Here is a 288,358-nt window from a genome sequence, read left to right on the forward strand (position 1 = left end):
ACATAATGGACTACTATGTGATGCATAGGAGTCCATTATGCTTTACCTTTGCAGGGAATCAAAGAGGAAGTAAACCCATTAGGGTTTACTTCCTCTTTAAGAAAGAAGTATCAGAAAAAGATTTAGACTTTAAGTAGTTAAACTTCCTGCATTTACACGTGTGTGTGTGTGTGTTTTTTTTTTTTTTAACAAACAAGTGCATCCCTTTGATCTAAGAAGGAAGGTTAGTTACAATGTTTCATATTCTAAACTTGGCAGACTGCCCGGATGTCTTCTTTTGACACCTGAGTAGTGAGCAGACAGTCTCTCCACTTGTATGAAAGAATTGGCAAACTCGTCAAGGGTGAATCCAGAGCATGATTTTTTAATTGTGCAGCTCTACTCCGTAGGACACACTTAACCCCTTCCTAGCCAGCTAGTGGTTAACCCCTTCACCGCCAGTGTCATTTTTGCAGTAATCGGTGCAATTTTATAGCAAAAAATATATATAAAAATGTGTCAAAATTGTCCATTGTGTCCATCATAATGTCAGTCACGATAAATCGCTGCCATTACTAGTAAAGGGGGAAAAAAAAAAAAAGAATGAAAATGCCATAAAACTAACCCCTGTTTTGTAGACGCTATAACTTTTGCACAAACCAATCAATAAACGCTTATTGAAATTTTTTTACCCCAAAAATGTGTAGAATACGTATCAGCCTAAACTGAGGAAAAAAAAATGTGTGTGTGTGTGTGTGTATATATATATATATATATATATATATATATATATAAAAAATTTTTTTGGGGGGATATTTATTATAGTAAAAAGTGTGTGTGTGTTGTTTTTTTTTTTTTTTTTTTTCCAAAATTGTCGCTCTATTTTTGTTTATAGTGCAAAAATTAAAAACCGCAGAGGTGATCAAATACCACCAAAAGAAAGCTCTATTTGTGGGAAAAAGCACATCAATTTTGTTTGGGAACCACGTTACACGACCACGCAATTGTCGGTTAAAGCGACGCAGTGCCGAATCGCAAAATGTGCTCTGGTCTTTGGCCAGTCAAATGGTCCGGGGCTTAAGTGGTTAAGGGAGAAATAAAGCATTTCACGCTATGTGCAGAAAGATCACAAGGTTTATAAGTTGCTTAGAAGGTTTCACTTTCATCTTTACTGCTTGCCCTTCCTCCTCACACTTAGGCCCCATGCACACGAGACGCCGGTGCAAACTCTGCTGGACACGTTTTTAAAAGCTAAAACAGGCGTTTAAAAATGCCCGGTTTGCCATGATTTAGCAGCATTTTACCGCGCTAGCGTTTAGTTAAGCTAACATCATAGACCCTCCTCAAGCTCAAAAAACAGTATTATAAACTTTTGCAGCCATTTTGTGAGACCAGAGAGAGGAGCAGCAGCTGTGAGAGCAGCAGTGTACTTGTATTTAGCATGTCACTTGCCACGTCACCTGCCACAAGTTGTGGATTGTCCACTTGCCACGTCACTTGCCACAAGTTGTGGATTGTCGACTCCCAATTGTATAAAAATTTTTTAATGGTTTTTCATCATTAGCCATAATTTTTGAGATCTGTGAAAAAATAGGTCACCTTTAAAAAAACGCTTATAAACGAAAACGTGGTACCGGCGTTTTGCCACGTTTGGCGTCTGAAACGTGGAAAACTTTTGCATCTGAACCCATTTTTTTTTATTTTTTTATTTTTTTTTGCTTTTGGAAAAACAAGGTTAAACACAACTGCATAAAAACAGCAAAAAAAAACGGCAAAAAACGAGACTGTGTACATGGACACATTGAATGAGTTCAGGGGCAGTTGAAAAAAGTGTCCAACTGCCTCTGAGCACGCGTTTAACAGCATCTCATGTGCATGGGGCCTTAGAGCCTGGTACAGATGCATTTCTCTTCAAACAATCATAGTTTGTAGTGTAGTGTACATAGATTTGCAAAACAATGGGATAAAGGAATATTCCTGAACTTTGATTTATCTCAAGTTTACCAAAAATGTAAATATTGCAGAATATACAGCTTCATAAGTAAGCTCCATTTCATGCTGACTAAACTAAATTATTAATGTATCTTGAATAGAAAACTATCTATTAAAATAAATTTGTTAAAAATCCGATTTTAATAAATAAATAAAAAAAAAAAAAAAAAAAAAAAAATATATATATAATATATATATATATATATATATATTCCACCCTGTCTGCAATACATTTTCCCATGTTTTGTTCATTTAAAGCTCTGCTCCGGGCAGAGGAACCTTACCAGTAGGGATGAGCTCAGACATGTCTGAGTTCTAGTCCAGACAACCCGGAAGTTGTCATCTGTACTGGGACAATCGTAAGGCTTCATGGACGTTATAAAAATGGCAGTAGCATTGAGGATCTGATTCACACTTGTGCATTTTGCGTTTTCTTAATACACCTCTTTAAACTATTGAAGTCTATGGAACCAAAAACCAGAAAAAAAATTCCCTGGCCCTTTCCATAAAATGCACAGATGTGAACTACATCCATAGGGAAAAATGTAGTGTTTCTCCAAAACTAAAAATGCACAGGTGTGGAAAGATTTAGAGCCGGTTCACATAGCGGGCGATGCGAGGCGACACGACTCGCCTCGCCTCGCTCTCGCAAGTCGCCCCCGTTCTGTACAATGGAACTGTTCTGAGAGGAGCGACTAGAGTCGCTCCGACTCAGAAAAAAGGTTCCTGTACTACTTTTGGGCGACCTCGGGGCGACTTGCATTGACTTCTATACAGAAGTCATCTGCAAGTTGCCGCTGAGGTCGCGGCAGGTCGCGGCGAGGCAAGTCGGAGTCGCCTCGCCTCGCCTGCAGTGTGAACCGGCCCTTAGCTGTAGAATAAATTTTGCAACGTTTTTCAGCTGTAGTGTAATTTAATTATTATTTTTTTTTTTTTTGGAAAACTATACCCCCCCACAGCTGCTGTTTTTGGCTTCAGATATTGTTTGTTCTGTTGATTTTTTTTTTATTTTTTTTTTTTTTCTGCAGCCATTAAACTCCCCAGCATGTTATCCTATGTGTCCATGCACACATAGGTTGTTATCGGCAGTTTTTAACACCAGTGTTTTCTAGCTGGAAATAACCCCAGAACTAGTGGGGTTTGAGAGGAGTTTTTCAGCTGTAAAAACGGCTAGTAGACACAATCAGAAATTCGGCCAGAAAAAGATGGAAAATGCGACCATGTGTATGCTCCATCGGACTATCGGACTTTTGCTGGGTGAATTCCCACCAGCAAAAGATTGAGAGCAGGTTCTCAATTTTTGGGTTGGAAAAAGTTCCGATCATCTGTACAAATTCCAACACGCAAAATTTCTACGCGTGCTTGGAAACAATTCGACGCATGCTCCGAAGCATTGAACTTAATTTTCTCGGCTTGTCGTAGTGTTGTATGTCACCGTGTTTCAGCAAACTTTGTTTGACCGTGTGTATGCAAGCCAAGCTTGAGCGGAATTCCGTCCGGAAAAAACATCCAAATTTTTTCTGACAAAAATATCCGCTCGTGTTTACGGGGCATAACTCTGAAAAAAGCTGAAAACTTGGCTATTTGGGGTTTATCAGCTTTTTGAGCTATAAGTGTGTGTGGGAGTATAAATTTGAATAAAAAAAGCTGAAAAACGCTACTGCTAAAAACAAAAAACCTCATTCTATAGCTAACGCTACTGTCTTTTTTGTTTTTTGTTTGTTTTGTTTTTTAAGAACGTCCAGTGTGCATGAGGCTTAAAACCCACTAGGTGTGTGTGTGTGTGTGTGTGTGTGTGTGTGTGTGTGTGTTTTCTGGCTGGGAAAAAATCGCCCACACCAAAAAATGCTCATAACAGCATATGTGTGCATGGACACATAGGATCACATGCTTGGGAGTTTACTGGTTGCAGAAAAAAAACATCTGAAGCCAAAAAACAGCAGCTCCAGTTTTTAGTAACTTAAGCCTCTGTATTTTCTGTTGAAATCACTGTTTTCACAAGCATTGCCTGGTGTAACTTGCTACTTTCCTCTGATGAGCAGCAACTCCAGGGAGCACAGAACCTGTTCATCCAGGTCTGTTAACTGTCCAACTCTGCTGTGTGGGTGAGTCTGCATAGCTGACCCTACCCATTCACATTCTATGGGCTGCCTACACTCCTCTCAGAGGTGGGGAAACAAGGAAGAACAACTGTGGACTCTGCACCAAGTGACTGAGCACCTGTATGAATGAGCCCTTAAAGCAGGGGTGCCCAACCTTTTGAGCAGCGATGGCCAGTTTAGCTACTTGGTAACCGATCGTGGGCCACAATGAGTAGAGCGGGCAGATGAACAGGTCCGTGCTGCTTAAGCAGAGCAGACTTGGACTATCTGATCTAGAGCTGCCACGACGAGTCGACGTAATCGATTACGTCCACTACAAAAATACGTTGAAGTGCGTGCACGGCGTCTGCGTCACACAGTGAGAGTTGCAGGTCCACACCCCCACTGCGGTTTTCAGCACTGTGCTTCTCTCATCCTGCTCCGTGTCTCCTGCTCTCTCCTCTGTGCCGCCGTCCCCCTCTCTTCTTCCCCTCCGGGCTGCCGCCCCCTCTCTCTTCTGTGTCCCCCTCCGTGCATCTGCTCCCCTCTCTCTTCTCCCCCTCCGTGCATCTGCTCCACCTCGGTATCTCAGGATGGAGAGTGGAGGTAGTAGCCGGTAAACCCGGCTCCTTCGTTTTCAGAATGGACAGTGTGAGTGACCACTGAATCTGTCCATTCACATAGCTGAAACATTGTAACCTCCTGTGATTACGATGTCTCAGTTAATGAATGGAGAGAAGCTGCTGTCTTCTCTCCATTCATTATCAGTGCAGCAGAGGCTACATAGAAAGGGACTGGGGAATCTCTGTCCCCTGTCCCTTTCCCTGTCTCAAATGGGAGATGTCAGAGGTCTGTTAAGACCCCAGATATCTCGCCATATCTCGCCCGAGCATAAATGTGACCAGAGGCAGTGCTGGAGGAAGCATGCGGTTGAAATAGAGAGCAGAGCTGATGCTACCTGTGTCGATCCTGTCACAGGCGGAGTACATTTGGTATCACTCCGCCTTCAGTTATATTTCTTCAGTTAGTTCCTGGTTTCTTACCTAGACATATTCTAATACATCCCAGGAGGGGAGGAGAGGTTTTTGTCAGCTAAGCACATCCGCCTGCCTGCATGCTTTAGCTAAGGGCAGATGGATTCCAGCAAAAAAAACGGCTACATGAACTACTTGCCCTTGCTCAAGATGTCCATGGCCAGAAACGCTAGGGGGTATTTACAAAATGACTTCTCAACAGAAAGGATAGATGGGGGAGTTGCTCTGAATAATAAAAATGAATTAAGACCAGGTTTCGAGGCACCCTGATAACTGTGGTACCTAACACTCATTTAGAAGTGTCCTCACAGTGGAGGCAAATGCATTCTGATGGATAGGTGAGAGCAGGTAGACTCAAGGGGTGGTAAGTTAACCACTTGCCGCCCGCCCTATAGGCAAATGACGGCTGCAAAGTGGTTTCCAAACCCTGACTGGGCGTCGTATGACATCCTAAGGATTTTGAGCCGCTGCACGCACCCGGGGGCGCGCATCGCGGCAATTGTTGTTGCGGGCTGTCAGTCTGACACACCACAACTGAGATCTCGGTAAAGAGTCTCCGGAGACTCTTTACCACGTGATCAGCCATGTCCAATCACGGCTGATCACAGTGTAAATAGGAAGATACATTGATCGGCTTTTCCTCACTCACGTCTGTCAGACGCGAGTAGAGGAGAGCTGATTGGCTGCTCCTCGGGGGGGGGGGGGGTCTGTACTGATAGGTTATCAGCACAGCCCCCCTGAGGATGCCCACTCTGGACCACCAGGGATGCCCAGCACCAGTTATGCCACCCTAGACCACCAGGGATGCCAATCAGTGCCCATAATGGATGCCAATCACTGCCCACAATGGGCATCACTGATTGGCATGCATTATTGTTTGGCACTGATTGGCATCCAGCAGTACAATACAATGCTGCCCATCGGTGCCACCTTATCAGTGCCCGTCAGCGCAGCCCCATCAATGCCCATCGGTGAAGGAGAAAACTTACTTATTTACAAAGTTTTGAAACTGAACCAAAAAAACTTTATTTATTTTTTTTTTCAAAATTTTTGGTCTTTGTCCTATGTATAACTGACTGCTAAAATTCTAAGAGACCTTGGGGTTGACTTACTAAAACTGGAGAATGCTCTGCATAGAAACCAATCTGCTAACAGATTTTATGGTCAAAGCTTAAGGCTGGATTCACACCTATGCAGTTTTAGTGCTTTTTGCATTTTGCAGATTTGCACTACAGTCCATTTAACATTGTTTCCTATGGAACACGTTCTGTAGTGCAAATCTGCAAAAAGCACAAAAAAGGCATAGGTGTGAATCCAGCCTTAGACCCCTTTCACACTGGGGCTGCGGCCACGTTGGCGCTAGAGTGCCACACTTTTTAGCAGTGCTTTACTGCTGTTTAAGTGGCGCTAGCAGGGCACTTTTAACCCCAATGAAGGGGTTAAAAATGCTTGGGTTGTGGTGCTTCCAAAGCACTTTTCAATGGGCAGGGCGTTTTGGCAGTGCTGTATACAGGACTTCCAACCCTCCCCAAAGATGCTGCTTGCAACATCCCGCGAGCGCACCGCCCCAGTGTAATAAGACAGACTGAAATGAATGGGGGGCGCCTCAGTGTGAAAGGGGGGGTCTAATTGAACAAGTGGAAGTTAGAAGCTGATTGACTACCTACCATGCACAGCTGCACCACATTTTGCGCACTCCAGTTTTACTAAATCAACCCCATTGTGTGTGACTGTATATCTATCTGATTGTCTGCTAAATTTCTGAGGATCCCTGTTTTTGATTGCTAAAATTGTGTGACCCCCGTTTTGTCTTGAGCTTTTCTTGTGCTAAAAGTGCAGACAATTCATATTTCATTCAAAATGCATATTATTTTAAAAAGTCAAAATTATATAATATATACAACTTTAAAAAAAGGAAATGCATATTATTTATAAAGTACCATTTTTGGTTTTGGGCCAAGTATATCCTGAATTTTCAGAACCAAAATTTCCATTCGGTGCACCTCTAAGATATATTCCATTTATTAGCTATGGAATTTTCATGAATAGAATATTGGAACATAAACAAAAAAGGAAAAATAAAAACAATATCTGAAAAGCCATCCCAGTCTATTTACCTGCAACAACAAAAACAAATCTATATAATAAATATAACAAAGCACAATGTTTCACACAAATAGATTCAAACATCCAGGGATGATGCGAGTGATACTGGGGTTTGGGAGAATACCATCTGCTTCCACAGTTATAAAGCGAGAGGTCACTGACCTACTAAACGCAATCTGTTGTAATGATCTGACAGCCACTCCTAGTGTCTGACATAGATGGCCTGGGCAACCAGACAAGCAAACACTGCACCAACCAAGCATATAAACTCTTAAAAGGGCCAAGATAAGATAAGAGCTCAGAAATGATTAATATAATTGCATTGCAATAAATAGTAGAAAGAACTACACATAATACTGATTAAATAAAGAATTGTGGTCAGTTCCAATGGCAACATGAAGCGGAAAGTTTACAAATCAGACATAGGATCCCCCAGAATTTTAACAGCCAATCAGGCATAAAGTCCCTCGGAATTTTAGCAGTCAGAGATTGCATCCCTTTTTTTAATTTCTATGTATGTCTTCACACTGGTCCGTTGCACTTCTGTTACAGTGTTAAAAATCTTGCGTGCCACATTTTTGGTCAGTTTAGAAAAACAAACGCAGCAAAACGCACCTCCCCTGTTGACCTGCACTGAAAATGCAGCAAGAACACATTGATAATGCACCTGTTGCGTTTTTAGAGTCACATGATTTATGAAAAACACACCATAAACAGAAAAATCATGGTGAAATCCCATCAAAATCACTTGCGTTTCCTGAGCTATTATCGGCACCCTTTTTTCTTTTGGCAAAATGTGGGGAAAAAAACGCCATTTTCAGCCAATGTGTATCAGCCGCCTACATTTCGGTGCTCTATCTCGAATATGTCTTAATAAATTTCACATGGTTTAAAATTTTACATACTCTTTGTTCCTTGTTTCAGTTAGGGTACTGCTTATTTTGACAGTCCGTGTGTCAGAAAAGTTGATTTATTCTTAGGGAGAAAAAAAGTGCAGGATAATAAACCTAGTCTGTATTATTTTCACCCATTGAGGGGGTACAGGTGTAAGGCTGACCGCAGGTCAGCCTGTATTTGTAGGAGGAGTCAGGCTGCATAAAGCCTGCCCTCCTTTGCCTCCTCCCTTGTGGTCGCAGGCTCTCGTGTCCCACCCACCCATTCCTCCTTTCTTTTTCCTTTTCATTTCAATTCATACTTGGGTATGCCCCCTTTTAGGCATACTGACCATGTGACCCCGGCACACCTAAGGTCAATGTTCTCTGTTGCTCCTTTCCTATACTATCCGCAGATTGACTCTGAGTACAAATAGCCTTAAGTACAAAACAAAATTGGCACTTTTATTATGGACTGCTACTTTTGTATGTGTGTGTGTGTGTGTGTGTGTGTGTGTGTGTGTGTATATGTGTGTATATATATATATATATATATATATATATATATATTATTGTGTGTATTTTCCACTTTAAATAAGTGTTAGATTTAGAGGACAAACTTTCTCTTTCTACAAATTTCTAATACAAGGCACACTTTTGTTGAAAGGCATAACTAATTATCCAGATCTCCTCCTTTTTTTTTTTTTTTTTGCAGATACTATAATGGGATATAATAACCAAGCATATGTTTGGAGCTTGCACCCACTGTACTAATGCTGATAGAGTGGCTTTATCCAGATTCTGTCCCTGGTAGAGTCAAAGGAGAGACACGGTGACCCTGAGCCAGGATGAATGAAGAAGGAGCTGACTGGCTTTTGTCATCTTTTCACCAACTGATATCATGGGGAGCATCGGCTGCTATGATCTTTGGGGGAATAGTACCATACATACCCCAGTACAGAGACATTAGTAGAACACAGAATGCAGAGGGCTTCTCTGTCTATGTATGTCTTATGCTGCTTGTGGCCAATATACTGCGAATATTGTTTTGGTAAGTAACCACTCTTTTTTGCATGTGTTACAGTATACTCTACTGCAAGTACACTACACGGGGTTCTATTGTATTCAGGTTTTACACTTTAGGCTGGGTTCACACATATACGATGCTGGAACCAGCACAATGCCTGTGTGGGTTACCGCTTTGCATTTACCTTGCAGGCATTGCACACTGCACTCAACGAACCGATGCGGGTGTCAATAGAAAGTTAATGACGCCTCCATATCAGTGCAAACTGTGAAATCATATCGCATGGGTGGGAACGCCCATGCAGTCCGATTCCAGTGCAGACCGGAAAAAGGGTCCTGCACCATTTTGGTCCGAACGCAATGCGAATTCAGCCATACAGACTGTAAGGTTGAATTTGCATTGCACAGACATCGCATGTAATGTGCTAATTGCAAGCTATGTCTGGCATCGCATATGTGTGAAACCAGCCTAAAACCTAAACCAGGTCTGGCAGGTTCCTATATGACCTTGGTGCTCTGAGCATTCCAGCCTGATCACTTTTTGTTATCAACTATCAGCAGATCATGGGTGGGAAATGTTAGATGACATTAAACTAGTTAATGTACAGTTTGTAATAGTTCTTAACCACTGTGCAGTAACCCATAGCAGCCAGGTACAACTTAAAGCTTAAACGCCAGGTATGATCCTAATTGCATGCTTACATTGGTCCAGCTTGTCCCCTTATGCACATGGCTGCTTATAACTGCTCTGTTCACTTAGTCACCGCAGCATCACACTGATCGAATAGCCACTGGTGTGTGTGCTAGGAGGTTACAAGTGCTGTAGCAGCAAACCAGGTCAATCGCCCTGTTTACTTTTCTAACACAAAAAAACCTTTTGAGATGTGACAATTTACTAAGTTAGATTGACCACAACAGTACTGAGATGCACTAATTTGCATCATAGCCCACTGCACTAAAAAAAAGTGTTGCACACATACAATTTTTTTTCAGCACACAACATATTGGTGTGAACGAAGGCTGGCCATACATTATACAATTTATTTTATTTTTTCCTTTTTTTTATATATTTATCAAAACCATATAATGAGGTCAAACCTAAACACTTTCATTTTGTATGCAATCAGGCAAGCCTTTGCACTACATAGTTGAAGGTAAATCTAAAGGCAATTGAACAAGAAAATTGTATAATGTATGGCCAACTTAACACATTGTTTTTGCACTGCGACAGACCAATGCAAATGGTGTAAATGGGCCCTAAATCACTCTGTGGTGTTCATAGTAAGTGGGGTATTTGTGGTTCAACTTCTGTTTTCAGTGTGCATGTACTGTGCGTATGCAGAGTAATTAAAAAAAAAAAAATGGGCAAAGTCCTATGTTTACAAAAGTGAACCACTTTTTTTCCACCTTTTGGTGAATTACAATGAATGAATGCTCATGTATGCAATGGCTTTTCACCATGTGTTAGTGGTGACTATAGAGGAGTGTTGGCGAATCTTGGCACCCCAGATGTTTTGAAACTACATTTCCCATGATGCTCAACTACACTGCAGAGTGCATGAGCATCATGGGAAATGTAGTTCCAAAACATCTGGGGTGCCAAGATTCGCCATCACTGCTATAGGGAGTGGCCCTGAAACAAAGGGCTGTCTGCAACTGGTAAAGCTTTTGCTGTGGAGTTTTACTGATTCTAGTAACATGAGTCAGCCTGTTGCCCTGCGCTTTGGTACTCAACTTTTGAATCACAGAAAAGGGGTCAGCTTGAACCAAGTGTTGACATTTGCTAAAAAAAGAATTTCTGAGTTTGTACACTCTTGCCAAGTTTTGGCTGAAAGTGATTTGGCATAGTGAGATGAACACCTCTTGATATGTACTTTGGGATGTCTGTGTGATTATTTCCACTAATGCTCCCCAGTGATTAATATATAATGCATGAGCAGCACTTGAAATGCCCAAGAAATTCTGAAGCTGTGAAGTCCATAGGAACGTGCATTTGAACATATGGGGGTTATTTACAAAAGGAAAATCCACTTTGCACTACAAGTGCACTTGCAAGTGCAGTTACTATACATCTAAGGGGTTGATCTGAAATGAGGGGAAGCTCTGCTGATTTCATCATCCAATCATGTGCAAGCTAAAATGCATTTTTATTTTCCTTGCATGTCCCCCTCGGATCTACAGCGACTTTACTTCCAAGTGCCCTTGTAATTTGCACTTGTAGTGCAAAGTGTATTTTCCTTTTGCCTTTAGTAAATAATCCCCATAGTATTTTAAAACCCATATAACTTTGCCCAGATGGATTTTTATTCAACAGAAGTCGCATAGTCTTCATTTTTAGTAAGGCGGATGTTCAAAGACATGCAGGAATACAGGAATATAAAAAGATAAAAGAGACGTTTTGTGGGCTTTAAAGTGTTACTAAACCCAATACCCTGTCACTATATCTGGTCTATCACAGTACACAACATGGAAATGCAATAGTTTTAGTAAATATAAACTGCTACAGTGAAAAATAGTTGTGTATATTTAAAAATTTTGGAGAGATTTATAAAGTGCAAATGCTAGCACCTAAATTACAAATTATTCATTCATATAAAAAAAAAAGTGAACTAGTGCATATAACGAAAGCTATAACACAAGCTAGTGAAAACTTTGTAAATGAACAACTAATCCATAGAGCAGGGGTGTCCAAACTTTTTTCAAAGAGGGCTGGATTTGATGAAGTGAACATGCGTGAGGGCCGACCATTTTGCCTGACATTCTTTGAACCGTTAAAATTCGGGTTAAGTGTGTTCATCCGAGCACTAATACACTGCCCAACAAGAATTCTCTTGCCTTTGTGGCTGTGTGTGGGAAGAAATGAGCTTGGGCATATTTTTACATACTGTATTAATTGGCATATAACACACACCTTCACCTTAAGAGGGAAGTTTCAGGAAAAAAAATGTTTAAATAAAGAACTGTGAAGCAAAATAATGGTCAGTGTCCACCAATGCAGCCTAATCAGTGCACATTTGCAGACCCACCACAGCCAGGGACGCCCCCACCACAGCCAGGGACGCCCCCACCACAGCCAGGGACGCCCCCACCATTGCCAGGAATGCACTGACGAGCGCCAAAGGAGAATCTCCTGTTTACACGGCGGCTTCTTTAATAGAAAGTCCCGCCTCCTTTGATGGACAGAACAGTCGTCCAATGGCAGTGCAGGAGAAGGACTTCCTATTACAGAGGCCGCCCGTAAACAGGAAATTCTCCTGTGTACGGCGCTCGGTCCTGTCCACCCTGTACCTTCCGAAGCATATATATCTTTTGTGGCCCCGGTGCTGGGAGATCGTCGGGGGCCACAAAACATATGTATGTCCAAATAACCAGGCGGGCCGTTCAAAACCGAGCTGCGGAGGTCAGGGGGATGACGTAGGAACGCTCCGACGGAAGGGAGGGGTTACGAGGAGGCTGAGCAGGAGAAGGCGTGCGGCGTGTGGAAGAGAAATGCAGAGCGGAATAATGCTGGAAGGTGAGAGGCTCCAGTAATGAAAGACACCGCCGCAAGACGCCGCTCCGGAACCTGTCTACCCTACCGGCCATAAATAACAGCTGCCACCTCGCCTCCTCTCTGCCGCCCTCCCCCCCAACCTCTCGGGATTTCGAAGATAAAAGGAGAGCATGATCACGGAGAGCAACAGATAAGTTAAGTACTATATCCCGGTGCAAGTCATAGCTGTCTTAAATGACCGTATGTCTAAACTGCCAGGGGAATAGAAAGGACTGTAATAACAATGATGGGACAACATGAATGATGAGGTGTTTCTCTTTCTGGGATAGACAATTCAGACCAGCTTTGCGCTGGTTGCTGGAACTATACATAAACAAAGATAAGATATAAAGATACCAGGCTGCATTGTGTTAGAAAAATTTGTATGAACACTATAAATGCGCTGAAGTGGTCAGCAGGATATTAGACTTTTCCCTTCACCTCTCTGATGCAACATAACAGCAGTCTTTCTTTGTAAGCTGGGACGCACTAAGGGATGAACTAAGGAAGATAAACGAGTATAAGAGATAAGATAAGTGATACTTATGTCTGCAAAACTCATCTGTCTTAAATAAGAATATGTTTAAACTATCATGGTCATTAAAACTGGAGTAAAAGTAAAGAGATAGTATGAATGATGACATACTTTTACCCTGGGATATATAATTCAGATTAATACTATACTCGTCGCTGAGATTCTCTGCAAAAAAAAAAAGAAAAAAAAAAAAATTATAAGATACCAGGTGGGAGTGAGGGAAATGCCCAGAGAAATAGCCTGAAATATTACTAACCAGACTGAAAGCGGCCAGTGAGGATGAAACAAGCATTATATAAGACACTCAAGATGGAATGAACGAATAACTCCTTAGCTGCCTGCTTTCAGAAAATCAATCCGGATCCTTAAATGTAATGATAGATGGTTAATATAAGGTAACCCCCTGGAAAAGAACCCCACGGCACTCCTGCTTAGCTACTCAAAAATCGCATATTTTCTAAACGCATGAGCAGTGATGTAACTCGGTGGAGTAATATATTCATAGCATGTAGGAAACTGCATGAAGGACAGTACACGCATGGAAAGCGATCCCATTTTGCAGCTGCATACTTTCCTGGGAGCCCAGCAGAATTCTCAAGAGTAAACATAACCTTACATAGTACGCACGTCCCTATAGAATTCGATGACCAGCTAATATAGAGGTAAAATATCAGGAGAGGCACAATAAGGGGAGAAACCCCATATTTAACGCATAACGAAATTATGACACGCGACTTACAGGTGTCTATTAAAGATATAGGGACGGAAGACGTCATTGCTCAATAGATAAAGCTAACTGTGGTGCCACTGGTTTTTTCTCTCTACTTTCTGTCTTCTCTTTTTTTTTTTTTTTTTGTTACCCCTTTCTTCTCCCTCTTTCTCCCGGACCCCCTTTCCCTGTGTTGGAGGGAGGGAGGAAGAAAGAGAGGAGATAATAAGAATAAATGCTTGGACTGAAAGTACCTGCCCTTGATCGACCATAAAGAAGGGGGAGAAACACTTATAGCAGACTGACAAACTTAGGGCGGAAAACCGCTCAGCCATAACCAAGGGATCCTACCCTGGTAGATACTGTAAGGGGCTGATTGGAGGGAATTCTCAGAAGAAAAAGCACCAGTCATAGAAGGAGAACGTGAGAAGACCAGCAAACTGGGGCGACGACCACGGGAAGCAAAAAAAACCAAAATGAGCAGAGCCTCAAAGCAAAATACTAAGGGGGGCCTTAAAACCCCAAAAAATCCCAACACGGAAAGCACCATAAAACAATATATGACCCAAGGAGCTAGCCCAAGAGGAGGAGGGAAGGAAAAGATACCCACAAACCATGGAGGAAAAAGGGGAGTGGAAAAAACAGCAGGGGAGACCCCGGATCAGTCTAGAGACGAACTGACAACGGAAAGCGAATTAGAACTAAGTAAAAATGAGGATCAGAGGATGGAAGACCTGGGAATAACAAAAGGGTTCATGAGGGAGATGCTCCAAAAACTGGAGAACTCTATAAGATCAGATATTAGTCTCCTAAGAAGTGACCTTGGTCATATGCTAGCGAGAGTTGAAGCTGTAGAAGAAAGAACTGAGAATCAAGAACAGAAGTTAAAGAAAGTACAGACGCAAGTTAAATCAATTTCTCAGAACCAGAGAAGAATTCTCTACCGACTCGAAGACCAAGAAAATAGAAATAGAAGACTAAATCTGAGAATAAGAAATGTCCCAGAGAACAAGAAAGAAGATTTAAGGGAGGTTCTGAAAGATATATTTCGCCCCATACTAGACAATGCAGAGGGGGTACTCCCTTTGTTAGAGAGGGTGCATCGGGTTGGGAGGATAGGATCGGAAGAAACAGGAAGGGGAAGATTCCGCGATATTATCGTAAGGTTTGAACACTATGAAGATAAAGAGGAGATCTGGAGGAAATTAAGGGGAAACCCCCCATTAAAGTATGCGGAAACAGAAATACAAATCTTCCCGGACCTAGCATTTGAGACCCTAGCCAGAAGACGTCTCCTGAAACCTCTCTTGGAACAGATGAGAGTACGAAACATTAGATACAGATGGGGCTTCCCGGCTTGCCTGTTGGCATTTAAAGATGGAATAACAGCTAAATTAAGTTTCCCTGAAGAGTTAAGAGAATTTTGTGAAAAACTGGAGATTCCAACTCCAAGTTTACCCGGCTGGACAGACGAGTCAGAGGAATCACCTTAAAATGCCACCCAACTTAAATGATAAATTAGAAGTGGAAGAGACTGGGATCATGGGGGAGACGGGGGGGGGGGGGGGAGGGGTGGAGAGGTAGGGGGATGTATGTGGTCGGACCGGTTGGGTGGGGCAGTCCCATTCCCATCCCTATGAGGAGATATACCAAAGTAGGGAGGGAAAGGAGGCAACTGGCGAACCCCACCTCGGAGCACTAAGACTTAGAAATGGCCAGAGATTTGAGGCCAATTGATAAGTCGAGGGCCGCAGGATGGCCAAAACAGGGGGGGGGGAGGGGGATGGGGAGATGGGCGGGAGAGGGGGGTATGGGGGAGAGGGGGAAGGGGAGGGAGGAAGGAGAAGAAGATGTCAGTAGTGAAACCCTGAGGGAAAAAAGGAGGGAAGGAAAAGAAAAACGAAAACATGGTCAGGACAGAGAATATGGATAAAAGGAAACTGGAATTAAACTTCCTATCTTATAATGTTAGGGGGCTCAACACAGCAAAAAAGAGGCATAAAATCCTGGTAGAATTAAAACAACTAGAGGCAGATGTGATCTTTCTCCAGGAGACACATATAACACATACGTCAAGGAGTAGGCTTTACTCTAAAGACCACCCGAAATGGTACTATGGGGATACGATCTCAAAAAGGGCAAGAGGAGTAGCAATAGGATTCGGTAAGGATATTCGATTCACTGTAGAAGGAAGAGTAGCAGACCCAGAAGGAAGATATCTATTTTTGAAAGGAAAATTAGGAAATATTAGGTATACACTGGCTAACATTTACTCTCCAAATAAAAACCCTATAAATTTCTTGAGGGGAATACTGGCCAAAATACAAGAATTTAAAAGTGGCCATGTAGTTATAATGGGAGATCTGAATCTCTGTCTAGACCCCATACTTGACAGTACGTCCCGGGTACTGGGAGGGAATAGCACTCAATTAAAAAGGTTAATTCAAAACTTGAATAAAAACCAACTAGTTGATGTATGGAGGGCACAACACCCCAAAATAAGGGACTACACATTTTTCTCCCCAGTACACGGGTCGTACTCAAGGATTGATTATATTCTTGTGGAACACAGAGCCCTAGAGATGGTACTAGAAACAAGTATAGAAATAACAACACAGTCAGATCACGCGCCTTTAAAAATGAAAATGCAGATTCCCGGACAAAGTAAATGTTTCTCTAGGTGGCGACTAAATGACACGTTGATTCTTGATAAGGAGGGGGGGGAAGTAGTGAGTAAGGAATTAGAGAAGTACTTTCTGATGAATGAGACCGAAGGAATCTCTGGGCAGGTCCTGTGGGATGCCCATAAGGCGTATATTCGGGGGATCTTGATTGCACGAGGCTCGCAGAAAAAAAAAGAACGTATAGAGAGGGGTAATAAACTCAGAGAGGAAATCCTCAAAATTGAACAACAACATAAAAGGGGGCTTACAGATAAAAAGCTATATCAAAAATTAACGTCCAGGAGAGAAGAACTACGTGGGTTAATGGAACAAGAAACTAAAAAATTTTTTAATCAACTCAATAAAGTGAGGTATCAAGAAGAAAACAAACCTACTAAATATCTAGCCAGGACGCTCCAAAAGAAAAAAGCTACGAACTACATAGAGAAAATTCAAACAGAAACCGGGGACATGGTATACGCTTCAAAAGAAATAGCCGAATCATTCAAAACATACTACGGGAAATTATATGCGGTAAAAAACAACTTGATAGATAAAGAAGGTAAACTAAAAGAAACTGTTAAATATTTAAATAAGGCGAGACTCCCCAGGATCAGTGAAATTGATAAAGAATACTTAGAAAACCCCATAACGGAAGCAGAAATAAACGAGGTATTAGCGGAATCAGCTCCTGGGAAAAGCCCGGGACCAGACGGTCTGACAATTAGTCACTACAAGAGGTTTAAGAATATACTAGTACCGAAACTCTGTAAATATATGAACGGGATTGGGACAGAGTACGCCATGAGTAAAGAGGCGCTATCTGCCTCAATAACGATCATACGGAAAGAAGGAAAAGACGAGACCAAGTGCGCAAGTTACAGACCAATATCACTCCTTAATGAGGATACTAAACTATTTGCTAAGGTGTTAGCAAATAGAATGAAAAAAGTAATGAATATACTAGTACATCCAGATCAGACTGGGTTTATCCCCGGGAGAGAGGGAAAGGACAATGGAGTGAGAACTTTATTGATTCTATCTCAAAGGAAGAAGACGGAACCCCCGGCGCTACTATTATCAATAGATGCCCAAAAGGCCTTTGATAGAGTCGATTGGGGATTCATGTTCCAGACAATGGACAAAATGGGCATAGGCCCTAGGATGGCCAGATGGATTAAAACGATGTATGACCACCCGACAGCGACTGTAAACATCAACGGGTTGCCCTCCTCTTCCTTTGAGATGGAAAATGGGACCAGACAGGGATGCCCACTATCACCTCTTCTTTTTGTGCTTTCGTTGGAACCCCTACTCGCGACAATCAGAAACAACCCGGAAATAAGCGGAATTAAGGCTGAGCAAGAGGAACATAAACTTGCAGCATATGCAGACGACGTGTTGTTTTATATAAGTAACCCAGTAGATTCTCTGCCCAAGATAACAAAGGCCCTGGATGAGTACGGGAAATTATCAAACTTCAAAATTAACCAAACAAAATCTGAAATCCTTAATATAAATGTAGGTGCGACGGAAGTACAACTAATCCAAGAACAAAGTAAATTTAAATGGACAAAAGAGCTGAAATACCTGGGGGTAAAATTGGCAAACACTCTGGATAAGATATACCGTCTAAATTATATCCCTTTATTGAATGAAATAAAAACTGAACTCAGAAGAGCAAGTAATAGATCGATCTCGTGGATAGGTCGAATAAACGTGTATAAAATGTTTATTCTTCCAAAAATTGTATATAAATTCCAGATGTTGCCAGTTGAAATCCCATCCAGCTATTTCCAAAAATTAAAAGCAATAATGAGCAAATTTATATGGAATAACAAAAAACCTAGGATCTCCTATGGAGTATTAAAACAAGAAAAAGGGAGGGGAGGATTAGCGGTCCCTGATTTACAATATTATTATCAGGCGGTGGTCTTATCAAGAATTGTAGAATGGGTAAAAGGGAAAAAAAAAGAGGAAAAAAGATGGGTTAATTTAGAATATACATACAGTAAAGCACAATTAAATAAGATAATATGGAATCCCCCAAAATACAGGGTACTAGATATAGACACAAATAAGTTAACACAGATTGCACTGAAGATATGGGATAAGGAATATAAAAGATTAAATGGACACTATAATTCGCCACTGATAACCTTAAAAGATAACGAATATTTCCCACCGGGTAGAGGGGTGATAGGAGGGAACTGGATAAGATTAGAGGGGTCACAAATAAAAGATATAATTAAAAAAGGGAAACTTCTTTCACATGAAGAGTTAGTGCACATGGGATTTATGAGAAGGGATAGGTGGCGATATCTCCAGCTGACCCGTTTCATAGAAAAACTTCCCCAGCCGATTAGGTCTGAAAAGGATTTGACAGGGGTGGAACAACTTTGTACGGCTGATAGTACAAAGGGTATAATATCAAAGCTATATGGGCTATTGATGCGGACCAGCTGGAAAGATACGCCGCCATATATAAATAAATGGGAAAGGGAATTGGGATCACAAAAAAGTAAAGAAACAATAAATAAAATTTTGAAAATGACACACCGCTCGGCAAGGGACAATAAAACAGCTGAGATGAACTACAAACTTATCTCCCGATGGTATAACACCCCGGATAAGGTATCTAAATTCCAGCTAGGCGGGACCGCCGAGTGCTGGCGGGGCTGTGGGAAAACAGGTACCATGACACACATTTGGTGGGAGTGCGCTAAAATTAAACTATACTGGGAAAAGATCCTTCAAATGATTAAGGAAATAACTCAAACAGCATTGAAATCAGACCCCTGGGTAGTACTCTTTCACGGCACGGAGGTTGGGGTTAAACAATACCAAGACACAATCATCCCGCATCTATTAAACGCTGCGAAAAAACTGATCCCTAAAAAATGGCGAGAGGTAGAGTGCCCAACAACATGGGAGTGGGTAGATGCGGTAGAAGAAATATATAATATGGAAAGCCTGTGTTTGAGAGAAGAAGAGGAAAGGGTAATATTTCTAAAAAAATGGAGAGGTTGGAAACAATTTAAGTGGGATTGGAGTTTCTCCGCACAACTAAGACCATAAAGACCAGAATATCAGGAGCAGGGACACTACTGACAAGGGGAAAGGGGAGGGGGGGGGGGGTAGTATAACTTTAATATAATTTCAGTGAAATATTGGGAGTAAGATATAAGAATTGTTTTAAGAAATATGAAATAAAAGTTGGATAAATGTTTTTACATTTAATTATACAAGTAAGCAACAAGAAAACAGCCACAATGATGTGAAGATTAATTCTAAGAGACAACAATGAACGTTAAGTTGATTCATAGTCTCAGGTAAAGATTCGCTGATGTGGCAATAAAAAAAAAAAAAAAAAAAAAAAAAAAAAAAAAACCGAGCTGCGGGCCGCGATTGGCCCGTGGGCCGGACTTTGGACATACCTGCCATAGAGTAAAGTCTTACCACAAAATTGAAGTGCAAATTATATATATATATATATATATATATATATATATATATATATATATATATATATATATATATATATTATAATGTGTGTATGTTTGCACTTTATATATAGGTTTGCACTTTATACATCTCTCCAGCCTTGAAAAAGTATTCACACCCCTTGCAATTTTCCACCTTTTTGCCATGTTTCAACCTAAAATATAAATGTCTTTTATTGGGATTTTATGCGATGGACTAACACAAAGTGACACATAATTGTGAATTTTTTTTTTTTTTTTACAAATAAATATGTGAAAAGTGTGACGTGCATTTGTATTCAGCCCCCTGAGTCAATACTTTTTAGAACCACTTTTCGCTGCAATTACAGCTGCAAGTCTTTTTTTTTTTTTTGTCTCTACCAGCTTTGCACATCTAGAGTGAAATTTTTGCCCATTTTTCTTTGCAATACAATAGCCCAAGCTCTGTCAGATTGGATGAACGGCGTCTGTAAACAGCAATTTTCAAGTCTTGCTACAGATTCTCAATTGGATTTAGGTCTGGACTTTGACTGGGCCATTCTAACACATGAGTATGCTTTGATCTAAACTATTCCATTGTAGCTCTGGCTGTATGTTTAGGGTCGTTGTGCTGCTGCCCCAGTCTCAAGTCTCTAACAGGTTTTCTTCTAAGGTTGCCCTGTAATTGGCTCCATCCATCTTCCCATCAACTCTGACCAGCTTCCCTGACCCTGCTGAAGAAAAGCATCCCCACAACATGATGCTGCCACCACTATGTTTCACAGTGGGGATGGTGTGTTCATTTTCCACCACACTTAGGGGGTTATTTACTAAAGGAAAATACACTGTGCACTGCAAGTGCACTTGAAAGTAAAGTTGCTGTAGATCCAAGGGGGACCTGCAAGGAAAATAAAAAACAGCATTTTTGCTGGCACATGATTGGATGATAAAATCAGCAGAGCTTCCACTCATTTCAGATCTAACACCTTAGATTTAGAGAGACTGCACTTTTTTCCACATGTTTGCTGTGTCCCCCACATGGCTTCTTGCAAACAGGACTTCTTATGACTTTCTTTCAACAATGGCTTTCTTCTTGCTACTCTTCCATAAAGGCCAGATTTTGTTGTTAGAGTGCACGACTAATAGTTGTCCTTTGGACAGATTCTCCCACCTGAGCTGTGGATCTCTGCAGCTCCTCCAGAGTTACCATGGGCCTCTTGGCTGCTTCTCTGATTAATGCTCTTTGCCCGACCTGTCAATTTAGGTGGACGGTAATGACTTGGTAGGTTTGCAGTTGTGCCATACTCTTTCCATTTTCAGATGATGGATTGAACAGTGCTCCGTGAGATGTTCAAAGCTTGAGATATTTCTTTCTTTTAGAACCCAACCCTGCTTTAAACTTCTCCACAACTTTATCCCTGACCTGTCTGGTGTGTTCCTTAGCCTTCATGATGCTGTTTGTTCACTAAGGTTCTCTAACAAACCTGAGGGCTTCACATAACAGCTGTATTTATACTGAGATTATATTACACAAAAGTGGACCCTATTTACTAATTAAGTAACTTCTGAAGGCAATTGGTTTCACTAGATTTTAGTTAGGGGTAGGGGTGCAGTGGATCAAAAAACGATTGGATCGTTCCTCGGATCAGAGTCACTGATCGGATCATTTTTTGGATCAGCAAATAATAATTGAATTTGCAAAAACCTTTGAAAATTCCACCACCATACAGTCCCCCACTGTGATGGACATCTCCCCCTCACTGTAATATTGGCTGGTTACGGCTGAGCATGGCTGGGTATTGCAGAGTATTACAGAGTATTGGCTGGGCATGGAGGGATGGCTGTCACAGAGCAGCGCTGTGGGCACTACAGCTGCTGCCATCCGATCTCTCCCCTCCACTGTACAGATCAGTACAAAGAGGGGAGAGAGGAACCGGCGTCATGACATGACGACAGTTTGTTTACAAGTGATCGCTCCCGCATTGTAAACGGCCTGGGTGTAGGAAGATGGGCAGAGCTACGCCGAAGCTGCGGCCTTTCGTAAGGCCAAGACCGCGGCATGTGCCGATCCGAGCTGCGTGATCGGTGATGATCAGTTGCACCCCTAGGTAGGGGGTATCAAACTAAAGGGGGCTGAATACAAATGCATGCCACTCTTTTTTCAGATATTTTATAAAAAAATTTGAAGACCATTTAGCATTTTTCTCCCACTTCACAATTATGTGCCATTTTGTGTTTGTCTATCACATTAAATCCCAATCAAATACATTTACGTTTTTGGTTGTACCATTACAAAATGTTGAAAATTTCCAGGGGTATGAATACTTCAAGGCACTGTAAATACCTTTTTTCTCATTGGCAGTATATAGCAGTCTCATGACTTATCGGTGCCTGGTTAAAGCTTGTAGGAGGAGTTTTTATTCTCCTCTGTCTTATAAGGCTGCAGAACCCCTGACACTCTGTATAGTGCTGATTTGCCCTATGCTGATCACTCCAATGGGGGGGGGGGGGGGGGGGGGAATAGCAATACACACCAAACTGAGCATGTGCAGAGTGATTCAGAAGGCTCTTTCTTATCAGGAAATCTATTGGGGACAGTGAAAGAAGGGGAGGCTCAGAGAAGACAGGATCAAACAGCCTTTTTACACAATGCGGAATATTAATCCTTAAGGTGGTTTTGGTAATTCTGAAGACACAAATCTGCAGAAAATCTAATGGTGTGTATGGGGTCTAACTTGTGACAACAGGGGCTGAAACCAGATCCACATGGTTAAGGTCCTGTTCACATTAGTGCAATTCCTTCTGCGTCTGCCATGACACTGCAATGCACGTCATACTATTATTTATGGTCCCTGTTAACATAAATGCAACATGGTGCAGTGTGATTTTTGAAAAGGTGTGCAGTGCTGTATTTTTGGCCCTATATACTTTAATGGGAGTGCATGGGGGGGGAAAAAAAACGCGTACATGAATTTTTGGCAGGTTTGGTGGTTAACAGCTTAACAACTGCTACAAAAAAAAGCATGATTATGCAGCAGAACTGGCGTGAACCTAGGATTGGTCATACTTCCTTTTTTATTTTATTTTTAATTTTTTTCTTTTATTTATTTTTTTTCTTTTTTATAGTCAGCCTGACACAGCTTCTCTCTTTAGACCATTGGGGTGTTATGCCACCTTCAAAAGAGGACTAGGCATTACATGTTAACGTGATAATAAAACTCAAACTTTCTAGTTGTGCCAAAGGAGCGGTCCCTTAGGTAACAACCCCTCAGCATGCTACTGCAGCCTCCGTTTTATTTTGCCTAGTGAAGGAGAAGGACCTAGGAACCCTGATGGGCCCATCTGTCCGTGGTTTTTCTGCAGAAGCTTTGCTTTTTGCACACGATTAAAGATCCTGTGATCTGCTATCAACAGCTGGCTGGGTGACAGGCTGGATACTCTTATCCTTGTAGTCTCCCCGGCCAGCGAACTTGTGCAGGTCGCAGCTATGCGCTAGGCCGGCCACTACGTACCTCTGCTCCAGAGGTGGTCGATGAGCTTTTATGCTCCGGGGCGTACATATGACCGGGCTACTGATGTCTGCGTCAGTGTGCTGAGGCCAGCAGCCACCCTGTACTGATCAGAGAGTGGGTCTATAATGGAATGTCTCCCAGCTCTTCAGGACTGGTAAGTACAGCTCTCCCTGCCTCGGTGGGCTGAGTAGCTAGGCATTCCCTGGGAGGTCAATTCAGGGGTCCATCACCTCCCTCTCTTCTCTCCCTTCCCCCCCCCCTTCCTGTAAGGGATGCTGCGTGTGGCTGCTTAGCGGTGTGTGTCATGTGCAGGGGCTCTGTGGGGGGGGGGGGGGGGCTGTGCTGGCTGGCTGTGTCCTGAGTGGTGTTTTTCATGTCCCTGGGGGTGCCTGTGAGGCTGTGCCTGTGATATCTGCAGCGCTGATCACCACCATTTTCTAGCTCTGTCCCTCATGGTTTCAGTGTCAGCGGTCATCTAGGGTATGGGCAAGGGAAGGCATGCTGTCCTGTGTCTTGGTGGCCATTTTCCCTGTGATTTGTCCTTATACTGGACGCCGGCAGCCATTTTATAGAAGCCTGAGAATGTGTGTGTGTGTGTGTGTGTGTGTGTGTGTGTGTGTGTGTGTGTGTGTGTGTGTGTGTGTGTGTGTGTGTGTTTGTTTGTTTTGTTTGTTTTTTTTCCCCCTTCCAGCTTCTCTAGAGACAGCATGTGTTCCTGTAATCCGGTGGCCATTTTCCCAGTGCTTTATGTCCTTATGCTGGACGCTGGGCAGCCATTTTCTTTGAGCTTGAGCAAATTGCAGAGTGGTTTCAGCGCCATTAGCAGCAGCTTTGAGCGGATTCCTCTGCACCTGGGAGCTGACAGAGAACACGGACACTAGTTGCTGGACAGCGCAGAACCTGTCAGGGTGGTGAGTCCTGCGGGAAAGAGCCCCTCAGCCAGCAGCAGTAAGGAGGGAGGGATCATCACTGTCCTAATTCTACTTCAGGTGGCAGACAGAGTAGGGTCAGCATGCCTTCAGAAACTGGTGTTTCTTCCCCTGAAATTCAGGCAATTGCAACCGATTCACCTGCGGAATGTGCAGTGCCCTTGGACGCCTTATCAGCGGTCCTCAATTCGTTCGTTGCCAAGATGGAGACGGTGCATGGGCAAAAGGTGCTAAAAAGTGCCCCCCTGCCCCCCTCGTCCTCTGGGGAGAGCTCTGACGCAGACTCGGGCCCTGTTGAGGCTGGTGACCCCTGCTCTGACGTTTCAGATGACGCTGACCAGGACCGTTCGGACAGTGAGGATGAGTCCCCGTCTGGGTCCGGGCGACAAATCGCTTGTTGAAGCACTTATCACAGCTGTGCGTGATACCCTAAAGATTCAGGAGCCAGCAGATACCTCTACTGATGTAGCGGTCCCTTTTGGGTCCTGTAAGCCAGCCATTCACCTAAGGTGTTCCCGTATCTGACTTATTTTGATGAGTTAATTTACAAGGAATGGGGTCGACCGCAATGGACCTTCTCGTTGCCCATTTGAGGAGCGCCTTCTCAAAAAGTGGTGGCTCCTCCCATCGTGGACCCCCCCCGTTCCTTGTTTACGGTTGTGGGGTCAACCATGCGACCAGTACTGGCATCCGCACTTGTGTCGCAGTGGGCAAAACTGGCACCGCGTATTGGGAGAACAGCAGGCTTCTCCTGTCTGCGTGGAACTAGCAGACCAACTAGTGCATGGCCTTAGGAATGTTTGTGACACAGCCCTGGATACCCTCCCATTGTTATCCAGGGCTTCAGTGTCAGCAGTGGTGCTGAGGCGCCTGATTTGGTTGGAATGCTGGTCTACTGACCAGGCATCCAAAAAACCCCTGACGGATCTTCCCTTCCCTGGCAACAGGCTCTTTGGAGCACATTATTAAGAATGCCACAGGTGGTAAGAGTACTCTACTCCCACAGGCCAGGAAGGCTAAGGAGCCACGCCGTAGGCAAGGGCCCTCTTTTTGCACTCACAAATGGCTTTTTTGTCTGCCCGGAGCTTCGGCTAAATGTCCCCAGCCTGATAGGACGACCACGGAAGGACAGAAACGTCCCTGGAACCGCAAGCCTGCGAACAAAAGTGCTACCGCATGAAGGTTTTCCCCCACCCATTACTCGGGTGGGGGGTCGCCTTCGGGGGTTTGCAGCCCGGTGGTCCTCTCGATTGTCCGAGCAATGGGTCTGTGATCTGATTTCTTATGGCTACAAGATAGAGTTCCTCTCTTGGCCGCAAAACAGATTCTTCTCCTCCAGCATACCCGTTCTCCCGGCTCGCCGGGAAGCCCTCTTAGGGGCAGTAAGGGACCTGCTGAATCGCTGGGTGATTGTACCTGTTCCGGAATCGGAAAGTTTCCAGGGTTTCTACTCAAACCTGTTTGGACGTACCCCTTCATTATTGGGAACTACAATCTTGGATCTAAAAGCCCTTAATTACTTTGTGAAAGTGCAGAGGTTCAGAATGGAATCCGTTCGCTCAGTAGTCGCTGCACTCCATCAAGGGGACTCCCTGGCATCCTTAGACATCCAGGATGCGTACCTGCACATACCCATATGCTTCCGGCATCAAAAGTTTCTGCGATTGCAGTCGGGGAAGCCCACTACCAGTTTGTGGCTCTCCCTTTTTGGTTTGGTATCAGCCCCCCTGAGTCTTTACCAAGGTATTGGCTCCTGTGTTGGCGTTGCTACGGCAACGCGGGATTGCGATCGTGGGTTACCTAGTTAATCTCCTCCTGAGAGCTTCTTCCTCCTCAGAATTAGAAGAGGATGTGGCGATCAGCATGCAGACCCTGCAAGAATTTGGGTGGCTGTTGAATCTAAAAAAGTCGGTGATAGTACCGACTCGGCGTTTGGAGTACCTAGGCTTGCTGCTGGACTCCAGGGAAGAAAGAGCGTTTTTCCCTTCAGACTGACTCTCAGAGCCGCGGTAAAACTGATGAACCGCAAGTGGTCATCGCTGCGCTTCTAAATAAGAGTCCTGGGACTCATGGTAGCCTCCTTCGAGGCAGTACCATATGCCCAGTTCCACACCAGAGTCCTGCAGAAGAAGATCTTGACAAAGTGGGACAAATCTCCGTTTGTCCCTGGATCGACAGATCCAGGTGAGCCAGTTAGTCAGGGGTTCCCTGATCTGGTGGCTGAGGTTCCCGGTGCTTCAGTCCGGGAAGTCATTCCTACCTCTGAAATGGACGATGATCACAATGGACGCCAGCCTGTTCGTCTGGGGTGGAGTGATGGGAGTTCACTCGACTCGGGGCCTCTGGTCGATGGAGGAATCGAAGTTGCCAATCAATCTGCTTGAACTGAGAGCGATCGGGTTATGCCTCTCCACATGGTCAATGAGACTACAAGGGCGTCCGATCAAGATCCAGTCAGACAACGCCACTGCTGTGGCATACGTCAATCACCAAGGAGGAACAAGAAGCTCTGCCACTGCACGGGAGTTCGCTCACATACTTCGGTGGGCAGAGCGATATGTACCGGCCCTGTGGGCCATTTACATCCCGGGTGTGGAGAACTGGCAGGCGGACTATCTAAGTTGTCAGATGCTGGACCCAGGAGAATGGGCGTTGCATCCGGAGGAGGTGTTCAGGCTACTGTGCCTGCAGTGGGGCACACCAGACGTGGATCTTCTGGCCTACCGTCTCAATCGGAAGGTGCCGAGATTCGTGTCCAGGACAAGAGATCCATGGGCAGACGCGTCAGACGCACTGGTGGCTCCATGGGATCAGTACCAGCTGATCTACGTCTTTCCTCCACTGAAACTGTTACCACGTCTGCTTTGCAGAGTGGAAGCCGAAGGGATCCCAGTAATACTGGTTGCCCCAGATTGGCCTCAGCGTCCTTGGTACGCAGACCTAGTGCACCTGGTGGCAGACGCTCCCTGGCGACTGCCGTTGCGAGAGGACCTTCTGTCTCGAGGTCCGATTTCTCCATCCTGCTTTACCATCGCTGGCTTTAACGGCATGGCTATTGAAAGCCAAGTGTTGAGGAACCGGGGTCTGTCGGAATCGCTGATCCCAACTATGTTGAGAGCACATAAATCTTCTTCTCGGAAGATATATCTTCGTACCTGAAAGGCCTACATCTCCATGTGTGAGGAGAAAGGATGGTAACCGTGCTCCTTTTCCATATCCAGGATCCTGCTGTTTCTTCAGCAAGGGGTGGACCAGAAATTGGTGTTTAAGCACCATTAAAGGACAAATATCTGCTTTGGCTCTCCTTTTTCAGCAACCTCTGGCGTCTCACTCTCTAGTGAGTACTTTTGCTCAAGGGGTGCGACATGTAGTTCCTCCGGTGCGTCCGCCGTTACCCCCGTGGGATCTGAACCTGGTATTATCGGCGCTTCAAAAACTGCCATTTGAAAATGGAGAGTTTCCCCTGTTGACTCTTTCCCAGAAAGTGGCCTTTCTAGTGGCCATCACATCGGCCAGGAGGGTTTCTGAACTGGCGGCCTTGTCTTGCAAGTCGCCCTATCTGGTTATCCACAAGGATAAGGTAGTGTTGCGTCCACAACTGTCTTTTCTGCTGAAGGTAGTCTCGGCGTTTCACATCAATGAGGACATTGTGTTACCATCTCTGTGTCCTAAAGCCGACATATCCTAAGGAGGTGGCCCTTCATGCTCTGGACATGGTTTGGGCTCTGAAGGTGTATTTGTCTGCCATGGCTCCTTTCCGGAAGTCAGACTCGCTGTTTGCTTCGGTGGCTGGTCCAAAGAAAGGCATGGCGGTCTCGTCGGCCACCATTTTCAGGTGGATCAGACAGATTGTAGTACAAGCCTACACCTTGAAGGGGCAGGTGCCCCCCTTTCCGGTCACAGCCCACTCCACGAGGGCAATCGTAACGTCTTGGGCCTTCCGACATCAAGTGTCTGTCGCTCAAGTGTGTAAAGCGGCGACCTGGTCGTCTGTCCACGCATTTACAAAGTTCTGCAGGTGGCTGTATAGTTGCAATTGCATATGATATTTTTATTTTTTGTTTTTTTTATCCTGTTTGTGTTTTTCTTTTTTTGAATAAAAAACGCAATAACTTTTTAAGTTTAATGCACTCTTGCATTCGTTACCACAGTTTTTTGGTGCGGTTTGAGGATAGTGCTTCTCCGTTGAGCACCCTGGGTTTTTTTATTTATTTTTTTATTTTTTCGGGTAAAGTTTGTACTAGCTCCCACATGCCATGGTGGATGAAGGTGTGTGTTTTTTTTGTTTTGTTTTTTCATGCTGTTTTCCCACCCCTCGATTTGGCACTGCTTGGGGACATACCAATAGTCTAAAGAGAAGCTGTGTCAGTTGGTGAATATAAGAGAAAATAGGATTTTTTTTTATTTAGGTTTTTTTTTTTTTTTGTACTCGCCGTAAAATCCTTTCCTCTGTAATTCAACCACTGACACAGCATCCACCCCTCATATTTTTCTTTACGTTATACTGCTTGTTGACGGACTGAGGCTGCAGTAGCATGCTGAGGGGTTGTTACCTAAGGGACCTCCCCTTGGGCGGAACAAGAAAGTTCTAGTTTTATTATCACATGTTAACATGTAATGCCTAGTCCTCTCCTGAAGGTGGCATAAGAACCCAATGGTCGAAAGAGAAGCTGTGTCAGTCGGTGAATTACAGAGAAAAGGATTTTACGGTGAGTACAAAAAAATCCTAATATAAACATACATGGCCTGTCATTTCACATGTGTGATAAATTGGTGTTCTAGGTAAAATGGATTACCAGCAGCAATGGGATTGACAAGGAAATCTTTCAGGTTGGCTGCCAGTTAAGGCTGAATGCCAGCCTTCTCTTCAGTCTTGCTTAGTTTTACATGTTCTTCTTATACTGAAATTGCTTACTCTGCTTTCACTGTACGCTGAACTTTTCAGTGTGCGTTGTAAGCTGCAGCAAGTCAGAGCCCACTTTGTTTGTTTGCTGGAGAAAGTTTAGCGGCATGTTGCCCTTTCCTCCTTAAGCCCTACTGTCCCTGGTTCACCTTTTTTTTTATTTTTTTTTTTTTTTTTATTGGATTTTAGCTCTTTAAATTACGGAGGCTCAGAGTCGCATGTGGGTCACAGGTGAGTTTAAATTGGCTTGGGGGAGAGGACCAAGATCTGAACTGGATTGTGGATCAGAGATCCCCGAACGTGTACGAAAGGAGCCTGGGAGATGTATAAACCCAGAACAGGACTTTCCCGGCTCTCTGGGTAAACTCTGCTATGATATAACTCGCACACACTCTCACAGAGGGATATCTCGGTAACCGGCAGCAGCTGCTGCCACAACTGAGATATCCATCTCTTCAGGCGCCGGTCGTCTGTACGATAACGGTGGTCTCCGTGGCGGATTCGCAGCGAGATCACCACTATCGGCGGTGGGAGAGGTGCCACCCCGCCGCCCTTCCGCCACTTACCGGAGCCGTCGGTGGCGGCGGAGGCAATCGGGTCCTTTCGCTAGCTGGGTATGGAGACAAGTGAGGCTAAGATGGTCCCCACTCGTCTCTATGCCATAGGAGGGCGGAAAGCGACGTCAAAACGTCACTTCCGCCCATACCTCTTAAAGGTGTATATATATTTGTTAAAATTGTCTTTTTTTTTTTTTTCTTTTTTTTTGCATTTTAGTCCAAATGTGAGATCTGAGGACTTTTTGACCCCAGATCTCATATTTAAGAGGACCTGTCATGCTTTTTTCTATTACAAGGGATGTTTACATTCCTTGTAATAGGAATAAAAGTGATCCATTTATTTATTTATTTATTTTTTTAAAACAGTGTAAAAATAAATAAAATCAATTAAAATAAATAAGAAAAAAGGTTTTTAAAAACACCCCGTCATATACATATATATAATATATGTGTGTGTGTGTGTGTAAATACATTTTTTTTTTCTTTTTCATACATCATGGGACACAGTCAGGCTAATCATTACCTGCTGGGTTATACTTCATCATTTTGTGAATGGACACTGGTAGACCAAAGGAAGTGACAGGAAGTGATCCCCCTATATAACCCCTCCTATACAGGAAGTACTTTAGTTTTGTTGCCAGTGTCTGCAAGGTGGGTGGCACAGTTTGTTTGAGCTCTGTGCTCCAGGTCTCTAGTCCCACAAATGATTCCAAAATGAATCAAGGGATTGACCGATCAGAACCATTTGACACAGGCTTTTATGCTTAGATAAATGGTACCCGAGCCTCACAAAGATGACTCAAGATCCTGCAAGGTTTTGCCTGTAATGTGGCCTCTGGCAATGGACCCTGTGGAGTGGAAATCCTGGACACTACAGCGCTAAGGCATTTCCTGCAGGGTGCTGTAGAGGTCCAAGGGAGTGGACCCTAAACATGAAAGGGTACCCAGTCCTTAAAGGTCCAAGTGACAGGAACCCGCCATGAAGGGTGAAGATTGGGCCCTTAGTTTCTAAGTGGCCCTGTGCCTGGACGGGTAAGTGAAACCCCTTTTTATTTTATTATATGGGATGTCCCAGTGATTGTAACAATCAGTCAAGCTAGCTAAAAGCTGGACACCTGTGTGTGGTGACCATACGGGGGAGTTCTGGGCTAGCTGTGGGTGTTTGCAAAGTGTACCTTTTTTGCTTGTGTCTGCCTGTGTTTTTTTTTTTTTTTTTTTTTTTTTTTTAACCTGTATGATGGTTCATGACGGTGTGCCAGTTCGCCTTGGTTTGCCATGGTGCACATATGTTCGCAAGAGCACTGGCTCAGCAGTTTGGCGGCTTTACCGCACATGTGCTATACCTTTTTATCTGGGTGCACGAAGATTTGCATCGTACGCAAATAGTCACGCCCCTTCGCCAGGACCACGCACATTCATGCTTGCGCACGCATGCACAGAACGTTCCAGCACACACCCAGCTTATTTCAGCTGTGTAGGCCAAGCATGTGGTGCTTCCAGAAGGCAAGTGTAGCACACAGAGCAGGCTGTGAACAGAGACCTGCAGTGGTTCATTTTTTCCTTACCCGATTTACATGAGTCACCAGGTGTTGCTTGGCAGGCTAAAGGTGCTGAGCAGGATTGTTGCATAGGGGCTTGGTCTCCCTTCTGAGGTGTGTTTAATACTACACCCAAGTACTCTTTGTGGCTATTTAAATGTCTTCCAAAAAGAGGAGTGGGACTAACACCACAGGGAAGGGCACACCTTTGTTGTCAGTAGTTCCTGATGAACCTAGTCATTGTCTCCCTAGTGTTTTATCCCCTGAAGGACCAGAGGCTTCCAGGCAATCTGAGCCGTGGCGCCTATCTGGTATTATGCCTACAGTCAATGCTGCTGCTTCACTCTTTTATTACTAAGGATGAACTGTCCTTAGCCCTAGACGGGTTAGAGCACAGTAATGCTGGTATGATTGCCTCCATCCTGCAGGGTGGCAGGAAGCGTGACAGATCCCCCTTTCCGGAGTCTCCTAGTCTGGAGCAGGAATGGGTTGAGGCTATGGAAGAACTTAAAGCTCAGGATTCGGTGGTGTGCCCGGCAGATGAGTCTTCTGAGCAATCTGATCAAGAAGATACCCAGTCGATGTCTGTCGCAGAGGCTTTTGTTCCTGACTCTGACGGAAATGCTTCGTTCTCCCTTTAAGTTGTCTCATGCAGAGGTGACTGAGCCTCCTGGGTCCTCTTTTGGATCTCTGATATCTTTTCAGGTCACACAGACTTTCTCTCTACATCCCCTGTTGGAACAGGTGGTGCATGCTGGGAACATCCTGACAGGACTTTTGTTTCTCCTAAAGAGGTTTTCCCTTTTATAACCCATGGATGAAAAGTTTTGTTAAAAAATGGAGCATGCGAGCCATAGTTGCAGCAGTCTTTCTTAAAGCGGTAGTCCGCCGGGACTCCGCGTTTTTTTTTTATTTTTTTATTTTTTTTTTAAAAGTCAGCAGCTACAAATACTGCAGCTGCTGACTTTTAAAATAGTGACACTTACCTGTCCAGCGCGCCCGCGATGTCGGCACCCGAAGCCGATCTCTAGATCGACACTCGAGTGCTGCCGCCGCCATCTTGGGAATGGGAATCAGGAAATGGAGCCTTTCGGCTTCATTTCCCGGTTCCCTACTGCGCATGCGCGAGCCGCGCTGCGCAATGAGGACGGTCCCCGCTGCCTCTGGGATCTGTGTGTTTCCCAGCAGGCAGCGGGGCACTTGCGGAAGGGGCGGGCACTTGCGGAAAGGGGCGTAATGTACGCCCCTTTCCGCAGAGAGCTAGCCCGGAAGTGGGTGCAGTTACCTGGATTATCCAGGTAACTGCACCCCCCTCCCCCCTGAAAGGTGCCAATTGTGGCGCCGGAGGGGGGGAGGAATCCGATGAGCGGAAGGTCCATTTTAGGGTGGACCTCCGCTTTAAACAAGAACTTAACTTGTGCAGTAGATAACGCACAGGGCTTGAATGACCCTGTTGACAAGAAATTGAAGTTATTATTAAAGGCTTCCTTTTCTTTGGCCAGTTCAGCTATTCAGCCAGCTGTTGCAGCAAGTGGTATTTGCCAGTCCTTAAATGATCACTTCAAATGGCCTGATAGGAGGATGATCTGCCTGAAAGTAAGACCGATATTCCTCGAGCGCTGTGTTTTGCTGTTGATGTTTTAAAGGATTCAATACAGCAGATTTCTTGTCTGGCTCTTTTCTGTACAGACTTTTATAAGAACTGGTCAGCTGAGCTTCCTTGTAAAAAGTTATTGGCAGGTTTCCCGTTTTCATGGCGACTGTTTATTCGGTGATCACTTGGACAAATATATCCAAAAGATTTTCGGAGGGAAGAGTTCTCTACTTCCTGTGAAGAAAAGCACCAGACGTCCCTCATTAAAAAAAAAAAAAAAACCCAGGGACTGCTTCCTTAAATGTCTCGGTGTCAGGGCGGTTCCCCTGCCAACAGGGCACTAGGGCTGGGGTCAAGCCGCAAGGCCGGGGCCACAAAAGGCCCTGGGTCCAAAAATTCTTCTAAATCCAGCATCAAGCCATCCTTTTGCCCTTTTGAGGGGGTGCCCCTACTTCATCGGATGGGGGGGAAGGCTGCTGCACTTTGCGGACATTTGGAAAACGGCAATTAGTGACGAGTGGGTCACCTCAATTCTATCTCGTGGCTACAAGCTGGAGTTGCGGGGGGGGGGGGGGGGGGGGAGGTTCTAAGTTCCAGCGTTCCCTCGGATCCTCCCAAAAGAAAATTCTTGCTTCAGGCACTACGTTCTCCAGTGAATCGAGGAGTGATTGTAGAGGTCCCTGTATTTGAAAGTGGCACAGGGTTTTACTCAGACCTATTTATGGTTCAGAAACCAAGCGGGGCCCTTTTGGACCTAAGGTCCCTGAACAAGTATCTGTTGCTACAGTCCTTTTTGATTGGAGTCTGTCCGCTCAGTAGTAACCTCTCCCCAGAGGGGAGACTTTCTAGCCTCCATCGATTTATAAAGGACGCGTATTTACATGTCCACCTGATTCCATTTGAGCAGGGATTTTACCCTGCATAAGCCTATTTGACTATCTTTTTAATTAAAGTAGTCAACAGCATCTGGTAAGAAGACATCTATTTTCTTCACAAGTTGGGGTGTCTTTTTTTATGTCCATAAATTCTTGGTGAAGGGACATCACGTTATAGAAGATCCCAGCAGTTGTTCTGTTTATGGATTCAGAAGAAGGTTTTCACTGAAAAAAAAAAAAAAAAAACACTGCTTTGGACTTTTGGATTTATACTTATTTATTTATCTGTATTTCCTTTGTTTGGTGTTAGCACCCAATTGGGACTTCACCTACTATTGTTGTTCACTTTATTTTGTTTGCAACTTTTTTTTTGGTATATTGCAGTTTTTTGTGATATGTTATGTACCATTTTAGATATTGTATGATCACTAGTCTCACATTTTTTTATTGTTTGATATTTGGTCTAGCGCCCCTTTTATGAGTATATTTATAGCACTACAGGTTTTTTCTTGTTTTTCTAGGGAGCAGCTATTAGTGTTTCATTTAGCACATATTTTGATTCATTGATTATTTGATTGTTTAATTTTTCATATATTTTTTATTACTAATTTTAGTGGCGCGGGGTTTAATAGTTGCTGTGTTGTCAGCCACTCTTTTTCACGCGTATTTACATGCACCTATGTTTCAGCCTCACCAGAGGTTCCTACGTTTTTCAGTTTGTGGCTCTACCCTTTAGGCTGGCTACAGCTCCCAGAGTGTTCACAAAGGTTCTAGCACCAGTACTGGGTCTTTTTAAGGGCCCAAGGGATCCTGGTGCTTGGGTATCTGGACAACCTCCTGCTCAGAGATCACTCAGTACAGGCTCTAGAACAGAGCATAATATACACAGTGAGGTATTTGAAAAGCTTAGGCTGGATCATGAATACCGAAAAGTCAGCCTTGAGACCAGCTCAAAGTCTAAGGTATTTAAGGTGTTTTCTTGCTGCCCATAAGGATCTGTGCCCTGAAGGATCAGGTGCATCAGATAAAGGACACCAGACAACCCTCCATTTGGCTCTGTATGAGTCTTCTAGGAAGGATGGTATCCTCCTTTGAGGCAGTGCCCAGTTCCATTCCAGGCCCTTACAAAAAGCCATCTTGTTGGCTTGGAAGAGAGGAAGAAAAGCCCTGGATTATCCAATGCGCAGTGGTGGTTGCAGGATCAGAACCTGCAAAAAGGAAAATCCTTTCTACCGGTAACTTGGAGAGTACTGACTACAGATGCCAGTCTCTCTCTCAGGCTGAGGAGTAACCCTAGACAGGCTCACAGCTCAGGGGAGATGGTCAGGGACAGAGAAGACCCTGCCAATCAACGTCCTAGCATTACGGGCAGTACATCTGGTCATACGGTCCTAGATGGTGAAGCTTTAGGACTGCCCCATCAGGGTTCAGTCTGACAATGCCACGGCAGTGGCCTATATAAACCCTACCAGCGCGGTACCAAGAGTCGTTCAGCTCTATATACTGAACTATATTCTGGTGAACTATATACTAGCCTGGGCAGAAGGACATGTGCCAATTATGTCGGCAGTCCATATCCCAGGAGTAGAGAACTGGAAGGCAGATTATCTTAGCCACCAGCAGATCTGCCCAGGGGGATGGTCCCTACACCCAGAGGTGTTCCAGGAAATTTTCCAAGGTTGGATGGCCAGAGGTCAACCTACTGGCATCCAGATTCAACAAGAAGCTAGAGCAGTTTGTGTCTCGCACAAGAGATCCTCTGTCAATTGGAGCAGATGCTCTAATAGTTCCTTGGAGCCAGTACTCCCTGGTTTATGCTTTCCCTCTGATCCTTCTCCTTCCACATTTGTTGCACAGGATTTGGAAAGCGGGGCTATCAGTCATTCTGGTGGCACCAGCCTGGCCCAGAAGGCCCTGGTTCCCGGAGCTTGTGAGACTGACAATAGACAGGCCATGGACGCTTCCACGTCGCCCTGATCTACTGTCTTCAGGTCCTATATTCCATCCCAGTTTACAGTCTCTAATTTTGATGGCATGGCTATTGAAGCCAGGTTGTTAATGGACCGTGGCATCTCGGACTAGTGGTGTCTGCTCTAGTGAATGCTAGAAAAGCTGTCACTAGGAAGATTTATCATAAGGTCTGGAAGACTTGCTGTATATTGGTTGGTGTGAAGCCAGAAAATGGCATCCTCGGAAATGCGTGATTGGGAGAATTCTCTCTCTTTTCTACAGTCAGCAGTGGAAATCCAATTGGCTTTGAGTACAATCAGAGGTCAAGTTTCGGCCTTATCTTTATTCTTTAAAAGGCCTTTAGCCTCCCATTCACTGATCTGAACCTTTATGCAGGGGGCAACTCAGTTGCTTCCCCCCCCCCCATTAGGTCACCTATGTGTCCTTGGGACTTGAACTTGGTGCTGTCTGTGTTACATAAACAACCATTTGAACCTATTAACCCCTTCCCGCCGAGCGTACGCAGATCTGCGTACTCGGCTTCCGGGGGGTATACCGGGATGATGCCCGCACCTGCAGGCATCATCCCGGTACCGTCTTTTACAGCGGGCGATTGGCTATCCAGCCATAACAACCGATGCGGCTAAAAGCCGCTCGGCTGTTATGCCGGAGGAGCGGGAGGGGACGTCCCCCCCTCCCGCCGCCTCCCGCCGCTGTTACCGGTGCTCCCGCTCGATCGGGAGCACCGATTGCGTGTCCGATGGCTCCGGCCGCTGGGGAGGAACTGGAACGAAGCCGTAATCGGCTTCGTTCCAGTCTCCTCATAGTAAACACGGAAGCGACGTCATGACGTCACTTCCCGTTTACTCGGCTGCCAATGGCGCCGGTTTTAAAAAAATATCCGGTATTCAGAATCGCCGTTTTCGGCGATCTGAATACACTGAAGTGTAAAGGAGGGGTGGGGGGTCTTTTAGACCCCCGATCCCTCCATAAAGAGTACCTGTCACCACCTATTACTGTCACAAGGGATGTTTACATTCCTTGTGACAGCAATAAAAGTGATCAAATTTTATTTTTTTTTTTTTTAAACAATTTAGTAATTTTTAAATAAATAAAATAAATAAAAAAATAAAAAAAAATTTTTTAAAGCGCCCGCCGTCCCCGCGAGCTCGCAAAGCAAAGAAAACGCATACGGAAGTCGCGCCCGCGTATGTAAACAGTGTTCAAATCACACATGTGAGGTATCGCTGCGATCGTCAGAGCGAGAGCAATAATTCTAGCACTAGACCTCCTCTGTAACGCTAACCTGGTAACCGTAAAAAATGTTTAAAGCGTCGCCTATTGAGATTTTTAGGTACTGTACTTTGTCGTCAATCCACAAGTGCGTGCAATTATAAAGTGTGACATGTTTGGTATCTATTTACTCGGCGTAACATTATCTTTCAGATTATGCAAAAAAAATGGGATAATTTTACTGTTTTGTTTTTTTTTAATTAATGAAAGTGTACATTTTCCCAAAAAGTTGCATTTAAAACACCGCTGCGCAAATACCGTGTGACATAAAATATTGCAACAATCGCCGTTTTATTCTCTAGAGTCTCTGTTAAAAAAATATATATAATGTTTGGGGGTTCCAAGTAATTTTCTAGTAGAAAATATGGATTTTAACTTGTAAACACCAAATTCCAAAAACAGGCTTAGTCATGAAAGGGTTAAGGAAATTCCATTAGACTTTGCTGTCACGCGAGCTAGCCTTCCTGATGGCTATCGCCTCAGCTAGAAGGGTGTTGGAGTTGGCGGCCCTTTCATGCAGGGAACCATACTTGATCCTTCACCATGACAGTCATGTTACGCCTTGTTCCATCCTTTTTGCCAAAAGTGGTGTCTGCCTTTCATTTAAATCGGGACATTAATTTTCCTCCTTGTTTCTCTCAGCCTCATTCGACAGAAGAGCGACAATTGCATTCTTTGGACATTGTCCGGGCAGCCAAGGTTTGTTTGTCTAGATATGCGGACATCCGAGGAACAGACTCTTCTTTTTGTTTTACCAAAAGGACCCTAGAAGGGGCAGGCAGCTTCCAAAGCTTCCATTGCCAGTTGCGTCCGTCAATTGTTCATTCAGGCCTACAGTCTGAAACATAAAGCTCCTCCCTCCCTTTTTAGGGTGAGACCTCATTCTACCAGGGATGTAGGAACCTCCCTGGGCTTTTCGCCATCGGATATCTGTGGCTCAGATTTGTAAGGCTGCTACCTGGTCTTCAGTGCATACGTTCACAAAATGTGATCAAGTGGATGTTCAAGCAGGCGAGGATTCGGCTTTCAGACGCAGTGTACTGTGTACTGTGTACTGTGGGCTGTCGTATAAAGTCTGATGGCTATTGTTTGGAAGGGTGTCTTTCTCCCCTCAAGGCTATTACTCTGGGATGTCCCAGCAGGTAATGAATATTAGCCTGGCTGTGTGTCCCATGATGTATGAAAAAGAAAATAGGATTTTTACACCAAACTTGTAAAATCTTTGAGTACATCATGGGACACGGAGATCCCTCCCCTCTTCTTCCTTCTTTTATTTTTTATTTTTTGAGGATTTAGTGCTTGCTACAAAACTAAAGTACTCCCTGTATGGGAGGGGTTCTATAGGGGATCACTTCCTGCCTGAAGACCTTCGCTCTACCAGTGTCCAGTCACCTTATGGTGAAGTATAACCCAGCAAGTAATGAATATTAGCCTGACTGTGTCTCATGATGTAGTCAAAGAAAAGGATTTTGCAGGTAAGTATGATGTAAAAATCCAATTTTTTTTTTTTTCTCACTTTCTGCTATATATTTCTGCTTGTATAACTGGAGCTAGTAGTGGAGCAAAATACCATACACAACACACTGCAAATAAGACACCAGACATCCTGTGCACATATTGGATGAGATTATTCACTTGAATGTACCGGTAGAGTTTTTTTAGTGTAGTCATTTTGGTAATTCGTTGAGTACCATGGCTTGGCATGCTAATTTGGACTGTCAACATATCTATTTCAGGTTTGGACGCCATTTTGAAGCCCCATTATTATGGCAGAGTATCATTATGATCGCCACCATGCTGCTAATGCTGAAATTGTGCACAGAAGTACGTGTTGAAAGTGAGATAAGCACAAAACGACGCGCATTTACAGGTTAGTTATAACCATATCTTTTTTATATGCCTGGAATTTTTTTATTTATTTATTTTTTATAAAAGGGGTGACATTTTTCTGTTAGTGTGTTGGGGAAAGGGCATTATGCAGCTTTCTAGATAGCCAGTCAGAGAAATTGGTCCCCTTTTTTAGGTAAAGGTAAAAAGAGACAAGTATTGTTGGAGTACTTATAAATTCTCTTGGAGAAGTTTGAATCTTTCAGAAGGTCTGTTTTTAGATTATAAATAGTGGTTGGTTATAAAGATATAATCCTGCTGCCAAAAGATAGCGTTGTTTGCCAGGCACTTATTAACGCATGGAATAATTGTGCATGGATGAGTGCCATCAGTGTTTTATCTGGATACTTTTTATAGATCTTCCCAGTCAAGAGGAAACTGCAAACTACAAAGTGGTGACGGTAATCATAGGCATTACGGTGCTTGCATATGGGATAAATTATAACGTGTAATTTTGTACAGTAACTATAAAAATTACTGGTTGCAACAATGTAGGTACACATTTCAAAGAATATCAACTTTATTTACTTGCCAATTTTTTTTATATCCTGACCTTTTCCTCTAGTGTACACTCCCTTTTGGATGTATTTGTGAAAGGCATGGAGAACATCCATACAGATGTAGGTCACTTTTACAAGTAAACATTTGTATTTACATAAGAGGATTAACTTTAAACCCAGCGACGTACTTGGTACTTCCAGATATGGAGAAACACTTGAGGACATGTCCACTGCCTCCCCACAGTGCAACACTCAGTGTCTGAGTGGCCAGGCCCAAGCATGGTCACTTTCCCTAGGAACAGGTGGAATAAGTCCTGCATATGCTATATAGAATAGACGTGCTGCACCAGTGCTTATTAATTTTAATCAAAACCGTATTGTTCATGATGCAGCAAAGGCTCCTCCCCTGGCGCTTTTTATTGAAAAACACATAGTAGCGGTGTTTACTATCTGGAGAGTGACCTGAAACTGTAGCTTATTCAATGCTGCAGATACAGAAATTAAAAAGAAAACAAGTCTACAAAAGGTGAGTATTAATACTAGCCTGTCCTGTTGCCCAGTCCTCAGGTCTTTGTTCTATGCAGAGCTGAGGATACCAGCAGAGTCTTTAGCATCTGACCCTTCAGTCTTCATCTTCTCCCTAGGGCTGCAACTAACGATTATTTTCATAATCGATTAGTTGGCCGATTTATTGTTTCGATTAATCGCTTAATAACCTTTAAAAAAAAAAGTGGGTCAAATTGACGTTCATTTTCAGCCACAGTGATGGGAAAATTTAAAAATAATAAACTTCTTAGTCAAAGGAATTTTCAGACAGTGTAAGTGGTTTTCATTTTAAAAACAGAATGTTAAAAACAAGTGAAAATTTCAAACAAAATTCTTTCATTCAGTGAATGTACAAAGATTTTTCGTCTGAATATTCTCATCTGAAAATTGATCCGTGTGACCAGCATAAGGCTCGGTACACACCTATGCAGTTTGCTTTTGATCCGTTTCTGCAGTGCTTTTTGCTGTGCCTTTTAACTTTTGTGCACATGATTTTACTGCAATTTGCATTTTTTTTGGGCAGATTAAAAAACACAAATTGTTGCAAAAACGCATTACGTGCTTTTCTGCAGCTTCTCCATTAAAGTATATTGAACCAATAAAGCACCATTTTGCGTTAAAATTCCCTGACCCTTTCAGATGTGAAAGTGTCCCATAGGAAACTATGTAAATGAACTGTAGTGCATTTCTGCAAAAAGCACCATAAAACGCATAGATATGAACCAGATGTAAGACGTTTAGTAACATAATGGGGTTAACATAAACTAAAACGAGCCCTTTATAGTAGAAAAAAAAGCAGATAATCACTACTGTAAGAGGTTATTATTTTACTGTAGAACAGTGAAAGTGATATTTACAGTAGTGATTATTTTGCTTTTTTTTACTATAAAGGGCTCATTTTAGTTTTTTTTTTTTTTTTTTTTTTTTTTTTACCCCATTATGTTACTGGCCGATTAATCGATTATGAAAATAGTAATCGATTAATTTCATAATCGATTAGTTGTCGATTAATCGATTAGTTGTTTCAGCCCTACTTCTACCACATGCTTTAGTTCCACCTACCAGCCACTGTGTTATTGGGGACACTCAAATATCAAATTGAATGCTGTGCACACACACACATTTCTTGCCTGGGACAGGCTCAAACTGCAGCTATCTTCAGTTGTTCTTTGTTTGTGGATCTGCCCTTTTAGTTTTCCCTTCAGCAAGTGAAATTGGGTTGAAATCAGGTGATTGACTCAGCCATTGCAGAATATTCCACTTTTCCTTCAAAAGCTTCTCGGTTGCTTTTGCAGTGTGTTTTGGACCATTGTCCATCTGTACTGGACAATGTACTGAAGCGCCGTCTAAACAATTTTGTTGCATTTGGCCGAGTCTGGGCTGACAGTATATCTCTAAACACTGCAGAATTCATCGGCTGCTTCTGTGTTCTGTCACATCATCAATAAACGCCAATGACCCAGTGCCACTGAAAGCCATGCATGCCCATGCCATCACACTGCAAGCTCCCACCACAGTCTACAGATGTGTGTGCTTTGAATCATGAGCTGTTCCAAGCCTTCACCACACTTTGTTTTTATTCCCGTCATTGCTGCTCTTAGACATTTGGCTAAGTCGCTGCAGGAAGGATACGTGCGTCTGGAAGAGCAGGTACAGTCCCTGCCCACTCCAACAACTACAGCTCCTGCATCTGTTCCTGCCTCTTCCACCACCCAAGCTGGGACTTGAGCCAGCCATACAGCAATGAACCTCTGTAAGAGGAGCTTTGTTTAAATAGCCCGTCTGACTTCAGTATTAGTGACAGGTGTGTGTCTTAAATTGCTAGTACCCATGCGTGCACGCTGGGATCTTACATGGAAAGCCTATCTTCCCTGACAGGCTTATTAATGGTTTGCACCTTGTGGTGAACCCTCTGTATTTGCTCTTATGGAGTCTTCGCTTGATTTTAGACTTTGACAATGATACACCCACCTCCTGGAGCGTGTCCTGCACTTGTCTGGATGTTGTGAATGGTTGTTTGTGTTTTTTTTTTTTTTTTTTATCACAGAGAAAATCCTGCGCTCATCCACCACTGTTGTCTTTCATGGACGTCCACGTTTTTTTTATGTTGCTGAGCTCACCACTTCTTTCCTTTTTAGAATGTATCAAAATGTTGATTTGGCCACTCCCAATGTTGCTGCTTTCTCTATGATGGATTTGTTTAGTTTTTGAAGCCATCATATAACTATAGCTTGAACATGTTTTGCTAAAAACCTGAAATAAAATTATGTCCAAAAAAAAAATTATATAAATACATATATATTATATTTATTTTAGACTGAACTGTATTTTACATACAGATATCAGAGAGGTGCAGAAGTCATTCTTAAATAAGAGGATTCTTCCAGTGACTCCCTCAGGTCAGGAAGTGTACAGAGAACAGGAAGGGTTATCCTGAGTCTCGGCATATACAACTGTAACATACTGAGGTTTTTTTTTCTTGTCCAGGACTGTCAGGAAAAGTAGTGGGGGCCGACAAAACTTTCTGCATACGTGTAAATAATGTATGCGTAGGTTTCCAGAGGATTTTGTAACTCCATACATAATGTATGCAGGTTTCCAAAGGATGCTGCACATTCATAATGTTTATTTTCTGAGCAGTAAATGAATCGCTTCAGACTCAAACATCTGAAAACTGGTTAAACCTGTCCAAACAAAGCCAAATTCAAGTTTGTTGCCTCATTATAGAAGTAGCCTTATACTGTTGTAGACTAACAACATGCCTGTTGATGAAATGCTGACGTCGACCCATTGAGCAGGCATAAATGTAACAAAAGAAGTGCTAAATTAGACTAATCTTGGTAATCTTATGTCAACAAAGGTTAAGCAGAATAGGATGATCCCATGTGGATTTGAAAAAAAAAAAAAGAAAAAGCCAACTATTAACCACTTCAGGACCGAGCCTCTTTCTGAGGTTTGGTGTTTACAAGTTGAAAACCTATTTTTTTTTTTTTTGCTAGAAAATTACTTGGAACCCCCAAACATTATTTAGAATAAAATGGCGGGCATTGTAATACTTTGTCACACCATATTTGCACAGTGGTCTTGCAAGCGCACTTTTTTTGAATAAAAAAATAAGACAACAGTAAAGTTAGTCCAATTATTTTATTTATTTTTATTTGTATTTTTTTTTTTTTTTATATTGTGAAAGATAATGTTGCGTATATTTATACCCAACATGTCATGCTTCAAAATTGGGCCTGTTCGTGGAATGGCAACAAACTTTTACCCTTAAAAATCTCCTAAAGGCGACCTTTAAAAAGTTCTACAGGTTGCATGTTTTAAGTTAGAGGAGGTCTAGGGCTAGAATTATTGCTCTCGCTCTACCAATCGTGGTGATGCCTCACATGTGTCCTTTGAACACTGTTTTCTTATGTGGGCTCTGCTCACATATGCGTTTGCTGCTCGACGGGGCAAGTTAAAAAAATATATATATATATATATATATATATATATATATATATATATATATATATATATATATATATATATATATATATATATATATATATATATATATTATTTATTTTTTCTTAATTTATCATCTTTATTTTTTATTTTTACACTGTTCTTAAAAAAAAAAAAAAAAAAAAAAAAAAAAGTCACTTATAATAGGAATAAAAGGAATGTAAACATTCCTTGTAATAGAAAAAAAGCATGACAGGACCTCTTAAATATGAGCTATGGGCAGAAGTGACATTTTGACATTGCTTTCGCCTTGCAATGGTATGGAGACGGGTGGGTGCCATCTTCCCCCTCACTTGTCTCCATACCAAGTCAGGGAGTGTACCCGATCGCCTCTGCCACTACTGATGGCTCTGGTAAGTGTCAGGGCATCGGAGAGCGGTGGGGAGGCCCCTCTCTCACTGCCGATAAAAGTGATCTTGTGGTGACTCCGCCACAGTGAGCACTTTCATCTGAAACCAGACCTCTCACTGATGAAGAGGGTACCAGGCTTATGGTAGCTAGCTGCTGCCATAACGATATCCCTCTTCAAAGTGCCGACATTTATCGGCGTGAACCGATCTGGAAGTGGTTAATTGTGAATTGAAAAAATCAAGACCTCTTGAACAATGTATGTATCCTTCTTTTTTTTTTTTTTTTTTTTGAGGGGGAAAGAAAACAGGAAAAAAAATCAAGACCTCATCACAGCAACCAAGAGAGAGATCGGACCTGTTGATGAGTTTCATGCCCAACGCCCATCATGCTCAGCTGTTAATGATATGTTGAAAGTATTTCAATGTTCTGAATGAGTTCTAGATGTGTTATAACTAAGCGCCATTAGGTGTAAACACATTTTTTGCACCCTCTTCTTTTTCTTTTTTAATGTGAAACGTGTAAATCTACAACTGGATGTTTTTATTAAGTACACCTCTTCAATTGCATGGTAACAAATTGCTAATTGGCCAATCACATGGCAGCAACTCAAGATGACTCAAACAGAGCATCAGAATGAGGAAGAAAGGTTATTTTAAGTGACTTTAAAGAGGAAGTAAACCCTGATGAGTTTACTTCCTCTTTCATTCCCTGCAAAGGTAAAGCATAATGGACTACTATGCATCGCATAGTAGTCCATTATGTGTCACTTACCTGACACAGGAGCCATCGATGTCACCGCTGTCCCCTGTAGTCCGGCACATCCATCTTCTCGGTGGGTCTCGCCGCTCTGCCGCTGTCATTCGGCGAAGCCGCGATGACATCACTCCTGCGCATGCGAGCCGCCACGCGTGGCATATTCGCCGTTGACGGTGCCGCGCTCAGTGCGCCTGTGTCTGTATTGGCATGGATTTTAATTTACAATAAAGTTGCCTTTTATTTCTCTACAACTTGGAGTGTGGTCAATGTTTATGTTTCTTTGGATATTTTCTTGCCACGCTTTGGGCCCCTTGGTACCAGTTGAGCATCGTTTGCCACTGCCTACCTGAGTATTGTTACTGGCCATGTCCATCCCTTTATGACTACAGTGTACACATCATCTGATGGCTCCTTCCAGCAGGATAATGTCCTAAAACTCAAATGATCTCCAAACTGTTTTCTTGAACATGACAATGAGGTCACTGTACTCCAATGGCCTCCACAGTCATAAGATATCATCCAATAGAGCACCTTTTGGAATGTGGTGGAACAGGAGATTTGCATCATGGATGTGCAGCTGACAAATCTGCAGCAACTGCATGATGTTAGCCTGTTATTATAGACCAAAATCTCTGAAGAATGTTTCCAACACCTTGTTCAATCTATGCCACAAAGAATTAAGGCAGTTCTGAAGGCAAAAGGGGGTGCAACCCAATACTAGCAAAGTGCACTTAATAAAGTGGTCAGGGAGTGTATGTTAAAGGTATAAAAATATTAACAAACAAAGCAAACAACTGTTTTTTAAATTATTAAGGGTTTATAAAATGGAGAACAAAAAAAAAATCATCAGGAAAACAATTAAATGAAGAATAGGGAGTTAATTAGGGCTGATTAGCGTGAATTAAGGGTTAATAAGTGGTTACATGGAGGACCATTAATAAACCAAAAAACTTCTTTTTTTTTTTTTTTTTTTTAAACTTGACCACAGGTTGTTTTAAATTGATGTTCATCCATTTTGATCTGTAGATGAATAAACCTAAACGTACAAAAAAAACCTTGTTTCTTTTAGGCTTCATGTACACGGGACGTTTAACCTCTCCTGAACGATTTAACTTGACAGCTTGAAACGGGCATCTAAATACATCAGTTTAGCTGCATTTGTGTCTAGAAGCGTTTTTTTTTAAAATGAAAAAACGTCTGTAAAATGAAATGCTGCTAAACATGAGTTACCGCTTTTCAAATGCCTCTGAACATCCGTCCTGAACCCATTTTTTGGAACGCAAAAAAAAAGAAAAAAAATGCTTCTAAACTCAACTGCCTAGAAATTACTATAAACGACCCTGTGTACATGTACTGATAAGATAATATAGAGGAGAGTTCAGGAGCAGCTGAAAAAAATGCCCAACTGCTCCTAAACGTCTGTTTACCAGCAACAATGTACACAAGGCCTTTATCTTTCTGTTTCAGTGTTGAGCAATGTTATTGATATAATTATTTTTTGACAGCTCCAATTGCCGGGACTTCATTAATACTTCAGCTGTCAACATGGAACCCCACTGACTGCAAAATGAGTCATCGGTTGTTAAGGACATGGCAGCCCCGCTCCCTACCAGATAATGGCTTTTTTACATTTCAGCTGTTGGTGGGGGAAGAACACTGACAGCTAAAATAACCAAGCCTGAAAGTATCTGTTTCAGGTATTGGAGCATTTGCACGAGTACCGATACTCTTTAAAATGCTTAGGATCAGCATTGATACTGGCACAACCCTAGTAAAAACCCATGAACAGGTCCTGTCTCTTTGTTGGTTGATGTGATGGCTTGAATTTTTGGAGTTACCGTATTTATCGGTGTATAACACGCACCCCAAGTTTAGGAGGGCATTTTAAGGAAAAAAGTTTTTAGGAGGGAAGTTTAAGGGAAAAAAAAAACGTACATTTAAATGCCCATCAATGCAGCTTTGTCAGTGTGCATCTGCAGCCTTGTCCATCATTGAAGAATGATCAGTGTCATTTGCAGCCTTGCCCAGCGCCGTTTGCAGCCTTGCCCACGGTTAAATTTCCCGCCACCGCGACAGACAGAGCGCCGCCGAAAAAGACTGAGCCGACTGCTCGGCTCCGCTTGTAGTCCCGCCTCCCTGCTGTTTCTGGAGCAAGCGCTGCCAAAAAAGACTGAGCCGACTACTGTGTATTCGGCTGGGCTTCGCTCGCAGTCTCACCCAGTCTGGGCGGGACTGCAAGCGGAGCCGAGCCGAGTACACAGTACGGTTGGCGCGGTCTTTTTCGGCAGCGCTTGCCCCAAAAACAGCAGGGAGGCGGAACTACGAGCGGAGCCGAGCAGTCGGCTCGGTCTTTTTTGGCAGCGCTCGCTCGGTCTGTCTCGGTGGCGGGAAATTTAACCATGGGCAAGGCTGCAAATGACACTCGGCAAGGCTGCAAACAGCAGAATGTCTGTTTCCATGGATGAGAAAAAAACACTTGACACTGACAGGGGTAATTAAAATGATCAGCTTTTTATATACTCATGTGAAAGGAAAACAGACTGATTCCTTTACCTGATTATAAAGTGCAAGGCTGATAACAGGAAAAAAAACCCTGGGAATCCATCTCTCCTTCGCTGAGGAGCTTACATTGGCTAACCATAAAAAATCAGATCACGTTCAAGACCCTTTGCCTCACCCACAAATGCATGCATAGAGAAGCTCCGCAATACCTTATAAATGGAGAAAATAAATCATTACACACCAAACCGCAGTCTTCGATCAGCCAACAAAAACCTCCTCCTTGTGCCCAAAGCCCGGTATAAATCCAAGGGGGGATCGGAGATTCGCTGTCCAAGGGCCTCGGCTATGGAATGCTCTACCAATCAACATCCGCCTGGAAGAAAATCACCTGGCTTTTAGGAAAAAACTCCAGACCTTCCTCTTTTAGCAGATGATCAAAGCTCGCCACAGGCGATCGCTATACAAGTATTTCTTTCATTCATTCAAAGTGTGCACTGAAGTTTGGCGTTTAGTGTATTTAAATGTGCTAGTACATTTACAATGGAAATAAGTCTAGACACCCCTGTTAAAAATGCCAGGTTTCTGTGATGTAAAAAAAGCCTGAGGCAAGATGCAGGCTGTGCTTGAGCAGGTGCATGGTCAAGAAGTGGGCTGTGATTGGGAGGAGGTGTGTGCCAAAGGCCAGCTGTGATTGGCCAGGGGGTGTAGTGGCTGAACAAACTACCAAATACAGGCATGCTGTGTGTCTGCACATCTGAATGACCAGCGAAAGGATGAAAACTGACCACGCTAACTCAGATTAGCTTGTTTACTTTGTGTGGTCAGTATAGAGAAGGAAGAATGGTGACTGGCAGGATCAACTAGGTAATTCAGATGTAAGAAGTACATAAAAATGATAGACTGATTTATAAAATACATATAGTATGTGAACACACATAGAGAAAATATTTAGGGTAACATGCACTTTTAATGTTATCGATGGGTTTGCCTAACTGTGCTTACCGGTAGCTCACATTCCAGAAGCCTAGTTGGGTCTGTATTAATTCAGCCTATTTAATTTTAAATGGGTTGGCAGCACAACTTTAAAAATAAAAATACATGACCCTTTTTTATTTAAATTCAACACACCACAAGCATGGGTGTGTTTTTTGCTGTAATGGTACATTGGGGTGCCGTTCAAACTGAATGGCACAACAGTTCAAGTGTTAACATGTTGTGGTAATGTGCGGTAAAATGCTTCTTTTGTGTAGGTAATACAGAGAGGCCACGCTCCGAGTAGCCTGGTCTATGTTAAGGGTGGAGAACGGCCTCCGCTCCCCCCAGGCCATGCCACTGACTAATTTCAGCCTGCCTTCGGGGCTAATCCCTAAGGAAAGGATGAAATGCGTCAGTGGCCTGGGAGGAGCCAAGATTGAGGCCGCTCTTCCCTCTTGCCATCGATTGAGCTACTCTGAATGCGGCATCTTCATCTTCATATTCCCTACACATATGACTTTTAGATGAGTATTACGAGTGGAATCACCTGCACTAATTGTGGATCACCAGTACCACATATTGCTGCAGCGAAAAAATGAATTCTTCAAAGTTTTTAGGGTGTGTGTGTGTGTGTGTGTGTGTGTGTGTGTGTGTGTGTGTGTGTGTGTGTGTGTGTGTGTGTGTAAATATTTTTTATTCTTTCTTAAATTTTATCTAACTTAAGCCGTTATGATATATTTAACATTGTCTTTGGAAAATGTGTAAACCTATTGACACCATTGTACCATCAATAACCACAAAGTTAGTTTGGTCAACGTATTTAAAATGTATTTGTTTAAACGTTGATATTTCACGGTTTATACGACTACCACCTATATTTTTTTATTTATTTTTGGCAAATGTTGCTGCTGTTTAAATACATTCTCACTTTAAATTAAGAAAAATGATTTGTGTTTTTATTTAGTGATGTACAAACTCTGAGCATTTCACTGTTAAACTGATGATGAACAAGTGTAATGAAATACAGTAACATGATTACATTAACCCAGCGAGCCCTGAAGGTCATCTTCAGACTGTGATAATTGCTGTAATAAATGCATTTCTGGGTGGGGTGCTGTATAATGGATCAGAGTCGTTAGGCTGCAGGTGCGTAACGCTTAGCTCGTGACTTGGCGTTAGATGAAGCTGGAACAGTTTGAAGTCATAAAAAAAGCGATTTTTAAACTCTGTATCAATGCTCTGTTTTCTTCTTTCTTTCCTTCTATTGTTTAATTTTTATAGCCTCAGATAGTAAGGATGAAGAATTCAAAACTCATCCCAAGAGATGCTTTCTGGGTATGTACTATTAACACCCACCTTGCATGAGGATAATAACCTTCCCTCCTCCCTCCTCATTTTAATAGTAACCACTTTTTTCATTTCAATTTTTTTTTTTTTTTTTAAACTTGATTTTTTATTTATTTTTTTAACTTCCCCCCGCCCCCCTAACCTTAACCCCGTGTAACAATTCACTCCCATATCTGATTTTAGTTTTAGTTGTGGTGTGTTTTTATTCCCCAAATTTTGTTTTTCAACGACTAAACAGTTATTGTCTGAAAATATTATTTTGGCTGTGGCTGCCCTTTTTTTCATTTAACTTGTATGAGAGAATTGTTCTTCTTTGATGAGCAACTAACTGTTTACTGTTGTATGGTAGTGTCTTATAGGGTCTTTTGTAAATGAGTAAATGCATAATGATTGCTGTTGTTAACTCAGTTTGCACTTTTAAGATTTATGTTAATTCCTATAAAATAATTTTAGATCTCCTTCTGACCTGCTACTGACCACTTTCTAAGCTACTTTTCTATTGACTTGTATTGAGTGATAAGTAGATGTACTGCAAATAGAATATTTGTTTACACAAGCCCTAAAATTGATAAAGCAGAGTGTATGTCCATTCAAAACTTTTCTTCTTAGTTTTGGAAAGCGTAGGAAAGGGTTACCCAGTTTTTACTGCCATCTGGGGCTTAGTTAAAGAGAATTCCCCTTACTTCATGTCCTGCCGACAACCTTTTACCAGGAAGTGAGGAGTTACGCCAACAAATGCACAAACAAAAATAAAATGGGTTTCTTTAGAAGAATGGGGAAGGGCTATAACCCGCGCCAGGTTTTTTTTTTTTTTTTTCTGAGTCTCCGTTGCAGATTTTCTCTTCACTTTTTCTCTCTGATGCAACTGTTGTCAGAAGGATAGGCAGTGATGGTAAATCTCTTTACAGAGCTTTGGATACTAGTAGAAACCCACAAAAGTTGCCCCCCCCCCCCCACTCTTATGTATGTGAAAATTTAGTTTTTAGCTTTACATTCAGTATAGTAAACGGTATTAATCAAAATGGATTTCATTGACACCTTAAATAGGTTCTATCCATAGATGTAGCATATGGCAAAGAGCACAGTGTGCAACTTTTGAGCTTGTTTTTCATGTTTTATGACTGTGCTGCTTGCGCAATATTTTTGTCACTTATGAAGTGATTAATAAAACTGGTTTTGGTTTTCAATATTGAACCTTTTGCTAATGATCAGTAAAGCAATAAAATAGCACTTGAGAAGAATTGGTACTGGTAACATATTGTTGGAAAAATTGAACAGTGCCATATGTTGATTACTACAGTACCTGTATGTATTAGTGTGCTATCCTGCCGGGTTTGCATAGTTATGGTGCTTTTATTCCTGTGGGCAATACAGTCAGGCAACCTGTTTTAGAGACATACCGCTTCCTCTTGCAGTAAAATGAAAGGCTCAGCTTACTTGATCCCCAGTTTACTGCAGAGACTGACATTGCACTGCTTCCTATGAGATCCCGGAGAATGATGAGCATACAAAATCTCGCTGGGAGACTCTCCAGCACAAGTTTTGAGATACTCCGCATTCCCAAGAATCTTGCTGATATGATGTCACCCTTGCCTAGGCATCAGGGGTAAGGCAAGAATATTTGAATAATTTACCTTTCAGGATATTGTAAATTAGCAGTTCTAATGCTAAATGCCACCTCCTTGGCAACAATCTTTTTTCCCACTGTAGTGTAAGCAAACAGCCATACCTGAGAATGGCAAAACTGCTCGGAACACAGCAGCAGTGCAGCATCGTTGCCACACAATAACAATAAACTGCATTGGGTGGACTGCAGGGGGGACTAAGAGAAAGCTGCAAGTGTGTGTGTGTGTGTGTGTGTGTGTGTGTGTGTGTGTATATATGTATGTATATATGTGTATGTGTGTATATATGTGTGTGTGTATATATATATATATATATATATATATATATATATATATATATATATATATATATATATATATATATATATATATATATATATATATATATATATGTGTGTGTGTGTAATGTATAAAAACATTATTATTTTTTTTTTTTTTTAAAGCCGGACTGCAACATTGCGGTGGACAGATCTGACCCTAAATGACACTTTTGGTGATCGGTGCTATAAAAATGACACTGGCAGAGTAGGGGTTAACACTAGGGGGTGATAAAGGGGTTAAGTGTTCCCTAGGGAGGTATTTCTAACTGTGAGGGGGACAGACTGACTGGAAGTAAAGAGAGATCGCTGTTGCTGATCACTAGAAACCGCTCTCTCACTCGCTGTCTCACTCTCTCCTGTCAGAACAGGGATCCACCTTTTTTAACGCTGGCAGATCCCAGCTCTGCCTCTATTCACCGCGATCACGGGTGGACGGGGGACAACGAGTCCACCGAACATGCAGGCGAGCTCCCGCAGTGCGTGCCTGCGGTACCACGTGCACAGACCAACGTACAGGTAGATCGGTTTGCACAGCCGAGCTGCCTTGCTGCAGTATACATGCGGAAGGTGGTTTAATGCTGTGAATGCATTAAGGTAAAGAACATTTTGACCTTGGAACCACTTTACGTGCTTCAGACCATACTGCTATACTAGGCTATAGTTTTACGTTAAACAGACTTTGCGTTTTTTTTTTTTTTTTTTTTTACTGCAAGGTCCGCTTTAAAGGGATTCTTATGCTTTTACAGGAGATTTAATCATAATTTATTTAGATTTTGGTAAATGATAAACCACATATAAAATATAAAAAAAAAAATAGGTTAATGAAAGCCATAATGGTGTGTTTGAAATAAAAATTTTTGCACACTTGGGGAGTACTTGGTGGTATACATTGGCATTGATAAAGTAGTACATACCTCAGATAAACTAAAGAAACACTGTAATAGACTCCAGTCCTGTCACATCAAGTTCATTTTCTGAATATAAACCGTTCACATCAAGGTAATTAATATAGGCCTTTGTTTCTTGCAGTCCTGTTTCTTCATTCCTTCTGGAATTTGGAGTGTAATCACAGATTTGGTTAAAACCATAAGCTCTTGGAATAGTTTTATATGTGCATGTGGGATTTAATCTTTGAGTTATGTAATGGACATCATTAAGTAAGCCAGCTTTTTAATTGGCATTGAACTAAACATGCAGTGGCATTAGACTGTGACTTGGTAATTGGGGAGTGAAGGACCATGTTACTGGTAATGGCTTCTTTTTTCACACCCATGTTGCAGATCGTTAATGACTCGGGGAAAAAAGGCATTTTTTTTTTTATTTTGTGCTTCATAGGAGTTTATGGCACTGTCTCATGCTAATGACTTGGCATATTGGAGTTAGCAGATGGTAGAAGTCATATATATTTATATACGCTCTGCTATAAGTACATGTGCCAGGATATTAGTTTAGGTCTTCCTGAGATTGTTTTTGTATTGAATATGTCATCCTTGGCGTCTGTAGGCATCACACATCTCAAGCAAAGATCTGAGTTGATTGCCTGTGTATGTGTGTGTATATATATATATATATATATATATATATATATATATATATATATATATATATATATATATATATATATATATATATATATATATATATATAATATAAATAAATAATTTTTTTTTTTTTCAAATTCTATACACACACCTGTCTGTGGATAACTGCAGACAGCAAGCAGGTATTTATATCTATTTACCAGAGTTGCTGCTCCTGGACCTTGCAATGCTCTTATCTGCTCATCGCCATCTTTGCGTGACAGTAGCAACAGAAGATAATCAATGTTAGGTAATGGATGTCTTGTACGTGCGACAGCGCTGGCCTCAGAAATCCATAAAAGCAGAAAAACCATTTAAGTTATGCACGGAGTGATGATGATTGGTGTTTAGAAAATGTAGCTACTCAATTCAACTGCAGATTTTGATGGGATAACACAATTTGACATGATTTCTTAATGTAATCTACTTAAATTTTTTTTTTTTTTATAATTTTTATTAAAGAATGAGTGTTTTTAACTTGAGTGCGCCCCCCCCCCAACAATTTTATATTAAAGTGATTGTAAAGGATTGTTTGTTAAAAAAAATTATTTATACCGCACAGAGTGGCCCCGATCCTTTTATTCTGGGGTCCCCCCCGCTACTCTCCTGGCACGTCCCTCTTCTTGAGTGCCCCCAAGGAAAGCCGCTTTCCATAGGGGCACTCATGTGGGCACACGCTCCCAAGTCCTGCTGCTGCATCTATTGACAGCAGGAGCCAATGGCGCTTTTTTTTTTTTTTCTTTTTTTTTTATGCCATTTGATCACCTCCTGCGGTTTTTATCTTTTGCGCTATAAACAAAAAAAATGACCAATTTGAAAAAAAATACATTTTTTTCATACATCATGGGACACAGACTAATATTCATTACCTGCTGGGTTATACATCATTCATCATCCATCATCCATCATTCATCATCCATCATCCATCATCCATCATCCATCATCATGTGAATTGACACTGGTAGACCAAAGGTCTTCAGACAGGAAGGTGATTGCCTATATAACCCCTCCCTTACAGGAAGTACTTATATATTTTTTTTTTTTGTTTTATCAGTGTTTGCAAGGTGGATTGCACGGTTTGTTGGAGCTCTCTCAGCTCCAGATCTGTAGTCCCACAATTAAATCAAGGGATCGGCTTTTATGCTTAGATGAATGGTGCCCGAGCCTCGCAAAGAAGACTCAAGATCCAGTGAGATTTTGTCTGTAATGTGGCCTCTGGGCGCTGGACTCTGCAGAGTGGAAATCCTGGACACTGCAGTGCTAAGGCATTTCCTGCAGGGTGCTGTACGGGTCCAACGGAGTGGACCCTAAACATGAAACCATACCCAGTCTTTGAAGGACCAAGTGACAGAAAGTCACAATGAAGGGTGAAGATTGGGCCCTTAGTTCCTAAGTGGCCCTGTGCCTGGATGGGTAAGTGAAACCCCCCTTTTTTTTTTTTTTATTGTGGGGTATCCCAGTGATTGTTACAATCAGTCAAGCTAGCTAAAGGCTGGACACCTGTGTGCTGTAACAATACGGGGGAGTTCTGGGATAGCTGTGGGTGTTTGCAAAGTGTCTGGCTGTTTTTTACCTGTATGATGGCGCACTACTGTGTGCCTTCTCGCCTTGGTTCACCATGGCGCACGTGCGTTCGCAAGAGCACCGCTGGGCTCAGCAGTTTCTTTGGCGGCCATGGTGCACGCGGATTCACCGCTTATGCACCATAGCCTTTATCGGGGCACACAAAGATTTGCATCGTACGCAAATACAGTCATGCCCACTTGCCGGGGCCGCGCACATGCGTGCGCATGCATAAAACATTCTGGCACACACCCATCTTATTTAAGCTGTGTATGCCAAGCTTGTAGTGCTTCCAGGAGACAGCTGTGGCTGCTGCTTCACCCTTTATCACTAAGGATGAACTGTCCTCAGCCCTAGCCGGGTTAGAGCACAGGATTCCTGGCATGATTGCCTCCATGCTGCAGGGTGGCAGGAAGTGTGACGATTCCCCCTCCCGTGTCTCCTCATCTGGAGCAGGAATGGGTTGAGGATGGGGAAGAGCTTAAAGCTCATGATTTGGTGGTGTGCTCGGCAGATGAGTCTGCTTCCGAGCAATCTGGACAAGAAGAGATCCACTCAATGGCTTCCTCTCAGTCGCAGAGGTTTTTGATCCTGACTCTGACTAAAATGGTTTGATCTGCCTTTAAGTTGCCTCTTGCAGAGGTGACTGAGCCCCCCCATGTCCTCTTTGAGATCTCTGAGACGTTTTCATGGCGCACAGACTTTCCCGCTACACCCCCTGTTGAAAGAGGCGGTGTATGCTGATTGGGAACATCCTGACAGGACTTTTTTGCCGCCTTAAAAATTTTCCCTTTTTATATCCCATGGATGAAAAAGTTTGTTAAAAAATGGAGCGTGTCAGCCGTAGATGCAGCAGTCTCTTCCTTTAAACAAGAACTTAACTTGTTCGGTAGAGAACGCAAAGGGCTTGAAATACCCTGTTGACAAGAAATTGGAGTTATTATTAAAGGATTCATTTTCTTTGGCCAGTTCAGCTATTCCAGCTGTAGCAGCAAGTGGTATTTGCCAGACCGTAAAGGATCAAGTCAAACGGCCGGATAGGACTAACCAGGAGGGTGATCTGCCTGAAAGTAAGACAGATATTCCTCAAGCACTGTGTTTTGCTGCTGATGCTTTAAAAGATTCAATACAGCAGGTTTCTTGTCTGGCTCTCTCGTCTGTACGTATGCACAGACTTTTATGGCTTAAAGTGGTTGTAAACGGAAATATATATATATATATATATATATATATATATATATATATATAATTTTTTTTTTTTTTTTTTTTTTTATAACAAACATGTTATACTTGCCTCCACTGTGCAGCTTCTGTTGCACAGAGTGGCCCCGAACCTGGTCTTCTGCGGTCCCCCGGCGGCTGTCTCGGCTTCCTCCGCAAATACTTCTCACGTTCATGTGAGCTCCCTCACATTGTGAGGAGTACTTGCGGGCTCAATATAGCTCACTGTATCACTCGGCCCCTACCCCGGCGCACCGCGTCATTGGATGTGATTGACAGCAGCGCGAACCAATGGCTGCACTGATTTCAGTCCATCCACTCTAGCCAATCAGCGGCCAAGCTGAGCGGTGAAGAGGATGTTGGAGGCGAGCGCGGGACTTTCGAGGGGTCAGGTAAGTAAAACGGGGGGCTGGAGGAGCTGGCGCTGTCAGATGTTGTTTTCACCTTAATGCATAGAATGCATTAAGGTGAAAAAATGTTTACCTTTACAACCCCTTTAACCACTTCAATACAGGGCATTTATACACCCTTCCTTCCCAGACCAATTTTTAGCTTTCAGCGCTCTCGCACTTTGAATGCCAATTACTCAGTCATGCAGCATAGTACCCAAACAAATTTATCATTTTTTTTTCCATACAAATAGAGCTTTATTTTGGTGGTATTTAATCACCACTGAGTTTTATTTTTTGCGACATAAGTGGAAAAAAAAAGCGAAAAACTTTAAAAAAACTTTAATTTCTATGATAAATTTTTTTCCAAATAAGTCACTTTTGTTCATACGTTTTGGCCACAATTTATACTGCTACATCTCTTTGGTAAAAAATAACCCAAATTAGTGGATATTATTTAGTCTCTGTGAAAGTTAGTCTACCAGCTATGGTGCAAATTATTGAAAATTGATCACACTTGATGCACTGATGGCCTATCTCATTTCTTGAGACTCTGAAATGTTAGGAAAGTACAAATACCCCCCAAATGACCCCCTTTTAAAAAGTAGACAGTTAAAGGTATTTAGTAAGAGGCATGGTGAGTTTTTTGAAGTTGTAGATTTTTTTTTCCCACAATTCTTGGGAAAAGTAAGAATTTTCTTTTTTTTTTCTACAAAACTGTCATATGTTATTTCTCACACGTATGTATACTTCCAATTATACCCAAAAATATATTCTGCTACTCCTCCTGAGTATGGTGATACCACATTTGTGGGACTTTTACACTGCCTGGTCACACAGAGGTCCAACATGCAGGGAGCACCTTCAGGGGTTCTAGGAGCATAAGTTACCTCTAATTTCCTAACGACCTATTACATTTGTGAAAGCCCTGGAGCACCAGGACAGTGGAATTACCCACAAAATTACCCTATTTTGCAAAGCAAACACCCCAACGTCTATTCTGTGAGGCGTAATGAGTGTTTTGAACGGTTTATTTTTTTTCCACAAGTCTTTAGAAATAGTGGAAAGAAAATTAAAACTTATTTTTATTTTTTTATTTTACACAAAGTGGTCTGTTTAGAAGATATGTCTAACTCAAAGCATGTATATAGAATAAAATGACACACCAAAACGTATTCTGCTACTCCTCGTGAGTATGGCAATACCACATGTGTGAGACTTTTACACAACCTGGCCACATACAGAGGCCCGACATGCAGGGAGCACCATCAGGCGTTCTAGGAGCATAAATTGCACTTCTCATTTCATTCCTACCTATCACACTTTTGAAGGCCCTGGAGCACGAGGACAATGGAATTACCCACAAAATTACCTAATTTTGGAAAACGCCCCAGCATATATTCTGTGAGGCATGGGCTGCAGATGGGTACTCGGGTACTCTGATGGGCTGCAGATGGGTACTCGGGTACTCTGATGGGCTGCAGCTGGGTACTCGGGTACTCTGATGGGCTGCAGATGGGTACTCGGGTACTCTGATGGGCTGCAGATGGGTACTCGGGTACTCTGATGGGCTGCAGATAGGTACTCGGGTACTCTGATGGGCTTCAGATGGGTACTCGGGTACTCTGATGGGCTTCAGATGGGTACTCGGGTACTCTGATGGGCTTCAGATGGGTACTCGGGTACTCTAATGGGCTGCAGATAGGTACTCAGATGGATGTGACAGGTTTCATTGGCTCTTTACTGCGATCAGGGTTGGGCAGTGTCAGGGTGACAAGCCCCGTCCGCGATTGCCGTTCTGCACGTGCCCTAGGGATGTGCACGAGCGTCGTGCATGTAGACAGTACGTGTGACCAGCTGTGATTGGATACAGCTGGTCAAGTGGTAAAGAATAATTTTTATTGGCTCTACACGGATTTGGGATGGGCTGTGTCCGAGGGACACACCTCATCCACGATTGCCGCACTGGGAGTGGCTAGATGGATGGGAGATCCCATCTGCAGACGTCATATGACTATAGCCCAGTATTGAAGTGGTTAAGAACTGGTCAGCCGAACTTCCTTGTAAAGTTATTGGCAGGTTTCCCATTTCATGGGGAACGTTTATTCGGTGATAACTTGGACAAATATATCCAAAAGATTTCCGGGGGGAAGAGTTCTCTACTCCTTGTTAAAAACCCAGGGACTGCTTCCTCAAATGTCTGTGTCGGGGCGGTTCCGCCGCCAACAGGGCGCTAGGGCCCGGAACAAGCCGCAAGGCCAAGGTCAGCATAAAGGCCCTGGGTCCAAAATTCTTTTAAACCCAGCACCAAGCTCTCCTTTTGAGGGGACGGCCCCCACTCCATTGGGTGGGGGGAAGGCTACTGCACTTTGCGGACATTTGGAAGACATCATTTCAGGAGGAGTGGGTCACCTCAATTATATCTTGTGGTTATGGGGGGTACCCTCTCAGAGGTTTTTAAGATCCATCGTTCCCTCAGATCCTCCAAAAAGAAACTTATTGCTTCAGGCACTACATTATCTAGTGCATCAAGGAGTGATTGTAGAATTTCCGGTATCCATAAGGGGCACAGGGTACTCAAACCTGTTTACAGTTCAGAAACCAAATGGGGACACAAGGCCCATTTGGGATCTAAGATCCCTGAACAAGCATCTATTGATACAATCCTTTCGGATGGAGTCTGTCCGCTCAGTAGTAACCCCACTCCAGAGGGGAGACTTTTTAACCTCCATCGATATAAAGGACGCGTATTTACACGTACCTATCTTTCAGCCTCCTCAGAGGTTCCTACGTTTTGCAGTAGAGGAATGTCATTTTCAGTTTGTGGCTCTACCCTTTTGGGCTTGCTACAGCTCCCCGAGTGTTCATAAAGGTCCCAGCACCAGTACTGGGCCTTTTACAGGCCCAAGGCATCCTGGTGCTCGGGTATCTGGACAACCTCCTGCTCAGAGATCACTCGGTACATTCTCTAGAACAGAGCATAATATATACGGTGCAGTATTTGAAAATGCTTAGGCTGGACCATAAATACCGGAAAGACAGCCTTGAGACCAGCTCAAATTCTAAAATATTTAGGTCCGATTCTAAACACGGTCCAAGCAAGAGTACTCTTGCCGCCCATAAAGATCTGTGCCCTGAAGGATCAGGTGCGTCAGATAAGGGGCACCAGACAACTCCCATTCGGTTTTGTATGAGTCTTCTAGGGAGGATGGTATCTTCTTTCGAGGCAGTGCCCTATGCCCAGTTCCATTCCAGGCCCTTACAACAAGACGTCTTTTTGGCTTGGAATAGAAGAAGAAAAGCTGTGGATTATCCAATGTGTTTATCTTCTCAGTCATGCTTAAGCCTAAACTGGTGGTTGCAGGATCAGAACCTGCAAAAGGGAAAGTCCTTTCTCCCGGTAACTTGGCGAGTACTGACTACAGATGCCAGTCTCTCAGGCTGGGGAGCGACCCTAGACGGGCTCACAGCCCAGGTAAAATGGTCAGGGACAGAGCAGACCCTGCCCATCGGCGTCAGGGTTCAGTCCGACAATGCCACTGCAGTGACCTATATAAACCACCAAGGCAGTACCAGGAGTCGTTCAGCTCTGAAGGAGGTGAACCACATACTAGCCAGGGCAGAGGGACATGTGCCAATAATATCGGCAGTCCAAATCCTGGGAGTAGAGAACTAGAAGGCAGATTATCTCAGCCACCAGCAGATCTGCCTGGGGGGAAATGGTCCCTACACCCAGAGGTGTTCCAGGAAATTTGCCAACATTGGGGATGGCCATAGGTTGACCTACTGGCATCCATGTTCAACAACAAGTTACAGCAGTTTGTGTCTCGAACAAGAGATCCTCTGGCAATTGGAGCAGATACTCTGATAGTTCCATGGAGCCAGTACTCCCTGGTTAATGCTTTCCCTCTGATCCCTCTCCTTCCACATTTGTTGCGCAGGATTCGGAGAGAGGGGATTCCAGGCATTCTGGTGGCACCAGCCTGGCCCAGAAGGCCTAGTTTCCTGATTGTGAGACTGACAATAGACGGGCCATGGACACTTCCACGTCGCCCCGATCTACTGTTTCAAGGTCCTATATTCCACCTCAATTTACAGTCTCTAAATTTGATGGTATGGCTATTGAAGCCAGGGTGTTAAATGACTGACTGTGGCCTCTCGGGACCAGTGGTGTCTACTCTAATGAATGCAAGAAAAGCTATCACTAGGAAGATTTATCATAAGGTCTGGAAGACTTGTGTTGCTTGGTGTGAAGCCAGAAAATGGCATCCTTGGAAATATGTGATTGGGAGAATTTTCTCTCTTCTACAGTCAGCTGTGGAAATCCAAAACAATCAGGTCAAGTTTCGGCTCTATCGGTATTCTTCCAAAGGCCTTTAGCCTCCCATTCACTGAGCCGAACCTTTATGCAGGGGGCAACTTGCTTGCTCCCCCCCCCCCCCCCATTAGGTCGCCTATGTGTCCTTGGGACTTAAACTTGGTGCTGTCTGTGTTTACAGGAACAACCATTTGAACCTATTTAGGAAAGTCCATTGGACTTGCTTTCATGCAAGCTAGCCTTCCTGATGGCTATCTCCTCGGCTAGAAGAGCGTCGGAGTTGGCAGGTCCTTCATGCAGGGAACCGTACTTTATCATTCAGCATGACAGATTCATGTTACGATCTGTTCTATCCTTTTTGCCAAAAGTGATGTCGGCCTTTCATTTAAATCGGGACATTATTTAGCCTTTTTTTTTCCTCTCAGCCTGGCGGAAGAGAGAACTGCATTCTTTGGTCATTGTCCGGGCAGTCAAGGTTTGTTTGTCTAGATCCTGCGGAGATCCAAGGATCAGAATCTTTATTTTTTGTTTTAATAAAAGGACCCAAGAAGGGGCAGGCAGCTTCCATTGCCAATTGGGTCTGAAATGTAAAGCTCCTCCCTTTTTAGGGTGAGAGCTCATTCTACCAGGGGTTTAGGAATCTCCCTGGGCTTTTTCGCCATCAGGTATCTGTGGCTCAGATTTGTAAGGCTGCTACTTGGTCTTCAGTGCATACGTTCACAAAATTTTATCAAGCAGCATACGTTCACAAAATTTTATCAAGCAGCCGAGGATTCGACTTTCGGCCGCAGTAGTTCTATTGGCTATTGTTTGGCAGGGTGTCTCCCTCCCCTCAAAGCTATTGTTCTGGGACATCCCAGCAGGTAATGACTATTAGCCTTACTCTGTGTCCCATGATGTATGAAAAAGAAAATAGGATTTTTACATCATACTTAGCTGTAAAATCCTTTTCTTTGAGTACATCAGAGGTCCCTCCCCTCTTTTTTGAGGATTTAGTGCTTGCTGCAAAACTAAAATACTTCCTGTTTATAGAGGGTATCACTTCCTGTCCGCAGACCTTTGGTCTACCAGTGTCCATTCACCTGATGAAGTATAACCCAGCAGGTAATGAATATTAGCCTGACTCTGTGTCCCATGTCGTAGTCAAAGAAAAGGATTTTACAAGTATGTATGACATATAAAAATCCTATTTTTTTTTTTTTTTTTTTTTTTTACTTTCTGATATAAAATATGTCCAATGAAAAAAATCGAATTTCTTCCTCCATTTAGGTCAATGTGTATTCTGCTGCATATTTTTGGTAACAAAAAATCCCAATAAGCATATATTCATTGGTTTGCGCAAAAGTTACAGCGTCTACAAAATGGGGGATGTATTTATGGAACTTTTTTTTCAATTTTATTTTTTACTTGTAAGGACGGTGGTTAGTGATTTTTAGCAGGACAGCGACATTGCGGCAGACAGATCGGACATCTAACTGACACTTTTTTGGGAACCAGTGACATTATTACATTGATCAGTACTAAAAATATGCATTGACACTGGCAGGGAAGGGGTTAACGTCAGGGGCAATCAAAGGGTTAACTGTGTTCCCTCTGTGTTTCTAACTGTGTGTGGGGGATGGGCTCACTGCATGGATACTCTGATCCATGTTCCTGATTAGCAGGAACACTAAATCATAGTGTCCATGCCTGACAGCTTGGTGGTCTGCTTGTTTACATCGGCAGACCACCGTTCTGCCTCTAGGGGGAGAGATTGAGGGTGGCCGGGGGACATCCTGTGTGCTGGGCCTGCTGATTGGCTCCCCTGTGGCCAATCGGCGTGCAATCACGGCTCCACCGGCGCATGCGTGCCCCTAGTGGCTATTGGCAAAATCACGTACAGGTAGGTGATTTTGCATAATAGAGCCACGTTGCCGTAGTATATGTATGGCAGGCGGTCTGGAAGTGGTTAATGGGAGTTCCTGTTATAGTTGCTATACACGTGTTTTCATGCCCAAAGAACTCCCCTCTAACTGTAGAACTGCTCTCCTACCATTCCCCACAAACACCTAAATCATCTTACACTTGCAAAGACACCTGAAAAAATGCTTCAAAATCACTAGGGGGCTGCACATGTATGAATGCAGGCTTAAAAAATGTTGTGGAAAGATAATTACTGTTTTTAATACAGCTTTTATTTTTTCCTATTTTGTTTTGCTATTTTTTTTCTGCGTTTCTGCAGCACTCTTTTCCTAGTGGCCATGTTTAGAAAGGGCAGAGGATTCTCTCTACCTTTTACTTAGAATTATAATCCTCCAACCCTACGATGCCTGTAAACAGTAGTAGGAGACATTGAAGAGTAAGTATACGCTGCCTTTTTTTCCCCTCTGGATTTCAAAGTAAAGGCATAATGTGCTAGTATGCATTGCATACTAGCACATTATGTGAAACTTTCATGCAAATGAAGTCCTAGTCATCGCTGGGGGCCGCATCCATCTTCACCCGTCTTCCTTCTGGGTCCATGGACCCCCGCTGTGTGACTGGCTGGAGCCTTGTGACGTCACTCCAGCACATGCGTGCAGGAGCAGCCCGTCATGGCACAGGGCTCTGAAAAAACAGCACAGGTGGGCGTTCCTTCAGCGTGCATGTGCCCATTATGTCATTGGATGCATATACAGTACAGTAAATCTCTCCTAAATGGTGCTCAGAGTTGAAGACATATTTATAGTACCTCTAGGTAAGTCTATAACGAGGCTTACCTATAGGTACAAACAATCGATGGAGATAACAAGGCTTACCTGTAGGTACAAACAATCGATGGAAGTTTTACTTCCACTTTAACAAATCTCTGTATCTGCCTTCTTGAAAAGGTGATGGTACGCGTCGTCATCTTTTGGGTGGGGAAAAACCCTTTTTACTCAAGATCTTGCAGTGTACTGATGAGATCTTCCAGTAAAGCCTTGGTGATGTATCCTTCCTAGATGGGGATCTATGAGGCCCTGGCAACATCTCTGCATGCACAAGTGACTCTTACTTTAGGGTTGAAGGGTCCGTAGGCAACAGATGACCCCTGGCATTTAAAGTGTACCAGCTTTTAGAAAAAAATGTCATGAACTGATCTTTAAGTTGTTAGATACTATACAGTAACTACAGAGCACAGGGAGCCCTGAGCTGTCTCCTAGGCCAATTTTGTCACGCATGGCATAGACCTTCATGTATCACATCAGTACACCTGTATTGCATTATGAGATGCACTACTCCCTGCAGGTGGTTAGTAAGAAATTGGGGGTCCTGGGGGTGTGGTGAATGCTGTTTTTTATGCTTTTTATTTTTCTATAAAAAATAAGAAAAAAATAACCCCACAAATAATAAAAAAGCACGATCAACATTTGACCCCAGTTTAAACAAATATTGATAGTGGTTAACGTAATTTGGCTCTTCTAAAAAAAAAAAAAAAAGTAATCAAACATTTTGTTTTTGAATTCAATTTTAGTTATCTAGGTCTTCTAAAATTAGGTGATTGTTCCACTAGAGGGCAGTATTCGTACAGCTGAACATTTTTAGTGCTCCTTTTTATAGTTCTTATGTTCAGTGTGTTTTCTGGGCATAGAGACTAAAAGTAAAGATATCTATACTGGAAGACCATTTTTTTTTTCTGTTCTAAAATGTTAACATCCATGCATTTTTTTTTTTTTTTTTTTTTTTTTTTTTTTTTTTAACCTGAATGTGAGGTTTACAGGCATCATTTTATTGTAGAGTTTGGAGTCTTAAATGGCTGACTTACTATTTAATCCATGCTTTTGCAGATGCCTTCAGTAAAGTATTCTTTTAAACAGGCACTTTCACTTTGAGATTCTGCTCGAACCTTTAGGCATATCTATTTGGTGTCCTAGGACTAGCCTACTTCAGAGTCTGTATGTAAAACGGCACTGTTCTTGTCTTTACTTTTGCTTTGCTGAGAAAATGGCCCGTCGGCTTTTTTTGCTTTGCACAGCAGGATCCAAACATCTGACAAGATTCACTGGAAAAGCAGCATGAACATAGGCTAGATATCTGAAGAGTGCTGTATTTTAAAGTTTGTACAAATACATGTTCCCAGGGATCTTTGCATCATTTTAAATGCCTGGGGGAAAAAAACTGTGCTCGAACATTAAACTTCTTACAATAATTGTCTTCGTAGCATTTTATAAAATACGCAGAGATTTAGCATAATGCTGCAATTGCATATTTGTTATTTAGCAGGAAACCTTATCAAGGAGTGGATAACAATGTAACCTATAAAATTAAACTGTTAGTTATCAATCAAAGTGGTTTGGCAAGGTTTCAGCAGAGAACAGCCTGTAATTTAGTAAGGAGGTGTAACCTATAGCAACCAATCCTGGCTTTTTTTTTTTTTTTTTTTTATTCTTTATTTACCCCCTTCACACCTAAAGAAATCGTAATGCCTAAGCACAATTTTGCAACTTTGACATGTGTTAGTAAAACCTTATATATCATCATAAGTACTTTGTGCATCCAGCTTTTTTCAGGACAATTTGGGCCTTCGTTTGGTGGTAAATGGTTATGGATAGCTCCTGATGATTTTTTTTTTTTTTTTACCAAAGGAAAAATGGCCCAAAATAGTAAGTGTGTGTTTTTTATTTTTTATTTTAGCTGTATATTTTTATTTATTATTATTATTATTATTATTATTATTATTTAAGGTACTTGTATAGCGCCATCAATTTACTCAGTGGTTTACATATACATTGTACATTCACTTCTGTCCCTACCCTCAAGGAGCTTTACAGTCTAAGGTCCCTAACTCACATTCATATATACTAGGCCCAATTTAGACAGAAGCCAATTAACCTACCAGCATGTCTTTTGGAGTGTGGGAAGAAACCAGAAAACCCGGAGCAAACCCAGGCAGGCACAGGGAGAACATGCAAACTCCAGGCAGATGGTGTACTGGTTGGGATTCTAAACAGTAACTACTTTTTACTGCTAGGCGCGAGTGCTACTCACTACACCACTGTGTATTTCTGGTTCATACCATAACCAACTAGCAAAGAACAGCCCATAATAATTTCTCCTGCTCCTGACGATTGCAGCGATACCATATTTGTGCATGTTATTTGTTGCCTGTACCCGTAGTAGAGCCCAGAATCAAAAAGCGCATTTTGCTTTTTCTTCCCATTCCTATTTATTTTATTTTTTTTGTCCTACCTAAAACACACTGATACTAATTTTAAAAAAAATTACCTGCCTAAGACCCTATCCTTTTTTGACCCTGGCACTGACCTAGATCAAACCTTGACCTAGGTATTTTTTATTTATTTTTTGTATTTATTTTTACACACCCTTCTTTTTTTTTTTTTTTTTCCCCCTTTCTCTACAAGGAGAAAGGTACAATATGTCTGTTTCCTCCATTTACAGAGAATAAGAAACATGGGCATGGGCTTCACAGTGACTGAACACTGTGGTAACCAATCAGAAAAGCAAATTGGAGGGGGTTCTGATCGTTAGTACGGGACCCAGGGCTCTCAGTGAGCGCCTAGTCTCTGTGCGACCCTCTCCTAGCACAAAGATAGATATGTATATGTGCAGCCCCATGGGAAAAAAGCCTTGTGCAGTGGGGAAGCATATATGTGTAATGCCAGCATCGGTTTCAATTTAAAATTTTTTTTACAGAGTGTACAAAAGTGTATGAAAAACATTCCCATAATCCAGGCACAAAGCAGCGATGTCGGTGGCAGCAGGCATTGGTACATAGAATAGAGAAACAAGTGTTAGGCAAGATAATGGCTGTATGCAAGAGCAAGAAGTTGGCTTCATAAATATGGGATACAGTCACCTGGAGAATAGTAGAAAAACCTTTATCATGAAAGAATGCATAATAGGAAATGTCCAAGCAATAAACAAATCTATATTTGCATTGGATGACTCCTGATTAGATTAGAGTGTTCATGCATCTGACTATAAAGCAAGAAAGTAGAAGAAGTTAGAAGAAAAAGGAGGTATAGTACAAGAGTCAAGTTGGGCAGGGCAGTAAAGATGACAACACCACATCCCCAAGCTAAGGGCAGAAGGATCCCGAGAGAGGTTAGAGGATTTCTCTTCAACCTGCATAATTTATTTTATTTGCACTAACATCCAAATTTTCAGGACACGTTTTTCAGTGTGCTCCTTTCAAGTACCAAGCAGTAATAATACACAAAGTTTTAGCAGACTGCAAAGTAAGGCTCTATCTGAGGGAAAAAAAACATACACAGCAATGGTAATTAAACTAGGAGAGTAATGAGATGAGGAAAGGAGAGGGCTATAGGATAGGGGCAAGAGTCGGAGGTGAGAGTGGCTAAAAAAAAAAAAAAAATGTTGAATAGTAATTTATCAAATTTGAGGTTCACGTTTTAGTCAATTATCCTTTGTGTCAAATGGAATTATAAAAAAATGTTCTTTTCCTGAGTATTTTTGAAGTTCCCTTTTTAAGACCTAAAACATTCATGTCTTCGATAGTGTGGTCTGATTTTGAAAAGTGATGTCCTATAGGTGTGCATAAATGATCTTCCTTATGTTCTTTAACGATGTCTGTGTAAATAAATTTTTCTTTTTTCTGTCCTGTTTCGCCAACGTAAAGGCTCGGTTCACACTAGCCCGACTCCAAAGTTGTGCAACTTTGGAGTCCGACTTTGATACGACTCTTGATGTGACTATTTACACTCTGTGGCATTGAAGTGGTACCAAAGCAGTGCAGGAACCTTTTCTAAAGTCGGACAGACTTGCGTAGTATCAGTTAAAGACTGCTCATTTAGGGAAACCTTGAATTTCACATGTCATCCGACTTGAGCTCTCACAAGTCATGTCCTGTGTCACATCAGTGTGACCCAAGCCTAGGATCCTTGGTTGCATTTTTTCCATTGGATGAGGTGCATAAGATTACCGAAGGTACAGCTGTAGAAGGTTCTCTTTTTTGCATGACAGCTTGCAGCGTTTTTGTTGCAAGACTTGATTCCCCTTAATTGTGATTTCAAAATCAGTGAAGTGTCCTCCTGATTATTTTATTTTTTTTATAGCTGAGGTTGGGTGGATGCCTTATTGCCAGCATTGGAGGTTGTTGGAATTTTTCTTTGATCCTGTGTTGGTGATGGGTTGCAGCTATTTGATTATCATTTGTATCCCTTCTAGTGTTGGATTGTATGTAGTCACTAGAGGTACATTTTATTTATTTTATTTTTGATTTGTATTGCAAGGAGTTTGGTGAACAGGCTGTTTTGGTAGCAAAAGGGATACCTACTTTGTATCAGGTGGGTGGTCATAATGAGGTGCGTGCGTGTGCGTGTGCGTGTGCGTGTGCGTGTGCGTGTGCGTGTGCGTGTGCGTGTGCGTGTGCGTGTGCGTGTGCGTGTGTGTGTGTGTGTGTGTGTGTGTGTGTTTTTTTTTTTTTTTTTTTTTTTATTATTTTTTTTTTTTTCCCCAGCTATGTAATTTTTATTTATTTTTTATCAGCATGGTTGTAGATCTGTTCTTAACCACTAGATGGTGCTAAAGAATTCTATATCTTTGCCAGATATCTGAACTGTGACAGAGCCATTCATCAAATGTAACAGGGAGGGGTTAACCATATTTAGCTTCAAGATATCTGAATTATTATTTTTTTTTTTTTGAACAAATGTCTTTTTCGGTAATATTTTGATAGGTCCATTAAAAGCGATTTTATAAAATGGCGCTAAGGTGGTTTTCTAGTAACCTTAAATATGGTCACCGTTAGGAGTCTAAAAAGTTTAACTGGCATCATGTGCTGATCCAACCGCCTACATTTGACCTGCAGACGAATAAAACCATGTATACAGAAGTAATAATGCTACTCTATCTGCCTCTGTGCAGTTGTTATAAATGCTGTATCGGCTGCTGGTGTGTTTGTGTTTTTTTTTTTTTTTTTTTTTAACAGCGGCTACAACCGCTACTGTATTCATAAAGCATTTACGCAACTGGGAATTGCTGTCCAATGCAATGGTTGGGGGATAGCCAGGACATACTACACATTCCCTGTGTACATCAGTGAAGTTTGTTTGGGATGAGTGTTGCATGCCCAGGGTCCACAACTGGTTTAGGGGAATTATGATCCTAAACCTGGGTTAATACACATGCGATGTGGGAACCAGTGCGTTTCCAGCACAGGTTCCTGCTAGGGATGCACCGAATGGGTTTTTTGGTGCCGAAACCGATACCGAAAATGAAAAATACACTAGGCCGAAAACCGAAACCGATACCGAAACAGCACCGATCCCGAAAATGACTGTTTTTAAAAAATATTTTTATACAGGAGGTGGTCAGACTGAGGACATGGTACAGGAGATGGTAGAGACTGGGGACGTGGTACAGGAGATGGTCAGAGACTGAGGACGTGGTACAGGAGATGGTCAGAGACTGGGGACGTGGTACAGGAGATGGTCAGAGACTGGGGACGTGGTACAGGAGATGGTCAGAGACTGGGGACGTGGTACAGGAGATGGTCAGAGACTGGGGACGTGGTACAGGAGATGGTCAGAGACTGGGGACGTGGTACAGGAGATGGTCAGAGACTGGGGACGTGGTACAGGAGATGGTCAGAGACTGGGGACGTGGTACAGGAGATGGGTCAGAGACTGGGGACGTGGTACAGGAGATGGGTCAGAGACTGGGGACGTGGTACAGGAGATGGGTCAGAGACTGGGGACGTGGTACAGGAGATGGGTCAGAGACTGGGGACGTGGTACAGGAGATGGGTCAGAGACTGGGGACGTGGTACAGGAGATGGGTCAGAGACTGGGGACGTGGTACAGGAGATGGGTCAGAGACTGGGGACGTGGTACAGGAGATGGGTCAGAGACTGGGGACGTGGTACAGGAGATGGGTCAGAGACTGGGGACGTGGTACAGGAGATGGGTCAGAGACTGGGGACGTGGTACAGGAGATGGGTCAGAGACTGGGGACGTGGTACAGGAGATGGTCAGAAATTGCTCACGTGGTACAGGAGATGGTCAGAAATTGCTCACGTGGTACAGGAGATGGTCAGAAATTGCTCACGTGGTACAGGAGATGGTCAGAAATTGCTCACATGACACATGACACAATTGATACAATGCAGCCAGCCAGTGTCCCCCGTTGCAGGCAGCCAGTGTGTCCCCTCATAGCAGGCAGCCAGTGTGTCCCCTCATAGCAGGCAGCCAGTGTGTCCCCTCATAGCAGGCAGCCAGTGTGTCCCCTCATAGCAGGCAGCCAGTGTGTCCCCTCATAGCAGCTAACCTGTGAAGAGAAAAGAGAAGAGGAGAGTCGCCTCCGTCGCCTGTTTGATCACAGCAGGGGAACATCACAGCTTTCAGTTCAATAGCTGTGTGTTCCCGGCCGCGCGCTGTTACGTACAGCCCCTCCCCCTTGTCAGGGCACTTTGATAGACAGATCATCTGTCCAATCCTACGGGTGATCTGTCTATCAAAGTGCCCTGACAAGGGGGAGGAGATGTACGTGACGGCGCGCGGCCGGGAACACACAGCTATTGAACTGAAAGCTGTGATGTTCCCGCGCTGTGATCAAACAGGCGGCGGAGACGGCTCTCCCGCACTATATAGATATAGCTTTTCATGATGGGCGCACCAGGGGCGGGGGATGGAGCCCCGCCCCCTACCCTGGCCCCGCCCCATTTTCGGCTCCATTATCGGCCGTTTTTCTCTTTCGGCAAATTGCCGAAAAGGGCATTTTCGGCCGATAAGTTTCGGCGGCCGAAATTTCGGTGCATCCCTAGTTCCTTCATCGCGTCTCTCCCTCAGGCAGTACACAAACCCCTAGATCTGTTCACAGATCGCAGTGCGAACTGTGAACTCGTACAGGAATCCGATCAAATGGGTGAGTACACCCATGCGATCCGATTTCCAGTGCATGGTAAAGTCTCTGCGCTATTTTCCTGCAAGTTCAGCCATACTTGCATTGCACAGACATCGCATGCGATCGGCCACCACTGTGCGGGTGCGAATCACATGCGATATCTGTGTTTGCACAAGTGTGAACCCAGGCTAAAGGGTATGTAATTGCACATTTTGCTTAGCTTTAATCATTCTCTACTCTAACAAAACAATAACTCCAGGAATTCATCCACTTTGTAAAATGTGGCTTACTATGGGCTAAGTTCAACAAGCCACAGCTATAGATATTTTACATGCGACTCTTGCAGCTGCTAGAACTGAGACCTAGAATGTCCAGTATTGGAGAACCAAAAGTGTAGTGATAGCTAGGCTCCTGGTGCTCAACGTTTTTTTTTCCAATTGTGAATGAAAGCACCTCACTGGACCTGATGTTTTTTTTTTCTACAGTCAATAAACTCTCCAGCATGTTATCCTATGTGTCCATGCACACATAGGCTGTTATAAACTGTTTTTGGCAGGGCTGTTACTGTGTGTGTGTGTGTGTGTGTGTGTGTGTGTGTGTGTGTGTAATACATAATCTGTTATCAGGTTTCTTGGTGTGATGAGACCAAAAATGTACTCTTTAGCCTTTGTGCAAAGCATCTTGGTTGATTTACAGTGCCTTGTGAAAGTATTCGGCCCCCTTGAACTTTTCAACCTTTTGACACATTTCAGGCTTCAAACATAAAGAGATAAAATTTTATTTTTTTGTGAAGAATCACCAACAAGTGGGACACAATTGTGAAGTGGAACGAAATCTATTGGATAATTTTAAACTTTTTTAGCAAATAAAAAACTGAAAAGTGGTGCGTGCAAAATTATTCGGCCCCTTTACTTTCAGTGCAGCAAACTCACTCCAGAAGTTCAGCGAGGATCTCTGAATGATCCAATGTTGTCCTAAATGACTGATGGTGATAAATAGAAACCACCTGTGTGTAATCAAGTCTCTGTATAAATGCACCTGCTCTGTGATAGTCTCAGGGTTCTGTTGAAAGCGCAGAGAGCATCATGAAGACCAAGGAACACACCAGGCAGGTCCGTAATACTGTTGTGGAGAAGTTTAAAGCCAGATTTGGATACAAAAAGATTTCCCAAGCTTTAAACATCCCAAGGAGCACTGTGCAAGCGATCATTTTGAAATGGAAGGAGTATCAGACCACTGCAAATCTACCAAGACCTGGCCATCCCTCTAAACTTTCAGCTCAGACAAGGAGAAGACTGATCAGAGATGCAGCCAAGAGGCCCATGATAACTCTGGATGAACTGCAGAGAACTACAGCTGAGGTGGGAGAGTCTGTCCATAGGACAACAATCAGTCGTACACTGCACAAATCTGGCCTTTATGGAAGAGTGGTAAGAAGAAAGCCATTTCTCAAAGATATCCATAAAAAGTCTTGTCTAAAGTTTGCCACAAGCCACCTGGGAGACACACCAAACATGTGGAAGAAGGTGCTCTGGTCAGATGAAACCAAAATCAAACTTTTTGTCCACAATGCAAAACAATATGTTTGGCGTAAAAGCAACACAGCTCATCACCCTCAACACACCATCCCCACTGTCAAACATGGTGGTGGCAGCATCATGGTTTGGGCCTGCTTTTCTTCAGCAGGGACAGGGAAGATGGTTAAAATTGAGGGGAAGATGGATGCAGCCAAATACAGGACCATTCTGGATGAAAACCTGTTGGAGTCTGCAAAAGACCTGAAACTGGGACGGAGATTTATCTTCCAACAAGACAATGATCCCAAACATACAGCAAAATCTACAAAAGAATGGTTCTCAAATAAACGTATCCAGGTGTTAGAATGGCAAATTCAAAGTCCAGACCTGAATCCAATCGAGAATCTGTGGAAAGAGCTGAAAACTGCTGTTCACAAACTCTCTCCATCCAACCTCACTGAGCTCGAGCTGTTTTGCAAGGAAAAATGGGCAAGAATTTCAGTCTCTCGATGTGCAAAACTGATAGAGACATACCCCAAGCGACTTGCAGCTATAATCGCAGCAAAAGGTGGCGGCACTGCTGCGCACTGATGGGCGGCACTGCTGGGCACTGATGGGCGGCACTGGGGTGCAGCACCTTTAAGGAAGATTGTGGGCACTGTGGGTGGCACTGTTGGTGGCACTGCTGGATGGCATTGTGGGTGGCACTGTGGGTGGCACTGTGGGTGGCGCTGTGGGCACTATGGGCACTGCTGGGTGGCACTGATGGGGGGCACTTACTTTCATTCAGGATGGCACTGCTGTGGGCAGGTGGGCACTGGCAGGAGGCAGGTGGTCAGCTGTATTGCTGGCCGTGATCGGGACTGATGTCCTGATCACGGCCGCCGGTAATCGGCTTTTTTTTTCTCTCCTCGCGCTGTTAGCGCGAGGAGGAATAATAGCCGGTTACCGGCTCCGTTCTGTCACATGATCAGCTGTCATTGGCTGACAGCTGATCACGTGATAAGGGGTCGGGATCGACCCCTTGCACGGATCGGTGATCAGGCGAGTCTCGTGGACTCGCCGATCACAGAGCGCGCCGCGCGCGCCCCTCAGGGGGCGCGCAGGCCGCTCGTAACCGGGACGACGTCAATAGACGTAGTCCCGGAAAAGTAGATCCGCGCTAATGCCGTCATTTGGCAATAGCGCGGATCTCAAGTGGTTAAAGTTTCAAAAATCCAATCGATTTCGTTCCACTTTACAATTGTGTCCCACTTGTTGGTAAGTCTTCACAAAAAATAAAAATTGTATATCTTTATGTTTGAAGCCTGAAATGTGGCAAAAGGTTGAAAAGTTCCAGGGGGCCGAATACTTTCGCAAGGCACTGTAAATGGCAATAACTTGGTAATTAGAGGTTGCAACACTCCAAAACACAGAAAACTCCAAGAGGGGTGGAGAATGGCATCATCTATGCAAAATAGATATTGATGCACAATTATTTGCTATGGATGTTAGAAAATGTTAACTTAGTTAATGGAGGAATAGAAGACAACTGCATTCTAGTAAGATAACAAGAGTCCACATGTGTTGGTGCGGGCTGTCATTGATGCTTGTGCTTGGTTTTTGTACAAGAAATGTGGACTCTTGTGAGCTTACTGGAGAATCTTATTAGATTTAAATGGCCGTGCCCCCACATATTAATATAACATTTGCTGAAGATGTTAGAAAATGGTAACTGAGACTAATGCAGTCCACATGTATTGGTGGGGACTGTTATTGTCATGCTTGTGGTTTTTGCAATAAATGTGGACTATTGAGGAGTGCACTGGTCTTCTATTTCTGCACTGAGTTTATGAGCACAGTCAGGCTCAGTTTACCTCGAGCGCCCAGAGTTTTAATGGCAGCAGAGGACTCTGCTAATGTCTTCAAAACTGGGAATAATGGCCAGCAATCTAACAGAGGCATTAGAAGGTTAGTATAGATGTGTAGAGCTGATAATTCTTAATGATCCAGAATTAAGGTGGCTGAAAGAAACAAGGCCGTTTTTGAAGGCCATTGTAAGGTTGAAATGGAAAATTCTGCTAGATCCCAGATGATGAGCCTGCAAGGAGCAGTCTGTCATTGGGTTAAAAGCTTGTTAGAATATGTAATTAAGTGGCTTTATATATGGGCAACATAAAAAGTTTTTAAGCTGGTAATTTAGAGTTTTTATATTGTTTGGCACAAAACAAGTTCATTTTCAAATTGTTTAAAACCACTGAATGCGTGACTAAACTGTAAAACATGGCATACTCTCCTTTCTATTGCTTGGCAAAAGCTATGAAGCTGCATTAATGAAAAAAAAGCCAACCCTTTTTATTCTCTTCTTCCTCCTTCCTTTTTTTTTTTTTTTTTTACTGAATTTTATCTCCGTATCCCTAGTATTTATATAGGAGTTTTAAAGTGCCATTATGCAATAACCAATGAGAGTTGTAGAAAGTGCTTTTCAGTATGTACATTTTTTTTTTTTTTTTTTTTGTGGGCCAATTGATTATCTTAATATGGTTTATATCAAATATTAACTCTAAAAAGGTGCTGGGCCAGTTATACACCTAGCTTAAATATCATTAGCCCTTAAAAGATATGTCCAGAAAAATAAGGAATAACTTTTTTTTTTTTGTGTGTTTTACTGCTGTCCAGGGCTCTGGTAAAATATCTTCCATTGTATTGTATTGTCACAATGACCAGTATTTCAATGGAAGCGAGGGTAATCTGTATACGCATTTTTACCAATATACCCCCCCCCCCCCCCCACATTCCGATCTTCCTCTAGCACCTTCCTAAGTTCCTTTACATTTCTAAACACTTTTTTATTCGGCTTCCCAAACCCTCTTCCCAGCTCATCTGAATTACTATAAATCCCTGTTAAAAAAGGACAAGGATGTGGATGCACCTATTGCTCGTCTAAATGCCTTATCCAGTATATGCTGTCTATTATCTGTCAAACACATGGCAGTGTTTGTTACCAAGTTAAAGTGTTACTAAACCCACAACGGAAAAATCGGTCTGTATATGCTGTAAAGCATGCTTGTTATACTTGCTGTAGAAACTAAGGGGTTAATCCTCCACATTGTGTAAAAAGGTTGTTTGATCTTGTCTTCTCTGATCCTCCTTCTTCTACAGTCCCCAATCCATCTGCTTATAGAACAGAGCCATGGGGCACTCTGCTTATGCTCTGTCCAGACAGAGGGTCAGGGGTCCTGCAGCCTTATAAAACAATCGGAGTAGAATGAAAACTCCTCCTAATAAGCTTTAACTGGACACTGATAGAAGTCGCAAGACTGCTATTCTGTATACTGCTGATAAAGGGTATTTAGCAGTTTATATTTACTTAAATAATTGCATTTCCATGTTCTGTGTCCTGTGGGAGACCAGATATAGAGAATGCAGGGTCCTGGGTTTAGTAACACTTTTTAATTAAACTATTTTTCTAAATGTTTTTGATTGTTTGAAACATTATCCTGACCACTGTAATGTATACTGTGTACAAGAGATGTCTGGTTACATGTTATAATTATACCTTTGCCCTTGGTGTAAAAAAATAAAATAAAGTTATTAGAGTTAAAAAAAAACTGTATACATGTACTCTAACCGGTCACTTTATTAGGTACACCTATTCAATTGCTTGGTAACACAAATTGCTCATCAGCCAAGCACATGGCATCCACTCAATGGGGGTTATTTACGAAAGGCAAATCCATACTACAAGTGCAAACTACAAGTTCAAAGTGCACTTGGAAGTGCAGTCGCTGTAAATCTGAGGGGAGCATGCAAGCAAAATAAAAAACAGCATTTAGCTTGCACATGATTGGATAATAAAATCAGCAGAGCTTCCCCTCAGTTCACATCTACCCCTCAGATTTACAACAACTGCACTTCCACGTGCAATTTCAAGTGCACTTTGCACTTGTAGTTTGCACTTGTAGTGCAAAGTGGATTTGCCTTTAGTAAATAACCCCCCCAATGTATTTAGGCATCTAACGTGGTAAAGACAACTTGCTGAATTTCAAACCAAACATCAGAATGGGTAAGAAAGGGGATTTAAGTTGATTTGAACGTGGCATGGGTGTTGTTGCCAGACGGGCTGGTCTGAGTTTTTCAAAAACTGCTGATCTACTGGGATTTTCATGCACAGCCACCTCTAGGGTTTACAGAGAATGGTCTGAAAAAGAGAAAATATCAATGAGCGTCAGTTGTGTGGATGAAAATGCCTTGTTGATGTTGGAGGAGAATGGGCATATTGGTTCAAGATGATAGGAAGGCAACAGTAACGCAAAAAAACACTTGTTACAACCAAGGAATGCAGCATACCATCTCTGAATGCACAACACATCAAATCTTGAAGCAGAGGTGCTACAGCAGTAGAAGACCACGCTGAGTACCACTCCTGTCAGCTAAGAACCAGAAACTGAGGCCAAATTTGGACAATAGAAGATTGGAAAAATGTTGCCTGGTCTGATGAGTCTCAATTTTGTCTGCAACATTCAGATGACAACATGAAATAACATGAAAGCATGGGTCCATCCTGTCTTGTATCAATGGTTCAGGCTGGTATTGAAGGTGTAATGGTGTGGGGTATATTTTATTGGCACACTTTGGGCACCTTGGTACCAATTGAGCATTGTTTAAATGCTGCGGCCCACCTGAGTATTGTTGCGGACCATGTCCATCCCTTTATGACTACAGTGTACCCGTCTTCTGATGGGTACACTGTACCCATCAGACTTCTAGCAGGATAATGCACCATGTCACAAAGCTAAAATCGTGTCACAAAGCTCAAATTGTCTCACCACTGGTTTCTTGAACATGACAATGAGGTCACTGCACTCCAATGGCCTCCACAATCGCCAGATCTCATCCAGTAGACCACCTTTGGGATGTAGTGGAACAGGAGATTCATATTATGGATGTACAGCCAAGAAATCAGCATCACATAGACACACTGAAATCATATTAATATGGACCAAAATCTCTGAGGAATGTTTCCAACACCTTGTTGAATTCTATGCCACGAAGAATTGAAGCAGCTCCGAAGGCAAAAGGAGGTCCAACCCGGTACTAGCAAGGTGTACCTAATAAAGTGGCCAGTGAGTGTATGCGTGGCAGCACGGTGTTGGAATAGACATACACATCGATGCCTGAATTTAATCTCCCAGGGCAATTTAAATTCAGGCAAGTTGTTTCAGACTCTGCTGTAAAGATATATCTGGACTGGAATGGATTCTTTATCCTCACATTGTTAGCAGAGATGTATAGAGTTCAGTGCTATTAGAAATTCAACCCACTGGTTCCTTTTGCAGTATTATGGCTGGTCTCACTGGCAGTGCCATATTCTGTACTCCATATGTGCAGAGATGGTTATAGTGTTATTTCGGTCACTTTTCTGTTATGTGAAAGTGTTCCGTGTAGGGTTTTCTGTATTGTCACTGCTCTTCCTGATAAGATTGCACATAAAAAAAAAAAAAAAAAAAAAAATGGTGGGGGGGCGTGGCCTGCAGCTACATGGCGTAGGACGCACTTAGTGTGAGCTCCGGCTGCTTCTTATCCTTTAACCATCCTTGCGGACCCAACCGGCTATAATTCCCGGCGAAGTATCCTGCTACCTATCGGGCGACTCTCCGGTGCCAATGTCGCCGCCGAAGAAGTCCCAGGGCGCGATTGCAAAGCTCGGGAAGTTCCGTGCGGACGTCCCGGACCACGCGGTGGAAGATGGCGCCGCTCCGGGCCCGGCTGAGGGGCCTCCCGCCTCTGGAGACACAGCCCGTATACTCGAGGCTGTCACCCTCTGCCGCACCTCTCTTACCTCCAGGATTGAGGAGGTCAAGGTGGACATTTCTCTCATCCGCCAGGATCTCCACAGGCTGCGGGAGAGGGTCGGTGAGGCGGAACGCAGACTGGGGCACGTGGAGGACGACATCACTCCCCTTCAGACCACCACCGAACGGCTGCAACACCAATTAACAGCTGTCCTGTGCAAGCAGGACGAACTCGAGAACCGTATGCGCCGTTGCAACCTCCGCTTCGTGGGATTGCCCGAGAAGGCAGAGGGCCCTGATCCCCCAGCATTCCTCGAACGCCTGCTTGTTGCCAACTTCGGACGTGAGGCCTTCTCCACCACCTTTGCGGTTGAGCGTGCTCACCGCCTGGCCTCGCGCCCCCCGCCTCCAGGTGCTCCACCGCGCACATTTATTGCGAAGATGTTGAACTACCGTGATCGGAATGCGGTGCTGCGGCTCACCCGGGAGAAGGGCAATATACCCTACGAGGACAAGCGCATCGCGGTGTTTCCGGACTTTTCCGCCGAGGTCCAGAAGAAGAGGGCTCAGTTCACGGAGGCCAAGAGACAACTTCGCATCCGCCACCTGGTGTACGCCATGCTGTTCCCTGCTCGGCTCCGAGTTATACGCGACGGCAAGACCCACTTCTTTGAGGACCCTGCAGCTGTGCTGACATGGTTGGAACAGCGCCCAGAGGATGCTCCTGCTTAACTCTATCGCCTGCCGGGCTGTTCTCCTGCATCCCAGCTACTGCCCGTGTCGGGCGCGAATTTGACATGCCCCGTGCCGTGAGTAAACCCCCTCTTTTTGTTTCCCGATGCTCTACTATGTTATGTTGATTGATGGGTTTCACGTGCACACATGTGAGCTCCTTGATGTTCCCCCTATGCCCTGTCCTGCCGGGAATCATCTGTGTGTTATGTTGTTTGGATCCCCCTGCTCCACAGATGCTTATGCAGCCGGATTGCTGAACACTGTTCTCGGCCGAGAACTCTTTATGCTGCGACTACCTACCCAACTGCACAACGAGACTAACTTTTGTTCGTCCCCGTACCTGACGGGGAGTGTGCCTGACCACATGTTTTGCTTGATCCTGGATGCTTTTCCTTTTGTTTTTTGTGGCCAGGGGCACTCCTCCCTGTCATCCCAAGCACTGTTTCCCTGGCCGGCCTCAGCTCACATGTGTTTTTTGTGCTGCTGTGTACTTTCCATGCCCTGCCGGTCCAGTGTAGGCACTGTTCTACTGCACCTTCCCAGCCTTAGTTTCGGCTGGATGTTTCAGTTTTGTGTTTCCCCCCACCCCCCCCCCCTTTTCTTTTCCTTTTATTTGTATGCTTAATATGCTGTGTCTGACGAATGCTACACTACCTGATCATGTGTACCCAGCTTTATCTGTACTGCCCTCTGCTCCTTCCTCTGATGTGGATAAGATCGCTGTGTATGGGAGTGGGGCGGGCCTGTGGCGGGTGGTTTGGCTGCCAGCCCTGTGCAGGCTGACTCCTGTGTGGGCCCTGCGTCAGGGGATTATGGGTCCAAGCTCTCCACTTCTGCTTTTATTGTTTTATGACGCAATGGTTGCCTGTGATGGGTCCCCTTAAACTGGTAACCTGGAATGTCCGCGGCCTGAGGGATAGATCTAAAAGGGTGGCGGTGCTCTCTCACCTCAAGCAAATGCATGCTGATATCATGGTATTGGTCGAGACCCACATTACGGGCCAGCTGCAGTTGTCCCTTAAAAAGCCGTGGGTTGGGTGGATGTACCATGCCCCTCACACTAATAACTCTAGCGGAGTGGCTGTGCTGGTGGCTAAGACTACCCAGTTTCACCTCCATAGCCTGAAATCGGATAGACGGGGACGGTATCTATTCTTGCACATTACGGTTGGAGGCTTGGAATTCTTATTACTTGCCTTTTATATACCCCCCCCCCTTCCAATTTGAGGCCCTGCAGGAGGGGATTGATTTTATGCTTCAGCACCCCACACTCCCAACTGTGTGGTTGGGGGATTTTAACTCAGTGGTCTCCCCCGCGCTGGATAGGCTCTCATGTTCCCTGGGGTCCTCTCCCTCCCCCACGCAGACCAGATTCGGCAAGTTTCTTGCGGAATTTGCTCTGACGGACACCTGGAGATATAGACATCCTGCTCGGAGGGAGTACTCCTGCTTTACGCCAGCGCATAATGCCATGTCCCGCATTGATCTGATCCTGTTCTCCCCCACCCTACTTCCTTATTTGCGGGATGTGGGGTTTGGGACCAGGGTACTATCTGATCACTCGCCCTACTGGGTCAGCCTCGACCTGCCCTTCAAACCGGTGCCCCGAGTGTGGAGGCTGCACCCATTTTGGCTAACAGTCCTCCCCGATCTAGAGGACGTCCAGCGCGAGTGGGAGCATTACTTTAGGGCTAATATGGGCACTGCCCCGTTTGGTTTGGTGTGGGAAGCTTTTAAGTTACATGCCCGCATGCTTCTGTCCACTCGCATCAAGCGCTACAGAGACTCTTCGAGACTAGCTATACAGCAGGCGGAGAGGGCGCTTGGGGAGGCGGAGAGCGAGTTTTTGTCACACCCCACACCCTCCAACTCCGCCAAACTGAGAATGCAATCTAGGCTCACCGACCACTTGCACCTTGATAGGGCGGGCAAAAAGGTATTTTACAGTAAGCATAAGGTCTATGAACATGGCGAGCGGGCTGGGAGGCTGCTGGCCTACATGGCTCACTTGGATCATAGCCCCCCGGTTGTGGTTCAACTTCTGGATGCGGGTGGGGTCACGCTGTCCGATCCACTGGAGGTAGCTCACGAATTTCGGCGGTTTTACGCTGACCTCTACACCTCTGAGGCTACTGGCTCCTTGGACGGACTGCGGGCCCTGCTGCAGACAGTGCACTTTCCGGTCCTCTCGGACTCTCAGGTGGAGCTCCTTGAGGCCCCCATAACTGAGGAATGCATAGCGGAGGCTATAGCTTGTTTGCCACCGTCCAAAGCACCGGGCTCGGATGGCCTCCCCCGGGAATTTTACACCCAGTTCCAGGAGGCTTTACTCCCCAGGCTCCGCCAACTTTACGCTCACATATTTGAAACAGGTGTGCTCCCCCGCACCATGAGTGAGGCCCTGCTGGTGCTGATCCCCAAGCCGGGTAAAGACCCCCTCCACCCCGAGTCGTACCGCCCTATATCGCTCCTACAACTAGACATTAAAATACTGGCCAAAATTCTCGCCCTTAGACTCAACAAGGTTATCCTCTGTCTTATACACACTGATCAAACTGGCTTTATGCCCGGTAAGAACACGGCCTATAACCTACGCAGAATGTTTATGAACTTGCAGGCCTGCCACGACAACACCGGGTCCAGAGTGGTGGTTAGTCTGGATGCCGCAAAGGCATTCGATTCGGTGGAGTGGGCGTATTTGTGGGAATGCCTGCATAGGTTTGGGTTCGGCCCCAGGTTTGTGCGCTGGATACAACTTCTATATCAGGACCCCTCTGCCCGTATTTTGGTGAACGGACAGATTTCCAGCCCCTTCTCCCTTTCCAGGGGCACGCGACAGGGGTGCCCCATCTCGCCACTGCTTTACGCACTGGCAGTGGAGCCCCTGGCTATTGCCATCAGAGCGCACCCGGGCATCCGCGGCCTCCGCATGGGGCAGATCACAGAGGTTATCAGCCTTTATGCGGATGACATGCTGCTGTACTTAGAAGACGCAGGCCCCTCTCTGACGGCGGTGCTGGATGTGATTCGTCGCTTCGGTTTTTACTCGGGCCTTCGCATCAATTGGTCTAAGTCCCAAATTCTCCCCATTGACGTTTCCGTTCCCACGAGAGAACAGTCCCTGCTACCCCTCGAGTGTACGGCTCAGATTAAGTACCTTGGCGTTCACTGCTCCCGCTCCCCCGCGGACTATGCTAGCCTTAATGTGGAACCCATGTTCTCATTTCTGAAGCGCAGGACCCAGGTCTGGTCCAGACTCCCTATCGGGGTCATGGGCCGACTGGGTCTTGTAAAAATGATCCTCCTGCCCAAGTTGCTCTATTTATTCTGGCACGCCCCGCTTTATCTACCACGTCACTTATTCCGTGACATGGAGTCCATTCTCAACTCCTTCATTTGGGGCTCCTCCAGGCACAAGTTGGCCTGGCGGACCCTCAAATGCCCTGTCCACCTTGGGGGAGCTGCGTTGCCGGATCTGGAGTTGTACTATCTGGCCTCACAGCTTTCTCACCTGTACTACCTCAACTCCCACGACAAACAGATATTCCCACCTGGTGTGCACCTCGGTGACGGATGTAATAGCGCACCCCTACCAAATTATCTTTTGTAAACATCGGGGTCTCTCCGGACTGGGGACTGGACGTACCATGCTTGGTCACCATGCCCGTGTTTGGCGGGAGGCGCAGCTCAGGGCTGGCGCCGCCCCCCTGCATGCGCACACGCCCCTTTGGGACAACCTGGATCTGCCTGAATTGCTGGGGATACCGGACTATAAGGTGTGGATATGCAGGGGGGTCGTCTATCTGTCCCAGGTCTACGAGCCTCACGGTGTCAAGTCATTCCAGATGCTCAAGGAGGAATTCGGCCTCCCCAATCACGCGTTTTTTCGTTATTTACAGGTTCGCCATGCCTTGCAGGCCCAGTTTGGGAATGCGCCCCCGCCCCTGCCGCGCTCGCCCCTGGTGCAACTGATTCTTGGTGATGACTCCCGTAAACTTATCTCTGCCATATATTCGCATCTCCTTACCCCTGCGGCCACAGCTTATGCTTATAATCTCAAGCCAAGATGGGAGGCTGACGTTGGGCAGGTGGATGACGAGCAATGGGGGGAGGCCCTGGCGGTGTCCGTCGAGGTCTCTCCCAAGCTGTCGGACAGACTCACTCACCTTTACATGCTACACCGTTCTTATGTCACCCCCACCCGACTAGCAAAATATAAACCCGATTTTGACCCTGTGTGCCCTAGATGTGGCGACGCGGCTAGCACTTATTATCATCTTATCTGGACCTGCCCCCCCATACAGCGGTACTGGGCACAAATAATTCAATTTCTGCACGATCACATGGGCTCCCCCCTCACTCTATGCCCTCGCCAATGTATTCTTGGCCTTCTCCCTACCCGTGAAGAGAGCAAATATCTTAGGATATTTCTTCAAGAGGTTCTCTTCACTGCTAGGATGCAAATAGCTCAACTATGGCTTCGACCCCAATCCCCAACGATTCAGCAGTGGAAGAGTGCCATCAACCGAACTATACCATATAAAAAACTCATCTATTCTAATCGTGGGTGCCCACAGAAATTCCACAAGATCTGGGATAGGTGGCTAGAGAGTTCCCTCAGCTGTGTGTGATGGGATGGCGGGGATGTGGGAAGGGGGTGTATTGTCACCCCTCAGGGTATCCTTCCGGGGGGCTAGTGGGGTTCACTTGTATACTGCTTATGGATATTGCACCTTGTACACTATGTCTTCTCTTTTATTATGTCAGACATGGACTATGTGCTCCTCCCTGATGTTTGGTGCCTGTTGCACCTGTTTTCGACTGTGTATCCTTATGTCTGCTCCTTTTTTTTTTGAATGCTCAATAAACTTTGACTTGGTTAAAAAAAAAAAAAAAAAAATGGTTTCGAACAATGAACTACACAGTGATTTGTGCAAATATTTTTTGTGAAATTGAAAGCATTTTGTAAAGGTCAGTGAATTGACTTGCAGACATTTATGATCAGTTAAATTGGTGTGATGTTTGCAAAGTATGGATTGATGTAAATTAGTTCATGCATTACTACTACTAGAGATGAGCCAATTAACTAATCGTGTGTGTGTGTGTGTGTGTGTGTGTGTGTGTGTGTGTGTGTTTTTTTTTTTTTTTTTTTTTTAAAGGATTTATTTAAAAAAAAAAAAGCTAAAACTTTAATTTAGAGCAGCTACTGTGTATTTTGAGAGCCAAGAAGGAAACCTTTTTGGTTAGAGGACACTAACAAAAAAATTTCCCAGCACACTAGCCTGCAAAAAAAAAGTAATTCACCCTGTCTCTAACCATTCACATTAAAACAGGGTTTTGTTGCATCTGCAAATATATGTGGAAGCTGAACTGCGTTTCCAAGGCTCTCCCCTGTATAGTGCGGTCCGAACTCATATTTTTTGAGTGTCCAAGTTGTCCAAATATACTGCAGTGGATAAATTAAGGGCCAGTATGCTACAGGGAGCCTGTCCCTTCTTAAAGGTGCAGGGACACAATGTGCGTCCATTGTGTCCCCACTCGCAATCCAGAAAACAAGCTATCAAAAATGACAACCACCCCAATCTATAGGTATCCTTTTTGAAGTAAGGTGCACAAGAAGGGCCTTGCACATCACAAACCAAATTTATTATTTTTTTTTTCAGTACGCTTGCTGAGATTTTAATGCATCCCTTTTAAGGAGGGGTGGGCTCCCTCCAAGCATGCCTGCTCTTTGACCACTTGCTTACTGGACACCTAAACCCCCCTCCTGCCCAAACCATTTTTCTGCTTTAATGCTGTCACTCTTTGACAATTGCGAATAAAAGAAAAAAAAAATACAAAACCGTTTTATGTTTTGTTAATAAATTTTGAAAACTGGTAATTTTCTCCTTCATTGATGTATGCTGATGAGGCTACACTGGGCAGCACTGAAGGGCACTGTTGGGTGGCAGTGATGAGCACTGGCAGGTGACACTGAGGCACTGATTGGCACCACTGGTGGCCATTGATAGGTGGCACGGTACTGGTGGGCACTACTGATTGGTGGGCACTGTGGTCACTGATTCGTGGCACTGGCAGGCATTCCTGGTGGGCACATATGAGGCGGCTTCGCTTCTTTTTCTTTGGGACCAATGCCCCTTCAACAGAAGCCAGTGATAGGCTTTTTTTTTTCTCCTCGCGCTGTCAGCGTGAGAAGAAAAAAAACAAAACAATTTACCTATCCTCTGTTTACGTCATGTGATCAGCTGTCATTGGCTGACGGCTGATCACATGGTAAGGGGTCGGGATCGACCCCTTACTCCAATCTGTGATCACCCGAGTCTCTTTGACTCAGGTGCTCACAGTGCGTGCCCTTCAGGGGGGCGTGGTGAGCATGCAAAGGGGAGGGGGTCTATTGACGCCCTTCCGGCAAAGCAGATCGGCGCTGTAGCTGTCATTCTGCTATAGCGTGGATCTGAAGGGGTTAAAGCAGGCATGTCCAAAGTGCGGGCCAATTGCGGCCCGCGGTCCGGTTTTGAACGGCCCACCTGGTCTTTCTCAATTTAGTGTGCCACGGGATCAGGGCTGTCAGATGAGCCAATCCCCGTCACTGTGAGAAGCTCCGTGAGCTTCAAAAGTGAAAGTAAAGTGCAGAGGAGTGTGCTGTGCTCTCTGCTTCCCCCTACAGTGCAGTACCTGACTGAATGAGGAAGCTTCAAAGATACTGTACTATGCTACAAGCTAAATTAGTGTTAAAAAGGGCTTTATTCGTGTGTGTGTGTGTGTGCACGTGCACGTGTGTGTGTGTGTGTGTGTGTGTGCACATGTGTGTGTGTGTGTGTGTGTGCACATGTGTCTGTATGTATGTTACTTTTAATCCGGACCCCCCCCCCCCCCATTCTTATACCATCAAAACTGCTTTTGTAGGGCTTGTGTGTGATATTAGCCAGGACTGCTGCTCCTCTGAAAAGCAATCCATGCACAGATCTCTTTTCAGAGGCATTTGAATGGCGGTCAAGAGGCATTATGTTGCCTCCTCACCACCTGTTTTAAGCCCGTAAATGCAAAATCTGTGTGGCTGCGTACTGTGTGTAGGGCAGCCCATTCATTTCAATGGACTTCCCTACTCACAAAAATGCAGGGAAAGAAGTTCCCAAGCTTTTTTTTATTTTTTTTATTGCACTGCACCCAAAGCACCCTACATTTTCCAATGTGTGGGGTACCATTAAGAATTAACGGTACCCCCTAAAGTGCAGAGCATTCGTCTGTGTGTTGGGAACAAGTGCGACAAAGGCAAGAGAATTCTTGTTGGGCAGTGTATGAGTGCTCGGATGGACACACTTAGACCAAATTTTTAATGGTTCAAAGAATGTCAGGCAAAATGTTCGGCCCTCATGCATGTTCACGTCATCAAATCTGGCCCTCTTTGAAAAAAGTTTGGACACCCCTGGGTTAAAGGATGAGTTCTATTCTCCCCAACAATAATCAGCAGATCGCTGGTGCCATGCAGGTCTTCTGCAGCTCTGTCAGTGTATCTGTGTGCCCACACATCCTGTGCGGGCTAGCAGATACACTGACAGGAAAATGAATGAATTACCCCAGCGCTGTGGTAGTTCACCAAGAACTACAAGCTAACAGCCGCAAAGGATATCGGGGCTTGTAGTTCATTCACACAGAGCTGTGAGAATGAATGATGCATCCATGTGGGTGACGCCCCACATGGCCACCCGGTTTTAAAAAAAGTGAAAGTAAGGCAGGCCGTACACGGGTCGAATTTAGAAAGAATTTTCTTTAGAAAATCTTATCCAAGAATTTTCATTTGTATTTCGCACCGTTAGTGGGCTGCAGCAACAGCTGATTTTCGTGCAGCAATAAAATTTGAGTAATTGGACATGTTGGAAATTTCTTGAAAAACAAACTATTTTCTGATCAATGATGGGAGAATCGTGCAAGGAATGTAATCGAAAAAGAAATGCGCATGTGGAAGAAAAGAAAATTCCTGGAAAGAAAAGATTCCCAGCCACAAATTCTTTTCTGAAATTGAAGGCTTGGTTGGCTGAATTTTGAAATCCATGGTGGCGCCATAGGATCACAGAACACACAAGGTTTTGAATTTTTCAAAAGCGAATTCTTTCGACATTCCACCATGTATGGACAGCTTTAGTATGGGAAACTTCTCCCTCTACTGCTGTCATGGGGGGGACTGATGGACCGGGCAGTGGCTGCAGCATTGGGAACATGTTACATGTTCCACCCTAAAAATGGTGAACTTATCCTTTAATTTATCCATTGCTATATATGTTCCAACTTGGAGACTTTAAAAAATATACGTTAGAATAACACTATACAAAGGCGCTTTGGGAAGGCAGTGTGGCTTCCACGTATTTTTTGCAAATATGTATAACTAAATCTACCTTTTTTAAAGCAAGTCGTTGGACCCCTTTCACACTGGGGCACTTCGCAGGCGCTACTAAAAATAACACGCCCTGAAAGAGCCGCTGCTGTCTCTCCAATATGAAAGCCCCAAGAGCTTTCACACTGGAGCGGTGCGCTGGCAGGATGCTAAAAAAAAAGTCCTGCTAGCAGCATCTTTGAAGTGGTGAAGGAGCAGTGTATACACCGCTCCTGCTCATTGAAATCAATGGGGCAGCACCTATACCACTGGCATAGCTCTGCTGCAGCATTGCTTTGCAGTGGTTTTAACCCTTTCTCGGCCACTAGTGGGGCGCTTTTAATAGGTGTACAAAAAATTTAATGTATGCAGTATAATGGAAACATTTACATTTATATATTCATATTTTGGGAGAAACAGCTCTTTATGTAAACAGTGCACACTTTTACATATGTATTTAACACCTTCCTGCCTGGCCTATAGCAAAATGATGGCCTTTCATTGTTCTGACTGGACATCATATGACATTCTTAAGAACAAGCTGCTCGCACGCACCATGGCCATCTGTGGTGCAGTGCGTTGCCTGGACACACCGCATCTTCGATCACAGTAAAGAGCCTATGACTTAATAGTAATAGACTGAAATAGGAAGTGCCAGTTATCAGAATTCCTCTACTTATGCTGACGTGTGAGTTGAGGAGAGCCGATAAGTGCCTCCCCTGACATGGGGTGGGGGCGGTCTGCGCTGATAATCGGTGTATTGATTATCTGTGCAGCCTCATCAGCGATGCCTGTGATGTCAATCAGTGCCCATCAGTGGTGCCTAGCAGCGCAGCTTCCTCAGAGCACAATGGTGCATAAAGGTGCCTCCTCATCAGTGTCTATCAGTGCAGCCTCATCAGAGAACATCAGTGAAGGAGAAAAATTACTTTATTTACAAAATGTTGTAACAGAAACTAAAACTTTTTTTTTTTTTTTGGCATTTTTTCATTTGTTTAGCAAAATTAAAATAATTTTGTTTGGGTACAGCGTTGCATGACAGCGCAATTGTCATTCAACATGTGACCGGGCTGAAAGCTGAAAATTGGCCTGGACAGGAAGGGGATGAAAGTTTCCAGTATTGACGTGGTTAAAATAACAGGGTCCTGCTTTTTTATTTAGTGTTTTATTTTTTATAGTTTTAAATGCATTTTAAAAAGTTGGTGGTTGGCATTAAATGGGTTTTGATTTAGGCACTTAAATAACTCGTTTCATCCACTGTAGAGAAATTCTGTGACCATGGCAGACAAATTACTCATGAAAGGTGTACTTTAGGAATCCCATTAGCAATGTATGTAAGTGTCATTCTATTTATTTGCGTTTGATCCCCATAATCTGTGGTATTGTTTCAACCAAGAACTTGGTTTTCTCTTTTCCAAACTAGTCTTATTGTAATGTACTTTTATCGGACTTCACCAAGAGTACTATTAAATATTTACAAGTTCAAAATTCCGCAACTAGAATTCTTACACGCATAGTGAGGGTTCATATTATACCAATGTATAAATCCCAACTGGTACCCTTCACATTTAGAATTGATCTTCAGATGCTTTTATTCATTTTTAAGTCTCCATGGTCTAGCTCCTTCATTTCTTAGTAATATGATTTTCAGACCTGTTTCAGCTATATTGCTTAGATTATCAAGTACATTCCTGGTTATTCTATGCATTCTATTGGAAAGTTTAGCTTTTGTTCTTGTGTTTTTATGCTGCTTTTGAATTCTCTTCCATAAAATTTCGTTTTTTTTTATACTGATATGCTTCATACTTTTAAATTGGATTTTTAAATCATATTTGCTTAAAGAAACCTGGTTGCTATTCTAAAAAGGTCAAGGCAAGGCTGTAAAAGACTAAATACTTACCTTCCTTGCTGCCTACGTCTTTGAATGACACTGTGATCTTGAGAAATCGTCCTTCAAAATCTGCTGGGAAGCAGATGCTTATGGAACTCTCAAATTTCCAGGGTCGGCGCTAGCAGTAGGAAAGGTTTACCTTGTTATGAAAATCTCTACAGCAACAGCATCACTCAAATGTTGCTTTTATTATGTGTATTTTTTAGCCTTTTTATATATAATGAACTGTTTTGATTTACAATTTGTACTTTTGTAAACCTTATTTTTATAAGGCTATATTGATAACAGAGGGGTTGATTTACTAAGACTAGAGAGAGCAGAATCTGGTGCAACTGCATGATAGCCAATCGGCTTCTTGTTCAGTTAAAGTGGTTTGTAAAGGCTGAAGGTTTTTTATCCTCGTGCATTCTATGCTCAAAGGTAAAAAAAATCTTTAGTGTGCAGCTCCCCTATCCCCCCTCCTAATACTTATGTAAGCCCAAACTTGACCCAGCAAATGTGCACAAGAGCCAGGCCTCTTCTTCTGGGTCTCACCCTCATTTGCTAAGATGCAGGAGCCATTGGCTTATAGGCACAGAGAACTGGCTCAGGAGTGAGAGTGCATAGGTGCCCCCCTAGCAAGTGGCACACAGCAGAAGTAATTTGTTGTGAATAGACAAGCTGTGTGCTGAGCTCTCCCTCCCCGACACAATTATTTTCTCATGTGTCGGGAAAACTTCTCAGAAGTGACTCATGCTTCTAACAGAGGAACGAAGCACCAGGGAGCTTTGGAGAGAGACGAGTAAACACTACAGATCAATGTGCTTTGCCCAGATTTTATGACTGAACTTTACAACCACTTTAAGCTTTTGACCAAAAAAAAAAAACTGGAAGCTGATTGGTTTCTATTCAAAGCTGCACCAGATACTCTTCAGTTTTAGTAAATCAACCCCATAGTCTTAAAGCAATATTTAAAGCCTTGTTAAACTAAAAATGAAATGTTTTACTTACCTGTTCTGTGTAATAGTTTGGCACGGAGCAGTCTGGCTCCTATTCTCAGGTCCCACTCCGGCGCTCCTGGCTCTCCCCTCCCGAGTGCCCCCACAGCAAGCATCTTCCCCATTGGAAGTTTGTATATTTCAGATTTTCCCTACTTTTGAGTGATGGTGGTTATGAAGACAAATGGTTAGGGTGAAACATCTGCAGTAGGGACACATGCATCGTTAAACACCTAATGGGGGTTCCGATCCTTTTCTATTCTATACAAAACAAGATAACAAGATTTCTTTGGAATTGCTTTAATGCAACATACTAGTCTATATCACACACTCTACCCAAGCATCGACTTAGTTATGAGTTAAAAATCAAATATGTTCCTGCCAGAAACCATGAAATCGGACTGAAACAGAAGTACAGTTAAGTCACACTTGTTTAATAATAAAATTAAAAATAACAAACTTAGTCAAAACATAGCCAAAGTTTTGCAACCGGAACGAATAGTCAGCCAAGCCAGAAGTCAAGGATCAGTGTAGTGGAACAACGAGCAGGATCTGGAGCCAGAAGGGATGTCAGCAAAGCAAGTCTTTGAACAGGAATGCAGGTGATAGTCTCTGTGATGTTGGAAAGGCAGTGATCCACTGGGCTTAACAGCTTAAGTAGGCAGAAGTGACAAGCAGGATATCGTCAACAGCTGAGTACCCATGGAGAGATGGGAGCTGGCAATTGGCTGACAGTTGAGTGGCCAGCTCTGAGAAGGAAGGGCTGTGCCCAGCCCTGACAGTTCCTGGAAAGAATGATATAACGACTATAAAGTAATCATGCCAGCATAAATCCTTTAAAGCTAATTTTTACTGATTAATATTTTAAGCATGTTATTAGAGTGGTGTGTTTAACCACTTGACCACTGGGCACTTAAACACCCTTAATAACCAGACCAATTTTCAGCTTTCGGTGCTCTTACATTTTGAATGACAATTACTCACTCATGCAACACTGGACCTATATGAAATTTTTGTAATTTTTTTCACACAAATAGAGCTTTCTTTTGGTGGTATTTAATCGCCTCTCATTTTATTTTTTGTGCTATAAAAGAAGAAAAAATTCTGTAAAAAAAAAAAAAAAAAAAAAAAAATGAATTTTTCTTCGTTTGTTATAAAATTTAGCAGATTAGTAATTTTTCTTCATAAATTTTGGCCAAAGATTATACCATTACATATCTTTGGTAAAAATAAGTACAAATTGGTGTATATTATTTGGTCTTTGTGAAAGTTATAGCATCCACAAGCTATGGTGCCAATATCTGAAAATTGATCACACCTGAAGTACTGACGGCCTATTTCAATTCTTGAGACCCTAACATGCCATAAAATTACAAATACCCCCCAAATGACCCCTTTTTGGAAAGTAGACATTCCAAGGTATTTAGTAAGAGGCATGATGAGTTTTTTGAAGTTGTAATTTTTTCCCACAATTCTTTGCAAAATCAAGATTTTTTTTTTTTCCTTTTTTTTTTTTTTTCCACAAAATTTTCATATTATCAGTTTATTTCTCACACACAGCATATGCATACCACAAATTACACCCCAAAACACATTCTGCTATTACTCCCGAGTACAGCGATACCACATGTGTGAGATTTTTACACAGCGTGGCCACATACAGAGGCCCAAAATGCAGGGAGTGTCATCAGGCGTTCTGGAGCACCCAGGACAATTCTGACATTTCTCTCCTACATGTAAAAAATCATCATTTATTTGCTAGAAAATTACATAGAACCCCAAAACATTATATTTTTTTTTTTTTTAGCAAAGACCCTAGAGAATACAATGGTGGTCGTTGCAAATTTTTATCTAACACGGTATTTGCGCAGCAATTTTTCAAACGCGTTTTTTTGGGGGAAAAAACTGTTTTGTGCTTTAAAAAAAAAAACAGTAAAGTTAGCCCAATTTTTGCATAAAGTGAAAGATGAAGTTATGCTGAGTAAATGGATATCAAACATGTCACTCTTCAAAATTGCACATGCCCGTGGAATGGCGCCAAACTTCGCTACTTAAAAATCCCGCTTTAAGGCAACGCTTTAAATTTTTTTTACTGGTTACATGTTTTGAGTTACAGAGGAGGTCTAGGGCTAGAATTATTGCTCTCGCTCTAACGTTCACGGCGATACCTCACATGTGTGGTTTGAACACAGTTTTCATATGTGGGCGGGGCTTACGTATGCGTTCGCTTCTGCATGCGAGCACATGGGGACAGGGGCGCTTTACATTTTTTTTTATTTATTTATTTATTTTTAATTGTTAATTTTACTTCATTTATTTCAGTTTGACATTATTTTCCCCCAAAAATACATTTTTGATCATTTTTATTCCTATTACAAGGAATGTAAACATCCCTTGTAATAGGAATATGGGATGACAGGTCCTCTTTACAGTGAGATCTGGGGGTCAATAAGACCCCACATCTCACCTCTAGGCTGGGAAGCCTGACATAAAAATTAAAAATAAAATAAAAATAAAAAGATTCTGGCTTTGATCGTATTGGCGAGTTTGTAGAAGCTCCGGAGGGCGGTGAGGGGGGTGTCATCTATGGCTGGGTATTGCAGGGCATCACCGAGTATTGGCGGGGTATTGCAGAGTATTGGCGGGGTATTGCAGAGTATTGGCGGGGTATTGCAGAGTATTGCCAGGGTATGGAGGGGTTTAATTCGGTGAGCAGCGATGTGGGCACTGCAGATGCAGCCCACAGCGCTGCTGACACCGATCTCTTTCCCCTCCTCTGTACCGATCGGTACAGAGAGGGGGAGGGAGGAACCGGCGTCATAACATGACGCCAGTTCGTTTACAAGTGATCACTCTGTCATTTGACGGAGCGATCACGTGGTAAACGGCCGCATCGAGCGGCTGTTTACCGTGATCCGTGATGTGCCGGGTCCCCAGGGGGCGCGCAAGAGCAGAATTCTGGGAGGCCATTAATTAATGGCCTCTCAGAGTTAAACAACCGCCCTGAAGCCGTTAATCGGCTATGGGCGGTTGTTAAGTGGTTAATTTGATTGAGTTGAGTTTGGTGAACGTATTACCTAAAAAAAAAAAAAAAAAAAAAAAAAAAAAAAGTCAGTGACTATATACTCCTAATTTGATAGTCCTCACATAAGATGAGTGGCACACATAGGATCTAATTGCTCATCCAAAGAACACGTTCGATTAAAGCTCACTAAGATACTGATAAAATAAAGGCATAAATATAGACTGAACTCAGATCAGCAAGTAATCTAAATGTATTTGTGACTATCCTACCAGGTTGCAAGTGTCAAAAGCTTGTTTAGTCAAGGGTGTAGGCAATAGTAAGAAATGCTACCCCCAATTCTTTGCTCCCCTTTGTCCCTGGAATGTGGGCAAGCCCTTAACATTCTCACATACAATGCAGGAACATTGGTCCAGCATTGTACTGACATTGGCAAGGGGGCAGTGGCACGACCAGCAAAGAGGAGCTGTTTTGTGGGATCCGTCAAGTTTCTGCCTATTTTCTATTGCTGTAATAGAACCCTTACAACCAGAGGTGGCGCTACAAATATATTTAAAGCCGCAATAAACCTAAAACAAATATTTATTATATTGACGCTTACCAATTCTTCTTTGTGATGGCTGTATTCGTTTCCTTCTTTATATTCTTTTTTTTTTTTCTTCTAGTTTTATCTGGTGATCAAGCCAATTCTCTCTTGCAGTTACAGGGATGAGAAAGACTTTTTAACATTGACAGGAGTGCTTAAAATGAACAACATTTATTATTCATATAAAACCTTTATCCCAAAAGGGAAAAAATCTGATTTATAAAGTAAAAGCCCAATTCGATTTCAATTTGTTAGGCAGGCCATATATTATGCAAATTTCCTTACCTTCAAGCACTGGTTGACAGAAAATTGCCTGTTTCCCTCATCAAGACAGTCATTGTTGATCTAACAGCAGGAGGCTTCCCAGCCATCAGAATGCAGTGATCACTGCTGGTGGCTATAGAGTAGGCTCTCATTGGTTCCCTAGTGGCTGTCTAATGTCCATGTGTGTTATTGTTTTATGGTTTTACACTCTAATATCTTAACACTTCAACTTTTTAACTGCACCAACATGTTTATGCATTTTAAAACATCTCTATTCAATTAGAACTATACTCTTATAAGTCTCAGGGTCTGCACTGTATAGTCTGTCATTCCAACGTTTTGTTCCGTATACTTGATACTATACACACATCTCTTTTGGTGTTCATTCCATTTAGAGCACTGGGGTATGGACAGCTGCAAAGCTAAGGAGTAATCATCACGTAATATGTGACATCTCCCAACTAACCATTCCCTTTTATGTTGGTCAACTCTCTATATATATTTTGTGCAGTCTTCTCTTGCTGTTATTGAAGGCTCTGATGATGACATCCTTGAAACGCATTAGCCCACTTTTTTGATAACTTGTCCTTGTATGGGCATGTCTGAGTTTATAACCAAGTTTTTAAGTGAATATGTTGAACATGTAGATACTTTGCACATGTTTTTTCATCATTCTTTTATGAGAATAAATTGTATAAATTTTTTGATCAAAGCGTTGGCTCACACGCCTGCCTTCTTTTCTCCTTCACCTGGCTATAGACGCCTGCAGTAATTGAGCAGAAACAACCCACCCGACTAGGCTGGTTGTACTGAAGTAGACCGTTATATCAAAATTCCGCTGAACCGGACAAATTTTGATCCGTCTATGGCTGATTTTACTGTAGTTAAATCCCCCCCCCCCCCGACAGTGCTGCTGTTCAATTCTGCCCCGTGCTCCTTTATTCAGACTGGTGTCTAAAAGAGAGCAGAAAAGCCCAAATAAATAAACCAAAACAGCCATCACATCTAAAGATTGGGAAGCTGCAACATTTTTACAGTTTTAGTTTTAGGGTTAATACCGCTTTAAAGATAAACTCCGGTCAGCAAGTAATTTAAAGTAAAGGTGGTGTTTTATTGCTAGGTTGAATTAATTTGCAATATAGATATCGTGTGTAATAGTGCAGTACAAACCCAAATAGCATTTAAAAAGGGTAAAATGGAAAATTAATACGACAAGATGTTTGACTTCTTTATTAAAAGGCCCCTATGTGCTGCAATATAATAGCTGTCGGAACCACATGTTAAACAATGTGTCAGTGTTTGTCTTTATGAAGGTTGCTAATTAATAGTATGTCAATGTTACCCCATGACAGATTACAGTTGGCTGTTGGTCTCACTAATTACTGTCACGTTCATGAGAGGAGTAGTATAGATTGTTGCAGTAGTCCATAATTTGTCTTCAGTGAAAGGAACAAGTGAATTAAAAGCAAATACAGAGAAGAGGATGAATTGTGTGTTCTACTTGTTGTTTTCTTCAGTTTTATCTATACAGGGGGGGGGGGGGGGGGGTGCTAGATACTATATGGAAGTAGATGCACAAACATAAGTAGTCTAAACTTTATTGTTATGTTTTAAACTATATAGAAAACCTGTGACAATTCCAGAATGAACAAGGTAGTGTTATTTAATATTATAATGACTAAAAAAATTTAAATCAAGTATTGTAAGTAAATATTAACAAAATTAAGAATTGCTTTATATACAGTATATAAGCTATATGTGTATATACAATCTATAGACAAAGTCGTATTGATGTTTGTGAAAAAAAAATGTATTCAGTGCTAATTGATTTTTTCCTATCAACTAATTTGTGCAGTCAGTACTGTAGATAACCATAGGCTGTCTCAGCACCCTCTGTTCATGTAATCCTTGTTCTTATACATTTGTCTTTTACGTTGGCTTCCGGCAATCTAGCACTTGGTTATTGCTATTATACGATACTATACTATTGCTAAGTATAATTTTTAATCCTGCCGTTCACAATTTTAGAGCTTTTTGATTGCTCTATGCAGAACATATGCATATTGGTGAAGTCATAGCTTGCTACATTACCCTACCAGCATGTCTTTCTCTTTGTCTTCTCCATCTTCCCAAGTTGTGTCTTGCCTTCTTTGTTATGCACACCACTTTTCCAGATAGGCAACTTGTAATAAAAAAATTGCTCACAGTCATTAGAAGCTCATATAATGTTGAGTCATAAATTTTAAGAGTAACTTCACTTCTGTTGAGAAAAAAAATCATTCACCTCCTCGGTGATATATGCATATTGCAGGATTTTAACAAACTTTTTTTGCAGTTCCTACCTTTTTTGTTATTCTGCAATGTGAATCTGTATGGAAGAAATTTTAATAAATGTAATTTAAATTTAAATCAATCAGCTGCTTCACCTACAGGACTCTAAGAAAACTGGGTCTGCATTCTTTTAGACGTGCTTTTTCTGTGGGAGAATCTCACTAAAATTTAGATTTTTTTTTGTGGCAGCGGATGCTCAAAATCTGTTTTTGTGTCTTGGTGCAGACTTCTGGGAAAATCCGTGTGCCCATCACACAAGCAGGAAATTACATTACTGGGTGGCGTTCTATACACCATCTGTGTACAGAACGCCTCCATTTAGCCATATTGCATTGCGTTTTACAGAAAATTACAGCGCTGCAGATTGAAAAGGAAAGGTTTTTTATTTATATTTTTTTAAATTCTTTATTTACTCACTTCAGCCTCGGAAGGATTTACCCCCTTCCTGACCAGAGCAGAGCATTTTTTGCGTTTCTGTACTGCGTCAGTTTAGCTGACAATTGCACGGTCGTTGTACCCAAACAAAATTGACTTTTTTTTTTTTTTTGTGGTATTTGATCACAACTGATTTTTTTTTTTTTTTGCGCTATAAACACAAAAAAGCAACAATTTTGAAAAAAAATAAATATTTTTACTTTTTGCTATAATAAATATCCCAAAAAAATGATAAAATTTCTTCCACAGTTCAGGACATCACATCGGACACTTTTGACGCTATTTTGGGACCATTCTCATTTATACAACGATCAGAGCTACAAATAGCCACTGATTACTGTATAAATGGCACTGGCAGGGAAGGTATTAAACACTAGGGGGCAATCAAGGGGTTAAGTGTGTGCTAGGGAGTGATTCCAACTGTGGGGCGGAAGTGGGCTCACTACAACATGACAGGGAGCAGTAGATCCCTGTCATGTTGCTAGGCAGAACAGGGAAATGCCTTGTTTACATGGGCATCTCCCCATTCTGCCTCTCCTCGCTGCAATTGCCGGCTGCCGGCGAACGTTGGGAAAAAATAGCAAATAAAAAAAAAATATATATATATATATATATAGTAAATATTATTAAAAATTACCTTTCCTATTTAAATCTGCAGCTCTGTAATTTTCTGAGAATGCATTGCAATATGGCTACCTGGGGTTGTTCTGTACACAGAGTGTGTACTAACCACTCCCAAGAAACCTCATTTCCTGCTTGTGTGATTGGCTCACCAATTTTCCCAGAAATATGCAGTAAAATACAGATTTCAGGTATCCCTGCCACAAAAATGGCATATTTGGAGAGATGTTTTCAATAGGAATCAGTCTAAAGGAATGCTGGCCCAGCAGATTTCCTCATTAGTGCCCTGCTACTGCCACACCACAGTTAATTATGAAACCACTCTCATTAGACCCACTCGGAACAGAGGCACAGACAAACACACATAGATTTCTTTAGAATAACAAAAAGTAGGAATCTGCAACAAAGTTTGTTATACTCCTTGCAGTGTACATAGATCACCTAGAGGGGAATGGTTTTCTTTTTTTTTCTTTTTATTTTTTTATAAAAGTGGAATTACATTTAAAATTTTAAACACAAAACATATAGTATAAGCATGACACGTGTCGAGTAACAGCACAAAAAAATAAAGGAACGCAAAGCATAAATGACTCCTACATCGGCACAAGTGGCCAGCATGGCCCAGTGAATAATAGGGATCTATGTCAGGGTAAGAGCCCACAACAGTTTCACATAAAGAATTCATATTTTCCGATATAGTATCCAGATATATAATCAACCCTTCACAGTTGGAACTCACAATTTATACCAGTAGATACCGAACCCCATCACATCGTAACATAAAGGGCTACATGTAGTAACATAGTGTTGATAAATTACGGTTCTCACTCAGATGTATTGGAGAAAGGTAATTTTTAATAACATTTAACAATATGACTTGTATTGCATAGGATAGAGTGTGTGTGTGTATAGATAGATATAGAGCTATAGATAGATATAGAGCTATAGATAGATATAGAGCTATAGATAGATATAGAGCTATAGATAGATATAGATATAGAGCTATAGATATATAGAGAGAGAATATTCTTTAAATACTTTTCTGTGGACTGTTCAACCTGCTAAAATATTAATTCTGTTCACTAGACAGTTGAGGAGCTGCTAAATACTTATGAAATCCCTTTAGCCTGGCAGCACCGTGCAGTACAAATCAGGCTAATAGTGCAGTGCATTACAGGAAGCCTATTTAAAGTACTTAGACTCATTTGCTGCATTTAAGACGCATTAAATTTTTTTGCTTTTGTAGCAAACTCCACCCTAATTTGCTTAAAAAAAAAACCCATATGACCCTTTTTTGTTTCTAATGTAATGCATTGCATTGAGTGCCATTGTAGGCATGCATATTACTGCAGCATGGAAGTGTATTTATACCCTTTAGCTGTATATGGTTATGCTGAATTTAGTCTACAAAGTGGAAGTGCCCACCTGGAGAACATGAACCGTTGGGTGAAAACCTAGATCTCAAACCATGACAACCCATTGTCGTTCGGTTTCACACGATGGCTTACACTCTGACACTTGTAATAAGGCATTTGCGTAATGAAGACATTATAGCACTTGTACGTGTCCATATGTGATCAGCTAAATTTCACTGCAGTTGACTTCCAAGTTAAAATTTAATTTTGATTCTTGAATGACTGCACAGTGCCATCCTAAACAAAGTAGAATAAGCTAAGTGCTGGCATTATCTAAACTAGCGTTTGCAGCATCCGTTTTCCTGCTAAGCTTTGACTGCTCCTATAGCCGACCATAGATTATTCGATTTTCTTTCCTGCAACCGCCGGGTGCAGGAAAGAAAATTGTTCAATTTCACATTTGACCTTTTTTTCAGAATACAGTACAGTAGTTAATAATGCTTAAAATATTGATTTCTTGTGGCTCCTCGTTTAACAACCTGGTCGCTGAAACGTAGCTTGGTCGTTAAGTGAAGAGAGCCTGTTTTGCGGAACCATCTACATGTCAGTTCTGACTCAAGAAATATCACCGAAATGCAGCGAGCACATAGGGAGTTTTGATAAGCTAAGGGGTATCCGAGATAAAGTGACCCTCACTTTGTGGTCACAAGGTAAAATATGTACTTTAACAAAGAGAAGTCACTGTTCTGATACTTAATGATTGTATATAATAATGTAGCACATCCTTAGCTGGGCATGGTAACAAGCAATAAGTTAGACCACCACAATGCCATGTTTGTTCTGTATGCAGTTTTTGATGTTTGAATGTCAGGCGGTTGGACCACCTCATATAGAATAGTTTACAATGTTGACATAGCTTTAATTATTTTTCCGTAGAGAATAAAGAAACCGTTGACATTTTTCAGCTTACCGGACCATTTTTGCTCACTCCAGTCCCCTTTATGTAGTCTTTCACAGTCATATACTATGAGATTGTAGTGCAGTGTGCAATGTGAGGACTAAAATGACACAAAAGGTGGTGGATGGGAGGCATTTGTTGCCCAGAATGCAGATTAAGTTGGTTTTAGTCTTCAGGGAAGCCTGGTGAGAAATAGAGATCCATCTCCTCCTTCTTTTTTTTTTTCTCCTTCTTTTGGGGCTGGAGTTTATTTGGGTGGGACCAAAGCCTGGCTGTCCCAGTCCACACATCCAGTAAGCAATCGTTCTTTTACAAACTGGAGAACTGCATGTTAATGTGCTGCGGATACAACTGTGTAGGGGGGAACTGGCTAGTGGAACTCGGTTAGTCCGTCAACTTCCACATCCAAGATGGCAGCACTGGGGTATCAAAGCCCAGCAAAGAATCTGCTCTTAGGAAGATGGCGCTGAAAATCATGGGCTGACGAGTACCTGTTTGCTAAGTCAGTAGTTACAGTCATTTTGGCTGCTGACTTAATCTTTAAGAACAAGAGTGATGTTCCTCTTTGAGATGCAAAGGAGAACAGGTATCAGTGTTTGTTTTGTGTGTGCGTGTGTTAGCTTTTTATAAAAAAAAATAAAAATGAAAAATTTAACATTTTAATCTCTGTATGTTTACTAACACAAATATTCTCTGGTGTATGAGCGATGAATCCCAATTACCTGTAGTTATTAAGGTAGGCGAAAATCTTGTTAAATTTTTACTCAGTGAACTGTAAAATAAATCCATAGGTTGTAGACCTCATTATTGTGTCGCCCACCTTTGGGATTCCTGTGCATAAGTTACTGATTTTATTTATTTATTTTTGTGTAACAACAAATTTTGTTTTGTTTTTTTTCTTTTGTGCAATCTGACTCAATATCAGCTAGGATTACCTATCAGTAGAGCTACACCCAACCGCTATTTGTGTGGGCCTGAGCTGCAGGTATTGATGTGGAAAACTTTAACAAAAATATGTCATATACAGTATCTCACAAAAGTGAGTACACCCCTCACATTTTTGTAAATATTTTATTTTATTTTCATGTGACCACACTGAAGAAATTACACTTTTTCTACATGTAAAGTAGTGAGTGCACAGCTTGTATAATAGTGTAAATTTGCTGTCCCCTCAAAATAACTCAACACACAGCCATTGTCTAAACTGCTGGCAACAAAAGTGAGTACACCCCTAAGTGAATATGTCCAAATTGGGCCCAAAGTGTCTGTCAATCTTTTGTGTGGCCACCATTATTTTTCAGCACTGTCTTAACTTTCTTGGGCATGGAGTTCACAGATCTTCACAGGTTGCCACTGGAGTCCTCTTTCACTCCTCCATGACGACATCACGGAGCTGGTGGATGTTAGAGACCGTGCGCTCCTCCACCTTCTGTCTTAAAGGATGCCCCACAGATGCTCAATAGGGTTTTGGTCTGGAGACCTGCTTGGCCAGTCCATTGCCTTTACCCTCAGCTTCTTTAGCAAGGCAGTGGTCGTCTTGGAGGTGTGTTTGGGGTTTTTATCATGTTGGAATACTGCCCTGCGGCCCAGTCTCCGAAGGAAGGGTATCATGTTCTGCTTCAATATGTCACAGTACGTTTTCACTTAGGAGTATACTCACTCTTGTTGTCAGCAGTTTAGACATTAATGGCTATATTTTGAGGGGGCAGCAAATTTACACTGTTATACAAGCTGTACACTCACTACTTTACATGGTCGCAAAGTGTAATTTCTTCAGTTTTGTCACATAAAAAGATATATTAAAATATTTACAAAAATGTGAGGGGTGTACTCACTTTTGTGAGATACAGTACATTGTTTTTATTCCCCCCATGTTGAGTTAAAAGACTAGCCAGGGCTTTAGGAAGTGTTATGTTTTTTCAATCCATTGCTAATGTGTGGGATTGCTACTAAATAAGTGTCAGAACCTGCTAGGTTTTGATTGTCTTCTGGGTTCCCATTGCAGGGATTTCCCCATACTTCCTGTCTCCATGACTGCCATCTCTAAGATGGGAAACAAAGGTAATCTCGTCAAAGGGGACACAGCAGTTAAAGCCTGACAGATGTTTTACCCCTTCCTACTCTGCCAAAAATGGCCTGTACACACAATCAAAAAATTGTACTCAAAATACCGCTTTCGAATCGATCGTACGATAATCCGATGATTAGTACACAACTTTCGTGAGCCGATCACAACAGTCCATCCGATATTATCCAATGGGGCAAGCAGGAAAATTTTCTTGTACGATACCATATCATACATTTTTCATTTAGTCAGTACAGTTGTTGTTCAAAAATGCAATGCAGTAACCCCTTATTTTCGATATTAGACTAGCATGCAAAAAACAAAAACGGACGATCGTTGGTCTGATTATTTCATCGTGTGTACCAGCCATTGAGCTTTCGGTTTGACAATTTTTTTTTTTTTTTTTTTTTTTTTTTTTTTTTATTGGGCCCCAGGAGCTTTTAACCATGATGTGTTAGCATACACAGCTTTTTAGCATGATTTGGCAGGCTCATCTAGCAAGCAACAACCTACAGCGCTGTGCTATCATTACTCCTGCTGGTCATGGGCACTGCCATCTTCTTCTGGTCTTCCTCTCGGATTTCAACTCTTTGACCACTTGGTTGGTAGGGCTGCGATGTCACTCCTGTTCATGTGAATGTAAATGACATTACCACGACACAGATCTGTGCCAACAAATATGTATGCTAAAATGCGTAGCTCGGTGTACATAACTGCTGACAGGCAGGGAGAAGGGTTTATGACTGAAGAGACCAATAGGATTTCTTCTGTCATAAAAGACCTGTCAGTTTATTTTTTATTTTTTTTAAATTCCACTTTATTGCTACCAAAGCAGTGCTCTAAATGGTAGACCAACACCAAGCACACATCCTTCATTTTCGATAAGCAATCTCATATTTTCTTCTCTCCTGCTTCCTTATCCATATTAAGCACTAATAATTTATTAGCCTCAATCCAGCCATTTTTATTTTATCGAAATTACGGCACATTAAGTAGGACCGACTTGGAACCCCTTTAATGTTTCAAATATGGTCTGTGTTCCCACATATAATATTTATCCTCTGATCTTGCTGTCAAACAGCCTCACCTGACCAGGAGAAAAAAGGAAGCCTCCCTCATAGGGGCACATAGAGCAAAAAAATCCTGGCAGAGGTTCATCCTCTTCGTCACTGAAATAGAAACTTTGTTATCCCTGTTGTATAGGAGAGGGAGCATCCCCTCGGTTTCTGTTCTTTCTGACACTTGTAAAGTAGACCGGAAATTAAGAAGTCTTTTAAATGGCAGACCACAATAAAAAAGTTGGAGGTTCAAACACTTGACTGAATCCAAAACTAAAAAGTAGTTCTTAGCTGTCGTTTGATTCATTCTTTTTGTATTTGCTGGATGCTGCTTTTGCATACCAGGGCTGCTTGGGCTTGTAGTTCACATATATTGGATGCTGTTTGAGATCTGGCACTGGTTGGACACCTAGTGCCCCAGGCAGTGTGTGGGACTTGTTCCTCTGACACTGAGGATTGATCATCACTGGTGTCCAATGACTGGGTGGTGTCCCTGAACCCCCAATATGAATTTCTTTTTATAATTTTGCCCTGATCGATTCTCTGGTAGCCTCGCCTGTTTTAACCATTATTCTATTTTTCATCAATACTATTATGACCCGTCATGTTTCCGACCTAATTGGCATAATTCATATTGCTGTTTATATAATTTTTTATTTTTTTTGATGTATGTTTAACGCTCCACCTCTTTGTTGCCTGTGGTTGGTCCATCTGTGGAGCCGTCTGGCCCCTGCATTATCCAGGAGTTGCGTTGTGCACTCCCCCCTCTCCTGCAGATTTTGGTGGGGGGCGGGGTTTGCCACCATTGCGCATTGACGTTGCACCACCCGCAACGGGCATGCGGCATGCCACCCAGAGCGGCCGCACCCGCTGTGTTGCTGTTACTACACTCGTTGGCATTGTTGGGACCACCCTGGCCGATGCCGACTGTTCGTCGGCCCCTGGCTGGGGCTCCTCCCACCTGTCTTGCTCAGCGTGCACGATGTTAGCGGGCTTTCCTGTGGCGGTGCCTATATATGGGTGCCCATTACGTTACAAGGGAACGCGGCACTCGAGACACACTATTGTGGTGGCTGGTGTCCCTCCCTACACCTTGTTCCTTTTAACGTCACACCAAGTAACATCATTTCAGGCAGTTTCACTCTTCGTTTTTATCACACCTATTTCTGTTTCCTTCTTTTTTTGGTATACACCCTTTCAGTTTTACCACATAGTTCTTATTATTCACCACTTTCCCTCCTCCCTTAGCATTTTCACCCCTGTTCATCCTCAATACTTCACATGGCACTTTTGCTCCCAAACAGACCCCCTCCCATCTACCCATTCACACATATCCCACTTGTTTCACCTGCCACCTTTTTCTCTAGAGTGCCTTGTGGTCCTGTGTCTATTTGATGGGTGCCCATGCTTGTCGTGGGGGCGCCCGCCTCGGCAACGCTTGCAGTCTCCCTGGACGGTTTACCACTCCTGCCCATCCACCACCAACATATGTATCTTAGTGAGTACTTTATCCTTTCAGGGGATCTATTTGCCCCTTTTGTACCCATGTTAACCATGATGACCTATTATATCATTTAAATTTTAGAAACGTGTCTTCTCATGAGTGGTTTTGAACCACAAAACACTTCGAGCTGCCATCCATCTTTTATTCACAAATTTCATTATGCAAATATGGATTATTCCTTTCAACAGGAATTTTAAGGCCAGAGATCAGGCAGGCATTACTGTGCAATAATTGTTTACCTTATTTGACACTGGTGGTCCCTTGATTTTATCCAGCAATGATGGCTGTACCATTGTTATTACCTGCTTTACCTATCTTGCCATTTGATATTCGTAGTTTGTATGTTGACCACTGTTTATCAGTGCTACTACTCATTCTAGTTATCTTGCCAAGTGCTAATAGGATATTGTTTGGTACCATTGTTTGTATATGAACTATTAAACAGCTTATTTACCCACCATTTTGTGTTGTCTTGCAAACCATTGTCTTCATTTAAAGTCCCATCCTTTTTCCCTTCAATTCGCTAGCAATTTGCCTGCATGAAAAATATATAGTCTGCTCCTACTTCATCGCAGCAAATCATATATAATCTGTACATTGTTATTGTCTGTATCCCCTTGTAAACACATGGGACATAAAGGGATTCTTTAAGTTGGACTTTAATTTCTGAATATCACTTTAATTTAGCTTTTTCTCTTCTTGTATATATTAAGCCATATTATGAAATGTGTTCCTCTTTACTTTAGACATTTTCCTGGTATCTTTTAACATTTGTCTCAGTTTATCACATTTTAATCACTTCAGCCCCGGAAGATTTGGCTGCTCAATGACCAGAGCAGTTTTTACAATTTGGCACTGCGCTGCTTTAACTGGTAATTGTGCAGTCATGCAATGCTGTACAAACAACATTTTCGTCCTTGTTTTCCCACGAATAGACCTTTCTTTTGATGGCATTCGATTGCCTCTGCGATTTTTATTTTTGTGATTATAAATGAAAAAACCCGAAATTTTTTGGAAAAAAAAAAAGATTTCTACTTTTTGTTATAAAAAACAAAACAATAAATTCAATTTTAGTCATACGTTTAGGCCAAAATGTATTTAGCCACGTGTCTTTGGTAAAAAAAAAAAAAATGTCAAGCGTATATTAGTTTGTGCAAAAGTTATAGCGTCTACAAACTAGGGTAAATGTTCTCGAATTTACGCAGCTTTTAGTTTGACTGCCTATCTCATTTCTTGAGGTGCTACAATGGCAGGGCAGTACAAATGACCCCATTTTGGAAAGTAGACACCCCCAAGGAAATTGCGAGGCATGTTGAGCCCACAAGTGATTGAAAAATGTCACTAAATTATATATTGCTCAAAACATGGCATGGTTATATGTGGAATTACACCCTGAAATACATTCTGTTGCTTCTCCTGAGTATGGGAATACCAAATGTATTTTTTTGGCAACCTAACCACGTACAGGACCCTGAAAACCAATCACTGCCTTCAGGCTTTCTAAGAGCGTAAATTTTTTATTTCACTCCTCACTGCCTATCACGGTTTCGGAGGTCATGAAATGCCCAGATAGCACAAAACCCCCCCAAATGACCCCATTTTAGAAAGTAGACACCCCAAGCTAAGAGGCATGTTGAGTATTTTGCAGATCTGGCTTTTTGTCACAAAGTTTTGAAAACGTGAAAAAAAAAAAAAAATTTATTTTCGTCGTTCACTTTCCAAAACAAATGAGAGCTGCAAAATACTCAACATGCCTCTTGGGAAATACCTTGGGGTGTCTATTTTCCAAAATGGGGTCATTTTGGGGGGTTTGTGCCATCTGGAAATTTCAGGTTTCCGTAACTGTAATAGGTAGTGAGGAGTAAAATCACAATTTTATGCCTTTAAAAAGCCTGAAGGAGGTGCTTGGTTTTTGGGGTCCTGTACGTGGCTAGGCTCCCAAAAAGTCTTGCACTTGTTATCCCCATACTCAGGGGAAGCAGCAGAATGTATTTTGGGGTGTAATTCCACATATAACCATGCCAAGTTTGAACAATATGTCATTTAGTGACAACTTTTTGTAAAAAATAAATGAAAATAATTTATATTCCCAAAACTTGCGGCAAAATGTAAAATATTCCACGGACACAACATGCCTCTCAGCCAATAGCTTGAAGTGTCTACTTTCCAAAATGGGGTAATTTGTGGGTGTTTTGTGCCATCTTGACATTTCATGGCCTCTGAAACTGTGATGGGTAGTGAGGAAGTGACATCACCATTTTACACCCATAGAAAACCTGAAGGCAGTGCTTGGTTTTTGGGGTCCTGTACACGACTAGGCTCCAAAAAAGTCTTGCATGTGGTATCCCTGTACTCAGGAGAAGCAGCATAATGTATTTTGTGGTGTAATTCCACATATGCCCATGGCATGTTTGAGCAATACATCATTTAGTGACAACTTTGTTTCCAAAAAAAAGTTTGTAACTTTCCCAACACTTGTGGCAAAATATAAAATATTCCATGGACTCAACATGCCTATCAGCAAATATTTTGGGTTGCCTACTTTCCAAAAAGGGGTAATTTGGAGGGGGGGTTATACACAACATTAGAAGCTTATGTCACACATCACCCACTCTTCTAACTACTTGAAGACAAAGCCCTTTCTGACACACTTTGTTTACATGAAAAAAAATTAAATATATATATATATATATATATATATATATATATATATATATATATATATATATATATATATATATATATATATATATATATATATAATTTTTTATTTTTTTAAAGCAGAGGCCCTACAGATTAAAATGGTGGGTGTTGCACTTTTTTTTTTCACACAGTATTTGTTCGCCTTTGCGCATGAGCACAGGGGGAAAAGGGGTGTTTTTTGTTTTTCTTGTTAACTCGAAAAAATTGCGGTCTATTAGACCCTAGATCTCTCCTCTGTCCTCAAAGCATCTGACCACACAAAGATCGGTGTGAAAAAATACTTCCCCAATTTCCCAATGGTACTGTTTGTATCCGGCAAATCACAAGTCACGAAATGCTTGTAGCTTCCGGTTTCTTAGGCCATATAAATGTTTGGAGCTGTTCTGGTCTCCAATCAGCTCTATGGTCAGCTGGCGGAACCACCGGCTGCATTCTCGGGTTCCCTGTTTGGACAGGAGAGCCCGAGAAACAATGGAATATGGTGGGAGGAGGGGACATTTCCTCCCACTGCTTGTAAAAGCGGTCTAGAGGCTAATTAGCCGCTAGGATTGCTTTTACATGAAAGCCAAAAGCTGGCTGAAAAGAGTGATACCAAAATGATACCTAAACCTGCAGGCATCATTCTGGTATAATCAAAGTCCAGCAACATACCAGTACTTTGCTGGTCCTTTTTGGGCATATATTTAATGTTTTTTTTTCATGCAGCCTGTGTGCTGAATGAAAAAAAAGATTGATCGGTGGGTATTCTACCGCCCTTCATCCATCCACTTCTAATGATGGGCATACATGCACCTTTTTTTTTTTTTTTTTTTTTTTTAACTGTGGTGGTGAATTCACTTCATACAGCACTGGAATCACGGCTTTACGTATCGTGGGAGCAAACACTTTTGCTGTCAGAATCCGTGTTGCAGCTGAATGGCGTACCTGCTAAGCAAATGATCATCAACAATAAAGTAACATTACAGTGTAACAGTAAGACATACTATACCTGCAAAGCAAATACAATAAAACATTACAGTTCTAAAATACAGTAACAATAGAGCCAAAAATCCTCTCTCTCTCTCTCTCTCTCTCTCTCTCTCTCTCTCTCTCTCTCTCTCTCTCTCTCTCTCTCTCTCTCTCTCTCTCTCTCTCTCTCTCTCTCTCTCTCTCTCTCTCTCTCTCTCTCTCTCTCTCTCTCTCTCTCTCTCTCTCTCTCTCTCTCTCTCTCTCTCTCTCTCTCTCTCTCTCTCTCTCTCTCTCTCTCTCTCTCTCTCTCTCTCTCTCTCTCTCTCTCTCTCTCTCTCTCTCTCTCTCTCTCTCTCTCTCTCTCTCTCTCTCTCTCTCTCTCTCTCTCTCTCTCTCTCTCTCTCTCTCTCTCTCTCTCTCTCTCTCTCTCTCATAATTTTTGTTTTTTTGCACTTCTATATAAACTGTAAACGTTCCAGATTAGGGTCTCTCAAAATGTGAGGGACAATAAAAGCGGGTGCCACGCCTATATCCACGTTTTCTGCAAACTCGACATCTTTGGGTAGGGCTACCAGGGAGGATGTACGGAAAATGCCACTCATGCAGCCGGCTCACTGCATTTGGATTGAGAAGTTGGGCCACAGCATCGTCTGGGAACAGAAGGGCTGTGATGATCTCTTCCTGGAATTTAAGGAAGGATCCAGTACATCCTGAAGCCAATTGGAATAAATATAGACACTTTTTTTATACCAGCGTCTGGCCTTACGGGCAATTAGATACGACGCCAACAACTTGGTCATTGACGTCCACCCCTCCCATGTTAAGGTTGTATTTGTGGACATAGAAGGGTTTCTCCACAACACCAGTCGCCGCCTGAATTATGACTGTCGTGTCTGCATGAAGGGAGGACAGAACGAAAACATTCTTATTATCCCTCCACTTCACAGTGAGCAAATTATTACATCTTAAGTAGGCTCTCTCCCCCAGCCTAAGACTGGCATCTACAAGCCGCTGGGGTAAGGTGATTAGATCGCATGCGCCAATTCCATGATCAAATTAGTGACTAACAAATGGCATGCTTGTTTACTAATTTTCCATCTACAAGTGGTACCCCTTTCCGAATAAGGGTTACACCAAGTCCTACACAATCTTACCAGTGCTCCCTATGTAGTCTGGGCAGCTTTCCAGCTCTGCGTAACTATCTCTTCCCTCTTAAAACAATAAAACTATATGTATAGCCTGTTGCCCTGTCACAGAATGTATACATCTTGACCCCATATCTGGCACAGTTAATGGGAAGATGCTGTTTGCATGACAAGCGGTCAGAAAATGTAATCAGGGACTCGTCAACACAGACCACTTGATCAGGAGTAAACAAGGCTGCAAACTGCTGGTTGAAGGGGTTTATGGAGAGCCTAATTTTTGTAGAGCCGATCGTATTCAGGGTCACCCTGCGGACGACAGAGTTCATTGTCATTGAAATGCATGAACTGCAAGATCTGCTTGTATCGTGTCCTGGTTATGGAGGCAGAGAACACGGGCTCATGGTGAATTGAGTCAGTGGACCAATATGACAGCAACTGACTTTTTTTTTTTTTATTATTTATGTCCATGAGGAGGGATAGGCCCAGGAAAGTCTTTAAATTCGTAGACCATAATAGGTCTCCAATCTCTGGCAAGGGTCAACTGGGGATTAGCTGTGATGAATTGACCAGCTTACAAATTGCTTTGGTCCACAATAGATGTACCGTATAGACATCTTCCATGAAAAATGGCAAATAAAAATCAAGTGACGTAAAATCAACTTTCCACCTGAATTCCAGGTTGGCCAGTGAACGGGGGAAGTAAGGGTACTGCAGAAGTAATGGGCTCCCAATTCAGATTGGCAAATGCAGCAGGAAGGGCACTATGAGCTTGACGGTCCTGTCTTTGTCTTCTTGGTGACTGCGGTACACTAGCTGTGCTAGCCACCTCACCAGCTTGAATTGTACTTATGGGACTTTCCACATCACCAAGTGTTACTGCAGTGCTGGATGTATGACCAGGATGTACTAGGCCGCTGGTGCTTTCCAGTTCACCAGAAGGATGAGCGACACTAGTACTGGCTCTCTGCTCCATACAAGAGCCTTGTGGTTCTTGCATCTCAACAGCAGAAGCAGCGTCGGATATGCCTGAGCAAAGCTCTGACAATGGAGTAGTGGTCCCTGCTATCTGTCAGGGTGCCGCTGCTGTCTACAGGTTCATATTCTGAGCCTGAATCTGACAGATGGGTGAGTTCCTCTTCACTGTCATCCGTCATGCTCAGAAACATGTAGGCCTCTTCACTAGTGTACCTTCAATTGGACATTTTGGCCTCTAAATTTACTGGTACAACTAGTGAGACTCGCAGGAAAAAGAGCACCTGACTGTCGGGGACTGATTCAAACGTTACCAAAAAAACTCTTGGCGTTCGCAGGGATCAGGCCTGACTGCAAATGCTGCAGTTTTGTGTTTTATTGTTTTGTAAGTGACAGTGATCGATTGATACTGCACTTGGGTGGGCTGGGCAGGGCAGAAGGCTAAGCGCAGATCCTAGCAGGTATCTTGGCTGATTCCGCTAACGCTGCATTTTTTGGAACCCTAAACTATTGGGAATGCTAATATAGATCTGATCAGATCAAAGATATCGATCCGTTCAGACACTATAATACTAAGGGAGGTGTATGGTGTATGGTGCATGTGTGGGTGGCTGATATCACACTCCGGCTGATCAGGGGTTAAACCTTTTATTAGGTAATGTAAGGCGGGTACCCTGACGCTATAAAAAAAATGAAATAACTAACCAGCGTCACCCGTGACACTAGTACGGTGATCACTGGTGACAGGGTGATGCAGAGGTTAAACCTTAGGGGGGTTTAGGGAGGTCACTAGACCTTTCTGGGCCTACTAATAATTATCCCAATTCTGATTAGTGTCATAAATGACACAAGTACAGTGATGAAAGAAAAATATGAACCTCACTGGGTGATGCAGTGACAGGCAGTGAAGGGGTTAACTGGGGGGGCGCGATTGGGGGGTGAAATGTGTGCCTACGTGTACTGTTTCAGTCTAGTGTTGCTGCAACGTTTGGGTCTCCTTTTTCTGGAACGGAAAATAATTCCAGAGATTGAAATGATATCACTTGCCCTGCCTGTGTTTACACTTGCAGGCAGGGGAAGCATTTCATTCGTCAGAACCGATCAGCAGGTACAGACCAGAAATCATTGGCCTAGGCCTGAAGACTGATAGTTTCTGAAACAAATCCGATCGTAGCGGCCACCGTAAGGTAACGCCTTTTTTTCCATATTTTTTTTGCATATATATATATATATTCCTAAGCACAAAATACCTCCCACAACCCTGGACACACCAGGAACCCCTAAATACAGGGCAAGAGGAAGGGGAAGTTTCCTCTTCGCATGAAAGTTTTAGAAATTAATACCCAGAATCCCTTTCATGCACCACCCTTGCAACTTCAGCCTGTTGATCTGACCATTGGCCTTCAATCAAGTAAGAACTGCACCCCTTCCACACTGAACTAACCGTTTTAACCAGGGTTGCACCGATACCAGGTTTTTTTTACCAGCGAGTAAGGCCGCGTACACACGGGCGGACTGTCTGCCGAAACTAAGTTCGTCAAACAGTCCGCTCAAACTTTTGAATGAACGAACTTGCCCACACACAGCACTTTTTGAGCGGACTAAGTTCGTCGTACTAAGTCCGCGCAACTTTTGAAATGAACGGACTCGCCCACACACAAGGACAGTCCGCTCATTTCGAGCGCGTGTCAAGGTAGGCGGGGCCCGCGACGTAGACGTCGCGGGCTCCGCCGCCTGGAATGGACTTAAAGGGGAACTCCAACGCCGAAAAAAATCGGCGTGGGGGTTCCCCCAAAGTCCACAACAGACCCTTGTCCGAGCACGCTACCCGGCCGGCCAGGAAAGGGGGGCGAGCGAGCGCGCCCCCCCCTCCTGAGCCGTACCAGGCCGCGTGCCCTCAACATGGGGGGTGCCTTGGGGAAGGGGGGCCGCGCGGCCCCCCCATCCCAAAGCACCTTGTCCCCATGTTGATGAGGACAAGGGCCTCTTCCTGACAACCCTGGCCGTTGGTTGTCGGGGTCTGCGGGGGGGGGGGGCTTATCGGAATCCGGGAGCCCCCTTTAATAAGGGGGCCCCCGGATACCGGCACCCCACCCTATGTGAATGAGTATGGGGTACAATGTACCCCTACCCATTCACCTGTAAAATAAAAGTACCCCAAAAAAAACACAACACACGAGATAAAATATTTTATTGCACAGCTCCGGGGGTCTTCCGTCTTCGGGGGTCTTCTCGCCGGACTCCTCCGCTATCTTCTTGTAGCTCTTTTGCTAGCGGAGGAGTCCGGCTTTCTTCCTCCCCGCCGCCGGCCTCTTCTCCCGACTTCGGGGGTCTTGTCCCCCTCTTCGGTTCTTCTGCCGGGCCACCGCGCCTTCTTATAGCTCTTTTGCAGGCGGTGGCCCGGTCTGCTGTCGCCGTCGCCTTCCGTTCTTCTTCTTCTTCTTCTCCAGGAGATGTTGACACGTCGCTCTCTCCGGCCGGAATGCCAGAGCCGCGCTGCGCGGCCACTTATATAGTGACAATGGGGCGGTGTCACATGGTATATGTCACATGGGTTGGTCACATGGTGACCCCGCCCCCTTACGATGTCATAGTCCCCATGTGACATCAACCCATGTGACCAACCCATGTGACATATACCATGTGACACCGCCCCATTGTCACTATATAAGTGGCCGCGCAGCGCGGCTCTGGCATTCCGGCCGGAGAGAGCGACGTGTCAACATCTCCTGGAGAAGAAGAAGAACGGAAGGCGACGGCGGCGACAGAAGACCGGGCCACCGCCTGCAAAAGAGCTATAAGAAGGCGCGGTGGCCCGGCAGAAGAACCGAAGAGGGGGACAAGACCCCCGAAGTCGGGAGAAGAGGCCGGCGGCGGGGAGGAAGAAAGCCGGACTCCTCCGCTAGCAAAAGAAGAGGGAAGAGGCCCTTGTCCTCATCAACATGGGGACAAGGTGCTTTGGGGTGGGGGGGCCGCGCGGCCCCCCTTCCCCAAGGCATCCCCCATGTTGAGGGCACGCGGCCTGGTACGGCTCAGGAGGGGGGGCGCGCTCGCTCGCCCCCCTTTCCTGGCCGGCCGGGTAGCGTGCTCGGGCAAGGGTCTGTTGTGGACTTTGGGGGGGACCCCCACGCCGATTTTTTTCGGCGTTGGAGTTCCCCTTTAAGTCCATACTGTTTCCATATATTTAGATATCGGCTTGTGTTGGGGTCAATACCCCTCCCAGTCGCCGGGGGAGACTCCCCCCGGTATGTCTGAGCTACCCTGGGGCTAAGGCGTCTGGGTAAGACTCTGCTAAATTTTGATATGTATTGTATAATCGCTCTCTTCTCCATTTTTTTTTGTGTCGTTATTGAAGGTTACTTCATACAGTTTTTATTGATCTAATTGTGATTTATGTATATATCTCTAGATGCATGTATTTCCTGAAGAAGCTGAAAAGCGAAACTAGTCAAAATACTACACCTTCCCCATATGTTATTGATATGTTGCATTGCAAAATGTTTTTTATTTTTAATAAATGATAAAATCTTATTTTATATATTTCTTCTCCCTTGTCTTTTCAATGTATACAAATGTTTAATGTGCACCGCAATAGTCCCCTTGCTCGTATTCTCTCTTGATGTTTCTGGCCGGAGACCAGAATTTCCAAACATTTATTCCATATATAATTGGGATGATGGTGCATTATGAAAATTGAATTGCTAATTTATTACTTTGAGGCCATTCTTAATTCAGACAGAAATCTCAGTGCATTCCTGTTCAAATTGCATGCAATTCTTTGCAATGTGATTTGAGCCCATTCATTTTGTATGGGCTCCAATTGCACTGCAAAGCTATTTGTTTCAGATATCAGAGTACAAGTACTCGTGCAAATACTTCATATCATTATTGGAGCAACTCTACTTTTAATCCTTCTCAGACCTGTTCCTCCCCTTAGTCATGCCAACCCCTTTCGACCATCTTCTCCAGTTCTCACTTTACAGTAGTACTGTAGCACTGACTGGCCCTGGCTTGTCATGTAGGTGAGTCACCTGCTCCTTCAGAAAAGAGAAGATGAATTGATGGGGACGGGTTGAACCACAGGATTACTTTACGTACAAAAGGCTTTGTGTTTAAACATAACTTTTAGCTTATGTGAAATTTGCTTTACTGTTTGTTACGTTGTGTGTGGAGTATTTATTTATTTATTTTTATTTTTTTCTCCCCTTTAAACCCAAAATAAATTTTAAATTATTAAAGGCATTACAACCAATATCTGTTCTAATTAATGTACTATGTTATCTTATTGATTTTTTTTTTTAACAGGTATTTGATTTAAAACATTAAATCACAATGATTATTGCAGGGGTCATCACTTTGAAATACTGCTGATTACACGCTAGTGATATTGGTAGATTTTAGTGTGTTGTCTATTGAACAGAGCAGAGGCAGTGGCAATTGTGATAAAAGAGCAATGATTTAAAAAAAAAAAAAAACAGGGCTTCCAACGTTTAAATGCCCGTTTCAGGTTTGTAAATAAAATATTTTGAGGCGAGACCGATCATGAAATCATCAATTTAGCCTAATATGTGATTACAGATTTGCTTGGACTTGTCCATGGCAGATGGTTTTGGGAGCTTTTTTTTTTTTAAATGCATGCACAGTAAAATCGATGTTTTCGGGGGCGTGGCCTGACGTGAATGGCGACGGACGTGTAGCTGAGGAGCTCCTGCCGCTCACGGAGCTATCCGTCGCCATCCACCTTTATTTGTGCACTGTCTGCCGAACCACTCGCTCTGCCCGGACCGCGCTGTGCCGCCGAGGGATCCCAGACGATTTTCCCCGGAATTGGGGCTCCCAGCCGCCTGGATCCGTAGTTTGTCTCTCCGCCGGCCGCCGCCATCTTGGGCCTCCGGGATCGCCCGAGACCTCCGGAGCCACGCCGGCGGGTGAGGTAAGGGGCTGTCATCGGTCCTCTCCAGCTATCCCCCCCCCGCCCGGATCGTAATTGGGGTGGTTTCGGACCCCTGTGACCCCCGTGGCTCCCCGGGGGGGCCCCGCGGCCGGCTCCGGCCTAGTGCGGCCTACTGAGGCCTGAAGATCCCCGGGATTTCCTACGGCTGCTGCCCGGGCACGTGCTCCGTGGATGTTCTGGCCCACTCCTGCGGTTTGCCTGTCAGCTCAGGCCTGATTGCCCACCCCCACCAAGGAGGATTGTTTTAATTGACTTGTCCCCCTGCTTGTGGTTCTCCATCCACCTCTGTTTGTGACCCCAGCCTGCTCTTCTGGTCCACTACTCCAGGCATCCTTGCTCCAGGCATCCCCTGCAGCCCTCTGCACACAGACTCAGCTCTGGACACCTTGGTATACTCATTTACTCTACTGCAGCAGGAGACTGACCACTTTACATTCCTTTTACCTGGATCATCCTTTCATTCTCTCAGATTATACGTCACTATACCTCTCTGAATTACTACGGCGAAGGTCGCCTTGCTTTACCTCAAGTCTGTACCTATAGGACCACGTTTTGATTTATGCAAGTCCCTCCTGAATGATCTGGACTTTCACCTGTGAGGGCCTGCCCCCACGTATGGAGAGGTAGGTCGGGCCTACGCTCAGCTCCTGGCTCCCCCGGCCCCACGGCCCTTATTTCGGACAGTAAACCGGCTATTCACAGCACCATGGGGAAAGACAAGCCCAAAGCACACAAGAGCGGTAATAGCCGTCACCCGGGAGGGGATCTCGATGATTATTTTGGCCATGGTCGGTCGTCCTCACAGCACCGACCGACATCCAAGGGGACGCCGGCCCCTCCATCCCCGGCACGCTCTGAATCAGCTCTGCAGTCTCAGGTGAGACCCCACAGTCTGCTTTCACACTCTGAGGACTCTGCCCTCTCCCCCAGGCTTACCAGAAGCCGCTCTAATGCCTCCCTAGGTTCAGGGGATGGATGGGACATGGAATCACAGATTAGATCCCTGCACAGCTACATGAGGTCCCTACCCACCAAAGCTGACTTTGAACATTGTGTACTCCGGATCGAGGAAACGTACCGAAAGGAGATCTCTGACCTGAGAAAAGATGTGGGGGTGCGTTTTGATGATGTGGATAGCACAATGGATGGCCTGCGGGACACCGTACAATCGCATGATCGGATCCTCAATACTCACACTGTCCTGCTTCAGCAGCTCTCATACCAACAGGACGACCTCGAAAACCGCAGTCGCCGCAACAACATACGTATACGGGGGATTCCCGAATCGGTTGACCCCAAAAATCTGCCTGCAGCTGTGACGGCTATCTTCAACCAACTGCTTCAGCGACCCAAGGATGACCCGATCGAATTGGACCGGGTGCACCGTACATCGGGTCCCCGTACCCCTGACCCCTCCTTCATTCGTGACACGTTGTGCCGTGTCCATTTCTACAAAGTAAAGGAGAACATCATGAGGGCCGCTAGCACGCAGCAGTCGATCCTCTTCAATGACACACCCGTCATGCTTCTTCCTGATCTCTCTCGCCAAACACTGGCTTTGCGGAAATCCCTACGACCCCTCACGCAACTCCTGCAAGCAAGACAGATCAAATACCAATGGCGGTTCCCGTTTCATCTCCGAGTGCACCACGCGGGTAAAACCGCTGTATTTCGTACATTGGGAGACCTGCCTACATTTCTTAGCACGCTTGAACTGCCTCAAGTCGCCCTACCTGACTGGCCGTTTGCTCCGACCACTCCAGGTCTGCCCTACACCCCGCAATGGCAGAAGCAAGGACGCAAGCGCACCCCTCGGTCCCCGCAGCTTCAAGATACCAACGACTGACCCGATCCAGTGGGCCCCCGGGCCTGTTTTCTCCTCCCGCCCCTGGGGCCTCCCCCTGTGATGGCCTTGGACCCATATGGGTCGAATATCTCACATGTTGATTAACCCTTCTGTTTACAGGTTTTTTCCGTATCTTTTATAACCCCCGTTGCTGTGTTCCCCTCCCCCCTTTCCCTATAGTTGGGGTTCTCCGTTGTGCTGATAGTTCCTGGACTGCTCTCAAGACTTGTCTTTGCAACCCACTGTATACAACGGTCCCCTCCGTGTTGCCCTTGATTTACTTTACGATTATTGTTTTGTTTAAATCTGATCCCTTTGTTGGGCCTGTTGCATGTCCTTCCCCTTATGACTCATAGATGTTCTCTATTTTATGCCGGTTTACAATTGCATTTATTGATGACCACTAAGATGATTATGCTTACTATGTTCTTTAGTTTACTCCTTAGGTCGCTCCTGATACTGGTTTACCCGTGGGGCCGGGGTGCTGGGAGCTGCCCGACTCTGGGTTTCTCCCCCACACTCCTCCCCCCCTTGCGGATTTTTTTTTTTTTTTTTTTTGTGCGCCCCACGGTGATCCTCTGATCACTGTGCGATGCACTGACTTGTGCCTTTCTGATAGGCTTCTTTTCTTTGTAATGTTTGCCTTTTGGAGCCACCTAGTGGCCTTTTTTATTTTTATTTTTATTTTATCTTTCTTGCCTACTCCTCTTTTCTGCCTGACCTACTGGGCCCATCTCCTGTCACTGATGTTTCTAAATGCCCTGTTTCATGTCCCTCTGTTTACTGTGCTGGGAATGGGTTGCCATACCTGCCACTGTTGTTACTACCTATGCAAGGTTGTTGTGCTGTTCTTTCTCTCTCTTCTTCCTTCTCTTCTCCCCTCCGCCTTCTCTCTGCCTTTACCCTCACACCCCTCCCCCCCTCCCTTACCTCCCCTTTACATCCTCTATTCCTGTTCCTTACCCCAATGGGGTTTGCCCATAGTGTCACTCATCCTATTGATCTCGAGCACCACTTCAATGATCCCCCATGGCTAGTGACGATTCGATAACTTTTGCTTCCTTTAATTGTAGGGGTTTCAACACTCCCGAGAAGCGGAGCCAGACACTTTACCATTTTCACAAACAGCGTGCGAAAATTCTGTTGCTCCAGGAAACACATTTTCGAGCTGGAGCTATTCCGGCACTGCGCAATAGGTACTACCCTCAATGGTTCCACAGTGTTAATCCACAGGCCAAATCCAAGGGGGTATCTGTTGCCTTTCATAAATCTTTTAACCCGGAGGTTCTGGACTCTCTCATAGACGATTCAGGCCGCTATGTATTTTTGAAACTGAAACTAAAAGATTTTCTCTTTACAGTAGCTAACGTTTACGTGCCGAACGTGGGCCAGGCTCGGTTCCTCTCTTCAGTCCTCACCAGACTATCCTCCTTTGGAGGGTCGACTTTTATTGTTGGAGGTGATCTCAATATTGCCCTCTCCCCATCCGCAGACACATCCTCGGGTAAGTCTTCTGTACCTTGTTCCACCTTGACACGTGTTAAATCACTCCTCCATTCCTCCCATCTGGTGGATGCCTGGCGAGTCCAGCATCCCACAGAGAGGGATTACAGTTATTTTTCAGTCTCACACAACTCCTACAGTAGATTGGACCACTTTCTCATATCGCAATCACTTCTAGACACGCCTCTACAAACAGCGATCGGTAACCTCCTATGGTCCGATCATGCCCCCATCTATCTGACTCTAGTCCGCCCCCCTGTTGCCCGCCGGGGGGCGAGCTGGAGGCTTAATGACAATCTGCTGCGGGACTCAGTGTGCGTGGCGGATGTCTCCACAGTCATTAAAAATTTCATAGGTGACCACTCCGCAGACACAACCTCCCCTTTGAACCAGTGGGACACACTCAAATGTGTGATCCGGGGTACCCTCATACAACACGGCTCCCGCCTTAAGAAGGCCCGCGCTCATGACATACGCAAACTCCTTTCTACCATAGCGGACCTTGAACCCCTTCATAAAAAAGACCTGGACCCTACGGTTTTTGTCCAGCTTTCCAACGCCCGCAGAGACTTGCTCCAGCTTTTAGACGCGCACTCCCTGATTGCCAGGGATAAAGCACGGAATCGCTTCTACTCCCTGGCGAATAAATGTGGTAAACATCTGGCCAGAACTATTCACCCTAGACCCCCACGACATTCTATCCCCTTTATCGTCCAATCGGACCTTAGGAAAACGTTTAACACCTCCGGGATATCTGAATCCTTCCGGCAATACTATTCAAAGCTTTATAACCTCCCGCGTGCAAACCCCTCCGACCGGTCCCCCCCCTCTCCCGACCCCACACGGGATTATATTATGGAAACTGCTCTACCCACTATTGATGATGCAGACGCTACGTCCCTAGATGAGCCCCTAACTACTTCTGAATTTCTGCAGGCCCTCAAAGCCCTTAAGGTGGGCAAATGCCCGGGTCCTGACGGCTTTACACCCCGGTTCTACAAGACATTTGCCCCACAACTTGCACCCCTTCTGACAAAGGCCTTTAATTCGGTAGACAGTCTTCACCTCCCCTCCAAGGAATCTTTATCTGCCAACATCTCTATTATCCCTAAACCGGGCAAAGACCCATCCCAATGCAGCAGCTATCGACCCATATCCCTGCTCAATATAGATATTAAGCTATTTGCGAAAGTTCTGGCTACCCGTCTGTCCCCTTTATTGCCTAAAATTATTCATAACGATCAAGTGGGTTTTGTCCCTGGCAGAGAAGCGAGGGACAACACCTCCAAGACGATACATCTTATCTCCCTGATCCAACGTAAAGGCCTGAAAGCTTGCCTTTTATCCTTTGACGCTGAAAAGGCCTTCGATAGGGTCAGCTGGAGGTTCTTACAGCTGTCTCTACAACAACTTGGCCTCGGAGCTCCCTTCATCTCTAAAGTTATGTCCCTATATTCACGACCCTCGGCTACGGTCCTGGTCAACGGTACCACATCAGCCCCCTTTGACATTGCAAACGGTACCCGCCAGGGCTGCCCCCTGTCCCCCCTCCTCTTTGTCATTATTATTGAACATTTGGCCTGTGCCATACGACAAAACCCCTCCATTCTAGGTATCCAAACTCCATCTGCGCATCACAAACTTTCCCTGTATGCTGATGACCTCCTCGTGTACCTTCAGAATCCGCACACCTCCCTACCATCCCTACTCAGAGAATTTCAACGTTTTGGTACCCATAGTAATTTCAAGATCAACATTACTAAGACTGAAGCCCTTAACATATCCCTCGCCCCCTCCACACTGTCCCTTCTAAAATCCAATTTCTCATTTAAATGGCAGACCAAGGGGATTTCTTATCTGGGGGTTATTATACCCTCCAACCTAGCTAACTTGTTTTCCCTGAATTATATTCCCCTGCTTAACCGTATACGGAAAGACCTTGAGGAATGGGGGGGGTCTCCCTTGCCCTGGTTCGGAAAGATTAATATCCTAAAGATGGACATCCTGCCCAAGCTCCTGTATTTATTCCAAACCATCCCCATCCAAGTCCCCAAATCATTTTTCATCTCCCTGCGTTCGTTAGCCATCAGATTCATGTGGAACAGGGGCCTCCCCCGAGTTAAATTTAAACTGCTTACACTCCCGAAGACTATGGGGGGAACAGGCCTCCCTGACTTTGAGACTTACCATACGGCTGCTCTTATGACTCGCATCATAGAGTGGTTCCCCCGTCCTCCTTGCAAGGCCTCGGTGGCCGTTGAACAGGACCTTTCTCCTGTGGATCTCCGAGCTCTTCTATGGGGATACACTCAGGACTACTCTAGTATGACCTCCCTATCCCCATTGACCTTGGCCTCCCTGAAATTATGGTATAAGACAGGGCTAAACACCACCCTTTCCTCTGATCCGGGCCCCCTGACGTCCCTCTTTGATCACCCTGCTTTACCACAAAGTACAGGGGCAGCCTCCCTAGGACCCTTTAGGCGTACGGAGTGGCCGCAAGCTTTTACATTTGTACATCCCTCTCAGGGGACCCCGGTCCCCCTGACAGACTCTGGAGATTGGCTCACGGCCCTACAGGTGTCCGCATTTACCAAACGCCTACACTCCTCCTCTCAAATACACCGCAAGCTTACCAACTTTGAGGTATTGTGCTCCCTCCCAGAAACCCCCAAACACCTGCTATCCTCCTTATATAGCTTACTACAGACTTTAGCGCATGATCAGCTCCCACCTTATACTAGGCTGTGGTCTGCGGATTTGGGTGAAGACATCTCTGTGCCGGATTGGCAAACCTCTTTCCACTTCACCCACAAGTCGACCATCTCCTGCTACTCTCAAGAGAAGAACTATAAGCTGCTGTCCAGATGGTACAGAGACCCTGCTACTTTACACAAAATCTTCCCGTCTACGCCAGCCACCTGCTGGCGCTGTGAAGCCTCAGTCGGAACCTATTTACATGTCTGGTGGGACTGTGAGAGGATCCGCCCCTTCTGGACACAGGTTTTTGAATGTTATAATCTTCTAGCTGATACTCCGGTTCCTATCTCTCCGAAAATTGCATTACTCTCCATACTACCCGGGTCTATTAAATCGCAGAGACAAAGATTGCTTCGTTTTTTTATGTCCTCTGCTAGGCAGCTGATACCTGCTTATTGGAAGACGACGACTACCCCCCCATTGTCACGGTGGGTATCCATTATGAATGACACCATGAGAATGGAGGAGATGTTGGCGCTGGACAATGATACTTACTCCAAGTTTATATCTCAATGGTCGATCTGGCTCCGCTTCTCTTCCTCTGACACTTTAATGGAACAAGTATTGAATGCGTAGGGGCGCTGTGGGCTCTCTCCTACCCTTCCCCCCCCCCCCTACCCGTATCCCTTCCCCTTCCCCCCTTTTTTCCCTCTCCTCTCATCTTGATATCCATTTTTTCCTGTAACACTCTGTTCCTCTTTCTTTTGCTCCTCTCTTCCCTTTCTTTTCTCTCTCTCTCTCTGTCTTCTTCGTAATACTAATTACACGTTGTCTCATGTAGTAACCCATGAGTATTCTTTCCCTACTGTGGCCTTGTGGATCGGGAACAGGCTGTTTTCCTTGTTTTCCAAACTTTCCGACGGGACCGACTGTGGCTGATAGTCGCTAGCCGTCCATTCACAAATGTAGTCCTGTTACTGTTCCTGCTTGTATTTGCCTCATGTCGGTTACTGTCTTGTTGTTTTTTTTTACTTGAAATGTTCAATAAAAATATTTTCAACACTAAAATCGATGTTTTCGAATTGCATTTAAGTACAGTGGCATACTTTTTACTTTTTTTTTTTTTTTTTTTTTGTGCCGTAACAGTTAAAAATGCATGTAAACCTAATGGAACGAGCTTGAGTGTAAGTGAGAGGAGAAAAGAATGTTTTCTATTTTGGCTCCCCCTTGTTGGATCCCTAATCTCCCCTTGCTGGTTTACTTGTGCAGTGGAGATCTGTTTGCAGAGCAGTGCAATACAAATGCAAATCTATCCAGATTTCACACATCAAATAATTGAAAAGCTCAAGGAAGAGGCAGGAAGTGACCATCCAACTTATTTTCAGAGGGTGACTATGTTCATTCTCCAAGGTCCCAATGTAGGAACAGAACCACCCTCTCTTGCTTGCTCCAGAGATGTTCTATGGACTACAGTGTACTTAAAGAATTGCACATGACTACAACTAACATCCATAGCTTGATCCAAACAAACAGAGGGAGAGGTTCTGGTGCTCACAGAGGACATTACAAAAAACTCATAAAGATTAGATTACAGGACCATTGAAGTGGTTGTAAACTTCAATTTCGGACTTGTACCTGTAGATAAGCCTATAATGAGGCTTACCTATAGGTACTGTAAATATCTCCTAAACGTGCAACGTTTAGGTGATATTTACTATACATGCAGCCGAAGACCTCATCCTGTGCCGTAAATTGCGCCTCGCCGTACATGTGCCGGAGTGATGTCATCGTGACTCCAGTCAGTCATACAGCCAGAATCCACAGGCCCGGAAAGAAGATGGGTGAAGATAAAGGCGGCCTCCAAAAATGATGGAGAATTGCTAGAAGGCTTCAGTTTCAGGAACGTTTCACATAGTGTGCTAGTATGGCACATTATGGCTTTACCTTGCAGGTCAGAAAAAAACCCACCCAGCCGTTTACAACCACTTTAAGTAGGACTATTTTTGAGGACTAAAGAATCTTATTGTCACTTTAGTTATTTTATTTTAGATATTTACACATTCATGGAGTCCCGAAATATAGTGGGAGCAACTATGGGCATTGCGGCCCTCATACACTGACCACACTGTTTTTACAACCCTTCTCTCCCATCCCATTCGCTTTGTATTCTTTGAAAGTTTCCCATAGTCTAAAGTGTTCTGTGAATAGGCAAGAGGTGAAGAGGGGCTCAAACTACAGTGTGGTTTGGGGTACAGTATGAGGACCAGAACTCTCCTATTGCAGCACTGGCAGTATAGCGACCGTCCTATGGGCAGTCTTCTCTGGGTAAAAAAAAAAAAAAACTCCTCCCTGCTATAGGCCTCCAGTAATTTCTGCCTAGTGTCTTCAGGAGTATGGACATGTTTTTCTGTAGTCCCACAGCAGAAAAAAACTTTAATTTAAAAGAGGAAGAGCGAGATATAGAAGGTTCACTCTAGTTATATTTGGACATATTGCATTTGTCTTATTTTATTAAAAAAATGAATTTAGTGTCACTTTAAGACATATATTTACACTGTAGCTTAAAAAAACTCTGCTTGAATGGAGCTATAATTTTACAAATGCTGGCACATATAACCGAGATCACTGTTCTTAATAAGCTTGGACGATGTCTTTCACAGCTAGGCAAAGAGTCTGTATACATTCCATGGGAGAGATGTCAGATGTTTGAGTCCTTACAACACACAATGGTCTCAGATTTATTTGGTTTAAAATTGGGTATTGGACTGTTTATAGGGCTATGTTGCCACTATAAAACACGGTTAGCACTTTTTGTCTGCTTGGGTTGATGTACTGTATATTTAAAATTCCTTTGTTTAGAATGTGTGATAAGTTTGGGTCATATAAAAGAAACTTCTTTCCTGTTCTTCTTCCTTTTTTTTTTTTTTTCTGTCCATTCGCATTTCTACTTACCCAGTCTTCTTATTGTATGTTAAGTCCTAAAACCGCTCTGTTAGTTGCTTTCGATTGTCTAGAGCCTGTATACTCACCATGGAAACAGTGATTCGCAAGACTCTGATATTATGTAATAAAACTGTCATTGTAGACTTAAAAATTTTCATATTTCTTATACATACCATATCTTGCTGTGACAGTAATTTTTTAACTAATAAGATTGAAATCCAAAAGCATGATGTGTTCATTTTGGAAGTAGTAGTTTAAGACTGAAATTCACGTATACTGGCTGGAGAAACATGGACTGGGAGAAGACTACATGTCTAAAGGTGGGTACATACGGGGCGAATGTCGGAAGACCACGGGCAGTTAAAAAAAAAAAAGGCATCTGACATTCGACCCGTGTGTATGTTGGTCTGTCTGCTTCTGCTGAACGAGCCTGCTGGAAAACCAGCATCGGCAGAGAGCACTGATCGGAGTGTTCTGGCTGGGGAGATCGCTGAACTATCCTCGCATGGCTGTGAGCTGACCGTTTTTCAGCATCTCTTACAAGAATCGGACAAGGCTTGGACCTTGTAGGGGCACTTTATTGGGCAATATTGAGGAAAGCCAGTGTGTACTTTTAAGCCTTTGTTGGCCCTATATAAGCAATACCGTCTAATTACGGGCCTACAGTTTATGCATTCTGCCCTCTGCTTACAACACAGTGATACACCCGTGGACCTGTGGAGAATTGGAATCAGGAATGCATCTACAAAAATGTTGATTGGATTGTTGTATAAGCCAGGGTTGCTACTTATGTTCTTGCCTGATTGGACATCAAACTGTGTGATGTTTCAATGATGGCGTATTTGAAATACAGAAAAGGCCTTCTGCAAATGCTGTCAACATTTTAAATTAAAATATACCTAAAGAACTTTTTTCATTTTGAATTGGTATTTGGGAACATTTAAAATCCATATCAGTTTTTTGCCATAGGTCTTGTTCAGATTTCCCTTAACCACTAGAGTACAGGGCACTTTCGCCCCCTTCCTTCCCAGACCATTTTTCAGCTTTCAGCGGTCTCGCAATTCAATGACAATTGCGCAGTCATGCTACGCTGTACCCAAATTAAATTTTTAGCATTTTGTTCACACAAATGAAGCTTTATTTTGGTGGTATTTATTCACTAATCCTTTTTTTTTATTTTTTGCGAAAAAAGAGGAAATTTGAAAAAAAAGAAATTTTTTCTTCTATTAAAATAAATCCAATAAAATCGAATTTTGGCATAAATTTAAGCCAAAATGTATTCTGCTACATGTTTTTTGGTAAAAAAAAAATCTGTTAAGTGTATAATAATTGGTTTGTGTGATCACGGCCATATGTATGCAAATGATCATGTACAGATGTTTGCAGGTGATCATGGACATGTGTGCAGATAATCATTGGGACATGTGATTTTAGTGGGACATATATGGGGGACAGATGTTTTTATTATTTGGGGACATTGTTTGGGGACGTGTGTTTACACTAGACTGGTGATCAGTGAGTAAAAAGCTGTAAAAAAAAACATAGCTTATACTCACTGATCACCAGCCGGCTGCAGCGATCCACTCTCCTCTCCTCAGCCACAACTTCCATGTGAGGAGAGCAGATTGCCTAGCAACCGGCTGTTTATATCACATGACAGCTGGAAACGGCCGTTATGTGATCAGGAGGGCCAATCACAGAGCCCTCCTGCTGATCGGAGATGCCCCATGTCCAGGTGACACGAGAGCGCATCAGGATCCTGCCGCTGCACAGGCACGTGTGCGATCCCCCTCCTTCTGTAGGACGTTCCATTCAGAAGGAGGGGGCACCCACCCAGCTGTATATTTGTGCATTGGCTGGGTCGGAAGTAGTTAAAGGGGTTGTAAAGGCAGAAGGTTTTTTTATCTTTTAATGCATTAAGATAAACCTGTGTGCAACAGCCCCCCTAATACTTACCTGAGCCCCATCTTGATCCAGAAATGTTGCACAAGAGACTCTGCTGTCTGGGACTTTCCTCATTGGCTGAGACGGCAACGTGGCACCATTGGCTCCCACTGCTGGCAAAGTCAGTGAGCCAATGAGGAGAGAGGGGACAGGGCCGGGCTGTGGCTGGGCTGGGCTGGGCTGCGGCTCCATGTCTGAATATACAAAGGGCAGCACCTCAGCTCGGGTGTCCCAATAGCAATCTGCTTGCTTTGGGGGGAATTAACAGGAGGGAGGGGCCAGTAACAGCGATGAGGGACCTGAGGAGGAGAAGAGTATCTTGGCTGCTCTGTGCAAAACCACTGCACAGAGCAGATAAGTATAATATGTTATTTTTAATAAAAAAAAAAAAAATAGACTTTAGTATCACTTTAACCTCCTTGTCCTTTAAACACAAGGAAATAAAAGCACATTTTTATGAAGAGGTAAAACTCCACTTAGACAGTTGTTATGACAGATGTCCCCATTGGACGTTTTCCTCACTATTTTTGTTCTGGTGACAACTCAAAATCTTAAATTTTTCTTTAATTTTAGCCCCAGTGAATGCCAGGGCAAATACCCTTAGCAGGGACCTAGAGCACAAAAAATAACAAAAAAATGAACAAACCCCCCCCCCCAAAATGGACAAGAATTTTTCCCCACGTGTTGGTAACAACCAATGCAGTCCATACATACAAAGAAAGCAAAACAAATAAGTTCAGAAATGAAGTTATGTGTAATAAAATGAAATGACACAGTGACAAAGTAATTAGAAGGAAATCCTCCCCCTTGTCATTGCAGATGTTTATTAGCTGGTTCAGTCTCAACTGATGGCCTATAAAAGGTGACTTTGCAACCTTATTATTGCAAAACATACTAATTGCATTGGTTACAGAAGGATTTCTAAACTTCTGAATGCTCCAGTAAGTACTGTTGGGGCCATAATCCAGAAGTGGAAAAAACATAATTTTACCATAAACCGACCACAATCAGGTGCTCCTTGCAAGAATTCTGACAGTGTAGTGAAATCAGTTATCAGAAGAATTGTCCAAGAGCCAAGGACCACTTGTGGAGAGCCTCAAAGACCTGGAATTAGAAGGTACAATGGTTCCAAAGAAACCAATAAGTAATGCACTCAACCGCAATAGCCTGTATGTAGGCTCACCACACAAGACTCCATTGCTGAAGAAAAAGCATGTTAAAGCTTGTTTAAAGTTTGTTGCACAACATTTAGACAAGCCTGTGAAATACTGGGAGAATATCGTCTAGTCAGGTGAGACCACAATTAAACTCTTTGGGTGCCATAATGCATACCATGTTTTGGAGGTCAAATGGCATTGCACATCACCCCACAAACACCCTCATACCAACAGTGAAGTTTGAAGGTGGGAACATCGTGGTGTTGGTGGGGCTATTTTTTAGCATACGGTACTGGCAAACTTCATATCATTGAAGGAAGGATGAAGGGAAAAATGTACCAAGACATTCTTGATATAAATCTGCTGCCATCTACCAGATGAAGATAAAACGAGGGTGGACATTTCAGCAAGACAATGATCCCAAACACAAAGCCAAGGAATCTCTCAACTGATTTCACAGAGGGAAAAAAAGCTGCCAGAATGGCCCAGCCAGTTACCTTACTTGAATATAATAGAAAATCAATGAAAATAACTAAAGATCAGAGTTTTTATAGAAGAGGACCACCAAACCTTTAAGATTTGAAGACTGTGTCTTCAAATCTTAAATAATGGACTGAAATCACACCTGAGCAATACATACAACCAGTTTCTCCATACAGGAGTTGTCTTGAAGCTGTCATTACCAACAAAGGATTTTGTACGAAGTATTAAATACATTTCAGTTAGCGGGTTTAATACTTTTTCCCTGTGTCATTCAATTTTATTACACATAACATTATTTCTGAACGTATTTGTTTTTTTTTTGTTTTTTTGTATGTATGAATTGCAATTGAATGAGTTGTTACCGACCATATGGTGAAAATTTCAGACAAAGAGTGAGAGATTTATTTTTATTTTATTTTTTTTAACCACTTCGCACCCACGCTATAGCCAAAAGATGGCTATAGCGCAGAAGCTAACTGCCGAGATGGCGTCCCTGGATGTCCTCCTGTTTACTTCCGCAATGCGCACTCCCGCGAGCGAGCATCGGGGAAGTTCTGTGCTGGCCGTGTCCCTTGGACACAGCAAGTCACAGATCACTGTAAATGGCCAATCACAGCGGCTGTTTACAGCACGATTGGCGTGTCCAATGAGAGATGATCTCATATGTAACATATGAGAGCATCTCTCATCGCTGGCTCTCCCTCCTCACACAGAGACAGTGTGTGAGGAGGGAGAGATGAACCACTGAAGAGATGCAGCGGTTAGTGGGAAAAAAAAATAATATAAAAAATGAAAATAAAGTGCCCATCTGTCCTCACTATCATCTGTCCCCACTGCCACCTGTCAGTGCCACGTCATTGTCCTGGTGCTCCAGGGCCTTCAAAAGTGTAATAGGTAGTCAACAAGTTAGATGTGTAATTTATGCTCCTAGAACACATGTTGGTGCTCCCTGCATGTTGGGCCTCTCTGGCCAGGCTGTGGGAAAGTCCCACACATGTGGTATCGTAATACTCAAGAGGAGTAGCAGAATTTTATTTTGGGGCATTATTTGTTGCGTATACATGCCAAGTGAGAGAAATAACCTATTACAATGACAAGTTTGTGGGGAAAAAAAAATCTTGATTTAACTTACAATTGCATGGTCATGCGGCATGGCTCCCAAACAAACAATTGACGTCCTTGTTTTCCCACAAATAGAGCTTTCTTTTGGTGGTATTTGATCACCCCTGCGGTTTTTATTTTTTGCGCTATAAACAAAAATAGAGCGACAATTTTGAAAAAAACACATAATTTTTTACTTTTTGTTTATAATAAATATCCCCCAAAAATATATATAAAAATTTTTTTTTCCCTCAGTTTAGGCCGGTACGTATTCTACATATTTTTGGTAAAAAAAATCGCAATAGGTAATTTATTGATTAGTTTGCTCAAAAGTTATAGCATTTACAAAATAGGGGATAGTTTCATGACATTTTTATTAATAATTTTTTTTACTAGTAATGGCGGTGACCAGCGATTTTTTTTATTGTGACTGCGACATTGTGGCGGATACATCGGATATCTTTGACACATTTTTTGCCACCAATCAATGCTATACAAATGCATTGATTCCTGTGTAAATGACACTGGCAGTGAAGGGGTTAACCAGGTGGTGGCAGTGTAGGGGTTAAGTGTTCCTAGGGGCGGGTTACTAACTGGGGGGGAGGGGCTGGGCTGTGTGCTAGTGAACACTGATCTCTGCTCCAATCACATGGAGCAGAGATCAGCATCACTTGTTGCTAGGCAGAACGGGGAGATGCTGTTTACAATGGCATCCCCCATTCAGACGCCCCGTGAGATGATCACGGGTATACCCGCAGTGATCGAGTCCACGGGGTCCCGACCGGCACGCGAGCGCGCCACCGGCAGCGCGCACGAGATGGCAGGGCGGCATTTAAAAATGGACGTACCTGTACGCCAATATGCCTGCCCGTGCGCCGGTCAGGAACTGGTTAAAGCAGAACAGTATTTGAGTACCACAAACTGAAAATACTGTTTAATTAATTTTTAATGTTCAAAGTAAACTTGCCCATCCTTCCACGTCTCTCTTATTTTTTTTCAGAAATCACTTTGAAAACCTCTCCCCATGCATTTTTAGTTATAACCCTCTTGCTTAAGGGGCTTATGATTAGTGTAATATTTACTTAGAGGTATCCATCTGCCCTTAGCTCAGGCAGGAGAGCATGCTTGGCTTAGAAAACCCCTCCTCCCAGGTGATAAAAAAAAATGCCCATGAAGACTCTTAGGAATGTATGACATCATTTTGGCCTAGGCAGAAACCAGAAAGCAACTGAAGAAATGTAAAAGAAAAAAAAAAGGGATAAAACAAGTATTGCATATGTTCCTATCTATGCTAGCAGCATAAGGATTAAAAAGAGTTCATATAATTGAGAGAGTTTAGTTCCGCTTTAAAGCCAGAGACATTCAAGCAAGTAGTATATTCAGGAGATCTGCAATGGCAGGCCTATATTTCTGTCTCAACATGTTTCCTTTTAAACCTCACATCCGGTTTTGTGCATTAAGCGAACCAAAAAAAGTTTTCAGACTTTTCTCACCCTAACAAATTTAATTTCAGCCCATTAAATATGAATATTACTTTTCATACAGCCTTTGCAGCATTACCATGCAATGATCTTTGTCCATGAAGTTTTTAATGGCAAACCCCGAGACCAGGGATGCTAGCAGCTGGCTAGGATGGAATTCTCAGATATTCTTTCTATCTCTGTTGAAGAGGCAGAGATGAATGAAGATAATTCTGTGCAGTATTGCCTCTTAGACCGTAATTGAGAGATTTCCTAACATGCCTACAATACTGGATGTATGTGTTGGTTGAAAGCAAGCGCTGTCAAAGGTGATGTCTTTAGTTTCTAAATGATCACATTTCGCCACACTTGGAAAGCTTGACGGAGAATCCATTGAAACACTAGAAATTAGTTGGTGACCAGGTGACACTGCAACAAGACAAGCAAATTGATAAAGACTTTTCCTAATCATTTTCTGAGGTTATTAAATAAAAAATATTCTTTGAATTAAAAATACACTCCAGTCAAAAAAAAATAATTCTCATAGTGCACAGAGCCTTTAGAATTTAGTCCAGGCATAATAACGGCTATAATGCGCCGTGCCACGGCACTCCCTGGTAACCAGTGAAACTCTTGCTCGCCTATTTTCAATACTGGAGAGGTTTTCCTAAACACATGCGTGCATCAGGCTGAGAGAGGAAGGAAATTATTGTGTAGTGGATTCAGTAGACCCAGACACCTTACATTTGTGGAGATCTCAGGAATTTGGTTGCAGTGGATTGCATAGAACTTGGATTAGAATAAACAATGTACTTCTAGAACTTTGCCACAGTTACAGATTTTCTTGGATAGTGTTGGCTGTTCCCGTAGACCTTTTTAGCAGCTATAGAGAATAAGTATTACTCAAATACCTGCACTGACTTTAACGTAGTGGCTATTAGAGGAATGAAAATAACCTTGGGTTGTAAACCTTGCCAGACCCTGAATTGTGTGCAGCAATAAGAGGTCTTTAATCCTATTTCACTGTTTGTTGGAAGGTATAGGATATGCGGTGTGTTGCAATCTACAACATAAGGCCAGGCATACACGGAACAAATTTCTTTCCTGCAGCCACGTGCAACAGACTGTGTTGATGCAGAGATTCCTCCTGCTGAGCCATTATCTTCTCCCGCAAGGAGAAGACAGCGATTATTGCTAGCGGCTATAGCAGCCGCTCACGATAATTGCAAGAGAATCTGGCTGGCTGGTTGTTCCCAAGTTGGTCGATCAATTAACTTGGTACATTCAGCCTGCCCATTAAAGGTTTGAATTGAGCCATGTATTGCCAGCCTTAGGGCATAACATACAGCACATAACAGTATATGTATTGAAAGTTGGATATACTGTATATAGTAACAAATATTCTGTTAAAAGTATTGCATTACTTCCGGGATGGATTTCTTTGGTGAACATAAAACTCGCTCAGAACCATTAAGCAGAGGAAGTGCTCTGCATATTGTAGGTAGAATACAGATTACCCAAACAATAGTGCCCTGACATCTCAATTGTCTATAGCAGTGATTATTAACCAGGGTTCCTCCAGAGGTTGCTAGGGGTTCCTTCAGCATTCGCCATTTCTGCCTCTCAGATAAGTTCCCAGTAACACCATTGATCTTTTTAGCTATCTGTATGGAGGTAATTCTTCCCAATGACCACAAGTGTAAGGACCATTCTTCCAACTGACCATCACACTATTGTATCATGAGTTGTAGATTTCTAATTTTTAGCAGGGAGACCAGAGAACTATTTCAAGGGTTCCTCTGTGTTGAAAAGGCTGACAAAGGCTGATCTATAGCCTTTGAAGGCCCAACCTGAGGCACTAGGTTTCTATTACATGTCTATGGTCTTTGACTATCCCATCCAGTATGTTTGCAGTTTGACAGTCCTCTGTAGCAATATATAGCAATACATATGCTGAATATAATGTGTTTGCCCCTTTGGTCCATTTTAAGGGCTGCAGTGGAGGCACCCATTCCCCCCCATAAACTTAAAATCTCTGGTCTGTAAGATGCCACCATCAGGAAATGTAATGTTTCAAGCAAGCCTGGATATACACTGTACTGGGACACCTACCTTTACCACACATGAACTTAAATGGCATCTTAGCCCATAGGGTTTAAAGTGATTGTAAAGGATCGTTTTTTTTTCCATTTTTTTTTTAAAATAATAAACGTGTCATATCTCCACTGTGCAGCTCATTTTGCACAAAGTGGCCCTGAACATCCTCTTCTAGGGTCCCCCGGTGGCTCTTGCAGCTCCTCCCCGCATCAGATAACCCCCTAGAAGCGCTCTCCTGAGGGGGTTATCTTGTGGGTGTGTCTGACTCGGCCCACATCATTGGATTTGATTGACAGCAGCGGGAGCCAATGGCTGCGCTGCTATCAATCTATCCAATCAAGAGCCAGGACCCTGTGGAGAGAGGGACAGCGTGTCCCTGCTGAGGAGATGAAGGAGCTCAGGTAAGTAAAATGGGGGGGGGGGGACTGGGGGGCCAGTGACTGCCAGCAGTTTTTTCACCTTACAACCCCTTCAATATTGAATTGGCTCACCTTTGCAACTCTTCTGGGAAGGTTGTCCACAAGGTTTAGAAGTGTGTCTATGGGAATGTTTAACCATTCTTTCAGAAGCGCATTTGTGAGGTCAGGCACTAATGTGGACGAGAAGGCCTGGCTCACAGTGGCTGCTCTGATTCATCCCAAAGGTGTACTATTGGGTTAAGGTCAGGACTCTGTGCAGGCCAGTCACGTTCCTCTACATCAAACTCGCTCATCCATGTCTTTTTATGGACCTTGCTTTGTGTATGTATATAGTGTATGTGCTTTGGGTGAAAAAAAAAAAAAAAATCTCAAAGCTTCAGTGCCTAAAGGAAGAATTTACCCCAACTGTAGAATCAACGCGTTTGTGGATGTGGTCCTTAAAGTCTTCTCAGGTTTTTATAAAATTTATCAGTACTTGACCTGCAGATTGAAAATTGTTTTGCCTAGTAGAACCCCTCTGTCATCCTCGACTCTTCTTTTCTACAGGGGGCTATGCTACAGAACCATTTCAATAACCGTTTGCCACATGCCCATAGTAGTTGTATTGCGATCGGGCAGCAGCTGTAGGCCAGGTGACTTACTGGGCCTTTCTTTCGGGTTTGGGGCGCACATGTGGGCTCACATGCACGCGCCCACTGCCGCATTCCTATGATTGGACATAGCATGCGTTTGGCAGCTGATTTCAGCCAATAATTTTCACTGAAGTCAGCTGATCTTCTGTGGCCAATCACACACAGAGTTCTATGTTTACAAAAATATAGAACTCTGTATTGTGAACAGCGATCTGTCTGCTTTGCAGGAAGAAGAAACTGATATTTAAGTAAAAGCAGCACACATTACACATTGCTAGGCACACAGTTAATCCTTTGATTGCCCCTAGATGTAAACCCCTTTCCAGACACTGTCATTAGTAGAATCCGCTAGTCTGCCTTACAATCGGAGGCTCTCTAAGTCACTGATCACCGCCAATTATCGCTATAAAGTCATAGCTGCATATATTCCAGTGTATATATACCATTGTTTGCTATTCTTTTTGCACAAACCCATTAATATTCACTTTTTGAGTTTTTTGGTAAAAAAAAAAAAAAAAGTATCAGAATACATTTTTGCCTAAATGTATAAGGATTTTTTTTTATTTTTATATTTTTTTTACATTTTGTTTTTTTATTTGGGTATGTTTTATACCAGAAAGTAGAAAATATTGTTTCTCTTCAAAATTTTTGGTCTTTTTTTTTTTTCATTTATATCACAATATAAGCCCCAGTGGTGGATTGAATACCACCAAAAGACAGCTCTATTTATGTTGAAAAAAAATTGATAAAAATGTAATTTGCTTTACAGTATTGCATGACCGCGCAAGTGCCAGTTAAAGTAGCGCAGTGCTGAAAATCAAAAAAATGCACTGGTCATGGAGGGGGTAAAATCTCCATAGGCTCGAGTGGTTAAAACCTAGTGAAATATACTTGCTTCCCAAGTTGTTGCAACTGTAAAAAAAAAATTTGCTAAACTAGTGCATTTTATGTACAATCAGGATGACATATATTCAAGATCAGTGTGTGGGTGTAAAGGTGAAGTTTGAATAGGAAGTCTTTCACATTTTAATTATATCTATTATAATACATCCACGTTGTATAGAAAGTGCCACTGCTTAGTTTACTGCAACTTTTAAAATGAAAATTGGGTAAAATAATACCTGTGAGCTTGTAAGTACAAAATGTTTTTCTTCCTCAGAAAATATACTCAAGTGAGGCTGTGGCTTTTTATTCTTTCAAACTCTGGTTTTGATAATTTTCTACATGGATTGACTTTTTTTTCTCTAAATGGTTAGTGTCAACCCTTATGCTTCCTACATGGCGCTTTCATTTGATACTGTATTTTTTTTATTTAATTTTTTGGGAGATAAAAATAAGGTGAAAGAAAAGGGAAACAAATGTGAAGTTGTTGCTTATGATTAATCAATTTTCTTGTTTTATTCTAGGTAAATAAAACAACTAAACCAATGTGTCATCAATGGCAATAACAATTTTGTTCCCCATTTTATTTTTTCCATTAAAGTTGACCCTTTCTTCTAACATCCAGCATATTTAAATTTGTAAAACGATGACTAAACTGTGGTGTTTATTTATTTTTTTTTTTATATATATTAACATTAAAGAGGAGTTTCCATTAAAAAAAAATTTAAGTCAGCAGCTACAAATACTGCAGCTGCTGACTTTTAATAATCGGACACTTACCTGTTCCAGGGTCCAGCCATGAGTCCCCGCTCGTCCCCCCTCCGCTCGGCGGCGCCGGCATTGCAACTTTGGGCAGCCGGCTGTGGCTTCACAGCCAGGCACCCACTGCACATGTGCGCAATGCACCTGTCACGTGTTCCAAATGACTGACAGGAGGTTCCCTCAACACAATTTGTAATTCCTCTCGCCAGGCCCTATGTTGCTATTGGAATTTACGGTCTGTCAATTCTGCAAATATTGACTGCTTGCCGACCAGTCGCAATACATATACTGCAGCGAGTTGGCTTGTACAGACACTGTAACGTTCCTATATGTCACAACTTTCTTCCGGATCCACTTACGCATGCACACGCACCTTTAAAGCTTGAGCTGCGCTGCCGCACAAGCCAATCGTTGGGTTCCGGGCCGTGTTTTATGGCTGGGACCTGCTGTGCAAATGACAGAGGAGAGCCCTGTGTTGGTAAACAACGCAGGGCTCTCTAGAGACGACAGCGGGTACCTTATTATTTTTCTCCCTGCAAAGCAGGGAGTAAAAACGGCACATTGGTAAGATCAGCACACATTACACATAGGGAACATTGTTAGGCACACATTTAACCCCTTGATCGCTCTAGATGTGAACCCCTTCCCAGCCAGTGTCATTAGTACAGTGACAGCGTATATGATTAGCACTGATCACTTTATTAGTGTCACTGGTGATATCAGTTGGCCCCCCCCAGCATCAGTTAGTATGGCGGGAAATCTGACACTATCACAGTCCCAGTTGCTGATCACTGCCATTACTAGTATAAAAAAAATAATACAGTGGATATATAAAGTCTACACACCCCTGTTAAAATGTCAGGTTTCTGTGACTTAAAAAAATGAGACCGAGATGAAGAATTTCAGAACTTTTTTCACCTTTTTTAATGTGACCTATAAAGTGTACAACTCAAATGAACAACAAACTGAAATCTTTTAGGTGGAGCAAAGTAAAAAAAAAAAAAAAAAAAAAAATTATTTAGTTGCATAAGTGTACACACCCTTAAACTAATACTTTGTTGAAACACCTTTTAGTTTTATTACAGCACTCAGTCTTTTTGGGTATGAGTCTATCAGCATGGCACACTCCCAGTTCCTCTGTTTAGCTTTCTAGCAGAAGCTTGAAGGTTTTGTACCAGTATTGACTGGTATTTGAACTGTTCATAATTCCCCTCTACCTTGACTAAGGCCACTGTTCCAGCTGAAGAAAAACAGTGCCACAGCATGATGGTGCCACCACTATTTTTTATTGTGGATATGGTGTTCCTTTGGTGAGGTGCAGTGTTGTTTTTGTGCCAAACATATCTTTTGGAATTATGGCCAAAAAGTTCAACCTTGGTTTCATCAGGCCATAACACATTTTCCCACATGCTTTTGGAAGACTTCAGCTGTGTTTGTGCAAAATTAAGCCAGGCTTCGATGTTTTTCTTTTAAGAAAAAACATCTTGCCACTCTACCCTATAGCCCAGACATATGAAGAATATGTTCACATGTTCCTGCAGCTCTTTTAATGGTGCTGTAGGCCTCTTGGCAGCCTCCCTTGACCAGTTTTCTTTTCGTCTTTTCATCAATTTTGGAGGGACGTCCAGTTCTTGGTAATGTCACTGTTGTGCCGTATTTTCTCCACTTGATGATGCCAGTCCTCACTGTGTTCCACTGTATATCTAATGCCCTGGAAATTCTTTTGTACCCTTCTTCTGACTGATACCCTTTTAACAATTGAGCTCCCTCTGATGCTTTGGAAGCTCTCTGTGGACCATAGCTTTTGCTGTAGGTTGCTACTAAGAAAATGTCAGGAAAGACCTACTAGAACAGATTAACTTTTTTTTCGGGTTTAGTTGGAGGCACTTTAAATTATGGCAAGTGTGTACTGACTTTTATATAACATGAGTTTGAATGTATTTGCTTAATTCTGAACACAGCTACATCCCAAGTTATAAGAGGGTGTGCACACTTATGCAACCATTTTTTTTATTGGCATCAGGGGAAAGCCTCTTCATTCTGTGCATAACTCTGTATTTCACTTCACTCTGGCAGCAGAATGGTGCACCCGGGAGCGAAGAGCACACAAGTGTAGAGAGCAGGGGAAGTTGGAGTAAATTAGATCTTAAAGTGGGGTACCCCCTAAAAAAAAATAAAAAAAAAGTAAAAGTCAGCAGCTACAAATACTGCAGCTGCTGACTTTTAATAATCGGACACTTACCTGTCCCATGGTCCAGCGATGAGAGGGAACGAAGCCCACCCCTCGTTCTCCACTCACGACGCCAGCATTCTTACTGTGGGCACCTGGCTGTGGCTTCACAGCCGGGCACCCACTGCGCATGTGTGAGCGGCACCAGGCACCATGATACGCCGCACAGTCATCTGGGACACGTGACAGATCCCAGATGACTGTGTGGCGTGAGTGGAAGTGATGTCACCAGCCCGGGCAATGAAGAAGGCAGATGACGAGGGACCCCCTAGCAACAGGCATTTAGAGTTTAGTAAAACATTTTTTTTTTTCCATTTTTTTTTTATTTTTTTTAATGAATTTGAAGCCTTTTTTTTTTTTTGTGGCAAGACCCCTTAAAGCCTGTGTGTTTGTTTTTTAAAGTTTTGTAAAGAATAAGAGGTACATTTTTTATTTTTTATTTTATTTTTTTAAACTCTGTCTAAAGGAAGAAATTTTTGCCCTTCACTTCCTGTCCTGTAAACACAATACAAAGTAAAAGGAAAATTCTCCAAAGTGAGGCAATAATCTTCTTTCCCATCTCAAACTAAAAGTGAAAAAGATTTGGCTTTAGATGCACCTTCTTTCTTTTCTTTTTTTTTTTTTTTTAAGGTTTCTAAACTTCAAGCACAAAAAATAACTTATTACTGCCTACCATTGCTTAGATCTACAATATATAACATTTTTGTTTTTGGGTTTAGATATGCTTAAGTGCACCTGTTGCTTTGCACAATTGATGCATGTGTGGTCAGCGGAAGGACTGCAGTAGCTTTCTATTCTAAACCTTCTGACTTTGAGGATACAAATAATTGACATGACATTAGATATTGAAATGCCACGTGTTTGCCGACTTGAGATCGCTTCCGTTTTTAGTTTAATTAAAAATGGTGTCATTTTTCAAATGGATTTGTAGTGGTTTTCTTGATCAAAATAAATACCATCAGACGTTGAATGTGTAACAAGCAATTATGCAGGATGACCTTGTCCTTTTGTCATTTTCAAGATATTACTTTCTGAAATGGAGTCTTCAGATATCAAATAACAACCCATAGCACAAATAACTTCTGACAGTGGAGATCGATTGTGTTTGAGTGAATACAGACTTGAGAAGTTTAGTGATCTTTAGGTGCTAACTTAATATTTCTTTTTTTAAAGGGACTATTGAAGGCATCATTTAAATATGTATAATGTTTGAACTTTATAATATCTGCTTTCCTAGATCTGCATGCCCGTTTTAATCTACATTTACCAGATAAGTGACCATAGTTGCTTGGTTAAAAAAAAATGGAAGCGTTGGCAGAGGCATTTTCGCCAATAATATATTGGTAATATCCCAAACTCTCATGATTCATATTAAGCCACTGGGGTGGGGCGACAAACACTACCTGTAGTCCATATGATGTAAAGAGGATATAGAACAAGTATTCTGCATGTCTCCTGGGGCCTGCTTCTCATCTGCCCTGGAAATAAGCACTTTCCAGGTCTACATGACAGCAGAAGGGAATGTTATCCTCTACCCAACCCATATGCAGTATATGGTAAAATGGGCCCTTGTGCAGTCTGCACATACGGTAAAACCATCCCTCCATGACAAAAGTTCAAAAGAGTAAAGCAGAAGCTGTGTGAGATCAGGCTATCTCTCTTTGATCTAAGCTCCAGTTGGCACAGGAGGCAGGGAGGGAATTGAGGGAAGACGTGGAGTCGCTACCCTAACTCATCAATGCACATTGTAGCTGGAGATATTGAGCTTTACTTTACTAAAATGAGGAAAAAAATATTCCAAACATTTTAGTATTTTAATTCTGAATGTTATGTATAAGAAAATGATATACAAAAAAGCTATACATTACATTGGGTATCTAATCTATGGTTGTTTTATTGCTGTAAAAATCTTATTTTTGATGTGTTTTTTTTTTTTTTTTTCTTACTCCTCTTGACTTTTTTGTTGTTGCAGATTTTGATATGAACTTCTTCTGGCACTGGAGCAGATTTACAGACTACATGCAGTGTGTGCTGGCATTCACTGCTGTTGTTGGATATATCACCTATCTATCCCTAGACTCTGCTCTCTATGTAGAGACACTGGGCTTTCTAGCAGTATTCACAGAGGCTATGCTTGGTGTTCCTCAGCTGTACCGAAATCATCAGAACAGCTCAACCGAAGGCATGAGGTGAGTGTTATGGTGTTGGATGCATTCTACCTTTGCTTTAACAGCCCATATACCAGGCGTCGGCAACCCGTTGATTACGATCGACCTTGTTGTAGGGTGGGGGAATGCCTCTGCCACCTAGGATTTGCTAGGAGCAGGTTCAGGCTCGCCTCCCAGTGTTCAGTGCGCTGCTCTCCTCTCCTCCGTGCTGAGAGAGGAGGACCGGTGGGATCAGTGCACCAGAACAGGTAGCTGTATCACAGCAGCTTTCCTGCACAGCTCTGCCTTGGGAAAACCCTTGTACCCACCTAGCCCCTCTGTCCACCTGACTCCTCGGTTTGTCTGCCTCTTGCCAACATAGTACAACATGACCATTTCAAACACCCATTAAATGTGCTCCCCCCAGAAATGTACATGTCTTCTCTTCTATCACAATTCCAGAAAACTAGGAATGTATTCCTTAGTAAAGGACAGGAGAGTAGATGGTTACTTTGTCCCAGTGGCTAACTGTGCATTGAGGCAACATGAACTGAAGCATATAACACTCAGGCTGCTTGCTACTTTTCATTTCGTTTCTTCATTCAATTTCCTAAAAAGTCCTTAACCTCTTCAGCCCCGGAAGATTTGGCTGCTGAATGACTGGCTCATTTTTTGCGGTTCGGCACTGTGTCTCTTTAACTGACAATTGCGCGGTTGTGTGACACTGTACCCAAACAAAATTGACACAAATAGAGCTTTCTTTTGGTGGTATTTGATTGCCTTTGCGTTTTTTTTATTTTTTATGCTATAAACAAAAAGACCAACAGTTTTAAAAAACTCAATATTTTTAACTTTTTGCTATAATAAATATGCACCAAAAATATATAAACATTTTTTTTTCCCTCAGTTTAGGCCAATATGTATTCTTCTACATATTTTTGGTAAAGAAAAAAAAATCGCAATAAGCATATATTGGTTTCCGCAAAAGTTATAGCGTCTACAAAATATATTTATAGCATTTTAATTTTTTTATAGTGACTGCGACATTATGGCAGACACATCGGACAATTTTGACACTTTTTTTGGGACCGTTGGCATTTATACAGCTATCAGTGCTATAAAAATACATTTATCACTGTAAAAATGTCACTGGCAGTGAAGGGGTTAACACTAGGGGACGATCAAGGGGTTAACTGTGTTCCCTGGGAGGTGATTCTAACTGAAGAGGGAGGGACCTGACTTGAGGAAGTGACGGATTGTGGTTCCTAGCTAATAGAAACACACAATTTGTCACTGCTCTCAGAACAAAACATGGATTTGTGTGTTTACACACAGACTTCCGTGTTCTGTCCCTCGTGCTTGCAATTGCCCATGGCCGGTGGTCATCGCAACCGTCTGCCACGGGGATCAGCACCTCCGCTGTGCAACAGGGCGCGCCTGCTACCCCAGTCCCGCGAGCCAACATATAGCTATGACGGTTCGCGGGATTGTGCTGACCTGCCGCAGTATAATGACAGAGGCTGGTCGTCAAGCAGTTAAAAAAACGTTTTTATAAAAGCAGAAGTGTGTGGATTTTTTTATTTTATTTTTATTTTTTTTGGGATATGTAGAATTTTGAGAATAAAGAGTTAGGGCTTTTGATATTTTAGTCAGGGACTTTAAGCTCCTTCAGTACTGTAGCAAGCGCTTGTATCATTTTATATTTATACATAGTGCATATACTGTACACATTTCTAAAATTATGCTGTACTGTTTTTGCATCTAATAGAGACTTTGTTTTTTTTGTTTTTTTTATTGTTCTCCACTAGTTAGCAAACTTCTATTTTAATGGTTTATAGCAAGCCGTCTCCTTAAGCCTAGTACACACTCGTTTTTTTCGTTCAACCCCATGGGCTCTGATGAAAAAAAAACCTGAAGAGCTCGGGAGGAGATCCTACACTTTCAGCCATTGGGTGAAGGCACTGATCGAATGACGATCAGCAGACCATTTTTAATCTTGCCTCTTCGACAGAAGCCCAACGTTTGGCCATGCTTCTTTCTGACCAGCTGCCATACACAGGGGTCGAGTGTCAGCCGGTTTCTATTGAACTGACGATACCACCTTATATCCATGTAACTGAGAAAATTACCCCTCTCCATACTAGCCAAAAGAAATTAAACTACAAGTACCCTGTAAAATAAAATTAGTAAAACTTGGTGTGGTGGTGATGACTGCAGTCCTCCTTTTTATTGTTTTCATCCGCTATTGATAACCAAATATCCAAGTGTGTTGGATGTTTGGTCCACCACTACACGCTGTGGTGCCCTCTGCATCTTACTACAGGACACAGTAGTAACCAAGTGGGTGATGCAGTTGGGGACACAAGCATCTGCAACAACTGGAAATACGTGATGTTCCTTGGCTGCTATAGCTCTGGAAGTGCGCTTGCATTGGCCCCACCAGACTGTTCGGTATTGAAAGGGAAGTCCAGGATTTGTTTTTTCAAGAATCATACTTATGGTGAGAGCCTGAGTCAGGTGCCGGTCCAGGATTGTGGGCGGATCCTGAGCATATTGTCCCAATCTTTCCCCAGCCTGCACCACCTCTGTGACGTCAGCCGAAAACGGGCTTCAGCCCGCTATCTGCTGAAAACAGGCCACAGGAGTGCAGAATGAACGGCATTCCTGTGATCCACAGGAGAAGTGCAGCCAAATGAGCTTTAGCTTTACTTCTCCTTTTAAGCTGGCCATACACTCTGGTCATTTTTTATGTACAGAAAGTTCTGGCACTACATTTGATAATGCCAACAAATAATCTTGTTATAAAAGACTTCAAACTTTTGTTGATTTTTTTTTTTTTTTTTTATTTGCTTTTTGATATAAAATAATTTCCTGAATGAAAACCATACACTGTTATTGTTCTTTTGAAAAACTATTTCCATCCTGCTTTTTGGAATTTTCATGTCACTACAGTCCAAAAACAATCATCACTAACCATAAGAAAATCAGACAAATGTTTTCAAACTAAAGTCTACTAGTGTATGGCCAGCTTTAGTTAATACTAATCTTAGTTTGCATTGTGCTTGTAGTGTTTTTTTTTTTTTTGTCTAGTATCAGTCAGGTTTAATTGGATACCTGTCTGAGCTAGATGTTAGTGGAGATCACTTGTAAGCCATGTTACACCCACTAGAGGTCGACCAATATACCGGCCGATATTTGGTGTTTTTTAATTAATCGGCATCAGCCAATTGTGCTGATTATCACTTCAGCGCGACTTTAATAGAAGTCAATGCAAGTTGCCTGAAGTCTGTGCAGTGACTCCTCTCTGGGCAGTCTGCCAAGAATAGATCAAAGAGATGCATGTCTATAGTGATTCATGAACTGAACTCCCTGTGTAGAGTTCTCAGTTTAACCATTTAAAGACTAAATCTTTTCTGACACTTGTTGCTTACAAGTAAAAAGCCTGTATTTACTGCTTGAAAATCATTTAGAACCCTGAAACATTATATATAATATTTTTTTAGCAGAGGCTTATTACTTAAGGCTGCTTTCACACTGGAGCGGGCAGCCGTTGACGGTAAATCGCTTCTAGTTTTAGCGGTGCTTTACTGTAATTTTATCGGAGCTGTTCGGCTGCTAGTGAGGCACTTATAACCCAGCTAGTGGCCGAGGAAAGGGTTAAACGCGCCCTTGAAGTACCGCTGCCAAATCGCATTGCAGGTGCTTCGGCAGCGGTGGCCATTCATTTCAATGGGCAGGAGTGGTGGAGGAGCGGTGTACACCGCTCCAAAGATGCTGCTTGCAGGACTTCTTTTTTTTTTTTTAACATCCTGCCAGCGCATCGCCTCAGTGTGAAAGCACTCAGGCTTTCACACTGACAGCAGGGGAGCCATTTTGCAGGCACTTTACAGGCGCAATTTTTAGCCCAAAAGCGCCTGAAAAATGCCCCAGTGTGAAAGCTGGCTAACTGTTAGATTTTGAGAGATGAAGGAAAAGGAAAAAAAAAAAAACGGCATCATATATCGGCCGCCGAGATTTCTAAATATCGGTATTGGCCAGAAAAAAACCCATAACTATTTCAACAAATAAGCCATTTGGATAAAAACATGGAAAGTTTTTGCCAATGCTTCCTATTTTTCAAGTGTTAACAGAATATGAGAATAAACAATACAAAGCAGTACTTTTTTTTTTTTTATAGGAAAACGGGGAAATCATTCAGCCGTGAAATGTTTCATCAATTCTAAAGATTGTATATGAAAATATTTATGAACCAGAAACATATTAGAACTTCTTATATAGAAAACTTTAAATTGAAACCGTATTAATGAAAAAGTGCTACTTTTTTTGTAATTGAAAACATAGTCCTCAGAGGGAATCTTTGTTGTCTAAATTAATCCACTGTTGATGGCAAGCGAAGAAACAAATGGTCCTAAAATAATTAACATGTTTCATGGAGTACTGCATTTATACATTTTTAAAAAGGTTGTGCAGGCAAAACATAAAAGCACTTTTAGGCGATTACCAAGCATTTAGACTTGTACCCAAATTTTAGAATGAGCTTGTCTAATGTAGATTGGTATATAAAATAATAATGTTAAAGATCAGCCTCCAATAAGTGGGGGAAAAAGTTGGCCTCAACTTGGATCTAAACGAATCTCCCCTGTTCTTCACCCCTCTTGAGCTAGGCCTTGTGTCTTACCATTTAACAGTTCAATCCCAAATCCTCTGCTGACCTCTTAGGTACGGGTATCGCACTGTTGAATGTTGAGTGAGTTTTTTTCTCAAACTTGGACATGTTAAGTCTAATCTTGCTGTCACCGTGCCTAACATGCGGGTTTTCTGAAAATGATTTGAAATATTTAAAAAGTACTTAAAGGCACCTTATGCCATTCACCCATTACTTTATTAACTAATAAAAATTAAACAGGTTCACTTTAATATTATGTCCAGTCTTTCTGAAACAGATACAGTAAATAATGGTCCTCAATACTTATCTTTTCTGGAGAAAATGCTACTTCCAATGCCATTTCATGAACAGAATGACTAGGTCACATGACCTCTATTTTAAGGGAATCAGAGGTCATATTACAACTTATTATATTACATAGTCATAAGGGATACATGCTATCTAAAGCAGCCCATAAATGATTTAAGTGTTTTTCATTCAATCAGTGGGTTGAACAAAAAAAATGACCTTATGCCTCCATCCAAACATTCAAGGTGAACGGGGAAATCGTTCCCGCTGAGCTTTTGTGCTCTCTGCTGTCAGAATACACTGATCAGTGGTGCCGGATATAGTCTGTGGTGCTGATCAACCAGCATTTATCTGACATGCTGGTCGTGTAGCAGTTGACTGGTAGATAACCACTGTCCCCATTCATGAATTGCAATTCGGTAAGTCCCTGCTGAATCTGCCTAATTTCGATTCATATATGGCCAGCTTAATTTGAAGGATGGAAGCAGGAGTTTTTGGTAGTCTTTCATTATTTCCTTTTGAGTAAGCTTTCCACAGATTCTGTACTCCAACTTGACTATAGCACTACCCCATTATAAATGGGTGTGACTTTCATAACTAGTAAACACTGCACAGGCTACAGGAGAGTATTACCATGCTATGGTATTTTACGTTCGTTTAAAAGCCTGGGCATAGTGTTTTGGGAAGCATAAACTGGACTCATTTGGCTGGCTTGTGTTAGATGAGCATGCTGAAAAACCAGCAACGCTCTCAGCCAATGGCTAAACGTGCAGGTTGCCCCCCCCCCCCCGTGAGAATGCAATAGCGCTATAATGTTGGATCAGTGGCTCCGACCTGAGCTCTTGAACGAAAAAACCTGATATTGTGTACTAGGCTTGATCCGTTAACACCGCTCTCCATACCTGCCAACTGCTGGGCTCCGTCCTGAAAAAAGACTTACAAGTCATATACAGTATGGCCCCTTTCACACTGAGGCATTTTTCTAATCACTAAAAATAGTGCCTGTATAGTGCCTGAAAAAAAACGGCCCCTTTCACTCCAGTGTGAAAGCTGGAGGGCTTTCACACTGGAGCGGTGCACTAGCAGGACGATAAAAAAATAAAGTCCTGCTTGCAGCATCTTTGGAGCGATGAAGCAGCGGTGTATTCACCGCTCCTACCCATTCAAATCAATGGGGCAGCGCGGCTATACTGTCAGCGGGCGGTTTTAACCCTCTTTCAGCCACTAGCGGGGGTTAAAACTCCCCCACGAGCGGGCAAATAGCACCGCTAAAAATAGCGCTGCTTTACCGCCGGCGCGCACCCTTCCACCGAAGAAATGACACTTTGCTACAATGTAAAGTATTGAGTGTACAGCTTGTATAACAGTGTAAATTTGCTGTCCCCTCAGAATAACTCAACACACAGCCATTAATGTCTAAACTGCTGGCAATAAAAGTAAGGACATCCCTAAGTGAAAATGTCCAAATTGGGCCCAAAGTGTCAATATTTTGTGTGCCCACCATTATTTTCCAGCACTGCATTAACCCTCTTGGGCATGGAGTTCACCAGAGCTTCACAGATTGCCACTGGCGTCCTCTTCCACTCCTCAATGACCACATCACGGAGCAGGTGGATGTCACAGTACATGTTGGCATTCATGGTTCCCTCAATGAACTGTAGCTCTCCAGTGTTGGCAGCACTCATGCAGCCCCAGACCATGACACTCCCACCACCATGCTTGACTGTAGGCAAGACACACTTGTCTTTGTACTCCTCACCTGGTTAACGTCACACACATTTAGCACCATCTGAACCAAATAAAGTTTATCTTGGCCTCATCAGACCACAGGACATGGTTCTAGTAGATACTGTAGATATTTAAAGCACAAGGCTGATTGTCTGGAAATGTATGTAAATGCATAATTTGCATGATAATCGGTCACTATGTGGTTAACTTCACAAGTGTTCCACTAGAGAGCACATATGCATTTTTCACTTTGATAAAAAAAAAAATGCTTTGTTGGATTGTTTAAAAATGTACTCACGGTTAGAACTGAGATAGGACTTTGGATTTGCATTCATAGAGAATTAAAGATGCCCGCATAGTTGAGGAATCCACATGGGTTTGCAATTACTCCAGAGTTTAGCACTACCTAATAGAACAGAGGATCTAACATCCAGGGGGATCATTAATCCTTAATGTGACCTTCCCTTTTTCAAGTCACCTGCGCTTTGTTTGAAGACATTAATTGGACAATGTCACTAAAGACATACACTTTTTTTGATTAATTGAGATCAGCATTTTTTATTCATGCATACTATAGTTCTCGAATCTCACTTTGAACAAGTTGACCGTGCTGGATGACCTCTGATTGAAATGGCAGTGCCTTGGGTAAAAATGAATTAACACATCATCTCCTGCTAGTGAGCATCCGTGCCGAGATAGAGCTATGAATGACCACACTAAATAGGGCATTGAATGAATATTTAGCAACTACATGGATTAGGTTTCCCATTTTTAAATGAACATGCATTCTGCAATTTAACTTGAAAGCCAATAGCAGTATTGAGCATCTTTTCATTGTCAAATGTCAGTATCTCTGACCAAGATACACAGATTTAATTTAAAGCTTACCTTCAACCTGTCTGATTATTGAATTATTTTTTTTTTTCTTTACTTAGCGTAGACCTTTGAATTATCAATAGTATTTGGCTGGACATTTATATAAAAAAAAATCTACAAAGATCTCAGAGCATTTACTGTGGATGGTGACACACTTAAGGTTAGATTTATCTTCAATTATGTAGTGCAAGGGCCTGCCTGATTGCATGCACATTGAAAGTGTTTAGGGTTCGCCTCATATTATGTCCTTTTTTTAAATCTAAAGGAAAATTGCACAATGTATGGCCAGCCTAACACCTACTACATAAGAATCAGGATCACCTTTTATTTTTATTTTTTTAACTGGATCTTGCCATTTGTTTGTCTCGTGTAATAGTAAATGGTTTCAGGGACTTGTATATTTGTACAAAGTCTTCTGGTACAGTCCTACTCTGGCTGTTTTCCATTTAAATAGACCTCTGTATCCTCCAGTCTGGTCCCACTCTGCTGCTTGGGCTCCTGCACATGGAGATTCAGAGTCTCAAGTGCAGCCCTGTAATTAAACCCTTAGAGCTGGCACCTGCCTTCCCTTTTTAAGGGGTTTAGCATGTTGGGGCACGGCTTATCACCTGATCAGAAAGCTCACAATCACGAGCAGCGAACGGGAGCTTTTTATTTAGCCGCTGATGACTGCTAGGAGCATGCACGGTGCGCATTCTCAGCACAGTTCTAGTGGCGATATTGCAGGCAAATATGATTGGCACCATTCTGAGTGGCCGCATTTTTTTGTGTGCGCGGCGCGAAGAAGTTAATACCATGTATGCCACTGATACCCCTACTTTTGGTGTTGATATGCTGTGGAAAGTGGTTATGGCTAAATCTTGTAACATTTCTTCCTTTTACAAATAAAGAAATGTTAACCACTTCCCGACCGGTGCACAATGATGTATGTCAGCAGAATGGCATGGGCAGGCAAATTGGTGTACAGGTACGTCCATTTGAAATTGGCCCTGTGCCATCGCGTGCACGTCAGTCGGGACCCCCGTGAGTCCGGTCGCGGGTCCCGCGGACTCGAGCGCCGCTGGGATACCCGCAATCCTCTCATGGGGAGGCTGAATGGGGAGATGCGGAAGTAAACAGCATCTCCCTGTTCTGCCTAGCAAGGAGTGACACTGATCTCTGCTCCTTGTGATTGGAGCAGAGATCAGTGTTCACTAACACACAGCCACGCCCCCCACAGTTAGTAACCCGCCCCTAGGACACACTTAACCCCTACACTGCCACCCCCTGGTTAACCCCTTCACTGCCAATGTCATTTACACAGGAATCGGTGCATTTGTATAGCACTGATTGCTGTATAAATGACAATGGTCCCAAAAATGTCTGATGTGTCTGCCATAATGTCACAGTCGCAATAAAAATCTCTGCTCACCGCCATCACTATTAAAAAAAAAAAAAAAAAGATTAATAAAAATGCCATAAAACTATCCCCTATTCTGTAAACGCTATAAACTTTGGGCAAACCAATTAATAATCACTTATTTCGATTTTTATTTTTTAATGTAGAAGAATACATATCAGCCTAAACTGAGGAGATATATATATATATATATATATATATATATATATATATATATATATATATATATATATATATATATGGGGTGGATATTTATCATAGCAAAAAATAATGCCTTTTTTTTTTTCAAAATTGTCGCTCTTTTTTGTTTATAGTGCAAAAAATAAAAACTGCAGGGGTGATCAAATACCACCAAAAGAAATCTCTATTTGTGGGGAAAAAAGGACATCAATTTTGTTTGGGAGCCACGTCGCACAACCGCGCAATTGTCAGTTAAATCTACGCAATGCCGAATCGCAAAAAGTGGTCTGGTATTAAGCAAGCAAAATGGTCCAGTCTGAAAGTGGTTAATGAGGCCAGCACTTTAACATAGAAAGAAAAAGAAATGCAGATATTTATAAATCATGTTGGAAGCGTACATGACAGGAATGTTTTCTTATAAATAAGGGCAATGATTAGTTCTAGTTACTACTGCAACTTGGATTGAAAAACTCTTTTTCTGCCACCAATGTTACGTGGGTTCTTTACTGATTTGATGGTGGTTCAGTTCATTAAAGCATAATGCACACAGAGCTCAATTTACAAACCCTTTACATCACCCCGAGACACTCTTTTTAGCCATGTGACCAATAATTTTCAGATTTCTTTGGACTGCATGTGAAAATATAGACCCCTTTCCTGTTCTAAGATTTGTAAATGATGCCTACGGCATAGGCTCCATTCACAAACCTAGAACACAAGCCTAAGGACTGCGTTTTTAGGCATGGAACTGTCATTTTCACATTTCATTGGACTAAAATGAAAATAAATGTTTGTTTTGTTTATTTTATTTTATGAATACTAATCCTAATGTAACAGCTTAGTAAATGGTTATATTTTTGCATATTTTCCAGTCTTCGACTTTCGTTTTTTTTTTTTTTTTTGTTGTTTTTTTTCTGCCTTTTGTATGTAAAAGTAACATTCTCATCTTTTATTACACAGATTTTCACTCATTAAAGCATACTGTGTCACTTTTGACTGCTTTAAATTGTGAATTTCCATGAGGTGCAGATAATATAGCATTTTAATAAAAACTATTTATTGAAAATGTTTGCAATGAATAACTAACCACTTCATGCAAAAAAGTAACAGTTGTGCGGTGATGCTACATTTGTGTATGAAAGTAATAGTTTTTGAAATTAAGATACCTTGAGTGCAAGAAAATCATTTGTTATAGTTTTATTCAATCAACCTACAGATGTCTCAACATGTATGAATAGCCAAAACTTTTTTTTTTGTTTTTTTTGTTTTAAATGAAGTGGGGAAGGGTTAGAAGCTCTATAGGGTTTTACTGCTATTCAGGGGCCCATTAAAGATTTTTTTCTCACTTAATGCTTTGTGGGCGTTTTACTAGACAGGAAGTTAGAGAAAATGTGCAGCAGGGGAATAGCACAACAAAAAGGTGTTTTTTTTTTTTTTTTTTTTTTCCTTTTTTTTTTAATTTGCCTTGCCTTGTAATGTTGGTCTCACGTGTTGTGGCTGCAGTTATAGTGTCATGGCTAATCGATTCCTCTATATCCATGTATTCATTCACCTAGCTTGTCTCTCCTTGCTAAAGGGACAAGCAATTTCTTGTTCCGGATTACAGTGAACAATCTGTGACAGACTCTCTTGGGGCAGAGGCTTTTGGAGAGGACCGAATGCTTGCTAGCCTCTTACATGCTGACTATGGGCCCTGACTTTTAAGGGAACACTACTCTTTGTGAGGCGTATGCCTGCGGACCCTTGGAGTAATGTTACTTTGGATTCAAGTCCATGTCTCCCCAAGACGCACAGACTCTGGGATCCATGTTAAGGACCTATATGCCACATTTCAAGCAATGACTGGTTCACACTGTGGGACTCGTAGCAGATGCTGATGTCCTCAGCAAGCCACCTGTCTGGGCTTGTCTGCTATAATGTGTTTATTGCAAGTAGTTCTAGTGTGCCTCCTAGGGGTCTTTCACCCATTGTTATTTGTGCTAATTAACTCGGCTATTGCCAACTAGCACACTACCCTTGTGGGCTGTGCTTATACTTATGATAATATGCATTGTAATGTGTGAGCTGTTTATAGTCTGTTGGTTGTTTGTAATTATATTCCTGAGTGCAGGTTGTATTGTTAGGGTAATATGATCAGGAGGGGGGAATGTCCTGGGATGTAATAAAAGCCTGTATTTCTGTTCAAATAGTTCTTATTCTGGTTCACTCCAAAACTGGTGATGCTAGTTCTTGGGGTGACTATTGCCAGATTCACTAGTCTCGTGTTCCACAGCTTTGGGAAGCAGGTTCTTGGTGGAGATACCCAGTTAGGGTATCCCAATTCCATCACACAATCCATGCCTCATCATTATATGTACATGAAATCTACCCGCTTTCATGTACATGATGAAACCCCTCTATTCACTTCATTGCTCTGCCTGTGGTGCCTGTTTCCGATATAATAAGTATTTAGTTCTTACCTGCAGAGCAATAAATTGAGGGACCTGTCAGTTCTTAGTCTACACACAGGGGTCATGCTTTAACCTGACTTGGGCTCCCATCCTTGCCCACTCTATAGATACACTTTAGAAGGTGAGCTTGTGCGTCAGGAAAGTGACCTCCCACATGGAAGGGTCAGTTACTGTGGTGCCTGCAGCTGCTCCACCAGGTTTTGCTCTCCTATCACCGAAAGAATAGAGCTGCACACTTCTGTCATTTAATGCATGTGAATTTTTGTCACTATTATGACCAAGAGAGCGTTGAAAAAAAACTGCAACTTTTGACCCACCTATATTCGACAATATGGCCTGTAGTTTTTATGGTTTAGTGAATTGAGATCCAAGTAAGAAAACAAGCAGCTCATTAAAATACATGCCATTGCTGAGAGAGAATTGGCTATGCAAATGAGCCACAGTGCTAGATCGCAACTTCAGGTGGCACTGCAGTTATTAATAATTTGGATTAGGGACCTCCTTAGCTTTTAGTTGGGTTGAAAATTACGTTTCCTTACCTGCACAGCCAAAAACAGGTGAAGTCTGGTTCCTATGGTCAATGCAGATGCTACTATCTTTCAGTTTTTAACCACTTCAGCCCCAGAAGATTTTACCCCCATCCTGACCAGAGCACTTTTTACAATTTGGCCTTGCGTCACTTTAACTGATAATTGCGCCAGTCATTCGATGCTGTACACAATCTAAATTTGCATCTTTTTATCCCCATAAATAGAGCTTTCTTTTGGTGGTATTTGATCACCTCTCTGGTTTTTATTTTTTGCGCTATAAACAAAAAGAGCTATAGTTTTAAAAAATCTATAAGTATTTTTTTGCTATAATGAATATCCCCAAAAGTATTTCTTTGCTATAATAAATATCCCCAAAAGTTAAACAAAAAACAAATGTCCTCATCAGTTTAGGCCAATATATATTCAACTACATATTTTTGGTAAAAAAAATCCCAATAAGCATATATTGGTGTCTGCAAACTATGGGAAAGATTTTTGGTATTTTTATTATTTTATTTTTTTTACTAGTAATTGCAGTGATGTGCAATTTTTAGCGGTACTGCAACATTGTGACTGACAGATCTGAGACTTTTGACACATTTTTGGGACCATTGGCATTTATACAGTGATTGGTGCTATAAAAATGCACTGATTGCTGTGTAAATGTCACTGGCAGTGAAGGGGTTAACACTAGGGGGCGAGCAATGAGGTGAATTTGTGTTCCCTTAGCATGTTCTAACTGTGTGGGGATGGGAGTGACTAGGAAAGGAGCCAAATTGTTTTTCCTACTTATATGGCACCGCTCCTCTGACAGCACAGGGATTTATGCGTCCTCTGGTGGCCGAAAACAGATTTCCGTACAGGATTTCGCCCAGGAGTGCCATTGTGCCGCAGTATATCTGTGTGACACGGTCGGCAAGTGGTTAAACTCCGCTACAATTAAGTAAATGAAGCGTTGAACGCAGCTGTTTCCTAATTATCATTCATCTACAGACTGTCCTCTGTTCCTAGTGGTATTGAACAATGCTTCTGTTTCCTAGTAATCTGTTTGTAAACTGCAGAATTAAACCCCTGTACTTTGTGGGGATTTCTAAAAGTCAAATAAGCACTTGCTTAGATACCACATCTTTTGTTGCTAGGAAAAGATGATTTGAATAATTGTGTATCTTGAAATTTGTTACAGCAATGATTCTGCTGGCTTCTCAGGCCACTAAGTTTTGCAAGGAAATGAGAGTAAAAACTGGTACTGCAGTTAAACAGAGTGGAGAATTTGTTACCTTTTTAGACCTTTTTAGGTACTTTAGGCTTGGTTGAATTACCAAGACACCCAGACAGTAGGCTACCATATGTTTTCAGGTCAAAGAAGACTTCATTGGAAGCAAAACAGAGGACCCATGACCTGCAGGAGATGTATTTTCTATCGCTGGGGTTTTCCTGGTGTACAGGATGCCAAGGATGGGCCAATATTTGGGTTATGGTCCCTTTAAGGGAAATGTGTCTGTACTCGGGAGTCTCACCTGTGATGGGTGAGGTGTTCTGGGATAGTAAAGTAAAAGGACAGGACTGACTCGCAGTCCTCTCGATATTAGTACAGACGTATTTTGGGACCTGGAATTTTGGAGGTTTGGAGTGACATTTTGGGTGGGAAAAGAACCTTCACTCTTTGACTACAGGGACTCCGGTCCCTATGGGGTTAAGCAGCCTCCAGGAAGCTCTTAGTATTAGGTGTGGTAGTGTAGGAGTTGAATGGAAAAACCTGGTTGTATGCTGCCCGTGGGCTACTAACTGACAAAATCATCTGAAGCTGGATGCTACTAATCCTGGGGTAAAAGCCCTTACTTGACTTTTGCATATTTTAATAGTTTGATTTGTCCTGGAGATGAGCAGACTTTTCTGTTGCATTTTCTTGTTTTGCTGCAGGAAGCTCTCTTGTGTTTGCTTTAAAAAAAAAAAAAAAAAAAGGACTTTTATGGTTAAGATAACTGGCTGTTGCACGTAGTCCCAAGGTGCTAGACTAGGTGCTAGAGTATTAAACTAGCTTCAAACCCTTCAGATGCCACATCGACTAAATAATGACCATATTATTGCTATATATTTGGCCAATATTGCACCATATTCATCCAATACTTGAAAAGGGTTTAGTAATACTTGTACCTATGTGCTCTAAACATGACTGTGATTCAGTGGACACAACTACAGTTATCCATAAACAGGGTGGATACAAATCAATGATTTAAAAAAAAAAAAATAATATTTTGTTAAAATGCTTTTGGAGTAAAAATCGATCTAAAGATAGTTTCCATTTAAGATACTTTTAGTTTATTCAGCATGAAGTGGAGCTTAGTTATGTAGCACAAGGCTGTATATTCTGCAATATTTACATTTTTGGTAAACTCATTGAATGAATCAAAGCTCTGCAAGCTGAGATCACATGCATCGCATTGATGTATTTAGATGATTTCACAGTAACCATGAGATGAAACAAAGTTCAGGAATATTCCTTTATCCCATTGTTTTGTACACAATTTTATGATTGAATCAGTTCTGATATTGCTGTGTTACTAACCTGACCGCTTATTCTAAATACGATACCATAATTTTGTTTGCAAATATTAAAGATTCTAACTACCAGCAAGAATAAGTCCTTACATTTCTTAAAGAGCACCTGTCATTTCAGATCCATCATGGCAGCGCCTTTTTAGCAGGCATCCACTCACCTGCTGCCGCCATTTCCCTCCCCTTGTTGTGTCACTGCCGCATAACCACTTGTCCGATTAAAGTGAATGGGACTGTCGGTGAGTCAACAGCGAGACAGAGGAGGAGCCGCTGTGGGACAGAGATGACAGTTGCTCTTTAAAAATTATGATTTAAATCGAGTTGATTTAACCACTTGCCGACCGCCTCACGCCGATCTACGTCATCAGAATGGCACGGGCAGGCATAAGCACATATATGTACGTCCTTTGCCTCCCGCGGGTCGGGGGCCCGATCGGGCCCCCGCCCGGTGCCTGCGGCGGTCGGTTTTCGTTCGGGAGCGATCCCGGACGAGGGGACGGCCATTCATTCATGGCCACCCCCTCGCGATCGCTCCCGACGAATGGAAATCCCCGGTGACATCACTTCCTCTCCTGTAATGTAAACACAGGAGAGGAAGTGATGTATTCTCTCCTCCGTGTCGGTATTTTTCGTTCCGACACGGAGGAGAGCGGATCAGTGAGTTGCACCAACACATCCCACACACAGTAGAACATGCCAGGCACACTCACACCCCCCCTTTACCCCCCGATCACCCCCCCAATTACCCCTGCCCCCCAGTCACAGTGACACCAATGTCATTTTTTTTTTTTTTTTTTTTTTTTTTGCATTGGTGTCATTTGTGACTGTAATAACTGTTAGGGCAGTTAGGGTTAGCCCCCTTTAGTTCTAATGTACCCCCCTAACCCCCCCAATAAAGGTTTAACCCCGTGATCACCCCCCGTCGCCAGTGTCACTAAGGCTGGGTTCACATTGCAGCGGTTTATGAGAACGAATGTGATTCGCACCGCACTGCAGTGCAAATCACATCCGATCTCTGTGCGATTCGAGTTCAGCCATTCGCCGCACCCGCCGCACCCGCCACACCCGCCGCACCCGCCGCAAATTCGCACGGGACCCTTTTTTTGGCCCGCAGCAGAATCGGATCGCATGGGTGTTCACACCATGCGATCCGAGTTTGCAGATCGCACTGCGATATGCGAACTGATCTGGGGGTGTCAGTAACATTTCACTGACACTCCCAGCAGTTCGCATAGGGCAGTGTGAACTGCCGCCGGGAGGCATGCGATGCGGGAACCCGCCGCGGATTCGCGGCGTTTCCGCATCGCTCCAGTGTGAACCCAGCCTAATAAGCGATCATTTTTCTGATCGCCGTATTAGTGTCACAGGTGACGCTAGTTAGGCAGGTAGGTATTTAGGTTCGCCGCAGCTTTTTATAGCGCTAGGGACCCCCATATACTACCGCATAAAGCCCCCTGATTGCCCCCTAGTTAACCCTTTCACCAGTGATCACCATATAACTGTTACAGGTGACGCTGGTTGGTTAGTTATTTTTTTATAGTTTCAGGGCACCCGCCATTTATTACCTAATAAAGGTTTAACCCCCTGATCACCCGGCAGGTGTCATTTGTGACTAATAACTGTTAGGGCAGTTAGGGTTAGCCCCCTTTAGTTCTAAGGTACCCCCCTAACCCCCCCAATAAAGGTTTAACCCCGTGATCACCCCCCGTCGCCAGTGTCACTAAGGCTGGGTTCACATTGCAGCGGTTTATGAGAACGGATGTGATTCGCACCGCACTGCAGTGCAAATCACATCCGATCTCTGTGCGATTCGAGTTCAGCTATACAGATAGTATGGCTGAATTCGTGTCGCACCCGCCGCAAACTCGCACGGGACCCTTTTTTTGGTCCGCAGCAGAATCGGATCGCATGGGTGTTCACACCATGCGATCCAAGTTTGCAGATCGCACTGCGATATGCGAACTGATCTGGGGGTGTCATTAACATTTCACTGACACTCCCAGCAGTTCGCATAGGGCAGTGTGAACTGCCGCCGGGAGGCATGCGATGCGGGAACCCGCCGCGCATTCGTGGCGTTCCCGCATCGCTCCAGTGTGAACCCAGCCTAATAAGCGATCGTTTTTCTGATCGCTGTATTAGTGTCACAGGTGACGCTAGTTAGGCAGGTAGGTATTTAGGTTCGCCGCAGCTTTTTATAGCGCCAGGGACCCCCATATACTACCGCATAAAGCCCCCTGATTGCCCCCTAGTTAACCCTTTCACCAGTGATCACCATATAACTGTTACAGGTGACGCTGGTTGGTTAGTTATTTTTTTATAGTTTCAGGGCACCCGCCATTTATTACCTAGTCTCACTAGTGTACCCCTAAATTTAGGGGTGTCTACTTTCTAAAATGGGGTCATTTGGCGGGGGGGGGGGTTTGTGCCATCTTGGCATTTTATGGCCTTCAAAACTGTAACGCCCTTAGAAAGCCTGAAGGCGGTGCTTGGTTTTTGGGGCCCCGTACGCGGCTAGGCTCCCAAAAAGTCCCACATATGTGGTATCCCCGTACTCAGGAGAAGCAGCAGAATTTATTTTGGGGTGTCATTTCACATATGCCCATGGCATGCGTGAGCAATATATCATTTAGTGACAACTTTGTGAAAAAAAAAAAAAGTTTGTAATTTTCCCGCAACTTGTGGCAAAATATAAAATATTCCATGGACTCAACATGCCTCTCAGCAAATAGCTTGGGGTGTCTACTTTCTAAAATGGGGTCATTTGTGGGGGTTTTGTGCCATCTTGGCATTTTATGGCCTTCAAAACTGTAATAGGTAGTGAGAAGTGAACTCAAAAAATTACGCCCTTAGAAAGCCTGAAGGCGGTGCTTGGTTTTCGGGGCCCCGTACGCGGCTAGGCTCCCAAAAAGTCCCACATATGTGGTATCCCCGTACTCAGGAGAAGCAGCAGAATTTATTTTGGGGTGTCATTTCACATATGCCCATGGCATGCATGAGCAATATATCATTTAGTGACAACTTTGTGAAAAAAAAAAAAAAAAAAAAAAGTTTGTAATTTTCCCGCAACTTGTGGCAAAATATAAAATATTCCATGGACTCAACATGCCTCTCAGCAAATAGCTTGGGGTGTCTACTTTCTAAAATGGGGTCATTTGTGGGGGTTTTGTGCCATCTTGGCATTTTATGGCCTTCAAAACTGTAATAGGTAGTGAGGCGTGAAATCAAAAATTGACGCCCTTAGAAAGCCTGAAGGCGGTGCTTGGTTTTCGGGGCCCTGTACGCGGCTAGGCTCCCAAAAAGTCCCACATATGTGGTATCCCCGTACTCAGGAGAAGCAGCAGAATTTATTTTGGGGTGTCATTTCACATACGCCCATAGCATGTGTGAGCAATATATCATTTAGTGACAACTTTGTGTAAAAAAAAAAAAAAAATTTTTTTTTTGTCATTATTCAATCGCTTGAGGCAAAAAAATAAAATATTCAATGGGCTCAACATGCCTCTTATCAATTTCCTTAGGGGGTCTACTTTCCAAAATGGGGTCATTTGGGGGGGTTTTGTACTGCCCTGTCATTTTAGCACCTCAAGAAATGAGATAGGCAGTCGTAAACTAAAAGCTGCGTAAATTCCAGAAAACGTACCTTAGTTTGTAGATGTGACAACTTTTGCGCAAACCAATAAATATACAATTATTGACTTTTTTTTTACCAAAGACATGTGGCTGAATACATTTTGTCCTAAATGTATGACTAAAATTGAGTTTATTGGATTTTTCTAATAACAAAAAGTAGAAAATATCATTTTTTTTCAAAATTTGCGGTCTTTTTACGTTTATATCGCAAAAAATAAAAATCGCAGAGGCAATCAAATACCATCAAAAGAAAGCTCTATTTGTGGGAAGAAAAGGACGCAAATTTTGTTTGGGTACAACATTGCATGACCGCGCAATTACCAGTTAAAGCAGCGCAGTGCCAAAGTGTAAAAAGACCTCTGGTCATTTACCAGCAAAATGGTCCGGTCTGAAAGTGGTTAAAGCAAGCCTTTTTACTAGCGATTTAAATCGTGATGTAAATTGACTTGCTTTAAATCAAATCCACCCTGTCACTGAAGGATGGTATCCTCCTTTGAGGCAGTGCCATATGCCCAGTTCCATTCCAGGCCTCTACAACAAGACATCTTGTTGGCTTGGAATAGGAGAGGACAAGACTTGGATTATCCAATGTTCTTATCTCCTCGGGCACATGGTTGCAGGATCAGAACCTGCGAAAAGGAAGAGCCTTCCTCCCGATAACTTGGAGAGTACTGACTACAGATGCCAGTCTCAGGCTGGGGAGTGGCCCTAGAATAGCTCACAGCTCAGGGGAAATAGTCAAGGACTGAACAGATCCTGCCCATCAACATCCTGGAATTAAGGGCAGTATGTCTAACCCTACAGTCCTGGACAGTGGAGCTTCAGGACTGCCCTATCAGGGTTCAGTCCGACAAATGCCACTGAAGTGGCCTATATAAACCACCAAGGTGGTACCAGGAGTCGTTCAGCAGAGGGACATGTGTCGATTCTTTCGGTAGTCCATATCTCAGGAGTAGAACCCTGGAAGGCAGATTCTCAGCCGCCAGCAGATCTGCCCAGGGGAATGGTCTCTACACCCAGGGGTCTTCCAGGAAATTTGCCAATGTTTGGGATGGCCAGAGGTTGACCTACTGGCATCCAGGTTTAACTACAAGCTACAGCAGTTTGTGTCCTGAACAAGTGATCCTCTGGTAATTGGAGCAGATGGTCTGGTAGTTCCAAGGAGCCAGTACTCCCTGGTTTATGCTTTTCCTCCAATCCCTCTCCTTCCACATTTGTTGCACAGGATTCGGACAGAGGGAGTTCCAGTCATTCTGGTGGCACCAGCCTGGCTTAGAAGGCCATGGTTCCCGGAGATTGTGAGACTGACAATAGATGGGCCATGGACGCTTCCATGTCACCCCGATCTACTGTCTCAAGGTTCTATATTCCACCCCAATTTAAATTCTCTAAATTTGACAGCATGGCCATTGAAGCCAGGGTGTTACCTTAGTGAATGCTAGAAAAGCTGTCACTAGGAAGATCTGTCATAAGGTCTGGAAGATATTGCTTGGTGTGAAGCCAAAAATATTGCATCCTTTAAAAATACGTGATTGGGAGAATTCTCTTCTCTACAGTCAGCTGTGGAAATCAAATTGCCCCCATACCCCCCCCCCCCCCACCTTTAGGTCACCTATGTGCCCTTAGGACTTGAACTTGGTGCTGTCTGTGTTACAGAAACAACCATTTGATCCTATCAAGGAAATTCCGTTAGACTTGCTGTCACGCAAGTGTTGGCGTCCCTTTCGTGCAGGGAACCGTACTTGATCCTCCATCAAGACAGTCATGTTACGACCTGTTCCATCCGTTTTGCCGAAAGTGATGTCGGCCTTTCATTTAAATCGGGACATTATTTTGCCTTCTTTTCTCTCTCAGCCTCGTTCGGCGGAAGAGGAACGACTGCATTCTTTGGACGTTGTCCAGGCAGTCAAGGTTTATTTGTCTAGATCTACAGAGATCCGAGGATCAGACTTTTGGTAAAAAAAAAAAAGACCCAAGAAAGGGGCAGGCAGCTTCCAAAGTTTCCATTGCCAATTGTTTACTTGCCAATAGAGTTATGTTGGTGGACTTGAAATATTAGGTTTTCAAATATAGTAATAATCACTAAATTTATATGTCACATAATATTCTACTAGAGTTTTACTTATGTTTAATATGTTATTTGTGGGATTCTTTGCAATCGTTTTTGCTTCTTTTGGTACCTCCCTTTTATTCACTTATCTTTGGTGTGGTTAGACTCCAAATGAATTGGTTTCATATGCCATTTCATACAAAAAACATTTGTAAATGCTGTTTAAGGAAAAATAAGAAATTGTCTCCCTTTCAACAACCATAAATCAAACTTTCTTATTCAGCAGTCATAATTTAAGTTATAATTTATTTAGATTTTGATATTGTAATTAAGGTCATAGAAAGTGCTGCCCTGTCAAACATGATGTCTGTGCTTGGAGCATGTTTAGTTAATTTCTTGGGCACAAGAGACGCACAGAATTATTTTATAATCTCTAGGATTTTTAGAAAACCATTCAGCAGCTTGTTTCATAGAGAATTAATTAGACAAATGTAAAAGGCTGGTTAAATTTGGTTATTATACATTATTAACTTGTGAATGCATAATTAACTTATCCTCTGAACGTTATCAGAGTTTCAGTCGTTTAAATTAGAAGCCAACCCTAGTGAGCGATTTAGCTTACAGAGACCTGTTTGCCATTATATGTTCTATATTTTGACGAAATATAGGTTATACTTAATTTAGTGATTAACAGCCATCAATAGACCTGTGATTATTATGCATGTTAATATGAGATGGATAGAAAAAACACTGACTTCTTTTTGAGCCTATAGTGTAACTTTTATCTTGGTTCTCAATAGATTCCACTTTACAGTATGCTTGCATAGACCGATGGATATGTTTATAGTCAGTGTAAAGTGATTATAAACCTCATATATGAAATATGAACAAAACTTCTATAGTGTGTACTCGGTCCAGAGCACTGAGTGTCATTTCTGTCCGCTGCCTCTGTTATCTGCATGGATCACCTGACATGTTTTTCTGATACAAGAAGGTGACGGCATGGAGCACCAGAACACAGCCTGCTATTGACCACCTCCGCTTGGTTCCTGTGTAAAGGGGGATTGTGTCCATTCCCTCCAATCAGCTCTCACAACTTTTATCACTGAGATCTGCAGAGTGTAATTTCAGCTCCCTGCTTCCAATAGCTCACACAAGCTGTTTAAAGTGATATTTAAAGTCTTTTGTTTAAAAATAACAAACATGTTATACTTACCTGCTTTGTGTAATGGTTTTTAACAGAGCAGTCCAGATCTTCCTCTTCTTGGGTCCCTCGCTGGTGCTTCTGGCTTCCCCCCCGCCAAGTACCCCCACAGCAAGCAGCTTGCTATGGGGTACCCGAGCCTTTGCGCTGTGTGTCCATTCAGACACTAAGCCGTGGTTTGGCCCTGCCCCTCTCAGCAGTGGGAGCCAATGACGCACCACTTCTGTCTCAGCCAATGAGAGAGAGCCCTGGAGACTCTCTCCTGCAACATCGCTGGATCGTGATGGGGCTCAGGTAAGTATTAGGGGGGCTGCTGCACAAGAAGCTGTTTTATCTTAATGCATACAATGCTTTAATATGAAAAACCACCTGTCTTTAGAACCACTTTGAATTATGCGCTTTGAATTGATGTAGAAAAGAGATGACTGCCGATCAACAGGTACAATGTATGTAAGAGTATTTGTTTCATCTGTGTATCACCTGAAGCCATTCGCTTCACTGTGTATATGTAAGGGTTTACAACCAATTTAAAGGAGGACTGTGCTTATACATACAAAGCTCCCACCGCCTTCTCATTTTGCATACAGCCCCTTACCCCAGATGAGCCACCAAACTCCAACACCTGCTTCAGCCAATGCCAACATAGATTAGGCCCTGCCTTCCTCCCCCCACCCCCCCTTCTGTGCCTCACTATTGGACCAACTATTCTGGGCTGCCCCAAGGCCTTTACAGAGTATGAGTGGTTGGGCCTAAGTTTCGAATCACTGTAGCTGACAGATTTTCATTTTAGATTACCCCTGGTGTTAGCGATCCAGGGATCATGCATACAGGAACCAACAGTTACCCCCTTTTTCTATTGCCACTTATCAGTTTAGATGTTAACCTTACTCCTCCTCTTTGCTATCGCTGTGAACTGTATAGTTTCATTTATGGTCCATTTCACACTTGGGACTGCAAAGTCCATGATTTCCAATGAGTACTGTTCATATTTGGGTGACTTCAAAGTAGTCCCTGGACAACTTTGGTCCGACTTTGATGTGTCTTGAGGTCCTTAGACCTCAAGATTACACAGGCATTGCTTTAACCACTTCAGTACAGGTCATTTTTCACCCCCTTCCTGCCCGAATTTTATTGTGACTGGGACATTGCGGCAGACAGATTAGACACTTTTGACATGATTTTGGGACCATTGGCATTCATACAGCGATCAGTGCTATACAAATACATTGATTACTGTATAAATGTCACTGGCAGGGAAGGGGAGATCAAACAGTTAACTGTGTGTCCTAGGAAGTGAGTCTAACTGTAGGGGGAGGGGACTCACAAGGGGAGGAGACCGATCAGTGTTCCTCTGTACTGGGAATACATGATCAGTCTCCTCTCACCCGACAGGACGTGGATCTGTGTTTTTACACACAGATCCACGGTCCTGCTTGGTTAACGGGCAATCGCAGGTCCCTGGCGGACACTGCGGTCACCGGGCATGTGCATCGGGTCCCAAGTGGCGCACCATCAGTGACCGGGAAGCCCAGGACATCATATGGCACCCACCCAGGATGGGAGATCCCTCCTGTGGATGTCATATGGCTATATGCAGGATGTGAAGTGGTTAAGTCATGTGACATTCAGGTCGTACAAGTGTGGAAGGGGCGTTATACAGATTGGGCTTTTTTTTATTTTTATAAATCATAAAATATGATGCATTTACAGATGCCTAGATACTCCAACTTTATGGGACAGGGTAGATGGCCTATAATACATTATTTATAATTTGCCATATTTTTAGGTTCAAAATTTATGCTAATAATACAAAATATAGGCTAAGCAGTAGGTTAGTTGGTAAAAGATCTCAAATGTTTGTTTTGTTTAAAGTAGTTATAAACCCTTACATATACCCAGTGAAGCGACTAGCTAGGTGATACAGAGATGAAACGTCTGAGCTGTAACTCATATCCCCTTGCCTGCTCAGTAGAAATCACTATATGCTACACATGCACATTTAGCTTTAACCATAGGTGTGTGGAATGAAGTTTATGCTCAGGTGTGTAGTGGTTGGTCTCTGAGGTGGCCACCGTGCATGCACTGGAAACTCTCAAACCATACTGGTTTTCATTGTGTTGAGCGCAGTGGAAAAAGGGGACCCTTTTTACATAGTAAAAAAAAAAGGCAGTTTCAGGAATACACAGAGATTGAGGTAAGAGTAGAACTGAGGAAGCGGGGCAGCTGTGGAGAATGTGGAGACCATGGACAATCTAAAGCGAAGGATGCAGGGATTAGAGAAAAGAGACAGGAGTACAGATAGAAGAAGAAAGGGGTAGAGAGGCAGAAGTAGGGAATGGTAACAGGATAAAAGAGAAACAGAAATGCATAAATAGAGGAAGGCATCAGTACGGGCAGAAAATTTCATATTTTTCATTCTATGTTTAGAGCATGCTCAGTGGAAGATGGAACATGCACTGTAACAGAATCTGATCAGCAATATGGAATTGGTTTGCTGTGCCTGTGTATGCTTCACCTCATTATCACTCTATGCCTGTAGAGCTGTTCTCTGGTATATTCACTTTCTTATTGGGGAGTGGCATCTTCCAGAGTTGGATATATTATTTTTTATTAATGTTTGTTATTTATGTGCCTTCCTTTTATTCTGAATGGCCTTTGGTAGTTATTTTTATTTCCGGTCATCTGGAACGCAGCTTATATCCGCTATTTTTGCATAAGCTGCCCTCTATATAAATAGCCGTATTGTCCATCTAGCCACACCCCTGGTAACATCATCTGATGATGAAACGCGCAGGGATCAGTTGAACACAATCACGTGCTGGGACGCGGCAGCGATATTGGTGGTTGGTAACGCTGGTCATTTCTATATGCGATAATCTTACCATGATTATGTGAGTTATATTCCTCTTATTTATAGTAAACCTTTAACTGGGATGTCTGCACAGTGAGGAATGTTTTATTTATATTTTGAGTATCATTGTCGTGGTTGAAGCATTAAGTGATATTCGTGTGGGCTGCTTGTGGAATTTACCCCTGAATTGACATCCTTTACCTACTGATCGGTGCTAGTGAAATCTTGCTCTGGTGGAGGTGATATCCTTAAAGTGGAGGATTTCTGAGTTTGTCATTGGATGATACTCCTTGACTTTATATCTTTACCTGAGGATAAGAGTCAGTGTTATCAGGTGTTGGTGATGGTTTCCATGCACTATTGTTATACAGCATAGAACACCACTTTGAATACTTATGAACTCTTTATTAAATCACAGACTTTTAGTTCAGCTCTGCACCACTACCATATAATACTGTTCTTATTGTCCCCAACAATACTGTGCTAGCTTCTGTATATAGGACACTTGTACTAACCCTAGCCCAATAGATTTGTGTTTTTTGCTTCCTCAATTTTATGGCTATGACCCTCCTTCACCACCATACTGGCACTCTTTTGCTTGTGCTATATTCTAATTACAATATAAAAATGTAATATACTTTATACATAAAAAAAATAAAGCAGGTGTGGGTGTTTATTTGGTGTTAGAACCATTCCCGAAAACTGTCTGCTTTTTTTAAACCCAGCATGAAGAATTCATAAAGCTTACAGTGCCTTGCAAAAGTATTCACCCCCTTGGCTTTTTACCTTTTTTATTACATTACAGCCTTTAGTTCAATGTTTTTTAATCTGAATTATATGTGATGGATTAGAACACAATAGTCTAAGTTGGTGAAGAAAAATATATACATAAAACTGAAGCCCATAAAAAGCTCTGGTGCAACCAATTACCTTCAGAAATCACATACTTAGTGAAATGATGTCCACCTGTGTGCAATCTAAGTGTCGCATGATCTGTCATTACATATACACAACTTTTTGAAAGGCCCCAGAGGCTGCACCACCTAAACAAGAGGCACCACTAACCAAACACTGCTATGAAGACCAAGGAACTCTCCAAACAAGTAAGGGACAATGTTGTTGAGAAGTACAAGTCAGGGATAGGTTATAAAAAAAAAAAAGAAAAAAATCCAATTCTTTGATGATCCTTAGGAGCACCATCAAATCGATCATAACCAAATGGAAAGAACATGGGACAAAAGCAAACCTGCCAAGAGACCGCCACACACCAAAACTCACGGACCGGTCATGGAGTTCATTAATCAGGGAGGCAGCACAGAGACCGAAGGTAACCCTGGAGGAGCTGCAGAGTTCCACAGCAGAAACTGTAGTATATGTACATGGGACGACAATAAGCCATATGCTCCATAGAGTTGTGCTTTATGGCAGAGTGGCCAGCAGAAAGCTATTGCTTTCAGCAAAAAACAAAATGGCATGTTTTGAGTTTGCCAAAAGGCATGTGGGAAACTTCCAAAATGTATGGAGGAAGATGCTCTGGTCTGATCAGCCAAAAATTGTACTTCTTGGCCATCAAAGAAAACCTATGTCTGGTGCAAACCCAACACATCACCCAAAGAACACCATCTCCACAGTGAAACATGGTGGTGGCAGAATCATGCAGCTTGAAGAAGCTGGAGCAGTTTTGCGAGGAGGAATGTGCAAAAATCCCAGTGGTAAGATGTGGCAAGCTCATAGAGAACTATCCAAAGCGACTTGTAAAGTACTGACTTTAGGGGGGTAAATAGTCATGCACATTGACTTTTTCTGTTGTTTTGTTCTATTTGTTGTTTGCTTCACAATAAAGGAAAATGCATCTTCAAAGTTGTGGGCATGTTCTGTAAATTAAATATGCAAATCCTCAAACAATCCACGTTCATTCTAGGTTGTGAGGCAACAAAACTCGAAAAATGCCAAGGGGGTGAATACTTTTGCAAGGCATTGTACATCCCAGGGCTTATTACAGACACTCCTTTTTTCTTTGTTCCACTTTTCACGTACGTGAGCCTCAGCTGTGCTATTAATTTCTAGAACAAACTTATCAAAGCATCACAATAGTAATGATCATAACCCATACACAAATTATGTCAAGGATATCCTGTTGTGGTAACGAATTTAAAGGCTCATTATTTCCCTCATGATCCAGTTAATATTATTCATCAATTATGGAACAGGACTTTGTTTGAAATGTACAAATCATGGCTAAAATGATTATTAACTTGGGAAGGTGTTGATCTCTGAAGTGTGGTTATCTCTTTGTAATGGTTTCCATTTAAAGCATCTAAACCTTAATGAGAGGCAAATCTGAAGAATCACTTCCAGAGGTTTCAGAACAACTGATGTCCAACACGGGAGCTTTGCTATGGAGTAAGCATATGATTTACTGAACCCTTGTGTTTTGGGTTATACTCCTCAACTACATTTATGTGCTCTTCAGTGACTGTGTGATTTTTTTTTTTATAGAGGAAATCGAAATGTATCCTGTGAGCCTGGTGCACCGCTTCTATATCTGTTTTCAGAAATACTAGACAAGGCAAAAGAGCATCTAGCCTGCCTGTTGGTAAATTGAAGCGGAAAATGCTGCTCAGAGGGCGCACTGGAATTCAAAATAAACCAGAACCTTAATAGATATGTCAGCTCAAAGAAAATAAAAATGACATTTCTTAGAATTGGTTCTGCAAATAAGAACCTTTTTTTTCTTCCCTTATTCCACAACGGAAGATGTGCTGACACAAAGTTTGGAAAGTAGGGTAATGAATGCTAGAAAATAATTCAAATTGATTGGGCTGTAGACTCGTGGGGATATCATGGTCTACTGAAATAGCAGAGTCAACGTTTTATACACAGCATAGTTGATCTTTCAAGGTCTGGGCATTAAATGGACCTGATATAGCCAAATCAAGTTGCAAAGTTGTTATAAGCGTGGTGCTATGGGGTTTTCAGTATGTTTTGATCATTTTGACCACTGTATTTTAACCCCTTCTTGCCCCCACCTGATGAGCATTTAAATTGGTCCTAAAGCTGGGAGACGGGCTGGATTTCATCATCAAGTGAATACTGTAATTGGCTGTTAAAGTGGTGACATGATCGGAAACCCATTGGGCCAGCTCCTAATCATAGATAAACTGGGAAGGAGTACTCTCGGTACAGAAACCTCGGCTGCCATGGATGCATATGTGCAGCATGTGTGTGTATTTTTACTGGTGACCACTTTGAATCAGGAATCATCCAAACATTTAGAGTTTTTCGCAGGAGGAGGAAATTAAAAAAAAAAAAAAACTTGCTTGGCAACACACTGTATTTGAAGAAGTAAATGATAAGAATAATAAGTAGAGCTGCACAATTCTGGATAAAATGAGAAACACAATTTTTTTGCTTAGAATAAAGATCACTATTAAGATCCTGTGGAATGGCACTCTCTAAAGCATGATGGCGAAGAAGTAGGGAAGATGGTGTGGAGTTTAATTGGAGTATATCTCCAAACCTCACTTTTTTTATATATATATATATATATATATATATATATATATATATATATAATGAAAGTTATTCTTACCACATATGTATGTTATATGGTCAATTGTATTTCTGACTTTCTGTGATTAGAATTCTACTTATGTACTATAGATTTTGTACCTAATAAAGTTTGTAAACAAAAAAAAAAGAATAAAGATCACTATTCTCTCACGATTCTCGGCATAACTTCATCTTTCATACAAAAAAATTGGGCTAACATTATTGTTTGTTTTTTTGTTAAGTTCATTGAATTGTATTTTTCCCCAAAAAGGGCTTTTGAAATGTCAAGTGACCGTTTTCAAAGCACAATGTTGACTAACTATATCTTTATAATTATGAAGAACTGTAACTAACTGGCACTGATGAGGAGGCCTTAATATGCAGTAGCGCTGATGAGCACTGATGGGTGGCACTTACTGATAGGCACTGATGGGTGGCACTGATATGCGGCACTGATATGTGGCACTGACTGATGGGCACTGCTAGGTGGCAATGGTAGGCAGTGGCACTGAAAATAATGCAGCACTAAAATCAAATCAAAGATTGAGCTGTACACTGCAACACCCATCTTGATACACCCTGCACTTGGCCTCAGTAAGCCTCGTCAGAATGCAGGGGCAGGCATCTTGTTACACCCAGCCCATATACTATATAACAAGATGTCCACTGCCGCCTTGTGACTGCAGGCTACTGAGGCTGAGTGCAGGGTGTACCAAGATGGGCGTTACCATGTACAGCCTCTGACTGAGCCTCGGGCCATCACTTCCATTAACGATTCTGACGGCTCGGTTACAGATGGATGCATGGCTACACACGGCCTGTACTGCGACCCACAACCCTGCCCACAGGCTTACCTTCCTCTGCTGCAAGGATCGTGCCTGGATCTCACCATGCCTGGACCCGCTCTGCCTTCTCCCACTCACTCCGCCCGTCCACTGACTTCCAGATTGCAGGTATCGGGCGAGGCATCGGGAGCATTTGCCCGAGTACAAGTATAGATGGTGATATTTTTTGTATAGATATCAAAAAAAAAATATTTATAATGTTTTTTATATTTTTTTTATATAAGTGATCACATTCCCTCTGTTCTCAGCTGCACAAGAGCTGGGGGGAGGAGAAACGGCCGCTCCCTGATCTTCATTGACAGGCTGTGCAGGAGGGGTGTGTCAGGACAACTCTGATCATTGGAGGAGAGCAGGCTGAGTTCCCAGCATATAAACGCAAAAGAAACAATAATGTGAAAAAGGTGCAACACATGAAAAAATCACAAATAAGAAAAAGATTCCTTGTGCAGTAATACTGAAGCTAAAAATAGTCTCAAATATTTATGTTAAAGTGATAACAAGACACACAACCCAAAATTTAATATTTTGGTTGTATTGTATCAAAAAATTCAAAATTGTAACAAAATAAAGTGCAAAAACAGAAAGTTCTTAGGATGCCGCCCCTCACGCTCTGCAAGAAAATCCAGTATCCCACTTCTGGAAGGTACACAGACAATCGCACTCAGCAGGAAAATCCTGTATTCAATTTTTAGAGGATGAACATACAATCAAAAGGAGCCAGATGGCCTCTTACCAGATCTGAAGGACCCCAGATTATAAGGGTCAAAATCGCCTCATCCAGCATCCTACTATGGCGATTGTACACCTTATTGGCTCCTGGAGCTGGGTCAGCGCCTCTCTCATCCGAAGTGACAAGCTGTAAAACTCAATCCATAGACTCTGGCAACTTCAGTATTCCACTGTGGTGATTCCTCCTGATTTGATCAGAAGGGATTCTCCCGTAATGGATAGCAAGATAAATCTCTCCAACCAATGCGTTTCCTTGTAAAAAGCATTGACTGGGAACGGAGAGCAGCATAGCTAGAGAAATGACCATGGTGTGTTCTCCTGCTTAGTATGGTCAGTTTTTTATAGGAAAGCAGAAGGACTGACAGGAATGCCAGGGATTTCCACACAGGAAGCAATACAAAGAGAACAGGAGACTCTCATATAAGTAGATGGTATATCAGGAATATGAAATGTTGGAGTAGCAAACCCATTAAATTGTCCTATACTATATTTATTATTTCTATGAATATAAAAATGCTGGGAGATGCCTGAAACATGCAGATTTGTTCCGTAATGCAAGATTCTGTTATGCAGAGAGCCCTGGAAAATTCTTTATTTTTATGGAAGTTTCACTTTAGCTGTAGCCTCTCAAATGTTTGAAAAGCATCCATGGCTAATTTTGGTAAATTTGTATACTACACATCACAATGGATCTTTTTCCTTCATAATGCTAATAACCTATGATGTGCATCCGCTGTCACAAAAGACAATGTAACATCTTTAAATATAGCATAGGTAGGTTTGTTTGTTCTTTTTCCTCAATGGGTACAGAGACTCACCTTGACAGTCCTTTGGTATATATACGCCCAATTGTCGGTAAACCTGTGATGACCCTTACAACAGGATTAAACCCAAACCCAAAACCAAAAATGTAGTATATTGCAGCTTACCAATCCATAGCTGTGGTGGCTGCATTCGTTTTTAATTTTTTAGGTGTTCTTTCCTCTGTTTTCACCTGGTGATCTGGCTAGCGACACATCTCCTGTATTAGTACCCCCACTATCAATTAAGTTGCTCAGGGGGCACATTTAGAGAGCAACGTTGTTAGTTTTGGGGGAGGGGGGTCTTGGATGTACCAGCAGAATTAAATACTGTAACAAATTGAAGACGAACTCTAGCTAACACTTTATAAAAAGTTACAGGAAATGGTTTTACCTTTTTAGGATTACGTTTTTATATAAATAAAAACTGATCATTGTAAGCATTCCTGCCAGTGTTGAATGTTTTTTTCTCATCCCTGTAACTGATACACCTGCAAGAGAGCTTGTTTTGAAAAACAGACTTACTGACCAGATCACCAGATGAAAATAGAAGAAGGAACTTAAAAAAGAATACAAATGCAGCTTTTGCATCTAGGAATTGGTAAGCTGCAATATAATGTTTGCTTATGGGTTTAATACTGCTTTAAGTATAGGGAAGTTGTGATAGAATCCTGTGATGACCCTACACAATATGGAGGTTGCCATAGGACAATTTAATATCTCTATACTAGAAAATTGTCCTAAATGTGTACAATGACCTGCGAAACTTAAAGCTTCCTTCACAATATGTTCCCGAATTTTAAACTCTCATATATGTGCAAAATAGATGTTATAGCCAAATTGACATGTCATACCAGATATGGAAATTTTAATTTTTCTGTCTGAATAAATCTGTATATCGTACAAATCGCCTGTTCTGCCTTAGACAAAAGGTTCCCTAATGGAAAGGAAACATTGCCATTAGTTTGGTAAAACTTTCATGTATTTTTTTTTTTTTAAGCTTTTTAGTTAAACTATCTTTTATTTTTATTTATTTTATTTATATATTTTTTTTAATATGGTGCTTCGTCTTATTTATTGCTGTTTTTGCACTGTGCTGTTTGCTATTCTGTTTTTGGAAAGAAATGCAATTTATAAATGCAACTATGTCATTTTAATTATAAAAATAAGTTCTTCGAACGTATAGAAACTGGCACTCTCATTATGTATGTCTACTTTTTTTGTGTTTGGTAATGCTTGTAATTTATTACTTTCATTTGAGAATTTTTATATTAAAAAGAGTGGGGTTAGGTACATGGGAAAGCCTAATATCCATACAGTAGAACAATGTCTTTGTTAACCAAGCTTGGAAAGTGGCCGTGCCAGCATCAACTTTTCTCTGCCAGAACTAAGACTGATTTTGCAAAAGAGCTAGAAAAAGAGATTTGGACCTGTCATTTTACATTCCGGTGTCTTAATATAGCCACTGAGATATGGATTGCACTTTTGTTCTGCACACAGAGATATTTACAAATTGCAAATGGTACAAAGACAAATGACAATGTTCAACATGGAGATGATTTATGGACCAAGTGGAACACAATATCATTTGTCTGTATAAAATAGAATTACAGAAACTAAGTTAACTGCAGAAATGAAAATGGCAGAAAAAAAGACATCTATCCAGGCCTGAACACTGCTCCAGAGAAGTAAAACCACGGTTTTAACCACTTTCTTATTTTACAGAGATTAATACACAACCTTATCTCTATCAGATTAGGCTGTGTACATAAAAATAACAGGACAGAACCAGCACTGTATGTTAGATGAGATTTGGCTTTCAAATATGTTTTATGTATAGTATATAGGGAGAACAATTCCTAAGAATGATTACATTTGAATTAAAAGATTGTGTGTGTGTCTATCTCTATAGAGATGTATACTGTGTGTGTGTGTGTGTGTGTGTGTGTGTGTGTGTGTATCTATCTCTATAGAGATACATGCTATGTATGTGTTAGAGCTGCGCGATTAATCGTTAAAGAATCAAAATTATGATTCAACTCTCCTCGCAATTTTAAAACCGCATTTCCCGATTCTATGTAAGTTCTGAATGAATGAATGAAATACTTGTATAGCGCACAATGCGAACTGAATCGCCTCTAGCTTCCTCTAACGTTGGCTTCATCCACAACACTGATTTGCTTCCTCTAACGTTGGCTTCATCCACAACACTGGTTCTCTGCTCACTTATAGCTGATAGCTGACAAAAAACATCCAGGCAGCCTGCCAAGTTTATCACAACATGCTTAGGCAGCGATAAAGAGAAACATTGTAACATGTAGTTCTTTAGATCAAAGGAATTAACTTCTGTCTGTAAATGAGGTCAGTTTAACCACTTAAAGACTTGGGGTCCTTTCACACGGACGATTCGCTCAGGTCCGCCTGTGAGTTTTTCAGGCAGACCTGAACGGATGCTCCGTAGAGCTCTATGGAGCGTCGGATGTCAGCGGTGACATGTCCGCTGACATCCGAGCCGATCCCATCCGAAAAAGTGTGACGGAGGAAAAAGCTATTTCCCTAATCGTCTTTCAGGACAGCCACTATGAGAGATAGACTCCTCCTCTTCCTCTGGAAACACTGCGCCAGCCCATAAATTCTTACTTCCCCTGCCGGACCTCAGTTATTAGTGTTTCCTCCGGCGGGGAGACACTGTGCAAGGAACCAGGCCAATCAGCTGGGGAGGCTGTGGCCGTTTTGTCGTTAAAAGAACCCGGTTGAAAGAAGCAGGGGCTTCGTTTGGAGAAAGCTGGGTTCAAACCGTTCGAAACCAACGTCCGCGTGTCGGACGGGTCGAACGGTTTACTTACCTCACCAGGTACTGCCACCCCTTCCGAGTCGAGCGCGGCTTCAGGTCGTGGGGGACTCCTATCGCGTCTACAGGGACGCAGCTGGCAAGCCGTTCGGAAGATTTCCCTGTACATGGGTACAGTCCGCCCCTTTTTTTTCTTTGAACCGAGCGGGCCGAACGACGGGCGACGTCTTATCCGGCGGAAACGAAGGCTTGACCTCGAAATACGATCGACTTCCGGTTCCGGGTCGTGGAGCTGATAGGAGGGCCGGGCACAAGCTGGAGATGAGTTCAGAACGTGCACAGGCAACGTGGAACTCTGTAGTAAGCAGCCACCTGCAGTCATGTCGGAAGCTGAGGCTCAAACGACAGACTCTATCTCCAGCATTCCTAAGGTAAGAGCGCCCTGGGGAGGGGTACTCTCTATCTAGGATCCCCCCACCCCAATGTATGGTTCTATCATGGGTGGGGGGGCAGACCCCCTGGGTGGCCAGGGGGGAGGGGAGGCTCAGATCCCTTCGTTTTAAAAAAGGGTCTAGTGCACTCCCAGGGTTGTATCCCGAGCTTTTGATTGACTTTGTCTTTTCTGTTTTTTTCTTTTTTCCTTTTTTTTTAGAAAGCTACGGAAAAAGCTAGGTCTACGCATAGCTCTAAAAAGAAGTGTGCCTCCTGTAGGGACATTTTAGGGGAATCTTGGACCAAAGTGTTGTGCAAAGGCTGTATTGACTCCCTCGTTAGGGAAAGGGAATCTGAACAGGAGTCAGGACTAGCAGCTTCAGTCAAGGAGCTCTCGTCCACCTTCTCTTCTTTTAGGTCCCTTTTTGAAAAATGTCAGCTTCCCACGGGTCCATCTCCCCAGGATACAACCCCACCTCTAGCACAGAGTTCTGCTCCAGTCCAACCTGCTAGTACAGGGGGGACAGAGGTTGCAGGCCCTTCAGGGACAGGTAGGGAACTTCCAGACAGTTCCTCTTCCGATTCCCAGGAGGGTTCCGAGGGGGAGGACCAGGACGGGTCCAGGAAAGCCTCCAGATATAAGTTATCCCTTGATGAGGTAGAGGACCTCTTAAAGGCAATTTATGCAACCCTCGGTATCCAGACGGATAAAAAGCCCCTAACCCTGCATGACCAAATGTATTCAGGTTTAGGGGAGCCAAAAAGAAGGGTGTTTCCAGTACACGAAGTTTTAATGGAAACAGTTAAAAAAGAGTGGCAGGATCCGGAGAGAAAACCCTTTTTATCTAGATCCCTCAAAAGAAGGTTCCCATTTTCAGAGGACCCGGCATGCCTTTGGAATAAAAGTCCCAAATTGGATGCCGCGTTCTCCCAGGTCTCCAGACACACAGATTTGGCGTTTGAAGACATGGGGGCCTTGGCAGATGTCATGGACAAAAGGATTGACTCCCTGCTTAAAAAGACGTGGGACTCGGCTATCGGCAATTTAAAGCCTGAAATGGCAGTTACAGTTGTGGCTCGCAATTTAGAGCACTGGCTCTCACAGATCCAACAACATATTGAGGCAGGCACAGATAAGGAAACCATTCTGTCATCCTTCCCTACTGTGCTGCGAGGGATCACTTACATAGCTGATGCCTCTGCTGAGTCCGTCCGCATGTCGGGCAGAACGGCGGCTCTAGCCAATTCGGCCAGAAGGGCCCTCTGGTTAAAAACATGGCCAGGGGATAATGCCTCCAAGATAAAGCTATGTGGGATACCCCTGACGGGGGACCTCCTGTTTGGCCCAGGGCTAGAGACGGTTCTAGACCGGACAGCGGACAGGAAAAAGTCCTTTCCTCTCAAACGGAAAACCCCCGTACCAACAAAAAAGGGGTTTCGCCCGCAGGGGCGTAGGGAAACCTCTAAACCAGAGGGGAAAAAGAAAACCTGGCCCCAAAAAGGCAGGGGCAGAGGAGGGGCGATTTTTCGCCCTCCTATCCAGCCCCGTAAAACCCAGTGACTTTCCAGCTACAGTGGGAGGAAGACTGGGGGCCTTTCTTCCACAGTGGGAGACAATATCCCCCAATCAATTTATTTTAGGGGTAATAAGAAGGGGGTACCTCTTGGAATTCCTAAGACCACCCCCTCAAAGGCTCCTTGTCACGCATCTACCCAGGTGCATGGTAAAGGCCGAGGCCTTGCTAGAAGCTCTGAGGGAATTGGAGAATCAGGATGTTATTCTCAGGGTCCCAAAAGCAGAAGAGGGAAGGGGGTTTTATTCTCACATCTTCATAGTGAAAAAACCCTCAGGGAAGTTCAGGTTGATTCTGAACTTAAAGCCCCTGAACGCTTCAGTGACATACAAAAGATTCCGCATGGAATCGATCTTTTCAGTAAAAGCGCTTCTCCCCCACAACTGCTTCATGGTATCTCTGGACTTAAGGGACGCGTATTTACACATCCCTATAGCGGAGGCCTCGCAGAAGTTTCTACGCCTTGCCATAGATCTGGGCGGAGAAACAGTACACTTTCAGTTTCAGGCCCTGCCATTCGGGCTATCCTCTGCACCCCGCATTTTTACCAAAGTCCTGGCAGAAGCCATGGCCTTTCTTCGGCTCCAGGGGGTATGTATAATTGCCTACCTGGACGACCTGCTTCTGTTTGCAGCATCCCCAACACAGTTGGTCAAAGATCTGGATCTAACCAAAAGGGTCCTTACAGACCTGGGGTGGCTTCTGAACTTGAAAAAGTCCAGCCTGATCCCCTCACAACAGATCTCCTATCTAGGTTTCCTGTTGGACTCAACACTGTTGAGAGTTTTTCTGCCAAGAGAAAAGGTACGAAAACTGGACAGTGCGGTGGCCTCTCTTCAGAGCAACCAGCTGGTTTCCATAAGGGTTCTGATGTCAGTACTGGGTCTTCTTACATCCACCCTTCCAGCAGTGCAGTGGGCAGGGTTACACTTTCGTCCCCTACAGACCTTCATCCTGGGGGTGTGGGACCACAGTCAGGAGGCCCTAGACACCCTAGTACATATTCCCCACCAGGTAAAGAGATCCCTCTGGTGGTGGAGGAAAGTGACAAATCTGTCGCAAGGTCGTCTGTGGCTCATCCCGGTTTCTCGGGTAGTAACCACAGATGCAAGTGGAAAAGGTTGGGGGGCACATTTGGGTTCCCTTCTAGCCCAGGGCACTTGGGAGGATGGCGAGTTGACTCGATCGTCCAATTGGAAAGAACTAAGGGCAGTGGGACTAGCCCTCAGATTCTTCAAAGAAGAGCTCCGGGGTCACCACATTCAGGTGCGGTCGGACAACTCTTCCGTAGTGGCCTATGTGAACAAACAGGGTGGCACCAGAAGCGGAGCCCTGTTGTCTTTAGCGACAGAGATTCTGTCCTGGGCCGAAACCTACACCCTTTCGCTCTCAGCCGTTTTCCTGAGGGGAGAGGAAAACGTAGTAGCAGATTTTCTCAGCCGAAAGAGGCTGAGGGAGGGCGATTGGGTTCTCAACCAGGAGGTCTTCAATCTCATAGTAAAGAGATGGGGGTCTCCAGAGGTGGACCTGTTCGCGTCCAAAAACAATGCAAAAACCCACTGTTTTTTCTCCCTAAAAAGGGGAGAGGGAGCTCTAGGGGTGGACGCTTTGAGCCAGAATTGGCATTTCAGAACTTGCTATGCCTTCCCACCTCCAGTGTTGTTGCCAGCAGTTCTGAGAAAGTTTCAGATGGAAAGCACATCTCTGATTCTGGTGGCTCCACATTGGCCAAAGAGAGCATGGTTCTCAGTGCTAAAGCAGTTGGCGGTAGAACCTCCCCTGCTCTTGCCCCCTCGGGAGGATCTCCTCTCTCAGGGGCCAGTCCTATGCCCACAGGTACGCCAGTGGAAGTTAGCGGCCTGGCTACTGAGGAGGGTTTATTAAAATCTAAAGGATTCTCAGAGAGACTAGTTTCTACCCTCCTGGACAGTAGGAAGAAGGAAACTCGCCAGATCTATGAAAGGGTCTGGTTACGTTTCAACAAGTGGTGCGCAGAGAGCTTTTTCCCAGTACGAAGCTCCTCCGCAGTGTTGGAATTTTTACAATGCGGGGCAGATAAGGGCTTATCCATTAGTACCCTTAGGGGTCAAGTATCAGCCCTCAGTGTTTATTTGGAGGATCATTTGGCTGCCAACCCATGGGTAGTCAGATTCTTTAGGTCCCTGTCCAGACAGAGACCGGTCCAGGGTCTGTCCTTTCCCAGATGGGATTTATCTTTAGTTTTGCAGAGATTAACTGGACCCCCCTTTGAGCCTTTAAAGGAGTGTTCTCTGAGAGAGCTTACTCTGAAGACAGTGTTCCTGGTAGCAGTAACAACTGCCAGGAGGGTCAGTGAGATGGAGGCCTTATCAGTCAGGGCTCCCTTTTGTCTTATCTTTCCGGATCGGATAGTTTTAAAGACCGATCCAGCCTTTTTGCCGAAGGTGGCATCCAGCTTTCATAGAAGCCAGGAAATTGTTTTGCCCTCTTTTTGTCCCAATCCCTCCGGTGAGAAGGAACTAAAGTTTCATTATTTAGATGTTAGGAGATGTATCCTACACTATCTGGAACTGACCAAGGCATTCAGAAGGTCAGATTCCTTATTTGTTTTATTTTCCGGGGCCAGAAAAGGTTGTAAAGCGTCCCGGCGCACTATTGCTAGGTGGCTCAGAGTAGCCATTGAGCAGGCTTATTTAGTTGCAGGGAAAGAAATCCCAGTGGGTATTAAAGCACACTCCACTAGAGCTATGGCAGCCTCCCAGGCAGAAAGAGCGGGAGCAACGCCAGAGCAGATTTGCAGAGCAGCAACATGGTCCAGCTATTCTACTTTCGTAAAACACTACAGAGTGGATTTGGTGTCGGCAGGTGAGCAAACCTTTGGGCGAAAGGTTTTGCAAGCTGTAGTCCCACCCTAACTGGTAAGTGCTCGCTTATCCTCTCATAGTGGCTGTCCTGAAAGACGATTAGGGAAAATTAGAGTTACGCTTACCGGTAACGTCTTTTCCAGTAGTCTTTCAGGACAGCCCTAGTTCCCACCCGAAAATTGGGGGGAGTCTTACAAAAGACCAGAGCGCAGCAAGATAATGGTATTTGATAAATATGTTATTAATGTGTTCTTGTGTCTCCCCAGCTGGCCGGAGGTATTCTCGATATAAACTGAGGTCCGGCAGGGGAAGTAAGAATTTATGGGCTGGCGCAGTGTTTCCAGAGGAAGAGGAGGAGTCTATCTCTCATAGTGGCTGTCCTGAAAGACTACTGGAAAAGACGTTACCGGTAAGCGTAACTCTAATTTTTTTCCATCCGTCATCGGATCGGGTGACGACGGACGCTGCGGTCCATAGTCACCCGATCTCCCATAGGGGAGAGCGGCACTGTGACAGGTCCATCCCTGCGCAGTGTGCAGAGACGGACCTGTCATCTGCCTGCTCAGCGGGGATCCCCCCGGTGATCCCCGCTGTGCAAGCGGATATCCACGGGGAGGAGCCTAAACCTTTTTCTGACACTTATATATATATTTTTTTTAGCAGAGACCCTAGAGCAGGGATGGCTAACCTTTTGAAGAGCAGGAGCCACCTAAGTGACTTGGTAACCAGTCGCGGGCCACAATGAGCGGAGTGGGCGGATGACAGGTCCATGTACACTCCACATATGCAGCGCGGACACAGCCCACTCTACTCTGGGCCTTCTGTTTTTTTCTTTTAGTGGATAGGATTGAAGGTATGCAGGTGTAAACGGACACAAGTCTGTTTTACATTTTCCGTTCCATAGAGGTGAATGTAGGGTCCGATTGGGTCGGACCAATCATGTGAAAGGGGCCTAAGGCTGCTTTCACACTGATGTGCTGTGGTGCACCTCTGGCTTTTCTTGGGGTTAGCTGCACTTTGCCATAGAATTCTATTATATCATGCAGGTGTTGTGCACTTTCTGAAAGCGCACCAAACCCGTAGGTATGAACAGAGGTCTATGGCTCAGTGCAGTTTGAAAGCAGCCCGGTAACCACTGCAGATTATAGTATTAAACATACCTTTTAATAACGGTCTTCAATTCGGGTATCCCCAGCTGTTGCTGTTCCAGGCAGAGTGCATTTGGTATCACTCCGCCTGCGACAGGAGGTGGCGCTATACAGGAAGCATCATCTTATGTGGCTCTGCTACGCAACCGCTTGCTTCCTCTAACGTTGGCTTCATCCACAACACTGATGCTCTGGGATGCCGGGTCGGGAACCTGCGATCTGGGCTTGCCAACCATCCATCCCAGAGCAGGAGGTCGTGGGCCACTGGTTGGGTACCCCTGCCCTAGAGCATAAAATGGCATTGTTGCAATATTTTTACATTATGTATTTGCGCAGCAGTCTTTCAAGCACAATTCTTTTGGAAAAAATGCACTTTAATAAATTTATAAAAAAAAATTGGGCTACCTTTACCGTTAAAAAACAAAACCAAAAAAAAACGAATTTATTAATGTGAAAGCTGTTACGTACGCCGCAGGAATAGTGAGAAAATCGTGATGTTTGTTCGAAGCAAAAAAATGGTGATTCTTCTTTTAGGGTCGAAAATGTTTTTATTGGTAGTATAAACAGCATAACAATGACATGGCTGATGTATTGAATACAGTAAATCGGCTGCGAGTGGGCTAAGTGGCTATCGCCTACAGCGGCGCTTGCACCGTATTGTTATCTATGTTTAATCTCTATCCTGGGATTATATGTTGTACACTTTGTAAATTAGGCTTCCAGAATGGCATGTTGTTAGATTCCTGCAGTTGCATGATAAAGCAAAAGCAAGTTTGAGATAGTTTAGCATTACTTCTTCCCTCTTTAAAACACTACAAACCATCCTCTGAGGCTGCTGTATTCACCAGTCCTTTTTATTATAACCGTTGAGCCCTTAGAACCAACAGTACCTGTAAAAGCAAATGTGTTAGTGTAAAGCATTTAAACTGGTAATATAAATGAATTGCAGCCAGCTGGAGGCATCTGAATATGCCATCTTGTTTCTTCCCGTTTAACGTCCCTGACGAACGACCAGTTTACGTTATGCTTCAAAATGGGCTGATCAGCTTCAACAGGCTTTCAGCAAACTTTGAGTGCTAAGGCTTGGGGAAAGCATTGGTATGATACTAAACCACTTATTTAAGAAGATGGCACTCGCATTACCATCTGAGTTCAACACAACACAGCAAATTGGAAATAGAAATGTTGATCAAGAAGGTAAGAAATCCTTAGCCCCACAAATTTGATAGTGCGCTCTAAAGTACATTAAGCCCAGCGTATACTTAATAACTAGGCTTTCTATGACTGCACTGTAAGGCTGGCCATACACGTTACATATTTCTTCCCTACAACAAAGGGTTGACAGGGTAATCGGCAATTGTCTTCTCCTGGCAGGGGTGGGCAGAGGAAGCTGCCGCCCACCTGGAGAAGATGGTGATTATTGCTAGTGATAATCGCAAGAGAATCTAGCAGACTTGTTGTGCCCAAGTTGTTAGATTGAGCCTGCCCATTAGTGGTTCGAATCTTGGCGGGTACCTGCTGAACCAGTCGAGATTCGAACAGTGTATGGATCGCCTGAATTTTCTGTCAGCCTTCCAATCTATCTGAGCCAAGACATGCGTCAAAGTTGGAAATGTACATATTTTAATTACAGAAAGTGACGTCAAGTTTTGGAGACCGTCTAGGGGGGGGAAGAGTTTCCAATAAGGAAGTGACTGCACTGGGCCTCCACAAAATGGCGGTATTCAGCAAGAAGAAATGGGAGCAATGCTGGAGGCAATTTACAGCACACACATTTTGGTAGTATAATTATTCATGTGAAATATATGTTCTGTTGTTTAAAGAACATTGATTATCAAAATGTTATGGGTAAAATTCAGCTTATGAATAACACCAATATTTAAAAAGGGCCCAAAATACATCCATGGGCATTGCAGACCAGTTAGCCTAACATCAGTAGTATGCAAGCTCTTGGAGGGGATGATAAGGGACTATATACAAGATTTAAGAACGGTATTATTAGCAGTAATCAGCATGGATTCATGAAAAATTGTTTTTGCCAAACGAATCTATTAACCTTCTATGAGGAGGAGAGTTGCCATCTAGATAAAGGAAGGCCCGTAGAGATGGTGTATCTGGATTTTGCAAAAATATTTGACACAGTTCCCCATAAATGTTTACTGTACAAAATAAGGTCCGTTGGCATGGACCATAGGGTTAAGTACATGAATTGAAAACTGGCCACAAGGGTGAGTTCAGAGGGTGGTGATAAATGGGGAGTACTCGGAATGGTCAGAGGGTGGGTAGTGGGGTCCCCTAGGGTTCTGTGCTGGGACCAATCCTATTTATTTTGTTCATAAACAACCTGGAGGCTGGGGTAAACAGTTAATTCTTTGTATTTGTGGACGATACTAAGCTAAGCAGGGCAATAATTTCTCCGCAGGATGTAGAAACCTTGCAAAAAGATCTGAACAAATTAATGGGCAAATGAGGTTTAATGTAGAAATATGTAAAATAATGCATTTGGGTGGTAAAAATATGCAATCTATACAATGGGGGGGGACCTCTGGGGAAATCTAGGATGGAAAAGGACCTGGCGGTCCTAGTAGATAGGCTCAGCAATGGCATGCAATGCCAAGCTGCTGCTAACAAAGGAAACAGAATATTGGCATGCATTAAAAAGGATCAACTCCAGAGATAAAGCGACAATTCTCCCGCTCTACAAGACTCTGGTCCAGCCACACCTGGAGTATGTTGTCCAGTTCTGGGCACCAGTCCTTGGGAAGGATGTACTGGAAATGGAGCGAGTACAAAGAAGGGCAACTAGGCTAATAAATGGTCTGGAGGATATTGGTTATGAGGAAAGGTTGCAAGCACTGAACTTATTCTCTCTGGAGAAGAGACATTTGAGAGGGGATATAATTTCAAGCTATAAATGCCATACTGGTGACCCCACAGTGGTGATGAAACTTTTTCACGGAAGCGAGTTTAACAAGACACGTGGCCACTCATTAAAATGAGAAGAAAATATGTTTAACATTAAACTACATGGAGGGTTCTTTACTAAGAGCGGCAAGGATGTGGAATTCCCTTCCACACAGGTGGTGGTCTCAGCGGGGAGCATCGATGGTTTAAAAAAAAAAATATTAGATTAGCACTTGAATGACCGCAACATACAGGGATATACAATGTAATACTGACATATAATCACACACACGGGTTGGACTTGTGTCTTTTTTCAACCTCATCTACTATGTAACTATGCAGTCCAGTGTTGGGTTGCTGAATGACTTTGTTTTAGAAAAGGCTTTTTTGGTAAATATTACAGTATTTTAAAATATTATCCTTGAAATTTATTAAGAGTGTTGTTGCTTGCCAAACAATCACTTGTCAGGAACAAGTGTCCATACCAGACACTACATTCTTAATGCAGCCTCCATCCACCATGACTGTCAAATAGGTCCATCAGTCGAGAAGTTTTTTGTTGTGGGGAGGGTGGGACCTGATGGGGAATGCCGAGACTAAATCCCCATCAGGTCCGCCTACTTTGAGATTAGCAGTGGGTGCATTTCAAAGACGCTATTAGAGTAAATTGTGGCTATGAAATTCGCCTACTGCTGTCAATCACTAGACAAATGGGCCTGATGGGGAACTAGTTTCCTATCTGTCTTTGGCTGCTATGCCTGTACCCTAGTAACACTACAAAATAAAGAAAACTCATAATATTCCACCCTCTCCCAAAAGCTCTAGCTTGTCTGTATGCCAGTTTTGAGTGAATCGAGTGAGTGAATCGATTCTGCATACTGGCAGTAGTTCTTTCACATTGTGAAAGTCACAGATTTAGGAACTTCTTGAATCTATTGGACATGTTGAAACTGTTACAGAAACTGTTGCACGGCTTCCATAAATTATGCACAGGACTCTTTAAAGGTCCATACTGCCAAGAAATGTGTTGCAAATGCTTTACTTCACTCTCCTAATTGATATTGACTATTTTTAACCCTTATGCTGCTAGCATTAGTAAATAGGAGATTTATTTCCTTTATTTAAACTACCTCAACACAATAAAATATGAAGACAAGGATGGACATTCACTTTGAATACTGAAACAGAATTAAATAGTGTTTTCGGTTTGTGGTGCTCAGATGCAATTTAGTTCCACTTTAATGCATTTTTCTTTATAAACCGTTTGTTAATAATGTTCAGAGACCCCATTCTGCCTTTGTTTTGTTTTTTTGTAACTTTACAGTCCTTTTTTTCAGAGTATAAAAGAAAGCTTCTGGTAGAAAGTTTGTGTTTTAACTCTGCTGTGCATCTATCTTGTCACACGGACAATAAGAAACTTTTACTTAACCCAGCCCATCTTAAATTATGAATGACCTGTATACTTTAAAATAGCTGTGCCTCAGGAGGCTGAGATGGGTGCTGTTCCTCGGCTGCTCTGTCCTGAAGCCATTATGCATTGTAAACTTTATAGAGCTATGCGAACAACTGTTTAGAACACTGGAGTCACAAACTTTCTACCGTATTTTTAGCTTCTTGTCCACACTTGATCTGAAATGTGAGTTCCCTGCATTGTGTTCTTGAGCTTATTGGGTATTTATTATATTTGAATATTTATACACCCTCTTATGGGCATACACACAGCCTTTTACTGTCATCTTTGTATGTCAGGTTTTTATGGTCCCATATGAATCCCCCCCCCCCCATGTTTACTCTCGCATAAGCTTTAATTCTCCAGCGATATAAAATATTATGGGTTGAGATTTACTAAAAGTGGTGCAGCTGTACATAGTAGCCAATCACCTTTTAACTTCAGCTTGTTCAATTACGCTTTGACAATAAAACCTATGCAGAGATGCACCAGGTTTTGCACTCTCCAGTTTTAGTAAATACCCCCCCCCCCCATGTGTTTCTCACAGACCGTGCTTAGATGGCCCTGATGTTCTTCTAGTCTTTCAATGACATTGACTATGTTATTCTACATTGTAGAATGTCAACCACATATGCATAAAAGCTGTTGGCCCACTGACTCTGAGATGAAGATAAAAAAAAAGCTGCTTAGCTTATCTAGAATATTATGAACATTTAATTTGTTGGACAAATGCAAGGGAGACTTGCCTTCCAGTACGTTTCAGTCTTGACCTTTGAAATCAGCAGGGTTCAAGATCTAAAGTACTGCAGAATACAGCTATGAACAGTTCTAAAGTCATTGAAGAAAGAAAGCATACTCAATAAGGGAACAACCATTCTGTTCACCATAGGCTTCATTAATGTTTCTGCTTTTTTGGTGACAATAGAAAGTCCATGATATTTGCATATTATTTCAATCCCAATGACTCCTATATTTTTTTTAAACCCTATAAATATCCATTTTGGAAACTGGATAACTTGGCAAGAAAAACAAAACTCTTGAGATTAGGTTGAAATTGTTTGCGTCCGTGCTTGCTTCGAATCGTGAAAAAAAAAAAACATGTTTTTCTCAGACAATTATTTTTGGCATTCCATGTCATTATGACATTTTATGCCAGAAGCAAATCAGGTTTCTTATAGCAGGTACATCAGTTTGATAACAAGAGCTTTGTATTTATCCTCTCTCCTACTCGTGTTTTGGCTGCTACTATTTCTTTAGTAATATTACATCATTGTAGTATCGGTGATTGGTGATTTCATTGTTTTAGATTCTTGTTTGTATTGTTCTGTAAAAGGAAAAAAACACACAAAAAAGCCTTATAAATCCAAGGAGATGGTTTATCCTAACCTTTTTTTTTTTTTTTTTTTTAATGGGTCCATCTTTCCAAAACGGATACTTCCGTTTTTGGCAGATGCTGAATGGTTAAAGCACCTAATATTTTTTTTTCCTCTTAGGGATCTTATGTGTGAGCTCTCAGGGACTCTCTAAGATTTTAGTGTTTTAAGTTCTGGTTCTGCACACTTGCCACAGCCATAACATAGGCCTCCCTCTATCCCTGTTGGGTTATGTATTTTTAATATATCTTACGTTTTGGAGAGGCATCACCCCAAGTTGTAAGGATACCCTCAGAACTCCAGGATGGTTTAGAACAGCCTTTTTTCAACCAGGGTGCTCAGGCACCCTGAGGTTCCTTCAGGGGTGCCTTGGTAAATTTCCAAACAATTTCCCAAAACTTGTAAGCCAGCAGGTGGATCAAGCCTGCCTTTTAGTTACACAAAGTCACAGGTTTTCAATCTGCACCATTACAACCTTTTGAGTTGCCAGCATCCTAACAACCAAGGACATCATTGTTTGTTTGATAAGGTGGATGATGGCCGCCGGCACAGCATCCTTGTTTACCAATTCCCTGCCCCTCTCCATCAGCACTGGGGTCACATTGGCAGAGTTGGAAGGAGAGAAACTTTGGGAAAGACAAACCATGGACTGCTAGTCAGTACCAGTGTGTAAAGTTGATTTGGAACAATAACTATGATACTATCATAACGTACAATCATAAGTTCTTGATCACTTCTCTGTTTCCACCATATAATCTGATCAACATATGATGATATTCATGAACAAAGTATCTCAGAGCTGCTTATTCGTGCAAATTATCGATTTTTTTTCTTCACCCTGGATGATCAACATGGAATGTAAGTTATATCTATTCTATTGTTTTGAATCTTCAAATGTTTTAGTTAACTCACACATCGATCAAAAATTGAAGTGTGTATGGCCACCAATAAGACAAATCAGGAACAAGTATGCAACCTGTCCCAAGAGTATTCCTGCAAAGGAAATGTCACTTTTAGGTGGACTGTCCCTTTGTGTTTTCGGGGTCCATAAAATGTAAGGCATGCATTTCAGTAACGCACTAAATGAATGGCACCGCAAAGTCCAACTACAGTAGGTGGCAAAGAATCTTGCTGTTGTCCACCACAGCAAGCATGCAGTGTTGCAGGGGACATTTTTTTCATGCATTGCTGTGCGCTGGCAACCCATCCCAAATTAATCAGCTTTCCAAACCCAATGGAACGGTACATAAGGTGTGACGGGGCCCTAAATGTTAAAGGAATCTTTGATTGCCCATGCTGATCCGTTAAGGTTTTAGCTCCAAGTCTGTTGTCCTTACTCTCGTATCACTGCTTGGTGAACCACTGACCTGAGAGCAATATGCAAACAATGAAATCATGACGTTCCTAATTTATGAGACTTTTTAATTGGGTCTAAGGAGGCAAAACTGCTTACATAGGAGCAGCAACCTTCAAATTCTGTTATAGCTGACCTCAGGGTTCAGAAAATGCTGATGATTGCCATACCCTCCTACCTTCTGCACAATCCTATTGACAAGTTAGGCTAAGGCAGGGGTTGACAAATTTGCTTGGAATCTAGGAGCCAGCTAAAAAAGTTAGGAGCCAGGTCGGTGACGGCGATCTGGACCTGTCCCTGGCCTGACATGGAGACGAGTGAGGGGAAGATAGCCCCCAGCCCCCCACATATGAGATCACCTCCCATTGGACACACCGCTCGAGTGCTAAATGGCCGCTGTGATTGGTCATTTAGCATGATCTGTGATTGGCTGTATCCAAGGGACACGGCCAACACAGAACTTCCCCGATGCTCGCCCATGGCGGCGTGCAGAGGGGAAGTAAACAGGAGGATGTCTAGGGACACCCTCCCGGCAATTGGTGTCCGCGCTGTAGACATCTTTCGTCTATAGCGCGGGCACGAAGTGGTTAACAAAAGAATGTGACTATTATTTCCGACATATTCCCGCTCATTTACTGCCATTTCCCTGCTAAGGGTTCGATCAGGTCCGCCTGAAAAACTGACAGGTGAACCTGATCAGACAGCCCTTGTGAAAGGGGTCAAGCAGGGAGGATTACAAATAATATTTTTTTTTTCCTTAATTAAAATAATTTTTTTTTTTACTTTTTACAAAAAAAAAAAAAAAAATCACAAAAAAAATAAATAAATATATATATATATATATATATATATATATATATATATATATAATTAAATTAATAAATAAATTAATAAATTTAATAATATATATATATAATATAATGAGAAGCCATTTACCAGCCACCACACTCACCGTTGGGCAAAAAACAGGCAGGGGAGCTTCACTCCATTAGGAATTAGCATTATTGGAATAGGGTGTAATTTCTACATCCACCACAAGATGGCGCCAGACTACCGAAAGATTTTAGAAGGCCGCAAAGCCGCGGCCTCAATTACTGGCCGGCGCGGCCCGATGGAATTGCGCGGCGGAGTTCGGGGTCTAAATGGAGACAGGATACCCCAGCAGCGTTGCCCCAGTCGCCAGGACACGAAATCTAGGCGCAAATGCGACCTGGTGACCGGGGTTTGTCGAGCCCTGGGCTAAGGCTATCCATATTAGAGATGGGCCTGTAGGACTGTGTGGTAATGGAGCTTAGCTGCAAGCTCTGGTATTACCCAGAAGGGTGACAATGTAGCTTTGCTTTTAAGAATGGCCCAGCATTAAGCCATGGCAGGAAGGTTTGGGAGACTGCTGTAGTTATGCTATCAGCTTGTATCTGCTGCAATTTCTGTCCAGCGACAAAGGCTTTAAAGGGTATGTCAAGTCAAAAACTTTTTCTAGTTTTACATAGTGGGAAAGGATTTTAATGCCATGAGGGGCTCTGTTAGATAGAGCCCCTTGAATCCTGTCCTTCTGACCACATTTGACAAGACAGGAAGTGAGGAAAAAACTGCAACAGGGACACAAACCTAAATCTATAAAGGGTCTTTAGCCATCCCCTATTCTACAAAATTAAAAAAAAAATTTATTTTGGTTTGTCTTGCTGTTGGAGAGTTATCCTCCTTTCCTGTCCAGTAAAATGTGGCCAGTTTGACAGGAAGTGAGGAACATCTCCCTAATGGATCCCTGAATAACAGTAAAAACCCAACAGGAGTTCTAATCTTTCCCTACTCTATCCTAATCCAGAAAACAACATTTTTGACTTGATGTAGCATTTAAATATAAAAGCAATATACAGAATGACAGCCCCGGAAATGCACCTTTAGTACAAAGTTAACAATTGCAGCTCCCATATTTTACCATGGCGTGTTCCTTTAAACTCCCAAGATATTTCTAGTTCATGCACATGTACATATTTGCTCCAGTCAATTAATTTCCTAGAATAAAAGGCTGCATCTTCCTTTTACAAGTGACTCATAACTGCTGCTGGATGTCATAGCAACTTTTGTCGTGTTCAGTGGCCACAGAAGAATAAACCGATATTTTGTTCCTGTGTTCTATGTATTGTTTAAAGGATTGACCTTAGCAGGAATATGTTGTACTTGTTCTTTTGCTCCTGTAATAAGAATAAAGTAGTAAAGCAGAATGAACAAGCCAAAGGCATTGCATGTACCATTTATCTGTCTTTCTGAGCAACCTGACAGCTCCAGGGTCCAGGGCACATATCTGTTTGTAGATCTTTCATATCTTCTTTCAATATGTGGTCAATTTTTTAGCAAATTAAAAATAGATTAAAATGGTGTATATATCAATAAAAGTTCAGGCTGTCCATCACAGTAACCGAGGAGCAGATAGAATCATTTTATCTGCAATCAATAGCTGGTTTAGGTGCAATGATGAAAAGTCTGACTATGAATGGTGTACAAATGGTTGACAGCGTGCAGTTGCTTTATTATATATTTTTTTTCTTAATAGAAACAGGTTTTACAGGATTAATGCCTCATGCACATGGGTGTATAAGACTGTATAACCTATATTGCGGGACTACTTCTGCACCCCAGGTTACTCGGCTGGCCATATAGTAGACCATAGAACTGAATAGGCATATGCCAGGTTCATAGTGCTATACACCTCAGGATGCAGACTGCAAGTAGCGGTGTAAAGCTGCGTACAGCCATTCATTTTTGTGGTCGGCTGTACAAGGCAGCTGCGTATCCCAGGCTCAGAAAAGGTATCTGCACACCACATTCTATACATTCTGTGTGCATAAGGCCTAACACAGTTAAAATTAAACGTATCTCTATGATGTGTAGACCTAAAATGTGTTAAGAAAATTAATTTTCTTTAAAGAAAATGTACATTGTTTTTGTAATATGCTTTAATAACTTTCAGGGGTGAAAATGGGAAAAATACATTTATTTAAATTTTTTATCCGGTATTTATGGAATTTTGCATATTTTTATGTTTACCACTTACATCCAACAATTAGTGCATTTGAGTCAGATCTCAGCCAGCTTTGCAGAATACTGCTATACTGTGCCTAGGGTGTTATGTGTAGCGTACAGGTATTGCTGTGCTGTGAATGGGCACTTGATCTACTGTTTAGAGCACATGCACACAGAGGTGTAGAGGCCACAAAGGGAGAGGTTTACTAAAACTGGAGCACTGAGAATCTGGTGCAGCTGTGCGTGGTGACCAATCGGCTTTTAACTTCAACTTGTTCAAATAGGCTTTGACAATAAAACATGGAAGCTGGTTTCTGTGCAGAGCTGCACCAGATTTTGCACACTCCAAGTTTAGTAAATCACCCCCAAAGTCCTCTAGTTTAAAGTCCCTGTTTTTCCCATGAACGGAGGGCCACAGGTTCTCATTACAGCTGTCAATACAAGTGAATGGCTGGCTGTATACAGATGTAAACACCAATCACTTCTGTATCAGAGTTTACCAACATATTTTTCTAAATGTGCCACTTAAATAAACCTATAATACCTGGTGCTGATATTGTGCCATCTTCCCATCTACCATTTATATTATTGTGATGCATTATATCCTGCCATGTAATTTCCTCCTCATTGTATCTAATATTAATGCTTGTACTCTAAAGCCCTTTGCACATAGGGGCATCTAGCTACAAAGTGTGCATCCTCACATTTTAGTGCACCCACCTGGGATGCACAGGTAAAGATCTTCTGCCTGCAGCCTATAAGTCTATGACAGGTTGTGGCTAGGCCGGGATGAATGCTGTACTGATCAGTACTCATGTTAGGGGTCCTATGTATTCAGAGACTAATAATGCTCAGAACACAGAAGACCATACCACACTGTTGGTTATGCAGTATGCAGCCCTGCTGGCTTGACAAGTCAGTTATTCATCTGAAAATTGTTGGCCAAACAGCACCTGTAGCTAATCATCTGCAGGCACTGTTTAGGTATTGCGACAGAGCGTACTCATGGCTATCACAATACATTTGCCCAGCAGGAGGAATTTGTCCATCCAATCCATTTGTGTGGATGGAGGAATCTGTTAGAATTATTTTCTTTCAGCCTACAGGCTGAATGAATGAAAGAAATCTGCTTATGTTTGGTTAGCTTCATTGTAAATTAAAAACCATGTCACTCACTTAGCTGTGATGTGGTCGCAGGGCTGTGTAAATCTAAAAACTGGATGTACACAAATACAACTCGCTTGACAGGTAAAACAACTCCCTTATTGTGTTACTTCTGGGTAGATGGCTTTTGCATGGAGTTCAGTCTTAAACATTCAGTATGTTTTAAAGAGCTCGGTTCACATTGGTGCGATGCTGGAAACCTTGCGATTCAGTGATGGTTCCCACATCGCACCTGAATCGCACACTGAGATCTACAAATTGCTGGGGGTGTCAGTGTAAAGTTAATGAGACCCCTAGATAGAGATGTACAATTTTTTTCTAAAACGAGCATCATGTTTTTTTGCTTAGAATAAAGCTCACGATTCTCGCAGTGTAACATCATCTTTCACATTGTACAAAAAAATTGGGCTAACTTTACTGTTTATTATTTTTTTAATCCATTGAAGTGTATTTTTTCCCAAAATGCATTTGAAAAACTGCTGCGCAAATACAGTGTGACATAAATTATTGCAACAACCGCCATTTTATTCTCTAGGATCTCTGCTGAAAAAATACATATAATGTTATAGTTAATGTTAAAGTAATTTTATAGCAGAAAATACTGATTTTAACTTGTAAGTAACACAAACTGACCTCATTTACAGACCGACGTTCCTTCCTTTGATCTATTCTAAAAGAACTAAAAGATGCTTTTATGAAACAAAAAAAAAGCTGCTCCAGGTGAGCGAGTCCCTGGTCGATCCCCACACACATTAGTCAGGTGCTAGCCCAGCTCGCATGCTGTGTATTACAAGGAAATAATTCCGGTTGGCGGCACTCCCAAAAATCCTTTTATTGAAGCTTCATGTGATCAGTGGTTGACAGATGGAGCAGGGGACAAAGAGGTAGATGCGCTCCCTGCAAATGTTGGCGTTGATCCACACACACACATTTGTCAGGTGCTAGACCAGCTCGCATGCTGTGTATTATAAGGAAATGATTCTGGGTGGCTGCACTCCCAAAAATCCTTTTATTGAAGCTTCATGTGACCAGCGGTTGACAGATGGAGCAGGGGACAAAGAGGTAGACATATTTCGCACAAATGTTAGCATGAATGGCTAAGCGCGGGCTTTGGCACAAAACGCGTCTACCTCTTTGTCCCCTGCTCCATCTGTCAACCACTGGTCATATGAAGCTTTAATAAAAGGATTTTTGGAAGTGCAGCTGCCCGGAATCATTTCCTTAGAAAATATACTTTTGTTTATAGTTATCTCCCAGCACTGACAATGTTGTGATAAACTTGGCAGGCTGCTTGTGTTTGTTTTTTTTTGTTTTTTTTGACAGCTCTGAGTGAGTAGACAGCATCTCTGCACTTGTTACATGAATGAATCGTGTAAATGCTGCATAGAGATTTTAACGATTCATGGTGCAGTTTTACCCCCAGATCGGTTCACAGTGCGAACCGTGAAATGGTGCAGGAATTGGATTGCATAGGTGTGAACACCCATGTGATCCAAATCCAAGTGTGGACCAGAAAAGGGTCCTGAACCATATTGTTGCGAATGCAATGTATGTATGGCTGAAATCACATTGCACAGACATTGCATGTGTTCTGCATTGCAGTGCAGTGCGAATAGTGTGAATCAGCACTAAACGTTGATAAAAAGCACCCCCAAAAACACTTTGCTTATCACACTCAGGACTAGCTGTTAGGTTAAATACATTTAAATCTATTCAGCCCATCTTGTGCATGAATGATTATTGCAACAACCAGTTATGATCGGTGTTCAGTGCACATGTTAAATTGCTATGAAGTTGCACTGCTGCGGCCTTGTTAGTACAAGTGACAGTCATGTTTTATTATCAGATCCCTACTGGGCTGCAGCAAACCTGCACAGCAGGGACAATGATTTTCTCAATGAACCCCTTATTAATGCTGATTATCCCGTAATAACCCCTTCCTTTTCCCTTTCATCTTACCTTTTTGCCACTGTAATGTTTTGGCGTTTGTATGTGTTTCATATTATTTTTTTTAAAGTGTATGTTAAACTAAAATCTTTCATTCTATGTTTAGATAAAGTGGGGAAAGATGAAAAGTCCTCTTGTCTGGTTTTCCTGCTATCTGGGACTGTGGGAGAGATTTACTCTCACCTCCTGTCCTAGTGACAATGGTTTCATTAGACAGCAAGTGAAGGGAAATCTCTAAATATCTAGAAGGGGTTGTATCCTTTCCCAACAAATTTCGGCTGAACTTTTAATTGGCCTTTTAGACCCCTTTTACACTGGAGGCATTTTTCAGACTCTTTTGGGCTAAAAATCTCACCTGTGTGAGAGCCAGAGTGCTTTTACACTGGGGCGGTGCACTTGCAGAACGTTAGAAAAAGTCCTGCGAGCAGAATCTTTTGGGCAGTGGGAGAGGGGTGTATACACCGCTCCTGCACCACCCCCGCCATTGAAATCAGTGGGCACCGCTGCCGACACTTTATTCGGCCATTAGCAGGGGTTAAAAGCGCCGCTAAAATTAGCATCAGAGGGAAAGTAGATTTAAACCCGAATGACCTTTTTAGTTTGCTAAAGCACCATGTATCAGAGAAACTTTTTCCATTCTTTTGTTAAATCTTGGTGCTACTGATCTCCTCCAGCTTCTGCAACAACTCTGTTTAGAAGTGTATTACAAGCATTTTACAGCTTCAGGGGTTTTTGTTTAGCCAATAGAAAGCACTAGGGAGAGGAGATTAGGGGCAGAGAGCTGCTGTTTGAGCAGAAAACGAGCACCAAAACGCTTGTAAAATTATCATGTCACATTTCTTTCAGGCATTCCCATTAAAGTCTATGGAGCCCAATCTGCCTTTAGTCTGCCAAAAAGAAGCTCATGTGAACTGAGGCCATTAAAATGAATGGTATTTATTTGGCTTGTTGAGCATTTGTGAATAGAGCCTTAGCCATGAGGCAATCCACAGGCCTATGATGTGAATTGGTTCTAACATCATTGTTGCAATGGAAGATAGACAATTAAAGTACAATTTTGCAAAACAGAAATGCTTATCAGGGAATGCTAAATTACCTATAGGGGGAGATTTACTAAAACCGCAGTGTGCAAAATCTGGTGCAGTTCTGCATAGAAAGCAATCGCCTTCCAGGTTTTAATTAAACAAGCTGAAGTTAGAAGCTGATTGGCTACCATGCACAGCTGCACTAAATTTTGTGTTCACCAGTTTTACTAAATCTCCCCCATAGTGTACAATACTTATTCTTTGACATTGAGCCCAAAGAAAAGCCATTATAAAATCCTAATTAGCTATTTTTCAGACTGACCATTGAGACTGCTAAGTGCACACAAAAACACTATTCAAATATATGACAACATATAATGTGTCAGCATAGCTACATGGGAAATCCTTGTTTAGAACCCAATTACAGGATCCGTCCCCAGTCACCCCATCCACTTAAAGGAACCCATAGTATGTTTTACTTTATTTTAATTTACTATTTTTGGAAGTCTTAAGGCTTGTCACATTATGTGCTGGGTTCTCTCAGCAGTCCGTGGTCCTCCGCTTATGCAGAGAATGGTGCTGATGTGAAGTCAGCATAAGGCTGGGTTCACATATGAGCCTCATGCGGCTCACAGGAGGTGTTCGGTGAGTCCTTGTTCACCATTTCAGGTCTGATTTCAACCTGAATTTTGGGCTGAATTCGGACCAAAAGACACACAGCATTTTTGTGCAAATCACGCCGGACCCACTGCGGAGATAGGTGAACTGACTCCATAGAGATCCGGTCAAAATCTCCTGCTGTTGCAAATTGGATGTGGAGAATCCGCATTCTGCATCCAATTCTCAATGGTGTGAACTCAGCCTTGCTGGCCATTAATACACTGTAAATTAAGGACACCATGTGCTTGGTGTATTCTCACTTAGCGTCATTCAAACAGAAGACTGAGAGACTGAGGACACAGTACTGGTGAAAAAGTACTGTGGGAAACCGGCTCTGAACAGAAGGTGAGTATTGCAGTATGTGCTGTAGTTTTAAGATGTTGCTGACCATTTTATTAAAAAAATTTGCCCGGAGTGGGGCTTTAACAAATCTACCATAATTTTCCATGTACTTTTTCAGTTTTTATTTTTCATATGATTTTTGCTGTACTTCCCTTGAAGATATGTTATGTTAGAAATAATCGTTTTCTAACGCAATCAGTGCCCTCATAAGACTGACATCTGTGTATCTAAATGTGAATTGTGAAGCAGAGAACAGAACTGTTTAAATTCCAACAAAGCCTCAACAACATCATTTCACAATTGGCATAGTCACTGCCATAGTGCCAAAAATAACGGCAGTAACCTACAACCACCAGGCAGGAATTGGTTTAGTGTTGTAAAATCAGTTTTTAAGAAAACAGATTTTCATAGCAGGGGATGTATTTTTATACAAGTTTGGCTTCCTCTGTGAGCAGTTTAATTGGGCTATGCTTCCAATAAATGTGTAGCTCTTTAAATATAGACACAGAAAGTGCACACAATTTCTGTTCAGAGTAGAGACAATGTTCTTACAATCTGTACCTCAAACCACAATCTTTAAAAATAAATTTCTGTTACGCCTTTGTAACCAATGCTGCGATAATTTTAATTCTGAAAGCTTTAATAAAATATTAGAATAAGGAAAAATAAATACATTTTTGAACCATATTCCAATTTCCATTTCTTAAGGACCACTAAACCAAAAATATGATGACTTGCCTTATTTTTGCCATCAAAAGCATGCCTATAAAAAAAAAACATACCTTCTACAAGTGTACAATACCTATAGACCTACAAAGATTAATGCCCAGTCTAACCAAGTCAATATGTCTATTTATACCCTTTATAACACTAATTATTCTGCAAGGAGGACCATTGAATTGGACCTTCGGCATTTTCCAGATAATTGCTATAGGTTCCTCAAGATGATGCGAAAAGTGTAAGAATAACTGTTCAGTAGCTGAACTGAGCCTCTGTATTTTATTACCCTCTTATGTCTATGGCCAGCTAATTACTGTAGTGAAAATATGTGGGGTTCTTAAATGGGAGAGCTTTATAAAGATCAAATTGCTAATAAATATGACTGTACATATTATACTGTGCCTGTACTATAAACTGTCAGTTTGGGATATACAGATTAACTGGCCTAAAGGAATGATTTTATGACCCAGCAGATCTTTAAAGGAATAATTTATATTGAGCTATAGATTGGTAAATGAAGAAAAATATCTCTTGGATTTGTGTGGAAGTAGTGATGTATGAATCCTTTTTTTTTTTTCTCTTTAGAAGGCAAAGCTGTACTTTAAATTTTGAGGACACTGTATGCAACAGTCCATCACTAACATGGAATGTATCGCATTCCCCCATAGCTGTAATACTCATGAGTGACATTAGGCTTGTAGGCTTTTCACTGTCTTTGTTTTCTATTACTATAGTATATCTCCTTTATGGATCCCTTAAAGCTCTTTCTAATATCCTGTATGATTGATGCTGTAAACGATAACTTTGATCTATATTAAAGGGCACAGGCCAGACACTAGAACATAATTTTTATTTTTTTTTCATCCAAAAATATGCGTGTATAGTTAAAGCAGAACGCAAAGCATCAGAATTAAGACGTAGGTCAGTAGAGAAACCCCTGGAACATACAGTATGCATTAAAAACGTTCATCAATGAAGGTAAATTGTAAAGATAACATAAAATAAAATCTTCTAACATAAGGTCACATGCTCTTTCTGTCTGAAAATTTCTAGGGCTTTTTTTTGTTTTTTTTGTTTTTATTTTTTTATTTTTTTGTTTTGCGGTTAACACCTTCACCCCTAAGTCTTTGACACAAGTTAAAAATCAGTATTTTTTGATAGAATATGACGTGGAACCCATTGCATTATTTTATGTCACACTGCATTTGTGCAGCAGTCTTTCAAATGCTATTGGTTTTGGAAAAAAATACTTTTTTGAATAAAAAAAAATAAAAAATACCAGTAATGTTAGCCCAATTTTTTTTTCATGCTTTAAAATTGTGCACACTCGTGGGATGTCGACAAACTACAGTATGAAAATACAAAGCGGGGGAGAGGTAACATACCTCCAGGGACTTTTAAGGGTATCAATTACACATAGTATTTGTGCAGAACCACTTAGGATCAAAAGAATAGACCAAAGATAAAAAATCTCCGAGTTTATTAACCAAAAAAAAAACAATTTATGCTAAAAACACAATACGTAAAGATACATCCAATGACCAATGATTTTCAGCAATTTCTTTTGAACTCAATCAACATGATTTATACCACGCTCGACATGTTTCACTCAAATCAAGTTTCATCAGGAGCTTTGTATGATAAATGTAGCGTTGTAATGCTGTATAATAAATACACACTTGGTTAGATACAAAAGCATAAATGAAACATTACAAAAGTTCCACAAACAGACATATATAAATAAGCATCAGACAAAAAATATAATCACATTATATACAAATAAGGACATCGATTAGCAGAGGATCAAAAACATGGGAAATATCACACTCACCTGCAATAGGTTCAAGAAAACCAACAAATCGACGATAAACAATAAGTAAAAAACCCTCAGAGGAGCCTCAAAATGGATAAATGGGAACGTCTGGATCATTCAAGCTTGCTGAGAGACCTTCCTGGATTTCAGTCTGAATTGGGTAACAAACATGGTATATAAATTGAATAATGTTTGCTTAAGGAAAGTTCGCAAAAATTGCGACTTCCAGAGTGAAATATGAAAATTTTGAATTGCCTAGTAGAATCAATATCTCAAGGAAAAAACGGCCAGCCCGGGCCAATCTGTGGCAAAAAGGGGGGGAAAAAAACCCCTGCTGCTCAGGCATAGGAGTAATATGTTGCAAAGTAAGCAACTGTTTCTAACTGATCTGAAACAAAAGAAAAGAGAAAAAGACCAATAATGGCTATTAAGAGTAATGAGGATAGTTTATCAAGATAATGTTCCCAAGACATCCAACTAGAGCCAAAATGCCTACCTGGATATAGCTTATATCAGGGCATCCATTGCGAGAGTCCCCCTCAGAGGATGTAAGGCAAAAGAACGCTGCCTTAAGAATGGTCTCACCCACTCGGCGGCGAGTGGCGGGCGGAAATAACTATGCAACCAATCTCGGGAAATGCCGGGGAACGTGCCACGCATGCGCGTGATTGACGCAGACTGAAAAACTACAGTACTTAAAAAATAAATAAAACTCCATAGGCGATGCTGTAAAAAAATGGTAACGGTTACCTGTTTAGAGTTAGAGGAGGTTTAGTGCTAGAATTATTGCTCTCACTTAACGATTGTGGCAATAACTCACACGTGTGGTTTGAACACTGTTCTGCACATGAGCACAGAGGGATGGGGTGCTTTAAAAAGTTTTTTATTATTATTATTTTTTTTTTATGTTTACACATAGTGGATAGCAGTTTTCTATTTTTATTTATTTTTTAATCTATTTTGGAGGCATGTCTAGTTCTTGGTAATGTCACTGTTGTGCCATATTTGCTGCACTTGTTGATGACTGTCTTCACTGTGTCCCATGGTATATCTAATGCCTTAGAAATGTTGCATGGCTTCCAACAATGCAATCCCTTTGCCGCTTTGTAAGCGCTTTCGCGGACCAACTTTATATGGGCCTAATTAGTCGCTTTCATTGATGGCAGGTGTGTACTATTGTTTAGCATCAGTTTGAATATGATTGGTTCCTTCTGAACAGTCACTTCCATAATTATAAGAGGGGGTGTGCACATATTCAACCACATTAGTATTGAAAAAAATAAAATAATTAATAATTTGGGTTTGTTTTTAATTGAATTGCATAGGTTATCGGTCAAATTAAAGCTGGGAAAAAATCTTGTCTTGGTGTGATTTTTTTTTATTTTTATTTTATTTTTACATCTCAAAAACCTGCCATTTTTACAGGGGTGTGAATACCTTTTATATCCACTGTATATATAAGATGAGAGGACATCAGTTTTTATTTGTAAGACAGAAGATTATGTCCACAGTTTAGAAAAGGCTTATTTTCATTAATTGAAACTTGTTGTTCTTTAACCACTTTCAGACCGGACCAATTTGCTGGTCAAAGACCAGACCACTTTTTGCGATTCGGCACTGCGTCGCTTTAACTGACAATTGCGCAGTCGTGCGACGTGGCTCCCAAACAAAATTAACGTTTTTTTCCCCACAAATAGAGCTTTCTTTTGGTGGTATTTGATCACCCCTGCGGTTTTTATTTTTTGCGCTATAAACAAAAATAGAGCGATAATTTTGAAAAAAACGCATTATTTTTTACTTTTAAACTACTAAACATTTTTTTCCCTCAGTTTAGGCCGATACGTATTCTTCTACATATTTTTGGTAAAAAAAATCGCAATAAGCGATTATTGATTGGTTTGCGCAAAAGTTATAGCGTTTACAAAATAGGGATAGTTTTATAGCATTTTTATTAATAATTTTTTATTATTTTTTTTTTACTACTAATGGCGGCGATCTGCGATTTTTATTGTGACTGCGACATTGTGGGGGACCCATCGGACATTTTTGACACATTTTTGGGACCATTGTCATTTATACAGTAATCACTGCTATATAAATGCAGTGATTCCTGTGTAAATGACACTGGCAGTGAAAGGGTTAACCAGTGGGTGGCAGTGTAGGGGTTAAGTGTTCCTAGGGGTGTGTTACTAACTGTGGGGGGGGTTGGGCTTTCATTTAGTGTACACTGATCTCTGCTCCAATCACATGGAGCAGAGATCAGCGTCACTAGTTGCTAGGCAGAATGGAAAAATGTTGTTTATACAGCATTTCCTCCATTCGGCCGCTCCGTGAGACGATCGCGGGGATGCCCGCGGCGATCGAGTCCGCGGGTCCCGCGACCGGACTCACGGGGTCCCGACCAGCGCGGCTCCCGATGGCACGGCGGCAACGAATATTGGACGTACATGTACGCCAATATGCCTGCCCGTGCCATTCTGTCGACGTACATCGTCGTGCGCTGGTCGGGAAGTGGTTAAATAATATATGAAGTATAAATACTGTATAGGTAATTTGTTTATCATATTTTTTAGATATTTATTAATTTTTTATCTAACTCTAGCCTATTGTAACTTGGTGGTCTCTAACATGCTTGTAACATATCGGTAATCCCTAAAGTGATGGTAAAGGATAATTTTTTTTGTTTTTTAATAACAAACATGTCATGTCATACTTACCTGCTCTGTGCAATGGTTTTGCATAGAGCAGCCATGGATCCTACTCTTCTCGGGCCCCCCCGCCATTGCTTCCAGCTCCTTCCCCTCGACCAGTGTCTCCTATAGCAAGCCCCTTGCTATGGGGGGCACTGGTGCGTGCTCTTTTTCCAAGCCCCGCTCTATGCATCCATAAGACACATAAAGGTGTGGCTCGGTCCTGCCCCCTGCTCTCACCTTTATTGGCTCACTGACTGTGATTGACATCAGTGGGAGCCAATGGCATGAAGGTACAAAACAACCACTTTAATTGCATAATTTGGTACTTTTCTGCAAGGGTCAAGTGTGGGTTCCAATGTATTAATTCTATTACACGTGCTCTTGAAGGATTTCTGAAATGCGTTAAGTCTGTTTGTCACACAGCTGGAGTTTAAACATGTTTGCTTTTGTTCATCTCCATTGCATGGTAGACTGATGGGACTAGTAATTTATACAGTAAGGTGCTTTGTGCTTTTGTTGAAGATCCTAAAGCAGTGATGGCGAACCTTGGCACCCCAGATGTTTTGGAACTACATTTCCCACGATGCTCAACCACACTGCAGAGTGCATGAGCATGATGGGAAATGTAGTTTCAAAACATCTGGGTTGCCAAGGTTCGCCATGACTGTCCTAAAGCGTCACAAGGGGACAACATTTCAGGCAAGATCTGCAGGTATTTTTTGTACTTGCTGGAAACTGTCTTATCCTAAAACATGAAAACTAATGTAGCCACCACAGGAACGGAAAGGATTAAAACTGCAGTGAAGCTGCTTGTAATTTTTTTTTTTTTACTGTATAAGAACACTTCCATGTTTGCACTTGGGATCTTACAATGTATGTTTTTAAGGATTCTGCTCAGACATGAACTCATTAATATGTTATTACTTAATATTTTTTATGCCATTAGTAAATAACTCAAATACACTGGCAACAAGTTTGGAAATTGATTATTTTGCTGCTTAATTAATCAATATGCAGATTTTTCATTTTGTTTGTTTTTGTTTTTTTCAGCATCAAAATGGTTCTGATGTGGACCAGCGGAGACACGTTCAAGACTGCATACTTTATTTTGAATCAAGCTCCTTTTCAGTTTACCATCTGTGGCCTCCTGCAGGTCATTGTAGACATTACTATCTTGCTGCAGGTGTATTTGTACAGCAGATATCCTCAGAAGCCAGTATCGCATATAACACACGCAACCAGTGCCAAAGCTCTATGATGTGGAGAACATGTACTGTGTAATCGTGCGCTTCCCAGTCCTAGAACTACTTCTGCACCAAGTACTGTATATGTGTAAAGCATGTATTCTGAAAGCATGTTGGGGCAGATATATAAAAACTGAAGTAATGAAATCTGGCGAAAAATGGAGCTCAGTATCCCCCAGACACCAATCTACTGTAGTTCCAACTTTGCTGCAGTGAGAAATTAGGAAAGAAATATAATTGGTTGTTACGTGCAACTCTTCCACTCGTTTATAATTTCTTTGCTTTAATTTTATACAACGGTTCCGTTTAGGTTTGTTTTAAAAAGACAAAGTTTATAGTTTAGTGAACTTTATCGACCAATTGGAATCCATCTGTTGCTTGCACTACAGTAAATCTGATTGGTTGCTGTGAATGAATACACTTTGCACAGTATTTTTGCTCTTTGCATGGCCCTATTAAGTAAGCGTGATCACAGTTATACCTTTCAGTGCTTTGTGCTGTTTTAAGGGGCCTATTTATAATTAAAAATAGTAGCTTCTTTTTATCTTAATTTCTTTTCTTTTTATGGGTTTTATAGTTTTGTAAAACATATATTAAGGCGGCAAGGTTGCTATGTCCATTCTTTAGTTCAGGGAATGTTTATATTACATCAATATCTTTTTTTTTTTTTTTTTTTTTATCGGGGAGGGTCCCATATTTTCATCAAATTTGCCAAACTGACTTTCAGAAAAAGTACACTTTCATTTTAAGCTTTCAATTGCCACATTCCATGTTTTTCTTATTTCCTATCCTGTTTGCTGCTTTTACAAATACCTAAGAAAATGATGTCAAAACTTCAAACCATGAAGGTGCAAATTGACTAAAGTTTGCAATTTCATTATAAACTGGCTCTTAATTCTCGCTAAAATGTTAGTGTCTTTTTTATATTGAGGTTCTTAACCTGACTTGTAGGTGTATTTTTTGTGGGGGATTTCATTGCAAATGTATTCCTAATGTATGGCTGACTGTACATTAGTAGTATTCCTACATGGTATTTTTCATTGGTATGAATAAGAGTCAATCCGATCCACATAGTAGGTCAGATATTAATATATTGTCAGTGTTAATCTATCAGACTGCTATCCACTTTCTCCTCTCTTCCAGGTAATTGCTGTGCGAGAAGCCTGGAAGACTTTGCTATGCAATGTGTATTACATGAATAAGGCTTTGGGCTCTTTCCTTTTTGCATTTTTATGGCTGATTGGACTTAAACCTTTCTGAATTAATCGTGGGTCATTTTCCTCAATTTAGTATATCTGATGCCAAATCAAAGTTGTAATGCTACATTCCTAGATAGGGAGATCTCTCATCTGTCCATGCCATATAATTTTATATTGAATGTACTTTTCTTTTAACGGAAATAATTGACAATGATCTGCCCTCTAAAGATTAGGAGAATTCTCTGCCTTAATTTATTAAATTCTTTTTAATCTGTCCTGTGTATTGATGGACATTGCTCAGATTTTTTCTAACCTGTATTTTTATAGACCAATGTTATGTTTAGTGTATGCTTAAATGCCACCCAAATGAATCTTTAAGAAATTTGATCATAGAGAATTTTAAAACATTGGGTTTGATTTACTAAAGTTGGAGCATGCAAAATCGGATTTCTATGCAGAGCTGCTCCCAGATTTATTGGCAGTGCTTAACCACTTTAAGACCGGGCCTATTTTGTAAAAATCTCTCTCTCTCTCTCTCTCTCTCTCTCTCTCTCTCTCTCTCTCTCTCTCCCCCTCCCTCTCTCCCTCCCCCCCCCCCCCCCCATTAAAAAAATCTCCATATGCAACTTTAAAAAAAATTCTACAGGTTGCATGTTTTGAGGGCTAGAATTGTTGCTCTCGCCATACCGATCGCGGTGATACTGCACATGTGTGGTTTGAACACCATTTTCATATGCGTTCGCTTCTGCATGTGAGCTCGGCGGGACGGGGCGCATTTAAAGTGGTGTTGCCACCAAAAAATTAAAAGTAATTAAAATTCATAAAAAAAAAAAAAAAAAAATAATTGACAAAAAAAATTTTTTTTACTCACCTCTAAATACCGGTTGCTAGGGGGTCCCTCGTAATCTGCCTTCCTCATTGCCCAGGCTGGTGACATCACTTCCCCTCGCGCCGCACATTCACCTGGGACCTGTCATGTGTCCCATGTGACTGTACGGCGTATCACGGCGCCCTGCGCCGCTCGCGCATGCGCAGTGGGTGCCCGGCTGTGAAGCCACAGCCGGGTGCCCACAGTATGCATGACGGCGCCGCGAGCGGAGTGGGGAGCGAGGGGGGGGGCTTCGTTCCCCCGCATCGCTGGACCCTGGGGCAGGTAAGTGTCCGATTATTAAAAGCCAGCAGCTGCAGTATTTGTAGCTGCTGACTTTTAATTTTTTTTTTTTAGGGGGTACCCCACTTTAAAAAAAAAAGTTTTTTTTTCTTTATTTTATCTTTTATTTTTACACTGCTCTTTTTTTATTATTTTTTTAGTCACTTTTTTTCCTATTACAAGGAATGTAAACATCCCTTATAATAGGAAAAAAAAGCATGTGAGGACCTCTTAAATATGAGATTTGGGGTCAAAAAGACTTCAGATCTCATATTTACACTAAAATGCAATAAAAAGTTGTTTTGGGGAAAAAAAGTCTCTTTAAGACGTCGCTTCTGCCCTGCAATGGTATGGAGATGGGTGGGGGCCATCTTCCCCTCACTCAGCTCCATACCACAGACAGGAGCAGACACAATCACCTCCACTGCTGCCAGCGGCTCCGTTAAGCTGCGTAGGGCACCAGAGTATGGTGGGGCCCTCTCCTGCCACTGATAAGTGATCAGAGAAGCTGATTGGTTAACATACACAGCTGCACCAGATTTTGCACTCTCCAGTTGTAGTAAAGTTTTACTTATCTATAGAGTTCTAATATATGCTTTAGCACTGGTGGCCATTAACTGTACATAGATTCAGCATGTCTGTGGAAGAGCCTGTCCTGGGACCATTGCAGCTTGGTTCTGGAAGTTGGTACATCTTGCCTACACAGGTTAGATATTAAGGAAAGTTGCAAACTTCTAAGATTTCCCTAATTAAAGAAAATCGGATCTGGGGAAATCACTGGCCTGATTCACACCATTTTTAGTGCCTTTTGCATTTTGCAGATTTGCACCACAGACCGTGTTCCATAGGAAACCGTGGTAAATGGACTGTAGTGTAGAAAGCACTAAAAATGCATAGGTGGGAATCTGGCCTTGAGGTATATTCAGGCAAAACCTTGACTCCGCTCCCAGACTTGTGGTCGAACCAGCTGCAGGTGCTCAAGAACCAACAGGATGTGTTTCTCGCCTGAGTATGCAATGTGTCGGAGAAAAGGGCTGCACTACCACTACATACTTTTTCAATAAAACTATTATTGTACACAATAATATCCCAATAAACAGGCTACTCCCTTGACACAGATTGCCCTTACGTAAAGCTTTCCAGCCATTTTTCTGTTTATTAAAAGTCAGTCGTTACAAAAAGTATAAAAAACAAATAGTGTGCTAGATTTTTTAAATAGCTGAAGCTGTTTTTCACTTATATAATTAGTCACTTTACATGTATTTTTTAGGTTGTCAGTTACTCTTATCAGCGCTTTACTAACATATTTTAATTTCTAGTTAGAAAAAGTATAATAAACACACACTCGCCTCGACGATTCAGCAGTGTGCACTCACCCCTGCCATTTTCCTCTTGTGTCCTCCCTTGGTGGTGCCAGCATCTTCACTATAAGCATCCAGCTGTGACAGCTTGTGGCTTCACAGCCGAGTGCCCACTGCCCATGCCCAAGCGGTGCTGCACTCTGTGACTAGTCCCGAAGTGTTCTGGGACCTGCCATGTGTCCCAGAAGACTTTGAGAAGGAGAACTTCTGCTTCCGATTGCCTAAAGCTACCGGAACAGAAGAGGGAGCGGGTACCTGCCAAAATCGGGTACCCCGACCCCCCCCCCCCCCCCCCCAGCTCCGTTTCACAAACGGTAGCTGGAGGGGAGGCCTTAAAGCGGAACTTCCTCTTTTGGGTGGAGCTCTGCTTTAGAGTAAAACATGTCAGGGGAGGAGCCTGTGTCCAGGGGGATGTTATTGTTTAGTTGACAATACAATTTTAATCAAAAATTAAGTAGCACTGGAGATGGTCCATTTTGTATATGCGGTTTAGACATATGCATTTAACGTATGATAAATATGCTCAATGTGCACAACTTCGAATTGCCAAAAAAAACAAAACCTTTTTAGCTTCCGATGTTAAAAGAAACACTTCCATTCCTAAAGTTGCAAAAAAGACACAAAAATATCTTGGACTTCGCTTTTGCTCAGTTTACATAGAACTTCAATTTGACCTGATTTTTAGAAATCAAGCCCAAAGTTTCCCCAGACACATTCTCCCCCCCCCCCCCCAGAACCAGTATAATATTTTTCATTGGATTCCGTTAAACTTGACCATGTTATGCAATAAAGTAAATGTTCATATAAGAAATGATTTCTCTTGTTTAAATCTTTTCCCTACGTTTTGCCGTTTTTGCTCACAAATCTGAAAATAGTTAACTTTACCTCATTAGATATTTATATAAGTTGTTTCCTTTGATACATGCAGCTCACTTTTATCACCGATGGGTACAAAGAAATGTCATGTATAATGTATAAAACAAACACTGTGCCTCACCCTTTGCCACGCCTGGGTACAATGCTGTTGTGCCCAATGGTAAAATGCCCTTGAGCGTGTATCTGCATAAGACTGTTTTGTGGTTACAGATGTCACATGAATGTTACTGTATAACCTGTCCACTTAAAGAAGTTACTTGTAAAATGTTACTTATTTACAGATGTTTTCTGCTCCAACAAGCAAGTTACAATCTAGAATCATTTTACAATGAATATGTTGCTATATATGCATTGTGGATGAAATGCCTTGCCAGACTACACAGATTGTATGTTGTCTCTGTGGGATACACAATTATAATAAAATGTTACCTTCTTCCATTATCACATATACACATTTTACCATGTTTTTAAAAAAAATAAATGTAATAGAGAACGAATGGCAAACAATGAAAATGTATATATTTTATGATTGCCAGCAGTCGATCCTGCTGCTGATTGCTTTTATACTTAAAATGTGTTTCAGGGTTGTAGATACTTTTAGTATGGTTTAGCTTGAAAATAACGTGTCAAAGAAAACTGAATATGTCAACATGAAATTGTAAGTTACAAATAAATTGTAATTTATATTATATAATGGCAATAAAATATATAAATGTTGTCTTTGTCACAATGTACACTATTATTGTTGTTTTTCTCCTTTATTCTGAGTAGTATATCATGTATATATTCTGTGGTGCTGGGTATGCACAGTCTATGCCTGTCCGCACCTCTTTTCCTAACAAAGCATGCCAAGGTGGCATATGCAGTTATAGAGTATACTCCAGCATTACTTGAAAACATACATCCTTAACCACTTCAATACAGGGCACTTATACACCCACCTTCCTGCCCAGACCAATTTTCAGTTTTCAGTGCTCTTACACTTTGACAATTACTCAATCATGCTACACTGTATCCAAACAAAATTTTATATAATTTCTTTCTCACAAATGGAGCTTTCTTTTGGTGGTATTTAATCACCGCTGGGTTTATTTTTTGCAATATAAGCGAAAAAAGTGCAAAAATTTTTTTTTTAGTTTCTATTGTAAAATTTAGCAAATAAGTAATTTTTCTTAAAAAAAATTTTGGCCCGAAATTTATACTGCTACATATCTTTGGTAAAAATAACCCAAATTAATGGGTATAATTTAGTCTGTGTGAACGTTATAGGGTCTACAAGCTATGGTGCCAATCACTGAAAATTGATCATACCTGATCACAATTTATGTACTGATTGACCATCTCATTTCTTGAGACTCTAACAAGCCAGAACAGTACAAATAGCCCCCAAATGACTCCTATTTTTAAAGACAGTCCAAGGTATTCAGTAAGAGCCATGGTGAGTTTTGTTTTGAAGTTGTCATTTTTCCCAACAATTCTTGGGAATATTAAGCATATGCATACCTGCAACTACACCCCAAAATACATTCTGCTGGTCCTCCTGAATATGGCAATACCACATGTGTGAAACTTTTACACAGCCTGGCCACATAAAGAGGCCCAACATTGAAGTTGCACCTTCAGGCGTTCTACGAGCATAAATTACACATCTCGTTTCTCAACCACCTATTACACTTTTGAAGGCCCTGGAGCACCAGGACAATGGAATTGCCACAAAATGACCCCATTTTGAAAAGCAAACACCCCAACGTATAATCTGGGGCATGATTATGATTAGTCTTTTGGACGGTTCATTTTTTTCCAGAAGTTTTTGGAAAATGTGGAAAAAAATAAACGCATTTGTTTTACACAAAGTTGTCCATTTAGAAGATATTTCTAACACATAGCATGTACATAGCAAAAATGACACCCCAAAATATATTCTGCTACTCCTAAGTATAGCAATGCCACATGTGTGAGATTTTTACATAGCCTGGCCATATACAGAGGCCCAACATCCAAGTAGCACCTCAAGGCATTCTAGGAGCATTTCTTTTGGTGGTATTTAATCACCACTGGGTTTTTTATTTTTTGCAACATAAATGAAAAAAGAGTGTAAGTTTCTATGATCAAATTTTTCAAATAAGTCATTTTTGTTCATAAATTTTGGCCAAAATTTATACTGCTACATCTCTTTGGTAAAAATAACCCAAATTAGTGGATATTATTTAGTCTCTTTGAAAGTTAGAGTCTACAAGCTATGGTGCAAATCATTGAAAATTTATCACATTTGATCACACCTGGTGCACTGACGGCCTATCTCATTTCTTGAGGCTCTGAAATGTCAGGAAAGCACAAATGACCCCTTTTCAAAAAGTAGACAGTCCAAAGGATTTAGAAAGAGGCATGGTGAGTTTTGAAGTTGTAATTTTTTCCCACAATTCTTGGGAAAAAAAAGAATTCTTTTTTAATTTAATTTTTTTTACAAAATTGTCATAATAACAAGTTATTTTTCATGCACAGCATATGCATACTTCCAATTACACCCCAAAATACATTCTGCAACTCTTCCCGAGTATGGTGATACCACATGTGTGGGACTTTTACACAGGCTGGCCACACAGAGAGGTCCAACATGCAGGGAGCACCGTCAGGGGTTCTAGAAGCATAAATGACACCTAATTTCCTTAACGACCTATTACATTTGTGAAGGCCCCAGAGCACCAGGACAATGGAATTACCCACGAAATGACCCCATTTTGGAAAACAAACACCCCAAAGTATATTCTATGAAGCATTATGAGTCTTTTGAACGGTTAATTTTTTTACACAAGTCTTCAGAAAACGTGGAAAGAAAATTAAATTTTTTTTTTTTTTTTTAATACAAAGTTGTCCATTTATAAGATATTTCTAACACATAGCATGTATATAGCAAAAATGACACCCCAAAACACATTCTTCTACTCCTCCTGAGTATTGCGATACCACATGTGTGAGACTTTTACATAGCTTGGCCGTATACAGAGGTCCAACATGGAAAGTAGTACTTTCAGGCATTCTAGGAGCATAAATTACACATCTCATTTTGTTCCTACCTATCACACTTTTGAAGGTCCTGTAGCACCAGGACAATGGAATTACCCCCAAAATGACCCAATTTTGGAAAGCAAACACCTCAACGTGTTTTCTATGAGGCATGGTCTGCAAATAGGTACTCTGGTACTCCGACGGGCTGGTGACAGGTACTCCGTCACTCCGACAGGGTGGTGACAGGTACTCGAGTACTCCGACGGGCTGGTGACAGGTACTTGGGTACTCAGATGAACTGTGACAAGTACTCGGATAGACTGTGACAGGTACTCGGGTACTCAGATGGACTGTGACAGGTACTCGGATGCGCTGTGACAGGTACTCGGGTACTCAGATGGACTGTGACAGGTACTCGGATGCGCTGTGACAGGTACTCGGGTACTCAGATGGACTGTGACAGGTACTCGGGTACTCAGATGGGTTGTGACTGGTACGGAAATCCCACAGATCGGGGATGGGCTGTGTCCGAGGGACACACCTCATCCACAATCGCTGTGCTGGGGGCCCGCGGGAGCGGCAAAATACCGAGGACATCATATGACGCCCACCCAGGATGGGAGATCCCATCTGTGGGCGTCATTTGACTATGGCCCGGTATTGACATGGTTAAAAATAAGGGGAACTAATATCTAATGGATGTGTGATAAGTTCTGAAGCAATATCTCATGCACAGGTCAAGTTTGGTTGGGAGTGACATTAGGGGCAATAATAACTGGTATCTCTAACTCCTCTGCTGCATATACAACATTTCTTTTGGCATCTTCTGGATTCTGTGGGGGGAATGTTATAGGAAAAAATGTTGCTTGTGAAGTCGACTCACACTATCGGAGTGAATGCTTCCTGGGGTGGGTCCTTGCTGGTAAATCAGGGCAGTGACGAAGTCTTCAATATATTTGCTACCAAAAATCCCCCAAAAACCAACCTACCTCAGACATATGAATTAAACATGGCCATATGAAAGAGATTAAATGCAACTTTCTAATACCAGTAACGGGTTGTCTTTCGGGTTGTCATATATGGTTGTAGCATCTGATCGTTTATCATCTTTCTTGTCCCTCCACTTCATGGCCAACACTTTCTCATTTTTCATGAATGCAGATTCCCTGTTTTGTAACTTTTTTTTTTTTGCCAGTAAATTTTGTGGAAAGCCCTTCCGTATTGATTTTATTTTTTTTTATTTTAAAGGTCCCACAGGCCAGGGTTTGTTTTTCTGTAAATAATTTATTAGGAGGTGTATTTTGTATAATTTTTCATGGTTGCGGTGATCTCAGGGAGGGCACTACGAATTGTTGTTAAAGTTTAGGAAACTCATAATCATGTCATAGCATGTCCTGGATATGACAGCAGAATACATCTGCATGGGGTTGGTGGACCAGTGGACATGCAGTTCATCGTTATTTGTAAGGCCCATATTAAAAGTAAAGCCCAAAAACAATTTAAATTTTTCTAGTGTGAGACGTCGCCATTGGAACATGCGGACGTAGGACGAATTGGGGTTGGCAGCAATAAATTGCTCTGCATACATATTTGTTTGGTCCACCATGTACTGCAACAAATCCTCTGGGGAAAAACAACTAAAAATAATCGAATTGGGAAAAATTTGTAGTGTTGGGCTGCACACCTGGCTGTGTGGTGAAAGGGGGGATTATAGCGGATCCTTAGCTGGCTGGCAACCTTAAGGGGTTTGCCAGGGCATTGGGAAGGTAGGACTGGGCCCTGATTCTTTGGGCTGGGTGTGTGATTCCGGTACTGGGCTCCTTCCTGGGGTCTGGTGCTGCTGATGGTAAGCAGGCCTTCTGATCTTGGTCCTGATCTCCTTATTCTTTTAGGGGGGGTGGTTTCCTCCACTGATTCAGACTCCGATCCATTACCCTCTACTGGCTGATATTCTGAACCAGAATCGGATGATGGGAGCTTCCCGCTGCTGTCATCATCCGACATAGTAAGGATGTTATATTCCTCCATAGGTGTGTACACTCTTTGAGACATGCTAGCGGTACGTTTGGTTTGGCGGGCCTGTGTGACGGTACTGGTGGTGGTGCTGACAGATCGCTGATGGGCCTGTGTGATGGTACTGACAAGTTACTGATGGTGGGCCTGTGTGACAGATGGGCTGTGTGAAAGGTTCTCTTTATTGGGGGTGGAGGGTCATGTTGTGTAGACAGTAATAACAGTAATTTGTAACTCTCAGATCACTGCGGTGTGTGCTTCGGGGGGGGGGGCGCGCGCGCGCATCAGGTACACCTCAACTGCTGAAAAGTGACTGGCTGTGATTGGACACAGCTGATCACGTGGTAAACAGCCATCCCCGATCACCGTGCTGTGTGCCCCCATGGGCGTGTGCTAGAAGGTTATCCTGCTGGATGTCCTATGACACCAAGTCAGGATAACGAAACCACCGCCCGGCTGTCATTCTGCTATAAGCTGGGTGTGAAGTAGTTCAAGAACTCGACTCAAAACTATTCATTTTTTGACGCTTGGGAGTCACTATAGGGCAACTCCAAATGGTAGGCATGACAATCCTATGTTTATTACAGCAACAACCTTGCCATGCAAATAGCATTGGAGAACTTTGGGTCATTAAATGAGTTCTGTAGTCACAGCATGCTTTTTCATTTTTATAAATCAGCATTGTAATAACGATACAAACCATGGTTATTTTTGATGCACCATTTTAAGCTTACTTGAAAAATCTCCTTTCATGTTGCTATCACTTTCCACAACTTCCCGGATTCCCTGCATGCTTTGCAGTTCCTCTCCTGCTGTTTACTTTCTGTTTCTAAGGACTACATATCCCATGGTACTTTGCCTGCAAGCAGAGATTCATGTACTGACTCTGCCTTCTGATACTCCTCCTCTGTAGTTCAGAAGGCAGGTCCTGTGACTTCTGTGACATAGCTGTCCCTTCTCACAGGGCATAGTGTATATGTAGAAAGATATATGTTGGGAGAGAGGTATAGGTGGTGCTGCTTATTACTGATGTGCAAAACTCATGTATTGGCCCTTTAAATATGGATACTAAATCATTAAGTCTCCTTGGCTGTATTCCTAATATGTCAGACAAATTATACATAATACAAAGAATAGTGTTAACGTACAAAACCACACGTGTGTAGTGTTCGATAAAAACTGCACATGAATGACTCAAAGAATCCATAAACCAGTATGCTTTTTAGCAATCCAAAAATGAAAAATAATATGAAATTCTAAATAAAGCGCTCAACGTGCTTGATGTAGGAATATACATACTAAAACAAAAATTAAAAATACAATCGAGTATAACTTCATGAATGAACAAAAGTTTTTAAGTCCATATAAGTGATCCCAATTCCAAAGTGACTTGTACATGAACAACAAGGTACAATATTAATCACTGGTGAAAAAAAATGGGTGACTTGTTTCCAATCCATAAAGTGTAACCTCTTATTGTTAATTGATCATGTAGGTGTGTGCATCAACACACCTCTCTGTAAGCTGTATTTACAACCAATGTTACTTATTCCCATCTTACCACCTGGGCTTTTATATACTTGGGTGTATACACACACATATGGACTTAGTCCTTAATAGCAAAGCAGCTTACGTACATTTATTTACCCAAACTAGTTTAACATTAGTAGCCTCTCCAAATGCTTTAAACCTTAACTGTTAGCTACTAAATCTTGTTTACATTTAGATCATACTTGCGTTCCATATATATTTTTATGTTTAGGGCTTACGCTGTGGCATCTTCCTGGACATATCTGCTACAAAGGCTCATGCGTCACTTTTGTGACAGGCTTTTTCTGCACCCCTTATGGATAATTGCCCCATATTCTGCTCTTTTGATCAGAATTCTTTTTTTGCTAGACTTTCTAAATTGAGACTTTTCTCCACTCTCATCAATCTACAAAAAGATGCTACTCTTTGTGTGTTCATACCCATGCGAGGGCTGAAGCCTTAGACGCAGACCTCATCACTTGTGGAATTGGATGTGTAAATGCACACTGCTTTTTTTTTTATAGTCTGGTTGTATGTATATTTTTTGGATTCATAATTGTTTGCTTCAATCTGTTCCCCCATGCCATATATTGAATTGCTGCCTCATACAATTTTCCATTGTTAATCCAATTTTTAAAAATGTTTGATCACTAAGATGTACTATATGTAATTATATACTCATATAAAATTAATTTTAATTCTAACATATTTTCAATATTTTTTGCTTTTAGGCAGTACAGTCTGCACTAAATTAGCCCTTGACGAAGGAATTCTTTTCCGAAACATGTCGGGTTTTCTAAATCTTTATGTGAATGTCTGGTCTATTACCCCAAGGCCAACCTTCTGATTCAGCACTTTGATGTATACTGCTTACCATTTGACCACTGACCACAGTTCCTCTGTGCAGCCACTTCTGGTCAGGGATGACTTTGGTATACTGTCACGTATCAGGTGTGCCCAGAACTGTGTGGACAACAACACAGGAACCCAGACATATGTAAATGAAAATATTATGATTTATTAAGATAAGTGAAACATATTAACACAATGACCTCCAATGCAATACAGTGCACAACCAACCAAATACACAAATGGGGAATACCGGAATCATAAGCGTAGCCAGGCCAGGGTCATCAATGGGAAGTCATCAGATGGGGTCAGGAAACAAACATGACAAGAAGAGGATGGATGGATAAGGCTGCAGGGCGAGGGTAAGGATAACAGGATCACAGGAGGGACAAGGTTCAGGTATACGGACAGGATCAGGTTCAGATACAGAGCTCTCAGGTTCAGGTCAGGGCGTAAGAAAGATACCAAGGCAAGGTGTGTGTGTGCTTGCTGGGTATTTATACACATGTCCTGCAATCAGGCTCAGGTGACGCCTGATCGCAGTAGATGATGTCGGCTCCACGCTGCCAGGAACCACCCGAGAGTGGGCGTCAGTACTGCAGCCCAAAGATCACATAGTACCACCAGCCGGGGAAAACTCCCCTGACAGTTCCAGACTGCCAGGAGACGCCCGCTGGTGGACATCAGTACTGCACGCCAAATGTCAGGCAGTGCCATTAGCGGGTGGAACCTTTCCTGACACGTGCTAAGAAGCATATATGACAAATAAACTTTTGGACCTGATGGCTGTCACTCCATCAGTGAACAGAAGACTTTGGCCAATCTTAATGCCCTCTTGGTGGAAAATGACTCCAGAAATGTAATTGATACTATTGACCTTGAAGCTATACTTAAGGAAATAGATAATCCATCAACTGATGTTACGAAACCAACCACACAATCCAAATTAAAGAAAAAATTGGATATATATCCTTCCACCAGTTCCAATCACGGAATTGCTACTTTTCTGAGGCTAACCTGCCAAGAAATAAGATCCCTTGACACCTCAATGGAGACACATAATAATCTGACTCCTGGGGAAAGAACAGCCCTAAAAGACCTATACATTAACCTTAACATAACAATAAAGTCCTCAGACAAAGGGGGCAACATTGGCCTGATGGAAAATGACAAATATGTATCAATGTGCAATAAGATCTTGGCCAATTCCGTTTGGTACTGTCTAATCAGACCAGAAACTATTAAGGTCTTCAATGAGGACTTTTACTTATTGGTGCACACTGCCTTCCATAATAACGTTATCTCCAAGCAACTGTGGAATTTTGTCTGTATGGCCTTTCCAAAAGCAGCCACATTCTACTCTCTTCCGAAGATCCACAAAAACGAAGTGGATCCTCCAGGAAGACCCATTGTTTCCGGCAATGGTGCCATTACCGAAAACGTATCAAGAGTGGTAGACGAACACCTAAGACCCTTTGATGCTCCCAGCTGTAATCTCTCTACTAAAAGCATTCACCAGCCACATTACACAGCTGACCCATGGCATGATTATGTAAGCATGCCTGGGAATCGGCTGAGGTATGTCTGCCACCTTACGATTGGTTCAGCCTGTGATCAGGGGGCGGATATTCGTATACCCCCACACTTATATATAATCTGGCATCTATACCATTTGATGCTGCACAGCCAGGATGCCACTTACCAACTAGAGGATTCCAGTGTCTCTGCTTGTTAATAAGTAAGTTTGGGTTTACACTTTACATACTCTTATTTTTAGTTGCTCATATAGGTGTGTCCATCTACACACCTTTCTGTAGTATTTAATAGCAAAGCAGTTTACATACATTTATGTACCCAAACTAATCTAACATTAGTAGCCTCTCCAAATGCTTTAATCATTGACTGTTAGATACTAAATCTTATTTATATTTAGATCATACTTAAGTTCCATATATATTTTTATGTTTAGGGCTTACGCTGCGGCCATCCTCGTGGACATATCTGCTACAAAGGCACATGCATCACTTTTGTGACAGAAAGGCTTTTTCTACACACCTTACAGATAATTTCCCCATATTCTTCTCTTTTAATCAGAATTATTTTTTGCTACCCCTTCTAAATTGAGACTTTCCTCCCCTCTCATCAATCTACAATATCATGCTACTCTTTGTGTGTTCATACTCATGCAAGGGCTGAAGCCTTAGATGCAAACCTCACCACTTGTGGAATTGGATGTGTAAATGCCCACTACTTTTTTATAGTCTGGTTGTAAGTATATTTTTGGGATTCATAATTGCTTGTTTACTTCAATCTATCCCCCATGCCATATATTGAATTGCTGCCTTTTTTTAAAGTCCAAATCTAACAGTTTTGTGAAAACAGAGTGAGAAGCAATCATACAGTGCCCTGCAACAGTATTCACACCACCACCCTTGTCTTTTTACCTATTTTGTTACATTACACTCTTTAGTTTTTTTTAATCTGAATTATATGTGATGGATCAGAACACAATAGTCTAAGTTGGTGAAGTAAAATTAGATAAATATATACATAAAACAATTTTTCAGAAATAAAAAACGGATAATTGGCATACACGTATGTATTCACCCCCTTTGTTATGAAGCCCATAAAAAGATCTGGTGCAACCAATTACCTTCAGAAGTCACATAATTAGTAAAATGACGTCCACCTGTGTGCAAGCTAAGTGTCACATGATCTGTCATTACACATACACAACTTTTTGAAAGGCCCCAGAGGCTGCAACACCTAAGCAAGAGGCACCACTAACCAAACACTGCCATGAAGACGAAGGAACTCTCCAAACAAGTAAGAGACAATGTTGTTGAGAAGTACAAGTCAGAGTTAGATTATAAAAAAAATCCAAATCTTTGATGATCTCTAGGAGCACCATCAAATCTATCATAAATAAATGGAAAGAACATGGCACGACAGCAAACCTGCCAAGAGACGGCTGCACTCCAAAACTCACGGACCAGGCAAGGAGGAAATTAATCGCAGAGGCAGCACAGAGACCTAAGGTAACCCTGGAGGAGCTGCAGAGTTCCATAGCAGAGACTGAAGTATCTGTACATATGGAGACATTAAGCCGTACATTCCATAGAGTTGGGCTTTATGGAAGAGTGGCCAGAAGAAAGCCATTACTTTCAGAAAAAAACAATTTTGAGTTTTTCGAAAAGGCATGTGGGAGACTCCCAAAATGTATGAAGGAAGGTGCCCTGGTCTGATGAGACTAAATTTTAACTTTTTGGCCGTTAAAGAAAACGCTATGTCTGGGGCAAACCCGACACATCACATCACTCAAAGAACACCACAGTGAAACATGGTGGTGGTAGCATCATGCTGTGGGGATGTTTTTCAGCAGTCAGGACTGGGAAACTGGTCAGAGTTGAGGAAGAGATGGATGGTGCTAAATACAGGGATATTCTAGAGCAAAACCTGTACCACTCTGTGTGTGATTTGAGGCTAGGATGGAGGTTCACCTTCCAGCAGGACTATAACCCCAAACACACTGCTAAAGCAACACTTGAGTGGTTTAAGGGGAAACATGTAAATCTGTTGGAATGGGCTAGCAAAAGACCTCAATTCAATACAAAATCTGTGGTCAGACATAGATTGCTGTTCAAAAGCGCAAACCATCCAACTTGAAGGAGCTCAAGCAGTTATGCAAGGAGGAATGGGCAAAAATCCCTGTGGCAAGATGTGGCAAGCTCATAGATATTTATCCAAAGCAACTTGGAGCTGTGATAGCCACAAAAGGTGGCTCTACAAAGTATTGACTTTAGGGGGGTGTATAGTTATGCACATTGACTTTTTCTGGTATTTTGTCCTATTTCTTGTTTGCTTTACAATTAAAAAAATAAATAAAAAATCTTCAACGTTGTGAGCATGTTATGTAAATTAAATGATGCAAATCCTCAAACAATCCATGTTAATTGCAGGTTGTGAGCCAACAAAACACAAAAAATGCCAAGGGGGTGAATACTTTTGCAAGGCACTGTATGTAGGCACACCTAGCCATTGGATGGGACAGTGGTGTAGTGGTTAGCACTCTCACCTAGCAGTAAGAAGGGTCGCTGATTCAAATCCCAACCACGACACTACCTGCCTGGAGTTTGCATGTTCTCCCTGTGCCTGCGTGGGTTTCCTCCGGGTACTCCGGTTTCCTCCCACAATCCAAAGACAGGCAGGTAGGTTAATTGGCTTCTGTCCAAAATTGGCCCTAGTATATGAATGGGGGACCTTGGATTGTGGGCTCCTTGAGGGTAGGGACCAACATGAGTGTGCAATGTATAGGAATAATTGTAGACACTCACTCAAGTTGAACTGGATGGACTGATGTCTTTATTCAACCTTACTAACTATGAAACTATGAAATGGCAGTCTTCTTGATTTGACATTTTCCTGGCAGGATTAGGCAATCGTACACATGTCCTTGAGGCATCTACAGAAATTACTGACCATTTTTTTTTTCCCCAGATAAGTTGGGCTGGAAGTGTCTCCAGTGCTGCCCTCTGCCCTGCTCTGTTCTTTTGGCTAAACACAAAATGTCTCACATGATGACCTTTAGTGTTCAATAACCCAGCCATAAATGCCTGAATAATTAAATTTTCCATATCTCCGACTGCAGTCTCCTGTTTATGTCCAACTTTAGGGTCAAACCTCAGCAGACCTTTCCAGAATGACTGATTCCATAATTAGAATGAAGCAGCTGAGTTGATTTTTCCAGGGCGGAATTGTTCTATGGAGGTGTGTGCACATCACATAACCATACTCACATAGCTTCTGCAAGTGGTTGTTCCATAATCTGTTCTTCCAACCCTTGTCTCTTGTCTACTTGATTACCACTTTTCAGAACTTTTTTATCCACAACAGACCAGGATAGGCTTTGAAAGTAACACCCAAAGCTATCTGCTAGAGTAGATGGTTGAGTGACTGAAGTCCTCTGCATACAGCTGCCACATATGGCCAATATACAGTGCCTTGAAAAAGTATTCATACACCCTACACCCTTCCAGCATGACAATGACCTAAAACATAACGCCAAGGCAACAAAGGAGTCTCTCCACATTAAGGTCATGGAGTGACCTAGCTAGTTTCCGGACCTTACATTTATGGAGGGAGCTGGAACATTGAGTTGCCAAGCGGCAGCCAAGAAACCTTAAGGATTTAGAGAAGATCTGTAATGGACCAAAATCCTTCTGAGATGTGTGAAAACCTGTTGACTAACTACAGGATGCGTCTTTCCTCTGTGCTTGCCAAGTACTAAGTACTAGTACTAAGTAGTATGTTATATTTTGCTTGGGGATCAAATAAATATTTTACTCACTGAACTGTAACTCAATTTCTAACATTTGTATCATGTGTTTTTTTCTGTATTTTTGGTTGATATTCTGTCTCTATTATTTAAAATATACCTATGATCAAAAATTATAGACCCTTCATTTCTTTTTAAGTGGACAAACTTACAAAATCTGCAGCCGTGGGGATCAAATAAATATTTACCCCACTGTATTATAAGTTACATTGTAGCAATAGTAATATTGAATAAATACTTTGTTAGCAAGATTCAGGTATAAATTACTTGGAAGGTTATCTTTCACTTTATAAGGTTGGTACCCATACCTATTTTACATATGTCTTTAACACTAATAGAAGAGTAAGACATTTTTTTACTGTTTTAGTAGTAAAATTGGATAATGTCTTATATGGCTAATTCCTACCAATACAATGTGCCCAGTGAGTGTCTGCAGCATAAGATAACACTAGAATGTTTTATTATAAAAGTCACACTGATGGTGATCTTCTATGCCGAATCCAATCTAGACGGAAGTCTTTGTAGATTTGTGCTTCTTTAGGAACTTGCACAGCCTCAGGACCTGATAGAGAAAACTTGCATTCATGTCAGAGGTTGGAGAGATAGAGGAATGTGAAGATAGTGGAGATGCAAGTTGTCCCAGTGATAGAAAAGAGAAGGAAAATAAATGAAAAGAAACTGCTGAGATATAAAATAAAGTGTATATGTAGGAAAAATTGGCAAGTTTTAGAGAATTACACTGAAAGATTACATTAATGTTGTTTAAATGTTAATGTTTGTTAACTATGTAGTAGGATCTCACAAACAGATGTTGCTATAGTTAAAATATAAAAATTACAAGTCCCATTCCAAATAAATCTAGGCTGTGCAGGGGAAGATGTTTGGTACATAAATACCATGGCTCACCCAAAAAATACATTTGGCCTCCCCCTTAGCAAGTATGTGACATAATATCTACTCTGTGGGGTTGATTTACTAAAACTGGAGCGTGCAAAATCGGGTGCAGCTGTGCATGGTAGCCAATCAGCTTCTAACTCCAGCTTGTTCAATTAAAATGCTATAAAAAAAAAGAAAAACATCTTGCTCCTTTAAAGCATGTTATACAGCACAGTGCTTGTGCTGTGTAATTTGGCCCCCTGTAACACCTGAAATACCTGTCTGATCCTGCCTGGCTATACCCTCCCCCTGTAAACTGACCACGGTTTATCATGGCGGCGGAGCCCTGACACCGTGGTCAGTTTACGTGCCTCTGTCTTCCGCAGCCCTTGCTCTCCTGTTTCTGTGTCCTCTCGCCCTCCCCTCACTGCCTGTCAGCTTCGTCCACTCCAGGATCCTTCCCTCCTGGTGCAATCATATCTATACTTCGATCATGCTATGTGTCCATGTGCCTGTGTTTATATTTAAAAAAATACAGATTATACTGTATATCAGAGAGGCTCACGTGACTTCTCGGTTCTCTCTTACGTGAGCATCTGGAACCACTCTGATATACAGTATAATCTGCATTTTTTTATATAACACAGGCACAGGGTCAAATAGCATTATATAACAGAGGGAATCACAATGGTCATAGTATAGTGGGTTAACAACGAATTTAACAAGTTTAAGACCAGGTACTTTCACACCTTCCTGCCCAGGCCAATTTTCAGCTTTCAGTGCTGTCACTTTTTTTTTTTTTTAACAAAGTGCTGTCACTTTTTAAATGACATTTGCGCAGTCATGCTACACTGTTCCCAAACTAAATTTTTATAATTTTTTTTCCCCACAAATAGACCTTTCTTTTGGTGATATTTGATCACCTCTGTGTTTTTTATTTTTTGCTTAACGAATTAAAAAAAAATAACGAAATTCATGAAAAAAAAAATGTTTTTCTTTGTTTTTGTTACAAAATTTTATAAATAAGTACGTTTTTCCCTTCACTGATGGGCACTGATAAGCTGTACTGATGGGCACTGATGGGCACTGATAAGGCGGCACCGATGAGGTGTCACCAATGAGTGGCAATGATAGATGGCACTGCTGGGCATCAGTGAGCACTGATGGGCACTGAAAGGCGGCACTGATGGCTGGCATTGATAGATTTCACTGATAGGCATCACTGGTATCACTGGCAGGCATTTTTCATTGGCACTGATTGACATATCCCTGGTGATCTAGGGTGGCATACCTGATGGTCCTGTGTGGTGGCCATCCCTGGTGGTCCTGGCAGCATCCTGGTGGTCCTGGGTGGGCAGCTGAGAGGGGGGCTACGCTGATAAACAATCAGCGCAGACCCCCCTGTCAGGAGAGCAGCCAATCGGCTCTTCTCTACTCGCGTCTGTCAGAGGCGAGTGAGAAAAAGCAGATAAACAGCTCTTCCTGTATACATCATGATCAGCCGTGATTGGACACTTTTTAAAATGAGTCTTCATCAGCGACTCTTTACCTAGATCAGAGTTGTGTCATGTCAGACTGACAGGCTGCAACAACGATTGCGGCGATGCGCCCCCCCCCCCCCCCCTCTGGGGCACGTCGGCAGTTATACTCCTGAATGTCATATGATGCCCGGTCAGGATAACTGAACCACTTCCCTTTGACAAAAAAAAACTGAAAGCTGATTGGTTTCAGTGCAGAACTGCACCAGATTTTGCACTCTCCAGTTTTCGCAAATCAACCCCACAGAGTAGCTATCGTGTCACATACTTGCTAAGAGGGAGGCCAAATGTATGTCTTTGATGAGCCGTGGTTTTATGTACCAAACATGGGGTGTTCCTTCCCCTTCACAGCCTAGATTTATTTGGATGGGGACTTGTAATTTTTATATTTTAACTGCAGCAACATCCCTGGTGGCCCTGGGATGTTGTCCTGGGATGGTCCAATGTATGTTTTTTAAAATAAAGTTTTTCTCTGTTGTAATCTACACGGTTCAGTTTCCAATTTTCTTTGCAGGTTGCATTTTTATGTTGGTTATTTGTGTGCATGTCTGCATAATACCCACCAAATATAATATACTGATATGTTAAACGTGTTGTAAGCTTGTTTCTATTTTATGTTTTGTGAAATTGTATATGTGTTGTCTTCATTGCTTTAGTCAAAGTGGCCTTCCGAGCTATAAAACATTTATTGTGTGCTCTTTCTATTGTAAAGGTAATGTTTTAGCTACCTAAAAGACTAATGCCGTGTACACATGGTGGAACATTCCAACCACAAAATCCGTATGATTTTTTCCGACTGATTTTGGCTAAAAATTGTGTTGCATACACACAGTCGGACAAAGTTGTCATAAAATCGAATAGTTCGGAACAAGGTGACGTTCGTTGTGTACAACGGGACTACGTAGAGGCTAGTAGCCAATAGCTTTGGTCTCCTAATTTAATCTGAGCATGCGTGGCACTTTGTCTGTCGGAATTCTCTACAAAAGATCGGAAAAAGTCTGATCGGATTTTGTTGTCGGAAAATTTTAGATCCAGCTCTCAAACTTTTTCCGTCGGGATTTCCGATGGAAAAAGTCCGATAGAGCCCACACACGATCAGATTTTCTGACAACATAATCCGATCGGACCTTTTCCGTCTGAATTTCTGACCATGTGTACAGGGCATAAGATTAGTAAAACATGGGTAATTATTTCAGCTACAATGACTACATTAAAAAGACAAATTGTGATACTTCTAAGTTTCTGCCAAAGCATTGGAATATTTTTTAAATAATTGTTTCTTAGTAGCTTGGGAAGGCTAGGTACAGAAAAGTTTGTTTTAAATGATAAATTGACCTTTTGGAACATGTTCCACCTGTTTTTAGGGTGGAACATGTAACATGTTCCCAATGCTGCAGCTGCTGTTGGCTGCCCTCTCTTCCTGTGGCAGCAGAAGAAGAAGTTTTCCATGCTAGCTGTCACTTTTAAAATGAGTGGAGCTGCCTTTTCATTCACACAGCTCTGTGTGTGAATGAACTACAAGCCCCACATCCTTTGCGGTTGTCGGCTTGTAGTTCTCAATGAACTACCGTAGCCCTGTGGAGCCATGGTAGTTCATTGATTCATTGTTCATTGATTTGTTCCTGTCAGTGTATCTTCCAGATTTACTAACATGTTTGCAGGAGACCTGCATGGCACCAGTGATCTTCTGCTTTAAAGGCTCCAAAAGAAATAAATAAATAAATACACATTTTTCTACCTAAAAAATAAAAGTGCATTTATTCGTTTTTTTCTAAAAAGTGAACTTATCCTTTAAAGTTCTTAAGAAATTCAAATCATTTTCAGCTGCTACTGTATGTTTTTGTAATAACACTACCATTGTACTATTTTTCTTTCAACTCCTTGCAGTAGTTCATTGACCTGAACCAATAACTTCACATTAGGACAAATTTGAGTGTAAGTCAGGTAACCTATGAGTTTGTTTTACGCCTGTAATAAGAAACTTGTGCAAGCTTGCTATTTCTAGGCAGATATATTGAGTTTTGGATCAATATAAAATAATCATTATTATTTTTATTATTATTATACAGGATTTGTATAGTGCCAACAGTTTTCAGAGTGCTTTACAAAGTGATGGCAGACAGGACAGTTACAATACAATTCAATACAAGAGGAATCAGGAGGCCCAGCTTGTTAGAGCTTACAATCTAAAAGGGAGGGTCAAGTGCTACAAAAGATAATAACTGTGGGGGGAAGAGCTGATGGAGAAAATAAAAAAAATGTATTGGGTGGAGGCAAGATGGGCTTCTCTAAAGAGATGAGTTTTCAGGAAACAACGATGGATAGAGTACCCCCTGAGGAAGATACGAATTAACCCCTTGTATCGACACACGTTGAGGAAGGGGACAGGATGGAACGCTAGTTAGTGCATCCACTAAGGATGATCAGCATACCACCCCGATATCAGCCGCTACAGCTCGGTTTTATGCTATTTTAGAGTGGCGCCCTATAGTACCCTGTAAGGGATCTTTACTGTGTTCATAATACAAGTTTTAACATACTACACTATGAAGTCCTCCTTTTTCTATTGATATTACTGGGGCACAAAAGAGGACTATAGGACTATATTGAAGCACAGAGTGAGGCTACCACAGGAATCCAGATTTACCACTGAACCATTTACAGGTTCCAATGCGTGCATTGACCAAGCCTAATCAGCAAGGTCACACTAAGGTGAGCGGCCATTACCTGGGGGAGACACATGTGTGCACACGCAGCACCTTAATATTGGATTGATATCACAGCAACCACTGATTACATTGGAGCACTTTTGAACTTTTTTTGATTGCACAGCATATTGAAGCACTTTTTCTCATATATATATATATATATATATATATATATATATTAGGCATTAAGGATTTTTTAGGTTGGTTCACCATCATATTGTTTTTAGGATTTTATTGATTACATTTTTTCTCGCCATATGGACGTTTTATCATATCCTGCATGAAAGCACTTTATTTGGAATATTGTTTGTAACTTAACATGTTTTCACTTTATTGCTGTTGACATATAGCACATTTTTACATTTTTTCATTTCACTATTTGGATTTTATGTTTGAAAGCGCAGCGTACTTTAAAATATTGGATGATCTTTGCATGGTTTATGAGACATGTGCAACGCTAGCTGCTGATTCAAAATAAGAGTGTCATTTGAGAGGCCCAATTTGGGCTTTTATTATAGAGGTGGCTGGCAGGACATTACATTGTTTGCAGATCTTTCAGGTGTGACCTGCTCTGTCTGGCAACAGAAATGTTGTAAAGTTTAGTAAATTACTCAGCCAGGATACTGATTTTGTTTTATATTAGAGATATATGAATTTATCACTGTCTGAGGTCCCAGACAACAATCTAAATTGTATCTGTCCATTACAATAAAACTTTTGCTTCGTAGAATATGGTATACAACAGTTCTCTTCTTGATTTTGGTACTCTCTAGCGCTAGATATGGGTGTCTCTCCAGGGCAGCACCAAACAGTCCAATGAGTGATAAGATTTAAGGGCTTGGGAGCACATTCATTTTTCACTGACAATACAGAAGACGGTGGGGAAGGATTTATTCTCTATCATCAAGGTCTGTATGTGAAAGGTAGTTCTTGGAATAGAAGAATCTTAATTTCTACAATAGAACGATCAACAGTGTCCCTTCCTGGGAATTTTGTTTTCCCTCAGTGTTCATTGGGGGACACAGTAGACCACTGGATATCTGCCCTGCCCTGCCCTACAGGATATAACCCTCTGAATAGAATGGGGGCCCCAGTTTGGAGCTAAAAACTCACTTTCCCAACCAACTACATGCTTTCAACCAGGCTCCCAGGCCTTGGAAACTCATTCTTCCTTTTCAGCATTGCATTATCAGTGCATACCTCTGTATATTAGTGTTGCAGCAGGTTGCCATGTTTGGAAATTTGCTGCAGCTTCTGCATCTAACTCTACTGTTGGTGAGTAGGCAGGCTCCTGGGTAGTTCTGCTGTGCCTCTAGTGGGGTTAAATCTACTTCACCTTCCCTTTTATAAGCAGCTGTTTTGTGCCACGGGAGGTGATTTGGCCTTGGATTTTTATTTTTCCAGGGTGATTGCTGGTTGCTGGACCGGCACTTCCTCTACCTCTATACAAGCCCATGCTTCCCAGTGGCCACAGAGGGGTACAGAGCAGACAATAGGTTCTGGGCTCTGGCACACAACTGGTGACCTCACTTCCTGTAGGCACCATGCATCCAAACCTTTAGCCTGCGATCCCAAGCCTTATTTAAAGGGCCGTTAAGCTACTGCTCTCCTATGTAACTTTTGTTCGTATTGTATTTGTATTTCATATGTTCGTATTGTATTTGTTTGTATCGTATTACCTTTCTCAGGAAGGGCCTGCAGGTTTTTACTACAATTTGAAAGCGGTATTTCAGGCTTCTGGCTGTTTAGGCAGTTGATTGGGAAGAAAAGCTAGGTGGTCGAGCTGTGGATGATGAACCTTTTTAACCCTCTGATTATGTTGCTTACAGCCACAACAATTTCAGCAGTGCTTGTCATCAGGCTGACTTAATATACAACTTCAGACTCTTTCTAACATAGCAAATCAAAAACTGTACAAAATAAATCATGCAACTATAAATTATGTCTACGTGGGGTAACAAGGAAAAAAAACACAAACAACACGTGACAAATTATAAAGACCTGTAACCAGATTATCCTTGCCTATAGACAAGCCCCCCAACAGCATGTGCATACGTTATCTATGGGGGACACACAGTCTCCCCCGCCTGCGGGGAGGCCCTGGAGGCATAAACGAGAAAGGGACAGGTGTCATTTGTTTAAAAAAATATATATGGATATAAGAAAAATAAATAAATGAAATAGTAAGATCACATGTACTCACTTAATGAATATTCAGATGGCTGACCACTAATCTTATATCATTCGTTTTCTGAAGGGGTCAACAGAGCAGCTATCCAGGTGAAAGAGTGCAAATATCCTATAATAAAGCAAAAGATGATAGATATACACCAGGGCCTGAAGACTGCCCCCAAATTTATAAAAAGAGGAAAGTATGCAAAGACATCCCAGCATGCTACCAAAAAGACAATAATCTATGCATACCAATGCCACAGGAGAACTGCAGGCATGTATTGCCGCGTACACATGGTCAGTGTCACGGTACTACTTACAGCGAACCCACAGGCGAGCAGGTGACACGGGATCCCCCAGGGCGTGGAATCTAAGAGCCAGCCATTGTTCCGGCTGGAACCCTCTCACGAAGGTTTGGACTTAGCTGCGTGCTGACCCCAGGTCACAACCCCCGGGTTCACCCTGCTCGCTTAGGGCGGTATCAAAGGACACTGTAGACAAGGATGAATGGATGAAGCTTGACGTGGGTTCAAGCGTTTCGTGGATTGTAAATACTGCAGATTTTTATGATCAGTATAGATGGTGATACAATGGGGAGAACCCTCTAGAAGATGTCGCCATTCTTGAAGAGCTAGTTTAATAGCGAGTAGCTCACGGTCCCCAATGGTATAGTTTTTCTCAGCATCAGAAAACTTCTTGGAAAAGAATCCGCAAGGTTGAGACTTGCCCTACTGAGCTTGGAGTAGGACGGCACCGACTCCTACAGAAAAGACATACACCTCCAAAAGAAAGGGTTTAGTAATGTCCGGGCGTAGAAGAATAGGGGCAGAGAGGAAGGCTGCCTTGAATTTGCGGAAAGCTTCAATGGCTTCAGGGGACCAGAGCCGAGCATTTACACCTTTGCGGGTGAGAGATGTAATAGGAGCCAACAAGGTGGAGTAGTTACGAATTAATTGGCGGTAGTAATTGGTGAAGCCCAAAAAGCGTTGGGTGGCTTTAAGACCAAAGGGCTGAGGCCAGTCGGAGATGGCCCGAAGTTTGGCTGGGTCCATGAGGAGGCCTTGTGACAAGATTATATAGGCCAGAAATGGAACTTGTGTTTGTTCAAATAGACACTTCTCCAATTTTGCATATAGACAATTGTCCCGTAGACGCTGAGCACAGTTTTTACATGAAGACGATGTGTAGGTAAGTCTGGCGAGAAAATAAGAATATCATCCAGATATACAATAACACAGACATACAGAAGGTCGCGAAAGATCTCGTTAACAAAATTTTGGAAGACCGTCGGGGCATTGCATAAGCCGAAGGGCATCACAAGATACTCATAATGTTCATCCCTGGTGTTAAAGGCGGTCATCCATTCGTCTCCTTCCCGGATTCTTATTAAATTGTAGGCCCCTTTAAGATCCAATTTAGTAAAGACATGAGAACCTCGCAGTCTGTCAAAGAGTTCGGAAATTAAAGGAAGAGGGTATCGGTTCTTCACGGTGATGGCGTTAAGACCCCTGTAGTCGATGCATGGACGGAGTGAACCATCTTTTTTCGCTACAAAGAAGAACCCGGCTCCAGCAGGTGAGTTCGATTTTCTGATGAAACCCTTTTGCAGGTTTTCCCGAATGTATTCAGACATGGCTTGTGTCTCGGAGATAGATAGAGGGTAGACTCGGCCACGGGGAGGAGAGGTCCCAGGTAAAAGCTCAATGGAGCAGCCAAATTCTCTATGAGGAGGAAGGTGAACGGCGGACTTTTTGCAGAAAACATCTCGAAAGGACTGATATTGGGCAGGCAACATGGCAGTTGTGGAGGTCTCAGCGAGAGGAATGGAAGGAGGAGGTAGCACATTGGAAATACATTGTTGCTGGCATGGAGGACTCCAAGCCAATACTTGTCCAGAATTCCAGTCAAGATGCGGGGAGTGTTTCTGCAACCATGGAAGGCCCAGGATGATGGAACTGGAGGATTTAGACAATATTAGGAAAGAGATCTCCTCACTATGCAAAGCCCCAATGCGTAACTCTATAGGAGAGGTTTTAAACCGGATTGGACTCATAGGCAAGAAGGAACCGTCTCCTGCGGTCACGGAGAGGGGTATAGCCAAGGCAACAAAGGCGATGCCCAACTCGGAAGCTAAAGATTGTTCAATGAAATTCCTGGCAGCACCAGAATCCATGTATGCAGAGAGTTGATAGGCATTCTGAGCCCAGTGGATAGCCACAGGAAGGGTAAAACGAGGGAAGCGAGGAAAATTAACGGATCGGTCTAGATCACTTTCCTCCGAGTGACCTAGACCCTGGAGTTTCCTGGACGGACTGGACAGGAGTTCAAAAGATGTCCTTTATCGCCACAGTAAAGGCACAAACCCAGTCCCATGTGTCGGCCACGTTCCTCGGGAGTGAGGCAGGTTCGCCCAAGCTGCATAGGTTCTTCCAACACGTGAGAGGTAGAAGACAGAGAGGATTGCACCGGTCTTTGGGCTACCTGTGCTGGACGGCCAGCAGGGGGATGACTGGATCTGGATTTCTCCAGAGCCCGCTCCTGGAAGCGAATGTCAATTTGAATGCTCAATGTGATTAAGTCATCCAATGTGGTGGGAATGGTGCGTCCAGCGAGTTCATCCTTGACACGGTCAGATAGGCCTTGCCAGAAGGTAGCAGTAAGGGCTTCATTTTTCAATTTGAGTTCAGCGGCCAGCATACGGAATCGAACTGCGTATAGGCTGGCTGTCATTTCTTGCTGACGAAGGAGGGACCCATCAGATGAAGACACTCTGCCGGGCTCATCAAATGTTTTCCGAAATGCATCCAAAAAGAGCTGGGGGTCAGAGGTGATAGGAGCGTGTGATTCCCAGAGTGGAGAGGCCCAAGCTAAAGCATCATCGGAGAGGAGCGAGATGATATATGCGACTTTGGTGCGATCAGTTGGAAAATGGTGGCTGGAAAGTTCTAAGTGGATGGAACACTGATTAATGAAGCCCCGACAAGCCTTAGGATCACCGGAGAAACGAGGTGGCGACGGCAGATGCAGCAGGTAAGACCGGAGCAACTGAAGCAGGAGCCAGAACGGGTGGAGCTGAAGTTGCAGTGAGTTGCAGACGATCCAGATGAGAGGCAAGATCCTGGAGAACCAGCATTATTTGCTCTTGATTAGCTTGCTGGGAGTTAAGTCTCTGAACTAGATGTTGCATTTGATCCTTGGTCAATGGTCGATTCTCAGAGACGCTCATGGCTTGAGCAAACTGTCACGGTACTACTTACAGCGAACCCACAGGTGAGCAGGTGATGCGGGATCCTTCAGGGCATGGAATCTAAGAGCCAGCCGGTTGTTCCGCCAGGGACCCTCTCACAAAGGTTTGAACTTAGCTGCGTGCTGACCCCAGGTCACGACCCCCGGGTTCACCCTGCTCGCTTAGGGAAGTACCAGAAAACACTGTAGACAAGGATGGATGATTGAAGCAAGGAGAGCCAGATAGTAAGCCAAGGTCAGGGCGGGCTACAGACAACGTAATCAGAACAAGCCGGGTCGGTACACAAAAGATCAGTTCACGAGAAGTCAGGTAAAACCGGTTACACAGGGGAGCTTCAGAAACAAATGTTGCTCAAGCAATGGTGGCTGGTTAGGAAGGGATTTAAATAGAGAAGCACATGAGGGGCTGGACAGGAAGTAGCAGGAAGGAAACATATATTAGGCAACAGGTGAAGGGCGGCGACACCCATAGCTGCAGAGTGCACAGAGCTGAACACCCGACAGTGGAACAACAGATGCCAGCCGACCCACTGCAGTAAAGGTGAGACACAGGTCAGCTCCGCAGCTGATCTGTGACAGTCGGATTTTACGATGGGAAATGTTGGATGTAAGCTTGTTGTCGGAAAGTCCAACCGTGCATATGCTTCCTTGGAACATTTGCTGTTGGACTTTCCAGCAACAAATGTTTGATAGCAAGTTCTCAAATTCTCCGCCAACAAAACTTTGTTGTCGGAAAGTCCAATCGTGTGTACACAAGTCTGATGCACAAAAGTTCACGCATGCTTGTAATCAAGCAAAAGGAGCTGCACTGGCTATTCAACTTCCTTTTTCTCGGCTTATCGTACATCACCACTTTCCCATGTTTGTAATTGTTGGCCAACATTTTGTGATCGTGTGTATGCAAGACAAGTTGGAGCCAACACCCTAAGAACAAAAATCCACGGTTTTGTTGTCAGAAAGTCCAATAGTGTGTACGGGGCATATGAGTTGACTCTCCACATCAAATAGAGAAAGCAAATCATCTACAGGTATGGATATTTTGGTTACAGATATGTGTAATTTGGCATGTGGTGTTTGTGTGTGTGTGTTTTTTTTGCTATCCCAATGTTTGAGACAGAATTTATGGTTGCATTTTTTTATTTTCTATGGTTTTTGATTTGATGTTTTTGAATTGTGTTATTGTTTTTGAATGTTAATATATGTATATAAAAAGGCTTTCATTGCACTTGTTTATTCCTATGGAGCAATTCATGGGATATTGAAGACCTGCACCACAAGTCTAAGTCTTGAAGAAGCCGTTGTTCTGCAAAACATAATAACATGACACATGTATCTCTCTCCACAGTTACCCAGCTGTTCCTGATCCTGCTCGTCTGACCTGCCTACTTAAGGCTGTCCAGCTCACTTCATCTCTGCCTTCGCCTTGGTCACATCACAAGAAACCATCTCCTGCATTCCTGTTTTAAGACTGGCTTGCTGACATCCCTTCTGGCTCCTTATCCTGCTTGCTGTTCCTCCACTTGGATCCCTGACTTCAGGCCTGACTGATTACCCGATCTGGTTATTGAACTCTGGCCTGGCTGACTACTCGATCCAATTACTGGACTCTGGCTATACTTTGACTACGCTTACTACTTACCTTTTTATTAAAAAACAAGTGTGATTTAATTGTACTTCTGTCTCGGTCTGGTTCATGGTTTCTGACAGATCCACTCCTTATAATGTTTTTTCAATAAAACTGCAGCATAATGCAAGGGGAAGTGTTTATACCTGACTGTCTTACAGCTTTGATTGCCAGTGTTCAGTTTCCTGTAGACATGTGCAATTTGTTTCATAACTAATCGAAATTCAGACGAATTTTGAAACAAAAGGCCAGCTCAAAGTAAATCTTACAGTCCAATCAGCTGATTAATTTTGTGCTGGAGGTTGGATTACTGGCAAAGTGCATTCCTGAGAACTGAGTGAGAAGGGTGTTGTATTGTATTTGAGCAGAAGGAGGAGAAGAGATATTGTCATTGTGTGTGTTTTTAGATTCAATAAACAAACGACTTTCCAAACTATGAATCATTATCAAGGATATATATATCGGCTTTACACTGAACTTCTGCTTTGATTTCTACGCGGCTTTACACTGAACTTCTGCTTTGATTTCTAACATCCAGTGAAAATACAGGAAAGTAACCACATGACTTCAGCATGCCAAATCATACTGAGGTGGCGAACATCCAATCCGTGCAGAGCAGCAGAAGAAAGGAGTGGGAGGGAATTACAAAATAATGCATGTCTCTTAGGCTAGTGCACGAGATATGTAAATCGCCTGTCACTCACAGCAAGGGGAGGATTTGACAAAGTTTTTCTCTGTTTGTCAAGAATTATCTGACTGAACAATAAAAGAGGATTGCTCAGAGATGGATTAACTCTTTGTGGCAAGACTGGGCTCAAATAATAGGAAATCTTATACTCTACATTATGACACAAAAAAAAGAAAATTTTCGGGTTTACATCCACTTTAAATAAAATAAATTAACCACTTGCCGCCCGCCCTATTACAAATTGACGGCGGCAAGGTGGTTTCGTTATCCTAACATCACGTCATATGACGTCCTGTAGGATACAGTGGAATCGCGCGCCCCACGGCGATCGGGGATGACGCTTGTCCCTCGGACACAGCGCTTCCCCGATCAGGGTAAACAGCCAATGAAATTGGCTGTTTACCATGTGATCGGCTGTATCCAATAACAGCCGGTCACATGTCAAAACAAACCCGGCCGTGCGCAATGCGCGCCGCCGGGAGTGAACAGTACGCCGATCGGAGATGGTATATGTCCCTCGGACATATCCCCATCCCGATCTGGGTAAACAGCCAATGAAATGGCTGTTTACCCACGTGATCGGCTGTGTCCAATCACAGCCGGTCACAAGTGTAAACACAACAGGCAGTATCCAGGGATCTCTCCTTCTCTCTCCTCACACCGATCGTGAGGAGAGAGAAGGAGAGATCTGTGAGTTAGAACATTTCCATTTTTATTATACTGTGCTCAATAATCAAAATCCCCAATAAAGAGGACCTGTCACAGCCCACCTGTCACAGCCCACCTGTCACAGCCCACCTGTCAAAGCCCATCAGGACCTGTCACAGCCCACCTGTCACAGCCCACCTGTCACAGCCCATCAGGACCTGTCGCAGCCCATCAGAACCTGTCGCAAGCCCATCAGAACCTGTCGCAAGCCCATCAGAACCTGTCGCAGCCCATCAGGACCTGTCGCAGCCCATCAGGACCTGTCGCAGGCCAGCAGGACCTGTCGCAGGCCAGCAGGACCTGTCGCAGCCCGCCATCAGCACCCCCATCGGTACCGCTATCAGCACAGCCACCGCCATCAGCACCACCACCGTTACCGCCATCAGCACAGCCACCGCCATCAGCACAGCCACCGCCATTAGCACCGGCATCAGTATCATCTGAATCTGACAGCCCACCTGTCACAGCCCACCTGTCACAGCCCATCAGGACCTGTCGCAGCACATCAGAACCTGTCGCAGCCCATCAGAACCTGTCGCAGGCCAGCAGGACCTGTCACAGCCTAGCAGGACCTGTCACAGCCCAGCAGGACCTGTCACAGCCCGCCATCAGCACCCCCATCGGTACCGCCATCAGCACAGCCACCGCCATCAGCACAGTCACCGCCATCAGCACAGTCACCGCCATCAGCACAGCCACCGCCATTAGCACCGGCATCAGTATCATCTGAATCTGACAGCCCATCTGTCACAAAGCCCGCCATCGATACCACCATCAGTACCATCTGGATCTGACAGCCCACCTGTCATACAGGCCACCATCAGTACCACTAACAGTACCGCTATCAGTGCCGCTATCAGTGCCGCTATTAGTACCGCCATCAGAACCATCTGGATCTGACAGCCCATCTTTCACACAGGCCCGACATCACTACCGCTTCACAGTCCCGCTATAAAGTACCATCACACAGGCCATCAGTAACCTGTCAGTACCATCACACAGCCCCGCCATCAGTGAGCTGTCAGTACCACCACCAGTTTTGTCACAGAAGCCCGTCAAAAGTACCACCATGTCCCAAAGAGTTTACACAGCTGAGGAGGCATATAACATCCTCACCATGTCGGATGATGAGAGCAGCGGGGAGCTCTCATTATTCAATTCTGGTTCGGAATACGAACCAGTGGAGGATAGTGGATCGGAGTCCGAGTCAGCGGAAGAAACCGCCCCTCCTACAAGAGTAAGGCAATCAGGACCAAGATCAGAACACCTGCCTACCACCAGCAGCGCCAGACCCCAAGAAGAGGAACCCAGTACAAGTACTGGAATTGCACATCGAGCCCAAAGAATCCAGGCCCAGTCCTACCTTCCCGATGCCCTGGCAAACCCCTTATGGTTGCCTGCCAACTCAGGATCGGCTACAATCCCCCCTTTCACTGCACAGCCAGGTGTGCAACCCAACACTTCAAATTTTTCACATTTGGACTATTTCTATTTGTTTTTCCCCGAAGATTTGTTGCAGTACATGGTTGACCAAACAAATCTCTATGCAGAGCAATTTATTGCTGCCAACCGCAGTACATCCTACGCCCGTATGTTCCAATGGCGACGTCTAACACTAGACGAATTAAAATTGTTTTTGGGCCTTACTTTTAATATGGGGCTTACAAAGAAAAACGAACTGCATGCCTACTGGTCCACCCACCCCATCCACCACATGCCCATATATTCTTCTGTTATGTCCAGGTCACGGTACGAGAAGATTATGCGCTTCCTACATTTCAATGACAATTCGCAGTGCTCTCCCCAAGATCATCCCAACCACGACAAATTATATAAGATTCGCCCCCTAATAAATTCTTTTACCAAACGATTTTCTGAAGTCTTTATCCCCGACCAAAATATTTGTGTAGACGAATCCCTTATCCACTTTACTGGCCGGCTACATATGAAGCAGTATATCCCAAGTAAGAGAGCCAGGTACGGTGTGAAATTGAATAAATTATGTGACCGAGCCACTGGATACGTGTACACATTTCGTATTTATGAGGGAAAAGACTCCCAGCTCCAGCCCCCTGAGTGCCCCACATATATAGGAACCAGTGGTAAAATTGTGTGGGACCTTGCATACCCCCTGTTCAAAAAAGGTTACCATTTATATGTTTATGGACTGTGTTTCTTTCTGCTGCCTGGACCAATAATTTGGCTGTGTTGACCATATCTCGGCCTGCTGCCTCTACTAACAATAGACAGTATTTCTGCCTGGACATCTCTGCCTGCTACCTGGACCAATGCTTTGGCTGTGCTGACAGTATCTCTGCCTGAACTAACTATGGACAGTATTCCTGCCTGCTGCCTGGATGATTGCTTTTGCTGTCGCTGACCACATCCCTGCCTGGTGCCTGGACCGATGCTCTCTTCTGTGGACCACTACACTACTAAAACCCAAGGTAATCTTTTGTTATTTGGTATGTACAGGTTATGTGTTAGAAATATGAAGAGCCTTAAAAAATTTGATTGGTAGTCAGGAAATTATATGTGTAATTTATGATCCTAGGACGACTGGAGGTGCTATTTGGATGTTAGGCCTCTGTATGTGGCCAGGCTGTGTAAAAGTCTCACACATGTGGTATCGCCATACTCAGGAGGAGTAGCAGAATGTATTTTGGGGTGTCATTTTTGCTATGTACATGATATGTGTTGGAAATATCTTATAAATGGACAACTTTGTGTAAAAAAAATGCATTTTCATTTTTTTCCCACGTTTTCTGAAAACTTCTGGAAAAAAATGAACCGTTAAAAAGACTCATTATGCCTCATAGATTATACGTTGGGGTGTTTGCTTTCCAAAATGGGGTCATTTTGTGGGCGTTTCCATTGTCCTGGTGCTCCAGGGCCTTCAAAAATGAGCTAGGTCATCATGAAATTATATGTGTAATTTTGCTCCTAGAATGCCTGGAGGTGCTACTTGGATGTTAGGCCTCTGTATATGGCCAGGCTGTGTAAAAGTCTCACACATGTGGTATCGCCATACTCAGGAGGAGTAGCAGAATGTATTTTGGGGTGTCATTTTTGCTATGTACATGCTATGTGTTGGAAATATCTTATAAATGGACAACTTTGTGTAAAGAAAATGCATTTTCATTTTTTTCCCACGTTTTCTGAAAACTTCTGGAAAAAAATGAACCGTTAAAAAGACTCATTATGGGGCGTGGCCTGGACATGGCGGCATAGAGACGTGCATTGCCTGAGCTCCCGGCCGTCTCCCACCTTTCCTGTGGACGTTTGCAGATTACCGCACTATGCCATCCTCAAAAAAGCGGGCAGCGCTACGGAAAAGCATACCTGCTAAGCCGACTCTTCCCACGCCGCAATCCGGTGATATTGAGCGGCTTTTCCAGCTTTCTCAGCTCCGCTCCCCGGGCCCTGTCATGGCGGCACCACGTGACCACGGCAGCGGAGGCCGCGCAGACTGCGCCTCGCCGGACCTCGACCCCGATGCCTCCACTTCGGATCCCCTACCGCACACCCCATCGACTTTCCTCTGGGAAGTTTCTGATACTCAGCGGGTGGCGGTGCCGATGCTGCACATGGATGCGGAGCTTCGCTCGCTCTTGCACTCCCTCCCTACCAAGTCGGACATCACTTCGCTTATTGGAGCGGTGGAAGCTGCTCACCGCAAGGAGATCGCTCTCGTCCGCGAAGAGGTGAAGGTCCTCAACACCAGAGTGACTGGCGGCGAGACGTCCTTGGCGGCTTTGACGGAACGGGTGGCGGCTCTGGAGGACGTTCGGACCACCCAGGCGAACGCTTTACTGATGCAGCAGCTGAGGCTGGAGGAATTCGAAGATCGTAGTCGTAGGAACAACCTGCGACTACGGGGTCTCCCAGAGGCGACGGGGCCGGAGGATCTGACGGACACGGTGGCGGCGATATTCCGGAGCATTCCGGGAATTGACCTACCACCTCGTCTGGAGTTTGATAGGGTTCATAGAGCCCTGGGCCCACGATCAACGGACCCCGACAGGCCGCGCGATGTAGTCTGCCGCCTGCACCATTACCAACACAAGGAGGAGGTCCTGCGGAAGGCCTGGGAGGCCCCTACCGTGGAGCTTGATGGTGTGGAACTAAAAATTTTACCGGACATATCCCGTGCGACACTGCAGAGGCGAGCCCTATTAAAGCCTCTGCTGGAGCTGGCCCGACGCAGAGGGGCGACTTACCGCTGGGGCTACCCCTTGTCGGTCACGTTCAGAAAGGACCAGCGGTTTTTCACGCTCCGCCACCCTGGCTCCTTGCCAGATCTGTTTGCCTTTTTAGCGGCGGACCCCATTACCCTTCCGGATTGGCTGGCTCCTCTGCCCCGCGGCCAGGGTACGGATGCAGGTCCTGGACACCGGGGTGGCCTGCCGCCCAGACAACAGAGAGGCCGTCGGAGGCCCAGAGCGCCCTCTCCGGAGATTTCCCGGGAACCCTGAGGTAACTTTTTCCTTTGAACTTCGCCCTCTCCCTCCTCCCACTTATCGCGGCTGATGCCGCTGACACCCAGGACGGCCTGTCCACCTCTGTTCCCCTGGCGGCCGGCTGCGTTTGGACAGCTCTCCCTTGTTTACTGATCACCACTGTGATGGCTGCTGTGGTTTCCCCCCCCCCGCCTCCCTGGGCCACACGTTGTTGCGGTAGTCCACCACCTCTGCCCGAATTGCTGTGCGGCTTCCCCCCTTGCTACTGTACATGTTTTTGCCCGTGACTTTTTCGGGGTGCTGATTGACGTTGCAGAGACCTCTCTGCCTCCTGTTCTGACTTTTGGGGTCCCCTGCGGGACCTAGACCCTACTGTGCTCTGGCCTGCGGAGGTATTCCCCCGCACCGCATGACGTTTCACTCTCCCTGGATTGTTGGCGGGTTCCTCTGCTCCCCCCCCCTCGTTGTTTTGCCCTCTGCTACCCGCTCACGCCTGTTCTCTGTGGCCTACAATGGAAGTACCTGCCCGCCCTCCTGGGAGCCGTGGGTGCACTGTTCTCTATGTGACGGCTTGGAGATCGTACGGAGCTGTCGCTCCGAAGTGGATTGTATGTTCTGTGGGTGGGGACTCTGGGACTTGTGGGGGGTGGGTGGGGTGCTGGTGGATCTCCCCCTGATGTGACTGTGGGGTCACCCTCCCGGAGATATTTGGTGAACATTGCTCCACCCTTGTTTAATGGTTCTGAGACTGGGGTTTGGTGAGGGTGGAGATCGTTTGCAGAGACGGAGGGGGCTGAGGTTGGGTCTCCTGTGGTGGGGCGAGACGACTGGTACGTGGTACCCATACCTAGGTCTGAACTGGCACGGGTGGAGCCATGTATCGCCCGACTTGGTTATTCAATCGGGGGCCCACGTGTCCCCCCCCCCTTTTTTTTTTTTCTGGGTGTGGAGGTGGGTGGGAGTGGTTGAGTAGGTGCCCATACATGGGCTCTCTGTGGATGGTGCGCGATCTCAGTACCTAGCTGTGAATGCGTGTGGCCTGAGTCGTGCACCATCTGGGTTCGGTTTACCTTTGTAGCTAATGTAATTCCTTAACTGTTTTTATGACCTTGCTATCTGTTCACTGGTTAAATGCGGGACATTTGCTATTTTGCAGTTTTTTTGTTTACTTATGCTTTTTTCTTTCCTCTTTTTGTGTATAATTTTATCTGCAGATGTGCATTGTGCTATGGTGATATTACAAGATGGGTGGCGGGTTTAGGGAGCTGTTCCCTGCGCTCCCTGCCCGGTTCACTCCCCCCCATAGGCTAGCGCATTTTGCTAGAGGGTATGTTGTACCCTCGACGCATTGTGTGCACATAACTGATTTAGTTTTTACTGGAGACACAGGGCGTTAGGCCCGGTTTCCGATCACAGTTACCCTTCTTTGCTTTCTTGTCTTTTCCTTCTTTCCGGTCCGTTCCTCCCTCTTCCCCCCCTTCCCCTCTGTCTTTCCCTTGCCCTCCCCCTACCTCCTCTCCGGCTCCCTCCGTCTCCCTTGCGCCCCCTCCTGCTCCCCTTCCCTAGTTATGGCCTCGTCTCGCCTCCGCCTTTTATCGCTTAACGCGAAAGGCCTCAATACACCCGAAAAGCGACGTATCCTGCTGGCGGACCTGAAGAGGCTGCACACGGACATAGCCTTTATACAAGAAACACATTTTAAATCCCGTGCGTTACCATACCTCCGTAATAGACACTACCCTTTTTCATACCACTCTATCAATCCGACAGCCAAGTCCAAAGGGGTCTCCATCCTTCTTTCCCACAAAATCCCGTGGAAATGCCAGGATTCTCTGATAGACGCTGCCGGCCGTTATGTTTTCCTGAAGGGTCTCGTTGGCACGGTTCAAGTGACTCTGGCGTCCATTTATGCACCTAATGAATTTCAGGCCACTTTTGTGGAGGGAATAATGGAGAAACTGCAGGGCTTTAGAGCCGGTCATTTACTGTTGGGTGGGGACTTTAATGTACCCTTATTGCCCTCTGTAGACACTTCGGCTGGTCGTACCTCCTTGCCGGTGAGTCAGCTTAAACGGGTTGCGAAGGCGCTCCATAATCCCCAACTGATTGATGTCTGGAGACTACAGCACTCTAGCGAGCGGGACTACACTTTTTACTCCTCTGTACATAAGGTCTACACCCGCATTGACTACTTTATGATCCCTCATTCCCAACTACATGCGGTGGAGCACTCCTCCATCGGAAACAGGACTTGGTCGGACCATGCACCGATCTTTTTGACGTATCTACTATCCGACACCCCGCCTCTAACGACCAGATTTTGGCGCCTCAATGAAAGCTTGCTGCAGGCCCCAGAGGTTCTGGAAGATGTGACCACGACACTGCGCCACTACCTCCGGGAGAATGATCTCCCGGATTGTGATCCGGGGGTACTTTGGGAAGCCCATAAGGCTGTGGTTAGAGGGGTTCTTATCAAACATGGGGCACGGCTTAAACGGGAACGCACTGAACTTCTCGACCAACTCTTAGAAAAACTACATATCGCGGAAGCCCGACATAAACATGCCCCTACACACTCCTCTGACAACGATGTGCAATTTCTTCGGAAACAAGTAACAGACATTTTATATTACAGGGCTAAAGCAGCCATGCAATCCTGTCGTAAAATGGCCTACGAATCGGGTGACAAGTGCGGGAAACTACTGGCGCGGCTGATAAGAGAACGTAAACTCTTGACGTATATTCCCCACGTTGTTGCGCCTGGGGGACGGAGGGCTACTTTGCCTCGAGATATCACCCGGGAATTCCGTGGTTTTTATTCCGATCTTTATAATCTTCAGGCTGACCCGCAATCGCGGTCGGATATGGAGGACTATATCGTAGCATCCCATATGCCCTCTATTTCATCGGAGGCCAGAGCGGAGCTGGAATCCCCGATAACCTTGATGGAGATTCATAAGGCTGTGAGGTCCATGAAGCCTGGGAAGGCCCCGGGCCCGGACGGCTTTACCCTGCAGTACTATAGAACGTTGTTAGATCTGCTGGGTCCGTCTATGCTCACGCTATTTAATGCAATAGGCTCGGGCGGGTGCTTTCCTAGAGACTTCTTGAGTGCCCATATTTCGGTGATACCCAAGGAAGGGAAGGATCCTGCATCCTGTGGTAGTTACCGGCCGATATCCCTTTTAAATATTGATTTAAAAATATATACTAAAATCCTGGCCACTAGGATAGCTGCCCATCTCCAACACTTAATCCACCTGGATCAGGTTGGCTTTATCCCCTCTAGAGAAGCCCGGGATAGCACTACGAAAGTGTTAAACCTGCTCCATGTAGCGACAACCACGAAAACCCCTTGTGTTCTATTGAACACTGACGCCGAGAAGGCCTTTGACCGTGTGAGCTGGTCATTTATGTTTGCAGTGCTCCGACATGTGGGATTGGGAGAGAGAATGCTCAACTGCATAGCTGGTGTGTACTCTACGCCCACAGCCCAGGTTAAAGTTAATGGGGCGCTTTCGACCCCTTTTGCAATAACTAATGGGACGCGGCAGGGATGCCCCCTATCCCCTCTTTTGTTTGCGTTATCCCTGGAACCCTTTCTGGCTACGGTCAGACTTAACCCCGATATACAAGGGGTGCGAGTGGGACGGTCACATCATAAGATCTCAGCTTATGCTGACGACATGCTTTTTACACTGACCAATCCAAGGATATCGTTACCAAATTTGCTACGGGAATTTGAGAGATATGGGAAGCTTTCCAATATGAAAATCAATTTCACCAAATCAGAAGCTATGGGTCTCATGTTGCCGCCCCGATTGCTGTCTGCTCTACAATCCTCCTTCCAATTTAAATGGACATCTACCGCCCTGACTTACCTCGGGACTAAAATCCCCTCGGACCTGTCGGACCTCTTTGAAAAGAATTCCCCCCCCTCCTTGCTGGGGTGAGGCTGCTTCTGGACTCATGGCGGAAGGGGATCCATTCATGGTTTGGTAGGTGCAATCTGTTGAAAATGTGCATTTTGCCCAAATTTTTGTACCTTTTTCAGGCACTACCGATTAGGATTCCGCCCATGTACTTTAAACAGGTCCAGACCTTGTTTACTCGTTTCGTCTGGGCACAGAAGCGGCCTCGGGTACCTCGATCCCAGCTCTCCCTACCGAAATCCTATGGGGGGTTGGCACTTCCTGACGTTAAACAATACTACTCTGCCGTACACTTGGGTAGGATTCTGGATTGGGGTCGTAATCTTGATACTAAACTATGGGCACAAATTGAACAACAACAGTGCCCCTTTCCGCTGAAAACAGCTCTCTGGTGCCTCGAGGCACTACCACGAGCGGTGAAATCTCACCCCCTCATAGGTACCATGGTCTCTCAAGGCGCAAAGGCGGCGTTGCAACATTCTCTGACGACCACGGCGTCCCCGCTAACTCCGATCTTAGGTAACCCCTGTTTTGCACCTGGACTATCTCGGGCAGGTTTTCGACCGCTATGGGACTCCGGTCTTTTTATGGCCTCTCACTTTGTCAGGGGGGGTGGCTGGACTTCCATCCCGGATCTTGTGGACCCTTTAGGCCCGTATGGTCTGCATTTTTGGAGCGCCTGCCGCCTGCATCACTTTCTCCATTCTCTCCCGAACCCTCTAGACTATACCAGACCGCTCACTACTTTTGAAGAATACTGTTCTGACACTGAGCCGATCTCCCGAATCCTTTCTAAAATGTATGTGCTACTTAATACACCTACACAACCACCACACATCGCGAGTCTCGCTAAGTGGGAAGCGGACCTGGGCCGCACTTTTACGCAACCACAGGTTAATAACATACTGCTCTTCGCTTTACGATCCTCGCTTTGTACCAAAATACAAGAGACGAATTACAAAATTCTTGTGCGGTGGTACCTGACGCCCAGTCGCCTCCACCTTATCTATCCGGACGCATCTGAGTACTGCTGGCGCTGTCGTGAGGGGCGGGGTACGATTTTTCACGTTTTTTGGTCTTGCCCTAAGCTTTCGGAGTTCTGGGCCGCAGTCCGAACCATATCTCAGAAATTTACCGAATGGCGAATCCCTAATGACCCGGCCTTTTTCTTACTACATGTTTCGGACATACCTCCTAAGGCATACGCACGATCGATTCTACGTCACTTAACAAATGCGGCCAAGTCCTGTATCCCCTTGCTATGGAAACAAGAGACGCCGCCTTCAGCGGCAATGTGGGTAAAGAGGGTGGATGATATAAACAAAATGGAAGACCTGGTGCTTACAGCTCAGGATCGGCAGGAGACGTATCGTAAGACTTGGTCCCTCTGGAACGTGTTTGTGTACTCGGATGAGGGCAAAGCCTTATTTGGCCGCTAATTTGCTGCCCACTGGGGTCTGACGTACCGCGCAGGCGAGGCCAATCCCGCCCTACCCCCCCCCTCCCCTCCCCTTTTCACCTTACTTCTTCCTACCCCCCCCCCCGCCCCTCCCTTCCTTTTCTCCCTTTTCTTTGTTATTTCTTCACTTTCCTTTCCATCTTCACTCTCTTTTTTGGCCGTGACTCCGAACATGCTTCCAATGACCTTGTGCCGAAGTGTTGAGTCAGGCTTCGGCGTAATTGCTTCCTATGCAGAAGCGGGGACATCTTGGCTGGCCCTGGCCAGGGGGGTTTAGTCTCCGAGGCCAGCAGATAAGCCATGGTTTCCTGATAGTCTATAGGTTCCCTTGCCATTACTTATACCACATGTTTGTGAGGCTGCGACCTCTTTTGTCTCTTCTGTCATGTTTGCTGTTGTTTGTTTTGGGGTTCTCCCAATGTATGTCTTTATTGTTCAAAATTCTAATAAAAATTATATTTGCAAAAAAAAAAAAAGACTCATTATGCCTCATAGATTATACGTTGGGGTGTTTGCTTTCCAAAATGGGGTCATTTTGTGGGCGTTTCCATTGTCCTGGTGCTCCAGGGCCTTCAAAACTGAGCTTGGTCATCATGAAATTATATGTGTAATTTTACTCCTAGAATGCCTGGAGGTGCTACTTGGATATTAGGCCTCTGTATGTGGCCAGGCTGTGTAAAAGTCTCACACATGTGGTATCGCCATACTCAGGAGGAGTAGCAGATTGTATTTTTGGGTGTTGTTGCAAGTATGTGCATGCTGTGTTCAAGAAATAACCTGTCAATACAATAAGTTTGTGTAAAAAAAAAAAAAAAAAAGCCTTAATTTTGCAAAGAATTGTGGGAAAAATGACAACTTCAAAAAACTCACCATGCCTCTTACTAAATACATTGGACTGTCTACTTTCCAAAAAGGGGTCATTTGGGGGGTATTTGTACTTTCCTTGATTGTTAGTGTCTCAAGAAATGAGATAGGCCTTCAGTACATCAGGTGTGATCAGATGTGATCAATTTTCAGTGATTTGCACCCTAAATTGTAGACTCTATAACTTTCACACAGACAAAATAATATCCACTAATTTGGGTTATTTTTACCAAAGATATGTAGCAGTATAAATTTTGACCCAAATTTATGAATAAAAATTACTTATTTGCAAAATTTTACAATAGAAACGAAAAAAAAGTGTTTTTTTTTTCAAAATTTTCGCTCTTTTTCCGCTTATATCGCAAAAAATAAAAAACTCAGCGGTGATTAAATAGTATCAAAAGAAAGCTATAATTGTAAGAAAAAAATGATACAAATTTTGTTTGGATACAGTGTAGCTTGAAAGAGTAATTGTCATTCAAAGTGTGAGAGTACTGAAAGCTGAAAATTGGTCTGGGCGGGAAGGTGTTTAAGTGCCCTGTATTGAAGTGGTTAAATAAACCATTGAAAGTGTTTTGTTATATAAATGACCCTGTCTATGCTGAGTCATATCAATTACATTGTTCCTAGGGGAGACTATGGAACCTCATGCCTCTGTATTATTTAGAATAGCAGAGGAATAGGTTCCATAGTCCTATCTTGTTTGTGGTGTTCTGATACCTTATGGTGAATGACTGTTGACATACCAGGAGTGGAAGTGTGTGTGTTGACCCCTACACTGCCAGAGCTGCTTTTTGCAAGTTTTGCCCCAAACTCTATATGTTTTCTGAAGCAGAGACCTGTGTTTACATATTTTGGGGCATTACATTTTTAAAAATTGTGTGTTACTTTAATGTTTTACTTTTTTATTCAGTTTATTATTGTTGTATAGAGACAGGGTACATTACATCAGTGGCAGTAAAAAAAATGAAAGTAAAGCAGGAATTTGATTTAAAGGGATTGTAAACCCACGTGTTTTTTCATCTTAATGCATGCTCCTATGCATTATGGTGAAAAAACTTCTGATACTGACCCTAGCCCCCCGCCCCCGTTTTACTCACCTGAGCCCATTCGTTCCCCTGCCAGAGACACAACACGCTTTACCTCTGTGCCCGGGGTTCTCGGCTCTTGATTGGATAGATTGATAGCAGAGCAGCCATTGGCTTCCGCTGCTCTCAATCAAATACAATGAAGCAGATGCTGGGGGGCAGGGCTGAGACCGGCATTCTGTGTCTATACACAAGCGCTGGTCCCGCTCACAGGGCGCGCTTGCAAGGTAACCCCCAGGGAGGGCGCTTCTCGAGTGAGTGGCGCTGGGGGACCCCCAGAGCCACACTGTGCAAAACAAACTGCACAGTGGAGGTAAGTATGATATGTTTGTTATTTAACCACTTCCCGACCGGCACACGCCGATGTACGTTGGCAGAATGCCACGGCCAGGCATATTGGCATACAGGTACGTCCAGTTTTAAATGCAGCCCTGCCATCACAAGTGCGCCACCGTGCAGTCGGGACCCCCATGAGTCCAGCCGCGGGTCCCGCGGACTCGATCACCGCGGGCATTCCCGCAATCGTCTCATGGGGCGGCTGAATGAGGAGATACCGTTGTAAACAGCATCTCCCCGTTCTGCCTAGCAACAAGTGATGCTGATCTCTGCTCCATGTGATTGGAGCAGAGATCAGTGTTCACTGAAACAAAGCCCAGCCCCCCACAGTTAGTAACTGTAAGTAAGTTGTTCCAAACATTTTGAAGAACTAACCACAGATCTTCTGTGGATATAGGCTGCCTTCAATCCTTCTGTCTCCTAATATAATCCCAGACAAATTTGATGTTGAGTCAGGGATTTGTTGGGGCCAAAACATCACTACCCGGGATGCCCTGTTTTTCTTTACACTGAAGATCGTTCTTTATGACAGCTGTATGTTTGGGGTTGTTGTCCTGCTGCAGAAAAAAATTGTGGCCATTCGCACACCTCCATGATAGTATAACATGATGGATAAGTATTTACTTGTATTTCTAAGCTTTGAGGACACATTGATCCTGACCAAATCTCCAACTCCATTTGCAGAAATGCAGACCCAAACTTGCAAGGAACCTCCACCATGCTTTGACTGTTGCATGCAGACACTCATTATTGTACCAGCCCTTTGATATACAAACTACCTCCTGCTAGGATTTCTTATTTTTATTTTTATATTTATTTTTATTTCACTCTTTTACTGCAAGCCGCTGATCTTACACAGGTACACTAACCATTTATCATTCACACCAAGCACTTCATTATGCCTGGTTGTTTTTCACAGTCACACTTTTTCCCAATCCCCCTTTTCCTTTTAGCTGATTGGTTTATGACATCTCTTTCCACACAACTGCAGTCTTGCACAGATTCCTCCCTGGTTATCTGTCTTACCATTGTAATAGGTTGGTTTATACATACATTCATGTATTCCATTATACACTTTATGATAATTTTGCTAATTTAGCAATGGTCGATTATATACACATTATATTATAGTTGACACCTGAACTGATTATCCAGGGACCGCGCCTGTTGGAGCTCTTGTGGGGTTATAAATGGGAGAGCATACATGGCTGTGATTTTTTATTTCACTCTCCCAATTCACTTTACTGCTGCAAGCTACTAATTCTACACAGGTATACATCTTTCATCCTTCTCGTGTCTGGTTATGTTTTTTTATATTCACACTTTCTCACATTTCCCCTTTTCCTTTTAGGGATTGCCTTATTTGACATCCCTTTTCAATCTGCAGTTTTGCACACATTCCTCTTTGGCCTTTATCTGACTTACCATCGTAACAGGTTGGTTTATACATGCATTCCATTCTATATTTCATGATTATTTTGCCAATGTAGCAATGTTTAATTTTATACATTTGATATCATATTATAATTAACACCTGAACGAATCCAAGGTCACTCATTTCTACCCATGCCATGTCTGCTCTCCCGTTGTTCCTTGGTCAGGATTTTTGGTTGGCTCCGCTCCATCAGCTCCCTTCCCAAGCATATATTGCTGCCATCCTTGGTGAACATAGCCACAGGCACCTAGGCCTTGCCGATTGGTGAGTATGGGTTTTTTTCTTCTGAAAGACCCCTATTACCGTGTGTCCATCATTTATTTATGTTACATTACCTTTTTGGTCATTAATTTCCAGATATATCTTATATGCATCCACCCCTGAAGAGCGAGTCACATATCACAAAACGTGTCGGGTGTTTTAGATGTTATGTATACTCATGTATTTGCAGTGCGATCTTTAACCATGTAAAAATTGTATTGGCTTTGCCTTTGTTTATGCTACTCTTTTATGTGTGATTATTAGTGCAATAAATGTTTTTATTGTATTTATATTTGTCAATTTCATCGGCCTACTGTGCACACCTCATATAAAGTCCCAAAGGGCGATTAATACCTTTGTTTTTAAGTAACACTACTTGTCTTTATAGAATGAACATTTCTTGTACAATATTGTAAGGTCTGTACAGATTTTAGTACTTTTTCATACATAGGCAGTACCTTTTATTAATCTTATAGGTATTACATTTTAGGTAGTTTATATTATGCAACTTATAAGAGGTAGTTCACATAAACTAATGTATAAAACACTTATGCTTGATTAAAGCAACTATAAAAGGTCAGTCTGATGAGGAGTTGGTCCAATTATTTTTGTCCTTGATTAATACTGATCCTGAACTGTCAGCTTGCAAGGGACTCTTCTCTGAGTTTCAGTTCCAACAAACTGCTAATTAATGAATTTGCCATATTTACAATCTTGATGCATCTTAATTAAAGGAGATTCAAGAAAGATAACAAGTCTGTGTATAGTTCTCTAATGTTTTTAAAGCTGGAGACAGAATATTTCACTGATGTTTGCCACTGCTAAGACTGTCATATTTTATCTGCCAGCAATCTCCAGGTTTTCAAAACCCATGCACAACACTGTACCGCAAAGCATCATACAAAAAAAAAAGACATTATTAAAGTCGTTTGTTAAAAGTATTTCTGACTGCTAAGGCTGGTGTGTTTTCCTATTTTTCTTTAACATACATTATACATATCTTTATTGCTTTCTTCACATTGGATGAAATGTCTTTGCTATAAAAGTTGCAAAAATGAAAACTAATTAACTTCTACTTTGATTTTGTACTTTTGTACTACATAAATATATATTGTAATCTAAGAAAGGTTCATTTTTAAAGTGAAAGAATAAGCCAGTGTTTGTGCAATTTAAAATCAAAACATACATGCAATTGCTGAACTCCAGGTGGATATAAAAGATGCAAATTAATGTTACTCTGTATTAATTAATATATAATTTGATAATTTTCTTTAAATGCAAGCAAGCAGTGCCAGTGCTTGAATTCTACATGGTACCAGCCTCTTGTAGGCCCTGTATAGTAAAGCTTAAATTATGTACTGGAGAAGCAGCACATGTAGCCAGTTAGTTTTGCTGTAGTGCTTACCTGCTAACAAGGGGCGGTACCGACCAGTAAATGAAAAAAGCAAAGGATTCTAAGGTTGGTTTATAACAATTTAGAAAGTGAACACAACATAATTGTCAGAATTCCAGTGACCCCAAGAAGTTAATTTGGTTGATTTAGTGAAATAATTTCTCAGGTTGGCAGGTGTAACTCTTTCTGGAATACCACATGTGTTTACCTTATTGCATGTGTAACGATCTGCCAGTTTGCCCTTAAGCCATTCAACATTGTCGTCTCTGTCATTATGAGCATCTGCCAAATCATTGAACGTGTTGGAGAAATCTAACATTTTAAATTCAAGATGATGCACTCTGTCCCCCATCTCCTGCATTTCTGCTTTAAATTGGTGTACCATATAGGAGAAATCAGATTGTATGGAACCCATGAGAGATCCCAGTATTTGTTTTAAAGTAGTGTCTGTCAATGGTTGATTCAGTGTGGGAAAGGCTGCAATGGAGTTGCATATGGCTCTTGGCTCTGTCAATGTTAAAGGTTAACCGTGCATGGCTCACCTCTACTTGAGTGTCCTCCTCTGTTGCCAGCCATGCTCTAGTTTTTTACAGTACTAGTGGAAGGAGAAAATGCCAGTATGTGTTTCTCTCATAGTTACTGTAAGAGTCGTTCTCCCTCCTTGAAGCTGCCTCTTTTCCCCCTGCAACTATGCTTCTGGATGTAGAACATGGTACCTGGCGCCATCTTGGCTGAAGGGTCAGAAAGGGGGGGGGTTGGGGGGGAATTCAGTCATCTTCCATGGTCCATATCCAATTACATTGTGGACTCTGGGGAGTCATAGAAAGTAGTAGTGCATACAGTTGAACCAACATCTGAACAAACGGGTTTAATTAATCATTCCATTCCTTCATGAATAAATATACTCTGGTCCATCACAAATGAAGAGACATGAGTGGAGGGGGAGGAAAAGCATGGAAAGTGAGGAATGGGATACAGGACATGAAAGCTCCTAAACTCATAGGCATAAATGGTCTTTATCAAAGCTTGGTGGTAGCAAGTGTGTGGTCCAGGAGTTCCATATTGCCATGTATTCATCCATTTGGTCAGAGACACTAGCTTCAAGTTTTATATTTCATGATTCGAGTGACTCTAGATTTCATCTCAGCAAAAGAGAAGGTAATGGACTTCCACATCTTTCCAATAGTTAGCTTGACAGTCGTAAGCACATGGACCATTAAGTGGAACAATACCTTGAGAAGAGCGTGTGGTTGCTTGTTCAAAAGCACATATTTGGGATGGGGAGAAAGCAACTTAGCCAACATATGGAACACTTCCTGAAAAAAAATAAGTGCAGCGCAATCACAATGTTAATATAGGCCACAAATATATATATATATATATATATATATATATATATAAAATATATAGTGTTCATTGAGAAACTACAAGTCCCAGGCTAAAAATTGAGAAGACCACATGCAAACATTAATCCAATCCACTGAAAAATGGAGTGGCAAACCCTCCACCAGCTGATATAAATTGCGCTTATCAGATCTGATGGACCCCTGAATTAACAGGAATGAAAGTAGGGGGAACACAATAGTGCCCCCTACCTATGGGAACAACTCAAATGGGCAGTTTAAAGGTACAGTTATTTAATTGGTTACTTACCTGTCAGGTAATATTAAATTCTGGAAGATTCTACAGTTTATCAGGTGACTCAACGTACCTATAGAATGAAAGAAGAGGTTATAAAAGACATCAGACAGTAAACAGCAGAACAATGGCTGCAGCAGAAGAAGAGGCATCACTCCCCTTGTTGTGGTCCTTCTTTATGTGTTTTTAGCCCTTCCACAGAAGGGGATAGTGGTTTTATTGATGTAACAAGGTTGGTTCGAACTTTAAAAGCTGAATCATTGGTATGATATTATCTTATGTAAGGTTATTAAAAATGTTTTATCGTTATAATAAATTGGTTTATTATTGGTAAGTTGTATCATCATGCCAATAATAAAGGGCCGTGGCCATTTATACCAGATTTAAGTCTAATGGTTTTTCTTATATATCAATAGTATATATAGATTTAAAAATAACATTTGAGTTTGGTTTGCAGTCCCAGTCAAACACGCTTTTTTCGACAAGTGGGATGTATATGGATCGCCAGAACTTGGAACGTGGAATATGGTCAGCCCAATCAAATATATGAAAATAAAACACACTCTAAGTGCTCTCCGTTGGTAAACTTCAAATGTCCTTTAGTGCTAAAATGCTCACTCACATGGGATGCTGTGAATACAAGCATATGTAACTGTAAACTACTGCTAATCAACAGAAATACAACTGCGTATAGCTCCGTGATATTGCACAGGATGGCAGCGTGTGACGTCTGCAAAGCAGCTCCTCCCCCTGTACGCATTAAGTCCTACGGGACTTCGTCAGCAAAGGTGGGGCTGCCATGCAACCTGAGGCTAAGAATAGACAGCCGATCTCCATGGAGATTGCAGTAAGCAGGAAGTTCCTGACTATCCCCACGATCATTAATCCTCATTAATCCTCAGGGGACACAAGCACGCTGAATCACAGGTACAAATCAAATGGTCATTATCCGAAAATAAGGGGTAAAATGAACCTCAGCCATCTTGTTCAAATAAATAACTGAATTAAATAATAAAATGATTAACAGATAAATAATTTATAAAATAGATGTGTAATACCCACGGTGTCAGGAAAATAACTATGATGCCCATGGTAGACGCTATCAACAGGTTTCTGCATGCATGTGCGGTAGAATGGCGGTTCGGCACTCACGGGTGCGCACGCATAGCATGACAGATTCAATTCCCTGATGAACTATACAAGGCTGCCCGGGACTCTCAGACCTTGCTGGATTGTCTTCAGCTTTCCCAGAGTTTCTGAACCTGTACCTGTTTCCTGTTGTCTTGCTGTGACCCTGATTGTTCCTTGACTTACCCTGATCTCCTCCTGGCTGTGACCCCGGCTTATCCTAAGGACTACTCTTCTGCATACCTACCCGCTTGCCTGTATGATTCTGACATGTTAAAAGAACTTCTTCTATCTGTTTCTCGTGTATGACCCTGGCCTGCCTCAGAGACTTTGGTGTTCCCTGCACAAGTCTACCTACCTGTTTATTACCACCAGTGTTGGATCCTCAGCCAGACGTTTACTGACTTCTCTGGATACCCTATGTTCTGTATCCGGTCCCCACTTTTTTTTAAGGATTGACTTCAGCACCTCCTCAAATTGTCTGCAAGTGGTCATCTGTTCAAGTCCTACACATCCTACTGGCAACCCGTGTTTCTTTGCGCATTATACTCTCTGTACCACCTTCAGGGCTACACTGCGCTCAGTCGCAAGGGTAGCCTCTCTCAGCCTCAGAAAGGTACATGACATTACAATCCAGCCATGTCAGAGGCTGACAGAATTGGCTCCCCTCACGAGGCCCTATGCCAGCAGGCTTCTGCCCTTACTCAGGCAGTAGAGAGACTTCAAGAGGGCTATTTTGAATTAGAGGGGCGTCTGCAGCATCTGACTGTATCCAGTCCCAGGCCCCTCATCTACCAATGTGGCTCCAGCTTCCTCTCCACAAGAACAGGCCAGCTCGAACCCTACTGTGGTGATGACTTCCCCCAAACCAACACACCTGAACGATTCTGGGGGGATCAAAAGAAGTTCAGAGCGTTCAGAAATGCTTGCCTACTGTATTTAGCTCTCCAGCCCAGAACTTTCTCTGCAGTCTGTAAAGGTGGAGTTTATTATCTCTTTGCTGTCAGAAGAACCTCAGACCTGGGCCCATAACTTGCTTGAACAGAAAAGCCCAGTATTAGACTCTGTGGATATCCTCTTTGAATCAATGGCTCAGCTTTATGATGACCCGCCATGTACAGCCACTGCTGAAACCATCCTGCACACCCTGATCCAAGGTAAATGCCCAGTTGAGGACTATACTGTGAACTTTCGTAAATGGTCTGTTGACACCGAGTGGAATGAGGCCGCTCTCAAATATCAATATTGCCATGGCCTCTCAGAGACTCTCAAGGATGAACTGGCCCAAGTTGAGACCCCTGCTACCCCGGAGAGCCTTATCCAACTGGCCATCAAGTTTGACAAGCATCTGCGGGAATGGCGTTCCGAACGTTTTCAGACTTCCCGGCCTACCTGGATGCTACCTAAAGTTCCACCAGTTCATTCTACCCTTCCTGCCTCTTCCTCTTCTGCTTTTGAATGTGAACCCTGCAACTTGGTCTGGTCCATTCTCCCTTGATGGTTTATGAGAAGCAACATCGCCAGCAGGACAATCTTTGCCTGTACTGCAGAGGAGCCGGCCACTTCCTACAGAATTGCCCTGTGAAGCCCAGCATGTCACGTCAACAGCATACGGTGAATTGTCAGGTGGCTAGTCTTATCTCTTGTCACCTTGTCCCCCCTGTCTCCCTGCAGGTGGTGGAAGAGGAGATCCGGTTCCAAGCCATCATTGATTCTGAGGCATGCAGCTGCTTCCTGGACTCTTCCCTGGCAAAGAGACTTTGTATTTGTAGGAGAAAAGACCAAGCCTTAAGATCCATCTGGCTGATGGCTGATGGCTATCTTCCCTGCTCTGGACCTGTTACCCAGGAGACCTTTCGATAAGAAAAAAAGCAGACAAACTCCCACCACATCAGCCTTATGACTGTCCAATTGAATTACTACCCGGAGCTGAAATTCAGTTTAGCCGAATATTCCCCTTATCAGAGATTAGAAGCTTTGCAGACTTATATAGATGAAAACCTTGAAAAGGGCTTCATCTGCCTGTCCTCATCCCCAGCCGGAGCTGGAATATTCTTTGTTGAGAAGAAAGATGGCACCTTGACACCCTGTGTTGATTATGGAGCTCTATAAGATTACTATTAAAAATTGCTACCCACTCCCCCTCATTACTGAATTTTTCCAGAGATTTTCGAACTGCCTGTGTCTTTACTAAACTGGACCTACGAGGAACCTATAATCTTGTATGAATCCGGGAGGGGGACGAGTGGAAGACTGTTTTCAGATCACGGTTTGGTAATTTTTTGTCATGCCATTTGGACTTTGCAACGCTCCAGGGTGCGTATCTGCTTATCAGTGTGTGTAGTCAGTTCGCATTTGTTGGTCATTGCCGACTATATCTTGGTATAGTACGCTTTGATCTTCAGTGCTTATTGTCTGCTCGTTTTCGGTTTTCAGTTCGTTTTTTCAGGCCTTGCTGTTTATCGGTGCTTTCTGTTGTCTGTTCTGACCAGCTGACCGTTTTGAAGCCATGTTTCATGTACATACTCGTCGTAGAGTTCGTGCTGTGCAGGGGCTTGGTGTTGGGCTTTTAGCTTTGACACAAGTTCAGTCCATTAACAGGGCGAGGAGGAGTTCATAGAGCAAGAATTGGTTGCTCCAGCGTGACCAATTCTCGCACATGCCTTTGCTTTGTGAGATCCGGGAGAATAATCCTGATGATTTCAGGAATTATCTCCGGATAATGGACCCCGTTTTTCACCATCTGCCAGCTTTGCTGTCCCCTTATATCAGCAGGCAGGATACCTGCATGCGGCAAGCCATCACTCCAGAGCGGAGGCTAGTTGCCACGTTGTGTACTTGGCAAAAGGGAGAAGTCTTCAGGACCTCAAGTTCCTCAAGTTCTCGACAGGCATCATACAGGTCCTGCAGAAGGACTATATTAAGGTTAGTTTTCTCCTTTAACATCACATTCTATGTATTTAATGTTTGCTAATGTATTGTATTTATTTCCTCATTCCCTAATTACCATGATTGCAATATGCTCTAATTGATATGCTATGCCCCTTTGTCCTCATGCATGCTGGAAGCTGTTAAAGTTCCTTTTTTGTCCTTCATGCATATTTGCCTTCACTAACCTCCCCAGCATGCTCTTCTGGGTCCATAAACCTATAGCCTAGTCACTTAGCAATGTATTTTGTCAGCTCCATAGTATTGCTTTCCCCTAAACACCCCCTAAAATGTGTACAAATGTTATGTGTGTGCTTAACCAGTTGCCGACCGCCGCACGCCGATGTACGTCGGTAGAATGGCACGGGCAGGCATAAGGACATACATGTACGTCCCTTGCCTCCCGCGGGTCGGGGGCCCGATCGGGCCCCCGCTCGGTGCCTGCGGCGGTCGGTTTTCGTCCGGGAGCGATCCGGGACGAGGGGGCGGCCATTCATTCATGGCCACCCCCTCGCGATCGCTCCCGACGAATAGAAATCCCCGGTGACATCACTTCCTCTCCTGTAATGTAAACACAGGAGAGGAAGTGATGTATTCTCTCCTCCGTGTCGGTATTTTTCGTTCCGACACGGAGGAGAGCGGATCGGTGAGTTGCACCAACACTCTACACACACAGTAGAACATGCCAGGCACACTCACACCCCCCCTTTACCCCCCGATCACCCCCCCAATTACCCCTGCCCCCCAGTCACAGTGACACCAATGTCATTTTTTTTTTTTTTTTTTGCATTGGTGTCATTTGTGACTGTAATAACTGTTAGGGCAGTTAGAGTTAGCCCCCTTTAGTTCTAATGTACCCCCCTAACCCCCCCAATAAAGGTTTAACCCCGTGATCACCCCCCGTCGCCAGTGTCACTAAGGCTGGGTTCACATTGCAGCGGTTTATGAGAACGAATGTGATTCGCACCGCACTGCAGTGCAAATCACATCCGATCTCTGTGCGATTCGAGTTCAGCCATTCGCCGCACCCGCCGCACCCGCCACACCCGCCGCACCCGCCGCAAATTCGCACGGGACCCTTTTTTTGGCCCGCAGCAGAATCGGATCGCATGGGTGTTCACACCATGCGATCCGAGTTTGCAGATCGCACTGCGATATGCGAACTGATCTGGGGGTGTCAGTAACATTTCACTGACACTCCCAGCAGTTCGCATAGGGCAGTGTGAACTGCCGCCGGGAGGCATGCGATGCGGGAACCCGCCGCGGATTCGCGGCGTTTCCGCATCGCTCCAGTGTGAACCCAGCCTAATAAGCGATCATTTTTCTGATCGCCGTATTAGTGTCACAGGTGACGCTAGTTAGGCAGGTAGGTATTTAGGTTCGCCGCAGCTTTTTATAGCGCCAGGGACCCCCATATACTACCGCATAAAGCCCCCTGATTGCCCCCTAGTTAACCCTTTCACCAGTGATCACCATATAACTGTTACAGGTGACGCTGGTTGGTTAGTTATTTTTTTATAGTTTCAGGGCACCCGCCATTTATTACCTAATAAAGGTTTAACCCCCTGATCACCCGGCGGGTGTCATTTGTGACTAATAACTGTTAGGGCAGTTAGGGTTAGCCCCCTTTAGTTCTAAGGTACCCCCTAACCCCCCCCAATAAAGGTTTAACCCCGTGATCACCCCCCGTCGCCAGTGTCACTAAGGCTGGGTTCACATTGCAGCGGTTTATGAGAACGGATGTGATTCGCACCGCACTGCAGTGCAAATCACATCCGATCTCTGTGCGATTCGAGTTCAGCCATTCGCCGCACCCGCCGCAAATTCGCACGGGACCCTTTTTTTGGCCCGCAGCAGAATCGGATCGCATGGGTGTTCACACCATGCGATCTGAGTTTGCAGATCGCACTGCGATATGCGAACTGATCTGGGGGTGTCAGTAACATTTCACTGACACTCCCAGCAGTTCGCATAGGGCAGTGTGAACTGCCGCCGGGAGGCATGCGATGCGGGAACCCGCCGCGCATTCGTGGCGTTCCCGCATCGCTCCAGTGTGAACCCAGCCTAATAAGCGATCGTTTTTCTGATCGCTGTATTAGTGTCACAGGTGACGCTAGTTAGGCAGGTAGGTATTTAGGTTCGCTGCAGCTTTTTATAGCGCCAGGGACCCCCATATACTACCGCATAAAGCCCCCTAATTGCCCCCTAGTTAACCCTTTCACCAGTGATCACCATATAACTGTTACAGGTGACGCTGGTTGGTTAGTTATTTTTTTATAGTTTCAGGGCACCCGCCATTTATTACCTAGTCTCACTAGTGTACCCCTAAATTTAGGGGTGTCTACTTTCCAAAATGGGGTCATTTGGGGGGGGTTTGTGCCATCTTGCCATTTTATGGCCTTCAAAACTGTAACGCCCTTAGAAAGCCTGAAGGCGGTGCTTGGTTTTCGGGGCCCCGTACGCGGCTAGGCTCCCAAAAAGTCCCACATATGTGGTATCCCCGTACTCAGGAGAAGCAGCAGAATTTATTTTGGGGTGTCATTTCACATATGCCCATGGCATGCATGAGCAATATATCATTTAGTGACAACTTTGTTAAAAAAAAAAAAAAAAAAAAAGTTTGTAATTTTCCCGCAACTTGTGGCAAAATATAAAATATTCCATGAACTCAACATGCCTCTCAGCAAATAGCTTGGGGTGTCTACTTTCTAAAATGGGGTCATTTGTGGGGGTTTTGTGCCATCTTGGCATTTTATGGCCTTCAAAACTGTAATAGGTAGTGAGAAGTGAACTCAAAAATTTACGCCCTTAGAAAGCCTGAAGGCGGTGCTTGGTTTTCGGGGCCCCGTACGCGGCTAGGCTCCCAAAAAGTCCCACATATGTGGTATCCCCATACTCAGGAGAAGCAGCAGAATTTATTTTGGGGTGTCATTTCACATACGCCCATAGCATGTGTGAGCAATATATCATTTAGTGACAACTTTGTGTAAAAAAAAAAAAATATATTTTTTTTTTGTCATTATTCAATCGCTTGAGGCAAAAAAATAAAATATTCAATGGGCTCAACATGCCTCTTATCAATTTCCTTAGGGGGTCTACTTTCCAAAATGGGGTCATTTGGGGGGGTTTTGTACTGCCCTGCCATTTTAGCACCTCAAGAAATGAGATAGGCAGTCGTAAACTAAAAGCTGCGTAAATTCCAGAAAACGTACCTTAGTTTGTAGATGTGACAACTTTTGCGCAAACCAATAAATATACAATTATTGACTTTTTTTTATCAAAGACATGTGGCTGAATACATTTTGGCCTAAATGTATGACTAAAATTGAGTTTATTGGATTTTTCTAATAACAAAAAGTAGAAAATATCATTTTTTTTCAAAATTTGCGGTCTTTTTACGTTTATATCGCAAAAAATAAAAATCGCAGAGGCAATCAAATACCATCAAAAGAAAGCTCTATTTGTGGGAAGAAAAGGACGCAAATTTTGTTTGGGTACAACATTGCATGACTGCGCAATTACCAGTTAAAGCAGCACAGTGCCAAAGTGTAAAAAGACCTCTGGTCATTTACCAGCAAAATGGTCCGGTCTGAAAGTGGTTAAATTCATGCAGAGTGCCAGAGGTTTTTTTTTGGTGGGCCAAACTCATTAAGAACCCCCTCCCCCCAACTGCTAGGTCAATCCTCTGCTGACTTTGCCAAACCCAATACACACTATAACTACCTCTTTTGTGGTGAGATTTATAGATGAATTCACCAAAGCATGTAGTGCAAGGGCCTGCCTCAATACTTTCAAATGCTACTGTATAAAGTTTTTTTTATCCTATTATTATCTTGATAGGTAATAGCAGAATGTAAAAATGTGCTTCCATTTGTTCATTATTTATTTTTTTGTATTATGACACTTCTTACCTGTCCGGTGGGCTGCCAATAGTGTAAGTAAGGAGGGGCTGGCCAAAGTATCACACATTATTTATGCATTCAGCTCTCAATGAAGTGGAGAGGGTTACCTGTCCAAAACACCCCCCCCCCCCCCCCTAATTTTTTGCAATGGGCCATCAGATGGGGGAGAGGGGTGAGGAGGGATGAGGAATCTGATAAGGGGACCTGATACTTTTGGCTTTAAATACTAATTTCCATAAATTTTATACTGATCTTGTTTGTGTCTAATCTGCTTACAATGTTGATGTGCAAAATCACTATTTTTTTTCTTGCTTGACTCCACAGTTTCCTTCAACGCCACAGGAATGGCAGACTGTGGCCTCCCACTTTGCCACCCATTGGGACTTCCCAAATTGTGGAGGTGCAATTGATGGGAAACACGTCCGCATTGTCCCACCCCCCAACTCGGGATCGTACTATTATAATTACAAAGGGTTTAATAGTATTGGGATGTTGGCAGTGGTGTCAGCGACATATGACTTCCTGTATGTGGACGTGGGGAAAAATGGCCGGATGGTGGAGTGTTCACGTAGACTGAGTTCTACTGGCGTCTCCAGAGTGGCAGTCTGGGCTTGCCACCTCCAGAGGAGAATGTGGAAGGACGCCCCTTTGTTTTCGTCGCAGATGAGGCGTTTGCTCTGGGACACCATCTGATGCGGCCTTTCCCGATGAGGACCCTCACCCCGGACCAGAGGATCTTTAATTTCGGCTGGCCAGAGCCAGAAGAGTAGTGGAGAACACTTTTGGGATAATGGCCAGCCGGTTATGCCTATTTTTGACTCCAATCCACATGGCGGAATATAAACTCAATCGTATTGTGCTTTCCTGCTGCATTCTGCACAATTTTTTTAAGAAATACTCACCAAACTATGTGGCCTCAGTTGGGCCTGATGCAGACTTATCTGAACATGCCAACCTGACGGCCCTTGAAGCTGGCCTTCCTGGCTTGCTCCCCTAAATCGCCCGCAAGGTCAGAACAAGATATATGGAGTACTTTGTGGGTAGGGGGGCCATTGATATGCCAGACAATGTCTGAGAGGCTTTTTTTTTTATACATTTTTCTTTCAAACTGCAATAATCTTTGTTTTCATTTACTGCTTGGGTTTGTTTTAAGTGTCTCCTAGGTTTTTATGGGTTTTTGGGCCTTTTTCTTCAACAGTGCAAACCCAATTTTTTTGAGAGATGAGGTGACAGTCTCTTCTACAGAGAATATTATTATGTTGTGGGTCTGCTACACACACACCTTGTTTTTGTTGTTAATATATATAGTGTATTACTGACAAAAATACTGCTCATTTTCAGCACCATGAGAGAAATGTGTGGAGTCATGAAAATGGCGTGATTGGGGAAATTTAAAAAGCAACGCGGGTGTTATTTACTAAAGCCAAATCCACTATGCACTACAATTGCACTGCAAAAGTGTACCTGAAACTGCACTTGGAGTGCAAAGTGGAGTTGCCTTTAGTAAATAACACCCATTGTCACAGAAAACAACAACTTTACTAGAAATACTGCTTTTGCGAATTGAAAAAGGAAGCCACACATTGTTCATAATTAAACTTTTTACTCAAAGCAAATTCACATGTGTGTTTAGAAAAGGGTTTTACAACAAACCAACACATTTGATGTATATAACATTATTTTTGGTAATACTTATATAACTTGGCATTTTTGTGTAAACAGGCATGTATCAAAGCATAACACACAGAACACAGGAACTTACAAAGTTCAACTTTGAAAAGTGAAGACAATATCAGACATGAGTATGTACAAACTGTGTTGATATTGCCTTCATCACATGGGGTGTCACCCCTGTAAAAGCCAAATTTGGAAGAGGCACACAAATTGTCAATCCAATTGGGCATTTTCCTCCTGATCCCATGCCTAATGTCAACATGTGCTATCTCCCATCATGGAGGATCAATGTGTGTGTTTTGGGGGTGCAACCCCTTCATCTCAGCCACTTTAGTAGCAAGGAAGGGGTTGCACCCACAAAACACGAACATTGATCCCCCATGATTGGAGATAGCACATGTTGACACACTGTGTGCATCTTCCAAATTTGGCTTTTCTAAAAATATAAAAGTGTTTTTTAAAATTGAAAATGGATGCTAGCTAGTTTTGGGTGTTTCAGATTCTCCCTAAAACATCAATGATGTTCTTCATTTTTTGTTGAACATCATTCATGTTTTGGAACATCATTCCAATGTTTCATAGGAATATGAAACATTGCTTGGAAGTGTCGTACAATTGTTTTTTGGCAGAGTTCAAAGCTGAAAACATTATTTTTGACACTTTCTAAAGCTGGAGTACTTAACCTGTTTTGTGCAAGTTTGACAGATGGAGACACCCCTATAGTATCCACGTGTGTGGGACACCCTAATAAAAATTGTCTGTGTTCTGGTGTTGCACACTAGTGCTCCTGAGATGTGTAAACAGCTGCTGAGTGTCCTCTCCTTTATACACTGAATCAAGTTTGCATTTCATTCTATTACAAACCCCTCTAGACAACAAACTTCCTTTGACTAGAAGTAGGCCTGAACAAATGTAGTTAAAAGTGCAACTTGCCAAAACATTGTCTTTGCAGTGGGCAAACGAACAATGTTTATTAGGAACGATTGAACCCATGAACATGAAAGTGGCCATTTTAAAATGTACAACATTAAAGAAAAGCACATGGAGCAGTATGCAAACATTAATAATAATATGAACACACAACTACTTACTTTTTTGAAGAACTCGCTTGATCTTTCTGTACTGATCGTGCTCCATCAGTTTCAGGTCTGACCAGCATTTTCTTAGTTGATCTTTGTATCGTCGTACCCCAAAATTCTTCTGAAGACTCTTCACAACTTTAGTCATGATCTTGGCCTTTCTGACATTTGGGTTTGGGTAAGGTCCATACTTCCCATCATAGTCATTCCTCTTGAATATGTCCACCATCTCCAACATCTCTCCAATAGTAGAGAAGCGGCGGAGAAGCTCTTCTCACAGCCCCTTTCCACAGAGCCTGCTACCTCCTCTGGCACACCAGAGGACTCGTCGAGGGGGTGTCAGAAACGTATGATACCGTGCCCATGGAAGAAGCCAATGGATCGGGATTCGCCTGTAACGCAGTGAGTACCCCAGAGAGTGGTTCCACAAGGCCTCATGCTCCCGACAGTCCCACTGATGACAGCGAGCCCTCCCTGAGGGAGATCTTAGTGGCGGTGAACACATGCAATGCCTCCCCGACAGCCTTAACAGCCAACATAAAAGGGGTAAAGGCTGAGATTACATTTCTGAGACAGGATACCCAAAAACTCAGGGAAAGAACCGCCGCATTAGAGGGGAGAGTTAGCTCCATAGAAGATGACATGGCGCCTAGGCAAAGGGACCTTAACTATAATAACCACCTTCTAACACAGCACTCATCCCACTAATGCCGCGTACACACGTAGCCGACTATCCGGCGGACTTAGTCCGGCAGACTTCCTGCCGGACTGTCCGCCGGACATTCCGAACGGGCTACTTGCCCACACACGGCACTTTTTCAGCGGACTAATACGGCGTACTAAGTCCGCCGGACTATCCGCTGTACTTTTGAAATGAACGGACTCGCCCACACATGCGGAGGAAAGTCCCCTCATTTTGAGCTCGCCTCCAGGTAGGCAGGGCCCGCGACGGAGACGCCGCTGGCCCCACCACCTGGTATGGACTTAAAGGGGAAACCCAACGCCGAAAAAAAAACGGCGTGGGGGTCCTCCCCAGGTTCACATCAGACCCTTGTCCGAGCACGCTACCCGGCCGGCCAGGAAAGGGGGAACGAGCGAGCACCCCCCTCCTGAGCCGTACCAGTCCGTGTGCCCTCAACATGGGGGGTGCCTTGGGGAAGGGGGGGCCGCACGCCCCCCCACCCCAAAGCACCTTGTCCCCATGTTGATGAGGACAAGGGCCTCTTCCCGACAACCCTGGCCGTTGGTTTTTGGGGTCTGCAGGCGGGGGGCTTATCAGAATCTTTTTTCTCCCTCCCATCCCCCCTTTTTCTTTTCACCCCCTTTACCTATTGACCCATCACATAATATAATAATACGTGAACAGGCCACTGCTAGCATTCAGAATAGAAGCTGGATTCATAGCCCGCCCATTCAAGGGCTTAGGAGACCTCCAAGTTGGAATCAAGGCAAATTATTTGATTTGGAATCTCTGGATATGGTTGATGTTTGAGGTACCTCCGTCTGTGTTTTATGTTGGTTTTATGTTATGAATGAATGTTTATTGTTATGTGGTTGTATTTACACTGTACTAATGTTTTGAATAATCATATGGGTGATAATAAGGTATTTGGGCATATTAAACAGCTTTCAGGACTAACTATCCATGTATTATACATGGGATGGGATTTTTTATGAATTTATTGGAAATTTTGGTATTTATTGCTGATTGAATAAAATTTTTATTTTTATTTATTTATTTTTCTTATACTTCATTACTGCGGCCCATAGTAGCTATCTGTTTTTCTCCCTTGGTTTCTTTGAAGGGGAACCTCTCTTGTGTCCCCCCGGGGGAGATTTAGTTTTCTTATACTTTGGAAACTGAACCCATTCTGGCTGTCACTCATCCCAAACCCTGACCCAATCCCAGACCTCTTATCAAATTTCTTTGCACATAACATATGTTCAGCAACCATGGATATAGTGTGGGAAACAGCAAAAGTATTCCTACATGGCCAGTTCATTAGTACCATAAATCAGATTAATACCTCAACGAAAAAATGGGAGTTGTCAATACTCAAAGAAGCGCAAAATGCAGAAGCACTATATGTATCCGACCCATCAGATGACATAAAAAGGAAGTGGTTGGCGGCCCAAATTATGCTCAGGGACCTCACATTACAGCTAGCAGAGAACAAAAGATTTTTCTTACAGCAGAGGCACTTTGAGGAGGGGGAGAACATCGGACATATGTTAGCAATGTTGGCTAAATCACAACAATCATCCTCACATATAGGGATCATAAGGAACTCCAGGGGCACACCATGTCATGCAACTAACGATGTTATAGAAGTATTCAAATAATTCTTCCAAAATGTTTACTCATCCAAGGTCCACCTCTCCTGGATAGACATATGCTCGTTCTTGGATAGGCACTCCATACCATGCCTCTCTGCAGCAGGCTCAGCCCTACTTAATGCACCCTAATGGAAAACATTCTGTTGGAGGCGCTGGCCCACGCACAGAATGGCAAAACACCTGGTGCTGATGGCAATATAAGTATAGAAGCGTTATACCTCACAACTAATCCCAACCCTTCTACAAGTTTACAACAAGGCTTTTGAAACAGGGACTCTTCCGGCTTCTATGAATGAGGCCCTCATAGTGGTACTATTAAAACCGGGTAAAGATGCCTTATCACCGGACTTGTATAGACCCATTTCCTTACTCACCTTTGATTTCAAACTGTTGGCCAGAATTCTGGCAAATAGGTTGGCCAAGTGTATTCAACAGGTGATCCATCGAGATCAATCAGGATTCATACTGACAAGATCCACATCCCAAAATCTACGCAGGTTATTCCTAAACTTCCAAATCCCCATAGACAATCCAGGTAATCGAGCCATCTTTTCATTAGTCGCCGCTAAAGCGTTTGATAGCGTAGAATGGCCCTACCTATGGGAAGTATTATCTAGATTTGGAGTAGGCGCCTCTTTCTTGAAATGGGTTCAGCTACTGTATAGCTCGCCATCGGCGAGAATGCACATTAATGGGGAGGTGTCTGAGTCCTTCAGCCTTCATAGGGGCACATGGCAGGGGTGCCCGCTGTCACCCCTGCTGTTTGCCCTTGCCCTGGAACCTCTGGCTATACATGTAAGAGCGGCCCAGAATATTACAGGTTTTAACCAAGGACCTAGACAGGACGTTATCTCTCTATACGGAGACGACACACTAATTTACTTAGGAGACACTGACAGTTCCTTGAGGAATGTAATGAGCCTGATTGCTGACTTTGGAGAATTATCAGGCTTCAGCATTAACTGGAACAAATCAATACTTATTCCCCTTGATCCCCTACCGAACCCACTGCCAGACTGCGCTAGGGAAATAGCAGTAGTGGATGAATTCTGATATTTGGGTATACAAGTGACACCAGACCCCAATCAATACCTAGAACTGAATATGGTAGCATTGCTCAAGAAATTCAAACTAAAAAGCTCCGCTTGGAAAAAAATTACCTCTCACAGTTACAGGCAGAGTTAATTTGACTAAGATGGTTTGGGCCCCTCAACTTCTCTGCGTACTGCACAACTCTCCTATATAGATAACACACAACTGTAAAAATAAAAAATGTACAAATGTAATAGCCATAGAGCTGATCTATTACACATGTTCTGGAAGTGCCCCAAGCTCTTCAGGTACTGGCAAACATACTCAGCACTATCTCTCAGGTCTATCAGTTCCCAATCCTGCAAAAAAAAAAAAAACAGTTGTATGCCTGCTTGGTGCCCTGGAGATACCTTCACTTTCACCAAATGAACATGTTGCTGTTCTGTGTCTACTGTATATAGCTCGCAAGGCAATTGCGAGGCTCTGGATAACCCAGAGGGTACCAACTGGTAAGCAGTGGGTGGAGCTGGTGAATAGATTGCTAGTGCGTGAGAAGCCTACATACCAACATCGCAATTCCCTTAAGAAGTTTTTATGTGGCAACCATGGCTGAGTACACCAGGGCTGGGTCCAACTCAATTGATAATGGAAAGACTATTACAAATGTAAGCAAAGAGCTATTGAGACTCGCACATTCCCTATCCCAAGCTGTAATGAATGGGGGTGGTGGGGGTGCCGTGGTGGATGCATCAAGTTCTATGAGATAGTTAGATTCTTCAAAGGTCTTTTTGTTTATCACAGGTATGAGAATATGATTGTTCCTTGTAACTGATCCGTTAGTTGTAAAACAAATGTTGGTCATCTGATTATTGGCACCATTACTTTTTACAGCTTTGATTGTAATCACTTTATTTGATTATAAACGTGTGGTACAGGTCAACACTTACATTCTATATGCGTAATAACTCTAATAGATCGGTACACGCAGGTACAAGATGATGACGTGCAATATGAATCTGTACGAACAATCAATGTTGCAAATATAATTTACTGTATGTATATTTTTTGCCTAATGTACAATAAACACGTTTTTTCTTGATTAAAAAAAAAAAACTGTCATGTCCATCACAAAAACTGGCACCAAAATTCATTGGTCCCTTCAAGATCAAGAAGGTGGTAAACCTAGTAGCCTTTGAATTGGCACTGCCTAGCTCCTAAAAGACTCACCCGGTATTTCATGCTTCATGATTGAAACCTACAGTCCCGGTCCCTTTTCTGGAAGAGAAGAATTGCCACCACCTCCAGTCTTAGTAGGGGGTGAAACCGAGTTCGAAGTAGAGACCATCTTGGATTGCAGGAAAAGAGGGAGAAAAGTACAGTACCTGATTAAGTGGAAGGGGTACCCTCTTGAGGACAATTCCTGGGAGCCCTCGAATAATATACACGCCCCACAAATAATAAAGGCCTTCCACAACAGACATTACGCAAGACTGGCAAGATTGGGCTTCCAGAGATTGCCCCTTCAAGGGGCACTGTCAGGGAAATAACAATGATGCCCCTGGCAGACGCTATCGTCGGGTTCCTGCGCGCATGTACGGTAGAATGGTGGTTCAGCGCTCAGGGGGGCGCAGCGGAATGGGACCGTGCAGACATAAAATGACAGACGCAATTCCCTAAAGGCTTATCAAAGGCTGCACCTGTTTTCTGTTGTCTTGCTGTGACCCAGATTGTTCCTTGACTTACGCTGATCTCCTCCGGGCTCTAACCCCTGCTTATCCTATGGACTATTCTTCTGCATAACCTGCCTGCTTACCTGTGAATTACCCCAGCTTATTTTACGGACTACTCTTCTGCATACCTTCCTGCTTGCCTGTGTATGACCCTGGCCTGTTAAAAGGACTTTGTTTCTATCTGTTTCCTGTGTATGACTCCGGCGTGCCTCAGAGACTTTTCTGTTCCCTGCACCAGTCTACCTACCTGTTTATTATCACTGGTGTTGAATCCTTAGCCAGGCCTTTACTGACTTCTCTGGATACCCTATGTTCTGTATCTGGTCCCCACTCTTTAAGGACTGACTCCAGCACCTCCTCAAGTTGTCTGCAAGTGGTCATCTGTTCAAGTCCTACACATCCTGCTGGCCACCCATGCTTTTTTGAGAAATATACCCTCTGTACCACCTTCCGGGGTATACTGCGATCAGCCACAAGGGTAGCCTCTCTCAGAATCTTGGCCTCAGAAAGGTATGTGACACACTGCCATCCTTTTGATATTAGTTCATAAAATAAATTAAACATAAAAAGCAACCTTAATGAACCTTAAAGCCAATCATTTACTTATCAGAGATAAAACCGTTCAAGTCAAATTCTACATTTAACCCTTCCGGTATCATAACTTTTGTTTCATGAATCCAGAAAGATTCTCTTTGACGTAAGCAATGTATATATTTGCCTCCCCTCCAGTGCTTTCAAACATTCTCTATCCCGCAGAACTTTAAATGTTTTGGGTCCCTATTATGAAAATTCCCAAAATGTTTAGACACACTGTGTCCACAATCGCAGTCCAGCATGTAGACAACCCCCATGGTGCCACACATGATGAGGTTTTTAATGGGGTCATTTTTTATTAGTAGCAGAAGAGGAAAAATCCTTACGCCTTTTATTACTATGCCTACATTGCCTACATGCAGGATATTTTTCACAGGCATAAAATCCTGAAAGGAAAGAAAATAATCTGCTTTTCCTAGCTACAGGGGGATCTATAGCCCCTGGGGCTATGACATCTCTGAGGGTGGGGGCACGTCTATAAATAAAGCGAGGGCGAGGGAGTAGAGCTGTACCTAAAACTCTGTCCTTTCTTAGAACCTCCCAATGTTTAATATTATTTTTTTCAGATTTTTTATATTGTATATTGTAAGCCAATATAATTTTATATTCATGCCTACTCTCTTTTTTATTTATATTGGAATCGGCTACCAAGGTGGTCCTATCTAGATTGCCAATGCTCTGAATTTCACTCTCAATCTTTTCCTTCTGATAACCTTACTGTAAAAATAAAGTTTGGCCAGAACATTAGACTGTGTATGATATTCAGATTCAAGAGTGCAGTTCCTCCTTGGACAAATGTATTGTCCTCTTGGGATAATGCACAGTCAGGATTGATGGTAACAGCTATCTAAGGGAATGTAGCCTTTTCTGTCTGTAGGTTTAAAATATTTTTTGTGTCTTAAAAGAACTTCCCTCTCTGAATATCTCTAAATCCAGGACTGCCTTGCATTCAGCATCAGCATTCCAGGAGAGACTGATATTTTTGTTATTACTGTGACTTGATTAAGAATGTTTTGTGTATATCTGGAAGATCCGATTTATCTAAGGCCCACTTAACAGATGTTAGTGCGTCATGGTGACTAATGATGGTATATAACAAACCAACATCTGCAGTGACTAACAGGCTATTATGATTACAGGATAAGGCTTCAATAATTTGAATAACATGCTTAGTGTCCCTCAAATATGCTGAGGTCATTGATACTAGAGGTTTTAAGAAAAAAATCAATATACTGACCCAATCGTGCAGATACCTAGTCTATGCCATTGACTATAGGTCTACCCGAGGGACACTCGGCATCCTTATGTATATTCGGCAAAAAATACACAATAGGTCTCCTACACACACTGGGATCCAAATATATAGCCTCCTTTTTATTAAGGAGGTTATTACTTTCCCAAATTGGATTAGCTGTTAAACTCAAACACAGGGCCAGGGATCCCTCTTACCTTAAAAAAAGGGATTACAACTTTGTAACTTTGTGCAATTTGGACATTAATAGTGAAAATATGACTGATCATGCCAAAAAACTGTCTTTTATTTAAGGACAGCAATCACATGAAGCCATGTATTATCACATTTTTTTGGATCCTTTTTAAATCATGATGATAACAGAAATCTCCCAAATGGCCCTGATAGAAAGTTTACATACCCTGGAATGTGTGGCCTTGGTACAGACACATAAGGTGGCACACACAGGTTAAAATGGCAATTAAAGTTTAATTTCACACAGTTGTGGCTTTTTAAATCACAATTAGTGTCTGTGTATAAATAGTCAATGAGGTTATTAGCTCTCACATGGAGGCACTAAGCAGCCTAGACACAGCAGCCAAATCTTCCGGGTCTGAAGTGGTTAAGGGTGAGCTACAACAGTTCAATCCAATTTGAGAAAAATAATGACATCCTTAATAAAAAGGAGGCCATATATTTGGATCCCAGTGTGTGTAGGAGACCTATTGTGTATTTTTTGCTGAAAATACATAAGGATGCCTAGTGTCCCCCGGATAGACCTATAGTCAATGGCATAGACTGAGTATCCGCACGATTGGGTCAGTGCATTGATTTTTTTCTCGAAACCTCTAGTATCAATGACCTCAGTGTATTTGAGGGACACTAGGCATGTTATTCAAATTATTGAAGCCTTACCGTGTCATAACAGCCTGTTACACACTGCAGATGTTGGTTTGTTTTATACAATCATTGGTCACTATGACGCACTAACATCTGTTAACTGGGCCTTAGATGAATTGGATCTTCCAGATATACACAAAACATTCTTAATCAAGTCACTAGAATTCTATTTGGCTAGAAATTACTTCTGGTATGATGGATCATTTTTTATTCAAATCCTTGGAGTTGCCATGGATGCTTGGTTTGCCCCAAGTGTGGCAAACTGTTTATGGCATTGTGGGAGAAGGAAACCGTTTTTAGCGTTTAACTTGTGCAATTAGTTTGCTACAAAAGATACATAGATGATCTTTTGATGGTTTGTGAGGGTGATCTTGCTAGTCTGGATTTATTCATGTCTAAACGCAACAGTAATAACAAAAATGTCATTCTCTCCTGGAATGCTGATGCTGAACGCATGGCATTCCTGGATGTTGGAAGGCAACATGGTTTAATATCATATTTCTGGAGTTTCTCTTTCTGGTTGATACTAGGTATGGAATGTAACAAGTTGCACATCAAAGCTTTGTAGCATATCTGAAAGAAGAGATCAGGCCTCCATCAAGGCTGAACAAAAGCTTGGCTCCGGACCATCTGATTTTATAACGCTATGCAAGCGAGCTTCAAAGAGGGCCTTGGCTGCTGGGATAATTGATGAAGGTGGGTTACAAAGATCAAAGGGCCAACAGGTTTGAATATTGACACGGGATACAGAGACATGATACATGGACAATGCTGCCCCTAGAGGCCAATACAACAGTTAGGACAGTAATATAATATATTGAGGAGGACTGCCCCATAAATATGATTCATCAAAGTCTAGATGGGATGGCAATGGGGTTGGGTTTGGATGGTGTATAATTGAAGTATAAAAGGACTGCCTAAGATAGAGCTCATGCTCTCTGTTACCATCTCAAGCCCAACTAAGGATACTGTATCTATAGGACAGCTTTGCAATAAGTATATTTGATATTTCTTGTTGTTATATGTTTTGCAATACCTTCCTTTAACATTTTCATGTTAGCTTTTTCCTATTTTCTTGGGAAATAAATAAGACATTGTTTTATTGAGCAGTGTACTTGTTTTCATAGCTAACCTTATATTATTGTGCTACCAACAGTAACTATCAGAGTTTTACTAGACTAGCTAATTATAGGAGTAGACAACTTAATACATTTATGGAATAAATAGAGGGAATTCATGACCACCCTTGGATAATATTTAGTTTAGAAATTATTGAAGATTTTATTTCACTGGATTTAAAGATTTTCAGAGAGGGAAGTTCTTTTAAGACACAAAATTATTTTAAACCTATAGACAGAAATGGCTACATCCCCTTAGTTGTCACCACCAATTCTGACTGTGTGCAATATACCAAGAGGACAGTTTATTTGTCTTAGGAGGAAGTGAATTCTTGAATCTGAATATTATACACAGTCTAAAGTTCTGGCCAAACATTTTTTACAGGTTATCAGAAGGAAAATATTGAGAGTGAAATTTAGAGCATTGGCAATCTAGATAGGACCACCTTGGTAGCCAATTCCAATATAAATAAAAAAGAAAATAGGCATGAATAAAATATAAATAAAATTATATTAGATAGAGAAAGTTCTAAAGCACTGGAGGGGAGGCAATTCTATAAGTTTTTTAAGTCAAAGAAAATCTTTCTGGATTTATGAAACAAAAGTTATAATACCGGAAGGGTTAAATGTAGAATTTGACTTGAATGGTTTTATATCTGATAAGTAAATTATTGGTTTTAAGATTCATTAAGAGTGCTTTTTTATGTTTAATACCCACATTTTCCTTTTGATATTAGTTCATAAAATAAATTAAACGTCTATTTTTTTTTATTATCTATTAATCACTTTATTCATTCATTTAGTTATTTATTTGAACGAGATGACTGAGGTTCATTTTACCCCCTCATCTTCAGATAATTTGATTTGTATCTGTGGTTCAGCATGTTCGTGTCCCCTGAGGATTAATGATTGCAGGGATAGCCAGGAACTTCCTGCTTCCCGCGATCTCCAAGGAGGCCGGCCGTCTATTTCTAGCCTTGGGTGATGTGGCAGCCCCTCCCTTGCTGAGGAAGTCTCAAAGAATGAAGCACGTACAGGGGGAGGAGCTGCTTTGCGAATTTCACCCGCTGCCATATTCTTGTATTCACGGCATCCCATGTGAGTGAGCATTTTAGCAATAAAAGGACATTTGAAGTTTACCAACGGAGAGCACTTGGAGTGTGTTTTATTTTCACAGATATGATTGGGCTGACTTTATTCCACCGGAGTGCTGGTGATCCATATACATCCCACTTGTGGAAACAATTGTGTTTGACTTCCTGTTAATTCAGGGGTCCATCAGATCTGGTAAGCGCAATTTATATAGCTGGTAGAGGGTTTGCCACTCTGTTTTTCAGTGTTTTGGATTAATCTTTTCATGTGGTCTTCTCAATCTTTAGCCTGGGACTTGTAGTTACTCAATGAACACTTTTTTTTCCTATTTATTTGTGGACTTTATTAACATTGTGATTGCACTGCACTTATATTTTTATCAGTATGTACTTTAAGGTGATGTGATTAACCTGAAGTGTTCAGCTTGCAATTTTTAGATTTATTTTACTTGTTTGCACTGATTGTTCTATCTTATTATATGGAACATATATCTATCTTCTGCCAAGAATTGCTGGGACACAAGACATGTCTGCAACCTCAAAAACAAAGGGGAGAATATTTGGGTACATAATGGGCAATCCTGACAGGTGAAATATACTACCAATTAAGGGCCTTGTAATTGGACTCAGTAGTCAGTATGTTATGCAAGCTGTCTTTTTTCCCCAAGTATGGGAGAAAATCTCTTTAAAACTAGAGTTTATTGTTAATAGATATATTGGGAGGCAAATCATTAAGCAAGCTTATACGCATGGAGATAGTCAGTCATATCCAAGTCAAACATTCTGCACAATTCCCAGAATGACAAAAGGTAATCAGCAAGGTATCTAGAAGCCTGAGCTCACTGTGATATTGACAAACAGCACATTAAATATTAACAGAACTCGGCAAAGACCAGTAGAGACTTAAACCATTTCAATTCCATGGCGAGTTAAAAATCCAGTCAATTTTCATCTCTAAAATTAGAGTATTAGAAAAGATGTTTCTGAAAGTGCTTAGTATTGCTCCATGTCATCTATTATTGCTTCTAATGTCATTTTCCCCCAAAGACATTAGATGCAATGTTATAAAATGAAAAGATCTCTGTCAGGGCTTTGGATATTTCATTTGATCTATAGCTATCTATCCTCATGGGAAATACCAAAACTATTTATTTAAAAATACTTTATTGAATCGTATAATACAAAATGTATTATTTTAGCAGCAAAATCTAAAAACCCTTTACCCATTTTAAAATTTAGAAGTTATAAAGAGCCCCAACATTTTACATAATAACGCAGAACTTTAAGGCCTCATGCACATTGGACATAAAAACATCCTAAGAGTGTAGGACTTTTTCCTTCTGCCTCTAAATGTTGATTTGTATTAGGGATGAGCTTCGTGTTCGAGTCGAACGCATGTACGACTCGAACATCGGTCGTTCGTGCGTTCGCCGAATTCCGAACGTTTGGGCCGTTCGCGGCAAAATTCGTGTGGCCCACAATGCACTGCGATGGCGCAATGCATTGCTGTCTCACGATTGGCCAAGCATGCACTGTGACCCCGCATGCTTGGCCAATCGCAGCGCCAGCAGCGAGGAGAGCCATGGTTGGCCACAGGCATCCTGCCTGTGGCCAATCATAGCTCAGGCTGTGTAGTGCACGCCCCACACTATATAAGGCCGCCATTAAGGCAGCCTCGTGCAGTGTGTTGGCGTCTGAAGCAGTGGGTGTTCTGTGTACCTTCAACACAGTTACACACCAATCGTTTTTGCCTGATTTACTATCTTGCTCTTGTTTAGTGGTTACTGTCTGTGCCCTGACCGCAGTATACACCACTATATTCACCTCACCTATATAGCTAGTGATCTAGCTTTAATAATAGAGCTTGCAGTCAGTAGTGTTAGTGCGTGCTGTCTGCGTGCTCTGTACCCAGTACATACCACTATATACACCTACATAGCTGTTCTCTATTTGAGCCCGATTGTCATCTGCAGGAGTTATTGGAAGTTGTGTGTGCTTCCAGCACAGCACAGTATACATCTGTATATACCCCTTTAACTCTGCTGTTTTCTGGTTATTGTCTGCGTGCCCTGACCGCAGTATACACCGTGATATTCACCTCACCTATATAGCTAGTGGTCCATCTTTAACAATAGAGCTTGCAGTCAGTAGTGTCACTCAGGAGATAGTGCGTGCTGTGTGCGTGCTCTGTACCCAGTACATACCGCTATAATCCACCTACATAGCTGTTCTCTATTTGGGCCCGATTGTCATCTGCAGGAGTTATTGGAAGTTGTGTGTGCTTCCAGCACAGCACAGTATACATCTGTATATACCCCTTTAACTCTGCTGTTTTCTGGTTATTGTCTGCGTGCCCTGACCGCAGTATACACCGTGATATTCACCTCACCTATATAGCTAGTGTTCCATCTTTAACAATAGAGCTTGCAGTCAGTAGTGTCACTCAGGAGATAGTGCGTGCTGTGTGCGTGCTCTGTACCCAGTACATACCGCTATAATCCACCTACATAGCTGTTCTCTATTTGGGCCCGATTGTCATCTGCAGGAGTTATTGGAAGTTGTGTGTGCTTCCAGCACAGCACAGTATACATCTGTGTATACCCCTTTAACTCTGCTGTTTTCTGGTTATTGTCTGCGTGCCCTGACCGCAGTATACACCGTGATATTCACCTCACCTATATAGCTAGTGGTCCATCTTTAACAATAGAGCTTGCAGTCAGTAGTGTCACTCAGGAGATAGTGCGTGCTGTGTGCGTGCTCTGTACCCAGTACATACCGCTATAATCCACCTACATAGCTGTTCTCTATTTGGGCCCGATTGTCATCTGCAGGAGTTATTGGAAGTTGTGTGTGCTTCCAGCACAGCACAGTATACATCTGTATATACCCCTTTAACTCTGCTGTTTTCTGGTTATTGTCTGCGTGCCCTGACCGCAGTATACACCGTGATATTCACCTCACCTATATAGCTAGTGGTCCATCTTTAACAATAGAGCTTGCAGTCAGTAGTGTCACTCAGGAGATAGTGCGTGCTGTGTGCGTGCTCTGTACCCAGTACATACCGCTATAATCCACCTACATAGCTGTTCTCTATTTGGGCCCGATTGTCATCTGCAGGAGTTATTGGAAGTTGTGTGTGCTTCCAGCACAGCACAGTATACATCTGTATATACCCCTTTAACTCTGCTGTTCTATAAAAAAGGCATCTGCAGGAGTTAGTGGGTGTTGTGTGCCTCCAGCACAATATAAACTACCCAACTACTGTTTTACCCAACTCCCTTCAGGCCATTACCATGTCTGGAAGGCCAGCAAGGAGAGGCAGACAGGCGCGAGCCGATAAAAGAGGGCAAGCAGGCTCTGTGTCTAGAGACAACAGTGCTGGTCGTGGACGTGGTGCATTGTCATCAGCACGTGGCCATGGGACATGCTTGTCCTTCTTTTCTGCAGCTGGACATGTTGAACCGCAACATGCCAACGACTTGGTAGAGTGGATGACCAAGCCCTCTTCATCCTCCTCATCCTCTCTCACCCAGTCTCAGGGTAGTAGAAAAGCAGCTGCCAACACATCGTCGTCCCTCCTCTCAATGTCATCATCAGTGACTCCTTCCCTAGACCCACCACGTCCTCCTGAGGAGTCTCCTGAACTCTTTGAGCACAGTGTTGGGTACATGCTCCAGGAGGATGCCCAGTGTTTGGTGGGCTCTGATGATGACACTCAGCTAGAGGAAGGCAGTAGCGTGAGCGCAGAGAGAGAGGATGCTCAAGAAGCACAGCAATCTGGCAGTCATGTTCCACAAGCTGCAGCATACTGCCAGGTTTGCTACAGCGATGAAGAGGGAGGGGATGATGAGGGCACTGACTCCACGTGGGTGCCTGGAAGGAGGGAGGGAGGAGGAGGAGGAGGCACATGTCCAACGAAGCAGGATGCCCTCCGGGGGCCAGCTTAGGGGCAGCACACCGACTGAATCACACCGCAGAGCTCCGCCTGCGCAGAGCGCTTCCTCTGCGCGTTATTCTAAAAGTTCTTTGGTGTGGGCCTTTTTTGAGACGAGTGCATCAGATCGCACCGCTGCTATTTGCAACATATGTCTCAAGCGTATCTCACGTGGCCAAAACATCAGCCGCTTGGGCACCACATGCTTGACCAGACATATGTTGACCTGCCATGCAGCTCGTTGGCAAGCATACCTCAAAGACCCACACCAAAGAACAAAGCGGACCTCTCCTTGCTCCTCATCAGCTGGCATCTCCAACCCCACTAGACCTTCAGTCCTCTCTGAAACCTGCTCTGAGAGGAATGAAGGTGTAGAATTAGGTGTGTCACAGCCAAGTGCTTCCGGGAACTCTGCTAGTGGTACATCCACGTCCGATTATAGCAGGCAAATGTCCCTGCCCCAGCTGCTGGACCGGCGGAAGAAATTTACTCCCAGCCATCCACATGCCCAGCGGTTGAATGCTAGCTTGGCTAAATTGCTAGCACTTCAACTGCTGCCTTTTCAGTTGGTAGACTCGGCCCCCTTCCGTGAGTTTGTACAATGTGCGGTTCCTCAGTGGCAGGTCCCCAAACGCCACTTTTTCTCACGGAAGGCGATTCCGGCTCTCTACCGGCATGTGGAAGGCAATGTCCTTGCCTCGCTGGACAGGGCAGTCAGCGGTAAGGTGCATATTACCGCTGACTCATGGTCCAGCAGGCATGGACAGGGACGTTACCTGTCTTTCACGGCCCATTGGGTCACTCTTCTGGCTGCTGGGAAGGATGCAGGACAAGGTGCAGTAGTGTTGGAGGTTGTTCCGCCACCACGCCTCCAAAATGCTACTATTGGTTGTGACACACCTCTCTCCTCCACCCCCTCCTCTTCTTCTTCCTCCATGGCCTCTTCCAGTGCTCTGTCCTCAGAACCAGCGGTGCTCCGTAGGCGTTGCAGGGGCTACGCAAGTACGCAGGCAAAACTATGCCATGCCGTGCTTGCGCTGGTTTGTTTGGGGGACAGGAGCCACACTGGGGCGAATGTTTTGTCAGCTCTGCAGGGGCAGGCCGAGAGGTGGTTGACGCCACGCCAGCTTAAGCCAGGAATGGTGGTTTGCGACAATGGCACCAACCTCCTCTCCGCCCTCCGACAGGGACAACTGACCCATGTGCCCTGTGTAGCTCATGTCCTTAACCTGGTGGTGCAGCGGTTCTTGGGCAGGTACCCCGGCTTACAGGATGTCCTGAAACAGGCCAGGAGAGTCTGTGTGCATTTCCGCCGATCATTTAATGCCTGTGCTCGGCTGGCTGAGCTCCAAAAAGGAGTTGAACCTGCCCAAGAACCGCCTTATATGTGACATGCCCACCAGATGGAACTCAACATTGGCCATGCTGCAGCGGCTGCACACGCAGCAGAGGGCCATCAATGAGTACCTGTGCGACTACGGCACCAGGACAGGGTCAGGGGAGCTTGGTTTTTTCTCACCACGCCAGTGGGGCATGATCAGGGATGCATGCACTGTCCTGTCCCCGTTTGAGGACCCCACAAGGATGGTGAGCAGTGACAGTGCATGCATCAGTGACACTGTACCTCTTGTCCACCTCTTGGAGCATACGCTGCGTGGAATAATGGACAGGGCACTTGAGGCAGAACAGAGGCAGGAAGAGGAGGACTTCCTTGCCTCTCAAGGCCCCCTTTATCCAGACAGTGTTCCTGCTGTGCCACCCATCACACAGGAAGAGGGTGAGGAGGAGGAAGAGGAGGAGGAGGATGATTGTGTCAGCATGGAGGTGGAGGCTGGCACTCAGCATCAGCAGCAGCAGCAGCAGTCTTATAGGGATGATTTACAGTCCCAAGAAACACGTGGACTTGTACGTGGCTGGGAGGAGGTAGCTGCGGATCATGTTGTCCTTAGTGACCCAGAGGACTCCGGACCGAATGCCTCAGCTAACCTACGCTGCATGGCCTCCCTGATCCTGCAAAGCCTGCGGAAGGATCCTCGTATTCTTCGGATCAAGGAGAGGGACCATTACTGGTTGGCCACTCTCCTTGATCCACGGTACAAGGGTAAGGTTGCCATCCTTATCTTGCCATCGCAGAGGGAGCAGAGGATGAGACATCTCCGGGAGGCCTTGCAGAAAGCTCTGTGCAACGCGTTCCCAGAGACTGGGAGGTCACAAACTCCTGGTCCTGGACAACGTGTTGCTGAGGCATCAGTCAGAAGGAGCGGTGGAGAAGGTGGCCGTCTGACTGATGCTTTCAGACAATTTTTTAGTCCGCAGCCCCAAGGTATGATTGGTTCCAGCACCCATCGCCAGCGTCTAATTTACATGGTGCAGGAATACCTAGGGGCAAGGTCAGACTTGGACACCTTTCCCACTGAAAATCCTCTGGCTTACTGGGTCTTGAGGATGGATCACTGGCCAGAGCTTGCACAGTATGCAATTGAGCTACTGGCCTGTCCTGCATCCAGCGTTCTTTCGGAACGCACCTTCAGTGCTGCTGGTGGCTTCGTTACCGATCACAGGGTGCGCCTGTCCACCGAATCAGTTGATCGACTGACCTTCATCAAGATGAATCAGTCTTGGATCACCCACAGCTACCAAGCACCTGAAGCTGATGTAACCGAATAATTTTTTTTGAAATACCACATCCCTTCAAGACTGCCTATGCTGATGCTGAGTGACTGTCCTGTTATGTTGATTGTCTATCCTCTTCCTCCTCCGCTGATATGTTGGAAGAACATTTTTGGTTCTGGGTGATGCCAGCAGCCCAATTTTTCTGCCCCTGTTTAACAGGGGCGTTTAAGTACAATTTTTGATGCAATGCTTTGCAGCAGGGCTAATTCCTGCAATAAAACTAGAGTATATGGCAGAGGTTGCAGTGTGATGGCACCAGTGCCTAAGGCCCAATTCTTCTGCCCCTGTTTAACAGGGGCGTTTAAGTACAATTTTTGATGCAATGCTTTGCAGCAGGGCTAATTCCTGCAATAAAACTACAGTATATGGCAGAGGTTGCAGTGTGATGGCACCAGTGCCTAAGGCCCAATTTTTCTGCCCCTGTTTAACAGGGGCGTTTAAGTACAATTTTTGATGCAATGCTTTGCAGCAGGGCTAATTCCTGCAATAAAACTACAGTATATGGCAGAGGTTGCAGTGTGATGGCACCAGTGCCTAAGGCCCAATTTTTCTGTCCCTGTTTAACAGGGGCGTTTAAGTACAATTTTTGATGCAATGCTTTGCAGCAGGGCTAATTCCTGCAATAAAACTACAGTATATGGCAGAGGTTGCAGTGTGATGGCACCAGTGCCTAAGGCCCAATTTTTCTGCCCCTGTTTAACAGGGGCGTTTAAGTACAATTTTTGATGCAATGCTTTGCAGCAGGGCTAATTCCTGCAATAAAACTACAGTATATGGCAGAGGTTGCAGTGTGATGGCACCAGTGCCTAAGGCCCAATTTTTCTGTCCCTGTTTAACAGGGGCGTTTAAGTACAATTTTTGATGCAATGCTTTGCAGCAGGGCTAATTCCTGCAATAAAACTACAGTATATGGCAGAGGTTGCAGTGTGATGGCACCAGTGCCTAAGGCCCAATTTTTCTGCCCCTGTTTAACAGGGGCGTTTAAGTACAATTTTTGATGCAATGCTTTGCAGCAGGGCTAATTCCTGCAATAAAACTACAGTATATGGCAGAGGTTGCAGTGTGATGGCACCAGTGCCTAAGGCCCAATTTTTCTGTCCCTGTTTAACAGGGGCGTTTAAGTACAATTTTTGATGCAATGCTTTGCAGCAGGGCTAATTCCTGCAATAAAACTACAGTATATGGCAGAGGTTGCAGTGTGATGGCACCAGTGCCTAAGGCCCAATTTTTCTGCCCCTGTTTAACAGGGGCGTTTAAGTACAATTTTTGATGCAATGCTTTGCAGCAGGGCTAATTCCTGCAATAAAACTACAGTATATGGCAGAGGTTGCAGTGTGATGGCACCAGCACCAGTGCCTAAGGCCCAATTTTTCTGCCCCTGTTTAACAGGGGCGTTTAAGTACAATTTTTGATGCAATGCTTTGCAGCAGGGCTAATTCCTGCAATAAAACTACAGTATATGGCAGAGGTTGCAGTGTGATGGCACCAGTGCCTAAGGCCCAATTTTTCTGCCCCTGTTTAACAGGGACATGTAATTACAATTCTTGATATAATATTTCACAGGAGGGCCCCTTCCTGTGCCCACCCAGAGTAACGGTGAGGACTTATAGTGTTGTGGCACCAGCACCACAACCACCAAAGGTCAATTTTTCTACCACTGTTCAACAATGGCATGTAATTACAATTCTTGATATAATCGTTCACAGCAGGGCGCTCCAGCGCCCACCAAGAGTCACTTTGAGGGCTTACAATGTTGTGGCAAAACCAACACCTTGTTCCGCCATTTCTGCAGAGCATATAGGGCAGGCCCCTACTTTCAAACATCCAATTTACAAACATCTCCTACTTGCAAACGGAAGGAGACAACAGCAAGTGAGATGAAAAAAGATGGACGACAAAACAAATTATACAGGGGTGATAACCCTTCCCTATGTTTTCCAAAAAGCTTAAAAATAGTTTTTTTGACTGGAGCTACACTTTAAAAATGTACCAGTTGAAAATTACAAACAGATTCAACTTAACACAACAAACCTACACAGTCCCTGTCTTGTTTGCACCGCCTGTATACTGCTGTTCTGAGTATATAGGGCCTGGGGGCCACACACATTTCCTTTTTTTAATATGGGTACGGGGTTCCCCTTAATATGCGTACAAGACCCAAATAGGCTGGTAATGGGCAGGGAGGGCTACCCATGCCATTTTTCTGAATGATTTTCAACCATATTGCAGGAACCAGATATAACATTAAAACCGCAAGCAGTTTTAAATGGTGTTATTTCCGTTTAATGTCATTTTGTGCAGGGACTGTTCTAAACACGGGAAACACGTGGCACTTCACAGGCATACTACAGACACCCCCCAGGCACCATATTTAAAGGAATATTTCTTTTTTTTTCACTTTAATCGTCATTAAAATCAGTGTTCCTGCCAAAACGGCCGCTTTTAAAACTTTTTATTGCATTGACCCATGTCCCCTGAGGCAGGAGTCAGGTCCCCAAACCCTTTTTAGGACAGTATCTTGCATATCAGCCGTTAAAATTAGCACTTTCCATTTCGAACGTTCGAGTCCCATAGACTTCAATGGGGTTCTAACGTTCGTTACGAACGCGGGGTCCGTTCGAAAGTTCTGGTGCGAACCGAACCGGGGGGTGTTCGGCTCATCCCTAATTTGTATAAACCTGTGTCCTTGCACATATACAGTGGATATAAAGAGTGTACACACCCCTGTTAAAATGTCAGGTTTCTGTGATGTAAAAAAATGAGACAAAGATGAATCATTTCAGAACTTTTTCCACTTTTATTGTGACCTATAAACTGCTGAACACCAAACTGAAATCTTTTAGGTGGAGGGAAGTGAAGTAAAAATAAAAAACTAATATAATCTAGTTGCATAAGTGTGCACACCCTTTTATTTTATTACAGCACTCAGTCTTTTAGGGTATGAGTCTATCAGCATGGCACATCTTGACTTAGCAATATTTGGCCACTCTTCTTTACAAAAACACTGCAAATTTGTCAGACTATGAGGGCATCTCCTGTGCACAGCCCTCTTCAGATCATCCCACAGATTTTCAATCAGATTCAAGTCTGGGCACTGGCTGGGCCATTTCAAAACTTTAATCTTCTTCTGATCAAGCCATTCCTTTGTTGATTTGGATGCATACTTTGGGTTGTTGTCATGCTGAAAGATGAAGTTCCTCTTCATGTTCAGCTTTCTAGCAGAAGCCAGAAGGTTTTATGCCAATATTGACTGGTATTTGGAACTGTTCATAATTCCCTCTACCTTGACTAAGGCCCCTGTTCCAGCTGAAGAAAAACAGCCCCAAAGCATGATGCTGCCACCACCATGCTTCACTGCAGGTTTGGTGAACTTACACAGGTCCCCCTCCTCCCCTCCCTGCTCCCGCTGACCTGGACCGTGGCAATCTCCAGTTCTAAGCCCCAGTATATCCACCCCAGGAGTCTGGGGCTTATAAATCCCCTAAACTGAAAATGTCCCTCATCAGTAGGGAAGTTTTGGAGCATTCTAATTTGTCAGCGACGTCACATGGGCAGCGCCGACCAATCAGCAGCCGCATAGCCCATCCTGTCAGCTATGGAGAAGACATGTGGCTGCCGAGAGGATTTCTAGGTCCTGGACTCTTGACACGAATATACAGGGGTTTAGAACCGAAGATTGCCGTGGTCCAGGTCCAGGTCAGCGGGACCGGGGAGGGGGGGGGCAAGGATGGAGATCTGTGTAAGTTCACCTTACAGATTTTTCTGTATAGGTAAACTTACACTTTAAGCGCTAGGCGCATTTAGCGCTTGAATGTTCATTCATTCCAAGGTGAGAATAAACAAATATTCTGGCTAATGGAATAAATGCGCAGATGCTTGAGGATCCTTACAAAAGCTTCCAGGGGAGAAAAAAAAATGTCTTTATGTGTACATAAGGCCTAAAAAAACTATAGGGAAATATTTAATATAAAGACACTGTGCAATAGAACCTTTGCTAGAAGCTTTTTAATTCTCTGAGCAATGCTTTATGGGAGCATCAGCACAAAAATAAAATATAACCCTAGTTCCCAAAAAGTTGGGGTGCTGTGTAAGAGCTACAAAAAAATACAATGATTTGCAAATCTCATAAACTATATTTTATTCACAATACAATGTAGAAAAACATATCAAATGTTTAAACTGAAAAAATGTAACATTTTAAGTGTAGCACCCGCCTAGATAGGCTGCTAGTTAGATTCGATACATGTATTTCTTCTGGCTCTCCTGTAATAGGCTGATTGTGATTGCTTTGGGCTGTTCTTGGTTTCACTTGTTGCAGGTTCGATTGTTTCCCCCCCCGCTTAATACAGGGATACAGAATGTATGGGCTGGATGGAGCAGATCAGGAAGTAAATATTTGTTATCTCAACCAATCCCTGGGGATGGTGGCTGAGAGTGAGCATACATAGTCTCAAGCTTAGAGCTGCCTGGTTCTTGTCCAAGAGGAGAAGTTCCCAGCCTGAAGGGCTGCTTATTGAGGTACCAGCTGTGACAGAGCTGGAGGGCCTTTTCTGCTAAATCCTCTGAAGTTAACAGAAGGATTTCACTGGGGGGTCTGGTCTAGAAGATTCACTGGGGAGTTGCCTGCTTGATACTGGAGGGAGGTGTCCAAGTATCCAGGGACACTGTGAGTACAGACCTGAACAAAAAGATCCTAGTGACTGTTGCTTCTGATATCTCTAACCTACTGATACTACTGCTTGCCAGGCCTGGGATAATAATGAAGGTGTCCCCATGTTGTCCAATTTTTGGGTTACTGCTGGAGGAGCCACTCTGAGAAGTAGTGTGACAGTGAAGATTGTCCTCAATCTACTGCTTAATGTCCATAGAGTATCTCACCGCTCCCTATGTAAGTTAATCAGCAATAACCTAAACTGGTTATTGAGCCAGAGGAGTGACTATTGCTGTGCATCTGGCTGCCATTGCACATATATGGGAGAAGAACTTTAGCCCCTTGTGGTGGTGAGCTCTACATCAGAAAAAATAAGTTTAATTTTGAAATTGGTGGCAGCAACACATCTTAAAGTTGGGACAAGGCCATGTTTACCATGGTTTAGCATCTACTCTTCTTTTAAGAACACTCTGTAAAAGTTTGGGAACTGAGGAGACTAGTTGCTGGAGTTTTGGAAGAGGAATGATGTTGCATGTAATGAATAAGCCATTCTGGTGGAAGACTTTAAGGCTACAATGCTCTACCATTTCTGATCCTTTGTACAATAAAATAAGCTCTGAACCTGGATCGCCTGTGTGCAATCCACATCTTTTTGGAATGACAGGCTAAGTCTTCTTGAATAGCAAGAAAGATTAGAATACTAAAATCTCTAAATAATAAGAAGCACACTTCCTTTTTCTCTGTTTGCAGATACACGACTGTCATACTCAAGATGACCATACAAAGCTTGCATTTTAGGCAATTCCTGCTGATTAGGTTGAAATCCAAGATGTGGGTGGTCCTGTCGGCTCCACCCATCTCGACTAATTTTTATTAAATACTCAAAATTGCCATCCCAATAATAACTGCATCAATTCGATTATAACGAAAAAATATCGTTGGAACTTTGGAGGCACATCATGTTTACATAAAATATTTGTCTTTTATTAGAAACATCTTTAAAACAGTATATTTTTCATTGTGATATACATAATTTGTAAAATATCAAAATAAAAGCATTAAAATCAACTATTATTCAAATAATACATTCATATTACATGATGTAAGTTTTTTCAATGGCCCTACACGTTTCATGAATGTTAAACCACTTCCTCAGGAGCCAATGATATTTAGTACTAGTCAGGTAATTACAGAAACATAATAGATATAAATATATACAAAGCGCAGCATACAGTGGGGAAAATAATTTGACCCACTTACAAAGAAATTAGGGGGCTCTACTTTTTATCATAGGTGTAAAAATTCATAAAAAACACACCATACAAATGTTGTTCTAAATTAAGTTGCATTTCAGTAAGTAAAATAAGTATTTGATCCCCAAGCAAAACATGAGTTAGTACTTGGTGGAGAAACCCTTGTTGACAAGCACAGAGGTAAGATGTTTCTTGTAGTTAGTGACATGGATTGCACACATCTCGGGAGGGATTTTTGGTCCACTCTTTTTTTTACAGCTCTTCTCTCTATCCTTAAGGTTTCTTGGCTGTTGCTTGGCAACTCAAAGTTTCAGCTCTCTCCATAAAATTTCTATAGGATTAAGGTCTGGAGACTGGCTAGGCTAATGTTTCCACCTCCATGCTTGACTGTAGGGATTGTGTTCTTAGGGTCATAGTCAGAATTTTTTCTCCTCTAAACACGGCGAGTCCCCTACCTCAAAAAATGTACAATCATACCAATGAACATTTAAAAGATTCAGAGAAAGATTGGGAGAAAGTGCTGTGGTCAGATGAGACCAAAATTGAGCTCTTTATCATTAACTCAACTCGCCATGTTTGGAGGAAGAAAAATGCTGACTATGACCCTAAGAACACCATCCCTACAGTCAAGCACCGAGTGCAAACATGATGCTTTGGGGCTGTTTCTCTGCTAAAGGTACAGGCTGAGTTTGCCGCATTGAGGGGGCCAATGGACAGGGCCATGTATTGTAAAATATTGGATGAGAACCATCTTCTCTCAGCCAGAACACTGAAGATGGGTTGTAGATGTGTCTTGCAGCATAACAATTACCCAAAACATACCACCAAAGCAAAAAAGGAGTGGCTCAAGAAGAAGCAAATTAAGGTCATGGAGTGGCCTAGTCAGTCTCCAGACCTTAATCCTATAGAAAATTTAGGGAGGTAGCTGAAACTTTGAGTTGCCAAGAAACAGCCAATAAACCTTAAGGATTTAGAGAAGATCTGTAAAGAAGAATGGACCAAAATGCCTCCTGAGATGTATGAAAACCTGGTCACCAACTACATGAAATGTCTTACATCTGTGCTTGCCACCAAGGGTTTCTCCACAAAGTACCAAATCATCAAATACTTATTTTACTCACTGAACTGCAACTCAATTTATCGCATCTGTTTTATGCGTTTTTCTGGATTTTTGGTTGATATTCTGTCTCTAGCATTTAAAATACGCCTGATAAAAAAAATGATAAATCCTTAATTTCTTTGTAAGTGGGCAAACTTACAAAAACTGTAGGGGATCAAATAATTATTTTCGCCACTGTATCAATATGTTTCCACCAAGATGTCATATCACGTAAATGACACTCAAGAGGGGGCACTTAGAGTGAATTAAGATAATTATACAATCCAGATATAACTTTAATGTACTAACACAGTCCATTTCAGGCGGGCCATTTCATGGTAAATTATAGCAGGGGATCTTAGATAAAAGAAAACAAAAAACAGTTGTACCTCCAACAAAATCTTCATACATAAACTCATATTTACCTTAGATATATACCTAAGGTATAAATGATCTACCTGGAGGTTCGCAACACCTCAACAGCTGATTCCCACATAGCAACCTCCGACTCACACATACAAGAGCAATAAAACTCTATTCATCGCCTCATACATGTAGCTTTCTGTAAGAACAAGGATAGCGACATGTAAGATCCCAACATACATAAGTCTTATTTAACCCAGCTATCAGGAAGTAGACACTTACCTCTATTCACTCAGAGGTCAAAAGAACAGTGTTATGCCTCATACACACTATCAGATTTTTTGCAGATTTTTTCCTTCAGGTTTACGCAAAACCATGTAGTGCAAGGGCCTGTCTGATTGCATACAAACTGAAACTCCTATGATTTGACCTTATAGTATATGGTTTTGGTAAATCTGAAGGAAAAACTCAGCAGAAAAACTGATAGTGTGTATGGGGCTTTATAGTATGCCAAACATTTTCAAAATACTTACCATAATTTTTCTTTGCTTATGTGCTCCATGGCAGCATACATTTGGGTAGCCCCACCCTCACTCCTACCCCATAGGACCCAACTCCTACCCCATAGGACCCCACTCCCATACATTTTCAGGCTGAGCCAGAGGCCGGGTTCTGTAACTAGGCTACTTATGACACGGGGAGGGAACTCATCAGGAAAGAAAAATTACTTGATATGAAATTTTCCATTTTCCTGATAGGCTCCATGGCAGCATACGTTTAGGAACTAACTGGCCCAGGGAACAAGGGATGCTTAAAAAAATAAGGTTTCCAATATAGCACTTAGACAACAGAAACCTTATGGATAGATACTAACAGTATAAGGAAGCCAGCTACACCCCATAATGAGCAAGAACAGCCTTAATAGAAAACTTGCCTCCCCCCTACAAATATTCCTGGTGCCATTTCACAGGAAGCCCACAAAGCCTACACACTCCTGGTTGAATATGTTGTCACTGCTTCCATAGGAATCAAGCCTTTATAAGCCCATTGGCTAGCTGAAATGACCCATCCAGCGATGATTCTGGATGGTGTCTCCATCCCACTGGTTCTGCTAGAGTGAGTGGCAAATATGTCCTAAAACTCTGAGCAAAGCTATAGCTTGAGAGCATGCTCTCAGTATCCCAATATTCATGGCATGGAACCAGTTATCCTTGGTGGTCCTGCATATGGGAGGAACAAAACTTTTGTTCTCATAGGATGTAAAAAGCCATCTCACTTTGCAACCCAGTATGGATATAAACACTACCCATACTAGGCAGAATGGCAACAAGTAACCCTTATGGCAAAAAGGCTCCTGCAAGATTTCGGCAAACCACCTGACTGAGGAAAAACGAACCCTTAGAGAGGCTGCCTTCATGACCGGACCTTTACTCAAAACTGGACTGAAAGAGATCCCATCATGAGCATAAAACTACCACAGGGTCCTAAAAGTCCCAATTCTAGAAAACTTCCCGCTGAGGCTGTAGCCCTTAGGGAGAATTACATTATGGCTCAAGCCTTACTCCAACTGACCTGAAGGTGATCCCACTCAAAGCTATAAGTCACCAAAGGATCCTTCCTAGCCTAAAGCTTTGATATTGTCAAACTTCCCCACTGAAGAGAAAGCCCTTAGAATACATGTCTTTGTAGCTCAGTCTTTACCCAAGCTGGACTGAAAAGAGATCTCATCTGGAGCTGGCAAGCAAGTCCAGAGCAAGTAGTAAATCCCACCTAGAGAGCCTTGGCTCTCCTTTGAGTATCAGATACAGCCCCCATCAAAATATTGAGTAAGGGATAGTCTGCCAATAAGACATCGGATATCACAGGGACTGCAGAGATCTGCCCTCTAAGAGAGCTTTAGAATCAGAATGAACCTGACCAGAGGACTGAGGCAAAAGAAAACAAAGCAGTCCAAACTGAACAAGCTTTATTCAAATCTGTTTGTAGGATTTATAGATATTAGCTTAGACAAACAACAGCCAAACCTGAACAGTCTTTTCCTGCAGGGATAAGAAACTGGAAGAGATGAACAAGGATGGAGTATTGCACTCTATGATAGAAGATCTCATCCGAGAGAAAGAACTTAAATTCGATAACATGGTATGAAAGACAGGAACCAAGGCCTGTTTGGACAATAGCGAATTACTACAATAATTGCCATGGTCTTTAGCAACAGCCTCCAAAAAACTGTATATGAATTGAACTGGAGGGAAAGCATATGGCTTGGTGAGACCTTTTCTGATCTGTCACAGCATCTGCACCCAGGGCTTGGCCCAGACCCCTAGGGGAAAGCTTTCCAGTTTGTAACAGTAATGAAATGCTAGCAGATCTAAGCCCCTGTACACACGGTCGGACATTCTGATCACCAAATCCGTCGGATAATTTCCGACAGATTTAGTCCGGAAATGGTGTTGCATACACACAGTCGGACAAAGTTGTCGGAATTTCCGGTGACGTAAACCGCGTATGACGGGACTAGAAAAGGGAAGTTCAGCACCATGTGCGGCCCCCTTTGGGCACCTTCTGCTGATCTCGTGTTTATTGCGTGTTAGTAGAAGTTTGGTTAGAGGCGATTCGCGCTTTTCAGATCTGCGCTTGAGATCGTTACTGCTCTTCAGTTTGTGCTTGTGGGTGCGCATCTGCTTATCAGTGCCTGTAGTCAGTTTGCATTTGTTGGTAATTGCGGACTATATCTTGGTATAATACGCTTTGACTCTCAGTGCTTTTTGTCCACTCGTTTCCAGTTTTCAGTTCATTCTTTCAGGCCTACTTTCAGGTACTTTCTGTTGTCTGTTCTGACCAGCCGACCGTTTTGAAGCCATGTTTCATGTACGTATTCATTGTAGAGTTCATGCTGTGCAGGGGCTTGGTGTTGGGCTTTTAGCTTTGACACAAGCCCAGTCTATGAACAGGGCAAGGAGGAGTTCATGGAGCAAGAATTGGTTGCTCCAGCATGACCAATTCTCGCACATGCCTTTGCTTCATAGAGTGCATAGAGTGTTAAACCTTGCACGCGCAGATGGCGTGCAAAGCGCCAACAGCACACCGTGGCCATCTTTTAACATACCAGGCCCTCAGTACATATTGGGGAGGGCGCAAACCGAGACCCAGGGGTGGGTGGACCAAGCCCAACCCACACCTACATGTCGGAAAGGGAGTCCAAAGCGCTCCGGAAAGCAGCATAGCCCAGATCAAAGGGGCAGATCGACGGCGGAGATGATTAATTAACATCACAGCCGGCGATGTGCCCCGGGCGCCCATGCAAGCAGCCACGCAGCATATAGCTGGAAAAATAAAGAGGCAGAAAACAATCAGAAATCAATTGAATCCAGAGGGATTTAAAGTAATCTGGTGAAAGAAAATTAATAATAAAGTGACCCTAATAAGCATAGGTCACTGGAACAGGTGGTGAAAGTGGTTCATAATCCCAATCATTTGTTCATCAGCTTAAACATATAGTACAAATATTAGATTAGATGAAAATTAAATTTCAAATATGAAATTGGGCAAATGAAAGGCAAATAACAAAGAAGAAAAAAAAAATTTAAAGAAAAGGTTTAAAGCTTAGGGCATCGTTCAACCCAGGGAAACTGGTAGCTCCCATGTTGAAAATCCAGCGTGCCTCCCGTTGTAATAAATTGCGGTCGTTATCACCACCCCTCTCCCCCAGGGGTACAGATTCCAGTGCATAGAACTGCATCTTAGTTTAATCAAAACCATGATATAGACCCATATGGCGGCTAATCTGTGTTTCCATCTTCTTCGCACGCACCAGAGACACATGGTCCCTGATGCGATGGAAGAAGGGACATTTGGTCTTGCCAATGTAAAAGGCATTACAGTCACACATCATGATGTACACTATGCCTACCGATTGACATGTGGCCAAGAACTTAGGCCTGAAAACCTGACCATTGGGCAACACGATGTATTTAGATGCACAAATGAAACAACAAAAATTGCATTTATGGCAGTGTTTAGTGCCAATCTGTTTGGTCCCACAGGATGCCATGGGGACATAGTGACTCCATACCAAAGTATCTCTGAGGGATTGAGATCTTCTGAACGTAATTTGGGGGCGATCCCCAACATGTTTGGATATATTGGGATCCGCTTTAAGAAGGTACCAGTATTTCCTGAAGATATTGCACACCTGGAGATGTTGTCCTGAAAAACATTTAGAAAAGGGTTTTACAACAAACCAACATATTTGGTGTATATAACATTATTTTTGGTAACATTAATATAACTTGGCGTTTTTGCATAAACGGGCATGTATCAAAGCATAACATACAGAACATAGGAACTTACAAAGTTCAACTTTGAAAAGTGAAGACAATATCAGAATGTCTAAACTGTGTTGATATTGTCTTCGTCACATGGGGTGTCACTCCTGTAAAAGCCAAATTTGGAAGATGCACACAAATTGTGAATCCAACTGGGCATTTTCCTCCTGATCCCATGCCTAATGTCAACATGTGCTATCTCCCATCATGGGGATCAATGTATGTGTTTTGGGGGTGCATCCCTTTCATCTCAACCACTTTAGTAGCAAGGAAGGGGTTGCACCCACAAAACGTGTACATTGATCCCCCATGATGGGAGATAGCACATGTTGACACACTGTGTGCATCTTCCAAATGCGACTTTTCTAAAAATATAAAAGTGTTTTTGAAAAATGAAAATGGATGCTAGCTAGTTTTGGGTGTTTCAGATTCTCCCTAAAACATCAATGATGTTCTTCATTTTTTTGTTGAACATCATTGATGTTTTTCTCGATATTATCTAAATCGCGATTGCACCCCATTATCTCCCCGATGAGGATCTGGGCACTTTCACTGGTAAAATGCAATTCTTCTTCTACAACATCCACGTCACCTAAAAATAAACCAAAAAAACACTGTTTATTATAAATATGCAGGCATACTTTAATTAGCTTACCTGAAGCTGTGGTCTCAGACACTCATCTGTTGTGGTGCCAATTTCGTCAATTTCTACAATCTCTCCTTCCTCCTCTGCTTGTGGTGTTGGTATTTCCCCTTCTTTGGGAGGTGTGGGGTCCCTGGTGTCCTCAGACATCCCGAGTCTTCTCTCTCCTATGAGAATGTAAAAAAGGAAAACTTAGCACACAGATATTTGAGGGCAGAAATAGGAATATAAAACATTGCTTGGAAGTGTTGTACCATTGTGTTTTCTGGCAGAGTTCAAAGCTGAAAACATTATTTTTGACACTTTCTAAAGCTGGAATAGTTACCTGTTTTGTGAACAAATGTAGTCAAGTGCAACTTGCCAAAACATCGTCTTTGGAGTGGGCTAACAAACAATGTTTATTACGAACGATTGAACCCATGAACATGAAAGTGGCCATTTTAAACTGTACAACATTAAATCAAAGCAAATGGAGCAGTATGCAAGCAATAATAATAATAATATGAACACACAACAACTACTTACTTTTTTGAAGAACTTGCTTGATCCTTCTGTACTGATCGTGCTCCCTCAGTTTCAGGTCTGACCAGCGTTTTCTCAGTTGATCCATGGATCGTCGTACCCCAAAATTCTTCTGAAGACTCTTCACACCTTTAGCCATGATCTTGGCCTTTCTGACATTTGGGTTTGGGTAAGGTCCATACTTCCCATCATAGTCGTTCCTCTTCAATATGTCCACCATCTCCAACATCTCTCCAAAAGACATATTTGATGCCTTAAATCTCCTCCTCCGTGAGGGAACAGCTGACGCGCCGATCGTTCAAACGAAGATACAATTTTAACTTGGTACATCACTAGCCTATACTGCTTCTAGATTGAGGCCTATATTGGGACAATATTAGGAGAGGTTAGCCTGGCATTAGGGTTTGTCTTGTGTTGTGTCTTGCAGATAATAATATGGATGGGTTTAACGACCACAGCTTTCTCCCCCTGTTCATCGACAAGTACAGGGAGCTGCCCTGTCTGTGGCAAGCTAAACATCCCCACTACAGCAACAAATTAAAGAGGCAGGCAGCGATGGAGAAACTGCTGGAGTTTGTGAAGCCAGTGGTCCCCAGGGTAGACATCACCTATTTAAAAACTAAAATTGGTGGCCTAAAGAGTACATATCTGAGGGAGCGCAAGAAGGTGCAGGAGTCCATGAAAACTGGAGCTGCAGCAGATGAAGTTTATGTCCCCAGGCTGTGGTAC

The 288,358-nt window shown here is 42.9% G+C and overlaps 1 protein-coding gene and 1 long non-coding RNA gene across 4 annotated transcripts; one reads left to right on the forward strand and one right to left on the reverse strand.

Moving 5' to 3' along the window:
* The first annotated feature begins 8,881 nt into the window (after positions 1–8,881).
* Positions 8,882–229,165, forward strand: SLC66A2 (solute carrier family 66 member 2). Of its 3 annotated transcripts, none has more exons than XM_077492319.1 (5): positions 8,882–9,115; positions 38,878–39,011; positions 49,447–49,500; positions 138,668–138,884; positions 228,882–229,165. In XM_077492319.1, the coding sequence occupies exons 1-5, from the start codon at positions 8,913–8,915 to the stop codon at positions 229,000–229,002; spliced, it is 729 nt and encodes a 242-aa protein (XP_077348445.1). In that variant the 5' UTR covers positions 8,882–8,912; the 3' UTR covers positions 229,003–229,165. The 3 variants fall into 3 exon arrangements, with proteins under 3 accessions (XP_077348445.1, XP_077348443.1, XP_077348444.1); XM_077492317.1 differs by lacking the exon at positions 228,882–229,165 and adding an exon at positions 199,484–205,002; XM_077492318.1 differs by lacking the exons at positions 49,447–49,500; positions 228,882–229,165 and adding an exon at positions 199,484–205,002.
* On the reverse strand, positions 195,391–196,139 carry LOC143998319 (uncharacterized). Its single transcript, XR_013277848.1, has 2 exons — positions 195,759–196,139; positions 195,391–195,587 (listed from the first exon to the last, which is right to left on the reverse strand). It is a non-coding gene; the product is annotated as an uncharacterized LOC143998319 (long non-coding RNA).
* Positions 229,166–288,358: the final 59,193 nt, after the last annotated feature.

Source organism: Lithobates pipiens, unplaced genomic scaffold, assembly GCF_037356315.1.
Source record: "Lithobates pipiens isolate NorthernLeopardFrog02 unplaced genomic scaffold, aLitPip1_a1.2 Scaffold_19, whole genome shotgun sequence".
NCBI lineage: Eukaryota > Metazoa > Chordata > Amphibia > Anura > Ranidae > Lithobates > Lithobates pipiens.

Excerpts from the sequence above, each read along its gene's own strand:
- SLC66A2 (XM_077492317.1), top strand. The coding sequence starts at position 8,913 with ATGAATGAAGAAGGAGCTGACTGGCTTTTGTCATCTTTTCACCAACTG. Across the intron at positions 39,012-49,446 it reads AAAACGACGCGCATTTACAG|CCTCAGATAGTAAGGATGAA; the intron begins GTTAGTTATAAC and ends TAATTTTTATAG. Across the intron at positions 49,501-138,667 it reads TCCCAAGAGATGCTTTCTGG|ATTTTGATATGAACTTCTTC; the intron begins GTATGTACTATT and ends TTGTTGTTGCAG.